General features: G+C 39.6%; 2 protein-coding genes and 1 pseudogene across 3 annotated transcripts; all 3 read left to right on the top strand.

Annotated features, from left to right (window-relative positions):
- The first annotated feature begins 1,347 nt into the window (after nucleotides 1–1,347).
- Nucleotides 1,348–159,367, top strand: DNAJC6 (DnaJ heat shock protein family (Hsp40) member C6). Of its 2 annotated transcripts, XM_068538000.1 has the most exons (20): nucleotides 1,419–1,463; nucleotides 60,570–60,799; nucleotides 111,492–111,642; nucleotides 112,610–112,659; nucleotides 112,769–112,917; nucleotides 122,329–122,451; nucleotides 126,440–126,573; nucleotides 127,055–127,249; nucleotides 128,147–128,264; nucleotides 132,444–132,523; nucleotides 133,403–133,596; nucleotides 133,697–133,777; nucleotides 136,055–136,489; nucleotides 139,687–139,821; nucleotides 143,623–143,691; nucleotides 144,678–144,797; nucleotides 151,343–151,606; nucleotides 153,733–153,875; nucleotides 155,879–156,055; nucleotides 157,602–159,367. In XM_068538000.1, exons 2-20 carry the CDS (start codon nucleotides 60,604–60,606, stop codon nucleotides 157,701–157,703), a joined length of 2,916 nt encoding a protein of 971 aa, XP_068394101.1. In that variant the 5' UTR covers nucleotides 1,419–1,463; nucleotides 60,570–60,603; the 3' UTR covers nucleotides 157,704–159,367. The 2 variants fall into 2 exon arrangements, with proteins under 2 accessions (XP_068394102.1, XP_068394101.1); XM_068538001.1 differs by lacking the exon at nucleotides 60,570–60,799 and having other exon boundaries at nucleotides 1,348–1,463; nucleotides 157,602–159,366.
- Nucleotides 98,683–99,565, top strand: LOC137761098 (26S proteasome non-ATPase regulatory subunit 9 pseudogene; annotated as a pseudogene).
- Nucleotides 159,368–170,984: 11,617 nt separating the features above from the next.
- Nucleotides 170,985–182,481, top strand: LEPROT (leptin receptor overlapping transcript). The gene is made up of 4 exons (XM_068540053.1): nucleotides 170,985–171,075; nucleotides 176,017–176,092; nucleotides 177,141–177,327; nucleotides 180,666–182,481. The coding sequence occupies exons 1-4, from the start codon at nucleotides 171,060–171,062 to the stop codon at nucleotides 180,780–180,782; spliced, it is 396 nt and encodes a 131-aa protein (XP_068396154.1). The 5' UTR covers nucleotides 170,985–171,059; the 3' UTR covers nucleotides 180,783–182,481.
- The last annotated feature ends 88,947 nt before the right edge of the window (nucleotides 182,482–271,428 follow it).

The following is a 271,428-nucleotide window of genomic DNA, read 5'->3' on the forward strand; positions in this document are numbered from 1 at the left end:
GTTTCATGATTCAACCTAACATATAAGCTTTATATGGGTTTATGTATGTAACCTGACCTCTCTGATACTCAGTTTCCCCCATCTGTTAAGTGAGGATATTAATAATTTCTCTCCCATGAGTATCATTGGGAGAGTTAAATAAGGTAATGTATGTAAAATCCGGCACATGAGAGGCACTCCATAAATGTTAGCTATTATTATTGCAGTCAGGTAGTGTTAAAGGATCGTGGTTTTGCTCTTCCTCTCCGACTCTCAACTACAGGCAAAATCACGACAGAGACAAAGTGGTGGGGGCTGGGCCACCTCAGCTCTGACGTTTGTTTCCTCATCTGGCGAATGGGAAACGCCTCCTACCCCACAGGGGTGCTGTGAGGTTTCATGGCATATGTGTAAAAGTGCCTGCACATAGAATAGGTTCTTAAAAAAAAAAAAAAAAAAAGGCTTCCCGGGTGGCGCAGTGGTTAAGAATTCGTCTGACAATGCAGGGCACAGGGGTTCGAGCCCTGGTCTGGGAAGATCCTACATGCAGCAGAGCAACGAAGCCCGTGAGCCACAACTACTGAAGCCCACGCACCTAGAGCCCGTGCGCGCGCCACAACAAGAGAAGCCACCGCATGAAGAGTGGCCCCCCTCGCAGCAACTAGAGAAAGCCCCAGCGCAGCAACGAAGACCCAATGCAGCCAAAAAAAAGAAAAAAAAAAAAAAAGGTGATTCTTAATCTGTTGCATGAGGAAAACAGGAATATCTATCAGACTTAAAAAAAATCCAACATAATGTGGAATCATTCTGAGGCAGTAGAAGGGGATGAAAAAAATATAGCTAGAGCCCAGGACTTGGGTATCGGCATAATTCAGCGGCTGTGTGATCTCTGGGCAGATTACTTCACGTTTCGGAGCTTCAATTTTATCATTTGTAATTTGGGGATAAAAATCAGTGCACATCCCAGGGGGGTTTGTGTTAATTAATGATGCCTAGCAGTAGTTGGGCACTCCGTCGACATCTCCGGAACGAAGGGTGAAAAACTAAAGCATTCACCTGTGAGCTGCCAGGGGCTGAGCGCTCCCCCGGCTGGCGCATCCCTGCAGCGTCCCCGCCTTGGTCGGCCGCACCCGCAGGCTCAGCGCGAGCGAGGTCCCCACCCTCCCCGCCCCGCATCCGGCCTCAAGCTCCTCCCCCCGCGGCCGCGTCCTCCCCGGCGACTGCCTGGCACCTGGCAGAAGCGCGGCGGCCGGGGAAGCGGGAGGCGATCCTTGGACGGCGGCGGGCGGCGGGCGGCGGGCGGCGGGCGGCGGGCGGCGGGCGGCGGGCGGCGGGCGGCGGGCGGCGGGGGAGGGGCGCGGGCGCACAGATGGGAGCAACTGAGAAGAGCGGCAAGAAGAGCCGGAGGCTGTTTTCTTCGCTGCGGCCGTGGAAGGCAACCCGGCGGCTGTGGCGGACGCGCTCGGCTTCCAAGGCGGCGCAGGGTGAGTGTGGGCGCGGCCGCGGGACCTGTTACCATGAGCGGCGAGCGGCGGGCGCCGGCCTCCTGCTGAAGGGGGGCCGCGGTGGCTCCGGCCGCTGCCGTAGGCGGCATCTCCCGCTGGGTTCTCGGCCCCCGGGGCCCGCGGGCGGGGACCGCGCCGCCTGGACGTCTGGCCCTGCCTGGGCGACCCTCCTCCCTGACCCTCGGCCGCGGGGACTACAGAAGTCCCCAGGCTCCGTCGGGTCCGCTCGACGACAGTCCCTTCTCCCCCTCCACCCTTTAAGCATCTCCCCTAGGCCCAGGTGGTTGCAGCTTGTTTATTTCCCACACAAGTCCCTGTCTGTCCGTTTAGCTCTGGACAGAGGGAATCCGGGGTGCCTCGGGAAAACAGTTTGCATCCCCCTCCCCCCAAAACCTGGCCGGCACCTGCAATGCAGTACCCGTTGGGGGATTTAATCCGCACCCAAGTCTGCGTTGGAGGTCCTCCCCATCTGGACCCACCCCCTTTCCAACCCATCTGTTATCTTGTAAGCTCTAGTCACAATTAACTAATTCCCAAACACATTCCACCCTATCCTCACCAGGGCCTTAACTCACATTTATTCAATCACAGACTCACTGCATTCATTCATTCCATAATTTTTATCGAGCTCCCCTGTGTGTCAGGGCCCAGGAGTGAACGAGATAGGCAAGGCCGCAGCTCATGGAACTACTTCTAAAGGGGGAAACAGACGTTACACACGTCAAATAGGTAAAAATCTCCATTGCAGATTGCTGTGTGTGCTTGGAAGGAATCAAATCGTCTGCTGGGAGAGGAAAAAAGGTAGAGGGGGTCCTAGCTTACTTGGGCGGGGGGGGGAATGGACAGGGAAGGCATCTCTGCGGCCATGCAATTACAGCTGAGCCTGAAGACTGATTCGGAGTTACTCCAGCCTGGAGCCAGGGGAGAGCTTCCTGCCAGAGGCAATAGCAGGTGGAAAGGTTCTCATTGTGCCTGAGCTAAGCAAGGGGAAAGTGAGACAGGCAGGGCCTGGGTCAGGGTCTGGGTAGTATATGATGAGGAGTTTGGATTTTATTCCAAGTGAGCTGGGAAGCCACTAACATGTTCTGAGCACAGGGACATGACACGGTCTGCTGGCTCATTGCCTTCTCCCTATCTGCAGTGGCCATGCCTTGGTCTCTCAGCCTGGCCAATGCCTACCCGTCCGTTAGGACTGGCACAAATGCATCTCCTCTGTGAAGCCTTTCCTGGGGTATGTGCCACCTGTAACCTCTCTGCTGGTATTTCATCATCCATAGGGCATTTGTCACTGTTCATCTGCTATTACAGATTCCATGTGGGCAGGTTCTCATCCACTTCACCTTTGCATCCCCCACCAGGCTAAGTCAGAGCTGGGTACTTCGTAGATACCTGTCTGCTTGTGTTTGTGTGTGTGTGTCTGTGTGTCTGTCTGTCTGTGTGTCCTATCTTGTCCTTTTCATCTGTTTCCATCATCTGAGGGTTCTTCCGAGGCTGACATGCCTTGAGTTCTAAAATGGCCGACCTGAGCCAGGGCAGAAGCTAGACTGCAACAGGGCCATGTCATTGATATTAGCGTCACCCCCATCTCCACCCTAGGGTTGTTTTGAAGATTAAATGAATTAATGAGTTAATAACTGTAAAGTGCTGGCACACAGTAAGCGTTCTAAAAAGAAATTTGACAAAGAGCAAAAATAATTATCTTTCAAATATTTGTGTTAGAAACAACACAAATAATTGTGTTAGAAACAAGCTTTTCTATTGTTGATGGTTAGGGAGGCTCTGTGGCTTGGCATTGTCATCTTGCCGGCTTTCAAAGGATGTGTTATTACTTTTAGTGAATGCGCCAATTAAATTCCTTCCACACTGCGTCAAGGACTGTTGCGGAAACTTAGTAGGTCTAAAGGCTGACCACCCCTTTTCTTTAGCTTGCCTGAGTAGTTGAATAGATTGGTAATTGCAACAAGTATTCCTTGAGTGATACTTATATGCATAGTGTTATTCCAGGTGTTGTGTGAATGTTTTACAAAAGAGGAATAAATGGATATTCCCACTGCAGTAAATTGGGTTAGAATAAGTTTTCTAGTTTTATAATTTTTAAACCCAGGTGTGTACTGTGTACACAACCATCCTCTCCTCTTTTCTTTGTTCCCATCGTAGAGTTCACCCATGGCTTACCCGGGGCCCATTGCCACGCCACACCTCTCTTTTCTTAGGTAGGATCTTGGCAGATCACTGTATTTCCCTACTTCCCCTTCCCCCCTACAACCTGGAGATGAGGCCATTATAATGTCTTATGTTACATGATACTTCACAGTTTATGGAGTAGGTCAACTATAAGGTCTTGTTTAGATCTTAACAAACCTTGGAAGGAGGGAGGACAGATAGTATTTATTTCCCCCATTTTGTAGATGAGGAAAGTGAAGCAAGAGACAGAGTAACTTGCAAGAGGTCATAGGACTGGTGTGTGGCCACTTCAGGCCTGACTACCCACACAGCTTCCTTTCTGCCACATCGGCACAAAATAAACATGTTCCAGTATCTATACTCATGGATGGAAGAAGTAAAATTAATAAATATTGTGCAGTGAATGAAATCCATATCCCAATTTTATTTAATTTTTCTTAAAGGTGGCCTGAATTTCTCATGATGATGTCAACATCACTTGGGGCATCTACAATCATATGCTTTGGTGCTAGACAGATGATGATTTGAATCTGCCACTAATAAGTGGCACACTAATAAGCTGTGTGATCTTGGGCAGGGTGCTAAATCTTTCTAAAACTCGGTTGTCTATCATATGTAAAATAAGGATGATATTCCTATGTTATAATGTTCCTGTGATGATTACATGGGTTATTGTATATAAAGTGCTTGGTACATAGTAGCTCACAAGGTGGTGGTTGTTATTTTTATTAATATTAGTCCAGATATTGCACCATATGATCACACCCCAAATATGGAAAGTTCAGTGAGTGGTGGGAATAAAACATGGCTGGAAGCTCCTCAGGGGCCGCAATCCCTTCTGGACCAACCAGAAGGCCTTCTACATCAGTATCCTTCTTTCTTCCCTCCCTTCCTTTTTTTTCCAGCAGGAGGCTGCAGATGAGAAGTAGCATAGCTTCTGGGGACCCCTGGCATCTGTTCAGCTTAATATTGTATCTGAATATAGGAGACATTCAATAAATATGTTTATTTATTTATTGGATAATAATGAATGAATGGTTAAGTAATGAATGAATCCTCTGGGATGTATATATTGATTCCTTACTTCCTTGCTAATACTCAGTACTGTCAGACTTTTTTGAAGTGGTACTGCATGGTGCTTTTTTATTGAATTTCCCTGATGAATAATGAAGCTGGAGATCTTTTCACATGAATATTGGCCGTGTGTGACCAAGACATGTGTGAACGCCTGTTTATGTCTTTTCCCATTTTTTTTTTTCTTGGTGGTTCATGTTTTTTTTTTTAATCTGCTCATAGTAGTTCTTGAAATATTCTGGATACCAATGATTTACTGGCTTATACGTCCAAGCAACTTTAAAAAATCTACTAACCATGCAAGCTGTTCTAAATGAACAAGCTGTGTCCAGTAGAAATTAACCCCCTAAATTGCTTCCAGCTTTTGCAGAGAACCAGATTTACATCAAATATCAAAGCTTTAGGTTATAGAGAAGGGAGCGGATAGTTGGTGGAAGTATTTTGTGAGCAGTAGGCTTTCCTAGTCCTTGAAATGACGGTAGAAAACCAGTCCTGAGCTCTTCCCCCCAGAAATTGCCTCCTGCAAACCCTGGTGGGCCGAAGTGCCCTTTCCTGAACTGCAGTTATTCCCTGGGAAGACGCAGCTTGGACCTGGAGTCAGTCTCCATCCGCAGGTAGTGCTTTCCAGGACTAGTTACCTGGAGGAAAGGACAGAACACTTGTCAGGTGACCTGTGGTTTATTCTCTCATTGCCATTTTCTGGCCAGATGTCCCTAAAAACAAATCACATTGAATGGAGATAATGATCACTACCTAGGGATATTGGAAAGATCAAATGATATCATAACTGTTAAAGGACCATATAAATGCAAAATATATTTGCTAGGCTCTGTGAAGTAACCAACCCTTTGCCGGAGTGGGACCTATACCCTTTAGGCCCCGTACCTTCTCCTACCCTCTGTTCTGCATACAGGTGCCTGATTGCAGAGTAGTAGTTCTCCAAGGGTTGTCTCCAGACCAGCAGCAACAATGTCTCCTGGAACTTGCTAGAAATGCAAATTCTTGGCTCCCATCTCAGAGCTACCATAGCAGAGACTCTGGAGGTGGGACCCAGCAACCTGTGCTTTACCAAGCCCTGCCGTAATTCTGGTGTGTGCTAACCTTTGAGAACCGTTGGCCTAGTGGGATGTGCAAAGGCTTTAAAGACAGTGTGGGTTTTTCAGTCTTAACTCTCCCATTTGCCAGCTTGTGCGATGAGGAGCTTCCTGAGCTCTTGGGCTTCCAAGCTCTCATCAGTAGAAGGAAGATGATGTCACTTCCCTCACAGGGGTGTTGTGGGAAGTAAATGACGGGCAATATCCTGTCTCTGCTACTTTTTTGCTATGTGTCCTTTGGCAAGTCTCCTTTCTTCTTTCTGCCTCAATTTTTCTCATCGAAAAAAGACAGACTGGCGGAGCAACTAGGCCCGTGAGCCACAACTACTGAGCCTGCGCGTCTGGAGCCTGTGCTCTGCAACAAGAGAGGCCGCGACAGTGAGAGGCCCGCGCACCGCGATGAAGAGTGTCCCCCGCTCGCCGCAACTAGAGAAAGCCCTCGCACAGAAACGAAGACCCAACACAGCCAAAAATAAAAAAAAAAAATAAAAAAAAAAAAAGACCTAAAGAAGAAATACATGGCGAAAAAAAAAAAAAGACTGACTGGCAAGCGTTAATGTGCACGCATTGCTTACCGTGTGCCAGCCGTGGTCCTAAACCTGTGAATATTTTATTTAATTCTTACAATAACCCTGTTTTACAGTGTCTATTTTATGAATGAGAAAACCGAAACACAAAAAGGATAAGTAACATTTCCAAAGTTACGCAACTAGTAAGCTGGGGTCCAAACCCAGGCAGTGTGCTCTGAAAGTCCTTGCTTTAAAGGCCATGCTTGGCAAATAAGTTCTCTTTAAAAGTATGGTGATGATGGTAAGAAGATCGCCTGGCACACAGTGGGTACTCCATGTATTAATTCTCTTCCCCTTGCCTTGTGGCTTGGCTTCATCGGAGCACACCCAGCTTTTCTTATAGTCATGCTGCCCTTCTCTGCGGTGACCCGAATCACAAACCCCCATCCCCTCCCCAGCCCCCAGTCAGCAGTTTTCTCACTCCAGTTCATCTCGCTTACAGCCACTTGGATGCTCTGAGCAAACCAGACAGGCATGGCTGGGGGAAGACCGAATGTGGTGGTGCAGGTGAAGTCATTCTCCTGTCACCCCACCCTGGCATGTTTTGGAAATGAATGACTAATCCAGAACAGAGGGTCCAGGCAAGTTACCGAAAGATCATTAGGTCTGCCCAATTTGAGAAATATCCTCCCAGTCTCTTTTGCTCTCAAATTTCCAAGGGAATATAAAAGCTTTTTTTGCTGAGTTTTTCTTCGGAGTAAAATTTACAGCTGGGAAGTTGAACCCACAGTGTTAACAGCAGCGTTTTTTTCTTTCATTTTTGTTTTGCTAGGACAATGAAGAGCCTTATTCTCTTTCAATTCAGGGTGTCACTCATTGTTCTTGAAAATTCTCTTTGGTTTTGCTCTCAAGATGGCCTCCCTTGCTGGGCATGACTCACTGGTCTAATGACTCAGAAGTGGCATCCAACAAGACAAGGACTGTGCAGAGCTGTGAAGGGACTTGTGGCCAGTGGAGCCTGCCTGAAGCTTTCCCTGAACCCGGTTATTGAGATGGACCATCGTTTCCATGAATGGATGTTTATAATGGTTGTTGGTACCAGTTTATTGGAAGCATGAGGCAGTGCCTTGTTCTGGAAGGCTGCAAGGCTTGAGTCCATCCTTGTCCCTCAACTGGGTGTGGCCTTGAGGTTTACTGTGGGCAAGACAAGGCTTCTAAGAAATCACCTGACCCTGCTTGGAATGGCCACAGAATCAGGCAGTGTAAGGCTTCTGTAAAATTTGTATCATGAGGGAAAATAAAGGCTCTTCTTATCTGAAGAGGACTTCAAATCTCTTTCAACTTAATTTAAAAAAAACCTATTAAGGATGAATAGAAAGATGAACATCTATGTGATAAAGCAAATTTAGCAAAATGTACTTGAAGATGTTTGCCATGCAATTCTTCCAACTTTTTGTATTTTGAAACTTTTCAAAGTACAGTGTTGAGTAAAATGCAGGTAACCCTAGAAATGATCATACTCTTGGAAGAACATTGCTTCCTTGTTAATATAAATGGCAGGCTCTCTCCCACTTCCTCACTCCTCCCAGACTTTGTCTTTTTTCCTGGGGAGCCTGCTTGATTAAAAAGGGCCTTGAGTGAGCCTGGCAGGGGGTCAGCTAATCCTTTACACCAGGGCTTTATCTTCTTCCTGATATGTAATTCTCACAAATGCCATATAAACTAGTTATTATTTTCTGCATTTTATGAGGAAACTGAGGTGCAGAGGGGTACACTTGATCCAGGTCAGTAGGTGATAATATTAGTCTTACAGCATTTATGGAGCCCTCCCTTTATGTGTCAGGCTTTGTGCTGTGTACTTTACATGCATTAACTCATTTGAGCCTCATCCTACCCTAGGAGGTAGGTGCCTTTAGTACCTTCATCTTACAGATCAGGAAAGGGAGACTTAGAGATGTGCAGGAACGTATCCCAGCTTCCTCTAGGAGCCAGGAAATGGCAGAGCCCATGTTTGAACCTGGTCTCTCCTGCTTTATAGCCCTTGCCATACTATTCAGACCCAGTCCTCAGCCTAACTCAGTAAATCAGCATACGTTGTAGAAACCGCTTGTTCTGAGACCACAAGGTCTTTGAGGACAGAATGTTTTGTTCAGCACTGTGTCATTCTCAGTCTTCAGAGCAGTGTCTGGCATAATGAATATTTATTGGATGAAAGAGTACACGGATGGTGTCTTCTCATCACCCCCTTCTTCACCCTATCTGCCCCTAAAGGTGCTCCTAACTGGGTATGTTTTGGCTGCCCTGGCCTTGGTCCTTGGAGATGGAGATGCCCATTTCTTTGATGTGGTTTATGGGCCAACATGGCTCATTTGGTGGCCAGTGAAGGCAGATTTTCCTCATTGGCCTTAAGTTGTCAAGGATGAGCATAAGGATATTATCCACTGTCAAGGAAAGATGGGAACAAAAACAAAATAAAATTTCCCCAAACTTTCAGGGAGTCTTTAAATTGTGGCAGCTAGAAATCAACTCCAGGACCTCTAGTGGCCACGACAAGCTTTCGCTCTATAGCTATATTTGACTCTCGGGCTGCAGTAATGAGCAGGTAAGCACTAGCAATTAGTTCTCTTAATGTGCCCAAGTATGTTGATAATTATACTTTACACTTATATAGAACTTAGTTTACAAAGTACCACATCTATTCTCCCTTTTGATCTTCTGAACAGCCTGGAACATGCACAGGGCACGGATGATTAGCCCCACTTTACAGATGAGGAAACTGGTGCCAGAGAGGTTAAATCACCTGCTCTACGCCACTCAGGTGATAGTGGTAGAGACAGGTCTTCAACCCTCTTATCTCACCTCCTACTCTGGCAAATTTTCCTTTTCAGTATTGTACTTAACCCAGCAATTTCTGGGGATGAGCACAACAGGTTGGTGCATTTCTTTTTGTTGCTCTTCTTCCAACTTGGAGGGGAGTGAGGTCCTGGATTGGGTCAGTTAATCATTCTGGATGTCAGTTTACCAGTCTGTATAATGGGGAATAAACACTACCCATCAGTGAGTGCGCTTGGAGCAGAGGAGGTTGTGAGGGTTCGGAACTCAAAAAACAATTTCTAAGTGAAGGTGTTTGGAAGGGACTGTGATGACTGATTCATTTTCCGTAAAATAAGTTCAATGGCACCTCCCCTGGCCACGCTATCTAAAATGGCAGCTCTGTTACCTCATTATCATGCTTCATTTTTCTTTACAGCATTTACTGCCATTTATTATATGTTTATATTTGTTTGTTTATGGCCTGTCTGAATCCTCCCACCCAAATGTGATAGCCACGAGAGCAGGGACTTGGTCTGTTTCCTGCACTCTTGAATCGCTAACAGGTGGAGTTGTGCCTGGCACAAATAACCGTTGTTGAGTGAATGAATGAAGGAATGAATCTGAGCTATGTAATGATTGAAAGTAAGCTTGCATTGGATGATTGAAAGATTTGCTTGAGTACTCCTTGCTGTCTAACAGAGAGGGGGTTTGGTCTGGCTTCCACAGATCCATTTCTGTCTCAGCCATCCAGTGGCTTAAAACCAATCACTAAAGCCTTGCGTACCAACTTACACCTGCGTGAAATGGGTTCAATAACCCAGGTCCATGCAGCAGACATAGGTCATTGGATGGCACTGTATGCCTCTGCATTGTAACAGCTGGTGAGTGGCTTGAGGACTGGGGCTGGTTCCCGTCACTGTTCTGTCCACAGTACCTAGCATAGAGCCTGGTCCACAGAGAGGTAAAAGAAGTGTTTGCTGAATGAATGAATATGTAAGAGGAAACAAGCACAGGGCTCTTAATCCCCCTCCAAAGTGAAGGTCTCCATTTGAGAATAAGCTTAGTGCACGGCACACGTGGTCCTCTTTCAACTTGAATCAAATCTCTCCAGAGACAGGGAGGCACTAAACAGTTGATGCCCTAACCTACTGCAAGGAAAGGCAAGCCTAGGCTCCAGATCCAGTTCCATGCCATGTTTTGGAATTTGTGTTTACGTCTGTCTTCATCCCCATCCTTTCTGCTCCAGCATAAGCAAAATTATAACCCTGCACACTGACTTGCATGCAATTATCAGAGACCGGTGCCCCTCGGCTGAGGGATTTCTCCCCCAAGACCGCTGACTGTCTGAATGACAAATCCAAAGTCGGGGTTGCAGAACCAGCCGGACTTTCCTGCTCCTCTGCAGCAGAGGGAGGAAGGAGAGAATGAAAGATTCTGAAAATAAAGGTAAGGGGCCGACTGCAGCGGGGAGGTAAAAGAGGCTAGGGATAAGATGTCACTCCATGGACATGTTTAGTGTATATTAAATGGCTGATTTAAAATTAGTGTGCATATATTATTTTAAAATTCTAGTATATAATAATAAACATGACTTTTAAAAATAACTGATTTCTGGTTTCCAAATATTGTCATTCAGTTTTCCATTTTTGTGTTACTAAATATAACATTTTTGCATTCTTCATTTAATCTTGGCTGAGTAACACATATATACATTTCACAGGTTTCCTTATAATAGTTACCTTTTATTTTGGAAGTGTTCAGAATACTTAATTAATATATAGGTTTCCAGTGCATTATTGCAATTGCAATATCTGAAATACTTTGGACTTTTACAGTTTGGGTTCTTAAGAAAAATGTAGACGGAGAAGCCTTTAATGAACATTCACCTTTTTGGGAGGATCCATTGGGGAGCCGTCACTGACCTTCAGAAGTGTTTATCTTGCAGAGAGATATTCAGATGCAAACTCCCCCCACTCTGCTAGCCTCCATCCCCTAGATCCCTGGTAACAATCCCCCTTCGCACTCCCTCCCCGCCTCCCCGCCCCGGCGCCCCCTACCAATTCCGCTTGAGGCATGGGGGAGGAGAGAAACAGATTTAAATGAAAACTCAGGAAAGGACAGGCCTCTAAAATGAGCCAGCCAAATAAATATTCAGTTCAACAACAAGGATTCTGGAGGATTCTGGGGTTTCAAATTCCGAGGGTCCTTAACATTTTCTGCCGCAAATGGGGGAGGAGCGATAGATCCCAAGGCTCGGGAGGCTACACGCGCTCCCCAATCCTGTTTCCAGGAAGGAGCCCTCCCTTGGTGTTGCGTAGGTGCTGCTCCTGGTCCTGCCGCAGGAGGAAGGCGCAGGGCGGCTGGGCTCCCGGGAAAGCTCCGGGGCAGCTGCCGAGCCATCTCCGCGTAGCCTGGCCCAGCCCCTGCCTCCCCGCAGCTAATTTTAGGGTTTGCCCGCCCCCCTTTTCCCCAGCAGGCGTTCGCTGATCTCACCTCAAGCCTCTCTGCAGCAATTTCCACCCCTTCCTCTCCTCCCAGCGCGCTCTGCTTTAAGGAGGCCCCAGCACTTTGCCCTTGGGCACCGGGTGGAGGCTGGCACACAGCGCCGGAGCAGGTTGCTCACGCCCACCGACCCTCCGCAACACCCGAGCTGGGTGGTTCTCGTCATCGGTGAGAACGCCCAGGCCCCAAGCCTTCTCCTAACTGCATGCAGGGCCGCCCGCTTGGCCTTCACCAGCCCAGTCCTCAGCCACACTCTCTGGCATGTTATAAGATTCTCATCTTGTAATGGACAGTGATGTTTATTCCATATGAAAAACAAACAAAAAGCAACCAAGCAAACAAATCAAAACCACACACAGCCTGATGCCGGTAGGAAGGCTGGTATTTTAATCTTATCACGCTGCTTGTAATGAAGGCTCTTAAGCAATCTCACTTTCTATAACTGAGGCTTTAAAAGGGTCTGGGGTAGCTGGTGTCGGTAGATTAACGTCTAATAGGCTCTGGATCATTCACATCCACATAGCGATCTCTGCGGTTTTGATGTTTAAATTTTGATTAAACAACCTTAGCGGGGAGGAAAACAGATTTGCATGGCTCTGGTAAATGCAAAGAGTGCCTGTCTACTGCTGTTTCTAAGCCAAGCTCTCATGGACAAATAAAACCTGTGTCTGTGTAATCAGGATATTTTAAATAAACTCAGGGAGAATGTTGGCCTTTCCTGTGTCGTTTTCAGTAGCTGGAGAAAAGGTTTCTGGAAAGAAAAAAATGTGCTTATGTGCCATGTCATGCTAGGCCAGGGGCATGGTTTAGAAAAAGTTAAGGCTGCCTGAGCTGGAGGCTCATGTTAGGTTAATATTCACCATCATTTGGAATTGAAACACTCCCAGTTTCTCAGTGTATCAGGCAGGATGCTTTAAGCTTCAAATCCCCAGCTGCTTTTTTAGGGGAGTTGGTATTTAGATTTTTCGTTTCACTTTGTTTTGGAAGGAGCCTTGGTTGGAAGTCAGGATGTTTAGGTTCTGGCTTGTTTTGCCACTAACTCATTGGTGACCTAGCACAATACCCATTATTTCTTCAGACCTGTTTCCTTATCTCTAAAATGGAGAACTGTTAGACCAGATCACTGTTCTTCAGATTGTGGGTGGTAAGAAAGCAATTTAGTGAGTCTCAAGCAACCTTTTAGAAAGATGAAATAGAATAGAAAATGTCAGAAACCATTGCATATGGTAAGTGTAAATAATTGTTTCCTGTAACTTCTGTCTTAGATGTTTATGTTTGTTTATGTATGTAGATATGGGCTGTATTGATGTCCGATCTGTTTCTCACTGTGAATCCCAGTCAAAAGAGTTTGAGAAACACTGAAATCAATCATAGCTTTCTAGTTTGTCAAGGAGTCTATGAAATGCAGTCCATTTTTGTTTATGTATGTTGAGAATGTCAGTAGTTTTCCTCAGAACTTCCAAGGGGTCTAAGACCTCAAATAGGTTATGAATTACGGTGTTTCCCCCAAGGCCCTTCTAAGCTAACCTCTTAGGGATCAAAGAATCCTTTCAGAGCTGGGAGATGGGTGTGTGTTGACAGGACCAGCTGAGTGTGAGAGGTGAGGTGGGGTGTGTGAGCATGTTGAAGAGAACGTGTGACCATGGTAACTATACCATGAGAACTATTTGTAGGTTCCAAAGTGCCAGTTGGTGACCTGAATATAAAACATAAATATCTAAAAATTAGAGTCTTTGTGCTGAAAATTACCACAGGAAAACTATTAAAATGTTGTGCATTGTTTGGAAGTCAACTCTCCTTGAAAAGACTGAAAACAAGAACCAGGTAAAATTTTAAGAGGTTGACAGGGACAAATAAATCATCAGGCTGTTGGTAGGCAAAAACTGAATTTTTATAAGCTACCATCACATGACTAGTGTTCTGTAAATGTTGAGCTGTGGTTTAATAAATGCCTTTCTTTCTTTTTTCTCTTTTTAGTACATCTTGTCTTAAGACAGTCCAGTGAGGCTTTTAAACACAAAAGGCATTGTATAACATTTACCCAGCATATCTCAAAATGCTTTGCAAACCAGAAAAAAAAATTCTGTATGAGACAACTCAGAATAAAATAGTTGAATGAGTTAATAAGTAGGTATTGGCAAGCATGACAGCTAATTATAATAATAACAGCCATAGCTCCTATTTAATGAACAAGTAGTATGTGAAAAGCTCTTTTCAAGGTACTTTACACATTGTCACAGCACTGCAAGGTTGGGGGTATTTTACATGTAAAGAAATGGATTAAGAACTTTTTACAGGGCACATAGCTAATAAGTGGCAGAGCCGGGATTCAAACCCAGGTCATTTTACTTTCAAAACCATTCACATGGTAGGCAAGGGCTTTGAGAACAAGTAGCGTGGGGAAATTGCAGAGTTTTTAATAAAGTTTTCAACATCATTTATTACTAGAATTAATTTACTTATTATAAAAAGGGAAATGTGAACCATAGAAAATGATGGCTTTTGTGTATTTTTCTAGATTGTGTTTATTTGGAAAATAAGCATTTTAACTCTAAGTTCAGCTGCAAATTTTCCTTTTATTTTGTAAGTTCTCTCTTTTATGCAGCAAGGTTTTAGAAGCAGAGATACGAAAGAACAGGAGTGGAGAGTTTGAAAATCTGGGTGGAAACATTTTTTTTTTCCTACAACAGTTTAGGGCAAATAGTTCTCTTTGCAATTTTTTCTGTTATTTTTCTATGTTTTATTTCAAAATAACAAACATGACATTTTGTGAGCAAATAAAGTTATGCATAACATTTTAACATGGTAAAACTAGGATTAGAGCACACTGATTCCTGAAAGAATTTGATTTTTTCCTGAAAGTTATTACAGAATCTGATTGGGAGTTTGAATATGGTGAGATCCAGGCTTTTAAACCCTAAATATTTAAAACACTATGGTGTACGTCCCCCAATCTGTAATTCAAAATGAAGTAAGTGCAAGGAAATCCAAAAATGTGTTTTTTTTTTTTTTAACAACCATGACTACTTTTAGAGAAGACTCAAATTCTTTCAAGATTTTTGTCCTTGCTGCTTGGGACTGCGTAGGTCTGGCAAACGATGTGTATTGGTTGGGGTGATCTGTAAATGGCTGAGTGAGTTCTCAGCTTTCAGGGCTAGCATGAGATAAAGCTGGGTTTAGAGCCTGGACTATGCCATTGCTTCTCAAATGGACACAATACTGCTTCCTGTGGAACATACTAGAAATATGCAAGGGGCTCTAGCGCATTCACTGGGCAGAAACCAGAAATGATAGATGTCCTGCAATGTTCCAGACTGTTCCATTTAATGATGAATTATCTCTTGTCCTGTGCAACTTTCAGATGTTTTGCTGAAGACGTAAGTGAAAACCCTCTAGACTTTTCTGAGCCTAGAATATAAGTTGGTATTACATATACACTGAAGTTTCCGGGATTAAAAATGTTGTGTAAAAGCAAGGAAAGATTATACTTAATTTTGTTTGGAAAAATCACTTACCCAAAGTGGTTTGAGACATCAATACGACACACTTGTCTCATTCAATCTATGTACCCGTACATGTATCTGATTATTAATGTCATCTAATATAGTCTTGCTTGAGTATTTGCATATTGAAATCCATATTGTTTTGCTATATTGACTATTAACTTTCCTTTCTCTTTTACATTGTTGTTGGTATGTGTGGTATAGTTATTGTTGTTTAATTGTGTGTTAGGTAGGTTATTTTATCTTTAAATTTCATTTTGAGATACTAAACAAGGAAATACAAAATATTTTTATATTTGTATATATGTGTGTTACTCAGAGTATACAAAATGACTTCATTTTTACCTCTTTAATAATTTAAAAGAATTTCAGCCAACATCAAAACTTTTGGAGATTATATATTCAATTCTATATTTCTGGTTCCTTTAATAAAATTAGAACAATCTACAACGAGATTGAGGTGAGCATAAACTGCCCTCTTTAAGGGCAGAAATACTAGGATATAGGTGTTATAAATCTAAAAAAAAAAATGATGTCACTGGTAATATATATTTATGCTACTGTAACTGGAATTTTAAAATTTCATTTTCTAATTGTTTGCTGTTAGAATATAGAAATATAGTTGATTTTTATTTGTTGACCTTATTTCAGTGACCTTCCTAAATTAACTTATTAAATAGTTTTTAGATTTTTGTAGGTAGTTGGTTTTCTATAAATAAAGACAGTTGTATTTCTTTTTCTTTTTTTTTTTTTTAACATCTTTATTGGAGTATAACTGCTCCACAGTGGTGTGTCAGTTTCTGCCCTGCAACAAAGTGAATCAGCTATACATATACATATATCCCCATATCTCCTCCCTCTTGCGTCTCCCTCCCACCCTCCCTATCCCACCCCTCTAGGTGGTCACAAAGCACCGAGCTGATCCCCCTGTGCTATGCGGCCGCTTCCCACTAGCTATCTGTTTTACATTTGGTAGTGTATATATGTCCATGCCACTCTCTCACTTTGTCCCAGCTGACCCTTCCCCCTCCCCGACAGTTGTATTTCTTACTTTCCAATCCTTACACTTTTTTTTTTTTAAATGTGTGTTTTTATTTATTTATGGCTGTGTTGGGTCTTCGTTTCTGTGCGAGGGCTTTCTCTAGTTGTGGCAAGCGGGGGCCACTCTTCATCGCGGTGTGCGGGCCTCTCACTATCGCGGCCTCTCTTGTTGTGGAGCACAAGCTCCAGATGCGCAGGCTCAGTAATTGTGGCTGACGGGCCCAGTTGCTCCGCAGCATGTGGGATCTTCCCAGACCAGGGCTCGAACCTGTGTCCCCTGCATTGGCAGGCAGATTCTCAACCACTGCGCCACCAGGGAAGCCCTGAATCCTTACACTTTTTATCCCTTGTATTATTACACTAGCTATGCTCTCTCTCACAATGTTGAATAAAAGTGGTGATGGTGAGTAGTAGCCTTATCTTGTTCCTCATCTCAGAGGAGAAGCTATCAGTCTTTCACCATTAAGTACAATATTTGATGTAGGATTTACGTTGACACTTTTATATCAGATTAAGAAAGTTAACTTCTGTTCCTAGTGTGCCAGGTTTTTATCATGAATTGGTACTGAGTTTTATCAAATGTTTTCCTGTTTTGTGATGATCATATGACTGTTCTGTTTTATTCTGTTAATATGGTGAATTACACTGATTTTTTTCAAATGATCTTTTAAAAAATTGAAGTATAGCTGATTTACAATATTATATGTTTTAGATGTACAACATAGTGATTCAAAATTTTTATGGATTATACTCCATTTAAAGTTGTTATAACATATTGGCTATATTCCCTGTGCTGCACAATATACTTATAGCTTATTTATTTTTTACACAGCAGTTTGTACCTCTTAATACTCTATTCCTATCTTGCTCCTTCCCCCTTCCCTCACCCTATTGGTAACCACTACTTTGTTCTCTGTATCTGTGAGTCTGTTTCTGTTTTGTTACATTTATTTGTTTGTTTTATTTTTACATTGATTTTTGAGTGTTTAACTTTGCATTACTGAGTAAACTCAACTTAGCTGTGATATGTTATGCTTTGCATATATTTGCTGGATTCCACTTGCTAATATTTTATAGAGGCATATTTTTGTACATGAGAGAGATTAACCTGTAATTTTCTATTGTTGTGGTGCCCTTGCCAGGTTTGGACATTAAGGTTTTGCTGAACTTATAAAACAAGTTAGGAAGTAATTCTTCTTTATTCTGTTTTCCTGAAGAGTTCTGTAAGATTGGAATTATTCTTTAAATGTCGGGAAGAATTCACTGGTGAAACCATTTGAGCCTGGAAATTTTGTTGTGGGAAAGTTTTAAAATATGGATTCTTTTATTTTAAAAGGTATAGATTTATTTAGATTTCCTATTTCTTTTTGTGTTTTAGTAAGTTGTGTTTTTCTAAGAATTTGTCCATTTTGCCTGAACTTTCAAATTTACTGACATAAGGTTTTCTTTATATCCTCTTATGATCTTTTTCATATCTGTAGGTTGTGTGGTCTTGTCCCTACTTTTTATTCCCGATTTTGATATTTCTGTTTTTTATACTGGTAATTCTCATATTGCAAAGATTTTATAAATTTTATTAATCTTGGGCAAGAGGTAGTTTTTTTTTGTTTTGTTTTGTTTTGTTTTGCTGTGCACCGCTGCTTGCAGTTCCCCGACCAGGGATTGAACCCAGGCCATGGCAGTGAAACCACCAAGTCCTAACCACTGGACAGCCAGGGAATTCCCAAGCTTTTTTGATTTGGTTGTTTTTTGTATTATACATTTGTTTTTTTTGCTCATGAATTATTGCCTTTTTCATTGTTATTTACTTTTACACACTACGGTTCTTATTCTGAAATGTTTCTACTTTCTCGAGATGGAAGCTTATATCTTCGGTTTTCAGTATTCTTTCTTTCTTTATTTAACGTCTTCATTGGAGTATAATTGTTTTACAATGGTGTGTTAGTTTCTGCTTTATAACAAAGTGAATCAGATATACATATACATATATCCCCATATGTCCTCCCTCTTGCGTCTCCCTCCCACCCTCCCTATCCCACCCCTCTAGGTGGTCGCAAAGCACCGAGCTGATCTTCCTGTGCAATGCAGCTGCTTCCCACTAGCTAGCTATTTTACATTTGGTAGTATATATATGTCCATGCCACTCTCTCACTTCATCCCAGCTTACCCTTCCCACTCTCCATGTTCTCAAGTCCATTCTCTACGTCTGTGTCTTTGTTCCTGTCCTGCCCCTAGGTTCTTCAGAACCATTTTTTTTTTTAGATTCCATATATATGTGTTAGCATACGGTATTTGTTTTTCTCTTTCTGACTTACTTCACTCTGTATGACAGCCTCTAGGTCCATCCACCTCACTACAAGTAACTCAGTTTCATTTCTTTTTATGGCTGAGTAATATTCCATTGTATATATGTGCCACATCTTCTTTATCCATTCATCTGTTGATGGACACTTAGGTTGCTTCCATGTCCTGGCTATTGTAAACAGAGCTGCAATGAGCATTCTGGAACATGACTCTTTCTGAATTATGGTTTTCTCAGGGTATATGCCCAGTACTGGGATTGCTGGGTTGTATGGTAGTTCTATTTTTAGTTTTTTAAGGAACCTCCATACTGTTCTCCATAGTGGCTGTATCAATTTACATTCCCACCAACAGTGCAAGAGTGTTCCCTTTTCTCCACACCCTCTCCAGCATTTATTGTTTGTAGATTTTTTGATGATGACCACTCTGACTGGTGTGAGATGATACCTCATTGTAGTTCTGATTTGCATTTCTCTAATAATTAGTGATGTTGAGCATCCTTTCATGTGTCTTGTTTGCAATCTGTATATTTTCTTTGGAGAAATGTCTATTTAGGTCTTCTGCCCATTTTTGGATTGGGTTGTTTGTTTTTTTAATATTGAGCTACATGAGCTACTTTTAAATCTTGGAGATTAATCCTTTGTCAGTTGCTTCATTTGCGAATATTTTCTCCCATTCTGAGGGTTGTCTTTTCGTCTTGTTTATGGTTTCCTTTGGTGTGCAAAAGCTTTTAAGTTTCATTAGGTCCCATTTGTTTATTTTTGTTTTTATTTCCATTTCTCTAGGAGCTGGGTCAAAAAGGATCTTGCTGTGATTTATGTCATAGAGTGTTCTGCCTATGCTTTCCTCTAAGAGTTTTATAGTGTCTGGCCTTACATTTAGGCCTTTAATCCATTTTGAGCTTATTTTTGTGTATGGTGTTAGGGAGCGTTCTAATTTCATTCTTTTACATGTAGCTCTCCAGTTTTCCCAGCACCACTTATTGAAGAGGCTGTCTGTTCTCCATTCTATATTCTTGCTCCTTTATCAAAAATAAGGTGACCATATGTGCGTGAGTTTATCTCTGGGCTTTCTATCCTGTTCCAATGATTTATATTTCTGTTTTTGTGCCAATACCATACTGTCTTGGTTACTGTAGCTTTGTAGTATAGTCTGAAGTCAGGGAGTCTGATTCCTTCAGCTCCGTTTTTAACCCTCAAGACTGCTTTGGCTATTCGGGGTCTTTTGTGTCTCCATATAAATTTTAAGATGATTTGTTCTAGTTCCTTAAAAAATGCCATTGGTAATTTGATAGAGATTGCATTGAATCTGTAGATTGCTTTGGGTAGTATAGTCATTTTCACAATATTGATTCTTCCAGTCCAAGAACATGGTATATTTCTCCATCTGTTGGTATCATCTTTAATTTCTTTCATCAGTGTCTTATAGTTTTCTGCATACATGTCTTTTGTCTCCCTAGGTAGGTTTATTCCTAGGTATTTTATTCTTGTTGTTGCAATGGTAAATGGGAGTGTTTTCTTAATTTCTCTTTCAGATTTTTCATCATTAGTGTATAGGAATGCAGGGGATTTCTGTGCATTCATTTTGTATCCTGCAACTTTAGCAAATTCATTGATTAGCTCTAGTAGTTTTCTGGTGGCATTTCTAGGATTCTCTATGTATAGTATCATGTCATCTGCAAACAGTGACAGTTTAGCTTCTTCTTTTCCAATTTGTATTCCTTTTATTTCTTTTTCCTCTCTGATTGCCATGGCTAGGACTTCCAAAACTATGTTGAATAATAGTGGTTAGAGTGGACATCCTTGTCTCGTTCCTTATCTTAGAGGAAATGCTTTCAGTTTTTCACCATTGAGAATGATGTTTGCTGTGGGTTTGTCGTATATGGCCTTTATTATGTTGAGGTAGGTTCCCTCTATGCCCACTTTCTGGAGAGTTTTTATCATAAACGGATGTTGAATTTTGTCAAAAGCTTTTTCTGCATCTATTGAGATGATCATATGGTTTTTATTCTTTAGTTTGTTAATATGGTGTATCACATTGATTGATTTGCATATATTGAAGAATCCTTGCATCCTTGGGATAATTCCCACTTGATCGTGGTGTATGATCCTTTTAATGTGTTGTTGGATTCTGTTTGCTAGTATTTTGTTGAGGATATTTGCGTCTCTATTCATCAGTGATATTGTTCTGTAATTTTCTTTTTTTGTAGTGTCTTTGTCTGGTTTTGGTATCAGGGTGATGGTGGCCTCATAGAATGAGTTTGGGAGTGTTCCTTCCTCTGCAGTTTTTTGGAAGAGTTTGAGAGGGATGGGTGTTAGCTCTTCTCTAAATGTTTGATAGAATTCACCTGTGAAGCCATCTGGTCCTGGACTTTTGTTTGTTGCAAGATTTTTAATCACAGTTTCAATTTCTTTACTCGTGATTGGTCTGTTCATATTTTCTGTTTCTTCCTGGTTCAGTCTTGGAAGGTTATACCTTTCTAAGAATTTGTCCATTTCTTCTAGGTTGTCCATTTTATTGGCATAGAGTTGCTTGTAGTAGTCTCTTAGGATGCTTTGTACTTCTGCGGTGTCTGTTGTAACTTCTCCTTTTTTATTTCTAATTTTATTGATTTGAGTCCTCTCCCTCTTTTTCTTGATGAGTCTGGCTGATGGTTTATCAATTTTGTTTATCTTCTCAAAGAACCAGCTTTTAGTTTTATAGATCTTTGCTATTGTTTTCTTTGTTTCTATTTCATTTATTTCTGCTCTGATCTTTATGATTTCTTTCCTTCTGCTAACTTTGGGTTTTGTTTGTTCTTCTTTCTCTAGTTCCTTTAGGTGTAAGGTTAGATTGTTTGCTTGAGATTTTTCTTGTTTTTTGAGGTAGGCTTGTATAGCTATAAACTTCCCTCTTAGAACTGCTTTTGCTGCATCCCATAGGTTTTGGATCGTGATGTTTTCATTATCATTTTTCTCTAGGTATTTTTTGATTTCCTCTTTGATTTCTTCAGTGATCTCTTGGTTATTTAGTAATGTATTGTTTCGCCTCCATGTGTTTGTGTTTTTTACTTTTTTTCCCTGTAATTCATTTCTAATCTCATAGCGTTGTGGTCAGAAAAGATGCTTGATATGATTTCAATTTTCTTAAATTTACTGAGGCTTGATTTGTGACCACAGATGTGATCTATCCTGGAGAATGTTCTGTGCACACTTGAGAAGAAAGTGTAATCTGCTGTTTTTGGATGGAATGTCCTATAAATATCAATTAAATCTATCTGGTCTATTGTGTCATTTAAAGCTTCTGTTTCCTTATTTATTTTCATTTTGGATGATCTGTCCATTGGTGTAAGTGAGGTGTTAAAGTCCCCCAGAATTACTGTGTTACTGTCGATTTCCTCTTTTATAGCTGTTAGCAGTTGCCTTATGTATTGAAGTGCTCCTATGTTGGGTGCATATATATTTATAATTGTTGTATCTTCTTCTTGGATTGATCCCTTGATCATTATGTAGTGTTCTTCCTTGTCTCTTGTAACATTCTTTATTTAAAATCTATTTTATCTGATATGAGTATAGCTACCCCAGCTTTCTTTTGATTTCCGTTTGCATGGAACATCTTTTTCCATCCCCTCACTTTCAGTCTTTATGTGTCCCTAGGTCTGAAGTGGGTCTCTTGTAGACAGCATATATATGGGTCTTGTTTTTGTATCCATTCAGCAAGGCTGTGTCTTTTGATTGGAGCATTTAATCCATTCACATTTAAGATAATTATTGTGTTTATTTTTGTATGGTGTTAAAAAATGTTCTAATTTATTTTTTCACATGTAGCTGTCCAGTTTTCCTAGCACCATTTTTGAAGAGACTGTCTTTTCTCCATTGTATAGTCTTGCCTCCTTTTTCATAGATTAATTGACCATAGGTGCGTGGGTTTATTTCTGGGCTTTCTATCATGTTCCATTGACTTGTATGTCTGTTTTTATGTTAGTACCATACTGTTTTGATGACTGTAGCTTTGTAGTATAGTCTGAAATCAGGGAAACTGATTCCTCCAGGTCTGTTTTTATTTCTCAAGATTGCTTTGGCTATCTGACGTCTTTTGTGTCTCCATACAAATTTAATTAATTAATTAATTTATTTTTGGCTGTGTTGGGTCTTCGTTGCTGCTTGCGGACCTTCTCTAGTCGCGGTGAGTGGGGGCTCCTCTTCCTCGTGGTGCACAGACTTCTCACTGTGGTGGCTTCTCTTGTTGCAGAGCACGGGCTCTAGGCACACAGGCTTCAGTAGTTGTGGCACGCAGGCTCAGTAGTTGTGGCTCGAGGGCTTAGGTGCTCCACAGCATGTGGGATCTTCCTGGACCAGGGCTCGAACCCATGTCCCCTGCATTGGCAGGCAGATTCTTAACCACTGCACCACGAGGGAAGTCCTCCATACAGATTTTAAGATTTTTTTGTTCTAGTTCTGTGAAAAATGCTATTGGTAATTTGATAGGGATTGCATTGAATCTGTAGATTGCCTTGGGTAATATAGTCATTTTTACAATATTGATTCTTCCAATCCATGAACATGGTATATCTTTCCATCTGTTTGTGTCATCTTCGATTTCTTTCATCAGCATATTATAGTTTTTAGAGTAGAGGTCTTTTGCCTTGTTAGGTAGGTTTATTCCTAGGTATTCTTTTTGATGTGATGGTAAATGGGATTGTTTCTTTAATTTCTCTTTCTCATCTTTCATTGTTAGTGTATAGAAATGCAACAGATTTCTGTGCATTAATTTTGTATCCTACAACTTTACTGAATTCATTGATGAGCTCTAGTCGTTTTCTGGTAGCATCTTTAGGATTTTCTATGTATAGTATCATGTCATCTGCAAACGGTGACAGTTTTACTTCTTCTTTTCCAATTTGGATTCCCTTTATTTCTTTTTCCAGAGAATATACTTTGAATGGTTTTAGTTCTTTAAAATTTTTTCTACTTACTTTAGGGTCCTGCATATTATCAATTTTTATATATGTATCTTGTATGTCTACTTTAAAACAATGCGCATACTGAGGTTGTTTGGTTACACATTCTATATATGCTAGGATGTCAGTTTTAAAAATCTTACAGTAGAAGTCTTCTATATCCCCACTAATTTTTTTTCTCATCTATTGGTTACTGAGAGAGGGTTAAGCTTTCCCATTATGATTATAGATTTCATCTTTTTCTTTTTATATTTGCTAACTCTTGCTTTTATTAACTTTGAGGCTCTGTTTTTAGGTGCATACTATATAAATTTAGAATTGATGTATCTTTATCGTGACGTATCTCTCCTTTTCTCTAGTAATGCTTCCTGCTTTAAAGTCTACCTTTCTAATTTTAATGGAACCATAACAGCTTTCTTTGGGCCAATATGTACATGGTATATCTTTTTCCATGTTTATACTTCAGTTTTTCTATGCCCTTATGTTTAATCTGAATCTTCTTAAGCGTCATGTAAATGAGTTTTTAAAAATCCAGTCTGACAGTTTTGGTCTTCAGTTTGAGTATTTAAAGCATTTAATATAATTATTCACGTTTGTTTCCTATTTGTGTTCCATCTGTTTTATGTACCACTTTCTTCTTTTCTTTTTTTGCTTTATTTTTTGGACTAATCATGCATTATTTTTAACTTTCCCTTTTTTCTCTCTGCTAGCATGTTACACATTTGTTCCCATTTTACTTTTCATTTTGTGTATATGTGATTACCTCAGTGCTGCTTTTACTTATCGCATTCCAGACAGTGTTAGACTCTGAGAACACTTTCACTCTACCCTGTGTTCTCTCCTTATCCATCCTCCCTCCCCCACCTTCTACCTCTTGTGTCATTATTATAATTCATTTAAATTATATTTAACCCCCCATGAGACACTAGCATCATTGTTTTTTACAATCAATTTTCATTTAGGTTTACTCACACATTTACCCTATCCATTGGTTTTCATTACTTTCTGAATTTCTGTGTTTCCCCCTGGGGATCTTTTCCTTCTGAATTAAAAAAAAAAAAAAAAAAAAGACTTCGTTTGTATTTCTTGTAGTGCATGTTTTCTTTCTTTTTTTTTTTTTGTGATACTCAAGTACCTCTGTGTCATATTTTCTGTAAAAGAATATTCTCAGGTGTTTTTTTTGGGGGGGGTCTGGAAATGAATTATCTTTGCCTTTGCTTTTGAAGATAATTTCATTGGATGAATAGAATTCTGGGAATGCAGTCCCCCCCGCCCCCCACAGCACTTTAAAGATGCCATTCCATTGTCTCTGGCTTTTATCCTTTCTTGGAAAAGTTGGCTGTCAGTCTTACTGTTGCTATTTGATGTTGCATCTTTTTTTCTTTGCCTACTTTTAACACTTTTCTTTGTATATTTGTTTTTCAACAGCTTTTCTAGGCATGATTTTATTTCCTTGTGTTTATCCTGCTTGGGGTTTTCAGCCCTTCTTGAGTCTGTGAAGCTTGATGTTTTTTGTAATTCTCATAATTCTCTGCCATTATTGTTTCAAATATTATTTTTGCTCCCTTCTTTCCCCTCTTTTTGGGTCTTTTATGTTAGAACTTTTTACTCTCTTCCATGTATCCCTTACTTTATTATCTGTATTCTTACTCCTTCTCATTTTCAGTTTGATTATTTTTTGCTATTTTAAGGTTCACTAGCTCTCTTTGCTGTGTCTAATTTATTATTACACAATCTATTAATTTAATTTTATTTTGTATTTTTCAGTTTTAGAGTTTTTATTATATTATTGAAAAACAGGTTCACCATCTTGTCATCTATTTCCTCAAATATATTAATCACAATCACTTTAAAGACCATGTTTAATAACTCCAATGTATGGGTCACTTGTGAGTATGTTTATGTTTTCTGTTTTTCTTCTTGGCTTCTTTCTTCATATGCTTGACAATATTTTATTAAATGTCCGGCATTGTGTATGAAGATGATCTGAATGATGTCTTCTCTCTTATGAGAGTATTTACCATATTCTTTGCCCACAGTAGAAAAGAGAGTGCCTCAATCCAATCAGGCACTCAGTCCAGTTAAGGCTGTTTTGCTGACACCTAAGATTTGGTCTATTTTTGGGTTTCCTCAACCCTAGATCCCGAGGGGTGCTGACTGAGAGCCTGAGATGAGAACCTCAGCAGGTCCTAAACTCCAATTTTTGTCTTCTTATAGTGTGAGTCTGCTGAAAACTCTACTCTGCAAAAAATGCTCATTCTGCTTTTCATTTCCTTTCTCCTCGGCTTCTGAGCCCCTAGCCCTGTACAGCTGAGTTAGCAGTACTTCTGGGAAAAAGCTCATGTCAGACTCACTTCTCTGAGACCATCCAGCATGTGTCTTTTTAGTCCTGAACTCCACCTTGTGTCTTTACAGCCCCATAAGAGTGGCTAAAGTCCTGTAGGCTTCTCTGCTTCTTAGCAGCTGTTCTCTGCCTGGCTTCTCAACTTCTTGCCCCATGCCAGGAATCAGCAAATACCCTTGAGGGAAAAATGACCTTGCAGAAAGTTGGGCTTACCTCAGTGAGCCTTCTATCTCTCCAAGATCTGGCTGTCTGGCTCCTCAAATCCTGACTAATCAGCAGCTCTCCTGGTACTTCAACAGATGTTTTTGGCTTTTATCTGGCTTTTCTAATTGCCCTCAGCAGAAATGTTGGTCTGCTGCATTCCACTGTGTTATAGCTGGAAGTTGAACCAGAACGTGTTTTTTTGTTTGTTTGTTTTTGTTTTTTTAATGTGGACTATATTAAGAAAAAAGCAAAAAACCCAGGATATCAATGACATTTTAAACATCTTATATCAATTATAAAAGGTATGTGCAGTTGGTTTCTACTTACTCTTTATTACTCTGGTTATTCTATTGTTTCTTGCTTATTAAAAACTTGTGTCTTCTTTTCCCATATTTTCTCTGAAATGCTTACACATTTTTGTTGCTTTCTTCCAGAGAATATGTATACTAAATGACTTTTTCATTTTCCTGAATCTGGTCCTCCATCCAGTTGTTTACTGCTTTTGTGATTTTATGATTTGGAATTGTCAACTCTCACTTCCCAAGTTCAGATATGATTCTGAAATTTACAAAATAATTTGAATGATTGAGTTACAAAAAGTTTTAGAACTCTTGATTCAAACCTTTTACCATAGTTGAGTATGGTTTTTTTCCAACATTCTTCCCAGGATGCAGGTTATTTATAGTGCTAGTTGCATCCATGACCTTCATTTTGCTGCCCATGTCCTTAGTTTCTCAAATGCAAATTCAGTTCATTCACTTGTTCATCTCATATTTTTTGAGCACTTACGTACTAGAGTCTCCTTTCTTCTCATATACACATTAAGATAGTTCTAGGAATTAGGTCAGGGCAATAAATAGCTCTCCTCAAATGTGACATAAAACAAAAAGGTGACCCCTTTCACCCAATCAGTGGGTGATTGGTGCATACCCATTTGAGGAAATGTTTTCCACGTGTTCCCAAATTTTCTTTTAAAATGAAACAAGCTAGTGCTTATTTTTCAGTCTTAGCAGATGTGTTTCCCTACTCCAATACTGGTAGTGTTCTGTTAATAGATCTGGCTGCTGGGTTTTTAGGTACACTCAGTTTGTGAAAATTCGTTGAGTTCAACACATGATTTGATCACTTTTTAGTATGTCTTCTGCACGTCAGTAAAAATTTTAAAAAGAACTAATGTTTTAATGTCAAATACAAAAAAAGTGCCAAAGACAAGAAATCTTGAGAACCATTGATCTAGTTCAGCCTCCAATCCCTAAGGTGATTAAGAAAGAGAGGACTGAAGCTTGGAAAGGGGAAATTACATGAGGGTTGGTGGAGTGTCTCATTACCAGGGACTGGCACTCAGGCTTTGTGACTCCTAGTTCTGTCTTACTTTTCTAACTGGTTGGTTCAGGAAATGAGGAATGAGGAAAAATCCAGCATGCACTAACACCGGAGCTGGATGACATTCTCAGAACCCCAAATGCATCTTTCATGAGTCAGCAGTTAACTCCCTACTCTTTTTTCTGCCCTCTTCAACCTCTTCCCTGGTCATTTAAAAACAGATATGTTTATCTCATGCAAACTTGGAGATGGCTATTTTATCACCAAAGAATCATTTGACTATGTATGCTTAGGAAAAAGGGTAATTTGTGCCTGTGAAGTCTAACAAGAGCCCAGCACAAGGTATGTTTGTTCCCTTTTCTCAACCATTTTTAGTTTGGTGCTGTATGGTTTAAATTTGGAATACGTTTTTCAAACTGGGGGTGGTGATGCAGAGATTGAACCCAGCTGTGACTTCTGCTGCTGTGAAATAAATGGGAAAATCTGAGAACCAGTGTTAAAAAAAGAGGGCTCTCAAGAGAGAGGGTGGCAGGGGAGGGTACTTGCCTTAATTGGGATGCGAGGGGCGGTAAGAAGAAAGAAACAGTAGGAAGGATCTCCATTTTCCCTCCTGCTTCGGCAAGACTTGGCCTACTGAGGATGTGGTGAGGGTATTTTATGTACACACACACACGTGCACACATGGGCACACACACATGTACACCATGGACTTGGTAGTGAGTCATTAAGTCATGCTGGATACATTTTACTTTCTCAAAGGCTAGATTTTGAGTTCCCAAAATGTTGTTTCTTCTGCCTGGAATATATTTACCTTCCTCTTTGCCTGGCTCTCAGTTCTTCTACTCCTCTTTCAAGTAGTAACTTCCTCTGGAAAACTTTCTCTGACTCCAGGCCCCCTCCCCATGCCCTGCCTTATAACACACCCCCAGAGCATCCTATGTTTTCCCTTTCATGTCACTTCCCATGATTTTAATTACTAGATTAAATTCTGGCATATCACAGACCTTCAAAATATACTGTAAAAGGGAGGAAGGGGGGGAAAAAAGGAAAGAAGAGAAGGAGGGAGGGACAGAGGGGAAAAAGAAAAGAAAGCCATGTTTGGATCCCTCCTCTCAGAGACTGACAAGGTGGACAAGCTGAGTATCTGAGCTTCAGTTTCCTCATTTTCAGAATTGAAAGGGTGATACAGGTATACTTCATTTTATTGCACTTCGCAGATACTGTGTTTTTACAAATTGAAGCTTTGTGGCAACCCTGTGTTGAGCATCATTCTTCTAGCAGCATTTGCTCACTTTGTGTTTTTATGTCACATTTTGGTAATTCTTGCAATATTTCAAACTTTTTCATTTTTATTATATTTGTTATGGTGATCTGTGGTCGGTGATCTCTGCTGTTACTGTTATAAAAAGATTATAACTTGCTGAAGGCTCAGATGATGCTTAAGTTGTTGAGCAATAAAATATCTTTTAAAGTACATTGTTTTTTTTTAAGACATACTGCTATTGCACACTTAATAGACTACAGTATAGTGTTAAAATAACTTTTATGTGCAAGTTGTGTGACTTGCCTTATTGTGATATTCACTTTATTGTGGTGGTCCTGGAGCCAAACCTGTGACATCTCTGAGGTATGACTGTACCCAACTCAAAGGGTTGTTATGAGATTAGAAATAATATGGAAAAAGCACCTAGTATTGTGCCTGACACAGTGACATAGTAGGTACTCAATACAGTGTAATTTAAAAGAATATATGTTCCCCAAAAGAAGTTATGAAAATTCAGAAAAGCACAGAGAAACCTGTAAAACTGTCTATTAATCCATGCTTTGGAGATAATTTTTGTTAAAACAGTTGTATTCCCACAGAAAGTATATCCCCTTTCTGTGCATATCTTTATATCTCCATATATGTGCTTTACCTTGTTGAGATCATATTTTCTTTTTTACACGTGACTGCCCACTTTCCACATTTTCAGTGTCTGCAAAATACTGTTATAGTCATAATATTTCATAATAATAACCAGGCCTTCAGCTATTAAAAGAAGATCTAAGGGAGTTCCTTGGTGGTCTAGTGGTTAGGATTTGGCACTTTCACTGCTGTGGCCTGGGTTCAGTGCCTGATCAGGAAACTGAGGTCCCACAAGCCGCATGGCGTGGCCGAAAAAAAATAAAAAAAGATCAAGAAACTGGCACTTTAACCATTCAAACTCTACCTTTAACTGGGCAATGTTTATGATATAGGAGGATAATTCAAATTCCAGGGTAAATAAATACTGTAGTGGATAAGGGTATAAATTTGACTTTTGGGTTGACCTTCAACCCAACTAAATAGAGCTCTTTAGCAGAGGTAAAAAATATCACACATCCATTATATATATATATATATATATATATATATATATATATATATATATATATATATATACATACATATACACACACACACATAAACACAGACAGATGCAAATAGTGACCTTATAGGTTTTGTTTTAAAATTTTAGACATGAGACAGGTACGGTAGTGTAAAACTTAGTGGTTTAGAAAAGAGCAGTTGGATCCAAATTATGTTTTGACAGTTGGAATAAGTTAAGTTCACTTGCTCAGACCTACAGCTTTTTACTAATATTTGTGGAGTAGATATTAAAGATTTTTCATTTGCCCAAGTTCCAAATAACAGTCCCCCCCCTTTTGTTTTTCTTCTGATAAGAATTACCTCCCTGAAGTTTGTGTTTTAAACAGATGACCTAGGTAAGAATATAAGAGTTTCCTGGGAAGACCAGGTAGAACATTTATGTCTCAGAGGCACAGGGAAAGAATGAAAGCTCCTTCAAGGAGGACTTTTATTCACTAAGACCAGAATTTTTACAATGCTTACTACAATAGCCCTTTGAAATGAATAGGGGAGGGTTGTGGATTTTTTAATTGTTTCTGGAGCCCAACCTCGGTTCTATAAAGACTCGATTTATAAGACAAGAACAGTTGCTTTTATTTTATTATTTTTAAAAAATAATTTTACAACCTTTTTAAAAAATTTTATTTTATTTATTTACTTTCAGCTGCGTTGGGTCTTCGTTGCCGTGTGCAGGCTTCTCACTACAGTGGCTCCTCTTGTTGTGGAGCACGGGCTCTAGGCGTGTAGGCTTCAGTAGTTGTGGCTCGTGGGCTCTAGAGTGCAGGCTCAGTAGTTGTGGCACATGGGCTTAGTTGCTCCGCGGCATGTGGGATCTTCCCAAACCAGAGATCGAACTCACGTCCCCTGCATTAGCAGGCGGATTCTTAACCACTGCGCCACCAGGGAAGTCCCACAGTTGCTTTCAATTTCTTAAAGGAATGGGTTGCAACTTGAATGACATCATAGACTGGTTCACTTATAAATCCTTTTACAAGGGCTTTAGAAAACAATTTTTCTCTCTGGGTACAGAGTTTTATTTTAGCTTAAGGGAGAGGCCCTATACTGTTATTTAAATCAGGCTCTGAATATAATCCATTTACAAAAACTTTTGAGCGTACTCCTTGGGTTTTGGAAATTCTTTAGCTACAGCCCTGAGTTTGGCCTTTGACCAAGGATGAAAATGTAACTGTTTTATAGTCTCTTTAGAGTGGAAAGGTAATTCAGACAAAGGATTACTAGAATGAGTACTCAAAATAAAAAAGCATAGAGGGGAGCAGTAGGAGTTTATGTTAGCCTTAGACTCTTTTGCTTTGGGTACCTCTTATATCTTTAATTGTTCATTAGCCTTTTGCAACACATCTTTTTTTTTTTTTTTTTTTTTATTCATTTTTGGCTGTGTTGGGTCTTCGTTTCTGTGCGAGGGCTTCCTCCAGTTGCGGCAAGCGGGGGCCACTCTTCATCGCGGTGCACGGGTCTCTCACTATCGTGGCCTCTCTTGTTGCGGAGCACAGGCTCCAGACGCGCAGGCTCAGTAATTGTGGCTCACAGGCCCAGTTGCTCCGCGGCATGTGGGATCTTCCCAGACCAGGGCTCGAACCCGTGTCCCCTGCATTAGCAGGCAGATTCTCAACCACTGTGCCACCAGGGAAGCCCCTGCAACACATCTTTGAATGAAGCTATTTTGGAATCTTGAAGCCTTTTGGAAACTTCTACATACCAATTAAAATAGGAATCCCATACTGTTTGCTTGATATGGGATCCCTTACTTTTTTTTTAAATTTAATTTAATTTAATTTGTCTATTTTTGGCTGTGTTGGGTCTTCGTTGCTGCACGCGGGCTTTCTCTAGTTGCGGTGAGTGGGGGCTACTCTTTGTTGCGGCGCACGGGCTTCTCATTGTGGTGGATTCTCTTGTGCAGAGCACGGGCTCTTGAGCGCAGGCTCAGCAGTTGTGGTTCACAGGCTTAGTTGCTCCGTGGCATGTGGGATCTTCCTGGACCAGGGCTCGAGCACGTGTCCCCTGCATTGGCAGGCGGATTCTTAACCACTGCACAACCAGGGAAGCCCGGATCCCTTACTTTTAAGTGCACATCTCAAATGAATGATTTTGTCTAAATGGAACATTCCTCATAATGGCTATTGTAATTCTAAGTTGTTTTTAGTAAGATTTTGCCATTTTTGTAGATATGTACAGCTTCTGGGACCATATAATTCTTAGAAATAAAATAAGCAGTTGTGCTGAAAGGTGGTCTACTTAACTCTTTGGATTTTAAGGATCCTATTTCTTTTAGCTAAGCCTTCGGGTCTCTTGGAGCCAAATTAATATCTAAGAGGGATATGCCATGTGGTTAGGGATTGTGTGGTGTTTTACAGTGTACCTCATTGCACAGAAGATTTCTCAAGGTTGGAGGGTGACCTAGTGTCAATCTAACCCATTTTATGACCAACTTATCCTAGTATGGGAGTCTTTGGGTTAGGTGGTGAGTGCTCTAACAGCTTTTAAATGTGCAATCTGTGCCCACCAATATTGCAGCTTTTTTATTTCTGAAATCCCCGGTAGCAACAGCCTTTCCCTCATGTGCATATTAACATATCAGCAGTAATCAACAAACTAGGGACTGGGGAAAGGACTGAACCAGCCAACCCCAAGGGATGGGGACTGCAGACTGATTTTCAAACAAAAGGGGAACTACGGCTGCAGGAATGGAGATAAGCAACCTATCTGATAAATCAGAGTTAAAAGTAATGGTCATAAAGATGCTCACCAAACTTGGGAGACAAATGGTTGAACACAGTGAGAATGACAACAAAGAGATGGAAAATATAAGGAAGTACCAAAGAGAAGTCACAACTGAACTGGAAAATACACTTGAAGTGTTTAACAGTAGACTGTATGAAGTGGAAGAATGAATCAGTGAGCTGGAAGACAAAGCAATGGAAATCACCCAGGCAGAGCTGCAATGTGAAAAAAGACTTTAAAAAAGTGAAGCTACCATAAGGGACCTCTGGGACAACATCAAGCAGAATAATATTCACATTACAGCAGTCCCAGAAGGAGAAGACAGAAAAATGGAAAGAAAAATTAATTGAAGAAATAATGGCTGTAAACTTCCTTAATCTGAGGAAGGAAACAGACATCCAGGTCCAGGAAGCCCAGAAAGTTTCAAAGAAGATGAACCCAAAGAGAACCACATCAAGACACTTTATAATTAAAATGATAAAAGTTAAGGGTAAAGAGAGAATCTTAAAAGCAGCAAGAGAAACACAACTTCTTATATACAAGGGAAACTCCATAAGGCTTATCAGATTTTTCAGCAGAAACTTTACAGGTCAGAAGGGAGTAGCATAACATATTCAAAGTGAAGAAAGGAAAAAAATTTCCAACCAAGAATTTTCTACCTGGAAGGATTATCATTCAGAATTGAAGGGAAGATGAGTTACAGGTAAGCAAAAGCTGAAGGTGTTCATCACCACTAAATTGGTCTTACATGAAATGTTAAAGGGACTTCTCTAAGCTGAAAGAAAAAAGGCACTAATTAATAATAAGAAAACATACAAAAGTAAAAATCTCACTAGTAAGGTAAATATGTAGTAAAGATATTGGATCAATCACTTATAAAGCAAGTATGAAGGTTAAAAGACAAAGTAGTAAGATTAATTATAATAGGGAAGTATAAAATGAAAAAATATAAAAGGTTTCATCAAAAATATAAAACATGGGGTAGGGAGTAAATATATAAAGCTTGGAATGTGTTCAAAGTTAAGTAGCTATCAACTTAAAAGAGACTGCTATATACATAGAATGTTATATGTGAACCTAATGGTAACCACAAAGAAAAAAATCTATAGTAAATACACAAAAGAAAATGAGAAAGGAATGTAGACATAACACTAGAGACAGTCAGCAAACCACAAGGGAAGAGAGAAAGAGAAGAAAAAAGGAAGAGAGACAACTACAAAAACAGCCAGAAAACAATTAACAAAATGGCAGAAGTACACAGCTATCAGTAATTACTTTAAATGTAATTGGACTGAGTTTGGCAATCAAAAGACATGGAGTGGCTGAATGGATAAAAAAATAAGACCCATCTATATGCTGCCAAGGGAACTCACTACAGAAGTAAGGACACAGACAGACTGAATGTGAGGGGATGGAAAAACACATTCCAGTCAAATAGAAATGAAAAGAAAGCTGGTGTAGCTGTACTCATATCAGACAAAATAGACTTTAAAACAAAGACCGTATAAAAGACAAAGAATGAAACTACAAAATGATAAAGGGGTCAACCCAGCAAGAAGATATAACATATATAAATATATATACACCCCACATAGGGCATCAAAATAAAGCAAACATTAACAGACTTAAAGCAAACATTAACAGACTTAAAGGGAGAAATTGAAAACAATACAATAACAATAGGGGACTTTAAAACCCCGCTTGCAGTAATGGATAGATCATCCAGACAGAAAATCAATAAGGAAACATCAGCCTTAAATGACACATTAGACTAGGTTGACTTAACAGATATGTATAGAACACTTCATCCAAAAGCAGCAGAATACACATTCTTCTCAAGTACACATGGAACATTCTCCAGGATAGATCACAGGTTTGGCCACAGAACAAGTGTCAATACATTCAAGAAAATTGAAATCATATCATTTTTTCTGACCAAAGTGGTAAGAAACTAGAAACCAATTATAAGAAGAAAACTGGAAAAACCACAAAAATGTGGAGATTAAAAGAGAAATAAAAATCTCTAGGTATGGAGACAAACAAAGACAGAAATACGACATGCCAAAATACATGGGATACAGCAAAAGCAGTTCTGAGAGGGAAGTTCACAGCAATACAGGCCTACCTCAAGAAACAAAAATCTCAAACAATCTAACTGTACACCTAAAGGAACTAGAAGAACAAATGAAGCCCAAAGTTAGTAGAAGGAAGGATCAGATTGGAAATAAAAATCAGAGCAGAAATAAATAAAATAGAGACTATAAAGACAATAGAAAAGATCAATGAAACTAAGAACTGGTTCTTTGAAAAGATAAACAAAATAGACAAGCCTTTACCTAGATTGACCAAGAAAAAAAGAGAGCTCAGATACATAAAATCAGGAATGAAAGAGGATAAGTTACAACTGACACCACAGAAATATAAAGGATCATAAGAGAGTACTGTGAACAATTATACGCTAACAAATTGGACAAGAAGAAATGGACAAACTCCTAGAAACATGTAGTCTACTAAAACTGAATCATGAGGAAATAGAAAACCTGAATAGACCAATTACTAGTAAGGGGTTTGAATCAGTAGTCAAAAACCTCCCCAAAAGCAGAAGTCTAGGACCAGACAGCTTCACCAATAATTCTTCCAAACATTCAAAGAACTTAATACCTATCCTTCTCAAACTCTTACAAAAAACTGAAGAGGAGGGAATGCTTCCAAACACTTTATGAGGCCAGCATTATCCTGATACCAAAACCAGACAGGGACACCACAGAAAAGAAAATTATAGGCCAATATTCGTGATGAACATAGATGCAAAAGTCTTCAACAAAGTATTAGCAAGCAAATTCCAACAATACATTGAAAGTATCATATATCACAATCAAATGGGATTTATTCCAAGGGTGCAGGAATGGTTCAACATTTGCAAATCGGTCAACGTGATACACCACATTACCAAAATGAAGGATAAATATCATATGATTATCTCAATAGATGCAGAAAAAAAGCATTTGATAAAATTCAACACCCATTAATGATAAAAATTCTCAACAAAGTAGGTATAGAGGGAATGTACCTCATCAAAATAAAGGCTGTATATGAGAAACAGACAGCTAACATTATAGTCAACAGTGAAAAGCTGAAAGCATGTCCTCTAAGATCAGGAACAAGGCAAGCATGCCCACTCTCATCACTTTCATTCAACATAATATTGGAAGACCTAGCCACAGCAGTTAGGCAAGAAAAAGAAAGAGAAGGCATCCAAATCAAAAGAAGAAGTAAAACTGTGACTATTTGTAGATGGCATGATACTATACATAGAAAACCCTAAAGATTCCACCAAAGAACTGTTAGAACTCATCAGTGAATTCAGTAAAGTTGCAGGATACAAAATTAATATGCAGAAATATGTGGCATTTCTATGCACCAATAGTAAACTATCAGAAAGAGAAATTATGAAAACAATTCCATTTACAATTGCATTGAAAGGAATAAAATACTTGGATATAAATCTAACCATGGAGGTGAAAGACTTGTACACTGAAAACTATAAGACACTGGGGAAAGGAATTGAAGAAGGCACAAATAAATGGAAAGATATTTTGTTCTCATGGATTGGAAGAATTAATGTTGTTAAAATGTTCACACTACCCAAAGCAATCTACAGATTGAAAGAAATCCTTATCAAAATTCCAATGGCATATTTCACAGAACTATTTGTATGGAACCATAAAAGATCCCAAATAGAGCAATCTTGAGAAAGAAGAACAAAGCTGGAGGTATCATGCTCCCTGATTTCAAACTATGCTACAAAGCTATAGTAATCAAAACAGTATAGTAATGGCACAGAAACGGACTCACAGATCAATGGAACAGAATTGAGATCCCAGGAATAAACCCATACATATACTGACAATTATTTTATAACAAAAGAGCCAAGAACATAAAATGGAGAAAGGAAAGTCTCTTCAATAAATGGTGTGAAAACTGGATAGCCACATGCAAAAGAATGAAACTAGACCACTGTCTTACATCATACACAAAAATTAACTCAAAATGGATTGACTTGAATGTAAGATCCAAACCTATAAAACTCTTGGAAGAGAACATAGGTAGTAACCTCATTGACATTAGTCTTAGTGATGTTTTTGTGGATCTGACTCCAAAGGCAAGGGAAACAAGGGCAAAAATAAACAAATGAGAGTACATCAAAGTAAAAAGCTCCTGCACAGCAAAGGCAACCATCATCAAAATGAAAAGGCAACCTACTGAATGAGATAATATATTTGCCAATCATATATCCAATAAGCACTTAATATCTAATGTGTATAAAGAACTCATACAACTCAACAACAAAAAAACCAAACAACCTTATTAAAAAAAATAAGCAGAGGATCTGTATAGACATTTTCCCAAAGAAGACAGAGAGAGGGCCAATAAGCACATAAAAATATGTTCAGCATCACTAAATATTAGTGAAATTCTGATCAAAACCACAAGGGGATATCACCTCACACCTGTTAGAATGGCTACTATCAAAAAGACAATAAATAACAAATATTGGAGAGGATGTGGAGAAAAGGGAACTCATATACTGTTCGTGGGATTGTAAATTGGTGCAGCCACTATGGAAAACAGTATGGAAAGTCCTCAAAAAATCAAGAATAGAACTACCATATGATTCAGCTAATCTACTTCTGGGTATTTCTTCAAAGAATATGAGAATACTAATTCAATAAGATATTTGCATTCCTATGTTCATTGCAGCATTATTTACTATAGCCAAGATACAGAAATAGCCTAAATATCCATCCATGGATAAATGGATAAGGAAAGTGTGTGTGTGTGTGTATACACACACACACACACACACATACACACACACACACACACAATGGAATACTACTCAGACATAAAAAAGAATAAAATCTTGCCATTTGTGACAATATGGATGAACTTATGGGTTATTATGCTAAGTGAAATCAGTCAGAAGGAGAAAGACAAATACCATATGATTTCACTCATATGTGGGACAAAAACCAAAAACAAATGTACAAACAAAACAAAACAAAAACAAACATAAATACAGAGAACAGATTGGTGGTTACCAGAGAGGAAGGTGGCTGGTGGGTGGGTGAACGGGGTGCAGGGGATTAGCTGTTTGGAGGTGATCACTATGTAGTGTATATAGATATCAAATTATAATGTTGTACGCCTGAAACTTATATAATTAAAAAAAGAAGCTTAACTCTAACATGAGAAATTTATAACTAATGACAACACTGGGAAAAGGCCAAATTGGCAATATATAAAAATAAATAAGAACATTGCATAAATAGGCAATTTAGAGTGTTCTCAGGAGATGAACTGGTAAGCTTTGGCATCAGAATTCTTCATATTGATTTGTGAGTATGATAATGCCCTGAAAATATTGAATTTTAAGCAAACTTTTAAGTTTATGGAAAAGTACACACGATTTCTAAGTGTACAGGTTGACCAATTTTTATAAAGTTAACACACTTGTGAAACTAGTGTCCAAATCAAGTAATAGGTTATTACTAGCAATCCAGAAGTCCTCTTCTAGTTACTACCCCACCCCCCACGACTGCTGAGTAACTACTAGTCAGTCTGAGGTCTAACACTGTAGATCAGTTTTGCTTGTTTGTGAATTTTATGTAAATGGAAATATTCAATATATAATTTTTTGTTCCAGTTTCTTTTGCCCAGTGCCATTTTTGTGAGATATATCCATGTTGTATGGTATTTGTAGTTCATTGATTCTTATTGCTCCACAGTATTACATCTAATGAATATACCACTTTACTTTTTTCATTTTAATTTTGACAGACACTTGGTTAATTTGTAGTTTTGGCATATTACAAAAAGTACTGCCATGAATATTCTCTTATGTGTCTTTTGGTGCACATCTGTACATATTTCTGTTGGTTATACACTAAGAGTGAAATTACTGTGTCATAGCATATGTGTACATTAAGCTTTAGTTGATACTACCAGTTTTACAAAGTGATTGTAGCAAGTTTTACTCCCATCAACAGTGTATGAGATTTCTAGTTGCTCTACATCTTTATCAACATTTGATACTGTTAGTCTTTTAAATTTTAGTGATTCTGGTTTGTGTGTAGTGGCTGATCACTGTGGTTTTAATTTGAAGTTCCATGATGAATCCGAGGTTAAACATCTTTCCAGAAGTTTATTGGCCATTTGTATGTAGTTTTTTGTGTGAAAGGCCTGTTTATGACTGTTGCCAAATTTTCTGTTGGGTTGTCTGTCTTATTGATGTGAATATTTCTTATTGATTTATATTTTCTGGATATGAATCCGTTGGATAAATGTATTGCAAAAATCTTCTCGCACATGTGTCTTGCCTTTTCACTCTCTTAATGATGTTTTTTGATGAACAGAAATTCTTTAATATAGTATAATTCACTTGTTTTTGCTATTACATTAGTACTTTTTGGGTTCTGTTTAAGAAATATTGCTTGCCCCAGTGCTATAAAGATATTGTTTTATGCTTCTAAAAGCTTTATTATTTTAGAATGTGTTGATTTAAAAAAATTTAAATGCATTTGTCCACATGTCAGCCTGATCTTTTGAAAATAGTTACATATTAAATAGTTTTAAATAATGACTTTGCCACAAATTCCCTGCCTTTGTGATCTTTGGTAAGGCAAATTAGCATTCTGAATTTAACTTCCTCAACTATAAATGGGAATAATAATTGGGAATAATAATATCTACCTGAAAGTATTGTTGTGAGTATCACATCTATCTAAATGTAAACTGTTATTGAAAAGTCAGCTATTATAAAAGACATTCTTGGGACAATGTAGGATATTTAAATATAGACTGGATATTAGATGATATTAGGGAATTATTAATTCTGTCATTGTATATAAGAATGTCCTTATTAGGAGATGCATGATGAAGAAGACATGAGTGGTAAAGTAATATGGTGTCTCAACTTATTTGAAATAAGTTAAGCAAAAAGAAAAAACCCTCAAATATCTAGATAAAGCAAACAGGTAAAATGTTTTCAGTTGTTGAATCTAAGTATTAGATTATGTGGGTATTGTGAAATTCTTTCAACTTTTTGTCATATTTGAAATTTTCATAATAAAATCTTCAGAGAACAGTTAGCTATTAATGAAGTTATACCATTCCATTATTTAACATTTTCTCTTTTCAGTGTACATAAGGACATAATTAAATGGATTTTAAGTAACTTGGCTTGTTAGATCTGGGGAAGGAGATGAAAATGAATTAAGAATAAAACTGAGCTATATAGCACTGCCTGCTCGAGTGAGATAAAGCTGAGCTTTTTCCATAAAATTAAGGCATTGCTGGGAATATAAGGAAGAATGTAAGGAAGGGATCTGGAATGTACTGAGTGCCCACTAAGCTACTCTGCTAGATGCTGTACGTATCATCACCTTTAATTTACAAAGCAACTCTATGTTGTAGGTGATATTAGGGAAGTTTGATATGTTTTGGATAACTTGGCTAACACAACTGCTGAATGGTGGAGTCAGACCAGATTCTCTTTACCTCCCTCTTTCCCTTTCTTCTTTACAAAGAAGGTTGGTTTTTGTCTTTTAAATGAATGTTATGCTTTTCATTGTAGAAACTCTGGAAAATACATATTTATCAATTAGGTTTGCTGCGTAACAAACCACCCCGAGACTTAGTGGCTTAAGACAGTATACATTTATTCAGCTCACAGTTCTTTTGGCCAGTAGGTGGGCTCAGCTGGGCAGTTCTGATCTGGGCCAAAATCCGCTGTTGTCAATGAGGCTTGCTTACATGTCTAGGATGACTGAGCCAACTACTCCTTGTGGTCTCCCATCCTATGGCAGGCTAACTTCGGGTTGTTCTCCTAGGGAAAAAGAAGGGAAGCCAAGCGCGCAAGAAGAATTCCACAAGGTCTCTTGGGCCTAGGCTCAGAAGTGGTACAAGGTCACTTCCCCTCTGTCTTAGTCCAACCATAGACTGGGTGGCTTAAACAACAGACATTTATTGCTCACGGTTCTGGAGGCTGGGAATTTCAAGAACAAGGTGCCTTCAGATTCGATTCCTGGTGAGGGCCCTCTTCCTGGCTTGCAGATGGCCACCATCTCACTGTGTCTTTACATGACAGAGAGCGAGTGAGCTCTGGTCTCTCTTCCTCTTCTTACAAGGACATTAATCCCATCTTGGGGGCCCCACCCTCATGACCTCGTCTACACCTAATTGTCTCACAAATCTCCCACCTCCAAATACCATCACATTAGAGTTTAGGGCTACAAATATGAATTCGAGGGTGGGGAACCCAAACATTCAATTCATAACATCCTCTGTTGTTCAGAGCAGTACAATAAGGCCAGCCCAGATTCTAGGAATGCGGAAGTAAACTGTACTTCTTGATGAGAAGAAATGTGCAGTAATGTTACAAAGTAGTGTCGATGGCAAGGAGTGGGCATGGGAGGTGGGAGGTTGAATGACTGCAGCCATTTTTATAAACAATCTTCTAGAACATACAAGGATAAACATCCTTTAAATCATTCCTAATACCACCATCAAGAGATATCCATTGTTAATATGTTAGTGTATTTCTTCCATTGTTTTATTTATGCACATACAGAGGTAGACTTTTTCTTTTTTTTAAAGAACGTGATTCACATTTTAGAATCAGGTTTGTGTTCTGTTCATTCCCCTTAACATTATATTGTAGGTATTTTCTCAGACATTAAATATTCCTTGACAGTGTGGTTTGCTCTGTGATGCAAAGGAAACCAGCATAAATTGCTATGTTCCAAGCACTATGCTAAGTACTTTCACACAGTTATCTTGACTATAAAACAAGTTTCTTGTTAATTTGCAGGATTGACATTCTACCACCAAAGAATTCATTTACTGCTGCAAAGAAAAAAAATAGAGTTTGTGTGAAAAGATCCAGAGAAAATTATAATGGTTAAGATATATCAGCAATGCCTGTTTTTGTCTTGAGAGCCTAACCCATCAGCTCTAGCTGTTTAGGAAAGGGCCATCTCCATGTTGTAAATGATGGGAGGGTTGGACCATTGGCAGTAGATGAGGCTGTGTGCTCTCCATTTCTCCCTGTTGCTTAAAGAAACAATTTTACTGGACTAGCCCCAATGTTAAAGCTGCACTGAAGGCTGTTACAGACTGTTTCAGTGAACAATTTTATTTGCAATGATTTTGATTTTGATTCTGTGAATAAAGTAATAGCTTGCTAGAGAAGGAACTGATGGAGGGAACATATGGATTTGTGACAATAAGAATCTCACGAACCAACAGATATAGAGAAGGGTGGATTTTGGGGGATTGTTCCCATTTGAGCTCCTCTGTCCCATTGGCAGGCTCTCTGTCCTGAGTGGTCAATCACAAAATACAGCCCTTATACATAGAGACCATCTTTCCAAACCTTTCATTTTATAGGTGAAGCCACATCACTATTAATTTATTTGATCTGACTGTTTCAAAACATTATTTTGAACATCAGTTCTTATTGTACAGTCAGCATAATGTGATAAGGAGCATAAAATGTGGAGGCCAAAGTCCAAGGTTTGAGCCTGGTTGTGCACTGTCTAGCTGTTGACTATGAACAGATTACAGTTGACCCTTCAACAACATGGGTTTGAGCTAGGCAGATCCACTTATACATGGATTTTAACGAATAAATACATACTATCGTACTACAGGATTCGTGGTTGGTTGAATCTGCAGATACACAGGAACTGCGCATGCAGGGGGCTTACGGTAAAGTTATATGTGGATTCTCAACTGCGTGGGGGGTGTTCTCGGGTCAACTGTACTTGATTTCTTTGAGTTTCAATGACAAAAGCTTTAATCTTTTTAGAGTTGTGCAGATTGAGACATTTTACATCTGCACTAATACAGTCATCACTGCTATAAGTAGCTTTTGAGCACTTGAAATGTGGCTAGTCCAAATTGACATGTGCTGTAAGTGTAAAATACACACTGGGTTTTGAAGACTTAGTATGAAAAAATATAGCTCATTGATTACTTTTTTCTGTTGATTACATGTTGAAATGGCAGTATTTTGTACCCATTGAATTAAATAAAATATTAAAATTAATTCACTTGTTTCTTTCTAGTTTTCTTAAAATGTGGCTACTAGAAATTTTTAAATTACATATATGACTCATATTTGTGTCTTGCATTATATTTTTGTTGGACAGTGCTACACTACATGGAAGTTCTCTGCGGAACATAGCATACAGAATAAATGTTAGTTATAGCCAGAAAATGTAGAAGGTTTAATTGAATGGATAAGAATTCTAACTGATAGCAGGAAGCTTATTATTTTTACTAAGTTTCTAAGCAGGTTTTTGTTTAGGCATCTTAATTTTTCCTCTTTACGTGTATCAGGGGAGTAGAGGTGGGTGTAAGAATCCAATTATCTGAGCAACTAATAATAATTTCAGTGCATTGAGCTAAGATGGTGCAGGGATTGTGCTAAGTACTGCATTAGGTAGGAGTCCTTTGGTTACAAATGACAGAGAACCAATTTGAATTAACTGAATTAAAAAAGGGGGATCTTGTCACCATGGAAAGGGTAGGAATGCATCTGAGCCTCCTGAATTCCTGGGATGTAGATGCTGTTTTCTCTCACTCTCTCTTCCTCTCTCAAATTTACTTCTCCCTCCTTGGCAACATTGTTCTCTTAAACCACCTATCTCCACATGTCAGAAAGTATGTCTCCTACAACTCCTGCCTGTCATCCTTGCTCTAGCGAAGGACTCAGACTTACTGTCTCTCTGGTTCTAAATTGAAAAGTCCTGTGAAAAGGCCATGAGTGACCTAGCTTGGTTTCAGGTGCCCACCCCTGGGACACGGCAGCTCAAATGTCAACCACACAGAGGAGGATTTCCCAGGAAAAGGAAGTGCTGCTCTTGGCTGATAAGAGAATACATATATGCTACACCTACCCTAACTAATTTAATAAGTACAGCCATTCTGTGTGTGGGGGTGTAATACCCCAGTTTAGATGAGGAAACTAAAAAGAAGTTACATATTTTGTCCGAGTACAAACGTCCAGCTGGAAGCACAGATCTATCTCTAAAGCCCATGTTCTTAAACACTACACTGAGAGAGTTAAGTTGTGTTGACTTAAGTTTTACTGAATTATACAATTTGCTATTTTTCCCTTGTACCAGATCGCTTTCCCTTAAAACTTATGATGAGAATGAATGTAAGGAAACTGGCCCCATGGTAACACCCAGTATATCTTTCTTGAATTGAAAACCAGTACTCCTATGCTCTCTGATCCTGCAGCCAAAGCTTTAAAGGTCATAAAAAAGCTCTACCATAATTATCTTTTGTAGTAATAAGCTTAAAACATACTTATCACCACTTGGGCATTTTGTTTCTGTTATTTGTGATCATCTACCTTCTTTTAAAAACTTCTCCATCTCATTTTTCACCAACGCATGGTTCCCTATATTCTATACCACATGGGCATAGTGATTTCAGAGAAAAAGATGAAAGAGTCATCTTCTGTGACTCATAAACAATATCTGTCGCAAAGGAAATACTCTTTTTTTTTGAATTTTATTTATTTTTTATACAGCAGTTTCTTATTAGTTATTTTATATATATTAGTGTATACATGTCAATCCCAATCTCCCAATTCATCCCACCACCACCACCTCCTCCTCCACTTACCCCCCTTGGTGTCCATACGTTTGTTCTCTACATCTGTGTCTCTATTTCTGCCTTGCAAACCGGTTCAACTGTACCATTTTTCTAGATTCCACATATATGCATTAATATACGATATTTGTTTTTCTCTTTCTGACTTACTTCACTCTGTATGACAGTCTCTAGGTCCATCCACGTCTCTACAGATGACTCAATTTCGTTCCTTTTTATGGCTGAGTAATACTCCATTGTATGTATGTACCACATTTTATTTATCCATTCATCTGTCAATGGGCATTTAGGATGCTTCCATGACTTGGTTATTGTAAATAGTGCTGCAGTGTTGGGGTGCATGTGTCTTTGTGAATTATGGTTTTCTCTGGGTATATGCCCAGTAGTGGGATTGCTGGGTCATATGGTAATTCTATTTTTAATTTTTTAAGGAACCTCCATACTGTTCTCCATAGTGGCTGTATCAATTTACATTCCCACCAACAGTGCAAGAGGGTTCCCTTTTCTCCACACCCTCTCCAGCATTTGTTGTTTGTAGATTTTCTGTTGATGGCCATTCTAACTGGTGTGAGGTGATACCTCATTGTAGTTTTGATTTGCATTTCTCTAATAATTAGTGATGTTGAGCAGCTTTTCATGTGCCTCTTGGCCATCTGTATGTCTTCTTTGGAGAGATGTCTATTTAGGTCTTCTGCCCATTTTTTGATTGGGTTGTTTGTTTTTTTAATATTGAGCTGCATGAGCTGTTTATATATTTTGGAGATTAATCCTTTGTCCGTTGATTCGTTTGCAAATATTTTCTCCCATTCTGAGGGTTGTCTTTTTGTCTGTTTATAGTTTCCTTTGTTGTGCAAAAGCTTTTAAGTTTCATTAGGTCCCATTTGTTTATTTTTGTTTTTATTTCTATTGCTCTAGGAGGTGGGTCAAAAAAGATCTTGCTGTGATTTATGTCAAAGAGTGTTCTGCCTATGTTTTCCTCTAAGAGTTTTACAGTGTCTGGCCTTACATTTAGGTCTTTAATCCATTTTGAGTTTATCTTTGTGTATGGTGTTAAGGAGCGTTCTAATTTCATTCTTTTACATGTAGCTGTCCAGTTTTCCCAGCACCACTTATTGAAGAGACTGTCTTTTCTCCATTGTATATCCTTGCCTCCTTTGTCATAGATTAGTTGACCATAGGTTCATGGGTTTATGTCTGGGCTTTCTATCCTGTTCCATTGATCTATATTTCTGTTTTTGTGCCAGTACCATACTGTCTTGATTACTGTAGCTTTGTAGTATTGTCTGAAGTCAGGGAGTCTGATTCCTCCAGCTCTGTTTTTTTCCCTCAAGATTTCTTTGGCTATTCGGGGTCTTTTGTGTCTCCATACAAATTTTAAGATTTTTTGCTCTAGTTCTGTAAAAAATGCCATTGGTAACTTGATAGGGATTGCATTGAATCTGTAGATTGCTTTGGGTAGTATAGTCATTTTCACAATATTGATTTTTCTAATCCAAGAACATGGTATATCGCTCCAACTGTTTGTGTCATCTTTGATTTCTTTCATCAGTGTCTTATAGTTTCCTGAGTTCAGGTCTTTTGCCTCCTTAGGTAGGTTTATTCCTAGGTATTTTATTCTTTTTTGTTGCAGTGGTAAATGGGAGTGTTGCCTTAATTTCTCTTTCTGATCTTTTGTTGTTAGTGTATAGGAATGCAAGAGATTTCTGTGCATTAATTTTGTATCCTGCAACTTTAGCAAATTCATTGATTAGCTCTAGTAGTTTTCTGGTGGCATCTTTAGGATTCTCTATATATAGTATCATGTCATCTGCAAACAGTGACAGTTTTACTTCTTCTTTTCCAATTTGTATTCCTTTTATTTCTTTTTCTTCTCTGATTGCCGTGGCTAGGACTTCCAAAACTATGTTGAATAATAGTGGTGAGAGTGGACATCCTTGTCTTGTTCCTGATCTTACAGGAAATGCTTTCAGATTTTCACCATTGAGAATGATGTTTGCTGTGGGTTTGTCGTATATGGCCTTTATTATGTTGAGGTAGGTTCCCTCTATGCCCCCTTTCTGGAGAGTTGTTATCATAAATGGGTGTTGAATTTTGTCAAAAGCTTTCTCTGCATCTATTGAGATGACCATATGGTTTTTATTCTTCAATTTGTTGGTATGGTTTATCACATTGATTGTTTTACGTATATTGAAGAATCCTTGCATCCCTGGGATAAATCCCACTTGATCATGGTGTATGATCCTTTTAATGTGTTGTTGGATTCTGTTTGCTAGTATTTTGTTGAGGATTTTTGCATCTATATTCATCAGTGATATTGGTCTGTAATTTTCTTTTTTTGTAGTATCTTTGTCTGGTTTTGGTATCAGGGTGATGGTGGTCTCATAGAATGAGTTTGGGAGTGTTCCTTCCTCTGCAATTTTTTGGAAGAGTTTGAGAAGGATGGGTGTTAGCTCTTCTCTAAATGTTTGATAGAATTCACCTGTGAAGCCATCTGGTCCTGGACTTTTGTTTGTTGCAAGATTTTTAATCACAGTTTCAATTTCATTACTTGTGATTGGTCTGTTCATATTTCCTATTTCTTCCTCCTATTACCATTTTTTTTTTTAATGTGAGAATACCTTTATGACCTTGGGTTATGTGAATATTTCTTGGCAAGGAAACAAAAAACAATAGACATAAAGAAGATTAAAGTTTAAAATGAATTTCACCAAAGTGATTTTTTTTAAAGTGTCCATCAAAAGATACCATTATGAAAATAAAAATGCAAGTCACAGGCTAGAGAAAATATTCATAATACATATATCTGACAGAGGATTTGCATCCAGAATACATAAATAATTTCTACAAATCACTAATAAAATGTTAACTAGCCAATATAAACAGGCTAGATAATTGAACAGCCACTTATCAAAAGATATGGCAGGCCAAAAGCCCACTGAACCATTCTCCACTTGGGTTTAATAAAAACCACTTCATGCTCATTTGAAGAACTAAATTAAAGACTGATAATACTAAATGTGATGATTTGGAGGAACTAGAACTTTCATATGTTACTGGTGGGGGTACAAAGCAGTACACCCCTTTGGAAAACTGTTTGGCTGTTTCTTACAAAGTTAAACATACTCCATCAACCCATTGCCCAGAAATTCCACTCTTAAGTATTTACAAGAGAAATGAAGCATATGTTCACAAACAGTGTGGCAAAATGTTTATAGCAATTCATAGTAGCCCCAAACTGCTAAAACCCAAATATCCTTAAGAGAAAAAAGGATAAATTCTGATATATTCATATGATGGAATTCTACTCAGCATTTATAATAGAATATGGCACTGTATAATGAATAACACTGAAGAATTAAGCAACAACAAAAACAGCAAAACATTTGGTTGAATAAAAGAATCCAGACACGATAGAGTACATGCCATACGATACAATTTGTAAACATTTCAAATACAAGGTAAAAGTTGTATCTATTGATTGAAATCAGAGCAGTAGCTGCCTATGAGTCCTGAGAATGATTGTAGGGCAGCACGAAGGAAATTTTTGGTATGATGGAAATATTCTCTGCATTGGGTACAGGGTTGTATGTATTAGTTAAAAATCATTGAATTATACACTTAAATGTGCACATTTCATTGTATATAAATGTTGCCTTAATTTAAAACAAATGTTACCAAAGTTGGTTAATAAATAAGAAGACCATTAACAGGAAGAGGAAGCACCTGTGTCAGTAGCATGACCTTTTTTGTGACTCCCTGAATACTATGCCCTTTCATAGTTCCTTACTGTCCTCGCTTCAGCTCTAACTGGCCCTTCACAAAATTTTCCCTTATCTCTTGTGTCCACCTCCTTTATAAGGCAATCTCTGCTCTTCTTTTTTGGTAGCTCTCTTCAATTATCATCTTTCTCCATCTTAAGACCAATTCTGATACTCCTTATTCCTATTAAGGTGTGAGTGACAAATAGCATGTTAAACTGTTGACTTTCTGCCAAATATTTATTTTTTATAAGTGAAATGCTAGAACTCAGTGTCAAAGAAGTAGCTCAAAATAATTTGCACTATCTCAATAAATTTAGAATTTTATCTTTTATATTTTTAATCAGTTGCTCAACTAATACTGAGTTGTCAGAGAGTTTGATGAACCTGGAGATAAACTGAAGAGCTGTCAACCTGGGGAGAAGTGGGCAGATATTAACCAAATAGAACTTAATGAATGTACATAAACAAAATGACAAATGTTTCTGAAGGGGGGGACCATTTTCTTAATTGTTTTGGGTTTGTTTTTGTAGGTCCTTTTCTTCTCTTGTATTTCCCATTTAGAGAAGTTCCTTTAGCATTTGTTATAGAGCTGGTTTGGTGGTGCTGAATTCTGTTAGCTTTTGCTTGTCTGTAAAGCTTTTGATTTCATTGTCAAATCTGAATGAGATCCTTGCTGGGTAGAGTAATCTTGGGTGTAGGTTCTTCCCTTTCGTCACTTTAAATATATCATGCCACTCTCTTCTGGCTCATAGAGTTTCTGCTGAGAAATCAGCTGTTAACCTTATGGGAGTTCCCTTGTATGTTATTTGTCATTTTTCCCTTGCTGCTTTTAATAATTTTCTTTGTCTTTAATTTTTGTCAATTTGATTGCTATGTGTCTCGGCGTGTTTCTCCGTGGGTTTATCCTGCCTGGGACTCTCTGCACTTTCTGGACTTGGGCATCTACTTCCTTTCCCATGTTAGGGAAGTTTTCGACTATAATCTCTTAAAATATTTTCTTGGTTCCTTTCTCTCTCTCTCTTCTCCTTCTGGGACCCCTATAATGCGAATGTTGGTGCGTTTAGTGTTGTTCCAGAGGTCTCTTAGGCTGTCTTCATTTCTTTTCATTCTTTTTTCTTTATTCTGTTCTGCGGCAGTGATTTCCACTATTCTGTCTTCCAGGTCACTTATCCGTTCTTCTCCCTCAGTTATTCTGCTATTGATTCCTTCTTGTGTATTTTTCATTTAAGTTATTGTATTGTTCATCTGTGTTTGTTTGTTCTTTAATTCTTCTAGGTGTTTTTTCTTTAATTCTTCTGGGTCTTTGTTAAACATTTCTTGCATCTTCTCGATCTTTGCCTCCGTTCTTTTTCCGAGGTCCTGGATCATCTTCACTATCATTATTCTGAATTCTTTTTCTGGAAGGTTGCCTAACTCCACTTCATTTAGTTGTTTTTCTGGGGTTTTATCTTGTTCCTTCATCTGGTACATAGTCCTCTGCCTTTTCATTTTGTCTGTCTTTCTGTGAATGTGATTTTCGTTCCACAGGCTGCAGGATTATAGTTCTTCTTACTTCTGCTGTCTCCCGAAGGAAATATTCTTTAAAAATGATGATCTATATGTCGTTTAGAAAAAAGTGATCTAGAGTTTGTGAATCTCTTATTCAGGTCAAAAAGTAAATACTTTCAAACAAAAATGACTTCAAAAGGCTACAAGTCTAAGTGTGCTTTTCTTAACTCAGTAGAAATGGTTTCATTTACATAGAAAAAGAGCAATAAGTGACAACTTTATTGGCTGAATTCTTATTAATGCAGTGTGATGGAATGCTATGATCTTTTCCCTGGACTGGTCAGAAAACCAGTCCCTTGCATGGCCTTAAGCAACAGTAGATGCAATGGCTAACCTTTGTTGGGTGCTAAACAGTATATAGAGCACTTTTCCCTTAAGTCCTTCATGGACTCTTCCCAGTGTCATTAGTCGTTCATTTGTCTAACAAGTATTTATAAGGGGTCTGCATTGTGTCAGGCATGGAGTTAGGTACCAAACATGGTCCTACCATCATGGAGCTTACAATCTGATGTGGGAAGTCGTACGTGTAAATAGGAAATTTCAATGTAATGTGTTGTAAGTGCTATGTTAGAAGACCTACAATGTTCTATGGGACCACATGGAATTTTATCTAACTTGGTTTTGAGAACTTTGATGGTTTCCTGGGGGGAAGTGCTTTCTATGTAGGGGTCTGAAGGGCAAGCAGGGTTGTTCAGTCAGGGAGTCTTAAAGAAGCTCTATGTCTGGACTTAGAGAGAGAATGGAGAAAGCAGAAGTGCTGAGGGCTGTCTCCAGAGGCAAGTAGCTAGTCTTAGAATATGGAGGTCCATTGTTTTGAATACCTTAGACTGAGGGCTGTGTGAAACCCTTGGATGATTTTTAGCATCTGTGTCGCGTAATTGGATCTGCATTTTAGAAAGCTCAAATGTGAATCAATTTGCTCAGTTCTTTGTCTCATTTTTCTTGTCTCTAAATTGAAATGGATAGTTTACCCTTTACAGCTCCTTCCATCTATAATATTCCACAAATTTCTGCTATTCTGGAAAAACTTAATTCCATGCTGACTTCAGATCTCTTGGGTAGCAAGGCGTGTGATTACAACTAGTGCTTAAAGAGGTGGTTTTGTGGGAATGGGAGTGGGTAAGAGTGGGGACAGGAGGCTGAATGGATAATATATCATTTCCACTGGGAAATAAACAGAAAGGTTATGCAAGTTCCTCTGACAGTCTCCTGAAAGAGAACTGGTGGGCTTTAGCCTCTCAGCAGACAGATGCAATGGCACCTTGCCCCACTTCTAGTACGGATGAAATCTGATAGTTGTTTTCCAAAAATTAAAGTGCTACATACTGAGATATTTACTGATGAAATGATATTTGCTGATGAAGTCTGGAATTTGCTTAAATTATGGGTTTATACATATAAAACATGAGTGGCCATGACTTAGTAATTGTAGATATGAATGATGGGTCCAGAAAGTCCATTATATAATTTACTTTTGTATATGTTTGAAAATTTTCATAATATAAAATAAAAGATAAAATACTACTATAAAAATGCTCCAATTTATTACTCAAGTTCTTTATTTATTTTTAACACAAACGGAGAAAGAGTCAGACTCTCTCATTTGGCTGTATTGAAATAAATAGACTCAGAACTGCTGTGTCATAAACAGTGACACTGTGCTTTAAATTTTGTATCAACTTTGGTGGCTTAAAATATTCCAGACTGCATTGAGATTATATGGGCAGATCAAAGAAAGAGAATTACACTCCAAGGAAGGGGCAACTCTTCCAGGGATTTTGTTGATGACATGGGCAAGGGCTCTGCTGCTCTGGGCTTGATCCACCCAGGAAGACAGTCTCTGGATAGCAGGGTGAGGTGGAGAGGTCACTGGTTTTGAAGTCAGGCATGATAGACTCAGCTACGTTATCAGTCGAAGGGCAATGACAAGAAGTAACAAAATAGATAACGTTCATTGAACTCTTACTGTATGCCAGGCACTATGTTAAGCTCTGTGTGTACTTTATATCAAGCAATTCTAATAGCTACCCTATTAGTTCAATGCCACTATTTTACAGATTGGGAAATCGAGGCATAGAGAGGCTATATATAATTTGTCCATGATCACATAGATTTTATATAATTCCCAGTAAATGTTATGATAAATAAATAACTGAAATCCAGTGGTTAGGTTGCAGTTTGTATCCCAGTAAGGATTAATTTTGGGTGCACATAACAGAAAAAAGCAAAATAACAGTGGCTTAAAACAAAATAGTTTCTTTCTCACCTTTAAGAAGTCTAGAGATAATAGCTCCAGGGCTGCCATGGTTCTCTGGGGATCAGAGTCCTTCTATCCTGTTGTTTCACTGTGAAAGTCTTCCATCTTCAAGGTCACCTCAAGGTCCAAGATACCTGCTGGAGCTCCATATTCAACCAGAAGAAAGGGAAAAGGAATGGAAGAAGGGCATACCACCCATCTTCCCTTTTAAGGATGCATACCAGAAATTACACACATCATTTCTACCTATATTATAATGACCTTTACTTAGCCCCATGTATGTACTTAGTAGATTATAGAAAACTTGCATGTGGCAGGTCCAAGACGTGAAGACTGAGAAATATATTCTTTATATTGGGTTGGCCAAAAAGTGCCTTCAGTTTTTAAGTAAAAATAAAAGACACATTTCTCATTTTCACCAAGAACTTTATTGAGCAACATATTCACCCATTTGTTCCACTACCTTCTGCCATTTTTCAGGCAACTTCATAATTCCATCTTCCCAAAACTTATCTTTTTGAGCAAAGAACTGTTCCAGGTGCCTTTTACAGTGTTCCAGGAAATTGAAATGTTTTCCATTAAGAGAATTTTGTAAAGACCTAAATAAATGGAAATCTGAAGGTTCAATGCCTGGTGAATACGGCGGATGAATCAGAACTTCCAAGCCAAGCTGTAACAGTTGTTGCCTGGTCATCAAAGAAACACATGGTCTTGCGTTATTCTGATGAAAGATTATGCGTTTTCTGTTGACTAATTCTGGACGCTTTTTGTTGAGTTCTGCTTTCAGTTGGTCTAATTGGGAGCAGAACTTGTTGGAATTAATCATTTTGTTTTCCGGAAGGAGCTCATAATAGAGGACTCCCTTCTAATCCCACCATATACACAACATCACCTTCTTTGGATGAAGACCGGCCTTTAGTGTGGTTGCTGGTGGTTCATTTTGCTTGCCCCACAATCTCTTCCATTCCGTGTTATTGTACAGTATCCACTTTTCATCGCCTGTCACAATTTGTTTTAAACATGGAACGTTTTCATTACGTTTCAGTAGAGAATCGCATGTGGAAATAACGGTCATGAAGGGTTTTTTTGCTTAACTTATGTGGAACCCAGACGTCAAAGTGATTAACATAATGAAGCTGGTACAAGTGATTTTCAACACCTGATTTGGGTGTTTTGAGTATGTCGGCTCTCTCCCGCGTGGTATAACGTTGATTGTTCTCAATTAATGTCTTGATTTGACCACTATCAACTTCAACTGGTCGACCCGACCGTGGAGCATTGTCCAGCAAGAAATCTCCAGCACTAAACTTCGCAAACCACTTTTGACGCATTCAGTCAGTCACAGCACCTTCTCCATACACTGCACAAATCTTTTTTTTTTCATTCATTTCGGTTGCGTTTTTACCTTTCTTGAAATAATAAAGCATAATATGCCGAAAATATTGTTTTTTTTCTTTCATCTTCAATATTAAAGTGGCTTCACAAAAATTCACCAATTTTGATGTCTTTTCTCAAATGCACGCTGATATGACAGCTGTCACATACAATCTAACAAAATTGTTTCAAATGAAGTTAAAGACACCTAAGTGCTACTAGAGCCATCTTATGGAAAAAACTGAATGAACCTTTTGGCCAACCCAATAAAACTCTGCGACCCTGTGCCCAGCTAAAGATCAGGGGTTCTATTAGCATACAAGATGATAATGAATATTGGGGATCACTAGCAATCACTGCTTAGCTCACACTCAGCTGCATTTCAGAGCTCTGGTCTCCTTGGGTATGAAATGGATATGGTAATTCTTCTCAAAAAGACCTTTCATATTTAAATGTGTAAATATACGAAAAACCCAGGCACTTAATTTAGAGCTCAGGAAATGCTAGTTCTTTTTCTCCAGGTAGATGTGGTCAAGTGGGCAGCAGTGGTTGGGTGCCCGGGAGACTCTGCCTGGAGACTCAGCACCCCGAGAACTGGCTTTCCCTGCATCTGAGGTGGTCACTGCTTTCCTCTTCACCACCATAGAGGATTTGCCACATGCTCGAGAGCCCAGAACTTCTAGGCACAATGGGGTTACAGAGAATAAGCATCTGTATTTTAATGATCTTGAACATAAAATCATATATAATGAGCTCAGAGCCAAACGTGGGAAAATCTAAGATTTAGGGAAGTTTTCACTTCGATGTAGATTTTCACCTGACGTTGGGGACCTATTTACCACACAGAACTTTTCAGTCTGTTTTACCCAAGAATGAGAGTAATTGAGCATAGGGCCAGCTCATGGTAGTCTGTCAGCGTCTGTCCAGGAAGCTGAAGTTTCCTGGCTTGTAAGATGACAGATAAAAGGGACAGGTGCTTCCATGAGTTAGTCTTGAAATGGTAATGTATGTGTAACAGTGTCATACCATGAGCGTGTCCTTGAAAAGTCAAGGGTGGGTTGAATGTTAGCAGGTGGAACTGTGTTTTCAGTGAGCTCACTAAGGAACCCCCTGGTGAATTTTCCTATAAGCTAAAGATGGCCTCCCAAACAATTGTTTGCATTTTCATTCATTCAATTAGCAGATACTTACTGAGCACCTACTGCTTGGCAGGCACTGTGCTAGGCCTGGCAATACATGGTGAATATTACCTTTACCTACCAGAGTTGCTTAAAATACCTGAATTATAAATTGACAAATAAAATTCTCAGGCTAACATATAGTCAAATAATAATACTTGTTTCATCAATTCTAAAACAGCTTAAAAATATATTAACATTTATGAAATCTTGAAGCATCTTAAATTGATAGTATGTCATGTATCATACTTGACCAGTAATATATTTTTTTAATGCTGCAACTTAAACTGGATGATTCATAGATTTGATGAGTAGGGCTTTTGTGTTTATTATGTGCTTTCATGTACCTTATTTCATTTGATTCTTCCTGTGAGAGAGGATGAGTAGTCCATTTTATAGAAAGGGAATATGGCTGTGAGTGGTAAGCCGACTGTAGAAAACTTGATGTGGCAGGTCTAGGACTCAAACATAGTTGTATTTTTTTCCTCCAAAGCTAGTGGTTTTCCACCATACCTTGATGTCTCTTTAATCTCCTTACACACATACATGTGTGAACACAATGAAGGTCAAGCTTCTTTTAAAGCAAAGAGCTTGCTTTTAATGAAAACAAAGCTTTTTTTTCCTTTTCGTGGTTTAAAACTAGGCCAAACTATAGCCACATATCAATTTTCAGGAGCACAACATAAAAAGTCTTCTAACTGAGATGGTTACAAAACAAGCTGCTTATTGGGACGCCACATTAATTAAAACCATTCAGGTTTCACTGAGCAGAACCTGTTGTGGGGTTAGTAAACCAAGAGTAGCTCCCATAAGGCACCCAGACCATTTTCACGGACCACACTTAGTAAGGCAGGTCAGAGCCAAGGAGTGACCCAGATTTCCTCCAGCTTTCACTTTGACCACTGGAATTACCTCTTATGACTGGTGCAGGGGCCAAAGCATGATCTTTCTAGATGGCAGTTTGAATCCCAGCCGATAGCTAGCTGTGTGAGCTTGGCAAGTTATTTACCCTCTGCAAGTTTGCCTCAAAATAAGGATAACACCTTTGCAGGGTTGTTGGGAAGGTGAGAGTTAAGGTGGGTTAGGTAATTGGCAAATGGTAAGTAATCAGTGACAGTTATTTTTATTACTACTAGACTAGAGCTTCAGGGAGGTACAGGCTTCAGGGTATTGAGCTGTCTTTAAGAATATGCCCTGCCTGGAAAATTTGTCCTATTTTCTGGGAGACCCAGTACTCCACCAAGCACCAAGAACAGACCACCTCATTCCTGAGGAATATTTTAGGAATAATTGGGACTTTCTTCTATTAATATTAGCTCACTTCGTTTTTCCCCAGCATACTTCCTCTTCTTTTTTTGTGTATTGCTCTATGTGTAACTCTTGACAGCTGCCACTATTTATGCATGCGTTCTATGGTAAAACCTTGATTAAATGGGACTTAGCAACTGGAACACTTCAATGGCCATGGTTTTTCCCTCTGGGCTTCATTTGGAGGAGGAAGAAGGAAATGACAACTCAAGCGTTGAGAGAAACAGGAAAATTTAAGAACTAGAGAGAGTCCTGTAATTCAGCACTTTCAATTTTACTGCTAAGAGGAGGAGAAGCAATCAAGGCCTCTCTTCTGATTCATAATAGAGTTAGGTAATAATAGAGTCAGAAGAGAATTCCCAGTCTGTTGCTCTTTCTTCTGGACTATGGCTTGAACATGTGGCTTTGGCATCTCTCTTGATGTTGTTATTCCTCCAGGTTTGCCACTACATTACAGGTCTCAAATACATATGCCCACAGGGTTGACATAGTGGGGAAGAGTGGGGAAGGCTAGGAATCATACACTGGGAAGTGGTAGTGAAGTGTGGCATTCAAACTGGAGCCTGTGTACCTTTTGTAAAGGCATCTAAGCTGAAAATTTTTTTAAAAGTACAGCACAAACAAAACATGTCTGGGGCCAGATGTGGTCTCCTGGTCCCCAGTTTGAATGCCTTGCACCATCTATACCCATAGGCCATATTCAGTAAGGAGATAGTTGAATCATGTAACTGAGGCATGTTGCCAAAGAAAGTTTTAGTACTATTCATTGATTTATATCAGTTGAAGTGAAAACTGAAGAAGTTAATGTTAGAAAACAGATCATAATACATTTTGCAACAGAGGATAGAAGCTCTGCCCTCAGTTACAGTTTGGTTAGCCAGAATTCTTTGTTGTCTAATTATCCAGGTGAATTCAGATGTCACAGTGTGTAGGACATTCACACTGGGAATTCACCAGTCTCAGTACTGGAGGTTTTGCCCTACAAGCCCAAAACAATATTTCAAGAAATAACATCTTACCGTGTGCTAAAAACTGGTTTTCCAACCTACTTTATTTTTATGAGAATAATAGTCATGAATTGCTGTTTATTTTATAGTCCACTAGTAGACCACAACATGTAGTTTAAAAAAATCACTAGACTAGGTGATACTAATACATTTTTGTTTATTTATTTATTCATTAATTTTAAAATTCAGCAGGTACTTTTATCAATATCTAATGAGTATGAGATTCTCTTTTTGGTGTCATGGGGGTACAGACCTGAACAAAACATGGATTTTTGTATTTAAGGAGTCCAAAACCTAACAGGATAGACATGCATTAAAATATCTAAAAACTCAAGGCAGAATAATCACTTCACATTATACATAATGCTTTTATATTATCATAAATCATAATGACAGTAAATCTCTTAAGTACGCAAGACAGATTTTAGCCTAATTTTAGGTAGGAAATTATGTTTTCGAAAAAGTGACAAAAATAGAACAATGATACTGATAATAGCTTTTGTTAAGCACTTACTATGTGTTAGGTACTAATTTAATTCTCACTACAACCTTATTATGATGACACTATTATTCTCATTTTGTAGTGGAGGAAAGTGAGGCAGAGAGGGTAACTTGCCTAAGGTTATAGAGCTAATAGTACATGGAACTAGGATTCAGTCCTGGGAGATAAGGTGCTAGAATCTCAGTCGTAAGCAACGTTTTATAGTTCCTAGAGACAAAAAAGCACAGATCATAATCCCAGGTAGGTTGTGGTACATATTCATCGTCTAGCACCACCACAAAAGTTGTGTGACATCTGCTGTGACAGGAGAGCACTTTGGGGGTGGAGGGGATGGAGAGGAATAGAGTCTGCCTCTCAAACATTTCTCAGTGTGGATAATCTTCACCAAGTTAATGAAAGTGACTGAGTCAGCAATGGAAAAGGCAAAGGGAAGGAACACTCTCCCAAAGAGGGCATCTAGTCCTTTGGCTCTGCCCCATATGTGATGTGATATTCTTGAGATAAAATAAATTATGGAACAATCTTGATCTTGGAAAAACAGAGTTTGACTCTAAATGTTCACCTTGGATTTTACCAGTACCACCTCTCTTCCTTAAGCCTAAGCTCTCATTCAAAATCACATAGACAAGTTTCCATTAGTATAGTCCTGGAGAAAATAATACTTAGCCTTTATTGAGCTCCTCCCACGGGAGGAAGTCGGACTGTCAGCACTGCAGATAGAGCTGTGCCCAAGCCAGACCACTAATAGTAATAATAGAGAACACTTGTTAAGTACTTATTCTATACGTGTTATGTACTAGTTTAGTTCTTACTTCAACTATATGACGATGGTACTTTTATTATACTCTATTTTATAGAAGACAAAAGTGAGATCTTCGTGGATCCACGAACTCTTTATGAATTTGATCTTTAGGATAGTAAAGAAAATTTTAGTGTTGAAATTGGTGTATTTAATTTAAGCCCTAAAGTAATTTTTAAACTGTTGTAAATTAGTCTAGTTACTGTATTTTCCTGCCTTATTATGTTCTTTATATCCCTAATTTTGTAGGGTTATTAATAGTTATTCTGATCAGTTGTATTTATGTTAAATTAAGTGTAAATATAAAAAATAAAATGGTCTCTGTATCCCACTCATGTTTTTCTTTAAATTTGCAAACTGGGGAAATAGATATCCCAAAATACAAAGGCCTATGTTTAATCTATAATTTCTTCCAGCAATATGTCTGCAACTCTGAAAAGTTGAGCAAAAATAACTGAGGGCTTTTTTTTTGAAAATAATAATTTTCACTTTTCAAAAATGGTCTTTTCTAAATTCTCTTAATCCAGGGTATAAATCCATTATTTGTCAAGGCACATGATAGATACTAGGTATTTCCTCTCCCTGTGGGTCAGTAATAAATTAAAGGAGAAGGAAAGGTGCAGAAAAAGATTATTTAAAATGTTATTGGAAAAGATTTATTTACTAGACCTTACAGAGTATTAGTCAAGTATCTAAAATAGCTCAAACTGACAGATTGGGAAAATTGAAAGTATAAAGTTTGTGTTTAAATTTTATTACAATTTTAACTGCCACCACTGAAGTTGTTTGATCTTGTAAGTGAGCATTAACTGTGATTTGTGATTTGGCTCAGACCACATGTTCATCAGATAATGCAGTTAGGAGAGCAACTGCTCAGATAATTTACCTTTCAGAGGGATATAGAAGACAGCAAGCACTCTTGGCTTTTACTGATTTATCCCCTTCCTATAAGAATTTGCATTTGAGTGATCCTTCAACAGGAAAATGACTCTCAATCCAATTAATTTATTTTATGTAGACCTGTGTAGAGCTAGAACTCCCAGGAAACTCGTTGGGTCCCAAATGATTTAGACTGAGGTCTCTTAGATGCTATAGTTTGATTTGTGTTCTTAAAGATATCAAAATAATAACAAGAGAAAATCGTGAAAGGTGAAATGTCAAATCTAGGTTTGTGTATGGGTTTAAGCAAATTTTACATGCATGTACGTTTTTCTTGTTGTTTTGGTGATGAAACTCTGTCAGATGACTTGAAAAGCACCTCAGTCTTTCCAAATCTTAATAGGGAAAATGACAATTTTAAGCCAAGATTTTCACCTGAAATGATGAGAACGAAGGATACTTTTGCAGTCTTATTATTTCAGGTGAAAATGGGCACTTGGTAATTGCATTTTGAAACTTAACAGAGTTAAATCCGGGTTTCATAAGGCTTGAAACATACAATGTTGAGGTCCTCTTTAAGAATACAGAATCACAGATATAAAATTAGGTGCACAGCCTTGAAAGGGACTTCTCCAAAAAAAGGGCGCTGACTCCTAAGGTTCATGAACTTCTCAATAAATTCTCCTCTGATTAATTAGTGTCAGCTCTCTGTGCCCAGAATTATGAAAAAGGAGGGGAGGGCCCTAGAAAGAAAATCCTCATCTAGCTTGCTTCCCACGCATCCTCCTCAAGCCAGCTGAGTGGTATAGACCTTTCCCCAGGTCCCAAGGTAAATGATGTCAGAGCTGAAATTGCACCTGATTCGACCCCCCTGGCACCAACCCCCCCACCCCCGCTCCCCCGCCAATTTTGTCCTTCAACAATTAGTTACTAGTCACATCTACTCACTAGGTGGAAAGGGCTCTAACTGCCTGCTAGCGCTAGGATAACCAGGTCTTTGATATCTCACTTACGGATTTTACCCATTCTGGGAGATGTGCGCAGTGCTGCTGTTTCTTTCTGTCCTGGCACACGTATAGCCTGGCGTAACATGCGGTCTTTTTCTGTTCACTTGAGTTACAAGTCAGTCCTCCAGGAGGGCAACTGTAGGGGTGGCTTTGACTCGCCGAATCTTCCAGCAAGTATAGGCTAAGTTATACAAAGTGGGCGTGTCTGGAGCTTACCAAGAGACCCTCCCCCCTCGTCCCCAAAGCTTACCAGGCAGACACACAGCCCCTTTCTTCTTTACCTCACGTGCGCAAACACCCTCTACCCTAGCGGTAGTAGTCCCCTCCCCCTCCCACCCCGCCCCATTTTCCGCCTTCAGCCCCCCCTCCCCAAGAATCTCCCCTCCCTTACTCCCTCTTTCCTTCCCTCCCCGCGGGCCAGCCGCGCTTGGAGCTGCCCTGCCGCGCGGCGGGGCGACACGGCGACACCTATAGGATTGCTTCCGGGCACTCCCGAGCCATAGGGGGGCTGGCCCGGGTCCGGAGCTCTGCAGGGCCGGCGGCTCCACGGCGGCTGCACCGGGGACGCGCGCACCCGCCCGCCCGCGTCCTCCCTCTCTCCCTCCCGCCCTCGCGCCCAGCGCCCAGAGCCGCGCTCTGCCCAGGGCGGTGGCTTCGCCGCGCCCCGCAAAGCTCCTCTCCGGTGGCCGCTCCCTCTTTCCCTCCTCTTTGCGTCATGTGGGGCACTTGATGGTTTTTGTTTTTGTTTTTGTTTTTCCTTAAAAGAAAATCCTCCTTTAGCCCTTTCCACCTTCCACCTCCCCCTTCGTCTCCCCAGGTTGATATTTTTTTCCTCTTCTGTGAGCTTGCCCATGAGCCTCCTCGGAAGCTACCGGAAAAAGACCAGCAACGATGGTTATGAATCCTTGCAGCTGGTGGACAGTAACGGGGACCTAAGTGCGGGGAGCGGCGGGGGAGGCGGCAAGCTGAGAGTGAACGCCGGGGCGGCAGCGGCGCGGAGTCCCGCCCGGCAGCCTCAGGACCGCGCCAGCACCATGGACAGCTCAGGTAGCGCAGCGGGCGGGCAGCGCCCCGCCGAACTCTGCAGGGCCCTCCAGTTGCGGCCCAGTCCACTGGCTCCCAACCCAGTCCGGCTTCGGAGAGGGCAGGATGAAGGCGAAGGCACCTAATACCACCAGGGTGTCGCGTCTCTAATTTCTGTAGTCCAGGGAGCTAGGAAACGTTAGATCAGTCCGGAGGCCCAGTGACCATAGCGAGCGCCTCTTAATCTCTCTAGGCTGCTAAATACACCAGCTGGGGGCGGGGAGAGGAGGGGAAAGGGGAGGGGAGGGGTGGACAGGATAGGGGAGGGGGTGGCGCGAGGAGCGGTTGGGAAGGGGGCGGGGAGAGGCAGCTGCTTTCACTACCCAGCTGGATGAGGGGAAGAGGTGAAGGACGAAGTGTGCTGATTGTTTTTGCAGCCTGCTGACGGTATTTATTCCAATTATTATTCTCGTAATGCTGATGTTATTTGCAATTCTGTAAAGCTCTGCCTCTTCTCTACTCTGCTGTCTGCTAGGTTTAATGCTGTTACCTTTCTTGAGCAAATTTTACCTGGGATCTAGAGCCCTTTTACACAGCTTTTATGATTTGCACAATGAAATTTTATTTCATCTGTTGTTGGCTTCTTTATCTTTATACTTTTGTATTGTACTGAGTGTATTAATATTTCATAAACCTCTATATGTAAGGAAAATGGAAATACCTCTAAACTTTACATCTGGGCTTGCGACCGTCTTTTAGAAAGCGTTTTAGCAAGTTGGATTTTCTCTTGGAAATGCTCTTTTAGCGATTTCCATAGCATAACAGTTATTTAATGTATCCATGTTGGACCAAGAATGTCATTATAGCTGTTTGCTTAACTTTTCAAGGAACCAAGGTAGGAGGATTGTTTACGTAAATATAATTTATAATTGAGGTGCTCAGTGGTTTGTTCTATATTGGTAACTTTAATACTGGACAACTGAGAACTCCAGAGGAAAGATTTGTGTTGAGTTGTTTGGGCAGTCATGAAACCAAACTGAATTTAATTCCTGCACTTTGCAAACAAATGCTTGTTTCTTTAAATCGTGTAATGGCTCTTCTTGGGCTACCATTTTCTATTTTCCTCATTCTATAAGTGGGATGAAATATTGTCCACAGATGTTCAAGTGTCCAGGCTGAAAACTAATTTTATACATGTAAGCTCCTATTGAAGTTAAATAAGGTATTGGTGGTGTGTTTTCTCAGTACTATTTTAAATTAAAGCTAAAATTATCCCTAAGGGGCTGATGCTTTCAAGGGCTTTGGTATTGGGGTTGTACATGGTTATTTGATTTATGTTTTTCCAAATCTGTGATATATCAAAGTACAAACCATCTTTTGACTGGATGTGATCTCCTTTAAATCTTACAAAAAAGATTCATGTACTCTAAATGATGCTACTATAATCCTTTTGGAACATAGTGTGCATATAAACAAATAACTGAAATGAAAATGAACATTTCCAGATGAGTATAGAGGAGCCTCGCTTCAGGGAAATGAAATATGAAATTCTGAACATTTCAATTTTTCATAGAGCTTTTCATTTTAAAAATTGGAATTTTTTAAAAAAGTATGTTACATTGTGGAATAAATTCTACATATATTTCCTGAGCCTGGTTCTATGCCAGGCACTGTGCTAAGCACTGTAGGGAAGGCAGTCGTAAATGAGACACTTCTGACCTCTAGGGGCCATCGTACGATAGCGGCGGTAACTTGAACGCAGAGCAGCTTATGCTAAGTTCTGGATTTTTGAGGATTTTTGGTTTTTTTTCCTATCTTCACGAAATCAGACTTTTTCAATAGGTTTAGAGAAAAAGAATGAATTGCCTTGATAAATTGTTGTAATGAAAAAGCATTTTTTTTTAATAATTCTTGTTTGAGCTAGTTACAATATCTACCTTGTTTCTTCATTGATTACTACATTCAATACAATCATTTTTTTTTAAACTTTGGATTTATTTATTTATTTATTTATTTATTTATGGCTGTGTTGGGTCTTCGTTTCTGTGCGAGGGCTTTCTCTAGTTGTGGCAAGTGGGGGCCACTCTTCATCGCGGTGCGCGGGCCTCTCATTATCGCGGCCTCTCTTGTTGCGGAGCACAGGCTCCAGACGCGCAGGCTCAGTAAGTGTGGCCCACGGGCCCAGCCGCTCCGCGGCATGTGGGATCTTCCCAGACCAGGGCTCGAACCCGTGTCCCCTGCATTGGCAGGCAGATTCTCAACCACCGCGCCACCAGAGAAGCCCCAAAAGCATTTTTATTAATAATACTGTTATCTCTAAAGTGCTTTTGCTAGGAGTAGATTCTTCAGCTTGATCAAACTAGCACTATATGAAGAGGTTGCAGGGATCACCATCCACCCCCTTTAGGCTAAGAGAATATTGTGGCTTTGTTTCAACATGCGTTTCGGGAGAATGCTGTTTGGATGAGGGATTGGTTCTTGAGAGTGGGCTTTCTTGTAGTGGGTAGCAAGTTTCATTTACTAGAGCAACTATATCTGTCCTGTCTAATTATAGTTCCTTCTTCTAAGATTTTCAAAGAGTGGCCTTGTGCAGTGTAAATGTATCCATTTGTTTCAGATATTTAATTAAACTCATGGATCACTTCTAAACCAGCAGTAATCTGCCTGTTTATTCAACTGATTGTACTGTGACATGCTGGATAGGACAGGTGGTTCATGGGGCTTTTGCTCTAACGAAAATGTTTAAGAATGAAAAAATATGTCAAGATCCCTTAGAGAATTTAAAGCTTAGTCTTAACAATACCTTACATCTGTATAGCTATTTATAATAGATAGGACACTTATCTTATTTCATTTCCCCAGAATTCTATTACATAGGGTAAGCAGCATGTGTCTGTGCCTAGAGACTTGGGATCAAACCTCTGCACTATTGTTACTAGCTGGAAAACCTAGAAATGTTTAAGCCAGTTCCCTTTTCACAAAACTAAGAACATCATAGTTGTTCTCACCATAGAGCTTAAGTTTGAGGCTTGAAACAACATGAGAATACATTTGCAGTTTTTCTTCTTTTTGCTGTCTGTGCCCTTCCAATTTATGAGATGAGGAAAGTTATTCTTACAGATGGCAGGAGACTTGTTCAAGGTAAAACAGCAAGTTAATGACAGCCAGATTCGAGTCTTCTGACTCTAAGGTCTAAGTTTTCCCCATTGAACTAAGCTATCTTTCTGTGTAGGCATAATATCATTGTTGAAATGGAAACAATATTATCTACTTTGATTTTCCCTGAGATGTTCAGAGACTAATGACTTTATAAGTCAACAGATTCCAGATAGATTCCAGAGCAGCCCCCTTGCTGGATTTGTCTTGCAGAGCTCTCTGCCTGTCCTGGCTCACTTTCTCTTCATTTTTAAAGTTAATTAATTAATTAATTAATTTTTGGCTGTGTTGGGTCTTCATTGCTGTGTGCGGGCTTTCTCTAGTTGCGGCGAGCAGGGGCTACTCTTTGTTGCGGTGCGCGGGCTTCTCATTGCGGAGCACGGGCTCTAGGTGCGCAGGCTTCAGTGGTTGTGGCACGCAGGCTCCGTAGTTCTGGCTTGTGGGCTCTAGAGTGCAGGCTCAGTAGTTGTGGCGCACGGGCTTAGCTGCTCCAGGGCATTTGGGATCTTCCCGGACCAGGGCTCGAATCCATGTCCCCTGCATTGGCAGGTGGATTCTTAACCGCTGTGCTACCAGGGAAGTCCCACTTTCTCTTAATTTAAATTATTCTCTAGAAGAGTGTCATTCAAAGGTCTTCCTCTCATATCCCACATGGCATTGCAGCTATACCAATTCATTAGCTTGGAAACTTCATACTTCTCCTGTGTGCATTTCACCTTCCACTGAAAGTAGAATCCACAGAAGTAGAATGCCCAATCTTGAGTCACTAAAGTGTTCCAACATTAGGCTTTACTTACAAAGTTCATAATGACAAGTCATAAGACAGTAGACTAAAATCCAGATTTTAACCCTCAGAATGGGAGAAAATATTTGCAAATGAAGCAACTGACAAAGGATTTATCTCCAAGATTTACAAGCAGCTCATGCAGCTCAATAACAAAAAAACAAACAACCCAATCCAAAAATGGGCAGAAGACCTAAATAGACATTTCTCCAAAGAAGATATACAGATTGCCAACAGACACATGAAAGAATGCTCAACATCATTAATCATTAGAGAAATGCAAATCAAAACTACAATGAGGTATCATCTCACACCGGTCAGAATGGCCATCATCAAAAAATCTAGAAACAATAAATGCTGGAGAGGGTGTGGAGAAAAGGGAACACTCTTGCACTGTTGGTGGGAATGTAAATTGATACAGCCACTATGGAGAACAGTACGGAGGTTCCTTAAAAAACTAAAAATAGAACTACCATACGACCCAGCAATCCCACTACTGGGCATATACCCTGAGAAAACCATAATGCAAAAAGAGTCATGTACCAAAATGTTCATTGCAGCTCTATTTACAATAGCCAGGACATGGAAGCAACCTAAGTGTCCATCATCGGATGAGTGGATAAAGAAGATGTGGCACATATATACGATGGAATATTACTCAGCCATAAAAAGAAATGAAATGGAGGTATTTGTAGTGAGGTGGATGGAGTTAGAGTCTGTGATACAGAGTGAAGTAAGTCAGAAAGAGAAAAACAAATACAGTATGCTAACACACATATATGGAATCTAAGGAAAAAAAAAAAAGGTCATGAAGAACCTAGTGGCAAGACGGGAATAAAGACACAGACCTACTAGAGAATGGATTTGAGGATATGGGGAGGGGGAGGGGTGAGATGTGACAGGGTGAGAGAGTGGCATGGACATATATACACTACCAAATGTAAAATAGATAGCTAGTGGGAAGCAGCCGCATAGCACAGGGAGATCAGCTCGGTGCTTTGTGACCACCTAGAGGGGTGGGATAGGGAGGGTGGGAGGGAGGGAGATGCAAGAGGGAAGAGATATGGGAACATATGTATATGTATAACTGATTCACTTTGTTATAAAGCAGAAACTAACACACCATTGTAAAGCAATTATACCTCAATAAAGATGTTTAAAAAAAAATCCAGATTTTAATGGGATTTAAAAGTATAAGGATGATGAAGAATGCTAAAATGTTTTCTTGCCTTGTATGAATCTGACTGAAAACAAAAATTATCTTTAACAAATACTATTCCAGGTAGTGTTTAAACACAGCACCCACATTTTGAATCTGGCTTTAACTTTATGAAACATTTACTTGGATAACTTCATAATTCATTGAAATATCATCAGCATATATGTACTAATATTACTTACTCAGGAATACCTGCCCATTTAAGGGTCTTGAAGGTTGAAGGCAAAGTTGATTCATCCAACTTATTTAGTTGTGGCTAAAGTTTGAATGACTCTGGATAACCATTTAAGGATGCACTTGTGTCAAATTTCAAATACTTGGAGACTGCCATGTTTCATAGACTTAGGAGAATCCATGTAGCCTATGATATACACTTTCTGTGAGGAAGCTTTCACTGCCTTCTGAGGCAGTACCTTTGGACTGCTCTCATTGGTAGAGAGTCCTTTCTTTTATCTAGGCAAAAATCAGCCTTTCTGCCCTCTACGTTTCAAAATAAATCTAACCCCCTTCCAAAGGTTTTTCATCAGTTTTTATTATAAATGTTTTCCATGCTCTTGGCTAAGAAAGAATAAAAGATTTCATAAAGGAATAAAACGAAAAATGTAGAAATGTACCTTCTCCCTTCCCTGATTTTTTAGGTCCTTGCCCCAGAGATAACCCCTATTGAAAGTTTGTGTAAACAAGTATAGGGCTTCCCTGGTGGCACAGTGGTTAAGAATCAGCCTGCCAATGCAGGGGACACGGGTTTGAGCCCTGGTGCGGGAAGATCCCACGTGCCGCGGAGCAACTAAGCCCGTGCACCACAACTACTGAGCCTGTGCTCTAGAGCCCGCAAGCCACAACTACTGAGCCCATGCACCACAACTACTGAAGCCCGCACACTTAGAGCCCGTGCTCCCGCAGCAAGAGAAGCCACCACAATGAGAAGCCCGCACACTGCAACGAAAAGTAGTCCCCCTTGCCGCAACTAGAGAGAGCCCGTGCACAGCAACGAAGACCCAACGCAGCCAAAAATAAATAAATAAATTTATATTAAAAAACCCCACCAAAAATATATTGTGTATATATATGTGTGCTTATATAAGATTAAAACTGTAATAAAATACAGATTCAAAGTTGTAACCATGTACCTTTATATACAATTGTTCAATAATGTTTAATGATAAAAATAGCTACAATTTAACGACTACAATCCAGGCATTGTGCTAAGCATTGTACATATGGTATCTTATTTAACCCTCATAAGAATTCTTTAAGGTGGGTGATAGTTACTTTCCTCTTATAGTTGAATAAACTGAGGCACAGAGAGGTTAAGCAAGTTGCCTGAGGTTACACAGGCTCTACTCATTCTATATTGAGTAAAATTCCATAGAGAAATGCCTATAAGATTGCAAATGAAGAATTTAGTAGTAAATGTTTCTATCTGCTTCTTTCCCTGAGGTAAGAAGAAATAAGAGCGTCTGAAGGAGCTGAAATAAATGTAGTTGTTTTTCACGTTGAATCTCGTGAAACAAGTATCTCCTCTTGTATTAAATATAACATAAAGAATTTTAAAATGCTGGAAACAAAGGAAATAGAATAAAAACAGTATTGGATAAGGCTTATTAAATCCTGATATAGCGCTGAGAAAAGAGTATAATTGGTGCAGCTTCATAAATTTATGGAACAATATCTTGCCGATGAAAATGAGTCCCTGCTGCTCTGGGAATTAGGTCCAGAGTATTCTTAACTGGACGTCAGATTCCCCTGTAGTACCTCCGAAAGCCGGCCCAATAGAACTTCATGTCCTTTCTTTACTGGTAGGTCCCTTGCCTCCCACCTGCATCTCTATGCTTCTGCATACACTGTTCCCTCAGCTTAGGCCAGCTTATCCCATAGCCATCTAGATGTCCACTTTTCCAGGTTATCTCCTACTCATTCTTCAGGACGTGGCTTCCATAATCTTAAACCCTATAAGCTGCATGAGGTGGAGCATTCTCCATGCTCCTTCAGTGGGTTGCATGTCCCTGTCATAGCTCTCATCACATTGAGTTGTGATATGTTGCCTAGCATGTCTCTCCATCTGGACAGTAAGTAAAGTTCAGAGCAAGCCTGTGTCTTATTTACCTTTGTATTCTTGTCACTGCTTGGCATTTATTAGGAGCCTGATAAATACTCTTTGAATGAATGAAAGCATGAACGGATTTGAATTTTTAAAAAGGGCATTTATAATGAAATATGCCCATCCAAACCTAAAAATAAGCATACAGCTAGATTTTCACAGAAATGAGGCCAGACTTGATAGAAGTGAAACTGTTGGCAAAAAGCTAGACCAGTTCAGTAATGAGCATTTTTTCATATGCAGGGATACCAGAGGGGAGAGAAGGATGATTAATACATAGTCCCAGACTCCCAAGAATTTTCTTATGTGTAAATAATTAGCTTAACGAAAGACTGCTTTCTTGACCAAAAAAATGCAATCTATTGTATGATTCATCAAGGCAACTCTTTCAGCAGAAAAACAGAAATACTAAATATATACAACTAAAAAATAGACTAACAATAGATGACTTTTCTCTGTAGGTCTGTGTGTTTCATCAGTATCACAAGGTTTGAATCTTAGCCATTTTCAGGTTTAGTGTTAAACATTTTTTTTGTTATCACCTTTGGCCATGTGTAGTTATATACAAGCTTTATGGTGACTTACTGCTTTTTATCACCTGTACTCATCTTGAACTCCTTTTGGAAAGAATCTATAATTTTGAGGTGGATTGAAGAATCCTGCAGTTTAGATGGTACATTTCCTTGTTGCCAAAACTTGTAACTCAGGAAAAAAACTAAATTACAGTTAGTGTATATTAAACAATTTCTCTTGAAATCTACTTGGAAGCTTTCGACAGAGCAGCTCAGTGTATGAGAATTAGTCCTTCACGGTCAAAGGAATTAGGAAATTTCATGACATGTGTTAAGAGATCTGGCAGTTTCTGTTACCTTTAATTGCTTTACCTGACATATCACAGGCTATAGTCTAGATCCAAAATACCTTCTTATTTCAATAATGCATCAAAGCATAATTTTAACTGGGGATAGAAATTAAAATTCAGCTGTGTGTGGTGTTACCAATGCACATAACCCCACCACAGAAGCAATCAGATGACCCAGTAGCTTCTGTGCAGTGTTGGGTTTGCATGTGCAAAAAATTACTGTTGGCATGTTGCAACTAGTACCCTACCTGGTGGCTGGCAAGTTTGTTTGGCATACGTTGTAAGCCATTTCCTGATTTTAGAAATACTATGCTGTGAAAGATGTGCATGCTGGAATTGGGCATATAAGTGGTATAATAAGAGACAGAGAAAGTGTGAAGGGGGTGCAGAAGAAGAAGCTGTAATTTGAACCAGGAGGACTAGGGAAGGCCACAGTGGAAAGTGGTGTTTGAGCCAGATGTCAGTAGGTGGAGAAGGAAAGGAAAATCGTTTGGGGCTGAGGGCTAAGACACAGTGGCATCATCATGCATGGTGTGTTGAGAGACCTGCATTTAGACCTGGGAGCTGAAGCCCTGATGGGTGGGAAGTACTCTAGTGGATGGCACTGGAAGATAGATCCGGGTGAGCTTGCTGAGGAGGTTGGACTTTATTCTGTAGGCTGGGGGAGGTCGCTGAAGGTTTGGGAGTGGGGCTGAGGCAAGCCCGACTTATCCAACAGGCATAGTGCCTAGGGACCACAATAATTTTTTTTTTTTAATTTAATTTAATTTTTTTTTTGGCTGTGTTGGGTCTTCGTTTCTGTGCGAGGGCTTTCTCTAGTTGCGGCAAGCGGGGGCGACTCTTCATCGCGGTGCGCGGGCCTCTCACTATCGTGGCCTCTCTTGTTGCGGAGCACAGGCTCCAGACGCGCAGGCTCAGTAGTTGTGGCTCACGGGCCTAGTTGCCCCATGGCATGTGGGATCTTCCCAGACCAGGGCTCAAACCTGTGTCCCCTGCATTGGCAGGCAGATTCTCAACCACTGCACCACCAGGGAAGCCCCACAATAACTTTAAGGCCCACAAAAATGTTTTAATTTCAATTTCTTTTAAAAACCGGAATAAATAAGTAACAGTAAGGAATTCATCTTTATATCAATGCAGCAAAAAAATATGTAAACTTTTTTAAAAATGGGGGAATGGGCACAGGAAGGCAGAAGTGCCCAGAGCCCACAGAGTCTCCTGCAGCTCCAAAGAGAAGAGTGTAATGTGTGAATCCTGAGGATAATTTGCAGCTGTGTAAGGGATGGAGTCCATCTGTGGTTCCTACCTGTGTCCTCGCTGCATCATATTTTCTTGAAGTGCTGGTTGAAAACACTGATCCCTGGGCTCCAGGAATTTCTGATTTGCTAAGGAGGGAGGGGGTGTACTGAAAGAGAGAGCGTATACGCCTGGAGGACAGGGAGAACAGTTACGTGGCAGTTTAGTTGATGCCCTGAGAAATAACTAAGGCCCAAGCCAGGGCAGTGCCAGTGAGACTGAAAGGAAGAGGCCGCTCCTGAAAGCATTATGCAGAAGAGTGGACAGGCTGACAGCTGACTGGATGTGGGGAGGGAGGCCTAGAGAAAGCTAGAGATGATTAGCCTGGATGGCAGGAGGAGAGGAGTAGTATTTCCAGTCTTGGCTAGAAGTGGAAAATATGACCAACTGGTTTTCTCTGCTGCGGATGCACCACGGGCACGCGTGTGGCAGGGCTGAATATGCTGTCAGCTTGGCACAAGATTTCACCAGGCTTTCAGCTCTTTGGTAAGCTGCCCATCAGGCTGTGCAGATCTCCAGGGCAGTGCTGTGGAGGGGCAGGAGGCAGGAGCAGAGCCTGTGTTTGCCTGGAGGGAGGAGTAAGGTAATCGGTGGAAATGCTAGAACCGAAGCTCTGTGGCACTGGGCTGAGTCCAGGACCGAGGCTGGAGGCCAGGACCGTGTAGGGTAGCCAGCCTGCCCTTACTCCCATTCTCACTGGCTGAGCCCTCGGCTCTGGTTCCTTGCCTGGTGATGGAGGCACAGGAAGAAAGCTCAAATGCCAAAGAAACTTGGAAGATGATTACTGCAGCAGGAATTCTCGGTCTCTATGGAAACAGACAAGTGCCTGAAAAAAACCCTGACCCTAGGAATTCTCCAGGTCTGCTTGCACCAGCATTGGGCCACTTGAGCATTGCAGCACAAGTCCTAGCAGGACAGAAGCCCTCATTTCTCCTTTCTCTCTCCTCCTCTGCAGCCCTTCTTCCCTCTCTTTGCTTCTTTCTTTCTCTTTCCCCTTCACTTCTGTCTTCAACTTCCTCGTCCCCCTCTTTCCTCCTTTGCCTCTGCTACTCTTCTGCTCTGTTTTTCTCTCTCTTTTCCCCTTTCCTGTCTGGATCTCCTCCCTTCTCCCCAGTCAGTGAGTCAGCATGTTTTGGGAGACTTGGAGCCCCATACCATAAGAAGTGTGTGGATGACTGTAGTTTTGGGGTGTGTGTGTGTGTGTGTGTGTGTGTGTGTGTGTGTGTGAAACTTAGATCCCAGCCTGCTGCATGTGGTCCAATAGGTGTGAACAGTGGTGTCACTTTCCAGTTTGGGTAATTGCATCTGACCTACCTAAAATTTCACTTGCTGTTTCAATTAGCAAAGTATTCCATGCTGTGACTTGGTGATGAGCGGTTTCATAAGCCTCCATCCCAGAGGTAACTGCATTTCATTCAGATGAAGGAAAGAATTTTACTTCCTAATTCGCAACTAGGGAGTGCAAGATCATAGCTCGCCATTTCCCCCTCCCTCTCTCTCCTACCTCACCCCTGCAGGAACGCAGATCTTTCTCTTCCCCTCTGCTACTGCTGAAGCCTAGATAAATTGCTGTGTTTTCAATCTTTACAGTTCAGTTTGTTGGTGCTCTTGCGTAGTGGGGGTATTAGGGAATCATGTGTCAGAAACCCCAGATATAAGCTCTGGCTCTGTCCTTTGCAGGCTGTGACCTCGGGCAGGTAATTCAAGTGAGAACAATCATACTGACCCTGCCTGTTTCACAGGCAAGGTGAAATGTAGCTGATAGCACCGTGCAGTGACTAACCCTTCATTTATTCACTTCACAGTGTCTGTGGTCTGCCTACTATGTGCTGGTATGGTCCTAGGCACAGAGATACAATGCAGGATGAGACACAATCCAGTAAGCAAAGATAAAGGATTATATGGAGTGTTAAATGCCACGGAGGGGACCAGAGTGAGAAAGAATAACTCAGGGTGGTGGAGGCCTGTTTTACAGAGCATGATCAGGAATGCCTTTCTGAGGAGATAATATCTGGGGTGACACCTGAAGAAACAGAAGCAAACAGAAAGAAAAATAAGAAGAGCTGGATGTAGAACGTACAGCAAATGCAAAGACCTGGAAGAGGGAAAAAGCTTTGCAGAGAGGAGTAGTGGTGTAACTGGCACTTAGGGAGCCAGGAGGGAGTGACAAAAAAAGAAGTCTGAGTTGTGTTGTAAGAGACCATTTGACTGCTTATGTTGAGAAAGAATTTGAGGTGGCTTCATAGTTATTCTAGATTATAGGCAGGACTTACACACCGTGGGTGAGGTCAGCAACTATGCTGTTCCACATTAATGGCCACCTTTTTTTCTTTTCCAAGTGCAAATGACATTTTCACAGCATCCTAGTGTTGGCAACGTGTTTTTTTTTTTTTTTAATACCCTGTCATATTTAGTTCTTACGATGATACATTGGAGTAGGTGGCGTTTACAAAATGTTTTAGAGATAAGGAGTTCTGCTAAGTTCAGTGAGCTGATACACAGCCAAGCCAGCAGCAGGGCCCAGGTCTTCTGACATGTCGGAGTGTGACAGAGATTGCAAAGGAGGAGGCCTGAGATCTTGGGCACCCAATGGCCAAGATGTATCAGCTACTTTAGGAGAAGACAGGCTGGAGGGATAGAACAGGAAAAATTGGGTTTTAGCTGTTAGGGAATTTGGCTTATTAGGTGCCTCAAAAAAGTATAGCAGGATTTCGCTTTAATTATTCGTCTTAACACCCAGCCGTTAAACCCCCTCCCAGGGTAGGAGGCTGGCTTTGTTCCTCTATGTGTCAGGAGAGAACTGTCTCCATTATGCCTCTCACTGGTACACACAGCCTGGCAGGCTTTCACGCTGTCTTGTTTTGTGAGCATTTGCAGTCCTAACAGAATACAGTTCTATTTCATATGTTGCTTTGTTTTCAAGCCTTTGCGTGAGAGCCGGGCTTCTTGTCTCTTAAAAACCAAAACCAAACCAAAACAAAAGCCCCTGTTTTTGTTTATAGCAGTGGTACCTGTTCATGAAAAGAAAATTTAAAACGATTCAGAGAGTGGTATAAAAATGAAAATAAAAGTCCACTTCTTTTCTCTCAGCTTTTAGTCTTACGCTCCAGATATATTTAATATTAATGATTTCTTGTATATACTTAGAGAATATGCAAGCATATGCAAGCTTATATACAACTGCATAGACACATGCAGATTCCTGCACACCCATATACATATACACGCATTCATATATAATGTATACTTGTATATCCTGGAATCTTATACATGCTGTTATATAACTTGATTTTTACTTAATACTATGTCTTGGATAACTTTCTACATTAGTACCCAGAGATGTAACTCATTTTCTCTAATGACTGCTTTGAATTCCACTGTCCAAGTTCCTCTATTGATAGGCAATAAATATCTTTGAACATAAATTTTTGTATATTGTATATGTGGTATACCTCTGGGATAAATTCTTAGAAATGGCATTGCTAGGAGAAAGAGCCTATTCATTTCACATTATGATAGATCTTGCTGCATTGCTTTCTAAGAACCTTGTACCAACTTAGATTTCTACTAACAGTGTATGGGATTACTTTTTTCCCCCACATCCTTGTCAAGGCTGAGTATTATCAAACTTCTTAATTTTTGGCAGTCTCATAAATGAGAAATAGTGATAATGCTTTGCTTAAAACTGGCATTACATGTTGATACTTCCATGAGTTACTTTGGTTTTTGGAAATGGGGTTTGATTACTTTTTATTACATAGGTAATATATATCTAGGGAAAAACAATTTAGAAAATGCAGAAAAGCACACACACACACAAAATAACTGATAAACTTGTTTTCCATGGATGACCATTATTAACATTTTGGGATTGATCCTTTTGTCTCTTATCTACGTGTAAAAATATGAATGAACAGATTTTCTGTTACCTTATTGGCTCTCCATTAATTGTGGCTACTAGTCTTCTTGTAGAATGCTGCAGTATATCAGTGGAGAGAGCACTGGAGTTGGAGCTAGTGATTGTTCTAGATTCAAGTTTTGAAATCACTGATTAGCTTTGTGACCTTGGGCAGTGCCTTTCTCATCAGATTGTTAGGAAAATCAAATGGGATAAGGTATAGAAAAGTGCCTAGTGTATTTCCTGCCCTAGAGTAGATGCTTGATAAGTGTTGGCTGCATCAAGTGGTTGAAGCTAAGTGAGCCCATTTTGGGAATATTTTTTTATCCTGAGTTTTCTTCAAAGTGGATTATTTTACTTTTTTCATTTTACAAGGTTCTGAGCATTTTCTTTGTTATATTCATTCTGGGATTGTTCATAAGCTTTAAGACAATGTGTGGTTACCATGTAGTCCTCATAAGTGTGTAGGGTTGTTATCAGCAGAACTCTTGGACGAGGCGGTCAACAGGCTTGATACATTATAAGGTCCTCAGGACAGCCCCGTTGAAGGAGAATTTTCAGGGTGGAGGATGAAACCCAGGAACTTTCCAAGGATGAAAGGAATCTACTGTTTATGTTCTAAGCATGATTAGTCATTGCTTATATTTTTTTCTTTATTTTTTTCCCCAGTATTGCTACAGAAGCTAGTTCACGTAAAGCAGTGGTTCTCCAAAATGTCTGGAGACAATTTTGGTTGTCACAGTGTGGGGGAGGGGTTGTTCCTGGCATCTAGTGGATAGAAGCCAGGGTACTGCTAAACATCCTACAGTGCACCAGACAGCTCCACACAGTAAAGAATTATCTGGCCCAAAATGTCAATAGTTTTAAGGTTAAGAAACTCTGATGTTAATGGAATGAGTATATTGATTATGAGTTAAAGATAGTGAACGTGGTGAAGTATGCATTCATGGACCCATCAAACTAATGGTACTGGTCAGTGCTAGGCTACAAATTAAACCATACCTAAAAGAATTTCTTCCTGGCTGCAAGAAGGTCCTTTGCTTTTCAGAAAGATGGTGTGGGAAAGGTCTAAGTTATAAAATGGTTCTGTTCAGCTAGGATTATTACCTGGAGGCAGCCGAAGTCCTAGAAAGTTCAAGTTTGTGTCTCAGTCTCTGTGGAATCCAAGATGGACTTCCTTTGTTCATTCAAGCATTTATTCATTCAGCAAACACTATTAAATGACTACCAGCCAAATAACTGTGCTGTGAAATCAAAAAGAGAAAGAAACAAAAGTCACAGTATCTGCCCTAGAGGAGCATAGAAGACGGTATTGTGCTTAAGAACTCAGATCTGGATCTGGATTGTATCCTGGGCTCAAATCCTGCCTCTGCCACTTGTAATTTATGTGATTCAGGTTGCCATTTTAGGATGAGGTTAAGAACATCTACCTCACATGATTGTTGTAATGATCAAAATGTTGACAAACATAGGATGTTTAGAACAGTGTCTATCTCAATAAAATTTTCTTGTTATTTTTAATTCACTGCTGTTACTGGAATCTTGGAGCCCTATGGATTATCTAGTTTAGGGTTTTCATTTTGATTAGCACTAGATTCCTTTTTCAGTAAAGCCTTACCCAGACTCTTACTGTATGCAATACATGAAAACAGAGCAACTCTGGTTAAAATAAGGATGGGAGGCTGGAACACTGCTTTCTTGGGACCACTTGCCTCTCCTGCCCCAGCAGTGGTTTCTTGTGTGTAATTGCAGAACCTGGGGCTGAGTAGCATCCAGCTTGACAACCACTGAGCTCACCTAGTCTACTCATTTTGAGAGTGAGGAAACTGAGGCCTGGAGAGAGGAAGTGACTTAAAGGGGGGATAAGGCAAGTACACAAATCACTCTGCTGTGCATGTGCCAAGCACAACAACATGCGCTGGGAGGGAGTTGAGAGAAGACAGAGACAGGCTTCTCCGTGCTTAGGTTTATTTAGGGCTGGTCTTGAAGGATGAGTAGAATTTGAACATTTCAGTTAAAGTAGGAAAGAATGTTTTCAGAGGAAGAAAAAGGTGATAAAGGGATGGAAGAAAAATCATTTAGAGTCATTAGTGAAGGCTCCATGTCTTAGTAAATTATCTTTGGTTGCAAGTAATAAAAGCCATTTCAAAACATGTTAATGGAAAACCAAAGGAAGGGAGTTGTTATAAAGTCACAGGCTACCTTCTGAGTCCCAGGGTCAGAGAGTGGAGCCCTGCCTCATTTGTGCCTGGAACTCCAGAGCTAAGAGCCTCACGGCAGCCCCTCTCTCTAGTGCTTCATGGTTCTTGTTTTGCTTCTTCCTATGCATTTGCTTTATCCTTCATTCTCTCTCTGTAGACCAGCTTTCTGGTCTTCTCTTTGTAGATAGCTTCTCCAAAGTTCCCAGTTTACATGTCACTAATTCAAGCATTCAGTCTTCACTGATCATCTGTCTCTGAATCCCAGACTCTAAATTTCAGGAGAGAATCCAATTGGCTTAATAGATGTTGCATGTGTACCTCTCATCCAGTAGCTGCAGCCGGGGTGGGAGATGTGAGGAACCTGTCTTGTCATGTTAACATTGCTGGCAAAGCTCCACTCAAACTTGAAAATGAAACAGCTTGACCTGCAAGTTGCTCCTTTACCATCAGTGGAGACAGGCGTCTGTGTATCTATAACAAAGTATGAGGTAAAGAATCTGGGCAAGAAGTAAGTTAGTGGATTGATGAAGGCTTCTCCAAGGATGGACAGTAGTGCTGGCTCTGAAGTGTCGGCAAGAAGGAGCTGAGGGAGACGTTACACATAGGAGCTGACTGGAAAGGTGGAAGAACATGGAATGTTTGCGTTATAGTGAGCGTTGAGTACCTGTGAGTACCTATATGTGTCAGAAAGTTCAGTCATTCACTCAGACAACAAATATTTATTGAAGACTTCCTAGAAGGAGGGTATGTTAATGGATGAAGAAACAAAATTAAAATAGTTAAATTGCTTCTCCAGTGTCATACAGAATGAGAATGTGAACCATATCTAGAACGTTTTAGTCTTAAAATTTTTTTCTCCATAGTTTCTTCATTTATGCTTTTTCTTTTTTTTAACATCTTTATTGGAGTATAATTGCTTTACAATGTTGTGTTAGTTTCTCCTGTATAGCAAAGTGAATCAGCTATATGTATACATATATCCCCATATCCGCTCCCTCTTGCATCTGCCTCCCACCCTCCTTATCCCCTCTTCGTGGTCACTAAGCACCGAGCTGATCTCCCTGCGCTATGCGGCTGCTTCCCACTAGCTATCTGTTTTACATTTGGGAGTGTATATATTGTCACTGCCACTCTCTCACTTTGTCCCAACTTCCCCTTCCCGCACCCCCCCATGTCCTCAAGTCCATTCTCTACGTCTGTGTCTTTATTCCTGTCCTGCCCCTAGGTTCATCAGAACCATTTTTTTTACTTTGCATATATATGTGTTAGCATACAGTATTTGTTTTTCTCTTTCTGACTTACTTCACTCTGTATGATAGACTCTAGGTCCATCCACCTCACTACAAATAACTCAATTTCGTTTCTTTTTATGGCTGAGTAATATTCCATTGTATATATGTGCCACATCTTCTTTATCCATTCATCTGTCAGTGGACACCACAATGAGGTATCACCTCACACCAGTCAGAATGGCCATCATCAAAAAATCTACAAACAATAAATGCTGGAGAGGGTGTGGAGAAAAGGTAACCGTCTTGCAGTGTTGGTGGGAGTGTAAATTGATACAGCCACTATGGAGAACAGTATGGAGGTTCCTTAGAAAACTAAAAATAGAACTACCATACGACCCAGCGATCCCATTACTAGGCATATACACTGAGAAGACCATAATTCAAAAAGAGACACATACCACAATGTTCATTGCAGCTCTGTTTACAATAGCCAGGACATGGAAGCAACCTAAGTGTCCATCGACATTTCTGCTTTTTCTACTTGATTCTACAAGGTCAAAAATGACGTAGAGCAAGGGTGGTGGCTCATGCTTTTTATTTTTAAAAAATAGCTGTTGAAATTGTGCATTGTCCTAACTTCCTAAAGCGGGAATATATACATAATTTCCATAACTATGAAATGATTTTTGTGTGGGTGTATGTTTGTTTTAGGGGGATTGTTTGGGCAGGTGATTTCTAAGATCTCTTCTAACATTTCAGTATTCAGGGACTTGGCTCTCTTTCATCTCAGTAATGTTGGCAACCGGTTAGATTTAATTTATTGTAGAATTGCTTATAATAGAAAAAATTTAAAGCTACTTAAAGTGTTCCAAAATAGGAGATTGGTTCAGATAATTATGATATGCCTATATGGTATTACTAAATAGCCATTAAAAAATAATTGTTCAGATGGATAAACAACAAGGTCCTACTGTATAGCACAGGGAACTATATTCAATATCCTGTGATAAACCATAATGGAAAAGAATGTGTGTGTGTGTGTGTGTGTGTGTATCTGAATCACTTTGCTGTACAGCAGAAATTAACACAATATTGTGAATTAACTATACTTCAATAAAATTTTAAAAATTGTTCAGGGAATTTTTAATATGATGGGAAGAGCCTTAAAATATAAAATTCATGAAATAAGATAAACTACATGCTAAATTAACCTATGTAAAGATACACACACATATATTTGTATATACACCCAAGAAAATCATTGTAAGGGTGTGTAATAGTCTAAAAATGAAGGAACTAGATCAAAATATTATAAAAGGATAGTAGGGTATCAGTAATTTTAACATGCTATTTTTATGTGTTTTGCTACAGTTTCAACAATGAATTTACATTTCATAACTATAATTGTATATAACCGTATTCTTTTTCTGTATCTACTTTTGTAGCTAAACTTTTTATTTAAATAGTTAAAGATTCACATGCAGTTGTAGGAAACAATAGAGATCCTTGTAAAATTTGCCTATTTTCCTCAGTGGTAATATTTTGCAAAACTATAGTGTAATATCACAGCTAAGATATTGACATATTTCCCTGGTTTTATTTGTATTAGTGTGTGTGTGTGTGTCTGTGTGTGTGTGTAAGTTCCATACTATCTGTCACTTGTTTGGGTTCTGAATCAACCACCACCGTCAAGATACTGAACAGTCACAGCATACCACCAGGAGCCCTCATATTGCCCTTTTATAACCATATCCACACCCACCACTATTCTTTTAAAAATGCAGTCAACTCTAATGTGTAGTGCATTTAATTAATTTTGCTTTTTCATCCAAAGCATAATTGTAGAACCTTGGAGTTGGAACGGACTTAGCCGTCTGATTGGTCACTCAGAATACGGGAATTTTAGAGGGGTAGTGAAGAGGTTTACGATTCTCTGGTCTCCTTCAAACACATTATCAACTTGAGCTCTCTCCCTACCCTTCACTTTAAACACCTTTGCCTCAGTAATGCAGGTCTTAAGTTAACTCTCATTTTCTCTGGAAACCCTCATCTGACCTTCTAACTCTGGGTCAGATGCTTCTCCTCTGTACCCTGATTATACTCTGTATTTTCCTCATTGTGGTATTTTCTCATCTTATTGCTCATAGATAATCAATAAATGTTGGATGGGTGGATAATGTCTGGATAAGAGTTCTTCCTCAGTTTCTGATGAGACTCCAACTTCCAGCTCTTCTTCTCCTACTCTTTGAGAGGCTTTTGATGCTGCCTGTACTTCACAGCATTTATATGGCAAGCCCTAAGTTTATTTTGGCTGTGCAACTACTTGCCCAGTCCACAAATTCCAGTCTTCTCCCTGCCGATGCTGCCACCAGGATGAACAACTCAGTCTTCTGAGCTCCTCACATTTTTCTCTTTTCCTTCTCCGTTTCTAAAGTTAATATGATGTTGATGACCTCTATAAGCAGCTGTGAGCCTAGCACTGTGCTACGTGCTTGATATGTATTAGCCCCTTTTAACACAATGTACTTACAATTATGTTTTACTTCCCCCATTTTTAAAATGAGGAAACTGAGACTGAAAAAAAAGGTGAATCACTTGTTCTGGATCATGTAGCCAAGTGAGTGGCAGAACTGGATTGAAATCCAGGACTGTCTACTATAAAGCCCACTTTTCTGAACAGTCTGTAGGAAGAAGCTGTTTTAATTCCATGGTCCTCCAAATCTCAGCACTTCCTCTAGGAGCCTGTCTAGCCCCTGACTGAACTCTTCCCATCAGATAGCTGCACTGTGGAAGGCAGCTATTCTCCTGCTGGAGAGGAATCATCACCTGGAAGTTGTCTTTTGTCTTTTTCAGTGGAAATCTGTCCATCACTCTCTCAGTACTATATCTAGGCAGGTTGTGGTTCTGTCCTTTTGTGCAACATAAATTCCTCTGAATCTATAGATTCCTCATGGTATAGCTAGAAGGATTTTAATAATTTTCTGGTCTTATCTGTTACAGATGAGGACCCTGGAGTACAAAGAGGAGCCCTGTTCAACTTACTACCCTTGAGTTACTTGAAGCCTAATCCTGATGCTTTGGTTTACCTTTCTCCTTCTAGCTCTTATAGTCTTTCCTCACGAGATGGGTTTTTTCAAGCTTCCATTGCCCTAGTCATTCTGCTGTGAACACTCCAGCTGGCCACTCTCCCTCTTGTTTTTGGAGCTGACCTCAATATTCCAAATTGGGTTTGATTGCCTGGAGTTCTAGAGAGGATGTTTAATTCTGCAAGTAAATATGAGAACCTACTATGTGCCAGGGACATGTTGTAACCCTCCATCACATTCTGCCTTTCTTCTGTTTTTCTCCACGTCCTCTACAATATATGTGAGATTATAGCCTTGGCTGCAGGTAACAAAGGCCATGATATCTATGGCTTAAACAGATGGAAGCTTACTTCTTGCTCCTATAAAAGCCTGATCTGCAATGGCAGCTTTACTCTATGGAATAACTAGGGTCCCAGGCTCCTCTCTCTGGTTGCTTTATGCTCCTTAGGGTGTTACCCTCTTCCTCGTTGTCTGAGATGGCCAAGTAACACTTTTGTTTTCCAGCATACCTCTTCTCTCTCAGAAACACTCTGGAAGTTGCACTCTGCCACTCATATCTCACTGGTCAGAACTTAATCACATGGTCACATATCACTGAAGGGAAGCCTGGGAAATGTAGTCTTTTATTCCGGGAGGCCATGTTACCAGATAAAAAATATTCCCAGGGAAAAACAAGGGGATAATGGATATTAGTGTGACAAATAGCAGTCTCTCCCACATCCCTCCTTGTGTTTCAGCTCCAAGAGAATAGGCCTGAGGCTGGTACTCTATAGCCACTGGCCTTCCAGGCTTATGAAATTCCATTTCTAGGAAAGATGGCAAAGCAGGACCCTCTAGAGTAGTCAAGAGAAATTCCAGAATTTCATGAAAGACTGAAATTCAGAATCTTTGATGAGGAAGTCACACTGGTAAAAAATAGCTGTGATTTGTTTAGGGCTTACTATTTATCTGCCGTGCATGTGTTAAATACTTAACATTAATCATCTTATTTAATTCTGAGAAGATTCCTAGGAGGCAAGTACTATTATTAATCCCCAAATTACAGATCAAATTTTCCAGAGAGATGAAGTAACTTCCCCAAGGTCACATAGCAAATACGTAATAAAACTGCCGCCTGTTTATCTTAGTGCACTGGTGGCCTGTGGTCATTGTCCTCTTCACTCTGATGCCAGACAAATTAAGGATGCTCATTAACACTTCATAAAGCTGTCTCATGTTCCTCATAATAGTCAGACACTCCTAATTATAACCTGAGCAGGAAGTGTTGTTTTAAGTAGGTTATGAGCCCCGAGTTGAAAGGACGGGTTTTACATCTTGTTGGCGGAGTGTGAGCTCAGGTCAGAAACAAATATTTGGTCACCACGTTGGCAAAAGCCATTGTCCTTGTGTTCCATCTTGCCATCAGCGGTGTTCCTTGGGGTATTTTCGTTTGCCTGAGGAAACAGGTGCACAGAGGTATCGTAGGGCTTGTGACATGTGGTAGAGTTGGGATGTGGCTCCGTGTGGATCTGATGCCAAGCTGGAAATCTTTTATTTTAATTAATTTATTTATTTATTTATTTATGGCTGTGTTGGGTCTTCGTTTCTGTGCGAGGGCTTCCTCTAGTTGCGGCAAGTGGGGGCCACTCTTCATCGCGGTGCGCGGGCCTCTCACTATCGCGGCCTCTCCTGTTGCGGGGCACAGGCTCCAGACGCGCAGGCTCAGTAGTTGTGGCTCACGGGCCCAGCTGCTCCGCGGCACGTGGGATCTTCCCAGACCAGGGCTCGAACCCGTGTCCCCTGCATTGGCAGGCGGATTCTCAACCACTGCGCCACCAGGGAAGCCCCAAGCTGGAAATCTTAACTCGCCCGCTGCCTCACGCTCATTACTCTGATGGGCCTGAACCCTGCTTCCTCATGTTCTGGAGTCTCTCAGTGTACCCTAGCACCCGTGCCAAGCCTTAGGTTGCTAGCTTTGCTGTGCTTGGTTAGAGATTGTAGGCCCTGATTTACCACAGACATTTCTAGGCCCTCATTTGTGGATGGCCTTGCTTTTTATCATTTGCTTGGTTGTTTTTCTCTTATGGGTATGGCAAATGAGTTATACCTACAAATATTAACAATGGGGCACTCCATGAGGAAACCATGTCTCTATGGTCAAGTCTCTTTTCCTACCCCAAATCAGCATATATAGACAACAAGAGGGGCACTTGAAACCTGGATATTTCGGAATAACAAATATTTGGTGAATTACGTGGTAGTGATGGGGGCTACTTTAGAGCTGGTGAGAGAGGACACCTTTCTGAATGGGTAGCATTTATAGTAGGATCTCCTGGAGAATGAGAAGGAATCAGTCATGCAAAGAGCCAGGAAGAGCTTCCTAGTAGAAGGAATAGCAAAGACAAATGCCTTGAGTGGGGAAATGGAAAAGAGGCAAGAAATAAACTAACATGTTTGAGCCTTACATATTTTAGAGTTTGCTATACAAGGGGAGTCAGAAGCTCACTGTCAACACTGCCCATCCCACCCCATCATGGAGAATCAGTGGCTATTTCTGGACAAGCTTCAGTGATGCCGGGGCAAATGCCTTCATGCTTGTCAAATCCTACTTTGCCTAGGTATCTTTGGAAGAGTGATCAACAACTTCCTTGATGAAGTGTTGTCCTTTGACTTCATTAAACTCACCTTTAGAAGTGGTTACATGGACAGCGTTCCTTCAGAAATCTTTTGAGATCTCCCAGGGGCTTTGAATATAAGAAAGCAGTGATGTTTTCGATATTAGCAATGATTTATAAAAATATTTAGATCACCCTTTTCTCTTAAAATCCATTCAAGCACTTAAACGCTTAGAAATCAGATGACTGCATTAGAATCTCAAACCTGGAATTTATAGAAAATTGGAGGGTACTCAGAGGGTGTTCTGTTGGCAGAGGGGCTGAGCTGCCCTGAAAACAGTGGCAGATCCTTTTTTTACAGTGACTAGAGCCTCACAGATGTGCATCCACTAGCAGCAGTCCACCCATCACTAGCAGATTTGCACATGGTTCCAGTTTGGACACTTGGGTTCTTCATCTAATGCTAATTCAGCTATTCATATTAAGCTTTGTAACATACTAAGAGGTTATTTAAAAAAAGCAAAAAGAACACAAGCCTAGTAATTAATTGTGGGAACTTAATAGTACATTCTGGACTTGTTTGGTATTTGCCCAGGATCAGCAGAGATCCTTTTGATGTACTTCCAATAACAATAAAAATAACAGCCTGGAGAAATAAGCAGACTCAGGTGGGGACCTGAGGTTCTGGGAAGAGCTTTATCTTTCATCACATTGCTCTTTGGCATTGGCCATAAGTACACAACATCAGTGCCTTGTTTTTAGTTTACAAAGCACTTCCACAGACATCATTTTACTGCATTCTACAACTGCCTTTGAGCTGAGTATAATTATCTTCATTTTATGGCTGAGGAGCCTGAGGCTCAAAAGGGATAAGTGACTTGCCCAAGGTCACAACATAGCTGGCAGGTGACACAATCAGGACTGCAACCCAGATGTTGCACTGACAGTCATAATTCCTGAAAAACATTGTAGCTTTAAAATCTTGAAAAGCATCAGTGCCATCATTAGGATAATGACTTAGGGATTTTTTTCCTCCGTGAATATTATTTTAAACATTTTAAGGAAATAACTGCAAATTCTGTTCTATACTAACCCTAAGAATGCGTTCTGTAACATCCCTGAGTCCAGAATTCCTCAGGACTATTTGATTTTTCCCCAGCTTCAGTCTTTAATATCACCTTGTGTTTAATTATATCACGTTGAAAGCAGAGTCTGGAGAATCATTATTAAGGATTTGTAGGTTGTTTAAATGACCATTGTTTTAAAAAAAGAAGCATAGATATGAATAGAAATAAAATTATTTTGCAAAGTAACCAACGCTTTAGTCCTGTTCATATCTGATTCACTCATTATAAGAAATTCTTTTGAAGATATATTTTGAGTCCCTTGGACTAGATAGAAGAGAGAGAGAAAGGTAGCAGTTTTGTTAGGTTAATTTAACTATCCCTGCTTTGGGAGAGGGCAATAACAAAACTTAATAGCAAAAGAAAAAGAGGACTCCCAGATGAGATTATACTTGCAAAATTTTCTAGGCTGACAGGAAAGCTGCAAGTATAAGATGTAATCATGTTTGACACAAGAATTAGGAGGACATAGACTACAAAACCCTTGAGCCTGACAGCCTCTGGTAAGGTGGTAAATAATATGAGGTTTTTTAGAGTAGCTTTTCTCGGGATAGAGCACAAAATGTAATACATATAACACATGCAGGATTGTTCCTGGAGAGGAGGCAGCAAAAATACTCTCGAGACAGCAAAGGATACCTAGGAAAGCTTGTACAAAGTTCCAGAAAGTGAGAGCATGGGCTGTTGGAAGAGCTGCAGGTGGTTCCCTGGGACTGGAACAGAGAGCCGGAGGATCCGGGAGGAATCCGGGTGGTGAGACTGTAGAGGCAAGCAGCTCCCCATCATTCGAGGCTTGTAATAAACCCTGTTACTTGGAGCACCTAAATGTTTCTTAGAAGAGAGTGATGAGATCAAATTTGCATTTTAACAACATGCCTTTGGAGAGGATTGAAGAGGTCCAAGGCTGGTGGTAGGAAGATCAGCTAGCTGGACAATCAGGAGAGATTGTCCTGATTGAGATGAAAGTGGCCTGAACTAAGGTACTAGCTAGTAGTGGGTTCCTAGAAAGGAGGGATAGATTTGGTGCTTGCCTATGGGAACCGGAATGGGGGGAGAGGAGGAGACAAGTGGATTCTCAGATTTCTTTGTATCCACCCATTCTTACCCCATAACTTTCTATGCCATAAAATCATTGTGGGCATTAGCGCTTTTGCGCCCAATAAATAAGAGAGATTTGTTGATTCTTGAACAGATTCTTTCCTAATAACCACTCTCACCCCAAGTTGCTAATGTCCTTGGGGCTTTTTTATTCAAAGAATCTTACAGGCAAATGATTACCTTTTTTGTATGTGCCCATATCTCTTGACTCAGGGACCTTTAATTCGAATTCAGGAGGAAACAATTGGTTTGTTTTTTTTTTTTTTTTAATTTTATTTATTTATTTTTGGCTGTATTGGGTCTTCATCGCCGCGTGTGGGCCTTCTCTAGTTGCGGCCAACAGGGGCCACTCCTCGCTGCAGTGCGCGGGCCTCTCATCGCGGTGGCCTCTCCCGCTGTGGAGCACGAGCTCCAGGCATGCAGGCCTCAGTAGTCGCGGCACACGGGCTCTAGAGCACAGGCTCAGCAGTTGTGGCGCACGGGCTTAGCTGCTCCGCAGCACGTGGGATCTTCCCGGACCAGGGCTAGAACCCATGTCGCCTGCATCGGCAGGCGGACTTCCAACCACTGCGCCACCAGGGAAGCCCGAAACAATTGTTTTAAGTGGCTAACCAAAAGTGTGGTGATTCAGCTTCTTTAGTTAGAAGCTGATAAACCTTGTAGTGTATATACCATATAAACACCAAAACACATGTGTTTCCATTAATATAATAATGACGGTGGCAAGAATGACTGTAACTAAAATTTGAAGGCCTGTTGTATATAGTTTGAGACTCCCCATCACCTACAAGATAAAATTCAGTGTCTTTAAGGGGCACACAGCCTTCCATACTGTGGTTCCTACCTACTCCACCACCCCTTGCTCAGCACGCCCTGTGCAGTATCGCTGGCTAGTTTATAGCTCAGAATTTAAGGTCAAAATCAACAGTATGTGTTGAGCCAGACACTTTGGGAAATAACAGTGCCCAACACAAAAAATATGTTTTCTTTTATAGAGCTTCTTTTCTAGTAGGAAAAAAATCAAGATCAAAAGTACCATGAAGAAAAATAAACATTAAATAAGAAGATTGGGGGTGCTACTTTATATAGGGTGATCTGGAAAACTCTGAAAAAGAAGCATTTAAGCAGAGACCTGTAGGAAGTAAAGAAGCAAGCCATGTGGATATCGGGGGAACAGTGGGATAGTAAATGCCAAGGCGGTGAGGCAGGTGTATGTTAAATAAAGGAATAGTTTGGCTACAGCAAAGAGACAGGGAAAGAGAGGGATGAAATAAGGCTGGAGAGGTATGCAGAGGTCAACTCCTATAGAGCCTTTAGGCCATAGTGAGGACTTTGCTTTTTACTCTAAGTGGGATGGGAATCCATTGGAAGATTTTAAGCAGAAGGGTAACATGACTTGCCTTATTTCTTGAAAGAACACTTTTGTTGCTCTTTATTTACCAGAGTGCAGGGAGGCAAGGGTGGAAGCAAAGACACCAGTTAAGAGGCTGTAGCGATAATTCAGGTGAGAAATGATGATGACTTAGATCTGTGGTTGGTAGCACTATAGGTAATGAGAAAAGGTGGACTATATCTATATGTGTGTATATAAAAATATATACATTATGTATTATGGCATATAATGTGTATAATACATAAATATATGTACAATTTTCTAATTTCTTTTTTAAAATTATTTATTTTTATTATTTATTTTATCTTTGGCTGCGTTGGGTCTTCATTGCTGTGTGCGGGCTTTCTCTAATTACGGCAAGCGGGGGCTACTCTTCGTTGCGGTGTGCGGGCTTTCTCTAATTACGGCGAGTGGGGGCTACTCTTCGTTGCGGTGTGCGGGCTTATTGCAGAGCACGGGCTCTAGGCACGCAGGCTTCAGTAGTTGTGGCACACGGGCTCAGTAGTTGTGGCTCGCGGGCTCTAGAGTGCAGGCTCAGTAGTTGTGGCGCACGGGCTTAGTTGCTCCGTTGCGTGTGGGATCTTCCCGGACCAGGGCTCGAACCTGTGTCCCCTGAATTGGCAGGCGGATTCTTAACCACTGCGCCACCAGGGAAGCCCCATCTAATTTCAAATATATATAAAAGTAGGAACGGGAAACAACATAAGTAGAAAGTGGAAACCCATATCCCTATTACCTAGCTTCAACAATTATCTACCCGTGACCAATCTCATTTCCTCTATATCTGTACCTGCCCCTCTGGATTATTGTGAAGTAAATCTCAGCCATAATAATCAACTCATCCAATGTGTCTCTAAATAGAAGGGCTTCTTTTAAAAACATTATCACAATACCTCATTTTATCTAGAATATTAATAGTAATTCCTTAATATCATCAAATATCCAGTCTGTTCAAAATTTCCCAGTTTTTAAAGTGAGAGTCTTATTTTTTCCTTTCTACAATTTGTTTGAACAAGGATCCAAATAATGTTCATGCATTGAGGTTGGTTGACATGTCTCATAATCCTCTTTATTTTCCAAAATTTTCTTTCCTTTTTTTTTGTCCCCCTGCATATCTTTGTTGACATAAATCAGGTAATTTGCATTGTAGGTTTTCCCCAAAGTCTGGATTTTTCTGACTGCATCCCTGTAGTGGCACTTAATCTATTCCTCTGTCCCCTGTGTTCCCTGGTAGTTAGCTCTAGAGGCTGGATAAGATTTAGATTCAGATTAGATTTTTGCAAAACCGTCTCATTGATTGTGTTTTGTATTTCCACTGGGAGTACATAATGCATGGTTGTTTCTGTTTTTGTGATCACTACCTAGTTCCATTATTTTATCAGGAGTTGCAAATGCTGAATTTTATCATTCTCTCTTTGTTAGCTGGAAATTCTTCCATGAAGAAAAAAATCTCCCTTATCAAATATTTAGTTACCCTGAAGTACAGTTCCTATAACAAAGGCAGGAAAAAGGCTTGATTCTTTCCTTTCATCTATTAGTTTTCAAAAATAAAAGATTGGTTCCCCAGCCTTCTCTCCAAAGGTGTCTAATGAAGTTTCTCTCTCTCTTTTCCTCATTATCTTATTATTATGAACTCATGTTTGTAAATATATATTTATGTTTCGATCCATTGCAGTTATTATTCTTACTGATGTTCAAATGGACCCATCTTTGGCTAGTGGGAGCCTCTTAAGTTGGTATCTGAGTCCTTTTCACACACTGCAATAGTCATTTTCTTTTTCCTTGGTTTCTGGTATCACAAACCAGGCTCATCTTGTACATTTTCTGCCCCAATCTTAGAATCGGCCATTTTTCAAAGGGCCCTTAGTTGTTTTTAGAGGGCAGTGTTGTTTCAAGACCATAATCTTGGTGTGACGGGTGCTTTCTGCTACTGGGTTGGTCTCTGTGTCTAGCCCTTTTCAGTGGACAGAGCTAGAAACAATTTTTTAAAAATAAAATATATCACAGATTCATAATGATAATTTCAACTCAGATTCAGGAACAGGGGGTTTTCACTTAATTTCATTAATTTTTTTATATCATTACCTCTTACATCTGTATCTCCTTTTCTCCCATGCCCAAAACCCTGGTTCTCAACTACACCAATATAATTTCTTATTTGCTTTATGCCATAATAAGTAATCACAGAATAATAATACCAACACTACCAACAAAACAGTATAAGGTTGTAAAGTTGTTGGGTTTTTAAAACTTTGGGGAGTGGGGAAGAGTTTGGATAGATGTCACCTTAAGACAATTAATTTGTGTTTTAAGGTCACTTGAGATAATTTCTCACTATATGTTTATATCATCAATTTGGTGCTTAGTTGGGTTAATTTGCTTCATTTTGCTTTCACTTTTTATGGGTTACTTTTATGTTTCTAATTATGTAGAATATTTACGTAGTTCCAAATTCAAATCTATAAAACAAGTTGTATTCAAAGAATTTCGGCTTCTATCCCTGTCCCCTATACCCTGTTTCCTGCCTCACAGGTAGTTTTGGGTTTATCTTTTCACTTTGTAAATATAAGTGTGTGAGTGGTGTGTTTATAAAAATATATCCCCACCCCCCATGTCTCTTCCATTTTCTCTTAAAAAAAAGAGAAGTGGAAGCTCTACACACATTTTGGATTCTGGACAAAATTTGAAGGCAGCACAGACAGTGTTTTCTGAGAGATTGAATGTGAGATATGAGAACAGGGTCATGGTCAGTACCCTGGGGCATGGCCTCATCAGCTGGGAATGGAATCATCTGTCCAGGTGGGCCTGGCTAGCCTTACTCATCCTCGCAGACTCTGTTCAGCTATCCTTGCCCTCAGGTGCTCTCCGCTGGGTTCCAGTGATACCCAGTGCATAACATTGTCCTTTCCTCACAGTATATAGTTTTTTGTGTATGTTTGCCTGAGCAGCTTGAGGGCAGGGACATGGTTTCTTCTGTTTTCCCACCACCTGCCACAGAGCCTTTTACACAGTAGGAGCTTAGTAAATACATGAATAAAAGACTAGGCCGGGCCCACACTAGGTTCTTTTACAGGCATTTATCTCTGATCTTCAGAATAACCCCATAAGGTAGATACTGTTATCCCATTTTACAGATGAAGAAACTGAGGTTCAGAAAGGTTTAGGCGGCTTTATCTAAAGAAACAGCTAGTAAATTGCTGAGCTAGAGTTTGGACCCAGGTCTCTCTGATGCCAAAAGAACACAGTCCCAACTGTTGTCTAGGTAATTTCATTCAACAAATGGTTGTGGGAGACTGTCCACATTTTGCCTTTATTAACTGTGTGACCTCAGCAAGTAAGACAGCCTCTCTATATCTGTTTCCACACCTACAAAATATAAGATAGCAGTAATACGTACCTCATAGAGTTGTAAAGCATTTAGAACAATGCCTGGTACAGAGTAGGCTCTCAAATATGAGCCTATTTTAGTTACTGTTTGTCATTTTTAGTAGCGGAATACTGGAGTACTCTTACTGCCACTGTGTCCACAGCTCTGTGCTCTGCACTGTGTATGCAGTCTTGTCTAACCCACCCAGCTTGCCTTCAAGGAGCTTACAGTTATAAAGGCAAGATGTAGATGTTTAAAGGTTACAAAAAAAGGGCAGCCAGGGAGAGATCAGTCCCTTTGAGATTAATGCCAAGTACAGAGAAAGAGCACAGAAGGAGCTTGCAGCTGGCCAGCCTATTACATAACAGCCCTCACCAGCTCTTCCTGGACAGAAATAGAAAACAGAAGCCATGATGGAGATTGGGATGCTTTTTGTTTGACCAGTGCCACCCTTCAGTGGCAGTTTTAACTTCAGCTCCATGTCCAATTTGGTGGGGCTCCTACCAGTGCCTTGCCCTGTAGCACAAACCACAATTTAATAATCACGTTTTAGGGAGTCTGTGAATCATGGAGTCTCCGGTGTTATGGGACCTTAGGGAGCAGCTAATTCTACCTCCTCATTTTACAGAGGAAGAGGCTTTGCCCAGAGGGGGAAAGCCGTCTGCTTCAGGGTACACTGGAATTTGGAACTGAACTCCTTTGGTTACTCTCATGAGTCGGATAATACAGATTCCCAAATGCCTGGACTCATGCCTGGGAGGGAGTGGACTCAAGTGTGTAGGTGTGTGGGGAGAAGAGACGTTGGCTCTACTCACGTGCTGCCCCCCACCATCCTGGGCGAGTCCAGGCTTCTACACTTGTGACAGTGGCTGCTGAGGGAAGAATTGGGTGTCTCGGATGTAGGCATTTCTGTTTTGTTTTGTTTTTTTTTTTTTAAGAGGGAAGGATTATTTATTTATTTATTTATTTATTTATATATTTATTTTTGGCTGTGTTGGGTCTTCGTTTCGTGCGAGGGCTTCCTCTAGTTGCGGCAAGCAGAGGCCACTCTTCATCGCGGTGTGGGGGCCACTCTTCATCGCGGTGCGGGGGCCGCTCTTCATTGCGGTGCGCGGGCCTTTCACTATCGCTGCCTCACTTGTTGCGGAGCACAAGCTCCAGACGCGCAGGCTCAGTAGTTGTGGCTCACGGGCCTAGTTGCTCCGCGGCATGTGGGATCTTCCCAGACCAGGGCTCGAACCCGTGTCCCCTGCATTGGCAGGCAGATTCTCCACCACTGCGCCACCAGGGAAGCCCACGTAGGCATTTCTTGTGTCTCATTTATATTGGGCAAGGTCATCTTGGGGCTCTTTCAGGGGTACAGCCACCCATGTGCTTTGGCAATTGCACTGACACCTCTGCTCTTCTCTCTAACGGAGAAATGAAGAATAGGATGGTGGGAGGGCATGGGATTTAGGGCCAGGCAAACCTGCTTTGTGTCTCACCCTGCTGTTCGTTAGATACGTGACCTCTGCTGCCGTCGCTGGGATGCTTGTACACGTGACTGGTGAACAGGAGGATCAAAATCTGAGCAGCTGCTGACCCTAAAGAGGGCCTGTGCCTGTCGGGTGGGTGGGACTGGGCAGCAAGAAGAGACAAATTTAGGAAAGAGCATCTTTTGTTTTTTTTAAACTGAAATGTATTTGACATATAACAGTATATAAATGTAAGGTGTACGACAGGTTGATTAGATACGTTTATATGTTGTAATATGATCACCGTTATAGCATTACTTAGCACCTCTATCACGTCACGTAATTATCATTTCTTTTTTGTGGTTGAAATAATGAAGATCTAGTCTCTTAGCAGGTTTGATGGTTATAATACAATAATGTTGTCTGTGTTCGCTATACTGTGCATTAGATCACTAGGACTTATTTACTGCTCATTGCAAGTCGTACCTTTAAACCTCAGTCCTATACCCCCATCCTCCAGACCCTGGTAATCACCATTTCACTCTCTGTTTTTACAAGTTTGGCTTTTTTAGATTCCGCATATAAAGAGCCTCTGAAGGCGCTGCCCCCATCCCGGTGCAAGACCACCTAGTCTGCACAAGGGACCATGAGCGGAACTGGGCCTCGCTTTCCTTGCCTGCCTGCTAAAGACTCAGCATGTAGTTTTCATTCATTTGTGCCTTCCCAGCAGGTGATGTTTAGAGGTTTCCCCTTCTTAGGCTCTGGTCTTAAAAATATCCTTACATCATATACAGAGCAGACATCACGGGACCTGGCTTCTCTACTCCGGCAGTGCTTGCTGGTTTGATTGTTTCCCTTTATGTTTTAAGCTTTTAACTAATATGTAAAATGTCATGAGAAGATCACAGTCTTTGGAGGGAGACAGATCTGGGGAAGAGCCCTGGCTGTGTGACTGTATCTGTGTCTTGGGTCCTCAGTTTGCTCATCTGTAGATGGGGGATGATAGAGTTTACTTGGCAACGTGATTGTGAGGATCAAATGAGACAGTGGATTTAAAGCCTGGAGTCCCAGTTCCCAGCAATCAGAAGGTGAGTAATGAATGATAACCACTGCCATTATTACCAGGCAGCACTTCAAAGCAATTGCAGTTGGTTTAAGAGTGAAGTGGTGCTCTTGGTTTCTCGGCAGATTTAATTCCATTTGATTTCAGCGTCCTATTTTGGACTGTTTATACCTTGGTAGGCAACCTGCTGGGTGCTTGGTACAGACGTAAATTAAGCACTGTCTCTGTTCTCACTAAGCTTTTCTTGCACATTAATTTGTCTATTTGAAGCTTCCGACAAAAGCATTCCCACACCCCTCCCAATAATTCTAAATAACTCTGTTCTGTTGAAGGTTAGTTTGGCCCTCAAGGCTTTTGGGATTTGAGGACGACTCACCTTCCTAATTTTGTCTCCCACCCTCTCTAACACACTCTCTACATCCTCCCAATTCCTTGAGGAAACAGCATGATATCCTGGTTCCAGTATGTTGTATAATCAATGCCTTAGACACGTTGCACACCATCCTTCCTTGTCTATAGTGAAGAGTGTGATACCCATTCAGTGTTGGGTGAGGATTCATGCCTGTAAGTCTTGGTTCTGAGAGCGGGTAGCCTCACACGGACTAGACTGAAGGAAAGAGAAGAGACATACTGGAATCTGCATCTGTCAAATGGCAAGGAGAGGCAGAAGCTGCCTTGAACGCAGGGAGGCCCTGGGTGCACGGTGATTTGTCTGTGCCGTCTGTGGTGCCATTTCTGCAGCTTGCAGAAGAGAAGCCACACAGCTCTTTCCTGTTCCCCTCCTCCCCTCCAAGCTCCTTATAATAGTAGATGATGGCAAATATGGGATGATGATAATGGCTACTTCTTATTGAGCACTTGTGTATGTGTGTGTGTGTAAATATATATATATATATATATATTTTTAGTTAACAATTATCTCAAAACTGAGCCTCTAAGAGGTTACATGGCACCCTTGAGCATGGAGAAGACAGGAAGGTGGCTGAAATGGTGGTGGTGGCCCCTCCAAAGCATGACTGATGGTTGGGGAGCTAGTATGCCAGGGGAACAAAATCTGTCTCCTCAGCAACACCCAATGTTTGGCTTTGTTGTCATTGGTGCGTTCCAGTTATCTTCATGTGGGTGAAGAAACAGGTCTCAGAAAATTTAATCCAGCTGGCCGTTCTATGCCCAGAATTCAGTGAAGTCCATGATTTCCAATTAATGGGCCTTCATGCCAAGATTGAGGTCATATCATTAATCTTGCTTTTATTTTAGGATTTCCACTGTCATGATTTACAGTGCGGCCCAGCCAGTCGTGTCAGGATTATTGGAGCATAATTAAGCCAGAGAGACAGCCAGACCAGCGAGTTAACATGGAGCCAGGGAGGGACCCCCTTCCTTTGCTTGGTAAGCCTGCCTCAGGCAGCATGGGGCCGCATGTGAGGATTTTCATCTGAGGACCATTTCCTGCATGTCTGATCTCTGTGCAATTCAAATCCCCATACGATAAAAAAACTCCAGACAAGGAAAGGATTTCAGAGTCCCAGTTGGTGATCCATTGTGTACAATGTTCTAGTTAATTCAGTGCCACCACATACACCTCCACGTCAAGTTACCATTTACTAAGTGGTAAATGTAACAGTGTGCTTTTTACAGATGGTGGATTTAATCTTTGTGATGATTCTGTGAGGGAGGTATCATAGGCTTTCTCTTTGCATGGGGTTATACAGATAGTAAGTGGCCTTTCCACTGAATGGATGGAAGAATTTGGCAGTTCCTAGATGCAGACCATTCCCAAGTGCCTGTTTCCTTCCCTTTCTTGTGGTTGTTCTGCTCAGGATGATCTCCTCCACTTTCCCAAAGGAGAGTAAGAATATAGGCATGTATAGGAAAATACTCTTTATGATTGCCTTCCAGGTGACAGATGTTTATCTGTCATTATCTTGTTTAAACCCTACCGCGTACATGGAAGGAAGATACTATCTGCCCCCATTTTACAGTTGAGGAAACGGAGGCTTAGATTAATTAGCCTGCCCATTGATATGCAGGTAGGAAGGAAGGAAGGTCAGTGTCATTAATCCAGGTCTGCTTATTTGCAAAGCCTAGGTCCTTTCAATTACATCATGCTGGTACCAAATGCTTCTTCTCTTTTCTCTGGTTTTCCAGCAGTGCTTATTGTTGAGTTGAGACTCTTTGGGACAAGTAACACGTGGAGGGGCATTTTTTGAGTGGAGGGGGTCTGAAGAGAGGCTAGAAACCAACCTACTACCCAGCAAGTAAAGGTATGCCCTTGAGCTTTGGCTCACATCTGCTATGTGCCTAGGCCAGACCCAGGTGTCTCCCATCATTGCCTTTGATTAAATTTGCTCGGTGTTTGGTTTTTCCATGTGAGAGGGTACTGGTGAGGCCTTTATGAGAATGTCTCCCAGACAAGTCCATGCCAGAAGCTTTGTCCTGAGACCAGTGAAATGAGGAGTTGAGGGTTCTTTCTGCACTTTGGTAGCAGGTTTTCCTCCGATTGCTTGCTGTGGGGTTTGGTTTTGTTTCGTGGTTGTTTTTTGTCTCAGGAGTCACTTTCAGAGTATTTCCACATCCCCTGTTTAGTTAGCATTTAGGTGTATCCTCACTCGGAGTTCACTGATCCGCACTGAGCATTTTTATGCTCCGCACGACTTACTCCAGAGACAGCGCATCAGAGATTCCTACTAATACATTTATCTGATGATTAGATGCCGAAGGTACTGCCTTGAAATTCCCTTCAGGTGTCCTCGGATGGAATTCTGGCTTTTGAAATGTGTCCTGAAGTGTGTGTGTGTGTGTGTGTGTGTGTGTGTGTGTGTGTGCGTGTGTGTGTGTGCGTGTGCGTGTGTGCGCGCGCGCGCGCGCGCGCGCGCGCTATCCCTGGGGAATTCCACTTGTCTGAGGCAGCATTAATCTGCTCTGTGAAGGGCTTCTTAGAAATCTGCTGATAACTGTTTTTTGTCATTTGTTATGTCAGTGTGAGGACCAAATCCAACAGGCAGTTATACAGAGAGCAGGCAAGAGTTCTTTACTCTTTTGCTTGACCTTCAGACCTTCTGGGATCCGGGGACTACTCAACTTCCCAGGCTCACTTCCCTCCTTTCTCTAACACACCCTCTGCCTCCTCCCAATTCCCTGAAGAAACAGCATGATATCCTGGTTGCAGTATGCACTATAGTCGGTCTCTTAGACAAATTATTTACCATCTCAGTGTCCCTTTCCTCCCTCTCCATTTAGTGGAGACTGTAAAACCCATCTCTCAGTTTTCTTAGCCTGGTCCCCAGAACAGTTGTAACTGGTGCTCAGGTGTGGTTCTTTTCCTTCTTATGTATGTCCTTGACTTGTTGGTCTCTTGGTCTGTGCTTTCTCTCTTCCCTCAGCCTGATATGTCCTTCAGCCTATTTCTACCCAAACTGCAATTCAAATACCACCTCTTCCATAAAGCCTTCCTCTTTCCTACTTCCAGCAACCTGCATCCCTCTCCTCAAGCTGGAAATAAGCTCCTCCGAACTCCTGTTCACTTTATATGCACGTATATATATAATAATACTTGGCAAGTCTGAGCAAGAGAAAAGCAGTTAACAATTACGGTGCAGCTCTGTGAGAGATTTAGAGAAAAAATATTCATGACTCGGAAGACTGCTTTTCACTGTTAAGTGGGAAAAATGGCAGGTCCAAACTATATATAGTATGATCTTATTTTTGTGTACCTGTGCATAGAACACATAATATATATGTGTGCATGTGTGCACAAAAACACAGAACTAAAAATGCGAGGATGTACCTTTCTCCAAAACGTTAACAGTGGTCACCCTTGTTTGTTTCTTGTTTTATTTTCTTCTCTGTTTTAATTCCATTTTCTTTGGTTTTAGTGGACCTCACGTGCAGAGAAGTGACTTAATCATACTGCTTTGCAGTCTTTACGTTGCACAGGCCACTCTCTGGTTTTATCCTAGATTTTCTTTTTTTCTCCTTTCATCCCCCATCCTTTCCTCTTTTCTATTTGCTTTCTTCCTAATGTTCTTGATGGGTGTCCTTAGATGTGCCCAGATTTTCCATATTAAATATGAATGACCTCTGCAGTATATATATTATTCTATAATAAAATACATATTGTATAATGTTATATAATAAAATATATAAAAATAATATATATAACATATACACATATATAATATATATATACTGTATTTTAATCTGAACAAAAACCTTTTTTACAGTAGAAACTGGAATGCATATTTGTTTAGTACTTCCTTTCCCCCTTTCCTTCCCTCTCTCAACTTCACAGTCACACACACACACACACACACACACACAAATGAAGATATCTTGACCAGTTGTACCCTCAGATCTAAAATTCTAGAATTCTTTATTATATCTGTTTGTTGATGCCTGTCTTGAGCTCTGTGATACATGGCTATACATAGCGTTTTCTCTGAATTGTCTCAAGTAATTGAGCCAGGTTCCTAGTTCTTAGCACAGCACAGAGCTTTAGGAGAGAATGGCTGTGGCAATGGGGACAGCCTTATGGGAACATGGATGGTAATTCGTGGTGATTCCTGCATTTGTCTTGTCTTCCCCCACTCTGGACTCTATTGGTGAGTATGGCAAGAGGGACTCAGGCTTTGGAGTTAGTGCTTTGTGTGTGTGTGTGTATGTGTACACCCGTACATATATATGTGAATACTTATTGAAGGTTTACATTTTAAATATGTGTAGTTTATTATATGTCAATTTTATATATGTCAGTAGAGCTGTATTTTAGAAAAGTTAATCATATTACTGCTTTGTGGAGAATGATTTGGTCTTCGTAGTGTATCTGTGTGAGGCATGGGAATATGTTACTAATATCCCGTTGAGTTTTGAAGTGTTATGAGCCTGGGTTGCTTCCTCTCAAGATTCAAGCAGAACTTCCACCTCTGTGGTTGAAGGTACCCGACTGTGACTGACAAAATGAAAAAAGCACGGGTCTTGGCATCATATAGGCATTTGTATATCCTAGCTAAGAAGCCTTGTGTGAATGAATCTGCCTCTTTGAGGCCCACTTGCCTTATCTGAAAAATAAGAGCAAAAATATCTGTCAGTTTTACTGTGTGGGGTATTGTATGTTCCTAGCATGATGCTTAGCATGTAGTAAGGCTCCTCTGGCATAATGGCGTATGTGCAGCATATGTGTGTGTATATAGTATACATACATCTACTCTGAGCTTGTAAACAACAAACAATATCCGTCCATGACAGTTGCTGCTCGTTTGGAGAGCAGCGGTGGGATCTTTCTCTCAGAAGTCTGCTACAGTGGCAGCTCTAGAATTGCCATCTAGGAGTCGCTAAGAGAGGACAGTCTTATTGGAAGGAGGGAGGGTGAGAGACTCCTCGTAGAACTTCATTTGCATAACAAACAGTGCTTTCCTAAGATTCTCGTGTATCTGGGAGTTGTTTGGGAGGACTATTAGAGTTCTCAGTCACCTTTTGAAGCCTCTGTTGCCTCCCCTCTCCCCATTAAATAGAACCAAAATGGTGAAAAGAAGATTTTTGCTTGATTTTTTTCTTGGTAGTATTCTTTCAACAGGGCTTCAGTTCTTTGCTATCTCTGTCCTCTGATGGACAGAGTCAGATAACACTGAGGGCATTTTCTCTGTTCCAGGCCACAAGACTAGTCATTAGCGGGAGATGTCATGGTCCATTTAATGCAATTAAAGCCCTGACCTTTTGGTTAAAGAAAAGAGGAAAAAAATGTGATGGTCCCTCACTTCCTGGAGTTGAGAGGCCATGTGGTAGGCAGAAACTTCTCTGTTTCTTCAGAATTCCACTGAGTTCTGATCTCGTTAGATTTGATCATTATTATTTCATAAGGGGGAACCTCACCCAGAGGCTTTCAGAGAGAAAGGGACAGACATGAATGGAATCCTTCCCCCGTGTACACTTTCAGAGAGAAAGGTACAGACACGAATGGAATCCCTCCCGCTAGCACCAAAAAGGCATCGGGATGAACGAGCCACCGGTGGATTGCGAGGGCTACCCCCGGGCAGACGTGGACCTGTACCGAGTCCGAACCGCAAGGCACAACATCGTCTGCTTGCAGAACGATCACAAGGCGTTGATGAAGCAGGTGGAGGAGGCCCTGCACCAACTGCATGCTCGCGACAAGGAGAAGCAGGCCCGCGACCTGGCCGAGGCCTGCAGGGAGGCCATGAGCCATGGCCTGGGCCAGAGCCAGGACCTCAGCCCCGCTCAGGCCTTCGCCATAGTGAACAGCATCAGCCCCGGCTCGCCTGCCAGCATCGCAGGTCTGCAAGTGGATGACGAGATAGTGGAGTTTGGCTCTGTGAACACCCAAAACTTCCAGTCGCTGCAGAACATTGGCAGTGTGGTCCAGCACAGTGAGGGGAAGCCCCTGAATGTGACAGTGATCCGCAGAGGGGAGAAATACCAGCTTAGACTCGTGCCAACACGCTGGGCGGGAAAAGGACTGCTGGGCTGCAACATTATTCCTTTGCAAAGATGATTGTCCCTGGGGAACAGAAACAGGAAAGCATATTCCCTTGCCCCAGACTTGGGTCTAGTGGGCATTTCCTCCTTCTCTTCTCTTCCTGAAGCTCAAGGATCTGGAAGAGGCTGGGAGCCTGAACTTCTAGGTGGTGGAAATGCTGTGGCCTCCCAGTGTGATCTCTTGGGATTAACGCATTGTTAAAAACTTGATTTGTGTTCAGCATCTTCTGCAAATTAGGTCATGGCCCTAAATGGGAATCCTCTGGATTGTGAGCAAGTGGGAGGGAGTTATTCTGGTAGGTGCTGATGTGACTTTATTCTTCTAGAAATTTTGTTTTTTCCCCCCAAATAAACAGTTTTACAGTGTTGATATGACCATGTTATCACCTCAACTGAATTTCCTGTGAACTTCTCAAACCAAAGCTCAGATGGGAGTTAGATCAGCCTCATAGAAAGTTGGGCAGAACAAACTAACAATTGTACTGAAGTCAAGATTTGACCAACAACATCTCTGGGACATCATCCTTTAGTGAATGGGGGTTCCAAACGCTCAGGCTGCACCTGCGTTTGCACTGCAGCAGTGCTGCTCTGGATACAGGATAATTGAATCTCCTGGCCCTGCCCTCGGATCAGCACTTTTGTAGACTGCTAAGGTGTGTTGACATTGCTGATGGGAACCAGCAGTGTGTGCAGAGCTGTCTTCTTGCAAATGCTGATCCCTCCTTCCTTCCTTTTATTTTCTCTCTTTAACATGGCAAAGTGAGTTTCAGTGATTCCTAGTGCCTCCGTGTTTTACTTTTTTTCTCTCTTCACCGTATCGCAGTATTTTATTTCCACAGTTCTTGCAGACCACTTTCTGTTTCACAGGGCATCTGGCACATTCTACTGAGGCATGCTTGGGTTCCTCAGGACTGGATTTGCTTGGCTTAGATACAGATACCAGCTCGCCCTGACGGGAGTCAGTACTGTGTGTGTTTCCAGCCATGGGTGCTCATGCTTGACTGGAAAGCCTTCCTGTTGAGTGTCTGCCCCCAAACACCATGTACTCTAGCTGAATATCCACGTGGATTTCCCCCCTTGTAGCCACAGACGTGCTGTGTTTACCAGTGTTTGCTGTTTAAATTGTTTTTCTAATTCCACGTGTTTTCCAATCTTTTATAAGCCCTAGGCTATAGTAAACACAGCTTGTCCCCCCCAAAAAAAAAAATAAGGGGGAACCTATTTGTTTGGCCCAAGTGTTGGAGAGTAAAGATCTCCTAGACAGATCTGTTTCCCCGGCACATCATGAGTACTTAAGATATTTATTGAATCAAAGTAAGCAATATCCATGTATTGTTTTATATGAGAATTTACTGTGTAGAATTTGGATTGACAACTGTAGCCTGACTTCAGTGATCCGTGAAGGAACAAAATGTGTTACATCCATTTAGCTGGAGTTTCCCTAGCACTACCAGCCTGTTCGCGACCACTGTGCCTTGCCTTTATTCTACCAAAGTCAATTTTGGTCTCAGTTTGGTCTTCACTTTGACTCTATTTCTCATTCTTTCTACTCTTACCGTTCTTTTTAAATATCTTGGATCCTTTCGGAAAAGAGGAGCTAGAGATGGTTACTTAATTAGCTCCTCTTATCTGTCTGAGTATAAAAACTGCAGGCAGCAAATATAACCAGCTCTTGTTGAGTTTCATGAAATCTCCATCTCTTAGGCAAGCATGCTCAGTGGGTGCTGGATGATACAGTGCTACAATCAGAAATTCAGAGAAATGTGAGGAGACAGTGAAAGCATCTGGTTATATTTGCTGCCTACAGTTAGGCCAAGACCAAGTCTCTCCCAAGGTTGATCTGTTTGGTCTTCCTTGCCGCCTCTGCCATCTTCTCTCTGATTCTTATATTCTGCAGCAGCCCAGTTTCATGTGCATTTATTGAGTGTTGCCTGTGTGCCAGGTATTGTGCTAAGGTATGGCACAATACCTTTTAGGAAGGTATGAGGAAGCATGAAACATTGTTCCTGTTATTGAAGACGCAGAGTTGCTGGGATTAAGGTGGGTGGGTCAGACCCATGCACAAATAATTCTGTGTCTGTCAGACTGCTCCACATCCTAGGATGGAGGTGCAAAGTGAGGTGAGAGAATGGGGACAGGAGAGATAAAGTTCTTAAGAAAGACTTCAGGATGGGGAGGTGAGTAAGAGCAGAGGCTTTGGATCCAGCCAAACGTAGATTCACTCTCATTCTGCCATGACTGTCACTAAACTTTACCAAAGCCTCCGTTTCCTCAGTGGGACACCCAAGGGCCACTGTGCTTAGTGTGAGGGTCTAATTTAGTAGCGTGTGGAAACTACTTAGCAGAGTGCCTAGTCTAGAGTATGTGCTTAACAGATGACATTTTTACAATGATGATACAGTCTCAAAGAATTTTAGAACTGGAAGGGACTTAGGGAATCATCTAAATTCATTCCCCTGTTTCTATCTTCTTTGAGACCCTGAGTCTGTGATTCTGTTATGGCCACATTGCTCAGGAAGGAGCTGGGGTTGCTCCTCCCATCAAAGTCCTAAAAGTGGGTAAAGAAATACTGTACATACTAATTTGATGGTATCAAGAGTGATAATAAAATATTTAAAAACTGTCCTGATAATACAATTTAATGTATAAATATATATAAAATATAAAGTGTAGTCCCTTTTATTCTCTAAGCAAGCAAATACACACATGCACATATAATCGTTTACTATGAGGTAATATTTATAGCACACATTATTTATCATGCTGATGTCCCTCTTTTTTTGTTGAGTTGGGACATTCTCTAGAGTATCCTTGTCACTAGCTAAATGATCCCCATTTCCAAGTGATGGTTTGATGTAGGGAATGGCATCAGATCCTTCCAGCAACATCCCTGTGAAGTTGACTCTCTCAGAGGCCCCGGCACCTTATTCCAGCTCAAGAAGGACTGAGTGTGTTATTGACTTGTCAGGGCTGTGATACACTTTGAGGGTCCTTCGTGGTTTGGACCCTCAAAGCCAGAACCATTGGCACCACCTGCTTTGTGGCCTGTACCTGCCAGCGCTGAGTGCCTTTGGAGCTGCTGGTGGACGCAGCACACACCCAGGCCTCTGCCCCCAGGGTCTGTTGAGCAGCTGCCAGACTGGTCCATGTCTTGGGCCACTGCTATGCAATGTCATCAAGTGACTTGTAGTTTTTGTAGCTCAAATTATGTGCCAAATAGTACAGAACTATTTCAGTATTTCAAAAGCCAGTATCCGTGAATCTGTGTGAACCTGAATATTAGTCGTGCAAAGAGCACATAATCGTTCTCCATATTGGGTACCAGATCTCTTCAAGATGGGAAGAGGAAACCCCAAAGCTATAAAGAGGTTCACCTCTGTTAAACACTCGTGATTCTGAACTATCAGAAGTGAAGAATTTACATGTGCTGTAGCGGAAGCTCCAGAAAGAGATTCTGTCCTTGTCGCACACGTCCCTATTGTCTGTCTTCATCAACTCTGAAACTGAACAGCATGGCCTTTTTTTTTTTTTTTTTTTTTGCTGAGGCTGCCTAACTCTGCTGGAGACAGCATTTTCATGGCTTTATTCTTTTCATTCCCCAGAGCCACCTTGTAGCTATCATTTATTAAGTGTGCACAACACACCAGGCACTGTGCTAAGAGTTTATAGAACTTTGTCTTATATAATCCTCACTGCAATCCTATGTGAGATTCTATTGAAGCTTCCAATTTAAAGATAAGGATATCAAGACCTTGATCGGTTACTTAACTTTGCTAGGCTATATCTCCAGCTGGTAGCAGAAGTTGAATCTGAACCCCATATTTTGACTTAAACCCCGTAATTTGACTGTGGAGGCTTTGTCCCATGCCTAACCTCTTGTTTGGCATAGGGAGTGTCAATTTTTTCACTTAAATTTTTTTTTTTCTGTGAAATTGTTGTCTTTAATATAATACAACAACTCATTTACATGAGAGCTGAATTTCTAAGAATTAAAATAAAAATTCCTGACTGTTTTAGAAAATCTTACTACTTAAAAATCATGTTGACATACATGATCTCGTTTGATCCCTTTAACACCTTTTGACATGTAGAAAAGTTTTTTTCTTAACTTGTTCCAATTTATAAAGGGAGAAGCAGCCTTAAAGGAGTTAAATATCATGCTTAGGTTCACACAGATTTTAAGTGAAAAAACTAAGTCTCCAGTCTAAGGCCTGTCTCCCCAGAGTCCATCCTCTTTTCTCTAAGCTTCCCTGAACTGGGATGAATTGGGAATGAGGTGTAAGCAGTCTTTGATGTTAGAAGCCAAGGTAGTGGGCTTTTCCATGATATATCTAGTTGTTATCCCCATGTTATCCGTTTCTTGAATTGCGGGAAGCCAAGAGCTGGAAAATCTGCTATAAACAAGGATGATGAAGCCTTCAGTGGCGATGACACTGGTTCTTTGTCCCCTGCCAAGTGTTGTGGAGAAGAAATAGTATTTTCCTAGTATAGGGTCGAATGGTACATCTCTGCAAGGTCCCTTTAGTTTTGGGAATTTCTATCCTGCAATTGCCAACTTGGTAGAATCCAGGAACGGACATTTGTAGCTTTATGACACTTAAATAACTGCAGAGGAAAATGCCTTACTGGTGAAAAAGAACATGAATATGAAGAGATCGTGATGCCAAAATTCAGATTATCAGTTATCCCCCATACAGGCTGATCCTGAACACTATGGAATAATAACTCATAATTACTAGAACTGAATGACAGAGACTTTCCAGGAATGGGAAAGCTGACGCTCTGTGGAGATGTCTTTGTGGAGGCCCAGAGGACCCACTGAGGTGGGCTGATGTCCCAAGAGCTTTAACTGTTGCCAAGAGTCCTTTGCCCCCTTTTCCCTGTTCTTAACGTACTGGATTATTTTACCAGAGCTGAGGCAGTTACTACCACGATGAAGCAGGGTCTCAGGTCTTAGAAAAAGTCAAGTACTGAAAAGATATTCCTGGCAAGTTCCCAGCCTGCTTGGAGTTAAAGATCCACACAGAGCTACTCAAGGGCTTATGGGCAACATCTACCTACATCTCGTAGGCTGGGCTGAGAAACCGTTGTGACTGTGAACTATGATGACTTATGTACAGAGAAGGGAGGCCTCTACAACTATTGAGGAAGGACAAATTGAATTTTAATGGCATATCACTTGGCTGTTGTCTTTATTTTACATAACATACTTTTAATTACAAACCTAATGAATGTAAATTACAGAAAGTTTAGAAATTACAATCCAACAACAAAAAATCACTTATCATTCTCCCACTTAGATATTATTGCTGTAATTATTTTGAAAATGTACCAGCTAAGAGCCTGGACTCTGGAGCAGCCAGCCTGCCTGGGTACAAATCCTGGCTTAGTAACTGTGGGACCTGGGGCGAGTCACTGATGCGTCTTTGCTTCAGTTTCCGCATGTGGAAAATGGAGAGAGCAATGGTATCTCCTTCACAGGGTGGTTGTGAAGATTAAATACTACCCAGAAAGAATTGAGATTGGTACCTGATACACGGTCGGCATTCAGTACGTTTGAATTGCTGTTATGTTTGTTTTGTGTTCATTGAATCATCTGAATTCTTTCTCTAAACTCAAATATTTTTCTTTTGCAAAAGTTAGATTGTACTGTGCATGTTTGTATGCTCTTTATCTTTCACTGAGCCTTTTGTTGTGAGCATCTGTATTCTTCTACAAAGTGATTTTAATAGCTAATTTAATAGCTAATGGCTAATTACATTGTTAGAGGTAATCAATTGTGCATCCTTTATTGTCTCTCGCCATTGTAAGCAGTACCTCAATGAACATCTTTTTGGATAAATATTTACATACCTTGTTTTTCTTTTGATGACAGTACTTTATGGGGGAGCATCCTTTCTTAGATGTTACCAAGTGAAATTATATGCAGCCTAGGATGCCATGAGCATATGTATTGTATAAGCAGTGGGAGCATATGTGGGGAATGACCCCGGTGCGTTATGGACTTCCCAAGGCAAGGCTTTTGTCAATATCTTCCTTCTTCTTTCACAATGCTTCTCATGGTGTTTTGTCCACAGCTAACAGATCAATAAGATGTTTATGAAAAGTAGCCACATGTACTTTTCTTATATTTCTAGTTACATTGAGGCAGTTAAGACCATCCTTAACATTTTGCTGGTCTTCTTAAAAATACATTTTTTTATTCCAAACAACAGTCGAATCATTTCAAATATTTTTTGGACTGAAGCTTAATATAAGTAAATGAGCAAGCAGCTAACTAACAGCCCAGTGGGAAACAGATTCTCTCCCAGGAGATACAAATTTTATGTGACTCTGTGAGTGAGAACAGGTCAAGTCATATCCATGGTGAGTTCCCATGACTTGGGAGAGATAGGATGCTATTTCTAGTTTCCTAAACATTAGGAATTCCAAGAAACACTTGTTGATTACATCCTTAGAAATGACACAGGGGGCAGAGTGCAGTTCTCTGGTGCTTATCTTCGGTGGGCTTAGATTTTAAAATGACAAGACGTCACAGAACAAGCTTCTACCTGGAGCCTTAGCGGCACAGACCTGGACGCTTTCTCCTTGGGTGGCATTCTCAGGCTGTCTCAACTCTGACCTGCCCAACTCCCACCTTCTTAGACCTTCAAATCCCCAAAGACCCTTTATAAGTACAGGGTGTGTTCCTAGCACTTGGTGCCATTTTAGCCGAAGCATTTAGAAAAGTGTCAGAGCTGGCAAGATTTGGATTCCTAAGAATGCAAAATCTTTCAAGCATCTAGTGCAAGGATTAGAAAACTTCTTCTGTAAAGGGCCAGATAGTAAGTACTTTAGACTTTGTGGACCATAAGGTCTCTGTCACAACTATTCAACTCGGCCATGGTAGCGTGAAAGAAGCCATAGACAATATGTAAATGAATGAGTGTAGCTGTATTCTAGTAAAACTTTACTTATAGACGTTGAAATTTGACCTTCATGTAGTTTTCACTTTGTTAAACATTATTCTTCTTTTGACTTTTTTCAATCATTTAAAAACGTGAAAGCCATTCTTATTTCACAGACTATATAAAAATAGGCAGCAGACTGGATTTGGCCCATGGGCTGTAGTTTGTCGACCCCTGATCTACCAGTCATTGTTTTTCTTCTGCATATCACTCTCTGACTGCACCGTTTCCCTCTTTGTTGTGTCATTTTTTTGAAGTCTTTCTGCCCTTTCTCTCAGCAAGCTGAGGCTCCAATATCCTTTTGAGAATCTGTGCTTCTGACATTCATGTAGCTCATTAAGGAGAGTCAGAACACCCACCTAAAAGAACCATTAAGGCAAAATCAGATAGCGCCCCTCTTCTCTTTTTTTGTGTCCTGGCTAGTTTGACATATAATCTGGGTATATGGAGGTTGCAGACTTTGTAACCCTGGCAAATGGCTCTGGTTTCTGCCGGATTCCAAGGCTCTAATGAATAGAGCATGCAGCCTGAGTGATGGTGAGAGTCTGATTTTTAGATAATCAAGGATATTTATATCTTTAAATAGGTTGGTGCCTTGGAGTGCTGTTCCAGCATGAAATTGAGAGTCAGAGAGAGGTCTGGATAATCAGTTTGGTGTCATCTCTTAGAACAGTAATGTATCAGAAGGGTGTTCAGGCTCGGGATGGAAATGAGGAGTTATAAGCATATGTTGCTCTATCCTTGCTGTATTTAAAATGAAAACACGATACAGATTTTTATACGTGGATGTGTTTAAAGGGAAATAATATGCCCTATGTCATAGGGAAACAGAACACAAGAGAACATTCTCAAATCTGTAGCTGTAGCCCTGGTCTGTGCAGCTGCTCTTCAGACAAGCTCCTGGCAATTATTTAGGGCTGCGAAGCAGTGTGGGTGACAGAGGCTTGGCTGCCTGCGTAATGAGATTGGTTTGGTTGGTCTGACAGATGCAGTGATTTATGAGAGTGCTTGTTGGGAGGACACCTGCTGCTGAGAGCCCCAGATGAATGGCATACGTGTGGGAGCTGGAGGAGAGCAAGGGATAGGAGAGGGACGGTTGTGTGTAAGGCAGGTAAGGATTGTCCTGATTACAGCCGTGAGAATTGTGGGCTAATATGGAGCTGTGGAATAGCGTGAAATGGAGACGCAGTGTAGGCTTGGGAATTGTACAGACCTGAGTTTGAATCCCTGGCTCTACCGCTTGTTAGCTGAGATCTTAGGTGAGTTGCTTCCCTTCTTTGAGCCTCCATTTCTTCACCTATAAAATGGGGATTTTCCCCATTTTATTTCCCAGAACGTGAAATTGTACTAACATAAAAGTCCAAGTGGGGTTTCTGGTGCATGGGAGAGCTCAGTAAGTGGTAGACGTTATCAGTGTTTGTCCGTGTGTCTATTCATTTGTTTATTCACCTGCATCGATTGTTCTTTGTAATTTCTTTTTTTTAAATTAATTAATTGATTATTTATTTATTTATTTTTGCTGTGTTGGGTCTTCGTTTCTGTGCGAGGGCTTTCTCCAGCTGCGGCAAGCGGGGGCCAGTCTTCATCGCGGTGCGCGGGCCTCTCACTGTCGTGGCCTCTCTTGTTGCGGAGCACAGGCTCCAGACGTGCCGGCTCAGTAAGCTGTGGCTCATGGGCCTAGTTGCTCTGCGGCATGTGGGATCCTCCCAGACCAGGGCTCGAACCCGTGTACCCTGCATTAGCAGGCAGATTCTCAACCACTGTGCCACCAGGGAAGCCCCTGTAATTTCTAATAGAGCCTTGTTTTCAAATAGATGCCTAATGGTGACTTAGGCATCAAAAGCTCTTGTGATCAGGGTGTAAGTACATAACAGTCAACATGTATTTATAGGTATATGTATGAACATCTAAACGGCTCATAGAAGTTTAGTAGATACGTGAAGTATGATTTAAAGAACAGCTGCCTGGCCAGTAAGCACAATAAAAAATACTTCACCTTACTAATAATTGGGGGAAACCACAATTAAGACCAAGAGGAGATACTGTCTCATTCACCAGATTGGTATAAATGTGAGAGTCTGACAATACCAAGTATTAAGGAGAATGTAGAGTGATGGAGCTCATATGCACTACTAGTGGGAGTTTAAGCTGATACAGCTACTTTGGAAAATGATGTGTTAATATCTAGAAATTTGAAGATGTGTGTATCCCATCTCCAAGCAGATTTCCACTCCTAGGCATAACCTAGAGAGATCTCTCACATGTAATCAAGCCAATGTGTTCATCACCACATTGTTTGTTATAGGAAATAATCTTAGTATCCATCAATGGGCTAATGGATGCATACTTTAAGTGAGCTAAAGGTGCATGTGGTATCAGCATAGAAGAATTTTAAATAATGATGCATGAAAAAAAATAAAGTTGCAAACAGCCATTTATATATAGTTTGAAAGTGTGAAAAACAATATTAATGTATTGCCTGTGGATACCTACATATGAAATAAAAGTTTAAAGAAATTATTTGGAATGATAAATATTAAATTCAAGATAGTATTAGGAGAAGAAAGAGGGATATGGTTGTAAAGGTTGCGTAGGGCCCAGATCCCAACTCTGCCCTTGACTTAACAGCTGTATACACTTAGACAAGTTGCTTAACCTCTGTGCCTCAGTTTTTTGATGTATAAAATGGAAAAATAATATTATCTACCTCATAGGTATGCTGTGAGGGTGAAATGAGTGAGCATAGGTAAAATGTTTAGAATAATACCTAGCAAATAGTAAGTGCTATATAAGCGTTAGCAATTCAGGTTCTAATTACATGAGTATTTTTTATTATTCTCTGTTTATTTTTTTAAATGTTAAACATGGCAGTTTTTAACAATGTATAAATGTTTCAGTATTCTAAAAGATAAAGACTATATGTAGCATAACTACAGTATAATTAGTACACCTAAAATTAACAATAAATCCTCAACATCAAATACCCAGTTAATTGTTCAAATTCCAATTGCCCATAAATGTCATTAACATTTTATAGTTTCTTTGGGTTAAGTTCCATGCATTATACTTTATTGATTTATCTTTTAAGACATTTTAATCTACAAATTCCTCCTCCAACTTTCCTTTTTCTGCAATTAATTTTTTAGCTTTATTGAGGTATATCTGGTATATAAAAATCGCACACATTTAATGTATACATCTTGATGAGTTTAGACATATGCATATACTCATCATACTATCACAACGTCCAAAAAGTTTCTTGTGTTCTTTTGTGTGGCTTGTTTTTTTGTTTTTTGTTTTCTGGTTTTGTTTTGTAAGAACACTTAACATGAGATCCATCTTCTTTAGTTTGTTTGTTTTTAAATTTTCTCTCCAGACTTTCCACAAACACATTTAACCATTGTCCACATGCATGCATCTACCTGTCACTTAAAATAACTGATCCGGTTGGAACATAGATATGTACCCCCCTTGTCCTGAGGAAAGCACGGAAGGAAGCTTATTGAGCAACAGAGTCAAAGTTATAGAGGTTTGCTCTTGTAAGCTAAATAAGTTCCTGTGTTCTACTGTACCTGAGATCCAGGGATCTATCCTCCTAACATATTTTGAAGTATAGAACAAATACTGCAATTTTCTAAAAAGAAGAGATGTCATTCTTGCCCTTTGTCATCAAAGAGTTGAAAAGTGAACAAAGATTTAAAAATATCATCAACATAGGAATTTCAGAGTGTGGCATAATAATAGTATAGCTGCAATCTATTAACACCTAAATGTAGTAGGTACTGTGCTTAAGTACTGTGCTTAAGATACACTCATTTTATGTTTCCCTATGAAGTAGGCACTATTTTTGATCCCTGTTTTACAGTCAGGAATCTTTCTTCCTGCCAGAACCCAGGTAAGAGTGACCCATGCTCTTGACTGCCAGTCTGTACAGCCTCCCTGGCTGTTGTTTACATTAGCTTCCTCTACACAGATTCCTACTTCCTTCCTGTATCAGTCTTTATAAGCTAAGTTATGTTATGGTAATGAACAGTCCTAAAATGGGAATGGGGTAGCTTATAATAATAAAGGGTTATTCTTCATTCATGGTACATATTCATCCAGGGTCAGCTGAGAGCTCTGCCACAAGCTCTTTACTCTGGGAGCCAGGAGTCCTGGACAGACTAGCCACAATCTCAGACCTTGCGGGTTGCTATGGAGAGAGAGAGAGAGAGAGAGAGAGAATATATGGGAATGAGAACTATGGATAATCTCACCCGAACAGTTAAATGCTCCAGACTGAGAGAGACACACAACATTTCCACTCACATATTATAAACGAGAGCGCTGGTTTTCAAACAGGGCTAATTTTGCCAACGTCTAGGGACATTTTTGGCTGTCATAGCTGGAGAAGGGGGGGGTGCTACCTAGTCACCAGAGGTCATAGATGCTGCTAAACGCCCTACAATGCACAGGACAATCCACCCCCTCCCCCCGCCAGCCACCACAACACACATATAGCAAAGAAGGTTTTGGCCCCAAGGTCAATAGTGCCAAGGTTGAGAGGCTCTGGACTAGAGCCAGTCACAAAGAGCCAGAAAGTACAATTTTATCAAACTGTCAGGGAGGAGAACCTGACATACTTGACAAATAACACCAGTGACCACTATGCATACTCAAGCTTAAAAGCTGTTATAAAGGCCCTTCAGAAAATACTTTCCCAGGATGGAAGTGAACTATTACTTTGCGAGATAGCCATAGAAGGAGTCTTCTAACACAGTTAACTCCATTGAACGCCAGAGGAGGCCCCTGGACTCACTTCTCAGCTGACCGCTGCTCTCCCTCAGCACTGCCTGAAAGAAGTATAGTGCAGGCCACATACACAATTTAAAATTTTCTAGTCTCCACGTTAAAAAAGTAAAAAAGAACAGGTGAAATTAATTTAATAGTATAATCTATTTAATTCAGTATATCCAAAATATTATCATTTTAAATGTAATCATTATAAAAAATAGTGTATGAGATATTTTACATTTTTTGCACTTTGACACTTTGATACTCACAGCATGTCTCAATTCAGACTAACCACATTTCCAGCGCTCAGTTGGCACATGTGGTTACAGTACTGGATGTGCAGCTCTGGAGGTTTCTGTTCTGGAACTTGGTGAGGGGCTTTCCTTGGTCTTCTCTGAGGACCAGCAGTACTGCTGTCTATAACCCAGAGTCAGTAAGTTCTGGAAGCATGACATAACTTGCAGGAATATCTGTCCCAGACTCCCAAAGACGGTCTGCATATGTTTCAGGAACAAAGAGGGATTGGTTTCCTGTGTAGTCTGTGCTATTACCTCTTTTTCTGATTTTCACTGGCAGGTGCCTCGTCTCCAGACATGGAGCCCAGCTATGGGGGAGGTCTCTTTGACATGGTGAAAGGAGGTGCAGGGAGGCTCTTTAGTAACCTAAAGGACAACTTGAAAGACACCCTCAAAGACACGTCTTCCAGAGTTATACAATCTGTTACCAGGTATGTGCGTCCTTCCCCATTAAGTTAATGGACTCCGTGCCCCCAAAGGATCTGCTTACCTGCTAACTGCTTGCCTGGCTCAAAGACTATCAATTTTGTGATGCAACTGCATGGGATCTGATTGACTAGGAATGCCATTGAAGCCGCAAAGTTGAGTCCTTCGGAAGCTACAGGCATAGGCTGGGAGGACTCGGCTCCTTGGTACATTAGAGGATAGTGGTTGCCATCCCTGGCTTTCGAATCCAGCATCCTGAATTCTAATGCAGTATCTGCCCTTGTTAACCTAAGGCAAATTAATTAACCTCTCTGAGCTTTACTTTGATACCCTGGTAAGATTTATGTCTTTAGGTGGTTTGAGAATTAAATGAGACAATAATGCACATGCAATCCAAATAAGCAATACTTATGGATTGTAATCAAAACAGAATTTTGTTTTCGTATCTTAATAGCCCTTTAAAATTTATTTACTGGGAGAAGTTTCTACCCTTCTACTGTATGAAACTTTTATAAGCAGGCCATATGAATTCTTTTTTTATTCTTAGGAATTAGAAAGTTCTAGGGTCACTTTAAGTTAAAATATGTGGTTTTATTTAAATCAGAAATTCAAATGTGAAGTGCAACATATTAATCAACATTTTAATTTTTTTCAACAGTAATTGTATCCTTTACCTTCAATCCCCAACTAGCACCTGGTAGGCAAAACAAAGGGTCCTTTGTTCTTTCTCCATCACTTCCTCCCCTACCCCCTAGCTGCATGCCCTGTTTGGAGTGGTAGATGTGTGCTCCTGAGGGTGTGGGCTGTCGTCTGTCAACAGTGCTTCCTTGTTAGGGGGAAGGCCTGAAGGGAAGTCAGAATATAGCTACTGGATGGAAATGTCCCAGGTCATGATGTGCAAGTGATTGAGAGAGAGAAATCGTGGGATATTTGGATCATTTTAATGAGTGCCGTTTCCTGTCTTGCTTTTAGCTACACAAAGGGAGATTTAGACTTCACTTATGTTACCTCCAGAATTATTGGTAAGTTTCTCATGTTTATTAACTGCCCAATAGCTCAGCTTTCAATGGCTGCCCATCGCGACAGCGGACCTGTTTAACCTATTTTTTTTCTGTATGACCCTTCTTCCAGTGATGTCCTTTCCTCTGGACAGTGTTGACATAGGATTCAGAAATCAGGTTGATGACATTCGAAGCTTTTTGGATTCCAGACATCTTGACCACTACACGGTGTACAATCTGTCGCCCAAGTCTTATCGAACTGCCAAGTTTCATAGCAGGGTAAGGAATTTTAGCCCTGATCACAAGGTTGAAGACATAACGGTATTTTCCCCCTTAAGAACTATCCTCAAAGCCTTTGCCTTTAAGCACATGGAGCAGAAAAACTATATACTCTGGACACTTCTCTATCCACAAAATTTTTATTAGGCTGTTACAAGATATTCTGAAGCTTTTCCTTGGGTGAGGATATTTGTAGGAAAGTTTCTCTGTCAATAAGGTACCATCTAATTGAGGGCCTCAAATCAGCTGTGGCTGGTTGCTCAGTTGTTAGGGCACGTTGCTATGCGGCTCAGTGGAGATTGACTGCTGCGTAGGGCAGTTGGAGACCCTTATGCTGGAGCACTAATGATGCCTTTCACCCTTCCTTATTGCTGCTTTGGCATCACGATGAGGCAGTGTGGCTAAACCAGTAGAAGCACACCAATATTAATGGAAATAGCTTTCTGACATTAGGTAAAGGTATGTGTTTCATAAGTGAGGTATAGCACATAAACAGTCCACACTGTAGGTTTGGCGATACTATTGCTAATACTTATAGCAGTGAGAGCAGCAGCAACATTTTTAGAGCATTTACAGTGTGCCAGGAACTTTACATGCAATATCTCATTAATTCTCTCAACGGTCCTCTGAAGCAGATGGAGAAACTGAGGCACAGAGAGGTAAGGTAACTTGCCCAAGACTACAGGCATGTGTTCTTAGCCATTACTCTGGGCTGACAGTATTACCTGGAAACCTGGATTATCCTCTTAAGGAGCTTTTAGAACTAGGCAGAGAAATAGTTCTAGTTTCAGGCTAGTTAAGGAGCTGTGAGAGCTGGCTTTGGTTTGAATCTGATGTTAAGCCTGATATTTCTGGCCACTGAATTCTTGATTTACTCACTAAAATCAGGCTTTTTCTCTCTCAGGAACATTTTCAAAAATCTTGACTTAGCCTTTAGATATGATTGGTTCTTCAGCTACATCTGGATTTATTAATAAATAGAAAGGGGTTTTACACATTGGACCCTTTAAAAGTGAAACTTGATTTCAAATATGCAAAATGATAGCTGGTTGTGTGTACTCTGTATCGAGGATCTCAGCTTTGATGCCAGAACACATTTTGCTCCAAATTTTAGTTGCCATTAATAATCTCTGGGTGTCAGTTTCCTGATCAGTAAAAACTAGAAGAGAGTCTGTATGCTCTCTTAGACCACTTCCTGCCCTAATGTTCCGTAAGATAAGGGAGAATTTTGTGAAGGATTCTCTTTTCCCAGAGTGTTTCCAAAATAGGCAAGAGGTAACCCAGTGGTTCTCAAACTTCAGTGTACATCAGAATGTCCTAGAGGGCTTGTTAAACACCTGGGCCTGGCACTTCTGGTTCAGCAGAGGGGTGTGGTGAGAATCTGCATTGCTAACAACTTCCTGGGTGCTACTTCTACTGTTGCCCTGGGAGCCACTCTCTGAGAAGCACTGATAAAACCATTCTCAAGTGGTTTCGTCCAAATTCCCATTCTATAACGGAGATTTTAAATGCAGCTCTTTAATCTTCCCTGTAGTTAACTGCCCTTCCACCTCTTATTCCATCTATTACCTAATTCAGAACAAGTGAATTAGCATCCAACAAAAATGTGGGTAGCTATTTTATTTCTAATTCAGATGCAAATATTTTGAATTGATTTTTTCTTGTTTGGAGACTCAGTGCCATCATTTTCTTTCTTTCTTTTTTTCTGATTTGTTTTTTATTGAAGCATAGTTGATTTACAGTGCTGTGCCAATCTCTGCTCTACAGCAAAGTGACTGAGTGATACACATAGTGCCATCATTTTCATAACTGAAGGACCATGGAACATCCTGTATAATATTTCATAGAAATTTTATTGAATCTTGAAATATTTGTGATAATCTGAAAAATTTTCCCTCTGGAAGTAAATAAAGATATAATATCATTATAGAAGCATTCATGCATATAAAGGTATCTCTTATATGTATGTATGATTTATAAAAGCAAGCTCTTTTATAAAGATATTTAAAGAAAGGCATCAATTAGTGTAACTACATATTTTGTGACCAGACTTAACAGTCTTACCAAAGAAACCAGGAATTGCATATGGAACATCTGCCCCAGACTGCTCTCACTTGCCCTAGAAGAGCAGGGAACACATTTATTTTATTTGCTACCTGGAACGGTGCCTGGCATGGCTAAGAAATGTCTCTCAGAAGAATGAATGTGCCAAGAATTGTTGAACACATAGATATCAAATAAAAATTTGATTCTTGGGACTTCCCTGGGGGTGCAGTGGTTACGAATCCGCCTGCCAGTGCAGGGGACATGGGTTCAATCCCTGGTCTGGGAAGATCCCACATGCCGTGGAACAACTAAGCCCGTATATCGCAACTACTGAGGCTGCGCTCTATAGCCCACAAGCCACAACTACTGAGCCCGCGCGCCACAGCTACTGAAGCCTGCGCGCCCTAGAGCCCACGTGCCGCAACTACTGAGCCCACATTCCGCAACTGCTGAAGCCTGCGTGCTGCATCTACTGAAGCCCGCACGCCTAGAGCCTATGCTCTGCAACAAGAGAAGCCACCGCAATGAGAAACCTGCGCACCGCAACAAAGAGTAGCCCCTGCTCGCCACAACTAGAGAAAGCCCGTGCACAGCAACAAAGACCCAACGCAGCCAAAAATAAAATTAATTAATTAATTAACTAAAAAAAGTTTGATTCTTATTCTCAAGGCACTTAAGCCTAGTTGGAGAGAGAAGTCAGGACGTTCTGAAGACAATAATATTTACAGTACCTACTGAGGGAGTTTAGTGAAGGGAGACAACAGTGAGAGCTGGACCTTGACGCATGAGTCTTGTCTAGGTGAAGGCGGTGGGGTTATTTCTTCTCCATGCAGATTGTAGTCTGTGTCTTACCAGGCTCCGCATGCTCTGGCCTCTGTGCCTCTCTAGCTCATCTTTCACGGTTCTCCACTGCCTGAGAACAATGCTCCCACCAGGGGAGACACACCGTCTCTTTGCATGAGCTGCTCCCACTCCCTGAAAGACCATGCATGCCACACCCCCAGCCCTTCTTTGTTGGCCAAATTTCCCTAAGGGGAGGATTTCCACATGCCACAAGGCTTTTCCAATTCTTTCCCCTAAAATGCAGGATTGCACTGCACCTTTAGTCCTTTATAGATAGTCCCAGAACTCTGCGGACTGGAAGAGGACCCTCTGACCTAGCTCCCTCAACCCTCAGTTGCATCTTAGAAGGACAGTCCCACAGCCTTAGTATTTTCATCTTAGCTCTGTTTTTGATGTGGCTACATCTCTTTTCAAGTTCCGAGTCCTTTCTCCTCCCAGCACTAACACCGCAAATCGATTTGCATCCCACTGTTGCGTGACTTAGAAAAGTGTTCTTGGTTCTCATCTTCCAGTCCTGGAGGCTCAAAATCATTTTCTCCTCCTTCCAGACCAGTGGAGCGCTAGGTCTGCAGTTAAATCTTATTTTAATAAATGTAGACGGCCAAGGCTTCTATAAATACCACTGTTGGAAAAGACCAAACACAAGACTGGTTTTATTTATAGACTCACAGGAGTCCAAATGTGTCTATGCCTTGAACCCTGAACTCAGTCATTTTACCTTTTTATTATGTGACGTGTGTTTGGAGATAAAGATGATGGTGACAGAGACAGGCTGTTTCCAGGAAGATTTTACTTTGCTGAGGGGCATCATTCAGTATTTTGATTCACTTTTAGGCTTAGAAACCACGTGGGTTGACAGGAATCATATGAAATAATTAAATAGCAATTTCTTAGTATTTGCATATGTAGCAGAATGTTAAAATAGGACTCTGTGTTTAGTTTCAATTTTAGCAGAGGATTTGACTCAAAACAAAACATGGCAGATAGCCCTTCATTCAGAGTGCTAGAATACGTATTCAGGACTGCAGAGGAGATATTGAATGTCAGTGTTTTGACTCTTCTTAGCCAGTATCCACCTTGAGGAAATAAACGTCCTGATGTTGACAGTGAAGTCCTGTAGACCAATGAGATGCATCATCTAAGCCAGATGTTCTGAATCTGAGTTTAAAAGACATGGATCCACTGTATATTTCAATCCATGCATGGGCTTCAGAGAGTTTAACCATCTGTTTTCACTCCTATTTTTTCTTTATTGTGGTAAAATACACATAACATAAACATACCATTTTAAGCATTTGTAAGTGTACAATTCAGCAGCATTAAATTCACTCACAGTATTCTGTAACCATCACCAGTATCTATACCCAAACCTTGTTCATCATCCCCCAAATAAACACTATAGTCATTTACTCTGTGTGTATGTGTGTGTGCACTGGTTCCATTTCTGCACAGAAGGTTTTAAAGCTCTGCCCTAGTATGTCGTATGTCAGGAACTACTGCTTTACACATTTCTTGGTGTTGCTGTTGGCAATAAATGGAAAAGCGGATGAATGGCCACCAAGTCTAGCCTGCCCTAAAGCTCTTACATTCTGAAAATGCTCTTCCAGTGCCACTTTGAGCCTCCTTCCTCTGTCTAACCAGGAAGGGGTATGCTGAAGGAGCCCAGTTAGTAGCATTGAAAAGGTAAACCCAGCTGGTTCTTTTAGAATCTTCTTTTATTTCGATTATTTCTAAACTGCATAATCTTGTAGAATTTCTTCCTCTTTGCAAAGAACTTAATTTTAGGAAAATATATGATCAACTTGGGTTTCTTAAAGGATTGTTTGAAGGTCACATTTTTTTTTCCTTCCAGAATTCATCAAACAGGTCACCGTAGCTCCCAGTTGTTTCTGCTCCGGTTTGCTGGTTGGTGAAGGGAGTTGACCATAGCGGAGTGACTTTATAGATTATATTCATCTGTCCTCTGCCACTGTGCATCAGTGTAAGGACAGGAAATAATGGGGCAGAAAAAAATCCCTGGCCTGGGAGCCAGAGAATTTCTAGTTCTGCAGCCTTCAGTGAATTGAATGTCTTATTAACTGTGGTAAAAAAATAGCCATCACTTGATCCCATAACTATCTCACAAATGTAAGATGGAATTGTAGTTAATAATCATCAGACAGTATACAAATTTTTATTATTGTTTTTTATTGAGGTGAAATTCATATAATATGCACAAATTTGGAATTTTAAAAATTATCCTAGATTCGCATCTCAGCTGTTCCTCTTCTTGGGTAAGTTACTTCACCTCATCTAAAACTCAGTTTTCTCCCGTATAAAATGGAGATGACAATAAGGATTCCTATCTCACAAATAGAAAATTTTTCTGTATGTTTGCTGTAAGGAATTCATTTGATAGCAATGTCTGGCTTAGAGTAAGCGTTCAGTAAGTGGAAGCTATAATTACCATTAATGATAATAAAATGCCAAATAAATTATTGCCTGAAGTACTCCTGTCCTCCAAAAATGGTGTCAGATTCTTAAGACACTGGATATGGCTCTTCAGTCTGATTCTCCATAGCCTCTTACGCTCAGCAAATGGGATGCTTCTGTCGTCTCCTCTCGTGCTTGGGGAGACAGAAAGATGAAAACCAAATGGCATCCAGCCCTGGTGCTGTTCTGGCCTCCTTTCCCACTGGGTGGTATCATGGCAGCCTGTAACCCATATGGCGTTTTCTGATGCTCTACAGCTCCGGGAGGGGTTCAGAGAGACTGGAGGCAGCATCGTGAAGTGTCACCTGCCCAAGGATCGTGCTTATTGCATGAAGCTGTGAACCTCACAGAGCTACAAAAATCGCTTGCAGGGATTGAATTCGTTTAAAAAATTTTTTTGATTTTGTTTATGCCTTAAATGTTCTTCCCCTTTAGACAGAGCACATGCTTTTAAAAAATTCTAATTGTATGTTTGCCTAATGGAGTATAATTATATATCAAGTAAATATGTAATTATGCAGTACTTTAAATTAATATTATTTACTTGATTGGTTTAATGATTCTGAACAATTAGCCTATTGTGCGAAGAACAATTTAGCCAGCTTTCAGCTGAGACTCATAGATATTGACATTTAGTGTTTGTAGGAGTGACATACAGTTTCTAAAAGGTTTAAAAATACTGCCTGAGAAAACAAATTTCCTACACTTTTACACGGTCGCAATCTAAAGAAACAACAAAATCAGTTCCTTCCTCAAGATATTTTACATATAGACAAAGACAAATCTTATTATAAGAAGAGATTGCCAAATAGGGTTCATTCCTTCGTTCTTTCACTCATTGATTCACTCAGCAAATACCTACTGACTGCCTGCCATTGGACCAGCACGCGGACTCTGGACTTGGGTTACAAAAATGAAAAATGGTCTCTCTTCTCATGGAGCTTAGTGTCTAGAGGGGGAGACAGACATAAACAGTTAATTTGAATACAATAAGCTGGCACTTACTGTGTTTACATTGTGCTCCTTAATTCTCACCACCATTTTTATTTTACATACAAGAGAATTGAGGCTTGGAGAGGTTAGCAACTTGTCTAAGGTGAATCAGGTAGTCAGCGGTAAAGCTAAGGTGAAAACCCAACTGTGGCTTCACCATTTTGCTCTACTGGTGAAAGCTATAACAGATGAAAATGGACAAAGATGACTAAGATGACTAAGCACTTCTGCCTGTGGGTGTTAGAGAAACTGTCAGAGACAAGAGAACACTTGAACTTCGGCTTTGGAGTATGAATAGAAATTTACCAAGGGAAGGAAAAACATCACAGGCAGGAAGCAGCTTATATAAATGTACATTTTGTAATTCCTCTGATGGCAAAATTTTTTTCCCAACTATTCTGTTTTTAATCAATGTATTATTTCCATTCCTTGAGAACTTGTCAATGGGGAATCTATTTGAGGATAAAGAATGGGCCAGAAATAGACCCAAATCATGTTGGGTGAAAGGGGCAAGCTGTTATGGAGTTTATTTTTTTTTATTTTTTATTTTTTTAATTTATTTATTTTATTTATTTATTTTTGGCTGTGTTGGGTCTTTGTTGCTGTGCGTGGGCTTTCTCTAGTTGTGGCGAGTGGGGGCTACTCTTTGTTGTGGTGCGTGGGCTTCTCATTGCAGTGGCCTCTCCCGTTCTGGAGCATGGGCTCTAGGTGCGTGGGCTTCAGTAGTTGCGGCATGCAGGCTTAGTACTTGTGGCTCACGGGGTCTAGAGCACAGGCTCAGTAGTTGTGGCAGACAGGCTTAGTTGCTCCGCGGCATGTGAGATCCTCCAGGACCAGGGCTCGAACCCGTGTCCCCTGCATTGGCAGGCGGACTCTCAACCACTGCGTCACCAGGGAAGCCCTGTTATGGAGTTTAAATCGACAGAGGCCCAATACTGGGTCACCCTGGATTGTTTGGTAGCTTTGTTAGGCATTTCATCTACTTTGTTTAATAAACTATACCTGTCATTCTCAAAGGTCTAGGAAAATTAATATCCTGGAAGGTCCCCTGACACTACCCACAATCATTTTGTAGGAGAAAAGTTACAAATTAACCAAAAAGAAGGGGGTTTTTGGCAGCCACAGAGAGAAACTCCATGTGTTTGCTTTCAGGTGTCAGCTCTAGAGACCACAGATAATTTCCCACTTATATTTTGACTAGTTATTATCTAGTTGCTAGAAAAGCATGAACCAAACAGATTATTCCTGCTTCTCTCTCCCCACTCCTAAATGTAAAGAACTTGGGACGTTTGGGTTTTCTTAGACCAGTGGTGTTAGTGTTGCAGAGCACTTCCTGATGACACCATCTGTATAAAAGCCTGTTGTTTTCTCCAGAATTCCCTGTATCAGCCAATGGCACCTGCAATCCTTTTATCCTTTTATCCAGCCATTCAGGCTGAAAACCTAGCAGTCATCCTTGACTCCTCCCCCTCCACATACCCCTCCACACTCATGCACTGCCACCCTGTGATCAATCCCTGAGTCTTGTACAGGCATTCCACTTCCTCCCTATTTTTTGAATCCCTCAAGTCTTTGTGTGTCCCACTGCCACTCATCTAGCCTAAGCCACCATCATTTCTTACTTAGATTCCTAATATAGCCACCTGACTGTTCTCTCTGACTTTTGTCTTGTGTCATCTATATCTGTTCTCCATACTGGACCTTGAGAGGTCTTTGGAAAATGCAGATCTGAGAGTCACTCTCCTTCTTAAATACTTCTCTCAGTTCTTAACAAGGCCTGGTATGATCTGACCCTTCAGTCTATGATTTTGCCATATAGGGTTTCATTCATTTTTTCCAAACATAGCTAGCTCTATCTGACCTTAGGGCTTTACACTGACAGTTACCTGATAAAATAATAATAATAATAATAATAATAGTAATGATAGCCAGTATTAATTGATCACTTTGTGTATGTCAGATACTGAGCTAAGCCCTTGAAATACATTCTCATGTAGTAGCCACAACCCTATGAGGCAGGTAGGTAGGTATCATTCATGACATTTTATGGAGAAAGGCTTAGAGAGGTCATGAAGTTTGCCTAAGTTTTTCCTTACTGTTAAATTAATAAATACCTAATCGATTGAGGCTCATGCCTAGAATTTTGAGGCAAATGATACTCTCAGCCAGTATACTGTTGTAGCAAAGTGACTTATACTCAGAAGACCTGGGTTGCAATGCTGGTACTGACCAGCAGTGTGACGTTAGACAAGACAACCTCTGAGAGTCAGTTTTCTTATCTGCAAAATAGAGATCATATTAGTACCTGTCTTATATGACTGTTGTACAGATCAGAGCCAAGCAGAATTCTAGGAACATAACTGATATCCTATAATGTGTTAAAATGAACATGTGTGTTAGATGAATGAAAATGCTAGAGGTTGCCCCCATGAAGTTGTGGGTTCCCTCATTAAAAGAGGAAGAAATAAGACCCTTGAAAAAGCCTGTCTTTGGCTTATTCAGCAGCACTTTTTCGTGTTTTCACTTTTATCATCTTGGATAAAATTAGAGATAGTGCAGGATTTACAATGTAATCCTATAATTAAGCATCTAGTAGGCAAGTCAAAACATTTTATACTAAATAGAAATTAAATTCAGTGGAACATTGAACCTTTGAAATCCAAATATTGGAACCTTTAAAAATCGAAATATGTATGTTAAATCATCTAGTTTAGTTTAAAATGTTTTGGTTTGGCCAAAAAGTTCGTTCGGGTTTTTCCGTAAGCGCTTACAAAAACTCGAAGGAACTTTTTGGCCAACCCAATAGTAAAAAAAAAAAAACCCGAACGAACTTTTTGGCCAACCCAATATTTCAAAATATGTTTACCGAAACAGAATTTTTAAATTAAAAAAATTGCAGGATTAAACTCTTCTTTCGGTGTTTTGACCCTGTTCCCAACTCTTTCTGCTGTATTAAAAGAGAATGTAGTGTCACTTCCAGAAGTCGTTTGGTGTGCTCCCTGCCCATGGAGAGGAAGTCGCTTGGCGAATTCATTTCCTTCCGCTGTGTTCCTTTAGGTCTCAGAATGCAGTTGGCCCATCAGGCAGGCCCCCAGTCTGCACAACCTCTTTGCTGTGTGTCGGAATATGTATAACTGGCTACTACAGAACCCCAAAAACGTCTGTGTTGTCCATTGCTTGGTGAGTAACCTTTTCTTGTTGCTGTTGTGGCTATCATTTGTGCTGGTTTGGTTTGGTCAAATACAAATGACCTTACACAGACTGGTGAACAGGTAATGCTTAAGTTGAATAAGCATTTCTTAAGAACCCACTTAGGAATTAGGTGATGTGAGGGATATAAAATGAGGGGAAAACTTATTATTCTTACCCTAAAGCTCGGATACCAGTGGGAGAGGCAGATATGTATACAACCCACAGACTACAGGGCCTCTGGAATGTGCTAACTATTATAAAAGAGATAGAAACAAGAGCTGTGGGTGCATAGGCAAAAATGCCATTGAGTTTTGGGTGAATAGAACTGACATAAGCACACTGGAATATTCTTTTCTTACCTTTATGTTTGAATAAAAATGAAATAAAAAGACATCTATGCCCTTATGAGTAGTCACATAAATTGACTAGTTTATAGCAATTCCCAGTGGGACTGATGATTTTTCTGACCACTGACTTCCTAGAGTCCCTTTCCCCAACTCTTCCTCTGGAGGGCTCTTGCCTATTGTTTAAAACTCAACTTTAGGTAAAATCTTTTTTGACAATGTGGACATTCGACCTGTATATCTAAACGTCTTTGGATTTAAGCATTTAATATACTGCATCATCATAATCTGGTGGCCCACCTGTTTCCCCACTAGACTGTGAGCATCCTGTGGGCAAGAACTGTGCCTTTTTTACTTTGGAATCCCAGGTATGAAAGATTTGAATAAGCGATTGGATATATGAAGAAATGAGCACACAAATGAAATCTGAGCATAAATACTAGAACTATTCATTGCTTCTATAAACTTCAAGGTGTATTTTTTGCTATAATCTTAGTTGATGATTTTCCCCCTCTTTCTTGAGAGTCAGTTGGCTAAAAGAGGGATGAAAGCTGAGATTTTTTCTTCTTTTCATTTCACATCCCCAAATTCTTGGTAATAAAAGAAAAACACTTGGTGTTTCGTAGGAGTTTAATGTGAAAGGCCAAAGGGTTTTCCTTTCAGAGACAGAACAGATTGTATAAAGGACAGATTATTTTTAGAGCCTAAGCAGCCTTTAGGTACTTTGGTGATTTTTTTCTTCACTCGAGAACTTTCTAAAAGTTCAGCGAGCCTAGGTCTGGCAGCTTTGTAAGAGAAGATGGCTCGAGAGAGACCAGAGGCTCCCAGTTCTAATGATACAATCATAACAAATAAAAACCCAATGAAGAAGAAAAAAGAAGAGACATACAAAGAGTGAAGACACTATAGCCTGCTCTCTAGGCTTACTGAAAAAGGACATGCATGAGTTGGAAGTCTGTACCAAGTCTTTGGAAGTGGAATTGCAGCTGGAGGTGGGAGCATTTATTTTTATCCTATATATACTGCTGTTTTATTAAAAATAAGCATATAGTCATCTTTTAATTAAAAAAACTAAGAAAACTTTAAAAAAGACCTGCATGGCCGATAAAAGGAGGGAACACATATCTAAGAGCCATGAGCCTGTTAAAAGAGTGTCAGGAAGACTAAATTCTAAAAAGAATTAAGATTGAGAAAAATGTCTTTTTAAAAAAAACTGTCCTTGGAATAAGGACAACAACAAACGCTGGAGGCACACGGTATAATCTTAAGTCCTTTATTCTCTTCCTTCATCGGGGGAACAGATGTCAAGCTAGAAAGGGAGTAACACTGATAATTAAGACAAAGCTGAGAGGTAGGGAGATAGTAAAAGAGCGTCACAGTACTTAAAAATAATCCACTCTCTAGACTTAAATTATGTGACAGAATGCTAAAAGCACTTGGAAAAGCAATTATGGGTTCCTTATGCAATATGAGGAAACAGGAAGAAGAGTGCCAGTCAAGCAAGGAGAGGAGATTTTTTTTCCAAAAGATGGAAGAGGTTGATCCTGGAAAGTTACAGGCTGGGGAGCCTGATGGCAATTCAAGGCGAAATTCTAACACAATTTGTGCACAGATGATTTTAAACTCTTAGAAAAAAGGAGTCCACATTGATTCATTATGGACACACATATCAAACCAACTGAACTTTCGGAACAAGACTAATAGATTAGTAGAGATAGTTTATTGGATCCCTGCGAGATATTTCCCCATTTCTTATATTCAAGAGGGAGAAATTTGGGCTAAATGTTTATACATTTAGACAAATATTGGCTGAATATTGCTTCCAAAGATAGGTGACTAATGGATCAGCATCCTCCCAGGAGAAGGTTGCATTTGGTTGCCCTTTTATTGACAGCTTTGAAAATGTGGAGGCAAGCTTATCAGTTTTCTCAGATTGGTCATTTAATAGAAACTACCAATGTGAAATTGAACACAGGATCAATGTAAAGTCCTGAATTCTGGTTCTAAAAGATGAAGTGTATTTGTCTATTAACACATCATTTGAAAAAGAACTAACAGTTTTAGTGGCTAGAAAGATCAATAAGAGCTTATGGTGTGATTTAGCTTACATTTAAACTAGTTTAGCCTGGGGTTATGTTAATAAAAGCATAGTGTTCTTACCACACTAAGGAAGATGATATTTCCTCTCTAGTTTGGTCAGAGCACATCTTATATCTTGCATTTCACATCTGGGCAGCACATTTAAGGCTGTTGTTTTAAAACTGGAGTCTGTGCAGAGGAAGTCCACTGAATGATGATGTCTCTTAAAATGGAACATCAAATGAGGAAGAATTGAAGGGATTGGGTAGTAGTCAGGGTTCTCCAGAGAAGCAGAACTGACAGGATATGTGTAGAGATACATATGTAAGAGGAGATTTATTATAGGAATTGGCTCAAGTGATCCTGGAGGCCTAGAAGTCCCACAATCTGCCTTCTGCAAGATGGAGAACCAGGAAAGCCAGTGGTAACATTTAGTCCATGTATGAAGCCCTGAGAACCAAGGGGGCCGCTGGTGTAGGTCTGAAAACCAAGAGCTCCGATGTCCAAGAACAGGGAGAAGATGGAGGTCCCAGCTCAAGAAGACAAAGAGAATTCTCCCTTCCTTTGCCTTTTTGTTCTATTTGGACCCTCAACAGGTTGGATGATGCCAGCCCACTTTGGTGAGGGTGAATCTCTACTCAGTCTACTGATTCAAATGCTGATCTCTTCCAGAAATGCTCTCACAGACACACCCAGAAATAATGTTTTACCAGCTCTTTGGGCATCTCTTAGTACAATCAAGTTGAGACATAAAATTATCACAGATTGGGTGTGTTTTCAACCTGGAAAATAGAAAAGTTGATGGAAAGGGAGAGTATTTCAGATACGTGAAGGGTTGTCCCAGGGAGAAAGGAGTAGGTTTACACTTTGTCCTGAGAGAAGGAAGAATGGGGATCGTTGAGTGGAAGAGACTGCAACTCGGCATATTCAGTATAAGGAAGAACTTTGTGAAGTTCGTCCAGAAGCAGGATGCTCCTTGTCACTTAAAGTATTCTAGAAGAAGCTGCTCGCCATCTGTCAGGAATGTTATCGCTTGCATTCCTTTACTGAGTGCGGTTGAATCAGGTGAAGCTTCTTTATTTTATATCAATCTAGGAACATAACTTTGGGTAAAATACACACATCGCATATTCCAAAAAGCAGTATTTGCCTAACCTGAGAACTCTTTACCTTCAGCCTAAACTGAGAGACCTCAACTGTCAGTTCTGATCCTACAGGCCCAAAGTTACTTTGAAGACTAGATGATTTTTCAGTAAATATGTACAAATCAAATTTATATTGCTGGGTTTCTTAGGTTAGCAGAGAGTCAGTTGTATCCTAAGAATCAGTCTTCCCTTGCTGCTTTGTGATTTATATAGCTGGGACAGATTTGGGTTTTCAGGTGAACAATTTTGAACTGACAGGCACCTCTAGTTAAGATTTCTCTCCGCCACACCCGACGCCCAGACTCCCCACCCTTAACCTCTTTCTTTTAATTGCAAGTACAGCCACTCTCAGTGCTGGGTGCCTGACCGATCCATGTTTATGACAGGTTTATACGTTTTCTTTGCTAGGATGGACGGGCCGCATCATCAATCCTGGTTGGCGCTATGTTCATTTTCTGTAATCTCTACTCTACTCCTGGCCCAGCCGTTCGATTACTCTACGCAAAGCGACCAGGAATCGGACTTTCGCCATCCCACAGGAGGTAAAGTCAGCTAGATGCAGGGTTGGCGCAGACATGGTCGAATTTGTATCATGTCCCAAAAAAAGGGAAAAAACCTTTTTAGATAATTGATGTATTGTCTTCTCTTTGGGCACAGTTTCTTCTTTCTCTTATTTAAACTGCATCTGATGATAAATTCTGATTTTTTTTCCCAAAGCTAGCCCTTAACTGATAAATTTAATCTGCTAGATCAAATATTGAGCTAGTGTAAAACGCCCATAAGCTTTTTCATTTAATAAACACCCCTTTATCAGCTCTTCGGGGGGAAGTACAGCAGTGTCACTAGATAAAAGCTTTCCTAAATTATTGGCAGCATTCTCTTTTGCCAGTTAATGTTTAAAGAATTAACACAGTAAATTTTTATTGTAGGTTAATAATTTATGAGAACAAACTTCGTAGCAAATTGACTGCTTATTTCTTCTGCTGTGGTCGGCACCAACAGAATGTCTGTCTTGTGTTTTAGGTACCTGGGCTACATGTGTGACCTCCTAGCAGACAAACCCTACCGCCCTCACTTCAAGCCTCTCACCATTAAGTCGATCACTGTCAGTCCAGTTCCTTTTTTCAACAAACAGAGAAATGGATGTCGCCCTTACTGTGATGTACTGATTGGAGAAACCAAAATATATACAACTTGTGCAGATTTCGAACGAATGAAGTAAGTCATGATACTTTTCTTCATTTCTTCTTGTGAACTGCTCCATTCCTGTGTAAGTTGGATCCTGTTCTTCCTTTGAGGACTACATTATGAAATGGCTGATATTTAAAAAAATGTTCAGTATAGGTGGTAATCATAGAAAAGCACAATTAAATCAAGGGATGCCATAGCCCCCCTTCAAATGGTGATACAAACTAAGAGACTAACATGAGCTATAATGAGGGTTAAGACAGTGGTGTAGCGCAGAAGACCTGGACATTTAAGAAGGAGATGACTTTGATAAGAATTGGTGATGGTAATGGAAGAATCAGGAATGAATGAGGTTTCTAGGTGAGCAACTAGGTAGATGGTTATATAATTAAAAAGTTATAGAATCTATAGTAAAGAGCAAGTGCCAGTGGGAGGTGGTGGGAGATATGGAAGAAGGGGCTGGATGATAACAGAAAATGAAATTAATTTGAAATAGATTGAATTTCAAAATTGGTATACGAGATACTCACAGAACATCTCACTGCTGTTTCTATATTGATCTCAGTTGGACTTATTTGTTCTCTCTCTGTTTTTATCATAAATTTACAGTTAGGGAACGGTAAATACATCAGGGCTACATGTATTTGGGGAACACGATTTCTGCTAATGGGCAATTGATTTATCTAGAAATCAGGATGGGATGGAGAGAGAGGACCTGGCATAAGACCAGCGGCATCCTGTGGCAGAACCAATTTGCATCCAGTTGGCACTGGCTGTGCTCCTGACTTTGCTTAAGATAAGAAATGGTTCCTGGGTTCAGGCCTGGGCAAACCCTTGGCCAGAGCCACAGAAGACTGTGCCTGTATACCTGTGTTATTGTGCCAAATTAAACTCTCTTTCAGTGTATGCTTTTGTCTCTGTTTAAAGAGAATACCGTGTCCAAGATGGAAAAATCTTCATTCCCTTGAGCATCACTGTGCAAGGAGATGTGGTTGTTTCCATGTATCACTTGAGGTCAACCATTGGAAGCCGGCTACAGGCTAAGGTATGGTTTCAGAAAGAATTATGACATAAGCTCAGCTGATCCTTTAATAGGAGTGTACATCACTTTGGGCTTGAGTGACTTCTGGTTTTAGAATCAGAAAAAACATTTAAAGATTACCTTTGGAAACAACCTAAGTGTCCATTGACAGATATGGATAAAGAAAATGTGGTATAGGGACTTCCCTGGTGGCACAGTGGTTAAGACTCCCCCTGCCAATGCAGGGGACATGGGTTCGATCCCTGGTCTGGGAAGATCCCACATGCTGCAGAGCAACTAAGCCTGTGCACTACAACTACTGAGCCTGCGCTCTAGGGCCCACATGCCACAACTACTGAGCCCGCGTGCCACGGCTACTGAAGCCTGCACACCTAGAGCCCGTGCTCCGCAACAAGAGAAGCCACTGCAAATGAGAAGCCTGCGTACTGCAACGAAGAGTAGCCCCCACTCTTGCCGCAACTAGAGAAAGCCCGTGCGCAGCAACGAAGACCCAATGCAGAGAGAAAAAAAAAAAAAGGAAAAGGAAAAGAAAATGTGGTGTATATATGTATATATAAATATATATATAAAAATTCGATTTTATATATATATATAATGGAATACTACTCAGCCATAAAAAGAATGAAATAATGCCATTTGCAGCAACATGGATGAACTTAGAGATGATCATACTAAATGAAGTAAGCCAGGAAGAGAAAGACAAATACCATATGATATTACTTATATATGGAATCTAAAATATAACACAAATGAACTTATCTACGAAACAGAAATAGACTCACAGACATAGCAAACAGACTTGTGGTTGCCAAGGGGGAGGGGGGTGGGGGAGGGATGGATTGGGAGTTTGGGATTAGCAGAAGCAAACTATTATATATAGAATGGATAAACAACAAGGTCCTACTGTATAGCACAGGGAACTATGTTCAATATCCTGTGATAAACCATAATGGAAAAGAATATAAAAAAGAATGTATATAGATGTATAACTGAATCACTTTGCTGTGCAGCAGAAACTGACACAACATTGTAAATCAACTATACTTCAATAAAAAAAAGAAAACTGCAAAAAAAAAAAAAAAAGATTACTTATGCTCATTGCCTTCATTTTACAGGGGAAGAAACTAAGCCTCAGAGGTTTTGACTTGCCCAGATGGTTTTGCCAGAACGTGGAAGCCCAAGAACTAAAGAGCAAACCTTGCTCTTTAGAAACTTGTGCCTTTTTTATAGTGCCCTATTTGGTTCGGGGTGAGGAGATATTTCTATTGAGGATGTGGGATTAAGTAATTATACTTTTTCAATTTTTAAATTGAGATAAAATTTACATAACATAAAATTCACCCTTTTGAAGTGTACAGTACAGTTATTTTTAGTATTTTCAAAGAGTTGTGCAGCACCACTAATTGCCAAACATTTTCAACACCCACAAAAGAAACTCTACACCTCTTAGCCACTGTCCATTCCTCCTCCTCCGTTCCCTAGGCAACCAGGAATCTACTTTCTATTTCTGTGGATTTGCCTATTTTGGACATTTCATATAAATGGCATCATACAATGTGTGGTCTTTTGTGACTGGCTTCTTTCACTTAGCCTAGTGTTTTCAAGGTTCATGCATGTTGTCGCATATATCAGTACTTCTTTATATACCCAGATAATATTCCATTGTATGGTTATATAGCTTTTATTAATCTCTTCATCATTTGATGAACATTTACGTTATTGCCACTGTTTGGATATCACAAATAACGCTACAAGTAATTGCATTTAAAAAAATTTTTATTTATTAAAGTACAGTTGACTTAAAATGTTACATTAGTTTCAAGTGTACAACTTAGTGATTCATTATTTTTATAGATTGCACACCATACAGAGTTATTATAAAATATTGACTGTATTCCCTGTACTATACATTACATCCTTGTGACTTATTTATTTTTTATTGGAGTAAAATTGCTTTACAGTGTTGTGTTAGTTTCTGCTGTACAATGAAGTGAATCAGCTATATGTATACATATATCCCCTCCCTCTTGGACCTCCCTCCCACCCCCACCATCCCACCCATCTAGGTCATCACAGAGCACCGAGCTGAGCTCCCTGTGCTATATAGCAGGTTCCCACTAGCTGTCTATTTTACACATGTAGTGTATTTATGTTAAACCCAGTCTCCCAATTCATCTCACCCTCCCCTTCCCCCCCATGTCCACATGTCCGTTCTCTACATCTACGTCTCTATTCCTGCCCTACAAATAGGTTCAAAAACAGAAATATAGTTCAATGGTACAGGATAGAAAGCCCAGGGACAAATCCACGGACATATAGTCACCTACTTTATGACAAAGGAGGCCAGAATATACAATGGAGAAAAGACAACCTCTTCAATAAGTGGTGCTGGGAAAACTGGACAGCTACACGTAAAAGAATGAAATTAGAACACTCCCTAACACCATACACAAAAATAAACTCCAAATGGATTAAAGACCTAAATGTAAGACTGGACACTATAAAACTCTTAGAGGAAAATGTAAGAAAAACGCTCTTTGACATAAACCACAGCAAGATCTTTTTTGACCCACATCCTAGAGTAATGAAAATAAAAACAAAAATGAACAAATGGGACCTAATGAAATTTAAAAGCTTTTGCACAGCAAAGGAAACCATAAACAAGATGAAAAGACAACCCTCAGAGTGGGAGAAGATATTTGCAAATGAAGCAATGGATAAAGGATAAATCTCCAAAATATACAAACAGCTCGGGTAGCTCAATATCAAAAAAACAGACAACCCAATTAAAAAATGGACGGGTGACTTATTTATTTTATAACTGGCAATTTGTGCCTCTTAATCCCCTTCACCTATTTCACCCTTCTCCCCTGTGACAACCACTAGTTTGTTCCATGTGTCTGTGAGTCTGTTTCTGTATTGTTATGTTTGTTCATTTGTTTTGTTTTCAGAGTCCACATATAAATAAAGCATACAGTATTTACCTCTGTCTGACTTACTTCACTAAGTATAACACCCTCCAGGTCTGTGCATGGTGTAGCAAGTGGCAAGATTTCGTTCTTTTTTATGGCTGAGTAATAACCATATATTACATCTTCTTTATCCATTCATCTGTCAGTGGGCCCTTAGGTTGCTTCCATATCTTGGCTGTTGTGAATAATGCTGCTATGAACTCAATGTTAAAAAAACAAAAAACAAAAAACCCCACAATTTAAAAATGGGCAGAAGACCTAAATAGGCCTTTTTTCCCAAAGAAGACATACAGATGGCCAACAGACACATGCAAAGATGCTCAACATCACTAATCATCAGGGAAATGCAAATCAAAACCACAATGAGTTATCACCTCACCCCATCAGAATGGCTATTGTCAAAAAGACAAGAAATAACAAGTGTTATTATGGCAAGGGTGTGGAGAAAAGGGCACCCTAGTACACTGTTGGGAGGGATGTAAACTGCTATACCAATATGGAAAACAGTATGGAGTCCCCCCCACCCCAGCCCCCTTGCCCAAATTAAAAGTAGAAATACCACATGATCCTGCAATTTCACTCCTGGGTATCTATCTGAAGAAAATGAAAACACTAATTCGAAAATGTATATGCACCCTAATGTTCATAGCAAGTAATTGTATTTTAATTCATTAAAATTTGCTAAGTACATGCTCTGTATCAGTCTTTGCCTAGGGGTTTAGGATTGATGAGAGTAAAACTGTATCTCTGCCTTTAAGGAGCTCAGGGGAAATTCACACATGTACAAATATCCACTACCATTGTAGAGGTAAGATGAGATGTCATAATGGGAGCAGTTTGTTTTATCCAGTGGTGGTTCAGAAAGCCTACAGAGGACGTGACCTTTCAAGGTGGTCCTTGAAGGATGAGTTCATCAGGTTGGAGCAGGGGCATCCTGGACAGAAGGAATGGGATGAGTCAAAGTATGGCAAGGTGTAAGAACATAGGGCATTAGCAGATAAAGGAATGGCTTGCCAAGGCAGAGTTTGTGGAGAGGAGAGGCTAGAAATGAAGCTGGGTCAGCTCCAAATGAGGAGGTGGTTTAATATTCCTAGAAAACAAAGATGCAGATACAGAAACAGTTGATGGTGTATGACTCCCCCAAACATAACCTTTTGATCTGATTCCCTTTTCACTGATTGATTGTAATGTGCTTCTCTTGTATTTTTAGGTGACCAACACTCAGATATTCCAGCTTCAGTTTCATACTGGATTCATTCCACTGGACACAACAGTTTTAAAGTTCACCAAGTGAGTGCTACTTGGGCCAAAATCCCTTTTCAATCCAAGCAGCTGTGAAATGCTAGGAGTCAAGTGCTAAAGGCTCATTAGTGCCGTGCTGCAGCTTCCCCCCAAATCCTGTGCTTCAGGGCTGTAGCGTGTGGCTTAGCAACATACAGAGGCTGGTTGCATTTTATAACTTTCAGTTGGGTGTGATTTGTCCTAAACACAAGTGGATCAGACTTCAAATTGAAAGGTCTAAAATACCATCTGAGGGAACAAGAGTGAACAAAGAGGGAACAAAGTTTCAATACTGTGGTCCTTTGCATCTGTGTTTCCCTTTGTGTTTTGCAACATGGAAGGCAGTGGAATCAGCAGTGTGATATGAGCAATGACCCAGCAGAATGGATGCCAGGCCACAGCACTGAAGCAGCGTCCTGGGGGACCCCTGCACCAAATATTATAGCACCCTTAGTTGCTATATTAAAGTGTGGCCTAGAGAACTCAAGGGAGTGGCTGAAGGTGGGTTGATAGGTGGGAGTTGCTGGGGTCAGGTTAGGAGTAGACATTCAAGAGCTCAAGGTGGTAGCTCTGGGCTTATTTCACTATTTTAACAACTGGTTTGGTCATGCCAGTGCATACTGTCTGGATATATCCGCCCTGCTATCTGGAATGCTTTCACATACAGTAGTATTTAAATTCTATTGGTAGGCATTATTTTCCTCTTTTCTCTAGATAAGGAAACTGAGACTCAGAAAAGTAAAGTCTCTTATCTGGTTAATGGTTGATTTTTCCCTAGAAATGCATCTCAGAGTGAAAGTAAGAATCAATCAACAATGGTTTCTGTGCTGAACATCATACTGGTTCCATTGTTTTTCACTGATCTTATTCTTTTAAATCCCTATTTAGGCCTGAGTTGGATGCATGTGATGTACCAGAAAAATATCCTCAGCTATTTCAGGTGACTCTGGATGTAGAACTACAGCCCCACGACAAAGTGATAGATTTAACCCCCCCATGGGAACATTACTGCACAAAAGATGTCAACCCCAGCATCCTCTTCTCTTCTCACCAGGAGCATCAAGATACTCTGGTCTTAGGAGGTATGAGTCACCTGGTGGTTTTGTTTTCAGGACAAAGCCTCTGTGTGATTCATCACATTGACTTATTTCCTGTGTTTCCTTGATGTCTTTTGTCTTATAGGACAGGCTCCAATAGACATCCCTCCAGACAACCCCAGACATTTTGGGCAAGGTGGCTTCTTTTCCACTCTCTGTTGGCAAGGTACTTCCAAGCATTTCTTCCAAGTTACATGGTTAGGTGGTTAAGTTATGTGGTTCTTCTATATATAAAGAGGATTAGTCCTCAAAGCAGCCTGAAGTAAAGCAGCATTTAGAAGTCATCCATCCAGGGTCTTCCTTGTTTCACATTCTTCCTGCTCATTCCTTTTCCAAATCAGGAGCTTCCCTACTTTGAACTCCGTGGATGCTCTTAGATTGATGCAAAAGGCCATTTTAAGCTGAACTTTATCTTTTCTGTCTATGCAGTGTTTTGGATCACATCTTTCCTGGATTTATGAATAATCATGATATTTTCTAGGATGTCCCTTTACACTGCTGACACACAAAGAAATTAAGAAAGGACTCTATCTCCTGCCCTTAAAAATATAAAATCTGGCACACCACTCCACCCACCCCGCCCAGGGCTCTAACCACTAGCAGGGCAGAGGTGAGCTTCCCCTGGTACAGGGAAGGCAAACACTTTGCCTACATATCTCTGCTACTTGCTTTAACAACCTTGGCAGAAATTGGGCTTGATCACAATATCCTTTTTTGCCAAACCTGGAGATGTGTTTAGAATCCTTCCCGATGTGACACTTCAGACTGCTACCATTAGTAGACTAGCATTGGCATTCTGATCTATACCCATTCGCCATCCTTGTTTTAGAGTTTGCTGAGGTTAACTGCAAAGTTCAATCTAGAATTCCATAGTAAGGACTTTCTTAAGAAAAGGGTAGGAAACTGGCTTTGGTGATAATGTACTTAAAATCCTCTCTGACCTTCCTTTGCCATGTAAACATAAGACAGTATTCCCATTGCCTACACAGAGTTTTCCATGTTTGATAAAAAAATTGTTCATAGCATTCCTTTGAATCGAAGGCTTGCTTTCAGAATTTTCTACTGAGAAATGGGACCAATAACATTTAAAAAATTGGAAAACCCAGTGAAATCTAGGTAACAGGTAGATTTCCCAACCCCCTCTTAGTTTCACCTGTATCTTTCTTCCTCACATAAGGGCTTTTAAGAAAACTTGACTTTTACTCTCCACTGCTATTTTAGTAAGTAATCATTCTTATAGTAAGTAATTATTCTTATCAAATCATTCTTATCAGGCTATAAAATAGGTAAAGCACATATGTACAATCTTTTATCTGAACCCCGCAGAGCCAGATGGGTTTAGGAATGCAGAATTTTTTGCAAGTTAGAAAGATGATACGGTACATAAACTGCATATTGCTTAGCACCCCCAGTGGCATCTCAGACAACGTGTTATCAAACACGTTAACATGTCTGTAGTGAAACATAACTCATAACCCTGAGTGAAATCAATGAAGGCTATAAATAACTTTCATGTCAGTCCCAGTCAGATTTTTCCACCAATTTAGGGAAACCTTTCCTTTTTCATAGCTTTTCGCATTTCAGAATTGGGGATGAGGGGTGTGGATCTGTACTTGATTTGGAACGTGGATCCCTCTGACAGTAAGTAACAAAGTTCCAAAGAGGGATCTGTTTCAAGGAGGGCCTGGAAAGTCGCTCACCAGCCTCTCCATTCCTTCCCCAGAAGAGGCCCCATTTTATGCTGAAAGTATCTCCTCCTAGATTGGTGAAAGGACCATCCTAAGCAGAGCCGTTCCCTCTATTCACTTATTAGGTGTGGGCTTCACTTCTGCTCCAGACTGTGGGAGAAAGACCTTGCTTTTGGCTGCAGGCCACATGGAGAAGAAAAAGACAGTGAGAGGAGGCAGCAAAGGACTAGGAGATAATGTTTTTTTCAAAGCACCTAGCATAGTGCTGGGAAAAAGAAGAAGATGATGATGATAGTAGTAATTTTAAAAAATAATAAAAACCACTTAAGTACTACTTACTATTGATCTGAGCACTTTCCATATATCATCTCATGTAATTTTCACAATAGTCAATGTGAGCTAGGTTCTACTTATTACTCCCATTTTGCTGAGGAGAAAACCAAGGTACAGAGAAGTAAAGTCACTTTCTCAGTGTCACAGAGCCAGTAAGTAGCAGAGATGAGATTCAAACTCAGGCTGATTCTAGAGTTCTTGCTCTTCACTTCTATGCTATACTGCCTCTCAGATGCTCAGCAAGTAGTAATTAAATGTAATGTGAAATACGTCCAAGTTTTCCGTTGGTAAGGGTCTAAAAGCATTGTGTTTTTTCAGGCTGCTCTTTCTCCCTTTCTGAAGTTATGTACATAGACCCTAACAAAAAGCAATAATGCTGTGGCTGGTAAGTAACTGTTTGCTGGCATAATGGCCTTCCTTAGATCAGAAATCGGAGAAATCATTCTGTGAGGAAGACCACGCTGCCCTGGTGAATCAGGAAAGCGAGCAGTCGGATGATGAACTTCTGACCCTTTCCAGCCCACATGGCAATGCCAATGGCGACAAACCTCATGGAGCCAGGAAGCCCAGCAAAAAGCAGCAGGAGCCAGCTGCCCCTCCACCCCCTGAGGATGTGGACCTTCTGGGTCTAGAAGGGTCTGCAGTGAGTAAGAACTTCTCTTCACCGGCGGCCCCTCCCACCAATTCCGAACTTCTGAGTGACCTGTTTGGGGGTGGAGGTGCAGCCGGCCCTGCCCGGGCTGGACAGTCAGGGGTGGACGACGTGTTTCATCCGAGCGGACCTACATCTACCCAGTCAACACCGCGCCGGTCCACCACTTCCACCTCTGCGTCTCCAACACTGAGAGTAGGAGAAGGTAATTTTTTTTCATGTTGCGCTGTACCTCTCAGTGTTGAATTATAACTTTTGGGCCAAGCAGGTGGAATCAAACTTTCCTAATAATCTAGGCTTCTCTGATCTCCCTGGTAGTCCCCAAAAGGTCTATATCTTCATCTCAATGGGGACCACAAGAGGAAATAGAAATATTGTCCATTTTGGTAGGACAGTCTAAGAATGAATATTTGAGCTTGTCACCCTTACTTTAATTTTTTTTTTTTCAGGGCTTCAGTCCCTGAGCTGCTTTAGTTGTTTCTGCTCGGAGATGTAGATTGATGAATTGTTGTTAATAATAACAGGTACTGTTTGTGGGCTGCTTACTATTTGCCAAACATGGAATTTGACACTAACCATGAATTCAATCTTTATAAAAACACAGTAAATAGGTGCTATTATCTCTGTTTTATAGTTGAGGAAATAGAGGCTTAGTGTCAAATTAGTAGCATACTTTTATACAGCTAGTCCTAGGGTCCATAACCAGGCCATTTGACCCAGAGCTTTCCCGTAATGCCTTCCTGGAATTGTAGTTTTCTGAGTACACTTTGGCTGTGCAGAGAAGTACTTGCTTACTTCAAGATACATTTTAGGGACTGCTGCCAGCAGCACAGCCGGTGGAGCAGAGCAGTTGGTGCCAGATACAGAGTTTGAGCCCCATGAGGCTCAGTCAGCTTCACTCTGCTCATTGCCACAGACTCAACCCTTTCTGTGACTGGTCATCCACAATTCTTTAACATTTGCAAGACAGTAAAGTTGGGTAAGCAGAGGTCCATTATAGCTTCTAAAGAACTAGCTGCCCTTGTTATCATCACGCTTTAACCAAGATGACATCACATTAGGAAGAGTAAAGAGGAATGTCTCAACTCTCCAGGCATGCAGTAACCTTTAGAACTTTCTTTCCCAGGATCATCCTTCACTTCTCAGAAGGCTTTGGGTTGGTCTTGATTTATGGTGGTTCAACTGGAGGCATTCTTTACATGAGTGAGTTTCAGAATCATGGACTGTAGATGCTGAGGCTCAAGTTCCTACATTAGTTATTGATGGAGCCACAGTGTGAAGCCAGGTGCCCTGAATCCCAGGCTATTTCCTCTATCCTTCAGCAGTTCTTACTCACCAAAGTGAACAAAAGCTCTGTCAGGAAAAGAAGTCCCCAGGATCCAAGATAGCATAGTACTCAATGGTCACGTTTTTAAGACCATGTGCCTTATGTGACTTTCAGTGATTTAATTCATCATAGTCCCAGGCAGATAGTTATGTTCCAGAGTCAGATCTAGAGGGGGCCTTTCAGACATTAGTTAAATCTGTGCCTCAGGTTGTAGACAATGAAATTGAGGCCAGCTGTATTAATTGACTTGTCAAAGGATACACAGCTGATTAGTGCCAATCCAGATCTGGAACTCAGGTATTCTGTCCTCCAAGAGGAAGTAGAAAAAACACTGAGTCCAGAGTTAAAGGCTTGGATTTGAATGTCAGGACTGACACTTACCTATTTGTGTAGGCTTATTAAAAAACCTTAATCTTCTTAGCTGTAAAATGGGGAAATACTTACCTTATCAGCATTGTTGTAAAGACTAAATTTTAGCTCTTGTCTTGTGTTGGGAAGTTCACTTTTAGTTATTAGAGAATGTTGCTAATTTAACATAAGTTGATATTAAAAGTATACCAAGTAATAGTGAGAAGATTTTAGCATCCTCTACTGGTTGACTTCAAACTTAGGTGTAGAAGAATCAACCCAATGTCCTCTTACAGTTACTCTATAAATCTCAGTATTCTCATTTTATAGAAGGGATAAAGTTTTGTAAGTATTAAATGAGGTAAGGGATATACATCATGTAACGGAGTGCCTGATATTTCATTGATTCATTGCTGCTACACAAGGCTCATCTGCTGCCCAGCAGATATTAGGAGAGCATTATGCCAATGAAGTCATAGCTGAACACATATTAAATCATATATCCTACCTGGGTTTTGAGAGTGGAATTTATTCGTTAACTTGTTTGATTCTAGTTGTCTATTCCTAGAATAGGTCACTCTCACTCCAGGAAACCGAGAGCCCATTAGCTTGATACTTACAAATTAGGAAGTGACATCTTACTACAGGGAGCTAAAGGGAATTTTGTCCCTTGACCAATAATGAGAAATTAAAGCCCAATTATATACATGCCCCTCTGCGTGGTTTTCATCACATTCACTTCACACCTGTGAGGAATGTGAGATGCCTTTGGGAAATTCCTGGAATTTGGAATCAGAAAACTTGAACATGAGTCCAGCCTTATCATTTGCTTGACATTGGGCAAGAAACTTGGCTCTCTGAACCTCAGTTTTGTTGTCTGTGGAATGAAGATAATATCGCTTCTATCTGAAGGGAGATATTAAGGATCAGCTGAGGTATTCTTTATGAAAGACAACAGTAAACCCTGAAGAAATGATACAGTATTAATATTATTGCATTTTTGCTAGAAACCTCAGCTGCCACTTTGTTCTAGTACCCTTGGTTCATTCACAAACTTTTTCTCATTTCACTACATCTGCATCTAGTTTCTGGCAAGTTGTTGACAGGCAATGTTTCAGAAATATTTTAGCTTCACAGGACAAGGTATGATAAGAGTTCAGTTTTTGTCACACTCATTTTCTTCCCTTTTTAACTCTCAGTGAGCCAGAGACCACTAAGAACACAAACAAAACTAAACAAAACCTGGTCAATGAGGTTTTCTATTGTTCACCTTAATAGCAGGGCCCCCTGCCTTGTTTGGGTCCCTGAATTCACTGAATATGAGCACAGTTCATTCATTGGGTATCTCCTATTGTCCAGGCATTGTTTCACCACTCATCTATTAGTCTGTAAGCTTGGCTGACTTATTTTATGTTATTAAGACGCCCGAAGGCGCAAGGGGCCCTTGCTTATAGGGTTTATGGTTCATCCAACAGGTAAATCCAGAGTTCTCCTTTGTCCACAAAGAAGGGATTATTCATGTGTGGTCAGAAATCCTTGGGATCCATTGTTAACCCTGGAGGAAGTTCTAAGGATAAGATGGGTCTGTGGAACAGCCCGTGAGGCAGGCATCATCCTGATTTTTCAAGGATTTGGCCTACAGCCTTGTAAGAGTGACGGCTCTTCAGTAGTCGTTGAATGGGTGAACTCATAGGACCAAGAAATACCTTTCTCCTGTTGTTTTCTAGGTGCCACCTTTGACCCATTTGGAGCACCTTCTAAACCGTCAGGTCAAGATTTGCTGGGCTCTTTTCTGAACACAGCCAGTGCTTCCAGTGACCCCTTTCTTCAGCCTACGAGAAGTCCTTCACCTACAGTGCATGGTGAGGAAGTATTTTACATTGTGTTCAGTGGAGCATGGTTTTCCACAGATAGCAGGAGGTGCTCAGATATAAAAGCACCCTGTAGGTGGGGTTTTTGTTTTTTTGGAAAGCTACATAATGCATCTCTCTTTTGAAAATGAACAATTCACATTAACATATTAAAAGCTCTGAGATATTTTACAGTAAAGAAGTCTACTTAACTTTGTTTTACTCAGCTTTCCTAAAATTTAATTTGGAATTTTTTTTTTTTTTTTTTTACATTAGAGCTACATGCACAGAATTACAGGGCACCATTAGTTGTAGCACATATCTTTATTTTATGTACTATTAAGAAAGAAAAAAAAACATTGCCACTTTTAGTTGATTGGAAGATGCATACTAATTGAAGTCTGTGAAATGTGAAGAAATGAGTCCTAGATTAATAAAATGTGATATGATGAGCATTTCACAAAATTAGTATTCCACAGAACAGTTTAGAATACAATATTCTGGTACATTAGACTAGTTCTAATATGAAGCCACTAACCACACATGGCTGTTGAGCACTTGAGATGTGGCCAGTCTGATTTGAAGTGCACTCTAAGTGTAAAGTGCATACCAGATTTCAAAACTCAGTACAAAAAAAAGTAGGATATCTTATTAATATTTTTATATTGGTCACTTGATATAATTTTTTGAATATATTGGGTTAAATAAAATATTTTGTTAAAATTAATTTTACTAGTGTCTTTTTACCTTTCTTAATGTCACTACTAGAAAAGTTTTAAATTACACATGGCCCACATTATATTTCTATGTTAGAGACTTAGGTTTTGTAGAAAGAATCGTAATCACATCCATTTGTAAGAGCGAAAAGGTATCACTGAGGTAACACTGATTAAAACCAAAGCTCTTCAGTGAAGGACAGATGACTTTGAGCTGGAAAACTGAAGCTCATTCCTGATGTTGAAGGATATTGAACATCATTGGCCTCAACCTAGAGGACGATGTATTTGTTGTTGAAGGCACCCTGAGTCCCCTTGGAGAATGCAGTCCAGTCATCAGTTTGACTTCATGGAAGCCATGCAAATGCAAAAGGAAGATGAGTTGTGCAACACTGGTCAAACTGTAACAACCGAAAAGGAGAAAGCAGTCCAAGAACAACCTTTATGGGAGATTTCCTGTTGGTCTTAAATCTCAAACTATTTGAAGTGGGTCCACAGGACAACATACCAGAAATTCACCTCTGACCTTTGAGTAGTGCCCACTTAAAAGAATCTCCTGATTGGAAGTTGGCTACCCTGAGAGGAAAGACGCAGGCAGATAGGTTAAAGCTGTTGTTTTTGTTCACTTATTTAAAGTGTAGTTTACGTCATTGCTCAAAATCTCTGTGTCTCAATGAGCATGGAAGCCAAAGTCCTTGAAATGGCCTATGTAGGCCCTTTGTGCTCTAGCACCCAGGGCTGTGACCTCCTTTCGCATTCTCTCCCTCTTGCTCACTCCATTCCAGCCACACTGGCCTCTCTGTCGTTGCACTGGGTGTCCCCTCTTCCCCAGACATTGGCATAGCTAATTCCTTCACCTCTTTGATCTTTACTCAGCTGTCACCTTCTCGATGGGGTTTACTCTGCCTGCCCCATTTCACATGAAAACCCATTCTCCTGCTCCTACTCTGCATTTTCCTTTCCATTGTACTTGCCAACTTTAATATACTCAATAATTTACTTATGTGTTGTTTATTCTTGTTGTCTTTCTCTCCCCACTAGAACATGAGCTCACAAAGGCAGGGGTTTTTGTTTGTTTTGTTTATGAATGTTTCTGTAGTGCCTAGAAGAGTTATTGGCACATGGTAGGTTTTATGTATCCGTCTTTCCATATAATATATAAATATAAAATGAATTGTAACTTTTTCCTAAGTCTCTTTGATGCATAATGATAATGTTAATAAGGTTATACATTTTCCTGACTTTAATACTTTGAATTTACTGTTTTCATGTGAGTACTACCTTTTATGTCCCATGGGTATGGATGTTCATACTTTGGCATGGCAGTAGTGGACTCAGTTCTCTCTTGTGAGCATGTTAGAAGATGTTTATAACTCAGTTTCAGACAGTTAGCACTCCTTCATTTTGTGGCTACACTTCTTATTTTGATCTGTGCCATGCTAGTGAGTGAAAGAATTTTCCACTATCCTTGATGAGAAGGGAATTACTCCACTGTAAGTGGGTCAGTTGCATCCTCTTCATATACAGGTGAGACTCAGATGTCATGTTGGGAGGTCAGATTGCCCACCTTGGATTTCTACAAGGCACCATCAATCTCTTCTGAAAATCAAGAAATATTGCCTTTGAGTTTTACAAATATTTACTGAATATCTACTCTGAAGAGAATAATCACTTGGGGCACAATTTGAGAAGAAAAACTAAACAAGTAACCATAATAAAAGGCAAAATAGCAGTTTAAAATATTGGGTAATTACTGTTTCATTTGTTTATTCCTTTCTCTCCAACAGATTTTAAGTTTCTTAAGGAGAGGTACTGTATCCTTAAGCTCTCTGTTCTCTAGTGTGGTGCATTACGTGTGGTAGGTGGTAAGGATTTGAGGGTTTGATTAGTAATAAGGTTGAAGTACTAATTCCTAGTTCTGCATCCTAGTTAGATGTAAGACTAAGGTCAGAGTTTACAGGAAATCAAAGAGCAAATGTTAGTAAAATTGTCTAATTTCCACCTCAGTTTTCATGGATTACTATGGAAAAAGGGAAAGGAGAACTAAAAGGGAAGAACTGTTATTTTTGATAATGGCATGTTCTATTTAACTCAGTGATGGGAAGGTACACAATGTCTTGGTTCGTACTAAGCAAACAAAACAGGTAAATGTAAGGCTTGGTAAGGCTGATCTTGGTCCTTTGATGATCCTTTTGGTGATGGTGGTGGAGTGTGTGTTGTATCTTATTAAATCCTACTTGCAAAGTTATTTTAGTATTTGTGTTGTACTCACTGATTTAATGAACAGAACCTAGAAGAGTCTTAGAAAGAAATTCTGTCTTATGGCATCCTATTTCTTATTTGAATTTTATAGATGTAGAAAAAAACTTAACTCTACCAGTGTGTACTCCTCTAATATATCCGATTCTCTTTAGTTGAACATTTCTTTTAAATTCTACATTTGGAACTTCAGAGGGGTCAGAATGATCTATTTTGAAGCTGCAGTGAGTTTGCTTTGAGTGACAGTATATACATACCTGACACCAGCATGGTGGATGGTATCTAGTCAGTCCCCAGTACATGTTCCGGTTGACTCATCATTCTCCATTCATGTCACAGCAGAGGAGAAAACAAAATTTCAGTTCTAAGTTGCCCATGCCTCTCGTACACTTGTTAATGCCAATTCAAGGCAAATTGAGTTTAAGTTTCATTTCACTATTTTTAATTGCCAGCTGACTTTGTGTTAAGTGTAGAGATGGGACACACAAAGATGAATAAGATAATTTTTTGCCTTCAAGAAACTCACAGTTTATTGGAGACAGACATATGCACGGTTATAATTCAAAGTGTAGTTATGAGGTAAAATAAAAGTGAGCCAAAGAAGGAACAGAGACAAACAGTATATGGCTTCTACCGGTGCTCATGTAAGTAACCATAGATGAAGGCACAAAATAGCAATGTTGCAGAATGTGGGGAGAGCTCAGAGGGGGAGTTGAATCACCTGGGACCCGGACAGGTCATGAGGCCTTGTGAGAGGAAGAGCATTTTCCTGTGTGAATTCAGAAAAGTGGATTCTGAGCTATGTTGTCCTGATTCTTTTTCTTCTCCTCATTTGCAGCTTCTAGTACACCTGCTGTGAACATTCAGCCAGATGTTTCAGGAGGTTGGGACTGGAATACTAAACCAGGTAATGGTCAGCAGATTAATTTTGTGCACATTTAACCGGTTGCTGAAGCATAATCCTTTACCCAAGATGAAGTGAGTACTTACACAGAGTGTTAAGCCCACCTATGAAAGTTCCTAAAGGCTCACAGTCTGGCGGAGCTTTTCACATTGCCCTTGATGGCATGGTTGTGCTGCATGTTATATGATATTTAACTTGTCTAAGTCTCATTTGCTAAATGCCTTGACAATAAATTGAGTTAGACAAATCTGGGTTTATATCTAACTCAACCGTTTAGAAGCTCTTGGATTTTTTACAAGTCTTAACTTCAGTTTTCTTATCTGTAAAATGAGGTTCCTAATTCTTGTTCCACACAGTTAAGTGAAATAACTTATGTGAGATTTTCTGGCATAGAGTAGGTGTTGCATAATCTGAATGGTTTTCTTTCTTCACAAAGGATTTGTTTTCGGGCTGGATCTGTCTGTAATAAATAAATTCTCTTTCTGATGGCTAGTATTGTATTTCTTGAGAGCTGTCTTGCGTGATTGTGTTCCTGATGCTGTGCAAGTTACACATGCACACACACACTATATGTTTATCACAGAACCTTCTAAAGCAGTTGCTGTTTCTTTATCTAACCAATGAGAAAATATTGAAGTTAAGCAACATGCCAAAGGTCACTCAGCTAGGAAGTGGCAGAACCAGAATTCAGGCCTGACTCAAAATCCCATAGGTAAGAATGAAGTCAGGTGACATGTGAGATAAACGCTAGACATAATAGTTTGCAGGGATGGCCAGGAAATGACGTATGCTTTCTCTGTTCCCTGTTTCTGCTCCAGGCCGCTACTCACTTAAGTCAGGGAAATAAGTCTAGCAACTCCTAACACGTTTGCAAACCCTGTCCTAATTTGCCTTTAGAGACAAGGTGAGCAGTAGCTCTGGATTTCTGAATTTCAGAATTCAGCCTTGGACAACTAACTCATTTTCAATGGCCTTATTATTTTTTTCAGGAGGTTTTGGAATGGGAAGCAAGTCAGCTGCCACCAGCCCAACAGGCTCGTTGCATGGTACTCCCACCCATCAAAACAAACCCCAGACTCTGGATCCTTTTGCCGACCTTGGGACATTAGGTATAAATGTAGCAGGTTAAGATATAAATAACATTTACTTATGGCTACCAAGCCTCAAATCTAAATCTTTGGTGTTAAAATAAGCTGGTATTGTTACCTAGGATCTAAAATCATGTGTATTTTTAAGCTATACTCTAAAACCTGAGATTGACTTTTAAAAAAAAAGGAAACAGGCTTCAAATATTGGGTTGGAACTAACCCCTATTAATCCGTTTCTCTAATGACTAATTTTGAAGTAGTAGCATAAATAAAGTTAGAACATCCAGGAGCATCTGACAATAGAGTTTGGCTGCAGCAAAAGTAATGAATGTGTAGAGAAACACTGAGACATGAGGCTGGTCAGATAGATTTGTGCCATGTAGGGCCAGCTGTGCATAGGCCTTACTGTGAAGTTGCTGGTGAGATCCTCTCATACTGTACCCCTCTTCTCTCCATTGGTGACAGTGCTCTCGGGTCAGTTTCTAAAATTCCATACAGAAAATAGACTCTCTTTATAGTATATCCAAACTGTTTTTCATCATATGTTAATTATTGTTATAAAATAAGTGTTTCGTGAGGAAGTAATTTTGGGAACACGGGGTTCGGTGGATTTGGGTCACTGCAGAAACTTCTGGGAATCAGTGCTCATGGCGATGCTCCCCAATAGGGGATTACAGTGTGCAGGGTTCTCAAACTATTTCACCAAGGAACCTTTCTTCAAGGAGTAGTTCATTGGACTGGTGTGTTCTGAAACCTTTTCTTCCTCCTTTTCCTTCCTTCTCTGGGCAGTACAGAGTTGTTAAATAAGGGTGGGGCAAAATGAGAGAGTGGCGTGGACATATATACACTACCAAACGTAAAATAGATAGCTAGTGGGAAGCAGCCGCATAGCACAGGGAGATCAGCTCTGTGCTTTGTGACCCCCTAGAGGGGTGGGGTAGGGAGGGTGGGAGGGAGGGAGATGCAAGAGGGAAGAGATATGGGAACATATGTATATGTATAACTGATTCACTTTGTTACAAAGCAGAAACTAACACACCATTGTAAAGCAATTATACTTCAATAAAGATGTTAAAAAAAAAAAAAAAGAATCCACCTGCCAATGCAGGGGACACGGGTTCGATCCCTGGTCCGGGAAGATCCCACATGCCACAGAGCAGCTAAGTCCGTGCGCCACAATTACTGAGCCTGCACTGCACTCTAGAGCCTGCAAGCCACAACTACTGAAGCCCGCGCGCCTAGAGCCCACGCACTGCAACAGAGAGTAGCCCACGCTCGCCACAACTAGAGAAAGCCTGCACGCAGCAACAAAGACCCGATGCAGCCAAAAATAAAAATAAATTAATTAATTTAAAAAATAAACAAATAAGGGTGGGGCAGCCCTCGCACAAAGGATTAAATGAGCCACGTTGATAGTTTAGTTTCTCCGAAAGCCCTCCTGAGGCATTTAGAGCCGAATTGTCTGCAGGGAATGAGAATGTGACTACCTTTTTATTTTTTGCCAGTAGTTATGTCAGAATCTTGACCTTTTCTTTTATACCCTTTAGACCTTTTTTCCTTTTAAGAACTCTCAAAATTATTTCTCTTTTTTATATCTTAAAATAAACTTCACATTTTAGAATAATAACATCATGTATAACAGGCAAAGTTCTACTTCAAATAAAATCTTATTCACTGTTCATTTTTTACCCATTTATTCATCCCACAACTATTTACTAAGTGCCTTCTACGTGCTAACACTCTTTTAGTAAAAACCAACCAACCAAACTAACAAAAGCAAAACAAAATTCCTGCCTTCGTAAAGCTTATATTCTAGAAGGGGAAACAAATACTAAATGAATAAATATATAATATAATGGCAAGTAATAAAAACAATTAATGTTTATTTGGAGGTTTTACTATGTGCCAGGCTCTATTTTAAGTGCTTTACATGTATCATTTCATTTAATCTTCCCAATAATCTTTTGAAGTAGGAACTGTTATAGTCCTCATTTTCATATGAAGAAACATGGACACAAAAGTTTAAGTAACTTGCCCAAATCACAAGGTTTCAACACCATGAAGTCTAGGTCTGGAGTTTGCACTATAACCCCTGTGCAGAGTGCTGTGAAAAAAATAAGGCAGAAAGTGATGGCGAGTAGGGGATGGGCTGGGGTGTTATTTTAGATATCAAGTGGTTAGGGAAGGCCTCTCTGAAGAGGTGACCTTTATAGGAAGTTCTTTTAAAAACTCCAGCATCGTGTCTTGCATCTAGTTGTCGTGTCCTTTTAGACACCTTTAACCTGGAATCATTCCTCAGCCTTTCGTGACATCGATGCTTGAAGGGTACAGGCCAGTTGAGAACGTCTCGATTTGTTAACTTTGATCACTTGGTTAAGGTGATGTCTGCCAGGTTTCTTCACCATAAAGTTACCATTTTTCCCTATAGTAATTAATGAGTAATCTGGGGAGATAATTTGAGATTGTTCTATTTGAGAATATCCTGTTCTCCATCTGACTTTTACCCAGTGGTTTTAGCATTCATTAGTGATTCTTGCCTAAAGCAGGCATTACCATGATATCTGCAGAATTGTGATTGTCTGATTCTGTCCTTCTTTCTCTATATATTAATTAGCATTTCACTCTAAGGCGGAATCTCCTCTCTCTCCATCCCCTCCCCCCTTCCTTTCTGACTCCCTCCCTCTCTCACATCATAACAGACTAGTGGATTCTTTTTGGACTCAGTTGGTTATCATCTATTATTGTCATTATTTAATGTTCACATTGTCCCACATTTAGTTTGTGAAAGCTCCTTTGTTCTGGCTTCTATATCTTTTTCACTTGATTCCATCATTTTTGAGAACTTTCTTTCTTTATGGCACAACAAGATGTTCTAGGCTTGTCTTGAACTTTTTACGCCCCAGTCCTGGAATCAGGCATTTCCAATAATCCTCATTCCTTTTTGTGGGGAGTGGTATTTAGAAACCAGAATCTGTGTTCTAAGTATGTTTTTTTGGTACGGGGGTGGGTGTCATTGCTCTGCCTTTCAGGAGATGGAGATAGGTGATGAGTGGATATAAATACATATATCAGTATATAATTCCATCCACTACCACAGGGTTCTTCCTTACCTTCCCCTATTCCATATGTGTATCTTCCATTTCCTTGGATCTCAACATTAATAGACAACAAAAATAGTTTCAGAATAGCTGCATCCATATCACTGCAACAGCATACCTACTAGGAGGAGTTCAAGAGTTCTTTGTTGTTTTTAAAATGCAGTAATTCTTAAAAACTGCTGGGGAAACTAGTTTCCTAAATTTCCCCATTTTTCAACTCACATAACTTAGGAAAGGTAAGTGACTTTCCTGAAGCTACACAGTGAACAGGTATATGAGCAAGCGCTACACATTAGAATTTTTGACTCCTAGGTAATTGCTTTAGAGTAAAAATTAAACTTCCAAATTATATAGCTGCAATTTTTTTAAAAAGGTAGTATCCTTCTCCTTTAGGTAGAAAGGAGAAAAGGTAGAAAATACCTTTAGGTATTTTCACGTTGAACAGTTCTGATACAAACACTGTAGTTCTTCCCATAGATATTCTGATTTAATTGGTTTGGCTGTGGCTTGGTTATAAAGAGTTTTTAAAGCTCCCCAAGTGAGTCTAATGCACAGCCAAGTTTGACGACCACTGCTTTTGCTTTTAATGAGGATTGCAGTGGCCTCTGGGTTTAGCTACTGCTTTGTATTTCTGTCAGTTCTCTGCTTCAGTGGCGTTGAAAATTAGAATTGCTAAACCTGGGTAGAAAATATTCTGGAAGGGTAGACATCAGAAAGTGTTGATGAACAGCTTGAGATCAGAGTCAGCAAGTGCCTTTTCACCACTGTATCTGCAGCCTGGGATGGAGAAGATGCTCAATAGTGTTTTATAAATGAACAAATAAATGACAGTGTGGTGGGAATATGGAAGTATGTTGTAAGTTCTTCAGGTCTTTCTATGTTATTGAATTTTTAAATAATAAACATATGCATATTCAGAAAGAAGATAGTAAGCATCCTTAAAATATAAAATGAACTCCCAGTGCAGAATGCAAACCCAGCCTAAGGTATATGTTGACGCACTGTTGGCAGAAGGGCCCAGGGGCTCACAAAGAGGGGCTTCATGTTCTGAGTTAGACACTGACAGGGAGCAATGCCAACCTTCAGAATATATAACCCTGTCATTACTTTTTCCTATTACCAAGTATTTATTGAGCCCTTATGGTGTCCTGGTGCATGCTGGGCATATGAAATTGCATTATTTTAAAATAACGTCTCTTATTCGCTTAACTCAGGGATTGTGAAGAACTTTCACATAGCCATTGTGCCTTCATTATATACCTGTGACGTAGACATAGTTCTGATTTCACAGGTGACAAAATTGAGGTCAAGGAGATAAGTTTTTCACTGAACTTCAGAAGAGCAAGGATTCTCTGTAGATGGTTTTCAGCTATATTCCCAGTGCACAGTATCTGGTACTTAGTAATGCTCAACAGATACTGATGAATGACTCTATGAATGAATGAATGAATAAGTGCATGCAAGAATGAATGCACGAGTGAACAACAGAGCAGAGACTCAAACTCAGATTGACTCTGGGTCCGATGGTCATAACACAACATTCCTAGTGGGAAAGGAAAGAGGAGCCCAGATCAGAACAGAGGAACAGTATCTATATAAAGAAGACACAGTAAGTAAGGGATGAGTTGTAGTGAAAGACTCAGAGATTTAGGGAGGGATTAGGGATTATGGCTGCAGGAAATGAACATAACAGATGGAGATAGGAAGCCCATAGTCAAGTCCCAGCTCCATTAACTAGCTGTGTGATCATGAGCATATCAGTATACCTCCCTGAGCCTTGCTTTCCTCATCTTTAAAGTGGGGCCAGACTGTGGAAAACAGTATGGACATTTCTCAAAAAACTGAAAATGGAACTACCATATGACCCAGCAATTCCACTCCTGGGTATATATCTGAAAAAAACAAAAACACTAATTTGAAAATATACATGCACCCCAGTGTTCATAGCAGCATTATTTGCAATTGCCAAGATATGGAAGCAACCAAGTGTCCATCAACAGATGAATGGATAAAGAAGATGTGGCATATATATATCATGGAATACTACTCAGCCATAAAAAAGAACAAAATTTTGCCATTTGTAGCAACATGGACGGACTCGGAGGGCATTATGCTAAGCGAAATAAGTCAGACAGAGAAAGACAAATACTGTATGATATCACTTATACGTGGAACCTAAAAAATCCAACGAACTAGTGAATATGACAGAAAAGAAGCAGATTCACAGATATAGAGAATAAACTAGGCGTTGCCAGTGCTGGGGAGTGGGGGCTTGGGCAATATAGGGGTGGAGAAGTGGGAGGTACAAACTACTGGGTGTAAGATAGGCTCAAGGACGTATTGTACAACACAGGGAACAGAGCCAATATTTTGTAATAACTAAATGGAAAGTAACCTTTAAAAATTGTATAAAACTTAAAAAAAAATTTTTAAATGGTAATTTTGACAAAGAAAGAAAAATAAATAAATAAAGTGGGGCTAGTAATACTACCTACTTCCGAAGGGTGTTGTGTAGATTGAAGGCAGTAATATTTAGAAACATGTTTTATAATTTCTGAAGAGCTATACAAATGTTACTTTATTATCACTGTTGCTTTGGAATTGGTGCCTGAAAGGGTCCCTGGAGATCACCACGTTTCAGCTTCTCATTTTACCTCTTTAAACATGAGCTACAACTGGTCTTCGTGTTTTAGAAAAAGCCCAGCATATATGCAGTGAGTACTTAAAAGTTAGGAGTTACAGAATCAGGATTCTACTTAAATTCCCAGCACAAAGTAATATCATTTCTTAAAGCTCGAATAAGATTCTTTGCCCTATTCAAGGCTGTCACAGTGTTAGCTGTGTTTACTCTCCTGCACTGAAATGCAAGTAGTGTGAAATTGAAACCTATTTATGAAATTTCAAAACCTCTTGGTTTACTCATAGGCACTAACCATGCTTGTATTTATAACAGACCATGAATAATCTTGCTCATTGAAGTTTAAGTAGCACCTTCATGAGTGAATGTATTTTGTTTTATTCCCTGTTCTTGTCGTTTGATAGTTTTTGCTCCAGTGAAGAAGTAGAATCTGCTGAGAGGGTGGGAAGGAGGGCTGGGATGGCATAGTGGAAGAGCCAGGGCCCTTCTGGCTTGGAGTTAAAGACTTGGACTGAAGTCCCAGTTCTGCCACTTTCTGGCTGTGTGACTTTGAGAAAGTCACTTAACTACTCTGAGCTATAGTTTGTTCATCCAAAGAAAAAATGGGGCTATTAATACATACCTAAAAATGTCATTGTGGGGATTAAAGGAAATATATGAGTGCAATTTATTTAACTATTAGGAAGGCTAATTGTGCCACCAGTCAAGGGAAGTTCCACTGAAGTCACTGTAAACAGTAACTTGAGACACAGGAGTTAGAGGCTACTCAAATAGCATTACCTTCTTTCTCGCCCTCTCTTTTTTTTGTTGTTTTTTAATTTGTTCTGTAGGTGGTTCATCATTTGCCAGCAAACCCTCCACACCAACTGGATTGGGTGGAGGATTTCCACCTCTCAGCTCGCCACAGAAAGCATCTCCCCAGCCCATGGGTGGAGGGTGGCAGCAGGGAGGTGGCTACAGCTGGCAGCAGACACAGTCTAAGCCACAGTCCAGCATGCCCCACTCCTCTCCCCAAAACCGACCCAACTACAACGTGAGCTTCTCATCCGTGCCTGGGGGCCAGAACGAACGTGGGAAAGGAGCAGCTAACTTGGGTAAGGATGACGGTATGGAGCCTGGCTATAGGGTACCCAAATGTATGTATGTCTGAAGAAAGAGATAGTTTCTGACACAATCTTTGAATTGTAGAGACAGAGCACGATCCCTACACCAGCGTGGTGCCTGGAGCTCCAGCTTTTACCAGGCTCCTGACACATCGCTTTGTGAGTGCTGGCTCACCTGTCTGTCTCTCTCCACACTGAGACCAATGCCTCATTATCATTAGCACCTAGCAGAGTGCCTGGCATGTAGTAGGCACCAAATGGGTATTGAATGGATGTGAGTGGAGGGGTGGTTGCATCTTGAAGCTGTCACTCCTTTGGAAGAGAGGGTAGAAGAGGAAGGTTGGGAACCTTTCGAGCACTGTGTTCACATTTGCTCTTGGACCCCATTTAGAGGAGTGGATGTATCTTGGACGTTTGGTCTTGATTATCCTCTGGTTGGGGGGTGTTCCTGAGATCATTGGGTTTCCTGTGATGGTTTTTTCCTCTCTTCTGAGAAGAAAGTTACAAGAACACAAAATGGCCCAACAGCTAAGGCTGGAGGGTACTCTGGATGGGATTCTTCCTTTTTCAAATGGGATTCTTGATAGCGAGTGAAAAATAATATATTTTGCATAGCAGGGATGGTTAAACTTGAGTTTGCTAAAAGGCCTGTTATGATATATTTTACATTTCAGTTGATTTGATTATACCTAAGAATGAAACGTATAGGGACATGATAAGGAAACAGGCCTTCCTATGGAACATGGAAAATGAAATTCTTCTACTTTTTCTAGTAGCTGTAGCTGACATTTATTGAGTGCTTATTATATGTCGGGTGCTATTCTATGCAGTTTTCACATATTATTTAATATAATCTTCCCAAACCAACCCCACGTTGTAGACAGAGGTCAGTAATTTCCTAAGTCCATACAGCTCGTAAGTGACAGAGCCAAGATCTGAACCAGGACAGTGTGGCCCCTAGAGCCCCTGCTCTTCACCGCCACACTCTACTGGATATGACACAGGTGACTTTTCACAATACTAACATGACAGGGACTCTCTTACTGGGAATACAACATCATGTTTTTTCTTTAGTTAGCAGTGGATATTCCTGGATAATTCCATAGAGTCACCTGGCTTCCCCTCCATTTTTATGTTGAGTAGATGTGGGGTGAGTGTCTTCAATCAGCAAATATTTATGGAGTGTCTTCAGTGTAGCAAACATTGGGGACACGCAGCGAACAAGACAGACAAAATCCCTAGTCTCAGAGCACTCACATTTTAGTGTGTGCATATGACAGTGTACATTCAGAATGCCTTACGGTATAGAGCTGGCAAGTGGGTTTCAGTTCCAACACCAGCTTTGTTGAAGGTCATGGACTGCATGTACTCCTGTGTTTTGGTTCTGTTTTTTGGTTTAACAACAAATATTTAAATAGCCAGGCATGTTCTAAGCACACCATGCCTGGTTGACAGATGAGGAAATTGAGGCATGGAGATGGCAAGGAACTTGCCCCAAGGTCACATCGCTAATAAGGGCAGAGCTGGAATTCAAACCTGGAGAGTTTGTCTCCAGGGTCTTTGCTCTTTGCTGCTATGCTAGGCTGCTTTTCCAAACAGACTGATAAAGATTGTGAGGCTAAAACCAGACTTAGGGAAAAAGAGCACTGTGATGGACTAAAAGTGTCAGCTGAGTGTGGGCAGGAAAGCAGTGGCGTGCATGGGTTTCAAGTACCAAAACCCAGGTCTCGGTCCCATCACTGATACTAACTAGTTGTGTGACTGGGGTCTGGGTGGCGTGGGGGAGGGAGCAGGGGGTAGAATCATGAATATCCTCATCTATAAAAAGGTGGAACAGTGGATATGGAATTATGGAATTAGATTTAGTCTAGCAATCCCGCCCCGAGTCCAAGCTTTGCCATGGACATGGTATATGATTCTGAACGATCTCTTAAGTTCTCCAGACTTCACTTTCCTCATCTGTAAAATGGACATGACAGGATAATTGAGAGGTAATTGAGGTAATTGAGGGCTCAGTGCATGTGAAAGCACCTTGAAGACCAAGTGTTGTGACATAATGATATGATATAGTGTTTCAGAGTAAAAACCATAATAATTTAAAAAATATTATGTTGCAGAAGGGAAACAAAAAGCAGCTGACTTTGAAGACCTACTCTCTGGTCAAGGTTTTAATGCTCACAAAGACAAAAAGGGCCCTCGAACAATAGCTGAGATGAGAAAGGAGGAAATGGCTAAGGAGATGGATCCTGAGAAATTAAAGGTGAGTGAGCCTCTGACCCAGGGTGATTATTATGTGTGTGGAGCTGTCAGTGTGGGACTAACCTATAGAAGGTGCCATGTTAGGTTTCTAGCATCCACTTTATTTCATTTGGTTCCTATAGCTGTGATTTGAGTACAGCTGTGTCCTTTAATAGCAAAGTGCTTTCGGGGAGTACTGTGTATGTATGCTGTTTCGTTTCTTTAATAAAATGCACTTTATTCCATGGTATGGTAGTATAGATTTTCTTTGTTTACATTTTCAAATAAGCAGTGGCACTCTTTAGGAGGTGATCTTATTGTTCAGATGGCATTCCGATCTGTAGGTAAGTCATTATGATTTGGAGGTAAGAAGAATGCATTATTTATGTTCTCTATTTCTGCTTTGAGAGCTTTATATTAGACCAGATCAACTGAAGCCCTCAGGATCTCTTCTTTGCTGAGAGAGAGGGAAATATTGATGTACCTGGGAATTACTCACTCCTGTAACGTTAGACCTGGAGGTTTGGGAAGGTGGCAGGGAGGAAGGCTGAGGGAGGTGAGGTCCTGGGCTTCCCCACTGCTTCCCTTCACTTTTAACCAGAGCATTTCTGCTTTTATCTGTTTTTGATTCTTGGAAGTCTAGGTAAGATTTTATTTGGGGAAAGACAATGTTTCCCTATTATTTTCTTTTCTTTTAAAGTTTGCAAACCAGTGACGCCCTTATTTCATAGATGAGGAAACAGAGACATTACTTTATAGCTGAGGATGTTATCGTGGATGATGGTTAATTTGGGAACAAAAGGGTGGTTATATTGATGAATGGTGTGAGATAGTGAAAGAGTTTGTGAAGATCAAGGCAAGTGGACTGCTCTTCACAGGCAGCGAGGCTGAATGTCCACATGACGAGATATACTGACCCTGTAACAGCCTGGAAGATGAGGGTCTAATCTGTTACTCCAAAATCAGGAGTGGTACAGCTAGTCAGTGTTACACATTTTGAAAAAATATACCACTGTTCTCCGCCATAATTTCCCTACAGATCTGAACGTTTGTTGAAGATGTACAGATACTATTTGGAGTACAATATAGGATCCTTTGTTTGTATTTGCTTTGCACTTCATACAACATCCAAAAGGTTTTATATTCCTTCCGAAAACTTTGTGCTCCATCTCAAGAACCTTTGTTCATTAGGTAAACTCTGACAGTTTTCTATAAAAGAAAGTTATTTGTGTCTTTTAAACCATGCTTGGTTATTTAGTTGGTATGGGGTATTAAATGGTTTGGGAGAGTAGCCATCATTTACCTTGACTGAGCTTCTGTTATGTGCTAAATGCTGATGCATTGTTACAAACCCTTCAATTTAATCATCTCATGTGTTCGAACTATGAAGATTCAAACTATGAATGCTCATAGTTTGAATGAATGACTTAATGTATTCATTTAACAAACCTTTTTGAGCTCTATTCCATGCCAGGCATACTATTTGATTTCTGAGTTACAGTGATATGTAAAAAAACACTACCTTTCCTGAAACAGGTCTGCTTAATGGCAGGGAAAGACAAACACATGATTACAATAACGTGTCACACATATTATGACAGAAGCATGTTTAAAAGTTAGCCTGGAGAAATTTGTTCTTTTTTCCAAGGGATTTTTTTTTTTTAGTGTCTCTGTGTCACTATACTAGACGGAGCAGATAGCAGGGACCCAGACAGACATGGTGTGTGCACTCATGGAGTTTATGCTTTAGGAGTGAGTAATTAACTCAGGGGGAGCCAGAGAAGAAGGAAGGTATTCAGACTCTCAAAGGCAGAGCAGTATGAAATTCCTGAGCAGGCTGTTGAAGGATGATGAAGAGTTAACCAGAAAGACGAGGTAGGGAGTGGAGGAAGAAAAGCAGGTAGAGGGAGGGTTGGAGTATGCAGGTACTCGATGTTGCTGGAGCAGGAGGGGTTTCCAGAGTCACAGTGGAGACCCTCTGGACTCGAAAGCATTTGAATCTCTTAACTGCCCCTGTGTTTACAGATTCTGGAATGGATTGAAGGCAAAGAGAGAAATATCAGAGCACTTCTGTCCACGATGCACACCATGCTATGGGCTGGGGAGACTAAGTGGAAACCAGTTGGCATGGCAGACCTGGTCACACCAGAGCAGGTGAAGAAGGTGTACAGGAAGGCTGTGCTGGTGGTGCACCCAGATAAAGTGAGTACAACTTGCTCTCCCCCACCGCTTGTCTGGTCCTCCCGTCGTTAGTTTACAAGTATGCGTCAAAGCATCATACTTTCAACTTGTTGCTTAGACCATTTATATGATAAAATAAATCCCATGGGCTCAAAAAAGGTATTTAAACAAATAGTTATGCTTTATGAAACAGAAGAAAAGGAATCAAATAATATATTACAAATAATGGAATGGGGGCTTTCCTTAGGTGTGAGGTTCACCACTAACTAATTTTCAGGGAACAGATACAAACTGTGTCTTGACTTATGGGTGGGCTAAGAGCTGGACAGGAAAATGTTCTCCTGTAGAGATACAGCAGGATATATAGCCAGGATTATACAGTGAAAAAGCTTTAGAACGTAGTTGGCAAACTTGGTGAGAATTAACAAAATATTCAAAATGGAACTAAACACTTCACTATATTGATTATGCCAGTTTATGTTTTCATTGAAGTACGTACACATATACGTGCTGCACATTGTCAGAAACTTCAACTACTGGATGGCCCAGTTGAGATCAACATAATACACAGAAACCTCCCTGACAGAATTGGGTCCCTTGCTGTCTTATGGACTGACTATACCAGTCCTATGATGTGAGGCTGTGACTGAAGTCCTGCTTGGGAACACATACTTGAATTTGATATATTTGATTTTCATCTCTCCACACTTTTTGTGACTAATCTGAATAGTAGTAAAGAAATCATGTGTTTCAATGAATCAAAGAGAAAGGGAAACAGCCCAGAAAAATTCACAAACTGTATGCCTATGTTATGGGTCTCCAAGAACTTTTTTTAGAAATGGGAAAATGGGGACTTCCCTGGTGGTGCAGTGGTTAAGAATCCACCTGCCAATGCAGGGGACACGGGTTCGATCCCTGATCTGGGAAGATCCCATATGCCGTGGAGCAACTAAGCCCGTGAGCCACAGCTACTGAGCCTGCGCTCTAGAGCCCGTGAGCCACAACTACTGAGCCCATGTGCCGCAACTACTGAAGCCCGTGCACCTAGAGCCCGTGCTCCACAACCACAACAAGAGAAGCCACCGCAATGAGAAGCCTGAGCACTGCAAGGAAGAGTAGCCCCGCTCGCTGCAACTAGAGAAAGCCCACGTGCAGCAACAAAGACCCAACGCAGCCAAAAATAAATAAATAAGTTTATAAAAAAAAAAAAATGGGGAAATGGGTTTTTCAAAATGTAGCCAATCAATTGGAGATAGGCAGTCATGAACCTTTGTCATGTGGTAGATAATTCTGGAGAATGGAGATACATTTTGTGCTGCCCAGTAACTTCTCTATTACCTACTCAGTGACTGATCACTACTACCATATGTGAATCCCCAGGGGGAGGGCTTTCTGGGGAGGTCATAGTAATTAGGGGCATGTAGATGGGGCTGTAAAAAGAGAAATGGCCTAATAGAAAAACATTTCAATTCCTTAGAGCCCACATATTAGCAGTGAAAAGTTTAATAGAAATAAAACTTTGGTCTGTGGTATCTAATGTGTGTGTTGTTTTTTTTTTTTTCTATAGGCTACTGGGCAACCTTATGAACAATATGCAAAGATGATTTTCATGGAGCTCAATGATGCCTGGTCTGAATTTGAAAATCAAGGCCAAAAGCCCTTGTATTAATTTATGAGCTTTTCCATCTCTGCTGCAGACCTGTGCTAATGCTTAGTGTGTGTCACAGTTCTGAGGTTTTCACAGGTGAACCAAAAAACTCCAGCAACGTGTATCCAGTACTTAACTGTTAAGTTACTCGTAAATTAATTCCTCATTGATAAGGAATGTGGATGTTTGTTTCCTCAGATCCCCACCATAAAAGGTCCAAAGCAGGAGAGGAACTTTTAGTCAGATGAGCTTGCAGAGTTTTACAGCATTCCAGCCTGCCCTTTGGGGAGCCTACTCAGCGTTTTGTGGGGGAATGGAAAATAGAGGCCACCAAAGGCATAGCACCCATCTCAGTGTCCGAGGATAGGATGATGAGCCAAAGTTATAATAATAAGATTACCTGGTGGACTTAAATGGTTTTCATATTTTCTTGGAAAGATATAATTTGAGCAATGGCTTTGCATAGACTCCAGGAACACAAGCACCAAGTATCTTTTTCAGTGGAAATTTACTATGGTCTCTAGCGTAATACTGTATACTTCTTTTGGTCAAGAGGACTAACAGATGTAAAAGAACCTGAATTACGTGGGAAGTGATTATATTATAATCCAGTGATTACTACCAACACTTCCTGGATAAGCTAAAATTTCGTGAAAATGCTGGCTAAAGAAAAATAGGGACTCTGAGAGTGTAGAAATCTGTATTCCTGGTCAGAAAGTTGGGCTGCTACCTTCTTTTCCCTTTAGAAAACTGGATGCTTGAAGAAAAAGTCTTGATACCATAACAACAACCTGATTGGAAAGAAACTTCTAATTTTGCCATTAGGTTTAATGCTCTTCCTTTTGCTTAGCAGAGAAAATGCTCTTTGCTGGGAGCAGGTTGTGAAGCAGTTTGGCGCATTCACAGTCGATCAGGAAGCATGTGTAGTATGGACCCCCTTGTCCTCCGGGTTTGTGAGTAGCTGTGGGAAGAGAATAGACGACAACACTAACCACTAGTAACCAGACAGGGGCAGTTGCAGCGAGAGAGCCGAGCTCCCTTCAGACTGAGTCCGATGGCTTGTCAGGACTGGCTTTTTGAGGAACCAGGTTCCTTTTCCCACCTGATGAAATTGGACCCCTTGGATTATTACAGTGGGGTTTACTGTTTGAAAAGTTGCTGGGGGTCCACAGGAACAACAGTCACACGGGGACATCTGTGAAAGTAAAGCAAGACTGAAACCTTTGCAGACATCAGACTGGTTGGATTTCAGTTCAGTGTTTTGGCTGTTTCTCATCTTAAGGGGCAAGCAGTTGTTATTATCCTGTGACTTTAGTAGATCTCTTTGGGTGTGCACACACACAGTGTGCAGAGGATATATATGCAAAGCAGATGGCAAAAAAGATCTCCATGCTAGTCTTAAAAGGTTCGTGCTCAGTATGGTAAAAAGCTTTCAAAACTTGTTTTTAAAAGACAATCATTTTTTTGTTTCTATTTTCATTTTCTTGTGGCAGACTGTACCAGAAAAGCAGCATGTCAAAAATACTTTATGTTCTGTATACAACTCTCTCGTTCTTTCTCTTCTCTCTTTCTCCTTTTCTTCCTTCCTTCCTTCCTCCCTCCCTTCCTTCCTTTCTTTCTTTCTTCCTTTCCTTTCCTTTCTTTCTTTCTTTTTTTGTTATAAAGATTCATTATTTATTTTACCTTTTGCTGACAATGTGAAACTCACCTAAAATGTTATCTTTTTAAATATACAGCTGTAAACTGTTCAAAGTAACCATAAAAAACTAGGTGTTATTTATTAACATATTATAAAATAATGTTTGATGCAGTATGTGCTTGTCTTATTTAAAACTGGAATGTGAGACATGTTGCTGTGACTTTTTTCTCATTCACATTTGTAGATATTGTGTGAACTACAGTATATAATGATAATAATTAAAAGGATATTATGTGAATGTCACATACATTTTGAAATGATAGAACTATATTAGCTTTGTATCATGTTTGGATAATTCATCAATATTCACAGTTTAAAACATCATTAAACATTATGTAATTAGCAATGAGAAAGAATCTTACCTAACTTAAATTTGGGATGTTCCCTATCTCTTTTCCGGATACATTATAGTTCTGGACCCCTATTCATCTCAAAACTCTTAACATATGCAGACCAACAGGTTTTCGCATTCCTTTGAAATATCTGGTTGTGACAGAGCTCGTTGTTGATCAGATTCACTGTTTCGTTCATATTTATTGTAATATATTTTTTGTTTTGTAAATATGTTACACCAACAAAATGTGATTGGTCTAAAATATTTGTAATGTATATTAAAAGGCTCAAAAATATTTTTAGAAATATAAGTTATTTTTGCGCTCATGGGAATATGATGACAAGCTTGAATTATACCTTCTGATTCACTTTTAAGAAAAGTTATGGAGAAAGAATATGAAAAGCATATAATACATTTGCACCAAAACATGATCTGACAGGATTTCTTGGTTTATACTTTAACCACCCCCGTTGCCACCCTTGCCCCCATACACAGACACACTTTTTATCATGCTGCATGAATGCTATGTTTCAAAAAGAATCAGCATAGAAATCCTGGTGTTCTAGCTAGGATATTAATGCATTTGTGTCCTGAGGCAAAGGGATTGATCCTGGGAGTCTGAGACTTTGTCATAGAAAACAGATCGTTTAAAGTGTTTAAGAAGAGAAGCAGCATGTTCATTTGGAAGCAGATGTTGCAGATCAAAAGCATTTGAACTATCAGTGTTGTGTCTCTGTCTGGAAGAACGTTCAAGTTAGACCCTAATGATGCTGATGAAACACTTATTGTATAAGGAATGAACATGCAAGTTGAATTCCAGAACCAGTTATCGCAGCAACAGGACAGTTTCCCTGCTGGAAACATCTATTGGGGAATTTAGGTCAAGTAGACAGGTTTTGGTTGTTCTATACATAAACCATGGTGTTTCAGCATAATGGTACAGTGTTGGTTTGAGACCAAAAGACTGGGTTTGAATCCTGGTTTTTCCACTTAAGGACTGTTATATTGGGCAAATTGCTTAAACTCGCTAAATCTTAATTTTATTGCTTGTAAAACAGAGACAATTCTAGCAACCCTGCAATGGAGGAATTAGGGATTGTGTATATAAACTGTCCGTAATCAAGTGGGTAGGTACTCACTAAATAGTAGCTATTGTTATTGTTACTGATAGTCGATAAAACAAAGTATCACTGCAGGTCGGTACTGGGGCTGGAATTACACTGAAACCTCAGGTGGTAGGGAGGGGATAACATGCGTGGGAAAAGGCAACCAGAAGTAAAATGTGCCTTAGCCCTTTTTTCTATCTCCCTGGGCTGACAGAGATCTGTCTGCATAAAATGGCAGACTTACATTGTAGGTTCTGTAAAGGGAGTGGCTATGTGTAAAAAAGTGGTGGTTAAGATTGAGGAAGGAAAATGAACACTGACTGATTACAATAGTGCTGCATCGAACTTGCGTTTAACTTAAGCACTGACTTGAGAGCCACCCCAGTGCAGATAGGATGCCACTGCCTCTATCTTGAATGCACTACCCTAGGTGCTGTTATATATATTCATTTTCTCATTTAATTTGCAAAAATTTCTGAGAGGCATGTTTTGTAAATCCTAGCTCAGGAAATGGAAGCACAGAGAGGTTTACCCAGAGCTGAGGTTGAGGTTAGATCTTTTCTGTAGGATAGGGAAAGATGATACTATATACGGTGAACTTTATTAATATTTGTGAATTCAACCAATATTTTGTGTATACTGTATGCAAGATATTAGTAGATGTGTAAGGGAAGATCAAACTAATAAATGAATTTGATTGCCCTGTTAAACATTAAGGGATGTTATTTGTAATTACTATGGCAGTTCCTGCCTTCTTAGTGCATAAGATCTACTATGGAGTACAGTTCAAGTGCTGACTGTCTGACTTCATATTTAAACTGTTTAGGGCTTGATCTCAACTAGTTACTATCTGAGCTTCAGTTTTCCCATCTGTAAAGTGGAGATAATAAAACCTAGTTCATAGTGTGAGAGAATTGAATGCAAGGAGAGAATATAAAAATTTATCCAAGAAGTCCTGTGTAGTCCTGGACAGTGTGACAGAGGACATGGATATACTTCTAAGTAACACAACTGATGGCAAGTTGGGGATAGGGTTCAGCTTCTAAAGTCTTACTTTCTGGGGTTTTTTTTTGTGTGTATGTGAAAGTTACTTTATTTATTTATTTATTTTTTGAATTTTAATTATTTTTATACAGCAGGTTCTTTTTAGTTTTCTATTTTATACATATTAATGTATATATGTCAATCCCAGTCTCCCAATTCATCCCACCCCCCCCACCCCACTTACCCCCTTTGTGTCCATACATCTGTTCTCTATATCTGTGTCTCTATTTCTGCCTTACAAACCAGTTCATCTGTACCATTTTTCTCGATTCCACATATATGTGTTAATATACGATATTTGTTTTCCTCTTTCTGACTTCACTCTGTATGACAGTCTCTAGGTCCATCCACTTCTCTACAAATGACCCAATTTCGTTCCTTTTTATGGCTAAGTAATATTCCATTGTATATATGTACCATTTCTTCTTTATCCATCCGTCTGTCGATGGGCATTTAGGTTGCTTCCATGACCTGGCTATTGTAAGTAGTGTTGTAATGAACACTGGGGTGCATGTGTCTTTTTGAATTATGGTTTTCTCTGGGTATATGCCCAGTAGTGGGATGATGGCTGGGTCATATGGTAATTCTATTTTTAGTTTTTTAAGGAACTTCCATACTGTTCTCCATAGTGGCTGTATCAATTTACATTCCCACCAACAGTGCAAGAGGGTTCCCTTTTCTCCACACCTACTCCAGCGTTTGTTGTTTGTAGATTTTCTGATAATGGCCATTCTAACTAGTGTGAGGTGATACCTCATTGTAGTTTTGATTTGCATTTCTCTAATAATTAGTGATGTTGAGCAGCTTTTCATGTGCTTCTTGGCCATCTGTATGTCTTCTTTGGAGAGATGTCTATTAACGTCTTCTGCCCATTTTTTGATTGCGTTGTTTGTTTTTTTAATATTGAGCTGCATGAGCTGTTTATATATTTTGGAGATTAATCCTTTGTCCGTTGATTCATTTGCAAATATTTTCTCCCATTCTGAGGGTTGTCTTTTCATCTTGTTTATAGTTTCCTTTGCTGTGCAAAAGCTTTTAAGTTTCATTAGGTCCCATTTGCTTTATTTATGTTTTTATTTCCATTACTCTAGGAGGTGGGTCAAAAAAGATCTTGCTGTGATTATGTCAAAGAGTGTTCTTCCTCTGTTTTCCTCTAAGAGTTTTATAGTGCCTGGTCTTACATTTACGTCTCTAATCCATTTTGAGTTTATTTTTGTGTATGGTGTTAGGGAGTGTTCTAATTTCATTCTTTTACATGTAGCTGTCCAGTTTTCCCAGCACCACTTATTGAAGAAACTGTCTTTTCTCCATTGTATATCCTTGCCTCCTTTGTCATAGATTAGTTGACCATGTGTGCATGGGTTTATGTCTGGGCTCTCTGTCCTGTTCCATGATCTGTATTTCTGTTTTTGTGCCAGTACCGTATTGTCTTGATTACTGTAGCTTTTTGTAGTATAGTCTGAAGTCAGGGAGCCTGATTCCCCCAGCTCTGTTTTTTTCCCTCAAGATTGCTTTGGCTATTCGGCGTCTTTTGTGTCTCCATACAGATTTTAAGATTTTTTGTTCTAGTTCTGTAAAAAATGCCATTGGTAATTTGATAGGGATTGCATTGAATCTGTAGATTGCTTTGGGTAGTTTAGTCATTTTCACAGTATTGATTCTTCCAATCCAAGAACACTGTATATCTTTCCATCTGTTTGTGTCATCTTTTTTTTTAAATTAATTAATTAATTTTATTTATTTATTTTGGCTGTGTTGGGTCTTCGTTGCTGCGCGCAGGCTTTCTCTAATTGCGGCAAGTGGGGGTTATTCTTCATTGCAGTGCGCGGGCTTCTCATTGCGGTGGCTTCTCTTGCTGCAGAGCACGGGCTCTAGGCGCGTGTGCTTCAGTAGTTGCAGCATGTGGGCTCAGTAGTTGTGGCTCACGGGTTCTAGAGCACACAGGCTCAGTAGTTGTTGCACACGGGCTTAGTTGCTCCGCGGCATGTGGGATCTTCCTGGACCAGGGATCAAACCCGTGTTCCCTGAACTGGCAGGTGGATTCTCAACCACTGCGCCACCAGGGAACCCCGTTTGTGTCATCTTTGATTTCTTTCATCAGTGTCTTATAGTTTGCTGAGTACAGGTCATTTACCTCCTTAGGTAGGTTTATTCCTAGGTATTTTATTCTTTTTGTTGCAGTGGTGAATGGGATTGTTTCCTTAATTTCTCTTGCTGATCTTTTGTTGTTAGTGTATAGGAATGCAAGAGATTTTGTATCCTGCACCTTTAGCAAATTCACTGATTAGCTCTAGTGGTTTTCTGGTGGCATCTTTAGGATCCTCTATGTATAGTATCATGTCATCTGCAAACAGTGAGAGTTTTACTTCTTTTCCAATTTGTATTCCTTTTATTTCTTTTTCTTCTCTGATTGCTATGGCTAGGACTTCCCAAACTATATTGAATAACAGTGGCGAGAGTGGACATCCTTGTCTTGTTCCTGATCTTAGAGGAAATGCTTTCAGTTCTTCCCCATTGAGAATGATGTTTGCTGTGGGTTTTTCATATGTGGCCTTTATTGTGTTGAGGTAGGTTCCCTCTATGCCCACTTTCTGGAGAGTTTTTATCATAAACGGATGTTGAATTTTGTCAAAAGCTTTTTCTGCATCTATTGAGATGATCATAAGGTTTTTCTCCTTCAGTTTGTTAATATGGTGTATCACATTGATTGATTTGTGTATATTGAAGAATCCTTGCATCCTTGGGATAAATCTTACTTGATCGTGGTGTATGATCCTTTTAATGTGTTGTTGGATTCTGTTCACTAGTAGTGAGGATTTTTGCATCTCTATTCATCAGTGATATTGGTCTGTAATTTTCTTTTTTTGTAGTATCTTTGGTTTTGGTATCAGGGTGATGGTGGCCTCATAGAATGAGTTTGGGAGTGTTCCTTCCTCTGCAATTTTTTGGAAGAGTTTGAGAAGGATGGGTGTTAGCTCTTCTCTAAATGTTTGATAGAATTCACCTGTGAAGCCATCTAGTCCTGGACTTTTGTTTGCTGGAAGATTTTTAATCACAGTTTCAATTTCATTTCTTGTGATTGGTCTGTTCATATTTTCTGTTTCTTCCTGGTTCAGTCTTGGAAGGTTATACCTTTCTAAGAATTTGTCCATTTCTTCCAGGTTGTCCATTTTATTGGCATAGAGTTGCTTGTACTAGTCTCTTAGGATGCTTTGTATTTCTGCAGTGTCTGTTGTAACTTCTCCTTTTTCATTTCTAATTTTATTGATTTGAGTGTTCTCCCTCTTATTCTTGATGAGTCTGGCTAAAGGGTTATCAATTTTGTTTATCTTCTCAAAGAACCAGCTTTAATTTTATTGATCTTTGCTATTGTTTCCTTTGTTTCTGTTTCATTTATTTCTACTCTGATCTTTATGATTTCTTTCCTTCTACTAACTTTGGGTTTTGTTTGTTCTTCTTTCTCTAGTTCCTTTAGGTGTAAGGTTAGATTGTTTATTTGAGATTTTTCTTGTTTTTTGAGTTAGGATTGTATTGCTATAAACTTCCCTCTTAGAGTTGCTTTTGCTGCATCCCATAGGTTTTGGATTGTTGTCTTTTCATTGTCTTTTGTCTCTAGGTATTTTTAAATTTCCTCTTTGACTTCTTCAGTGATCTCTTGGTTATTTAGTAACATATTGTTTAGCCTCCATGTGTTTGGTTTTTTTACGTTTTTTTCCCTGTAATTGATTTCTAATCTCTATAGTGTTGTGGTTGGAAAACATGCTTGATATGATTTCAATTTTCTTATATTTACCAAGGCTTGGTTAGTGACCCACGATGTGATCTATCCTGGAGAATGTTCTGTGCGCACTTGAGAAAAAAGTGTAATCTGCTGTTTTTGGATGGAATGTCCTATAACTATCAATTAAATCTGGTCTGTGGTGTCATTTAAAGCTTGTGGTTCCTTATTAATTTTCTGTCTGGATGATCTGGCCATTGGTGTAAGTGAGGTGTTAAACTCCCCCACTATTATTGTGTTACTGTCGATTTCCTCTTTTATAGCTGTTAGCAGTAGCCTTATGTATTGAGGTGCTCCTATGTTGGGTGTATATATATTTATAATTGTTATATCTTCTTCTTGGATTGATCCCTTGATTATTATGTAGTGTCCTTTCTTGTCTCTTGTAACATTCCTTATTTTAAAGTCTATTTTATCTGAGTATTGCTACTCCAGCTTTCTTTTGATGTCCATATGCATGGAGTATCTTTTTCCATCCCCTCACTTTCAGTCTGTGTGTGTCCCTAGGTCTTAAGTGGGTCTCTTGTAGACAGCATATATATGGGTCTTGTTTTTGTATCCATTCAGTGAGCCTGTGTCTTTTGGTTGGAGCATTTAATCCATTCACATTTAAGATAATTATCAATATGTATGTTCCTATTACCATTTTCTTAATTGTTTTGGGTTTGTTTTTGTAGGTCCTTTTCTTCTCTTGTGTTCCCACTGAGAAGTTCCTTTAGCATTTGTTGTAGAGCTGGTTTGGTGGTGCTGAATTCTCTTAGCTTTTGCTTGTCTGTAAAACTTTGGATTTCTCTGTTGAATCTGAATGAGATCCTTGCTGGGTAATCTTTGTTGTAGGTTCTTCCCTTTCATCACTTTAAGTATATCGTGCCACACCCTTCTGGCTTGTAGATTTTCTGCTGAGAAATCAGCTGTTAACCTTATGGGAGTTCCCTTATATATTATTTGTCATTTTTCCCTTGTTGCTTTTAATAATTTTTCTTTGTCTTTAATTTTTGTCAGTTTGATTACTATGTGTCTCAGCGTTTTTCTCCTTGGGTTTATCCTGCTTGGCAGTCTGCGCTTCCTGGACTTGGGTGGCTATTTCCTTTCCCGTGTTAGGGAAGTTTTTGACTATAATCTTTTCAAATATTTTCTTGGGTCCTTTCTCTCTCTCTTCTCCTTCTGGGACCCCTATAATGTGAATGTCGGTGCATTTAATATTGTCCCAGAGGTCTCTTAGGCTGTCTTCATTTCTTTTCTTTATTCTCTTCTGCAGCAGTGATTTCCACCATTCTGTCTTCCAGGTCACTTATCTGTTCTTGTGCCTCAGTTATTCTGCTATTGATTCCTTCTAGTGTATTTTTCATTTCATTTATTGTATTGTTCATCTCTGTTTGTTCTTTAATTCTTCTAGGTCATTGTTAAACATTTCTTGCATCTTCTCAATCTTTGCCTCCATTATTTTTCCGACGTCCTGGATCATCTTCACTATCGTTATTCTGAATTCTTTTTTCTGGAACGTTGCCTAACTCCACTTCATTTAGTTGTTTTTCTGGGGTTTTATCTTGTTCCTTCATCTGGTACATAGTCCTCTGCCCTTTCATTTTGTCTATCTTTCTGTGAATGTGGTTTTTGTTCCATAGGCTGCAGGATTGTAGTTGTTGCTTCTGCTATCTGCCCTCTGAGGCTATCTAAGAGGCTCTTGCAAGCTTCCTGATGGGAAGGACTGGTGGTGGGTAGAGCTGGGTGTTGGTCTGGTGGGCAGAGCTCAGTAAAACTTTAATCTGCTTGTCTGCTGATGGGTGGGGCTGAGTTCTCTCCCTTTGTTTGGCTTGAGGCAAGCCAGCACTGGAGACTAAGGCTCTTTGATGGGGTTTATGGCGGACTCCGGGAGGGCTCACACCAAGGAGTATGTCCCAGAACTTCTGCTGCCAGTGTCTGTGTCCCCGCAGTGAGCCACAGCTGCCCCCCACCTCTGCAGGAGACCCTCCAACACTAGCAAGTGGGTCTGGTTCAGTCTTCTATGGGATCACTGCTCCTTCCCTGAGTCCTGATGCGCACACTACTTTGTGTGTGCCCTCCAAGAGTGGAGTCTCTTTTTCTCTCAGTCCTGTCGAAGTCCTGCAATCAAATCCCGCTGGCCTTCAAAGTCTGATTCTCTTGGAATTCCTCCTCCCGTTGCCAGACCCCCAGGTTAAGAAGCCTGACGTGGGGCTCAGAACCTTCACTCCAGTGGGTGGATTTCTGTGGTGTCATTGTTCTCCAGTTTGTGGGTCACCCACCCAGCGGTTATGGGACTTGATTTTATTGTGATTGTGCCCCTCCTACCGTCTCATTGTGGCTTCTCTTTGTCTTTGGATGTGGGGTATCTTTTTTGGTAAGTTCCAGTGTCTTCCTGTCAATAATTGTTCAGCAGTTAGTTGTGATTCTGGTGCTCTCACAAGAGGGAGAGAGCACACATCCTTCTATTCCGCCATCTCGAACCAATCCCCCTCTATAAAGGCCCCTCTTTTATTGTTGAGGAAACATAGAATGGGTAAGTAGATGAACAGTTTTTCAGTGAACACTTGGCAAGAGGAAAGCAGATTTTCTCAGGAGATGGTTAAAGCCTCTGGCAAGACGGCTTTCTCTTTTAAGTGCTTTGTAAACTGGAAAGGACAGCTGGTATGGGCAGAAAAGTTGTTGGAGACAAATAACGTCTCTGCATTTTTCTGATTCCAGACATTACCCTGGGACAAACTCCTTATCTTTTTGCTTCTCACTATCTTCCAGTTTCTTACTGCTAAGTCCAAGGCAGTACTCAAACCAAGCTGTGCCTCTGAAGTAATGTCACTTTTCTCCAAACTCATTTCCCTTCCATGGGACTGGCCTCAGGCTGACATGGAAGGCTTCGGCAAACCCTTACATATGGCTTTCTAGACACCTTCTGGGTGATTGGGAATGGAAGGGGAAATGGGAGATTTGACCCCATGGAAAATCATCAGTTAAGGAGAGTCTTCCTCATGAGTGCAGCTTTGCACTTCAGTACGGGAGCAAAAACCCAGGCTTCCAGGGTTTGGGTGGTAGGCACTTTCCCCTGAGTGCTTTACCTCAACATAGGGAAAGAGAAGTTCTCAATGACCCTGAATAGATTGCAGGCTACAAAGTAAAGAATGCAGTGTAATTCTGGATCTGCAAGCTCTGCAGTGAGCCAGGGATTAGCAACACAGTTTTGTTTGTTTGTTTTTTTTTCTGGTATAGTCATTTAATGGAATGTTACACAGCACTTAAATGAATTAACTAGAGTTTTCTGTATCACTATCAATATATCTCAAAAACAGTGTTGAGGGAAAAAACAAATTATAGAAGCATGTATGATGCCATCTATACAAAATGTAATCATGTGCAAGACAATTTTTTATACATTTATATTATAAAAGGATAGAAGTATGTATGGGAATTATAAATAAATTAAGAATAGTTACCTCTTTAGAGGGTAGGAGTGGAATAGAATTGAGAGGGGATGACAGGAGTCTTCAACTATATGTAATATTGTATTTCTAAGTCTTGGTGGTATATACATGGGTGTGTGATAAAGTTTTTTTTTTAATTTTTTAAATTGAAGTATAATTGACTTACAATATTGTATTAATTTCAGGTGTACAACATAGTAATGATCACCATAAGTCTAGCTACCATCTGTCACTATACAAAGTACAGTGTTATTGACTATATTCCCTATGCTGTATACTACATCCCCATGACTTAACCTATTTTCTAACTGGAAATCTGTACCTCTTAATCCCCTTCACCTGTTTTCCCCACTTCACACGCCCCTCTCCTCTGGCAACCATCAGAGCAACACAGTTTTTAATAAGTGTACTTTCCATCTATGAGGAGAAATGGGAGGAGTTAGAAAAATGAACTCACAAGTAATTAAACGTTGTGTTGAGACAATAATATGCTCAGTGTACAGTTTTGAAAAAGGGAAGGGAACCGAGCAGGGATCCTGAAAGGTGGTGGTGGTGAGAATTTGTACTTATACAGTCAGGGGAACCTGGATTCCCACGAACCCCTTTATCTTTCAAAATTAAAATTAAGAAAAAGCAATAGAAGCGGAGCCGCACCATAAGGTGGACGGCTTCTCAGCTAGAATAAGAGATAAGTGGCCCATAATCCAACCTTCTCCAAAGAGCTGTGTGAAGCAGGCAAGTCCTATCCCTTCTGAGCCTCTTTCCGTAAAGGTAAAATGAAGCGCTTCGACCAGATGGTATTTAACGTCTCTTGCAGATTGTATCCACCAAGACAACTCTCCGTTTCTGTGAGAAAAGTACGAAATGGCCCTGTGAAGTCTAAACTGGCCTTGGTTACCTACAGACCTTGAGGCCCCAAGGATAAAAATAATAGCTATTTATTTAAAGGTTCATGAAAGCCTCAGACTCAAAACAGCTTATTGGTTTTTGTCTCTATAGATAAACCAGGGTGTAACGAAGAAAACGCTAGTGTTCGAAAAGTGCTCAAGTTTGTATGAAGCAAGGCAAGGCCAGACCAACAACAGGATCTTCGGGGCCTCTTCTCTGGTGTCCCCATCCCTACCTCCGCCATAGCCACAGCTACGTAAACGCAGACAGGCACACGCACGCTAGGGTTCGAGAATGTAATGCCAGAGGAAGAGGGTATTCCTTCCTCCTCTACCGACTGTAACTTTCCGAGTCCCCTCTCCATCTTCTCCACCCTCACGCAAAGATTCCTTCCGCGCCGTGCTGGACGCGTCGCGAGTGGGCTGCGGGGGAGCGTCTGGGCCCGCGTACCTAGCGGTTCGGCGGAGCGAGGGTCCCAGCCACAGATGGAAGAGAGGAGCGTGGGGCCAGTTCCGGGATTAGGCAGATGCTTAGGACCTAGCAGGAGAACTAGTGGAGCAAAGTCGCGGCTACGGAGAGAGAGGGGGTTTGCGTGGCAAGCCTATCAGCGTGATCGGGGTAGGGGCGGGGTTCTGCGGGGCAGGGCGGGTTCTGAGTGGCAGGGGCGGGCTCGGACCGGCAGGGGCGGGGCTCTGGGTGGCCGGGCAGGGGGAGAATGGGACGGGCAGGGGTGGGGCTCTGCGTAGCGGGGGCGGGGACCGGCAGGGGCGGGGCTCTGAGTGACTGGGCCGGGGGTGGGGGGGCGGGTGGGAGGCGAAGATCGGGACCCTCAGGGGCGGGGCTCTGAGTGGCTGGGCCTGGGGGACTGTCGATCGAGACGGGCAGGGGCGGGTTCTGAGTGGCGGGGGTGGAGACCAGCAGGGGCGGGGCTCAGAGTGGCTGAGCCGTGGGGATGATCTATCGGAACCGGCAGGGGCGGAGCTCTGCGTGGCGGGGCGGGCTCGGCACCCTAGGTACGGCCGTGGACCGGGCCTGGGCGGGGGCAGGGGCCGTGGCAAGCAGCCGGAAGCAGCCGCGGCCCCAGCTCGGGAGACATGGCGGGCGTTAAAGGTACATCCGAGGTCCCCGGCTCGCTGGTCCTGCCGTGGGATCGCCTCCTCGGCTCCGGGCTGAGCCTGGAGCTGCGCTTTCAGCGCGTGGGTGGGGAACGGCCTCCCCCAGACCTGCCACCCTTCCCTCCTTTCCCGGTGGGAAGCAACCCTCCTGCTCCCTTCGCCCCTTGGGGTACGGGTGGAGACGTGTTTTGGGGAACCTCACCCCTTTTTCTGCAAGGATACTAGCCTTCACGCTTTTGCCCGGAGTGTCCGAGTCGCTGCAGGCGGAGCCCTCGCCGGGAGCAGTCCCTCCCTGGGAGACCCCGGCTAACCCCGGGGGGCATCACCTCCCCGGTTCCTTCCCAGTTCCTGGGAGCGTTCCCCCACCCCCTCCTCTGCCGAGTTTTAAACTGGGCTTTCACTTCCTGACATGTCCACCCTAATGCCTCTCCTCCCTTTTCCTGCCGCTTCGCTGAGTTTCCCGTTTCTTCCAGAGGAGCCATTGTCTCGGCATTGGGGCACTTAAATCTGTTGTTCCCGATGATTCTTCCAATTGGGCAGAGTTGGCTGCAGGCGGGTGTCAGCGGAAAGCGCCCTGAAATGCTGTATTTGTCTTAATTGTGGAGAGTAGATTAGGTGGAATTTTATCGCTGCTTTCATCAGCGTTTATTCATTTATGGACAGACAAGAAGGTAGTGTTTGTGCAGGACTTTTTTTAAAATTCAAGTGTAGTTGATTTACAATATCGTGTTAGTTTCAGGTCTGCAGCACAGCTGTTCAGATATATATATATATGTTTATATATGTATATTATATATTCTTAAGATTCTCTTCCCTTATAGGTTATTACAAAATATTAAATATAGTTCCCTGTGCTATACAGTAGGTCTTTGTGCAGTACGTGTTTTTGAATGGGGCAGTTGATTTAAAAAGGGGTACCAAGAACACCAGTTCGCTCATCTATTTGCCTTCAGAGGAATGGGGAATGGCAGTTGTAGGAGAGGTTATTGGAAGGCTTCCTGTTGGTTTGGTAGGACACCCTTAGATTTCTAATCTTTTTAATAGAGTAGCATAACTCTTTCCACGTGGGAGTTCCTATCCTTGATATTTGTACCCAAAGATCTTCCCTCTTCAGTTAATCAATATGTGCTGTAAACATGCGTATGGGTGTCTTTGTACACATGTGTGTGTTCACTATGGAATTTAGCTGAGTGTGAAACTGTTAGTAGCAGACACATTTTAAAATTATTTCTGGCTGACTTTTATATTCGGCATTAATTTAGTAAACATGATTTACTTGGACAGTGTCCATTGTGAAATATATCCATTTGAAGCCAATGCAGAAAGCAGATGACAAGTATCAGCACTACACTGTGTTTAGTCATGCCCGGAAACTATCACATAATAATGTTTATGTGTGAATGTGTTAGAAATTGTGATATAGTAACAAGGAAGATAGGCTATGAAATGGAAAAGGACTAAGGAAAGGAAGCTTTTTGCAGATTATTCAACTTTTAAAGAGGGACTACTGTATGCCTGAGGCTTGGAATAAAAAGATAAATGAGAAGTTATTGTTGTTTGACAGAGCTGGAAATAATTGTTACTGTTTAAATGTCTAAGGTGTGCTCAGATACAATGGGAGCACAAAGATGGCGTTGTAGGTTGAATGTGTCCCCCAAACAAATATGTTCAAGTTCTAACTCCCCAGTATCTGTGAATTTGACCTTATTTGGAAATAGGGTCTTTGCAGATGTAACCAAGTTAGGATGATTTTGGATTAGTTGGACTCTAACCCAAGGACCAGTGTCCTTATAAGAAAAGGGAAATTTGGACATGGAGACATATAGGAAGAATACCATATGAAGACAGAGGCAGAAATTGCAACGATGCAACTGCAAGCCAGGGAGGACCAAAGATTGCAGGCAACTACCAGGAGTTAGGAAGAGGCAAGGAAGGAATCTTCCTTTAGAGCCTTCAGAGGGAGCAGGTGTCAAGCCCCTAGAACTGTCAGAGAATAAATTTCTGTTCTTCTAAGCCACCCAGTTTGTGGTACATTATTAATAGCAGCCCTAGGAAATTAATACAGATGGGATTACTGAACCCTGCTCCAGGGAGGCAGGGGACCACTTTCGCAAAAGAGGCAATTCTTGATCTGAATCTAAAAAGATCAGTAAGACTTCACCTGGCAAAGGATTGGGTGAGGGCAGAGTTTATTCCAAGTGGAGAGAACATGTGACGCGGGGCAGAGGTGCACTTCCAGTGCTAGAACAATGGCAGAGGTGTGCCTCCAGTGCTAGAACAACTCATAGGCTGTGAAAGCAACTGTGAAGGGGTGACACCAGCTTTATGTATTTGAGACATCATTGTCTGCTGTGTGGAGGATGGATTGGCAGAGTCATGAAATGAAGGCAGGCATGAGATGATAGGGTCTACACGGGGACAGTAGCTGAGGGTACAAGAGAAGAGGTGGTTGTCTTAGTCCTTTAGGACTGCCAGGACAAAAATACCATAAGCTGGGTGGCTTAAACAACGTTTATTTCTTAGTTCTAGAGGCTGGAATCTCCAAGATCAAGGTGCCAGCAGATTTGTTGTCTGGTGAAGACTTGCTTCCTGGTTCCTAGCCAGCCATCTTTTTGCTGTGTCCTCACATGGCAGAAGGGGCAAGGAAGCTCTATGGAGTCCCTTTTATAAGGGTACTAATCCCATTCACGAGGGCTCCACCTTCATGACCTAATCACCTCCTAACATCATCTCATTGGACTTTAGGATTTAATGTATGAATTTGGGGGGAGGGACAAAATCACTCAGTCACTTTTTAAAAAAAATTTATTTATTTATTTATTTTTGGCTGAGTTGGGTCTTTGTTGCTGTGCATGGGCTTTCTCTAGTTGTGGTGAGCGGGGGCTACTCTTTGTTACGGTGTGCGGTCTTCTCATTGCAGTGGCTTCTCTTGTTGCAGAGCACCGGCTCTAGGCCTGCGGGCTTCAGTAGTTGTGTCTCGCAGGCTCTAGAGTGCAGGCTCAGTAGTTGTGGCGCACGGGCTTAGTTGTTCCGTGGCATGTGGGATCTTCCTGGCCCAGGGCTCGAATTCATGTCCCCTGCATTGGCAGATGGATTCTTAACTACTGCACCACCATGGAAGCCCAATCACTCAGTCTTTAGCAGTGTGTTTGAGTGAGGTCTGGGAGACTGAGTCACCTTGACTTACTGATTTTCTAGAAAACGGAGTGTAGGGTTGGTGTCGGTCTTTGAAGATAGAACCTTCAAAGGGAAGAAGTGTGTGTTTGGGAGGAGAAGGTGGGGATGTTTCAGTTTTACACGTGTTGAAGTTGAGGTCCTTGTTGGCTACCCACAGAAGTCCAGATTGGAGTTGGAGGTGCAGGCCGAGCTCCTAGGACCTACTCTGGGCCGCAGCATCAGATGTAGCTGGGTCCTTGTGGTACCAGGGAGCTTTGGGTTGAATGCAATGTCCCAGCAAGAGTGTGAAGTGACAAGAGAGATGAAATTCTATTCCTGGTTAGCTCCAAGTTTAAGAGATGGCCGAGGATGCAATTCCTGAAAAAGAAAAAGGGGGGTAAAGAGCATCAACTGGCGATATAGTTGTGACCTCTGAGTGACTGGTGTCCCAGAACAGAAGGAAGAGATCTGTGATTCCTAGCTTTGCATGGTCTCCCGGAGGAGAGAGTCGTGCAGGTGATCAGGCACAGGCAGGGGACAAAGCCAATGAGGAAAAGATCCTCTGTAATGAAACAATATGGGACAAGTTACTTTTGTACATTTTTTTTTCCAAAAGTGACATGTGCTAAATGGAAAAATATATAAAACTGACGGTGCTTCCTTGTCCCCTAACATCTGTGTACTCCCAGATGTTTTAAAATCACCTTGGTATCTGCCTATAGAAGTCTCCCCAAATTGCCTTTAAAGTAAAAGGAAGCAATCAAAATGTTAATTAGTTCAGTCAGTGACAAATTTTGAGTATTATGGTTTTTTTTCAGAGGAATATTTGGATAATTCAGTGTCCTGTGCTTTTGATTGCTACCTTTATCAAAGCACATCCAAGCACTTTACATAGATTATCTCATTTGATTCCCATAAACTCCCTAATAAGGTGGCACCATTATTCGCATTTTACAGGTGAAAAATCGGATTTAAAGAGGTTCACCTTCTACCCAAGGTCACACAACCAGTCAGTGACAGAGTTAAGATTTGAACCCATGTTGGTGACTCAGAGCTCAAGATTTTTTAACAACTCAAATTCCGTCTCCCACTCAGCAGTGGACAAAACAAGTATGTTCCTGCCTCCTCAAAGATTAGTGTAACAGATGCAGGGAATAAATATTCAGGGGACACTAATTGGGAAGCACCAATCTTCAAATACTTGAAGCACTGTGGTTTGGGGGGCACAATGATCAAAGGGTATATATTGCTAGGAGGCAGTTTGGGGTTCAATTTAAGGAAAAAGTGTTTTCAGCATTTAAAAACTATCAGAATGAAATGACCTGCCTCAGGTGGTGGTGAGTTTCCCTTCAGTGGAGTTGTATCAACTGGCTGGCTGGCTCTTGGGACAAATATAGAGGGAATTCATACGTTAGATTGGGGTTGAGTACTGGAAAGGCTTGAGCTCTTCCGCCACCTGATGATTTAAAAATGGTGCACATAGGTGGTCATTTGCTAGTCAAATGTAACATCAACCAATGAAATAAGTAAATCACTGCATTCTTTTTTTTTATTAAAACATTTAAAATCGAGATATAATTCACATGTCATAAAATTAACCTTTTTAAAGTGTAAAATTCTGTGGGTTTTAGTATATACACGAGGTTGTGCAACCATTACTACTTTCTGATTCCAGGACATTTCATCAACCCCAAAAGAGTCCCTCCCCATTCCTCTCCCCCCCCCCCCCCAGTCCCTGACAACCACTGGGACCTATAACTCTTGGTTTTATTTTTCACAGCTCTTGTGGCATTATCCTTCAGTGGGGCTATTGGGCTGACTTTTCTTATGCTGGGATGTGCCTTAGAGGATTATGGGTAAGTTATTTCCAAAAGAACTATTGTTTTCGTGTCTTTGTCACTGTTAGTATGGGTATGAGGGAGTTTGGTCAGTTTAGCACCAAGCTCTAACCAATGAGTTAATGAAGTCCAAATTATGAACCCAGTCCCATCCTGGGTCACTTGTATTTGTGCAGACAAAAGCTCTTCTTAAAATTGATGTATTCATTTAATGAGCATTTATTGAAAACCTCCTCTGGACCAGCTGGTGACACAAGAATGAAGAGACACAGTCCTGTCTTCAAGGAGCTTACAATTCTAGTTATGAGTGAGAGACAGGAAAACAGTCCAGTCAGTAAGCTGACAGCTCTAGTAGAGATGTGTACAAGGTACAGTGAGAGCTTTGAGAAAATAAATCTGAGTTTCCCTGGGAGAGTCAGGGAGGGCTGCATAGAAGAGGTTGTCTTTAAGCTGAGACTTGGTGGATAAATAAGCTTATCAGGCTTGATGAGGCAGGGGAGGGCATTCAGGCAGAGGGAGTATTTAAGGAACAGAAAGGCTGGTGTGGCTACAGATTGAGAGAACGAAGGGAAGATGGCACAGAATGAATGGAAGAAATTGGCTAAATCGTGTGAGGCTTTGTAGGCCAGGGCAAGGAATCTGGGTTTTATTCCAAGCAAGTGAAAGTTTCCACCTGCATGCACTCCAAAGATCTCTATGGAATTAGCATGTGCAAGGCACTGTGCTATGTTCTATAGGGAAAGCAACGATGCTAAGTTAAGATTCTGTCCCTAGAGAAATTACAGCTCAATAATACAGAAAACAATAAAGATTCTAGATTTTACATTGTGTAGTTGTTTCTTAACACAATATAAGTTATCTGCAGATAAATGGACTAGTAATTTTTAATGATCGCTACTTCTTAGCTGTTCCTGGTAGAAATCATCTCTTGTATTAATAGTGACAACTGAAAATAATCGTTGACCTAGACATTTAAAGTAATATTAACTTTGAAACAGTACTATATCTTTAATTATGATGTAACTGTAACTTTTCCTTTTGGGTTTCTTCTGGGTGCAACCAACAGTGTTTACTGGCCCTTGTTTGTCCTGATATTCCATGCCATCTCTCCCATCCCCTATTTCATTGCCAAACGAGCAACATATGACTCCGATGCAACAAGTAGTGCCTGTCGGGAACTGGCTTATTTTTTCACTACCGGAATTGTTGTTTCTGCCTTTGGATTTCCTGTTATTCTTGCTCGTGTGGCCGTGGTAAGTTCTGTTATCTATTGTTTTGCCCAGTTATTGCTGAGTTTACTCCACAGGCCTGCGTCTGGAACCACAAATTTCATTTCCCCTGCTTCGACTTAATCCTCAAGGCCAGGCATATTTTTAGTTTCTCTATTCCCCCAATTTAGAGATACCTGTCAGTATCTTGCCCATGTTTGCAAAATGCTTTCTTTGTTTCTCTTACAACTTTTAGCCAGACCAAGTGATTTCTTGCTTTTTCTACTGTAAGCTATTTTCTAGACTTGTTCTGAAATCCTTACCTTTTATTGTAGGGCCATCCAGAGACTACTATAGCAATACTCTTCTAGTTCCAAAGTCAACATCAAAAGGGGCCCTGATCACCTAATTCCAATGTGTGTATGTGTGTGGGGGGGGGTCGGGGGGGGGTGTTCCCCACACCACTGAGGAGCAGTTCTTCCACACCAGCTGGGGTCCTACAGGTGTGCTCAATTCTGACTCTGTCTGCCTGGAGATAGCAGCAGATTCCACTGGTTCAGGGCTCAGTCCCACAAGACTGCCTCCCTCTTCAGATGCCAGTCACAGGTCCAGCTTGTTACCTGTGCTTCTGACTGACTGGCTATAAATCAGGGGTTCCCATGGCCCCCTCCTTGGGTTCGATTAATTTGTTAGAACTCAGGGAACCCATTTACTCACTGGATTCCCGGTTTGTTGTAAAAGGATATAACTGAGAAGCAGCCAGATGGTAGAGATGCATAGGGCAAGGTGTGGGGAAAGACCATGGAGCTCCCATGACCTCTCTGAGGGTACCACTTTCCCCAAATCAGCAAATCATCAACCTGGAAGTTCTCCGAATCCCATCCTTTTGAGTTTTTATGAAGGCTTCGTTACACAGGCATGATGGATCAAACCATTGGCCACTGGAGATCGAGTCAACCTCCAGCCCCCTAGCCCCCTCTCCCTGGAGGTTGGGGGAAGGAACTGAAAGTTCTAACTGTCTAGTCACATGGTTGTCTCCTCCTGCAACCGGCTTCCATCCTTAGGGGCTTTCCAAAGTTACCTCATTCACATAAAAAAAGTCACCTTTACCACTCTCATCACTTAGGAAATTCCAAGGGTTTTAGAAGCTCTGTGCAAGAAATGGGGACAAAGACCAAATTCTTATTATAAATCACAACATATCGAATTCTTCTCCTGCAAATAGGATCATAGACACAATCCTCAACACAATAGGCATATACTGAGGGACAACTATACAGCTACTAGAAGATACAGTGAATAAGATGACATCTTCATATTGTTGAAGAAAAAAATTAATCAATCATCGACCTAAAAAAGAAATGGAAAATTTTATTTGAGCCGACCTGAGGATCATAACCCGGAAGATGACTGTTCCACATGTTAGAGATCAAAGCACAGTTACATAAGTTTTAGAGACAAATGGTTATATGTCAAATGACATACTATTGACAGTTTACACAATCCAGATTGGCATGTATGAAGTAAGTAGTGGGTCATGGGTAATCGTGGCCCCTTACAGGATTAAGAAGGAAGGTTATCTCCTAAGCACTTGTGACCCTTTATGAGATTAAAAAGGAAAGTTATCTCCGAAGGAAGTCTGGTTAATGCAGATGCACAGTACACACTGAAGGGGAGGGAGGAGGCCCAAACAGGCAGAGAAAAATTTTATGTTTAATTTTTTCTGGTCTTGACATAAAATATGCACTTTATTTCATCAATATCCAATATAAAAATTTTCTTTTTGTCTCTGAAATACACATTATGGGTATAATTTATTCAGTTCTTTGACATTCACTGTCTTTCATACTATTTGCTTTTATTTCCCACAATGACATACTGTTTCAACTTCATGAAACTCTTACTTGGGGCATTGAATATCAGATCTGCACAAGTGTTATTTATTCATGCAGTAAACATCTTTGGAGCATATGCTATTTGTAGGACACTAGGAATAAGAACCAGATACTGTCTCTGTTCTCAAAGAGCACAGAAACTAGCCTGATGGGCAAGTGTACTAAAAATATACCAGGTGTGGTCATTAAAACATGATCAGTATGCCATAGGAGCACCGAGAAGAGAGAAATTACAACTGGCACTTGATGTGGCCTCTAAGGATGAATAATGTTTTGAGTAAAGTAGGGAAGGCTATTGTATGGAATGGCACCCAAGTGCAAAAATGCAGTATGTGGAATAAAGAGCAGTGCAATATGATGGAGCAAAAAGGGAGTGGTTGAGATTGAGGACAGAAAGGCCGGGGAAGCCTGGCTGGGAAGGGTCTGGAATGCCAAGCCAGTTTGAACTCTGTCTAGATAACAGAAGCATGGAATTTTTTTGTTTTTTGGTTTTTTAAAATTTATTTTTGGCTATGTTGGGTCTTCGTTGCTGCGTGTGGGCTTCAGTTGCAGCGAGCGGGAGCCACTCTTCATTGCAGTGCGTAGGCTTCTCATTGCAGTGGCTTCTCTTGTTGCGGAGCACGGGCTCTAGGAGCGCGGGCTTCAGTAGTTGCAGCACGCGGGCTCAGCAGTTGCGGCGCATGGGCTTCAGTAGTTGCGGTGTGCAGGCTCAGTTGCTCCGCGGCATATGGTATCTTCCTGGACCAGGGATCAAACCCGTCCCTGCGTTGGCAGGTAGATTCTTAACCACTGCGCCATCAGGGAAGTCCACGTGGAAGGTTTTAGATGTCATATTTTCATGATCTTATTCTTCTTGTGCCTTAGACTAGTACTTCTTAAATTTTGCCCTAAAGATTTCTATTTTTACCTTTCAAATACTGCATCACGTTTTATGAGGAAACTTTCATTGTTGTTTTCTATTTGTTAAATTAAAACAAAAAATGCCCACTAGAGGGAACTCTCATCCCCAAATGTGCCTCTGGAAAACTATCTGCCCTGCTGGAAAGCTCTTTTTATTTGCATGCAGAGTATTATTTAAAACCTTTTCTTGCCTAGAAAAGAAACAAATCAATCTGTAACTCTCCAATTCCTATTTTCATGAAAGAAGGCAGTACATACAGAACTTTCAGTACCCAATATTGTAATTGGACCCTTTGTAATCTTGCTTCATGTATTTTACTTAAGGCAGTCATTGTCTACTGAAAACAAGTAGAGAAATATGTCTAATGGGGAAAACGTTAAGGATGATACCAGACTTAATTAATAAGCATCACGAAGTAATTAGACTAATTACTGAACAGTTCCCTCTCTCCTGTCTATTAGATTATTAAGCCTTTTAGCAGTTTTATGTAATATTTAATTGGATGTTTCTAAAGCAGAAAATAACAGATTTGCAAAGAGTACAGTATAAAGAAAGTAAAGATTTAATCCTCTTTTTTTGTGTTTCAGATCAAGTGGGGAGCCTGTGGCCTGGTGCTGGCAGGCAATGCAGTGATTTTCCTTACAATTCAAGGTTTTTTCCTTGTATTTGGAAGAGGAGATGATTTTAGCTGGGAGCAGTGGTAGCACGTGCTTTATTCTGATAAAATGCATTTAATTTCTTAGAATTCATACTGTATGTATATGTGTGCACATGTGGCCTTTTACCATGAAATTTAATACACTGTTTCTTTATACCTTTGTAATCATGTTCTCTTTAAGGAGGACTACATGGGGACAAGGTTAGTTTTATTCCCAGCCAGTAGACCTCTCCATTTACTCAAGTTGAATTATGTTATTTGTTTAGCTTTTCATATAGTCATGGTGCTCTCAGAAAATATGTTAACACAGTCTTGTAGGCAGTTGCTCACTCAGTGTGCTGCATCTCCACCTTTGGCCCGGGGATGTGCTTGAGTGGGCACATAGCGCTGGGGCTGTCTCAGCTCTGCCCAGGACTTCCAAGATATACCTGTGGCCCAGAGAGACAGAGGCGGCTCCCTCTTTATGTTGTGGACTCTTGCTTCTCCAAGTGTGGTCCATAGACCAAGAACATCAGCATCTCGAAGCGTGCTGCATAGGAGCTTATCACAGGTGCAGCGTCTGGGGCCCCATCCTCAACCTAATACATTTTGATGAGACCCCAAGTGAATCGCAGGCACATTAAAGTCTGAGAAGCGCTGTCATGAAGGAAGAAACATTGCCTTCCCCTTGGCTGAACCCCTTAGCCTCTCTGGGCGTTAGCTGCTTGTAAAAACTGTTTCCCCTGCCCCTCATATGTTGAGGCCGACTTCAGACTATCCTTGGTATTTGTGAAATGTCCAAACCTATACTTTATAGCCTGTTCCTCAAATTTGTGAAGTGTTCTCAGTAGGGAGCAGCTATGACTTCACATTGTCTGAAAGGCAGTGGCTGCCTTCACAGTGCTGGGGGGACAGATCCCCCACTGGGAGGCAGGGGAGGGAGGCTGGGCTGGAACCGGGCCCTGCTTTAGCAGGATGGGGAAGAATGGATAAGTAACGCCATTTGATTTCCCTTCATAATCTGACATTTCTCCCCAGTTCCTTCCCTGGGCTGCTGCCCACCCACCTTCACCAGCACCCCCAAACACACACACTCCCAGCAGTTCTGATTTGCCCTGTCTTCTTCATGGCTCGGCTTCTCCTTTCTATAGAGACGTGGAGCCAAGTAAGCAAGCAGAGGGTGAGCTGCTTAATTTTATTTACATGTGATGTACTTGTCTTTCATGTCCTGTAGGACTTTTAAAATATATATATATATATATATATATATATATATATGTATATATGAAACACTTTATGCCACTTTTAAATGAATCATTGAAAATTCATGTCATGCTGGGTCCTGTAATCACAGGTTTTCTAGCTCAACTTTTTGTCCAAGGCCTATCGAGAAAGGGAAATATGGGAACTAGAACCACGTGATTAGAATATAAGGAATGATTTTAAAGCATTGTTAATGTGTGATAACAGACATACATTCAAAACACTGAAACCTTGAAGTTTGTAACCCCTTCATATTCTGGAATGATGCTGGGATCAGGAGAAGACAAGAGTGATACCTAAAAGGATAATATGCAAAGTGATATTTTAGCCTTGTGCATGATTTTATGTTTTCAGTGTACTATGTACGTATAGAACTGTTAAAGTTGTTATTTCCAATATTTATATTAGAAAAATTATATAGACACTTTATAATTTTAACCAGCATTTTTAATAACACTTGCACTTACTGTATTGTAATAAATTTTACTTTAACAGAAAAAAAAGCTTAATTTTAAAAGTTTTTATTCTGACGTCACCTTGCTTAAAAGGTAACAAAAATATGAAAATTTCTTTGTGTTCTGAAATGTGCAGTTGTGAGCAATAATCTGTCCTGCATTAGAATAATAGCAGGAAGTTGTAAGATACCATTTTGGATGTGTAGTTGGCTTGTAATAGCTTTTCTTTTCCTAAGATGGAGATACTGTTTAATTTATACTACCTTTTGCAAAAGTGCCCTTGTTGCTTATACACATTTTAAATAACCAAGGTAGCCTTAATGTGTAGCCCTAAAGCATTGCCTCTTGATTGTATTTCCAGAATGATATAAAGTACTTGCGTATAGAATATTTGTAGTTATTCCCTACTAATGGAATGGTTTATCAAAGTGATAGATTATTGGATTTGCTATATGTATGGAACAGAGACATTTATTCTGCAGCACCTATATCATTTAAGTAATAAATGTCAGTAGGGAGTATTGCTGTATATGAATGTACGGTACAAAAGTTTCATCTCGGTAACACAAATGTCGGGCATTTTAAAATTCCTTATAAAAGGTTCATTTGTTTTCTATATACCACAGAATATATTTTGGAGATTCAAAACACATTGATTACATTCTAAAACTGATAATGCACATAAAGAATTGCCCAGAAGTGAGTAATCTTATGAAGAGATTCTCTGTCGTGTTCCAAACAACTGGCTTACACTTTGAAACACTTTTCCCATGGAAACAATCATGCTACCATGGGTTACCAGGCCAAGCCTTCTGAGGAAGGCTAAACCCTAACATAGCTGACCTTTAATACTCAAGGTACCTGCCTGAGTTTTGGATCTTGGCAACAGGGTAGTGTGAACAGTTTGAAGGAAGAAAAGTGTAAATTTCCACCTCCTTTCCTAAGAACAAGGTCTTTCTTACTTCAATTTTTGCAGCCCTCTCTATCGCCTAATGCCCTTGGGGTCCATTAAACCTGTGATGTTTGCTGGCCTCCTCTCCTGACTCGGAGGCCTCCTCTTAGCCTGCCCCACCTCCCAGGGTTCTTCATATTCCCAAATCACCCACCTTGCTACTCTTACCAATCAGTTTTCTTAGTAGAGCTGATATCTTGTGATGTTTAAGGAGAAAGCAGTCGGTTCATACTCTTTCCCAGAAAGAATGAATGACTGTGATCATCTTCCCCACATCTGGAACACATCCATACCTGCCTCGTGCAGTTACCACGCTGGGTTGCAGCTGCATTTTTACAAGGGCATGCCTTGGAACCCATTCGCAGAAATGGCAATGTTCCACAGTAAAGTGAAAAAAGCATTCCAGCAGTTTATAGAAGGATAGTAATATTTTGGGCCAGGAGCAAGCCTATCACACTTCATCCCTTCCTCACGGTGAGTTCTCAGCTGGTCCTACATTTCATAGTTGTTTCTTTTCCTCCACTTAATGAACCCACAGATTTTTCTTACAGTCCTCAGGAAGTCTTTACCTCTGAGGCATCTTCTTGATGAAGACTCTTCTAGAGAGTGAAATGTTTCATGAAGTTAATAGCATTGCTTAGGCTCTCAGAGAAATGCTTAGGAGATGTCACAAAAATGTGCCTTTTCGAAGTTTGCAAAATTCAGGTTTTGCACCATAATTTAACCAAAATATTTATGAGGATGCTAGCATTTTCCAAGCATAGTAATTAGTTCACAACTGGGAAATATTATTCCTGTAGATGAATATAAGTTCTGCATTTAAATGTCCTTTTCGCCATTCTGCCTCATGAAGTACCTTATTTGCAAAAATCCCAGTGTATAATAACTCATGAGTTACAATCTGCTTTCATGTGACCATGTTCCTGGAGTAGAGCAGTGACATGTGACCCCAAACACGGTGTGCAAGGTCCCCAAGATTGCTTTAGAATGCAATTGTATACATATGATGGGGATGATTTTCTTTCTTTTTTTTTTCTTCCTCCAGCTGCGCCACCAGAGGGTGATTTCCTTTAAAATCAAGCTTGTCATTTATACTTGAACAAAGACTTTTATGTACATTATTAAACTAAAACTTTTATATTTTACTTTGGGATGCATTATATTTGGAAAGGAGACCAGCAGATTTCTTTCCCCAGTGTTTTTGTTTGGATAGTCTTAATTAAACTTGGGGAATTTGTCTAGTTTTGAGCCCATATTTATTGTGGTTGATAGAAGTAGTCCAAGAATGTGTGTAACCGGGAGGAATCGAGTCCCTAGTTACAGCTTTGCTAACATCCCAGGATTGAAGGTTGTTGTGTGGGACATGGTTAATCAAGAATTTGCTGTTTTAGAAAAGAGAGAAAAAGTCAACACTTTAAAAAAGTGCTGTACATATTCTGAAGAGTCATTTTGTGCACTACAGTGAAGAATGCACACATGTAAAGTACTGCTTAAGGAGTAACGTGTCCCCCTTATACACAGAGCATTTGGGGAAGATCTGATGTTTTACAGGTGGATTGAGGCAGTTAGTTAGATTATAAAGAAACTGAGCTACATATTTCGTTGTATTGCCCAACTAAGCGTAAAGTTAAATTCTTAGTAGAAATTTGGTTATACCAACATCACTGTAAAATGCCCATAAGAAAAAATAGTTCTCAAGGAAGCTTCTCTGGTCCAAGGGCTTGTATATATGAATTTTCATTTAGAAAAAGCACGCTGGATGCATTGAGAGACCTTGTCTGGGGCTGAGAATGGATGTGTCTGGAGAAATCATGTACCTGTTATTTAAACACAGCATCTTCTGTCTTGAGATTTTTTTTAAAAATACTTGCCTATTTTTTTGATCAGCTAAATGTAAATAAAAAGGTCTTATCTGTTATCCAGTAATCATAACTGGAAAGTTATTTTCTTTTCTTCCTACAATGGCTCTTAAAAATTTCCATTTAGGTTATCAGTCAAGTTTCCTCCTCCTCTTCTTTGTTTTTGCTGAAATAGGAAACAAATGTCTGTTTTTAAAAAAAGAAAAAAAGGTGCAAAGAATTAAAATTTCCAGCCTTTCCCCACATTTTTTAAAAGTGTAACTTTGTAGAAAATGAATTTCAGTTCATTCCCCTGTAGTCACACGGGCATAGTGCAAAATTAATAGATGACCATTTTGAAACAAGGATTCATCTTCAATACTGGGCATATAGGCAAAGTGGTCTTAATCTTGAGATTACTCACTTGGGAAAGAACACAACTGAAGACATGGCACATAGTAGCTCTTCACTGTTGACTTATCTCTTTATCAAAACTGGATAATTTTTAAAATTATTTATTTATTTATTTATTTTGGCTGCGCCAGGCCTTAGTTGAGACACGCAGGATCTTTTTAGTTGTGGCATGAGGACTCCTTAGTTGCGGCATGCGGACTCTTACTTGCAGCATGCATGTGGGATCTATTTCCCCGAGCTGGGTTTGAACCTGGGCCCCCCTGCCTTGGGAGCGTGGAGTCTGATCCACTGGACCACCAGGGAAGTCCTGAAATTGGTTATTTATAGCAGTTTCTCACACTTCCAAATTAATTATTAGATATTATTAAATCAAAAGTTGCTCATTCATTTTTTTTGTCCTCAGAATAATTAAACAATAAAACCATCAATTCAACCTTAGCTGGATAATTATTTCATTTAATAATTTAAAGCATAAATGCACATCCATGCTTCTGCCTCAATACTTTCATGTCCTGTGCAGTTGAGAAACAAATTTTGTCACCATATTCTGTAAAGTTTCATGATTCTTACAGCCCTGCTCCCAAAACTGTATGCTTGTTCCTCTGACAAATCCAGAATTCTCCAGCGCTTCTAACCATCACTGCTGCAGCCTCACCATTTGCTGTTCCTTGGCGATGCTCTTTGATTTACTCAAGGTACCACACTTAGTATTTGCCATGGGGTCTTACAGTGGTACCCAAGCTGATGCTCTATAGCCCACGTCCCCACACTGTGCTATAGAGCACCTCTGTAATCTACCCACTTTGCCTGTGCATGTCTCTCATGTCATGGAGGTTTTCCGTCACTCTGAGAGCACCTAGCTAGAGGCTCTGAAACAGAGGGTCCCCACCAAACACTGGCATCAACATTTATCTCCTCTTTTTCTGCAGCTTGTCAATAAGGGGAAGTTGAAGGTTGTGGGGAAGATACACAGGCTGTTTGAAGATGGGACTTTTTGGACCTATCTTTGAGGGATGAATGCAAGGTGTCACATAAAACATATTTATGAGCGCTAATTAGTGGCATAAGTCACTACAGGATTAATACCCTTCCCACAAACCTAAGTTGAAGTTTAGTTAATAGAAAATTATAACACACATATATGTAAAACATACATCAAAGAGTCAGCTTTTCATTAATTCAACAAAAACCTTTCCTATTCTGTATCTACACTCACTGACTTGATTATCTCATGCTGTCTCATGGCTTTACCTTTTCTAGGCAGCTGGCTCACACATGTTAATCTCCAGCCCAGACTTCTCTAAATCCCAGAATTGTATATCTGACTGCCAACATCATCTCTCCACTCGGATGCCTAATAGGCATCTCAAACTTAGCATGTCCAAAATCAAAACTCCTGACACTTCCTATTATTCCCGGTTCTCCAGAACAAAAGACCTGGAGTGTTTTAGAACATCTCATTCCTGCACATCCCCCAGGCACTCCATCAGGAAATTGTGTTGCTTCTAGCTTCAAAATGTATCTGGAATCAAAACACTTCTCATACCTTTGCTGCTACCAGTGGTTCAAGACAGTATGGTCTTACTTGGGTTATTGCACTAACCTCCTAACTGATTCCCTGCTTTTGCCCTTTTCCCACTTAAGGCTGGTTTCAACAGAGCAGCATGAGTGAGCCTGTAAAATGTAAATCAGATCATGTCACCCCTCTGCTCCACTGACATCTCATCCCACTTCAATAGAAAAATGACAAACCAGTTGAAAAATAGACACAGATTCTGAATAGGTATTTCTCCAAAGATGTGCAAATGGCCAATAAGCACATGAAAAGATGCTCAACATCATTAGACATCAGGGAAATGGAAATCCAAACCAGTATGAGCTTCACATCCACTAGAATAGCAAGAATCAAAAAGACAGACAATAACAAGTGTTAGCAAGGATAGGATAAAGTCAGAGCCCTTGTAAATTGCTGGTGGAAATATAAAATGGTGTAGCCACTACAGAAAATTTTGGAAGTTCTTCAAGATGTTAAACATTGAGTTACCATACAAGCCAGCAAATCCATTCCTAGGCACATACCCAAGAGAGATGACAACATATATCACACAAAAACTTGAATACAAATGTTCATAGCAGCATTATTCATAATAGCCCAAATTGGAAAGTAGAAACAATCCAAATGTCTATCAACTGATGAATGGATAATGTGGTCTATCCATACAATGGAATATTTTTCAGCCATAAAAAGAGATGAAGTGTTGATAAATGCTACAACATGTATGAACCTTGAAAACATCATGTTAAGTGGGAAAAAAACAGTCACAAAAGCCCATATATTATATAATTCTATTTATATGAAATGTCCAGAATAAACAGAAAGAGTGTAGTTATGTAGTTGCCAGGGGCTGCAGGAAGGGGTAATGAAGAATGACTGCTCATGGGTATGGGTTTCTTTTTGTGGTGATGAAAATGATTTGGAATTAGCGGTGATGATTGCACAGCTTTTGAATATACTACAAGTCATTGGGCTGTACACTTTAAAAAGGTGAATTGTGTAGTAGGTAAATTTCATCTTAATAAAAAAAACACAAAAAACAAAAAGTCAAACAAACAAAAAGAGGAAACAACCTGAATGTCTATCAACTGAAAAGTGTGGTACAAACTTATCTTAGGTGATAAAAATGTTCTAGATTGATTGTGATAATGTTTGCACAACTCTTTGACTATGCTAAAAACTACTGAACTGCACACTTTAAATGGGTGAGTATTATGGTATGTGAATTGCATTTCAATAAATCTGCAAAACATAATGAATGAGTGAATGAACTCTTTGAACTACAAAAAAAGTAAAAGTGTATCAGTTATTCCCAGGCTTACCTTTAGGAATACCTTTTGAAATCCAGCCAATACCAAAATAATTCAAATTTTGAGCTTTAATTTACCAGCACTGTCATTTTTCTAGATTTAATAATATTTATTTTATTTATCAAGTTTTTAAAATTTGAAATTTGAAAGTTTTGGGGTAAAACACTTCTTTTTTAAGGAGAACCCCTGAATTGTGTGTCAGGATCCATAAAATGTAGGACTGTCCCTGGCCATAGCAGTGTTCAAAACAGACAAAAATACTTGCCATATAGAACTCATATTTCAGTGGGAAAAGAAAAATAAAAACTAGATAAGAAAATAAAATACATGATATGACAGGTACCACGGGGGAAAATATAGAAGGGAAGGGGAATAAGTAGTATGTGGGTCCTTACAATTTTAGATTGGGTGGCATAGGCTTCACTGTGAAAAAAAGCATTTGAGTTCAGACCCAAAAGAGATGAGAAGACAGAGCTGTGTGGATGTGAGGCACAAGTCAATCTTTGTGCACATCCTTAATTAGCTCTTTAAGATGCTTTTCTAGAAGAGCAAAGTTGGATAGAAGAGTGAACACATTTTTCATGGTGCCAAATCATCTTCCTGCTCAGCAGTTCTTGAGAATACTCTTTCCCCGCCGAAGAAACATGTTTTCGTATTTTAAAAGAATTGCTAATTTGTTCAGAAAAAAATCACTCCAACCTCATTGTTATTTTTAATTGAATGCATGTTTGAAAGCTGGTGATATTGAATTCTTTTTCATACCTTTTCCTAAAACTATTTGCTCTCTTTTATGAATTGCCTACATACCTTTTAGGACATTTATCTTTTTTATTGATTTGTAAGAGTTCTTTACATATTAAGATTATAAACACTTTCTTTTATTTTACAAATATATATATTTTAATCAGATAATATTAGATAACAGACTAGCAAAAGGTAGTAATGTGATTTTCCTACCTGTAGAATTTTCTGAGTTTTGTTTAGCAAATATGTTAATTTTTCCTAAAAATCAGAATTTGTATGTATTCTTAGAAATGTCTTCTCTACTCTAAGAGAAGAAAAATATTTTCTCCTAGATCTGTTATGGATTCGTTGACAGAACATTTATCTTTCATTCGCTTAGAATTTACTTTCGTAAATGATATCAGGCAAGAGTATTTCCCTTGGTGTTTTTAGCCAGGTAGCTCAGCTGGCTAGTAAGTTAGATAAATAATTTAATTTCAAATATCAACTTTAACATATAGTAAAAGTTTATATCCACCTAGTTTCTTTCTAGTTTTTCTCTTCTTTTTGACTTATCTATTCCTGAACTGGTACTACATTAAAAAAATGTGTAGCTTTATAATAAGAACACTTTTAAATTTGGTAGAATAAGTTCACACTAATTTTTCTTCCTTTTTTTTAAAAAACATCTTTATTGGAGTATAATTGCTTTACAATGGTGTGTTAGTTTCTGCTTTATAACAAAGTGAATCAGCTATACATATACATATATCCCCATATCTCCTCCCTCTTGCGTCTCCCTCCCACCCTCCCTATCCCACACCTCTATTTGGTCACAAAGCACCGAGCTGATCACCTTGTGCTACGTGGTTGCTTCCCGCTAGCTATCTATTTTACATTTGGTAGTGTATATATGTCCATGCCACTCTCTCACTTCACCCCAGCTTACCCTTCCCCCTCCCCTTGTCCTCAAGTCCATTCTCTACATCTGTGTCTTTACTCCTGTCCTGCCCCTAGGTTCTTTAGAACCTTTTTTTTTTTGGATTCCATATATATGTGTCAGCATATGGTATTTGTTTTTCTCTTTCTGACTTACTTCACTCTGTATGACAGACTCTAGGTCCATCCACCTCACTACAAATAACTCAATTTCGTTTCTTTTTATGGCTGAGTAATATTCCGTTGTATATATGTGCCACATCTTCTTTATCCATTCATCTGTCGATGGACACTTAGGTTGCTTCCATGTCCTGGCTATTGTAAATAGAATTGCAATGAACATTGTGGTACATGACTTTTTTTGAATTAAGGTTTTCTCAGGGTATATGCCCAGTAGTGGGATTGCTGTGTCATATGGTAGTTCTATTTTCAGGTTTTTAAGGAAACTCCATACTGTTCTCCATAGTGGCTATATCAATTTACATTCTCACCAACAGTGCAAAAGGGTTCCCTTTTCTCCACACCCTCTCCAGCATTTATTGTTTGTAGATGTTTTGATGATGGCCATTCTGACTGGTGTGAGGTGATACCTCATTGTAGTTTTGATTTGCATTTCTCTCATGATTAGTGATGCTGAGCATTCTTTCATGTGTTTTTTGGCTATCTGTATATCTTCTTTGGAGAAATGTCTATTTAGGTGTTCTGCCCATTTTTGGATTGGGTTGTTTGTTTTTTTGATATGGAGTTGCATGAGCTGCTTGTAAATTTTGGAGGTTAATCCTTTGTCCGTTGATTCATTTGCAAATATTTTCTCCCATTCTGAGGGTTGTCTTTTCGTCTTGTTTATGGTTTCCTTTGCTGTGCAAAAGCTTTTAAGTTTCATTAGGTCCCATTTGTTTATTTTTGTTTTTATTTCCATTTCTCTAGGAGGTGGGTCAAAAAGGATCTTGCTGTGATTTATATTATAGAGCGTTCTGCCTATGTTTTCCTCTAAGAGTTTGATAGTGTCTGACCTTACATTTAGGTCTTTAATCCATTTTGAGTTTATTTTTGTGTATGCTGTTAGGGAGTGTTCTAATTTCATTCTTTTACATCTAGGCTCTCCAGTTTTCTCAGCACCACTGATTGAAGAAGCTGTCTTTTCTCCATTGTATATTCTTGCCTCCTTTATCAAAAATAAGGTGACCATGTGTGTGGGTTTATCTCTGGGCTTTCTCTCCTGTTCCATCCATCTAGATTTCTGTTTTTGTGCCAGTAGCATACTGTCTTGATTACTGTAGCTTTGTAGTATAGTCTGAAGTCAGGGAGCCTTATTCCTCCAGCTCCATTTTTCTTTCTCAAGATTGCTTTGGCTCTTCAAGCTCTTTTGTGTTTCCATACAAATTGTGCAATTTTTTGTTCTAGTTCTGTGAAAAATGCCATTGGTAGTTTGATAGGGATTGCATTGAATCTGTAAATTGCTTTGGGTAGTATAGTCATTTTCACAATATTGATTCTTCCAATCCAAGAACATGGTATATCTCTCCATCTGTTTGTATCATCTTTAATTTCTTTCATCAGTGTCTTATAGTTTTCTGCATACAGGTCTTTTGCCTCCTTAGGTAGGTTTATTCCTAGGTATTTTATTCTTTTTGTTGCAGTGGTAAATGGGAGTGTTTCCTTAATTTCTCTTTCAGATTTTTCATCATTAGTGTATAGGAATGCAAGAGATTTCTGTGCATTAATTTTGTATCCTGCTACTTTACCAAATACGTTGATTAGCTCTAGTAGTTTTCTGGTAGCATCTTTAGGGTTCTCTATGTATAGTATCATGTCATCTGCAAACAGTGACAGCTTTCCTTCTTCCTTTCCGATTTGGATCCCTTTTATTTCTTTTTCTTCTGTGATTGCTGTGGCTAAAACTTCCAAAACTATGTTGAATAATAGTGGTGAGAGTGGGCAACCTTGTCTTGTTCCTTATCTTAGAGGAAACGCTTTCAGTTTTTCATCATTGAGAATGATGTTGGCTGTAGGTTTGTCATATATGACCTTTATTATGTTGAGGTAAGCTCCCTCTATGCCTACTTTCTGGAGGGTTTTTATCATAAATGGGTGTTGAATTTTGTTGAAAGCTTTTCCTGCATCTATTGAGATGATCATATGGTTTTTCTCCTTCAATTTGTTAATATGGTTTATCACATTGATTGATTTGCATATATTGAAGAATCCTTTCATTCCTGGGATAAACCCCATTTGATCATGGTGTATGATCCTTTTAATGTGCTGTTGGATTCTGTTTGCTAGTATTCTGTTGAGGATTTTTGCATCTATGTTCATCAGTGATATTGGCCTGTAGTTTTCTTTCTTTGTGACATCCTTGTCTGGTTTTGGTATCAGGGTGATGGTGGCCTCGTAGAATGAGTTTGGGAGTGTTCCTTCCGCTGCTATATTTTGGAAGAGTTTGAGAAGGATTGGTGCTTAACTCTTCTCTAAATGTTCAATAGAATTTGCCTGTGAAGCCATCTGGTCATAGGTTTTTGTTTGTTGGAAGATTTTTAATCTCAGTTTCAATTTCAGTGCTTGTGATTGGTCTGATTATATTTTCTATTTCTTCCTGGTTCAGTCTCGGAAGGTTGTGCTTTTCTAAGAATTTGTCCATTTCTTCCAGGCTGTCCATTTTATTGGCATATAGTTGCTTGTAGTAATCTCTCATGATCCTTTGTATTTCTGCCGTTACTTACTCAGTTGTTACTTCTCCTTTTTTATTTCTAATTCTACAGAGTCTTCTCTGTAGAGAAGTCTTCTCTCTTGAGTCTTCTCCCTTTTTTTCTTGATGAGTCTCGCTAATGGGTTATCAATTTTGTTTATCTTCTCAAAGAACCAGCTTTTAGTTTTATTGATCTTTGCTATTGTTTCCTTCATTTCTTTTTCATTTATTTCTGATCTGATCTTTATGATTTCTTTCCTTCTGCTAACTTTGGGAGTCTTTTTGTTCTTCTTTCTCTAATTGCTTTAGGTGTAAGGTTAAGTTGCTTATTTGAGATGTTTCTTTTTTCTTAAGGTCGGATTATATTGCTATAAACTTCCCTGTTAAAACTGCTTTTGCTGCATCCCATAGGTTTTGGATTGTCGTGTTTTCATTGTCATTTGTTTCTAGGTATTTTCTGATTTCCTCAGTGATCTCTTGGTTATTTAGTAGTGTAGAGTTTAGCCTCTATGTGTTTGTATTTTCTACAGATTTTTTCCTGTAATTGATATTTAGTCTTATAGTGTTGTCGGAAAAGATACTTGATACAGTTTCAATTTTCTTGGATTTACCAAGGCTTGATTTGTGACCCAAGATATGATCTATCCGGGAGAATGTTCCATGAGCACTTGAGAAGAAAGTGTATTCTGTTGTTTTTGGATGGAATGTCCTATAAATATCAATTAAGTCCATCTTGTTTAATGTATCATTTAACGCTTGTGTTTCCTTATTTATTTTCATTTTGGATGATCTGTCCATTGGTGTAAGTGAGGTGTCAAAGTCCCTCACTATTATTGTGTTACTGTCAATTTCTCCTTTTATAGCTCTTAGCACTTGCCTTATGTATTGAAGTCCTCCTACGTTGGGTGCATAAATATTTACAATTGTTATATCTTCTTCTTGGATTGATCCCTTGATCATTATGTAGTGTCCTTCTTTGTCTCTTGTAATAGTCTTTGTTTTAAAGTCTATTTTGTCTGATATGAGAATTGCTACTGCAGCTTTCTTTTGATTTCCATTTGCATGGAATATCTTTTTCCATCCCCTCACTTTCAGTCTGTGTGTGTCCCTACGTCTGCAGTGGGTCTCTTGTAGACAGCATATATACAGGTATTGTTTTTGTATCCATTCAGCCAGTCTATGTCTTTTGGTTGCAGCATTTAATCTCTTTACATTTAAGGTAGTTATCAATGCATATGTTCCTATTACCATTTTCTTAATTGTTTTGGGTTTGTTACTGTACGTCTTTTCCTTCTCTTGTGTTTCCTGCCTAGAGAAGTTCCTTTAGCATTTGTTGTAAAGCTGGTTTGGTTGTGTTGAATTCTCTTAGCTTTTGCTTGTCTGTAAATGTTTTAATTTCTCCATCAGATCTGAATGAGATTCTTGCTGGGTAGCAAAATCTTGGTTGTAGGTTTTTCCCTTTCATCACTTTAAATATGACCTGCCACTCCCTTCTGGCTTGCAGAGTTTCTGCTGAAAGATCAGCTCTTAACCTTCTGGGGATTCCCTTATGTGTTATTTGTTGTTTTTCCCTTGCTGCTTTTAATATTTTTTCTTTGTATTTAATTTTTGATAGTTTGATTAAAGTGTGTCTTGCTGTATTTCTCCTTGGATTTATCCTGTATGGGACTCTGTGCTTCCTGGACTTGTTTGACTATTTCCTTTCCCACATTAGGGAAGTTTTCAACTATAATCTCTTCAAATATTTTCTCAGTCCCTTTCTTTCTCTCTTCATCTTCTGGGACCCCTATAATTCGAATGTTGGTGAGTTTAATGTTGTCCCAGAGGTCTCTGAGACTGTCCTCAATTCTTTTCATTCTTTTTTCTTTATTCTGCTCTGCAGTAGTTATTTCCACTATTTTATCTTCCAGGTCAGTTATCTGTTCTTCTGCCTCAGTTATTCTTCTATTGATTCCTTCTAGAGAATTTTTAATTTCATTTATTGTGTTGTTCATCATTGTTTGTTTGCTCTTTAGTTCTTCTAGGTCCTTGTTAAATGTTTCTTGTATTTTCTCCATTCTATTTCCAAGATTTTGGATCATCTTTACTATCATTATTGTGAATTCTTTTTCAGGTAGACTGCCTATTTCCTCTTCATTTGTTTGGTCTGGTGGGTTTTTACCTTGCTCCTTCATCTGCTGTGTGTTTCTCTGTCTTCTCATTTTGCTTAACTTACTGTGTTTGGGGTCTCCTTTTTACAGGCCGCAGGTTCATAGTTCCTGTTGTTTTTGGTGTCTGCTCCCAGTGGATAAGGTTGGTTCAATGGGTTGTGTAGGCTTCCTGTTGGAGGGGACTGGTGCCTGTGTTCTGGTGGATAAGGCTGGATCTTGTCTTTCTGGTGGGCAGGTCCGCGTCCAGTGGTGTGTTTTGGGGTGTCTGTGACCTTATTATGATTTTAGGCAGCCTCTCTGCTAATGGGTGGGGTTGTGTTCCTGTCTTGCTAGTTGTTTGGCATAGGGTGTCCAGCACTGTAGCTTGCTGGTCGTTGAGTGGAGCTAGGTCTTGGAGTTGAGATGGAGATCTCTGGGAGAGCTTTCGCTGTTTGATATTACCTGGAGCTGGGAGGTCTCTGGTGGACCAATGTCCTGAACTCGGCTCTGCCACCTCAGAGGCACAGGCCTGATGCCTGGCTGGAGCATGAAGACCCTGTAATCTACATGGCTCAGAGTAAAAGGGAGAAAAAAAGAAAGAAAGAAAGAAAAAATAAAGTTATTAAAATAAAAAATAATTATCAAAAATATTTAAAAATAAGAAAGAAAGAAGAGGGCAACCAAACCAAGAAACAAATCCACCAATGATAACAAGCGCTAAAAACTATACTAAAAAAAAAAAAACACGAAAAAAAAACCGGCAGACAGAACCCTAGGACAAATGGTAAAAGCAAAGCTATACAGACAAAATCACACACAGAATCATACACATACACACTCACAAAGAGAGAAAAAGGAAAAAAAATATATATATATCGTTGCTCCCAAAGTCCACCGCCTCAGTTCGGGATGATTGGTTGTCTATTCAGGTATTCCACAGATGCAGGGTACATCAAGTTGATTGTGGAGATTTAATCCTGCTCCTGAGGCTACTGCGAGAGATTTCCCTTTCTCTTCTTTGTTCGCACAGCTCCCGGGGTTCAGCTTTGGATTTGGGCCCGCCTCTGCGTGTAGGTCGCCTGAGGGCATCTGTTCCCGCCCAGACAGGACGGGGTTAAAGGAGCAGCTGCTTCGGGGGCTCTGGCTCACTCAGGCCGGGGGGAGGGAGGGGTACAGATGCGGGGCGAGCCTGCGGCGGCAGAGGCTGGCGTGACGTTGCACCAGCCCGAGGCGCGCCGTGCGTTCTCCCGGGGAAGTTGTCCCCGGATCACGGGAGCCTGGCAGTGGCGGGCTGCACAGGCTTCCTGGAGGTGAGGTGTGGAGAGTGCCCTGTGCTTGCACACAGGCTTCTTGGTGGCAGCAGCAGCAGCCTTAGCGTCTCATGCCCGTCTCTGGGGTCCGCGCTGATAGCCGCGACTCGCGCCATCTCTGGAGCTCTTTTAAGCGTCTCTCTTAATCCCCTCTCCTCGCGCACCTGGAAACAAAGAGGCAAGAAAAAGTCTCTTGCCTGTTCGGCAGCTCCAGACCTTTTCTCGGACTCCCTCCCGGCCAGCTGTGGCGCACTAGCCCCTTCAGGCTGTGTTCACGCAGCCGACCCCAGTCCTCTTCCTGCAATCCGCCCGAAGCCCGAGCCTCAGCTCCCAGCCCCCGCCCGCCCCGGCGGGTGAGCAGACAAGCCTCTCAGGCTGGTGAGAGCTGGTCGGCGCCGAGCCTCTGTGCGGGAGTCTCTCCGCTTTGCCCTCCGCACCCCCGTTGCTGCGCTCTCCTCCGTGGCTCCGAAGCTTCCCCCCTCTGCCACCCGCAGTCTCCACCAGCGAAGGGGCTTCCTAGTGGGTGGAAACCTTTCCTCCTTCACAGCTCCCTCCCACTGGTGCAGGTCCCGTCCCTATTCTTTTGTCTCTGTTTTTTCTTTTTTCTTTTGCCCTACCCCGGTACGTGGGGAGTTTCTTGCTTTTTGGGAGGTCTGAGGTCTTCTTCCAGCATTCAGTAGGTGTTCTGTAGGGGTTGTTCCACATGTAGATGTATTTCTGATGTATTTGTGGGGAGGAAGGTGATCTCCACGTCTTACTCTTCCACCATCTTGAAGCTGTACCTTCATTTTTGATAAATGGTGAAAAAACTTCTGCAATTTTTTTCCTTCTCCTCTCCACTTTTCTATTCAGGTTAGCCAATGGATCTATGTCTTAAACAGTAAGTCAGAAAAGTGATTCTAATGTCACAAGTATGAATTTCAGTCCAGAAATTAGGGTACAACAATGATCTCATGTGATGGTTAATTATATGTGTCAACTTGACTGGCCTCAAGATACCCAGATATTTGGTTAAACATTATTATTGGTGTGTTCGTGAGGGTGTTTTTAGATGAGATTAACATTAGAGCCAGTACACCCAGTAAGGCAGATTGCCCTGCCCAGTGTGCTTGAGCCTCATCCAAATCACTGGAGGCCTGAAAAGAACAAAAAGGGCTGAGTAAAAGAAAAATCACTCTCTCTGTCTTTGAGCTGGGACATTAGTTTTCTGCTCTGAGACTTGGACTTGGATTGAAACTCCATCAGTTTTCCTGATTCTTAGACTTTTGGCTCTTCCTGCATCTCTAGGTTGCCAGCTACAAATTTTGGGACCTTCCAGCCTCTATATTTATGTGAGCCAATTCCTTATAATAAATCATATATATTTATATGTGTATATGTATATCTATCCTATTGGTTCTGTTTCTCTGGAGAATCTAGATTAATACATCTAACTTTCTCATTTTCCTTATATTGCCTTAACTTCAACTCTGTGCTTCCCATCAAATTGGACTGATGGGAAATTCAACTCCAGTTTTCTTGGAGTTGAAACCTAGGGCAGCATATAGAGCCCAGACCTTAAGGTGAGGAGCAAGTTTTCTACCTCCCTGATCATTTATCCATCATGAGTCACCGCTGAGATACTCATCACTTCTGATTACTTGATCTCTTTAGGGCCAGACGTTTCTGCACCTTTGGGGCCACCATTGGTGCAAGGTCATCTCTGATGAAGCTTAAAACCATCAACTCCTTTCCTTTTGGGTGTTGCCACTTTCCTAGAGCTCTTTCAAGGAATAGGGCATGAGTCATCTCTGCTTATGGGATCCTCAAACATATATCCCTGAATGGATTGGATTCAAATTGTTAAGACGTCAATTCTCTCCAAAATGATTTATAGATTCAGTACAATCCCAATCAAAATCCCAGCAAGATTTTGGGGAGAAATTAATGTACTACCTGATATCTAGACTTATTATAAAATTATACATTAGTTACAACAATGTGAAATTAGAGAGAGGACACACATATAGATCAATGAAACAGTATCAAGGGTTCAGAAATAGACCCACACATATATGGTCAAAGATCTTTGATTAAAAAGAATTCTAAGCTGAGGAGATACAGCAGTGAACAGGACAACTTTTTTTTTTTTTTTTTTTTTTTTGCCCTCATGGAGTTTACATTCAACTGGGCAAGACAAATAATTTATTTATTCAAAGTAAACAAATATTTGAGTAATTAAACTTGGCAGTGGTGAATGCTATGAAGAAGTAAATCAGGATAAAGACATAGAGAATGACTTTTAGGAAAGGCTACTGAAGTAACGTGGATAGAGATGATTATTGAGCAGAGATGTGAATAATGAGAAGGAACAAACGTGATGGAACTATTTTTAGCATGCAATTCTGTTTTTTTTTTTGTCTATTTGTTTTGTTTAGTCATTCTTTCAATACATTTTTGTTGAGCTCCTACTATGTGCCAGATATTATTCTAGGTGTTGGAAATAGAGCAGTGAATAAAATATACTTAAAAAGCCTACACCCAGGCAGCTTACTTTTTTGTAGAGAAACAAGGAATAAACTACATAAATAAGTAAAAGTCATGGGATGTTAGTGGAAATGCTAAGGCAAAAAAATAAAGAAAGGAACGGGATAGAGAGAGTGAGTGTGCACATAGGTATGGGTGAGTGATGATGGTTTTCATTTAAGGTGCAGTGGCCAGGAAAGGCTTACTTAGAAGATGATATTTGGAGGAAGTGAAAGAAGACTTATGCAGTTATGGGGGTGGCAGTGGGGAAAGATGATCCAAGAAGAGGAACCAGCAGGTGCAAAGTCCTGAGGTAGAGCATGCCTGTTGGCTAGCAAGGAGCACTCAGGGGGAGAGTGGAAAGAGATAAGATAGTGTGTACAGAGGCTCGACAGATCCTATGGGCTTTTTGGGTCATTGTTAGGATTTGACTTTTGCTTAGAGGTGAGAAGCCACTAGAGGAATTTGAGCAGAACTTAACATGTATTACTTAGCCTTAATGGGATTGCTTTAATTGTGTTTTAATTAAAACTATTTTTTAAAGAAAGAGAGGAATAAGCAACTTTGCTTTTCCAAATCTGAAAGAAGGAAAAAAGAGGTAAACAAACCACGGAAAGCATAAATAAATGCATTTTATTCAGGGACAGAGGGCTGAAGCAATGAGGGTGAATCACAGTCACAGAATCGGTTATGTCCAAAGTACTCAGGAAATGGTTTGGTCCCTAATTAATCACTCCATGTTGTTAAACTCAGTGGGGATAAATTTAGCCAGCAGTAGGTGGAATGAGATAGGTTCTCATGAAAACATGTTTTCAATAAAGTTGACAAAGAATACTGTGTAAAACCCAAATAACCCAAACCACGTCCTAATAATGTTGCATTTGGTGGTCCACATCCCCAGCAGCGACCACTTGAGTTGTCTGTGTCTGAGGCAGGAAGACTGAGGATGTTAACATTTGTTTAGCAGAAGGGGCAGGGATACTGCGGTGGGTGAGGGTAGGAGATAGTCCTGAAATATACAAATGCTTTGGTGTTACCGCCCCCTGGTGGCGATTCTATTGACATAAGTTAACTTCTGTGTGATTTGGGCATATTTGCAGTCAGGGCTCACACTTGGTTAAATTCCAACTGTCAGTAAAAGAAAAATGAATTCTTAGTATTAGTCCTTGGATTGCATTTATTTAATTCACTTAATGAGTAGACGGAAAGTTTCTATTTTGACTGGCAGCACAATTTTTCTGAGGAGAAAATGGTTTTTTGTTTATTTAAACTCAGAGGAGCCATTTGACTGTCAAGGGCTGGGACCCAGAACAGAGGAAGGGTCTGACATAATAAAGCGAGAGAAAATTGGGCTTCGCGGAAGAAAGATGAGAGAGGTGTGGCTGCGGGGAGGGGAATACACCAGAGGAGAAGGAGTCTGGGGACGAAGAAGAGAGAAATCGTGGCTGGAAGGACTGGGGCTTGAGGCTAACACAGTGCCAGTGAGACATTCCTTTGAAGAGGACAGCTCAAGGATTTTGAGGACAAAGATATCTAATAACATTTCAGTCGTTTGCCCAGCAGAGGTGAAACGCTCTGGCTTCCCCACTGCCTCTCCCTCCCTTGGCCAGAGTCTCACGCAAACATATGATACACCCTAGTGCGTTGACTCTGGTGTTCTGGTACATCTAGGGAGTGGGGGATTGAAGAAGAGGAGAATGATTGCCCGTTGGGGTTAATATGGGCTGAGAGAGAGAGAGAGAGAGAGAGAGAGAGAGAGAGAGAGATAGCTGTTGTGAGTCACGGGGTGAAGATAAAGAATTCAGAGTAAAATGGACAATGAGGCCAGTGGAAGAAACTCTGCTATATGTGGTTGTGAAGTAGAATTCATATTTTATGGCAAGACAAGAACATTTTAAACATAAAAAATTTTCTCTGCCCTCTGGCCTCCTCTCTCCTGCCTATTGTGCATTGTGTACCTGCATCATGCATCGACCAGACCTCCCCATTGGCAGAAATACCTGCTCAGCCATAAAGAGCAATATTCTTCTAGCATCAATAAGACAACTCCTTAAAGATAACATTCCTTCTTGATAAGGGGTCACAAGGAGCTTAGATCTGGATTATGTAAACTGTCAATAATATGTCATCCAATGTACAGCCCTCTGTCTCAAAAACCTTATGTAACTGTGTCTTGACTTCTAACAGGCAGAACAGTTTTCAGAGCTTTCTGAGATGCTCTTCCCGGGTTATAATCCTCAAATGTGGCTCGAATAAAATTTTCCATTTCTATCTTAGATTGACTGATTAATTTTTTGTTGATGTGGTTGAGGCTCAAGCTAGTTTTGTTCTGTAACTATAAGATGAAAACATAATTCCCCAAATAATGGGGGACTTGGGAACACAGAGGTAGTTATCCTTTGGTTATATGGGTGTGTGCTACCTTCAAGGGTTTGGGACTCTGACTTGAAAGAAATTATATGAAAAATATGGCTTCAAATTTAATGACATTCTTAGCAGCACTATTTATAAGAGCTCAAATTTGGAAATAATCCCACTATTCATCAACAGTAGAATTGATAAGTAAATTGCAGAATTTTTATATGATAGAATGCTTCACAGCAATCAGAATAAATGATCCATAACCACAACAAAGATCTGAATGAATCTCACAAATATAATGTGGAGTGAAAAAAACCAGATCCGAATGGGTACGTATCAAATTAAAGATAGCACAAAAACAGGCAAAACTAACACACGCTGTTGTCAAACAGTTCGGTTCTGGCAACATGGCTGCTTATGTTACCACTTGCTCACTGTCGGAGTAGAGATATAAGTGGTAGAAAGACCAAAAAGGAATAAACAAGTCATTATTTGCAGTCTATGTCATTATTTACTTAGAAAATCCAAGAGAATCTATAAATTATTAGAAAAAAACCATATTTATCAAGCATACTGGATGCAATATCAGTATGAAAAGCAACTGCTTTCCTATATACCAGTAAAATCGAATTAGAAATACAATTTTCCAAATTTTTCAATTTTCAAATTTTCAATAGAATCTCTATATATGTGTATATATATAGTCTATACATGTGTATATATATATATAGTCTATACTTAGGAAAATGAATCTTACAAAAAATGTGTAATACATACTTGGGGAAAAACTTCAAAGTTTCATTGCTGGACATATAATCTCTAAATGAATAAAAAGATATACTATGTTTGAGTATTAGGGATAGAATAGGAAGTTTTCAATGAATATTGAATAAATGATTGAATGGGTTAATTAATGCGGGGGATGGGCTGCATCTTAGTCTTTTGTTTTGGTATCCTTTCTTCATATAGCACCTAGAATAGTATCTGGCACATAGTAGGGACTCAAAAATATTGAAAGGAAGAAAACAAAGGAAGGAGGGGAGAGGAGGAAAGGATGAACCACTTTAAGTGAGAGGTGTGGCATTGGGTCAAAAAATTATTAAACATTTTAAATCCTTGTATTCCATTATAGTTTTCACTTTTGCTACCACCCACTTGCTTCATTGTTGTAATACTGTACTTGTTTAGTCCTTTATGGTTTACAAAGCTGTTGCATTTCCATGCTTTCATGTAGTCCATATAACACTGTGAAAAAGCAGCAACATCCTTGGAAAACCTCTGGGCTCTCCAGCCTTAGATAAGAACCTAGCTATTACTTGGACCCAAGTTTTCTAACTTCAAGGGTAGTGATTTTGCACTCTACGAATGCCAACCTATATGGACAGCAAGCTAGAAGTGTGGGTTATAGGTTGCCATCCTAACTGGGACACTTTTGACAGTGGAAATAGGTACCATTCATTATGCTTGGAAACAGGTGTAAACTGAGACTGTCTGAGGTATATCTGAGATACAGTAACTCTAACTATGGACAAAAACGAAGTATAAATTAACCCTCTTTATAGGCAGCACAGGTCAGAAGCCCTTTATCAAGCTACAGGGATTCTAAATGCTGCCCCTGGCTATGTTTACTGCGTTTTTGAGCAAAGCCAATAATAAATAATTTAATAAAGGTTTACTAAGAATTGAAATTTGCTTTTTTGTAGAAGAAATGCCACTTGCTTAGAGAGGTTTACATGCTGCATGTAGGGCCAAGTTGCTGCTGAGTATCATTCTCTCTGTTGTCCTCGTAACCCCGAATGGCATTAAAAAAGGAATTAAAAAGAAGAATTTTATCTTCTTTCTTGAAGTCTTTTATAATGTGAAGATAATGAGTAGATCTGTGGGTAAACTCATTACCAGGAACAGTCAATACTTGTTTTCCTGTGGTGCTTTTAGTGATTACATTAACCTAATAGAGAATTTTCTTTAACTGCATATTTTTCACTATATTAGCAATTTTAAGGTTAGTGGGCTCTAACCTGTAAAGATGTTGAACTTATTTTTTAAAAAACATGTTCCGTTTCTACAAATAAACAAGAAAATGTCAACTTAAAATAGAAGACTAAATCAACTGCTTAATGACAGGTTTTATATTAACCTCCTAACTCTAACAAGTGAAACTCAACACTGTAAGTACATAAAATATCCAACATGAAGACTTAATACAAAAATGTTAATATTATGGAGCTGATCCTCTTCAACATTTCAATGCTTAATTTAAAAATCCGAGGATAAGGTTGTTTTCCAACTAAGAAAAAATTTATGTTATCTCAAGTAATTTGGGGAGATAATATTTAGCCAAATGAGATTGCATAATGACCAGAGATGTTAGCTGAGCTGCTGGCTGTATTCTTGTCTGAGACACCCCTGAGTCTTTTTACTTGGTTAAATACTTAAGAGGGCATTTTCTGCATTGAATAGTGTGTGTTTGATTTTGTAATAAACTGCCATTTTGTTTTCCAAAGTGGCTGTACCATTTTGCGTCCTCATCAGCAACGTATGTTATGAGTCCCAGTTCTGCATCCTCACCAGTACAATGAATTGTCAATAAATAAAAAATATATAAAATGGATGATAGGCAACCAAATCTTGTTTTCTAATGCCATTCTCCAATAAAAAGAATTAGGTCTGCTAGGACAAATGGTCAATTTTAGCATCATGGAAGGAAATAAAAGATAAGCCTGCTATACCTGAAGATGTGCCTGACGTGTCAGAAAGTAAGGAAGTGCTCAAAAAAAGAAAAATCCCACAATAATGGGGATGTGTTAAAGTGAAGCAGGAGCTAAGGGTAAGAGTTCCCAATGACAGATTTTGAGTGATAAAATAAAGTAGCATTGGGCTATAATCCAAAGGATAAAATAAATATCCTTGAGTCCATACTGATATAAATAATTGATTGAATAGACAAACAAACAAACAAATAAAGAAAGGGAGAATAGACAAATCTCCCATACAGAATTCCAAATTATTTATGTAGGTCCTCTGTCTTCAAGGAAGCGGAGCGTAACTCCCCACTCCTGATGCATGGGCTGTACACAGTGACTTTCTTCCAAAAAGTGCAGTATGGAAAGGGGAAAAAAGAGAAATTTCACAGTGCAGAAATCTGACAAATACAACCTCAGCCTAGTGATCAAAGTTTATATTCATCAATAGTTTATATTCTGGATATGACATGATGATAATGGCATTTTATCTCGGTGGTCTTCCTTATTGAAACCCACAACCTCAGTCTAATCATGATGAAAAATCTCAGTCACCTCCTAAGTCAGGGGCATTCTATAATGTCCCTGACCAGTACTTCTCAAATCTGTCAAAGTCATAGAAAACAAGGAAAGTCTGAGAAATTCTTAGAGCCAACAGGGGATTAAGAAGACATGATGACTAAATGTCATGTGGAAAGAATCTTGAGAACAGAAAAAGGGCATTGGGTTAAAAACTAGGGAAATCTGAATCAAGTATGGACTTCAGCTAATAATTGCGTATTAATTTTTGTTTACAGTTGTCACAAACAAACCATACTAATGTAAGATGTTAGTAACAGAGAAAACTTGGTCTGGGATAGTATAAGAAAACAACCTGTATTATGGTAGCAAATTTTCTTTGAATCTAAAACTCTTCTAAAATAGAAAGCTTACTATAATAATGGATGGCAGAGCAGGAGGAACAGTTTTGTCTCACAACCTTGGAAAAAAGAGAGTTGGAACACAATTCACAGCAGACTAGGACATATATTCCTCTCTGGTGTGGGAGGGAGGAGATGACATTTGTTGGGAGAAGGACTGAACAAAATTAGGGTGTCCAGCTTGTTTTGCTTTGCTGTCTCGTGGCTCTTCTTGGGAAAGGCTATAGCTCTATAGAACCATATGTTCTGGAGGATAAAATTTAACACTTCCTTGGTGCAAGGGGTGGTGATGTACAAACTCAAATACCCACGGCATCCAGTTAGGTGGACTAAATGAGTAAAGCAAGTTGGTTATAAGAAATGTGGGAGCACTGGGAACTGTAGCAAATAAAAGAGACGAGCCTCAAATGAAAGGACAGCTCCTACTCCGTCAGTGCTGCCTGATTTTTGCTATTCAGGAAGGTAAACTCAGATGCATATTTCCTGATATTTCGAAAGAAGCTGGAAATCCAGCTTTAAAAAAAATAACGTGGAATGGTCTACTTTTTAAACATTGGCAACTAATTCAGAAAGTTTTTGTTAAATGTCATGCATACTCAAATTGTGCCAAAGGAAATACTTCTGTAAACATGGTCGTCACACTGCCAGTTTGCAACTACTCTCTATAAAACTGGGCTCTGCTGAGCCAGGCGGGCCAATCTGGGGGAGCCAGAGCTTTGTCTGTGTACAAAGCGTGGAGTTAGTCTGTGTCCTGGGCTATGACAAGATCAATCTGTGGGAACCAATGCCTAATCTTCTTGAAAGTTTTGGACAATATAGAGAACAGCTGGAAGGCATTGATGGCAAGTAGCATGAGCCAATGTCAAGAGTTACAGCATCATAGGGTGTGTTTAGGGGATTGGATGATTGGAGAAGATTCATCAAGAGAAGATACTGGGCTAGAAAGTTAGGTTGGAGTTAGATTATGCTGGGTCTGGGCATTTGGACTTTAAGCTGTTGGCAACCAATGACTATCTCTAGGTCGTCTCGAAAAAGCACAGGGCAGAAATCAGGCGCTATACTGGGAAATTTGACATTAACACCTGGAATTTCTAGACAGAAAGAGAAAGACAGAGTAAATTAATATACTGAGTCCAGTTAGAGTAATTGGGTTCAGGTGAGAGTGCCCATTAATAACAATTAGCCAAAGAGTGTGTGTGTGTGTGTGTGTGTGTGTGTGTGTGTGTGTGTGTCCTTCTGTAGTTACTTGATACATACATAACCTTTCTAACTGGGCTAGGCTGGCCTATGTGGGCCCAGTCAGATCAGCTTCCGCGGGCACTCTAGCTTTATAACGATAAGCAAACCATAAATTCATTCCCGTTCTCACTCCTCTCTTGGTGCCTCATGAACCCCTTCAAGGATTATTGCACTGACCCAGAGCTGCCAAAAAGGGAGAAACCCATGCCTGACCTGTGCACACAGCACACAGCAGTGATATTTGATGTGAGATTAGGGCAGACTCAGCCAGGGAGCCTTCTTAAGTACAGCATACAGCCAACAAAATGAAAAAAGTTTATCTGGGGGGGAAAAGTTTCCCTCTCCGCCTGGCTGTCCCTTCTCACCTTCCCTCAGGCATCTCTTCCCCTAAATTCTAGTCCATAATTTTTATCTGAAACTCTTCAAATTCTACTGGGCCATTAGATGAGCACATTCCTCCCTAAACAATAGGATTATATTTCAAACTCTTATTGTTCTAATGCTGGACTTTTACTAACCCACAAGAGGCTGAAATTACTACCCTTACCTCACCACCATCATCGAGGAGATCAAATATCATTTCTAGGATTTATGATAAGCTCCTTCCATTGTGATGAAAGCACAAAACCAGAGGCCAAGAAACTAGCAGCTACATATTTTCAGTAGAATTTTGCCAATGGTGGGCTGGTCCTTTCTAACAATGAATTAAAGTAGGTGTTTTGTTACTTCCACTCATTGGTTCTAGTTCTGTCCAGTGAAACAAATCAGAGCAGCTCTAATTTCATTTCCCTCCTATGAAAGAACATGAATTAATAACAGCAACTATTAGCAACCTTCATAAAGTTCTGAAGAAATAGTGTAAATCCCTAGTGGGGCTCTGCCTAATCCCTTGCTTCCTTACCAAACAAGCACACAGAGAAAAATTTCTGATTTTATGGTACAGATGAGCCGGTTTGCAGGGCAGAAGTTGAGACACAGATGTAGAGAACAAACGTATGGACACCAAGGGGGGAAAACCGCGGTGGGGTGGGGATGGTGGTGTGCTGAATTGGGCGATTGGGATTGACATGTATACAATGATGTGTATAAAATTGATGACTAATAAGAACCTGCAGTATAAAACAAACAAACAAACAAACAAAAAAAACAACTAATACTAAACTTTCTTTGGGTTATTTGTATGGAAATATGTTAATATGTTTCAGACATTACATGAAATTTCTAAAAATCTTATATGTTCTGGTATAATGTTATAAGTCATAATCCTAGTTATTACTTTAAAATGTATATCTCAGAAATAATGAAATTTCCTTGTCAATTGCATTATTATGAACTTTCATCAAATCTTTAACCGTGGTCATTTTTAAGTCTTTTGTCATTTGCAGAGAGTTCTGGGTGTACTCTGATGCTTTTGCAAAAATGTTCCTATAAAAGGGTTTCATCTTCAAGGAATTCATGGAAAAGACTATGACAAGTACAGGTTTCTGGTAACTGACTATACTGCTGAACTGAATGAATAAGCATTTTCAGAACTCTAATGGAAAACTGATGAATTCATAAAAGTGCTAACAAAAGATCAAGATGAAAAAAAAATTAATTACATGGGACTGAGTGAACTGATGAGGATGATTATAATTTTTGTGACTTTCTGTTTGAATAAAAAAAAAAATCCCATAAGGACTCAGAGGCAAAAAATATACAAATCAATTTTCACTGCAAAGTAAAGGAGCTGTTACAGTGGAGGATTACTGGACTGAATGTCAATATTATGACATAGTATGAGTGTGTTTCATGTTTGGTAATTGCAATCATTGTTGCTTTTGTTGTGGTCATCCATTTACAATGCTTGGTGTCAGTTTATTTATCTCTTGTAAAAATAAAATACAGTGTGTGTGTGTGTGAAAAAAAAAATTCTGATTTTAGTCATGATGATTTACCACTGATAACCCAAAGTTGCTTATGACTTTGTCATTAAGATTTACAATGAAAACTCTTTTATGTATACGTAATAGGAATTAAACTTCATGTGAAACCTTAAATGATGAACATTCTTGATATTGAAATGAGTGTTTTCTATATGCAAGCGATAGCATGAGGGAGGGTCCTGCCCTTATTTCAAAAATGTCCAAAATATTTTGTAATAATTAAATAATTGTGGTTTTTTGGTTTTGTTTTAACACGAAGTCTTTTATTACAGGAAGTAAAGAGAAATTTATTTTCAATTTATAGATAATTTTTTGTTGAGGAAAAATACAATAGAGTGGCAATAAAAGATTTTCAAACATAAAATGTATTACATTAAAAAAAACTGTGTGGGAAGAATCACCTTTCCTGATGTTAATGCTTACTATACAGCTTTATTAATCAAGATAGTGTGGTACTGACAGAGAGGTACACAAGGATCAATGGAATAGAATAGGAAACCTAGAAATAAGAAACACTTATCAAGGACTATTTGAAGTCAACTATGATGACTAAAGTGGATAATTGAGACATCTGATAATCATCTGGGGACAGTTAACAGGGTACAAGTAATAATCAAGACAGTCTTTTTTCATGAGGTTTAAAAACAGCTCCTGAAGGCAATTCACAAAGAGGAACTCCAAAGGCGTTCTTTGAAAGTGGTGGTAAAGAAAGACAATATTGTGATGAATGGTAATCAAGTAATGTTGGATTAAAGAGCTACCTATTTTATAATCAAACTTCCCCTGCTGATATAAAGATTTCTATTTATTTATTGTTTTTGTAGCATTATTTTTTTGAGGTATAGTTAATTTACAATGTTACATAAGTTTCAGTTGTTCAACATAATGATTCACAAATTTTAAAGATTATATTCAACTTATAGTTATTATAAACTATTGGCTATATTCCCAGTGCTGTACAAAATATCCTTGTAATTTTTTTATTGGGTTGGCCAAAAAGTTCGTTCGGGTTTTTCCGTAAGATGTTATATACGTAGTAGTTTGTACTTCTTAATCCCCTACCCTTATCTTGTCCCTCCCTGCTTCCCTCTCCCCACTGGTAACCACTAGTTTGTTTTCTATATCTGAGAGTCTGTTTCTTTTTTTGTAATATTAACTAGATTCCACATATAAGTGATAATATACAGTATTTGTCTTTCTCTCTCTGACTTTTTTTGCTTAGCATAATACCATGCAAGCCCATTCATGTTGTTGCAAATGGCAAAATTTCATTCCTTTTTATGTCTGAATAGCATTCCACTGTAAATATATGTACCACATCTTCTTTGTCCATTCATCTGTTTACGGACACTCAGGTTGCTTCCATAACCTGGCTATTGTAAATAATGCTGCTATGAACATTGGGGTACATGTATCTTTTCAAATTAATGTTTTTGTTTTTCTTCAGATACATACCCAGGAGTGGAATTTCTGGATCACTTATTGTTTTGATTACACCTTAATTTGCTTCTGTGCAAGGAGAACCATACTTATGGTAGGATCCACTCATTTACTCAATGATTGCTTATTGAGCAACTTCTTTGTGCCAGGCACTAAGAGTAAGATGAAGAATACTGTGGACTTTGTCTCTGACCTCAAGAATCTATAGTAAGGACTTCCCTGGTGGCACAGTGGTTAAGAATACACCTGCCAATGCAGGGGACACGGCTTCGAGCCCTGGTCCAGGAAGATCCCGCATGCCGTGGAGCAACTAAGCCTGTGCGCCACAACTACTGAGCCTCGCACCACAACTACTGAAGCCCGCGCACCTAGAGCCCATGCTCCGCAACAAGAGAAGCCACTGCAATGAGAAGCCCGCGCACCTCAACCAAGAGTAGCCCCCGCTCGCCGCAACTATAGAAATCCTGTGCACAGCAACGAAGACCCAATGCAGCCAAAAGTAAATAAATTTAAAAAAATAATTAAAGAGAAAAAAGAATCTATAATAAGAGTGGGGTTATGAGGTCAGGGTATGGAAAAACCAAAAAGCAAATCTTTGCGGCAAACTGGAAACCACTGCTATTGGTTAAATACGCCCATATTTTGAGTTAAATTTTCACTTTCCCCCAAAACATTATCTTGACAACAATATAGTCCCAGGAAGTGTTAGGGAAAACAGTAATGAAACTGTGACAGATCTTGTGCCTTTGTAATGTTTGCCTTGCTTATGACCTTTGTGCATGAATGCTTCTGCCCACGTGGCCGTTCAAAAAATGATGTGGTTGAACTGTTTTTCTGAAAGACCTTTGTCCGAATCTTTGATGGACAAACAGAGAATCATGTTTTCAAGAAGGAACTACTTACAAATAAAATTCTATATTGTCATACTTTTAAAGTAAGACATGTGGACCAAAGTTGAGCAAACAAAAAGCAGTAGTGAGGGGCTGAGTTGAACTTTTAACTTTTAGAGGAGACTTACCCTATTAGAAACTTAACATTGAGTTACTTTTCTTTGATTTAATGTCATGAAAAGTTAGAATGCACTCATTCATTCAACATGTATTTACTGAGCACTTACCATAAGTGCCAAACACTGGTATCTTATTCTTTAATACATAACTACAAATGTTGAGGAGATAGAGAAGAAAAATGGAAAAGTGCTAAGAAAGCATGGAACACAGAGACCTAAGGCAGGGTAGAGAGGGAAGGCTCTATGAGGAAGTAGTATCTTTAAGCAGAGACCTGAAGGATGAGTAAAAAATGGTCTGGTAAAAAAGACTGAGGGGAAGAGATTTCCAGGCAGGACAAGCAGCATGGGACAGAGTACATTTTGACTTTAATAAATTTCATATTGTGAAAAACCCAAAGTCCAAAATAGAAATTCAGCATCCCGTGACATGAGAAAATCTCATAACTTTACTTTAGACTGGCCAGAAATGTGTCAGGCAGAAAACTTCAAAGAGGTAGATTTCATCTCTCTGGCTGGTAAACAAAATGCTCAGAACACTTCCCCAGCACTTGAGGTCAGTTTGTAATTACTCTTTTTCATCATCCCAGATGAATTCCCAGACTTTAGTAACCTAGTAAAACTTTTTTTCTGCCTTTGTAAATAGAGACACCACTACGAAATCTGGCTCAAAAGATAAAGCAAAGGGCAGCTCAGGTCTTCAAAACATCATGTAAATATGAGTTACTCCCAAACAGTCATTAAAAACAAAAGGAATAAAATCAATTCACCAATGGCATGCTAGTGTGAGGTAGTAAAATGAAGCAACTCAGACCGGATGCTATAATTCACAAACAGGGCTGTCATGTGGGAGAAGGGTGAAGGGTGCAGTGGCCTAAGAAATTAACAAGCAGTCATGCTGTCTGTCCTTTCCTTTTCCATTTTTGCCCTATTTAACTAACTTTATCCCTCTGGGTTATTTAGCTGTGGCTATAAATTATATATATGTATATATACACCCATGATTGATGCCAAAGTCACCTGCTTAACAATACAAAGACTTCTTGCTAACCTGGGATTATAAATAGTCCTTTACTTTGCCAGACTTATGGAAAGGGTCCTCGAGCCCGTGGGGAGTGGGTAAGATGGTGACAGTGTCTGCAGGTACTCACCTCACCCCACTGCTGCATCTCAAATCGTGGGTCGCACTGCTGGTTAGTCAGCACGTTTCTGGAGATGGAAGAAAGCTCACCTGTTCTTATTCAGAATCTCAGCTTTAAAAGGGACCTCAGAGAACACTTAATCCAAATCTTTATCCAATACAGTGCCGTATTCTCCTAAAGTGTATGTATAAATTGACTAAGTGTCATTCCCCACCTCCCCCCTATTCCAGCCCAGAATGGCAGTTCACTATTTCATGAGGCAGCTAATTCCCTTTCTGACAGCTGCCATCTTTAAAGGTTCTTCCTAATATCAAGATAAAGTCCATTTTCCTTTAACTTCCACAAAGAGCAATAATAATACTATCTCTTGAGCACTTCTATGTAGAAGAACTGAACCAAGGAGCTTCACATGCATTGCTTCCAGTGCTCCCAATAATAGTGTCAGGAAGGGATCATCACGCACATTTTACAGGTGGGGAAACTGGTGCAAGGTCACCCAGCCAAGAGGGGTGGATCCAGTCTGGCTAACTCCAACACCTAGGCTCCTTCCTCAACACCATGCGTAATTCTGTTTCATATTTGAGTGTTTTAAGGCATCTCAAACTCTTTTTCTTAGTTTCCTCATTCATATCTTATATGCATGCTTTCCGATGCTCTCAGGATAAACTGTGACTGAATCTTTATAAAAGGTATATATAGATCAAAAAAGTTATTGATCCCCAGAAAAATGCACACAGTACTCCAATAGAAATGTGAGCATTGCAAAGAGACTTCTTCGAGTCTTTTATTAATGGAATTTATTTTTCAACAATAACAGTAGCATATTAGTTAAGGCATGGATTTAGGTATGTTTAACTCCTGGTTTCGACACTGATAAGCTGTTGGACTCTGGAAATTTTATTTCCCAAATTATTAGTTTTCTCACCTGTAACATGGAGATTATGATAATGATGCGGCTGATGATAGTGCCCACTTTTTGTAGAATTGTTGTGAGAATTGACATAATACATGTAAAGAACTTAGTATGATGCCTATTACTATGTTCAGTAAATATTAGTATTATTATTTCTTTATTTACAGTAAACCAAAATCCCTATGACTGTTGTCAAGCCAGGCTTCCCCTGTACCATGACTGTAAATTTAAATTATAGACACACATATATAATTTTATAAATTCATGTTAACTTTCATCTAGCCAATAGTTCCACCTAGAATCTTTTTCCTGTCATTTGACATATTAGTAATACTTCCCAGTTTTGTGTCACCTGAAAATTGGCAAACATATTTTCAGTATTTCCTCCAAGTTGTTGTTAAGAGTGATTGCACAGTGAAATCTATGTTTGTTTCCATTTAGTTAACTTAAGCTGTTCTATATTTGTTCCCATTTACTTATCAATACACTGGTCTCAGGATTTTGTGCTTGTTCTACAGCTACATAGGAAATTTTCTCTGTGCTTTTCTGTCTGTACTATACACTTACTTGTTCTATCCCTTAGTGATCCCTGAGTTTTAAGCTGCCTCTGACCTATGATGCTGTAGATCTCCTGATATTGACATAGCTGAATCTATTAACTAGAATGGAGACTGGGACACCTGGGGCCTAGCACTAGCCCCTTCTCATCCATGTACTTCAAACTCTCTGTAGCTCCATTTGTATGCTTGTCAAACTGAGAAAATATTTGCCCTTTCCTTCGTTTCAGTGCTATGATGAAGAAGAAATAAAAAAATGGTAAAAGAACATCGTGTCCTTTAAAAAAATGGGAGCATACCATTTACAGAGAAATTCCTCATCTAGTTGCTATCAAATCAGCTAAACAAGTAAACATTAGCAAGATAAGTATCTTGAGCAGCAATGTAGATGACACCAAGTCTGTGTTTATCACCTGAATTTTACTCATAGACCTATACTCACTTATAGCCTCATTATACACACACATCTAATAAGCTTGTTTCTTTCGTTTCCTAGTCCATAGCCAAGTAAAGGAGGCAAGTAAATTAAAAGTAGTGAAGTAGGTAAATTGAAAGTACCCAAAGCAGGCAAATTGAAAGTAGCGAGAAAGAAAAAATCATTTTAAAAGAAAAGGAGAGATAAAAGAATTATAAAAATTAAACCCCCAGAAGTACAGAAGTCTGAGACCATTAAGTGAAGGGGAAAAGTAGCCTTGAACAGATGACTAGGTTCCAAGAACATCACTGGATTATAAACTCGTACTATAATTGATGTTCAAAATGATCACTAATTCTTGTGTTGGACCTCTGTGTTTTCAGGTGTCCAGCTTTCATTCTGCTCTCTTTTGGAAGCAGCACTGTGAGTTTCCTTTGGAAAGCTACCCTTCCCAAGTTGTACTCAGTTCCAGTGGAACCATCACTTAAGGTGTCCTCTCCTCTCCTGGATAAGGTCGAGCATATCACCCAAGCCAGGTCAGTTGAGCTGTTTTCTTGCAGGAATATGGGTATTGAGCAGAGTGACTCAAAGCTAGTGGAGCTGCTTTATCCTGGTGGTGGTACCCTGAAGAAATGCTTCATTCTTCCCTTCCACTTAGACCACAGCTTCCTGCATGGCCCCTGACCTCTTCAAGGTTGGTCGTCCAGTTTTCCTTTAACTTGGGGTACTACTCTAAAACATCCCAATAAAATACTTTGCTTGCTTAAGGTAGCCAAAGGTATTTTTTGGCTGTTCACAATTTGTGATCTGTGATCGACTCAGATTCATTAAAGGAAAGGCTCAATTTTGTTCTGTATGCCACAGTACTTGTAATAAAAATTTTAAATATTTCCATCCAACTTTGTTAAAATTTAAACATTTTAGCATTAAAGAGATATTTCCATTCTAAAGAATTTATTAATTTCCTAACCATGTCAGATAAATGAATTGTTATTGCATACAAATCCAACAAATGATTACATTTTATTTTTATAGCTTGAGTGTATCTTGGTTAACACCTTTTCTCGGCGTGGCTCTGGTTAGCACCTTATTTAAATGATGACTGATGTCATAGAATGACTTTAGAACACATCTAAAATGGACACCTTTTTGTTGTGGTCAAAATACTTTGAGCACTCAACAAATATCTGTATCTCTTTTGTGTGCTGTGCTAAGTTCCGGGATAAAGCAGTGAACAAGGTGGACGCAGTCTCAGCACTTGTGGAAGCTTCTGGTCTAATAGCCCAGCAGTGTATATGGAATGAAAGCCTTTGCTCATGATCAGCTCATTGCCCATGTCTTTGGCCTTGCATTTCTCCTGCCTAGAAAATCCAATATCTGACCTTTAACCACATCTTTTACCCATCCTTATCCCATTCTTTTTTCAAGGTCTGGGTCAAATAGCTTATTCTCCATTAAGCCTCATACACTAATAACAACAGTGACGGTAGCTAAACATTTATTGAGCAGGATGCCAACCTCTTCACTTGAATTATATCATTTATTTGTCACAATGCACTATGAGGTATTTATGTATGACTCTTTAGAAAACTAATTGATGGGAATATTAGGAAGATTTAAAATATCTAACTCGATGCTTTGTGACAACCTAGAGGGATGGGATAGGGAGAGTGGGAGGGAGACGCAAGAGGGAGGGGATATGGGGATATATGTATACATATAGCTGATTCACTTTGTTGTACAGCAGAAACTAACACAACAATGTAAAGCAATTATACTCCAATAAAGATGTGGACAAAAAATAAAATATTGAATTCAGTATGCTCAGAATTATTGAGATCTTTATTTAGAATTACCTAGAATCTAAAATATAGGGTGGGAAGGAAACAGTTTTATATCTGACTGTGCCATCAGAATTGCCTTGGGGGACCTTTTAAAAAATAGAGATGCCTGACATTCTCAAAAATTCCCATTAATTAAAAACACACAAGCACACAGACATAGAATACAGCACACAAAAAATTACCCCAAATCCCATCTTCTTAAGAATCACAAAGAGCACTTGGTATGTTTCCATTAGGTCTTTGTTTTTTGTAGCTATAAACTTTTAAACATAACTTTGGGGTAAATGTTACCTTATCCTTGAGATCTTCCCTGAACACCTTATTTAAAACTATAACCTACTTCCATTCCCTTCCCCACTATGCTTAAGTTTTTTTCATAGAATTTCTTACCTGTTACTTATTAATGACATTTTAATTCATTTATTTTTCTCCCCCAGAGTATCTTATTTCCTCCTGCCCTTTCCACCCTTGCCACTAGAATGTCAGCTCCAAAAGGGCAGAGAGTTTATGTCCGCTTTGTTCATTGCAGTATCTACAGCCTCTAGAAGAGTGCCTGGCATGGAAAGGGGGCTTAATATGTCTTTGTTGAATGATGGATAAATGGATGAATGAAATTGCCAAATTGTTCTTCAGAAATGCTGCACTATTTCCACTCCTACAAGAAGTGTAAGGCAGTGTCAGCGTTAGAGAAATAGTTTTGCTCGGTAGGACTCTGAGGCCTTGCTTGAATGCTTCCTAGGATCTCTGTGGAGGGCATCAGAAGCCAGGAGCCCTGCAGTCCTAAAGCAGCGGGCGGTGCCCGGGGCCGCTTGGCCAACAGCAGGGGCCACATACGGGGGAATGCCATGCCGAAGATCACCCACCCTCAAACGAGTTCAATAGGAATATTTTTAAAAACATGCCCAGCCAGTTACTGGTTTCAGCATTTGAGAACATAACTTGTCCACATTATAAATTTTGGGACTTGCTCAGGACTATGTCCTGGTTCCTTTAGTTCACTTCTTTCTACCACCCAGATTGACTAATTTTTGAACTTTGACGAGTAGAGCACTGCTTTCTGTGCTATTTAGTCATTTCCCACCGCTCTCTGTCCCTTTAGAATAGCTTTTAAAGTCACTTGGGCCATTTCAGTAGAGTACATTGGATGACTATTTTTGTGCAACTAAATAAATGGAAGGCTTCTTGGTATTAGTAATGTTCAAAACATGCAACCCACACTCATATTATTCAACTGGAGGTTGTTTTGAAGGCATTCTTTAATTACAGAATTTCCAAATCAGGACCTATATCTGAAAATAGAAATTTGGGACTAATTACACAGAAAATCATGAAGGGGTTTTTATAAAAATTAAGAGGGGTAGCAGAGTTTAGTGGAAAAGCAGCAGGGCTAGGACTCAGGAGATCTGAGTTCCACAGGCATCTCTGCCCATTATTAGCCTCGCAAGTCCCCCCATTTGGTTGGGAAATGGGGCTGCTCGTCCTAACTCGTGAGCTTTGTTGTGGGGAACTTTATAGTTCCCCATCCACATACTTATACATGTGAAACACAATGAAAACTGTAAAATTATATTACATCTGAAAGGCTGCGCATATTTTCTTAAACACTGGAGAATGATGGTAGGATGGTAGAAAGAGGAATTTTGAAGGGTGTTAGAGTTCATTTTCTCAAATTACTTTGCATGGCACACTACTCTAGTGAGATGTGCTCAGTCAGCTTTTGCTGACTGCCAGCCTCAATATCACAGGGGCTTATCCTCCATGCACATTTATTTTCATGCTTACGGTTGGCAGTTCAACAACAGTTAGGCTGATCTAGACCAGGCTCCATCTGGTGGCTCTACTTCAGAGTTCCGGTCACCAAGGCTTCATTCCAAGCTACTGACTGGTTGGGTTCTGATGTTCTCTGTGTATCTGTCATCATTCTGGACAAGTGGCTAACCAGGACAGGTTCTCAGGGCAAAGGGAGAAGTGCAAGAGGGAAACTGATCTATGCAAGAACCATCTAAGGTCTCTGTTCTAATCATATCCCTAACATTGCATGGACCAAAGCAAGTCACATTTCCAAGCCCAACATCAATGGGTTTGGAAAGTATACTTTAGCTACAGTAGATGCAGAGGAAGTGACTGCTTGCTAAATATTAATCCAAACTTTCACAGATGTCCTTTGGAAAAAAAAATGGGAGCATGTTTAAAAGAGCTTGGGAATTTCTTAAATATTCCCAGTATACGATGGCATATTAAGGTTCTGAGGACTCCTGGTCTAAATAAACTTGTTTGCCTTTGCTTTGCATAGTGCTTCCCAAATTTTTGTGACCATAGTATCTTTCACCTGTACTTCACAAAGCCCATTTATATTTCATGGACTAGATGTTTGCTGAATCACTTTGGGAAATGCTTTTCCCAAGTATGCAATTAAACAATTATCAAGTAAGCTAGCTTTGGATCAACTAGACCTTCCTTTGACTCCTGGCTCTGAAATTATTTCAAGTATCTGGAATTCTTGCAGTAGATAGTAGGTTGTAGTAGAGTTGAGGGGTTTTTTTTTTTGTTTTTGTTTTGGAGCAGAGAAAGGTTTATTGCAGGGTTATGCAAGGAGAATGGGTGGCTTGTGCTCAAAAATCCCCGAATGCTTTCAGCAAAGCAATTTTAAAGGCAAGGTGAGGGAGTAGAATTGAGTTTTGATTCTGGGAAGTGAAGATGGCTGTGTAACCTGTGCTAAGGCAATGAAAAAAAAAAAGAAGTGAGCTCCAGTAGGTTAGACCAGTGTTCTCATGATAGGTTCTGCACAAACCTAGTAAAAAATACTCTGCCATCATGGGGTTAGGTCCTGACTTAGGTAATTTGGAGGATAAAGCCTCATCTTGGTAGGAGAAATTATATATGTGTAAACTGTAAGATTATTTTGACCTCTTTCCATTCCCAAATTTCTTTCACACATATTTAATGATGCCTGAGATTCCTTTACCAGGAAAACAAAGCTCTAGATAGTATAGGGAATAAGAAAAATTTGATTTCATAGTATGACTAAAATATTCATACTATATACTAAAATATAATTAGTCAATGAATTAATTGGTACAGGAACTAGCTCAATTTGGAGAAGAAAGAGTAGTGAGTTGATAAGGAGAAGGACCCAGGAATTTGAAATGGAAGGTGCTATGGAGTAAATGTTTATGTGCCCCTGAAATTCATAAGTTGAAACCCTATGCCTCCAGTGTGATGGTATTATGGGGGCGGGGCCTAGGTAGGTAATTAGGATTTGCTGAGATCACGAGGGTGGAAACCTCATGAATGGGTTCAGTGTCCTTATAAGAGTCAGGAGAGAGCTTGATTCCCCTCTCTGCTCTCCTCCATGTAAGGATACAAGAAGAAGTTGGCAGTCTGTCACCCAGAAGAGGGCACTTAACCAGAACCTGACTGTGCTGCCACCTGATCTCATACTTCCAGCCTCCAGAATTGTGAGAAATAAATTTCTGTTGTTTAAAAGCCACCCAGTTTATGCTATCTTGTTATAGTGCCCCAAGCTGACTAAGACAGAGGGAAAGAACCTTAGAGAGGAGATAAGGAAGAAGTTGAAAAAGAAAGACGTACTGCAAAAGCATCATATGTTTGATCAGGGTCACTTGAAGACAAATAGAACTTTGTATTCAAGTACTTGTCCCAGGCCCAGTTCTTCTTCGTGGGATTTAAAGACAAGTTTGTTGAATACAGACTTCTTATAAAGGATCTCCGTTCCCAGAGGATGCATGAAACTAAGCGTTGCTATAGCTTCCACAGAATCTCAGTATGTCAGAGTAGGCAGGATTTTGAAGATTATGTATCCCAACACTATAATTTTACAAATGAGAAAATTAAGGCGCAGAGATGAAAATAAAGCTCAAAATAATAAGGTACAAACTTCCATTTATAAGATAAACAAGTACTAGGGATGTAATGTGCAACCTGACAAATGTAAGTATAATAAAGTATAATAACTTTAGACACATCTTTCAGGTATTTACTGTTACAAAATAAACAAACAAACAGAAGGAAATAAACTAACAAGAAAAAGGGGAATGTAAGAATTAGCAGGAAAGAGGGAAATTTTAATTATGAGGAATTTATGATAATTGGTACAGAATACAAATTCATTACTAAAATTGACTACAAGTTTAGATAAGTTGTTGGATAAAAATTAATATACAAAAATCTGTTGTATTTCTGTACAATAGCAACAAAACTTAGAAAAGGAGTTGAAATTAAAAGGTACGATTCTATTTGCAATAGCAATTTTACACACAAACATATGCCTGGGAACTTTATTTTAAACAACTAAATGCTTACAACATTTAATTCCTTTCATAATATGAAAGAATTGATACAAGATTATTTGTGTCATAAAATGACCTGGGCTTCAAAAAATCACACTCACACACTGTTGTGGCAAATGTTGTGTGTTATATGTTATGTTGTAGTAATGTGTAACTGCATGGTATGTATGTATATAGTTCATACACACACGTATATATAGTTCATACATATATATGTTATGTTATGGTAATGTGTAACTATGCTAGATATGTATGTAAATAGTTCATACACACACATATATATAGTTCATACATATACATGTTATGTTATGGTAATGTGTAACTGTGCTAGATATGTATGTATAGTTCAAACACACACACATATATAGTTCATACATATATATCACATGTATTTGTGTGTGTGTATCAGGCAATCAATTACATAATTAGTATTCTGTATTTCTACAGATCAATGAGAGAAAGACAAAACCATGAAAATGTACTCAAACTCATTAGTAATCTTGGGAATGCAAATTAAAACCACAATAAGATACTATTTCAAGCAGAAGCCTGGTGTTAAAGATGCCAGGCAGAGAGAACATGCTTGATGTGGAGCTGTATTCAGTAGTTAGAAACTAGTCGACTTTAAACTCCTGGTTTAAAACTTCTTGGGTTGAAATTCCAGTTCTGTCACTCCCCGTCTGACTTTGAACAATTTACTGAACACCTCTAAGTCTCAATTTTCTTATCTATAAAATAGAATAGAACAATAAGAAAATGTAGGCAAAGCAGTCAGCACATTGCCGTACACATAAAAAGAACACTCACTGCATGTTCACTATTATGTAAATTTTGTAACTAGAGTATGTTGAGTGCTTGCTATGGACCAGGCACTGCACTGGGCTAAGTGCCATAGATGTATTATTCTCTTTTAGTAATCTGTGATGTAATTATATCCATTCTACAGATGAGGAAACAGGCATAGAGCAGAGAAGAGGGAGCCAGGACTCAAACCCACATCTGGTGGCTCCGAAATCTGCGTGTAAAAATCTTGGCTTCTTGTGCCTTCCACTGTTGCCATGGAGAGCATTGCATCTTAGGGGTTACAGATGATCTCCAAGGTTGCTTACGTAAATCCTTTATTACCATCACATGCACGCTCGCACACACACACACACACAGCCTATTTCCGTTTCTGGTTAGAAGTTGTGTCATTTTTCAGTATTGTTCTAAAAACAGATTACTGACCATAGATCCTATAGTGCTTCTATTACCGATTTGTACAGTCAGCCTACAACATTACTCATAAAAATGTTGTTTTGGAGCCACTGTGGGCCTCTTTGAGCATATCTGCAATGCCGTCTGTACAGAGAGTACATCTGAGAGGAACGAGGATGGGGAATAACGTAATTAAGCCTGTTGGGAAGCCCTCTCTCCGAGGTAAACTGGAGGTTCAGATGTGGGTATTATGATTCTGAACTCCGTTCCCTGATGCTCCATTTTGGAATTTTAGAGTTATAAGGGACTTTAGCAAGTATCTTAGTTCAACTTTTCTCCTCTGCCAGAGTCACTTTGACAATATTCCTGATAGTTATCACCACTTGTGGTAGCTGGGGAGGGAGGTGCAATCTCATGGGATTTTTCGTTTCATTTCTGGACTCCACTGATGGTTAGATAGTTCATTCTTCTATCTTCATTTCTATAACTTTCACTCTCTGATGAGTTTTGCCTTCTAAAGCAGCATAGAATAAATATGTAGTTTATACATGACAAATCTTTAAAATTTGAAGACAGCAGTCAGGTTTTGATCGTGAAGCAGGTTTCCTATGTGAGGAAGCTGGGTCTCATTTTGTGCTCCATTATAACCACAGCAACTAGAACAGTGTGGGAAATAAAGTAGGTAGGTACTCATGAAATTTCTTGATGAATGACTGAATGAGTTTTCTCTTTTCTACACTAACAGCCTCAGAGTCTTGAACAATTCTTCATGAGATATGGCTTCTAATTTTCTCATGGACTTAGTGATTCATCTATGAACATGGTCTACTTTCTTGATATCTATTTCTTTGAATGTGAAACATGAAATAAGACCATTAACTCTTCTTAAATGTGAGCTCTATGTGGTGAGGGAACAGGTGAATGAGTGGTTGAATGAATAAATGCTTAAGGGCTGCTCTAGGCATTTATTAGATAACTTTTGACCCTGCCATGCTTGGCCACAACTGGTTGGGTTAATGGTAAATATCTAATTTTGTTAGGGCCAATTAGATTCCTTTCCTGGGAATTTGGAATAAAGACCTATCTCTAAGGAGAGGACCTGAAAGGTCTAGCATTGAGGCTGAAGCAGAGACATGACTAGTTACAGCCTCATGGAGCAGAGCAAGAGCAACAGTGCAGTTTGACAGGGAGAAACACAGGAGAGACACAGCCCTATTGAGAAAAGGCCACAGACCACGTGGCTGCCTACAGACCATGTGGCTCCCCAGTGCCTGGCTCCAGTTTCCATGAGGGTCAGCTCTCTCCACTCTGTGAGATCTCTGAATCCTTATAGTAATCACTGTCTCACTCTGACAGAGGGACACACACACACACACACACACACACACACACACACAAACATGCATTTATTAAAGGTTGCTCAGGTTAGTTCTATTCCTTCCCAACTAGCATGGAACAGTTTATTCAACCTAATATAACATGAATTCTTTTTTTAAAAAATTTTTACTGGAGTATAGTTGATTTACAATGTTGTATTAGTTTCAGGTGTACAGCAAAGTGAATCAGTTATACATATACATATGTCCACTCTTTTTTAGATTCTTTTCCCATATAGGCCACTGCAGAGTATTGAGTAGAGTTCCCTGTGCTATACAGTAGGTCCTTATTAGTTATCTATTTTACACATAGTAGTGTGTACATGTCAATCCCAATCTCCCAATTTATCTTTCTCCTTCGTTTTCCCCCCTGGTAACCATAAGTTTGTACAACACTAATTCTTGACTCATATTCTGCACACAGGTAACTAAAAGGCCCAGGTTTTTTCACATGAATTGCTGCTAAAATGATTGTGTATTTGATTTTTTTGGAAAGTTTGCTCATTCACCCATTCTTTCAGCAACAGTATATTAAGCTACTATTTACTATATGTGAATGCAATCTTTATAGTTTAGCTATTTGCCTGTCAATTGTCACTTTTTGCCGCTGACAAGGACCGTTGCCTCTAATAATCTTCCCTTTCTATTAACTTCTTATCGGCAGTGGAAAAACAAACAGGTTACCAAATACCGAGGTCGTGAGCAGTAACAAGTAGGATAAGAGCTCTTAGTGTGGACACGTGCAGGGATGACACAGTGCTCAAAGTACCTGATGTTTACTCTATTTATTTTGGGTGCAAAGAGAACATTTTGCCTACTTCCTGTTTTCCTTCTGGATTTTGGATTGTTGAAAGTGTAGTAAGTAAATAGTGGATAACTGGGGTGTTATGTGAGATTTTATACATACATATAATATATACACACATATTTCATATAAATTTCTACCTAAATACATACACATAGTTAGGGAAAAACTGAGTAAGGTTTCTACCAGAATCCAACAGTGAGGAAGCTTCAATCACATTTAAATAAATTAAATTGGTTACATTTATGGACCAGCAGATGTACTTGGGACTTTTCCTCTTTGATTATGCATCTTGAATAAAACTGAAGATTAAACTTGGCCCTCCATACCATTCTTTACTTCAGCCGAATTAACTAACACTGAAACACCCATTTCCAAGCTGCTTTTCAGCAATTCCAATTTGTATGGGACCCTCCTGGCCCCCATCACTTGTAGGTTCAGTTTTAGGGGTGAGAGGGACATGAGGAAGAAGGCTTTTTTTTTTGTAGCCCAAATGGCAGTGCAGTAGTCAAGCTTGTACTTGGTCCATCCTTCATTTTCATAGCAATGAAAACAGTACCGTGCTGGGATAAGAGATCTGAATCCTAGCTCTGCTACCTCTTAGCCATACAACCTTTCTGCAGTTCTCTTAATTTCTTCGCACTTCAGTTTCTTTATATCTAAAATGAGGTTAACACTACCAACTTATAGGAATTGCTATGAGGGTTAAAAGACTTAACGTTTATGAAACACTTAACATACTGCCTGGCACTAGCAAGTGTTCAATAGATGATGAGAGTCTGCTGTCAGTGCCCCCAAAGATAAATATAGAAAACACCATGTGAGGTAGAGGACTAAGAGAAGAATTTTATAAGAGGATAGTACATTTTCTGATAGTCCTGATGTTAGTTTAGAAAATCTTAAAAATTTGTCGGTGGTAATACAATTTATTTAGAGGCCCGTCCTAGGGATAATATGAATTCTCTTACGAGGACTATCCCAGGATTCTTCTTCTGTGAGAACAAATTCCCTTGTGCTTCTTAAATTTCTGTTTTTTGGTGGAGAGTCTGTTTTCCCTAATGCACCATGGGTTTTCTCAATGTTTCTCTCTTCAGTCTTAGTAGTTTCAGTCTGCGCTGTGGCAAGAATGGTATTTAGAGGAAAGAGGAGACATAGCAGTTCTTTACCATGAACACTGTCTTAAGACCCCACATCATTTTCTACTAATCTTTCATCCCTTCTTAGACATTTTGCAGAAAATGGCCTATCCTGTGTATTTTTAATCCTTGGATCTAAGAAAAAGTTCTTACCAGCTAATTGCTGTGCATTTCAAGGCTGAGGTGCTTGTATTTAGGTTTGCACCCTCTTGGATGACTTGTGGAAGTATCTTCCAACCTCCTGACGGAGTGAGTTTCCTCAGACTTAAACTAAGAATCAGAAAGGACTGTGATGATGTAGTTGATTTCAGAAGTGTAAATAATTGATCAAGTTCTTGGAATATTGGACCAAACTTGTAGGGGAGGCTGAGGAATCTGGATGTCCCTCGACTTTAAATAATAGGATGGAACACTATTTGCAAAGCATGGGATTGGATAGACCAGAGGACTACAAAGTTACCACTCCAAGATAAAAACTGTTGGTTGAGCAATATACAATCATATATATGGGAGTATCATGTGCTTCTGTTCCCTTACTCCAAACAAGTCCTTGCTGCTGGCAGGGAGATCAGCCTGGTCATCAAAATTTGCTACTGCTAGTTCAGATGTGAAGTGGTTAATATTTGTTATGCACTTAAAATCTCTTTATGGTAAATGGTACAGGGAATTAATTTCCTATATACACAGAATGTATCAAGGAGATCAAAGAACTTCAGAAGAGGTCCCATATCCAGCTAACAGATCTGTGTCTGTTTGTGCTTAGATTGTAAAACTTCAGAAAAACCTCAAATTTCTCATGTTACTCTGAAGCAAGAAATGTGATTTCTTGGTGAATATCTCACTAAGTAACTCTCTTTTGCTAAATAACAGACTCTTAAGATAACCTTTACCTGTCCTTTAGTTTAAGACTTCAAAGAGAAGTGTAGTCAGATTTATCATTGTGATTCATTCTCTAACATTTTCTCTGCTAGGAGAGAGCCTCATTCTCCTCTGATTGACTGCCTAGGGGAATCTCTGGTATAAAGAACAAACATCCTTTTTAGCAAATAGCCAGATATGACGGTAGTGAGTATGTAGATCGTCTTGCTTATTTTGTCATCCATCAGGGCAGAGATGGAAACATTGTGAGCTGGGAACGTTGAGTTTCGTTTTTACCGGTATTCTTGCCTTTTAGAAGGTATCTGTTAGCAGTAGTTAAAGTAAAATGGATTGCTTCTAAAATTGTGAGATGAGCTATAGGGCAGCATTTCTATTTAATTAGCTTTTTTTCTTTTTGTATTTTCTGCTGAGAAAAATGGAGTGGGACCTAAGCTATCTATTCATTGAAGCATCCAGGTTGCTTAGAATCCTTTTAGGTTAAAAGGTTAGGTTCTTAGGTCAGCTAGGAACACTGTTTATGGGCACTCTAAAAAGTGTAGCTAGATAATTTGTAAATTCAATTTCATGTCAATTATAATCTACTTTTATGCTTCTTTCTGTGCTGTAGGTATTTACCAAGCTCAACCAGAGCTTCTACCTCTAATGAGAAAGATTGGAGGTAAAAAATCTTTTCTACCCACAGGTGGGGATGGAAGACAGCATCTTCTCCCTTCCTTCTCAAAGCATCCAAGCTCCTAATTTTTTATTTATTTGTTTTTGGCTGCCTTGGGTCTTCGTTGCTGCGTGTGAGCTTTCTTTAGTTGCAGCGAGTGGGGGCTCCTCTTTGTTGTAGTGCTCTGTCTTCTCATTGCGGTGGCTTCTCTTGTTGCGGAGCACAAACCCTAGGCGCATGGGCTTCAGTAGTTGTGGCACGTGGACTCAGTAGTTGTGGCTTGTGGGCTCTAGAGCGCAGGCTCACTAGTTGTGGTACACGGGCTTAGTTGCTCTGCGGCATGTGGGATCTTCCTGGACCAGGGCTCAAACCCATGTTCCCTGCATTGGCAGGCAGATTCTTAACCACTGCACCACCCGGGAAGTCACCAGGTTCCTAATTTCAAAATCATATATTCTTTCTCCACTTCTAATCTAATATTAAATTATATTGACTTTGTCAATATTTTTTTCTATTTGTTCCCCACTTTCCATTACTATTGTCATTATCTTAGCCCAAGCCCGCTTACTTCATTCATTAAATGTGTACTCTGCATTAATTTATTCATTCCACAAGTATTTATTATTTACATACTATGTACTAGGGATTAGCAGCTGGAAATACCAGCAATAATCAAGATGAAACCTCATATCAGGTACAATCTTCTTAACTGAGTCACTGCAAAATCCTTCAGATAGGTCTTTTATGTAGTCTCTCTCCCTACATTACATTAAAAACACTACCGCCAGTTTAATTTTGTGTAATGCTTCATTCTGGCTTGCAGGACCAAGAGTGTGTGGCCCTAGTCTTCTCTCCAGGGTTATCTCACATTATTCTCTTAATTTTCCTACATTTTGGGTAAATTCATCTGCTAGGTATGCCACCATGATCCGTGGCCTTTCCTGGTTTCAGCGGTTATGTTGTTCTTTTCATATGGATTTCCCCTCCCGCAAACCATATGACAAAATCCATCAACTTTTAAAGTTCTCTTTAATGATCACTTTCTTCAGGAAGATTTTCCTGATCTCCCTCCTCCTTCCTCTTTGGCAGATCCTTGGGATTTGTTCTCCAGCATTGGTTTTTATTATCTAGCTATCTAAACTCTGTCCCGACACATTCTGAATTGCTTACGTAACAACCTAGAAAGGAAGCTAAACTTGCCCTAAGCAGTTGTCAGCAACTGTCCCGGCAGTTTTTCTCTTATTTCTGGAACACTCTTGTTCTCTGCCAGTTCTCCTCGGACTCTGCCAGTTCTTTGCCCATCTCTGTCCTCTTTTCTCTGCACCTCCACACCAAACCTGGTTTTTAGGTATTTCTACTTGTTCTCTTGGCATTTGATAGTTGATTCCCCATACTGGATTTTGAACTAGTTTGTGTGTCATTTTTTTCTTAAAGTGGATATTCTTGGGTAAGATCCTGCTTGTATTCTAGTCTCTTCAAATTCCAATCTTCCTTGGAGCCAAACCAATGCTAACCTTCCCCTCTCTATTCTCCCAAGGTGGGGAGGTGGTCAATCAATTATCTTTTTCTCACACTCTTTTCCCTTTTTAATTTTTTTAATTTTTAATTTTTTAAATTGTTTTCCCTTTTTTAAAATCAAAAAAATTAATTGTGGGAAAATACATGTAACATAAAATTTACCATCTTTATCATTTTTAAGTGTACAGTTCAGCAGTGTTAAGTATTGTTGTGCAACCAATGTCCAGAACTCTTTTCATCTTGCAAACTTTCTTTGTATTTTTAAACAGCTATTTATTTGCTTGCTTTACCTCGTTTATTAGACTGGACATTTCTTGAGGACAAGGCTGTGTTACTGACTTTTGTATCCCTTATCAAACTGCCTGTTATAATCAATGAATAACTGCTTCATAAAGTTGAATTGACCCAAGCTTCCCCTGTGTTCTCATCTAATGTGCTCTCCACAGGAACGTTGCTTTGCTAACAGACCTAGATTCTGCCATCAGTGAAATAGAGTGCATCTTGAAAACATTTCCACTTATGTAAGAAAGGGAGATGAACGTCAACAGAGTTAGAAGTTGGCCTAAGCGGTATTGCCTCTGCTTAGGAGGTTTTGCTTTTTGGCTTAACTGTTACATGGCGCTGTTGTGTTTGTTCTGGGAGATGGGAAAGCTGTTTTATTTATTTTAAGAAGGCAGAAAGCCAGGAACACATAATTGAAAGGAAGTTTCTGTGCTGACATATTATTATTGTAACTAAGATGGTTACAAATAAATTGAAACTTCCTTTTGTTTGAAGTGGTTGATGTGAACTGGAGTTTAATATTTTACACTCGTGAAGTTGCCAAGTGACGAATACTTTCATGATTCCTGTTTTTTAAAAAAGCCTCTAAATTTACACTCTACTAGTAATGTGTTTCTTTACATAACAGCCTCACAGAATTATACTGTACACGTCACCCCTGTTCTCCAGACTTAGGGGAAACCCATTATCTCCCTGCTCCCTGTCCATATCTTTGAAGGTACTCAGAGGGCTTATGTCTCATATAGTCACCTCTAGTTCCATATTCCTGCTTCTGGAATTCTTTTTTTTAAAAAATAAATTTATTTATTTATTTATGGTTACATTGGGGCTTCGTTGTTGGGTCTTCATTGCTGCGTGAGGGCTTTCTCTAGTTGCGGTGAGCAGGGGCTACTCTTTGTTGCAGGGTGCGGACTTCTCATTGCTTTGCCTTCTCTTGTTGCAGAGCTCGGGCTCTAGGCGCACAGGCTTCAGTAGTTGTGGCACACGAGCTCAGTAGTTGTGGCTCGTGGGCTCTAGAGCGCAGGCTCAGTAGTTGTGGCACCCGGTCTTAGTTGCTCCGCGGCATGTGGGATCTTCCCGGACCAGGGCTTGAACCCGTGTCCCCTGCATTGTCAGGTGGATTCTCAACCACTGTGCCACCAGGGGAGTCCCTGGAATTCTTTTTCTTGTCTGCATTTTGTCTCTTGTGGCTTTGTTCTCTTTCCTCTACCCAAAATGTGCCCCCAAACATCCCATTTTCCTTGATTTCTCAAAAATACCAGGCAGCTGTCTAGAAGAGGTATTTAAATGGAGAAAGAGGTAGCACAGAGGTGGAGGTTACCTTACATAATAATGGTGCAAAACATTTTAAAATCAGATTTTAGGCACACTGTTCTTAAAATTCCTTAACCACTTTTACCACTGGAAATATTTTGGGGACTGACTTCACTCTTCAATTTCCAGGGTCTCTTGAAATATCACTGATTTCTTTCCACTTCCTTTTTTGCTCACCTCTGGGCCCCTAATCTCCTTCTGCAAGTTGGTTCTTGGAATATCACTCCCTCCAAATTTTGTCCTCTGTTTATCTTGCCCAAATTTCTATCTATCTTGCCCTGGGACTATCATTCCATAATTATAATGGCAAATATTTTTTGTTTGTTTTTACTAAAAAGATAATTATCTTCCTGAAAGGAATTTAGTTTTAAAAAAACTTTTGTTTTAGAACAGTTTTAGACCTAAAGAAAAATTGCAAAGATAGTACAGAGAGTTTCCATGTACCTTGCACCCAGTTTCCCTTATTATTAAGATCTTACATTAATATGGTTCCTTTGTCACAATCGATGTGCTGCTATTGATACATGATTATAACTTAAGTACATACTTTATTCAGATTTCCTTAATATTTTCCTAATATCCCCTTTCTGTTCCAGTATGCCATCCAGGATACCACATTACATTTAATTGTCATGTGTACTTAGACTCTTCTCAGCTATGATAGTTTCTAAAACTTTATTTTTGATGACCTTGCCAGTTTTGAGAAGTACTGGTCAAGTATTTTGTAGAATGTCCCTCAAATGATATTGTGTGATATTTTTCCTCATGATTACACTGGAGTTATGTGTTTTTTTGGGGAAGACCACAAAGGTAAAGCGTGATTTTCATCAACGTGACTTATCAATGTGGATGTTGACCTTGATCACTTGGCTGAGGTAGTATTTATCGGGTTTCTCCACAGTAAGTGTATTCTTTTATCCCCCTTTTCATATTGTACTCTTTGGAAGGAAGTCACTATGGGTAGCCTACACTTAAGAAGTGGGGAATTATGCCCCACCTCTACCTAAATTATTTAGAGTCCTTCTGCATGGTAGATTTGTCTCTTCTCCCTCATTAATTTATTTATTCAATCATTTATTTATATCATTTGGACTCATGGATATTTATTTTATGCTCTGGGTTATAATCCAATGCTACTTTACTTATTTTGTTGCTTAAATTGTTCCATTTTTAGCCATTGGGAGATTTTTCCATTGACTCCTGGGCTCCTGGTTCTCTTTGACATGCTCCTATCATTGTGGGGTTTTTGGTTTTTTATTTGTTTTAGGACTTCCTTACTTTCTGGTATTATGAGATGTTCTGGTACATCTTGTACATTTCCTGCTCCAGCTACAGAATCATTCATTTCTCCAAGGATTCTTAGTTCCTTTTACTAGATAATGGTATTAGAAACCTAGATCTAGGTGCTAGGTGTGTTCATTGCTACTGAGTTGTCATGGCTTCTAGGCCCTTTCAGCTGACAGAGCAAGGAAGTATATGTGTGTATACTAATACTTATGTATACTTATATCTATAAATATTTATGTTTGTATCAACCTATATCTGTATTAAGCTAAACATGAGTTCATACTGATGTCTCCAGCTCTAATCCATTACCACATGGATCATTCTAGTCTTCTCTTCCCACTCTGACGGTGAGAAACCTGGCTCTTGCCATCTGCTGTACATTTACTTAATTGTTCATGTATAGTAGTTTCAGAATTGTTAACCTGTTCCCCCATGGAATGCAACTTTATTAGCTAGAGTGCAATGTTTATGTTCAATTTCTTTTGCCTTTAGTATTAAGCCTCCTCTCACTTCCAAAGATACTTAAGGCTGCACCTTTCTCCCTAACTCCCTTCAGTGAGGTTGTTTCATATATTTGTAATATAGTTAGATGGTTTTTTTCACATTCTGAATTCCTTTCTGAGATCCCCTAAATAATTTTCTAAAATTTGCACACATAAAAGTTCATTCATCATGCTTAAAGTTCCATGGATTTTGACAAATGCATAATCCAAATGATATCCATGAGTACTACCATAAAGGATAATTTTAATGTCCTAAAAAGGTCCTTGCGCTTCACCTATCCATTTCTTGTCCCCTGCCTCTGAACCCTAGGAACCACTGATTTTTTACCATTTTATACTTTTGCCTTTTCCAGATGTCATATAATTGGTATATAGTATATAAAATTTTCAGACTGACTTTTTTTCCTGAGCAATATACATTTGACTTTAATCTATGTTTTCTTCATGACTTGATAGCTCATTTCTTTTTACTGTTGAGTAGTATTCCATTGAATGAGTGTACGTGTATCATTTCCCTTTTCCCCTGAAGAACTTGTTATAATATTTCTTGCATCTCTAGATCTGCTGGAGATGAATTCATTCAGTTTTGTCCATTTGAAGTCTTTATTTCTCCTTCACTTTTGAAGTATAATTCCACTGGATATAGAATTCTAGGTTTTTGGTTTTTTTTCTTTCAACACTGAAATATTTCATTCCACTTTTTTCTTGGTTGCATGATTTCTGATGAGAAGCCCTTTGTAATTCTTAACCTTGTTTCTCTATATAGGTACATTGTTTTTTCTCTTTTGGCTTTTTAAAGATTTTGTCTTTGTCTTTGCTTGTCTGTAGTTTGAATATGATATGCTTATTTTTTTAAAAAAATGTTTTCTGCTTGATGCACTCTGAGCTTCCTATGTTTTGGTCTGATGACTTTCATTATTTTTGGAAAATTTTTATCCTTTAATAATTTCTTTGGTTCCATTATCTCTTTCTTCTCTCTCTGCCATTACAATTTCACAAATATTACCCTTTTGAAATTGTCCCATATGTCTCAAATGTTCTGTTCTGGTTTTTCATTCTTTTACCTCTTTGAATTTCAGTTTAGGGAATTTCTATTGACCTGTATTCAAGCTCATTCTTTTCCTGGCTGTGTTAAGTCTGTTGATATGCCCTTTGAAGGCATTCTTCATTTCTATTACAGTGTTTTTGATTTCTAGCCTTTAAAAAATTCTTTCTTAGAGTTTCCATCTCCCTACTTATATTACCGACCCTTGCATGTTGTCTGCTTTTATTTTTCCCATTATAGCTCTTAATATATTGTTCATAGTTGTTTTAAATTTCTGGTCTGATAATTTTGACATTTGTGTCATATTTGAGTCTGTTCCTGATAATTGTTTTCTCTCTTTAGACTGTGTTTTTCTTGCTATTTGTCATGTCTTGTAATTTTTTGTTGAAAGCTGGACATGTTATATTGGGCAATAGGAACTGAAATAGATAGGCCTTCAGTGTGAGGATTTATATTAACCTGGTTAAGATTAGGGCTGTTTTTAATATTTGCCATAGCAACATGTACCAGAAGCTTCGAATTCCTCTAGTATTCTGGTTTTTGTCTCCACACTTGATTTAGGGCTTCCCTAACTGCTGCTTCTCATAAAGAGCGTGTTGTTCAGCCATGCCTCTGGGAGACCAACCATAGACTTGAAGGCAAGTTGATTATATTGTACTTCTTTCATCCTGGAAGGAGAGCAATTACATATTTACTGTAATTGACACATAGTCCAGGTATTGTTTTGTCTTTCCTACCTATAGTGTGTCAGCCAGCACCACTCCATGGGGGCTTAGGGAGTGTTTAATACACTGAAATAGCAGCTAATAAAATACTGCATTGGATTAATGGGCGGACTTTACAGCAAAGAAGAGGTGGCAGTGGGCACATGACCATGGGGCCATTGGCTCTTTCATATTCTGTACCATTCAAAAGCTGCTGGCCTGATGGAGTGTTGCAATGACATTTGAAGGGGCAGCTGTGGTGACAGCTTAGAGATGATGCCTTGCAAAGATGAAGTGTTATCCTCCAGGATATCCTGGATATCCTCCAAAGTTCACTGATACACACCCTGCACTAATTATTATTATATAGTGCTGTACTCTCAGTCAGTAGAATACGTGAGAAGCAAGGAGTAGAAGTAGGAATTTCCCTGTTTACCATCACTCCCAGTAATCCATTTGGTAAATTTATGCTTTTACAGGGCTAGAGTTCCTAGATGTCACACAGGGAACAATTTCTCAGCAAGTCCCTTTAAATGTTATGCTTCAATTAACTCTGGCCACTTTAGGCTTCTCATACCAGGAGACAAGCAGCAAAAAAGAGACACCATCCTGGTAGGGACGATTAACTCCTGGAAGTGGTAGGACTGTTAATGGTGACATCAGGGAAAAATAAATTTAGCATCCAGATAAACCACTAGGTTTCCTCTTGATACTCTCCTGCCTAAGTTGATAGTAAATGTACAAGTGAAATAGCCATGGCCTGAGAAGGAGGTCATGGTAATCAGTGGCTCAGACATATTAAGAATGCAAGTCTGGGTCACCTACAAGTTAAGCTACCTAGACTAACAGAGATGCTAGCTGAGTAGAGGGAATTTAGAATGAGAAGTAGAGGAGCGTAATGATAAGAATCAACTGTGGTCCAGAGACCACCTGCAGTAGTGGAAGCTAGAGTCTGTCCCACAACCCTTCATCTTGAAAGTTTTTCCAAGAGAAAAGACTAACCAGAATTCTGGAAGAGCTCTTCCCAGGTGAGGTAAATTTATTACATGAAGCAAATGGATTCAAGCAGCACAAGATGTGGATTGTAGCAGATGCTGTGTTATGTTGTGCAGATTATACCCTGAGAAATGAGACTCTCATCTCTCCAGCTGCCAGGGGTGCTGACATCACACAGCTGAGTCCAACCCTAAGACTAGCCATTGGAGAGAGAAAGCCAACCCACCCAAGATTACACCTCCACCTCAGGAGCAACCCGCATCCCATGGCTGATCAACGTAGACAGTATAAAGCCCTTTCCCCTCTCCTCTGTGAGAGACATCTCATATGGGTCACCCCAGCTTCAGAGTTCCTTGTGAAGTTGTCTCAGGCATCTGTGGCAGCTGAGTTGCGCTTCTTCTTTCCCAGCTGTCCAATCCTGTTTCCCTCATTCCTTTGCAGGCAGTGTTCTGTGGATCACTCCCCAGTAAATCACCTGCATGTCAATCTCCATCTCTGGGTCTGTTTCCCAGGAAACCCAATCTTTGACACACAACGAGGGGACCTGAGAATATATAAAGATATTTCAGCTTATCTTAATCTTTTCTTTCATGAATGAGCTTAAATCTCAGATGGTAGGAATGGTGGGTTGAAGGATAGAAAATAAAGATGATATAGGGAAATGACCAAAGTATTGGAACCTGTGGTAAGAATGAGACAAAATAAGAGGATATTAATCAAAAATGGGCCTAGTGGTACTGAGTCTAGAAAAACAGATAAAATATGATGGAGATCATCCAGGGAATTATTGAAGGGATTGAAAGAGAGTAATAGTGAGGTGCTGTACAGACCAGATTGTTAAAGAAAGAAATTTCTGGGTTAACTTTACACCAAAACTGAACACACAAGTGATATCAGCCTGCAGTGTCTTCCTCTGAGGACTGTCTGCCTATTTTTGCTGTATGAAGGATTCTAAAGGGTCAAATGGGAAGTCTCTGTCCCATCTTACCAAGTGGGGGTGTGTGTGGAAAGGGTAGGTCAGCTGGTCGGGTAGTGAGTAGGTGGTGTTTTGAGAGTTTCTGTTTTGTTTGTAGACATTGGGGTGACTTAATCCTTGCTAATATCACACTTTCTTGGAGTGGGGTGAAAAGATGGCCTGTCAAAGTGTCAGGGTCATGCTATCCATCCTAATAGAGCCAAAACTCCTTGGAAAATTCAGCAGTGCTCTTCTCTGGCACTTGACACTTCAAATGATGGATAGTTTTCCCCACCTTTTCAATTTCACTGTCATTGTCATCAGTTTCTCCTGATCATAGAGTCTTTGTCTGATAACTCAATGGGCTAATAGGAAATGAGATTTATCACATCGGTGTGTTGTGTACTAGTCAGCTCGACTGTAACCTTCGGAGAGCAGGAATCATGTCTGTTTTGTTCATTGCTGGTTGTCCAGCCCTGTGCCAGATCTTGGCTATGAGTAAGTGCTCAATAAATTCACTGTAGCACAGTGAATTTTGGGCAAGTCATTTAATGTCTAAGATCTTCTGTTTCCACATCTATTGGAGTGGGAAGAAAAGACTCATTTTACTTTCTTCATTATCTATGTGCAGCATTTTAATATTTAAAAGAAACAACCACCTGTAAAATCAATTCTTTTATAAAAAGCCCTGAATCAAACCATTTAGATTTGAAAGGGAACATGTAGCCCACTCTCACATGTGGTGCAGAAATACTTTCTGTTGTATTCCTGACAAAGTTATTCAGCTTCCACTTAATACATTGTTCCAGTGACTGGCAACCCAGTCTGCCCTAATGAGCTCCACTGTCAGAGAATTCTAGAGCAGTGATACACGAGATGTGGTCCTAGGACCAGCAGCACCAGCACAACCTGGGATCTCATTAGAAATGAAGAATCTTGGGCCCTACACCAGGCCTGAGTCAGAATCTGCATTTAGCAGGATCACCTGGTGATTCATCTGCACATTAAAATTTGAAAAGTATTGCCCCAGAGTTTTTGTTTATAATATCGATCTGAAAGTTTATTCTTTATAGTCTCCACTCATTAGTCTCAATTTAGTTTCTCTTAACTTTATATAAATTCAGTCTATTCCTTATTCCACATGACAGCTGTTCAAATATTTGAAGGCAGAATCCAAATTGTTCTTGGGCTGGACTCTTCTCAGATTGTGAAGGCTGGAACCCTTCCTGTCCTGAGCTTTCCCATAGTACCTTTGTCCTGCAGGATTGTTTTAACAAGACTATCAGTCTGTAACTGAAGCATTTATGAAAGGAAAGGCAGGCTACCTCATCCCTTTGCCTTCAAGATTGGCGGAATGCAATGAACAAGAAAGAACATTTGAGCTGATTGTTTATACACTCAAGCTTCAGGGCATATAAACAGGATGAAACCACTTATCTCACCCTATCTCACCCGTACTGATTGTTTCCTACAGATTGTGGCATTTTCCTAAATTTACTATCTTTTCAGGGACAGTTGTTCGAGTTCAGTCTTCTCTTTTCTAAACTAAAAACACCCTGTTTATTTAACTACCTCTTGTATAGCAGGATTGGAATGGAAACTTTTTGAGAGAAGGGATAAAGTCTTACTCATATTTATATTTTAAATTTCAAGTTAGATCAGTGCACTTAGCACATAATATGCTATTAATAAATATTTTTTGAATACACAAATGAATTAATGAATAGGGGAATAAATGTAGTCGTAGGCCTTTGTTACCATCTTTCTAAAACATGTTAGTGTCTTGTGGCCGTGAAAAAATGTGGCATCATGAATTGGGCAGAATACTCCAATGTGTTGCATGATTATTTTAAAGTAGTGGTATTATTAATTCCCCTAATTTAGACTTTATGCTGTGATGAGCTCAGCCTAATAATGACAAAAGAGAATAGCTTGTTTAGAAATTTGCTTTAAAGGGCATTTTTAGAGTTTTTTCCTTTTGGATCTGAGGGGGCTTTCCAAGATTAGGAATGCTCTTCTGGTTAAATAAACTGCTGAGATATTTCCCCTTACCTCCTTCCCATCATTCTTTGCTTCCTGATTCTTCTGTCTGAAACCACTTCCTTCACCTGAAATCACTTCTTCATTAAGTATTAACTATGAAAAGAAACTGTGGGGAGAGTAGTAAGTGCAAAGCAGATGGGTAAACATAATGGTCCAAGAAAGGTGATGATGAAATATGACATTTTCTGGTGTTGGAAAGGGTAGAGACAGAGGAATGGGAAACAGACTGGTTCCTTTGCCATGGCAACAATAAGTGCATTTATTATATAAACAGAAGGAGGAAAGGCAATTATTTGGTCCCTATGCTTTTCTTTCCTAATCCTGTGGTTCTCCGGTTTTTGGTTTAGTTTAGATTCTCAAAAGATGGCAGCCAGTTACCTTGCAATGACATTGATCATTTCCTTAAATGCCCAAGATGTGCAGGTATACACTTGACTTTAATATTTTACTATTAAAAATAAATAAGGATTTCTTTAAAAGCTCATCAAAGAATAGCTTGTGTCCTATGTTGTCAAGCACAGAAGAGTGCCCTCTTTAAAAGTTTGTATCTTTATTTTGATACAATAAACTTACAAGCAGGAATCAAGGTACCTTTTTCTTTCCAATTCAACATCATTAGAAAATTGTCTGATTCATTCATGTATGTCTCAAGGTTAAATGGTCATCAGTGAGTGTGCGACAGAGAAACACTAAGTGATTCTAGTTTAAAAGGAAAACCAATGTGCATTGAGTAGCTGCACTTGATAGATAGTTCAAAAAGGTACTTTCCTTTGCTATGTCAATATGCACCTGATGCTCTCTGGTACCAGTGGGAAAAGGAAAGCTATTAAATGTTTATGATAGTGAAACACTGTATTTTAGGAGATAGGATAAAGGGCGGGGGCTGGGGGGGTATACAGCAAACCAACTGCAATCCAAGAATACAGTACGTTTCCCAAAGAGAATTGGCATGTTTTCACAATATTCTTCCCTTTCTAGAAGGGGCTGTGCAAAATTGAAAAATGTAATAAGTTTTCTGAATAATCCAAAATTTGCAACATGAGCTATAAGATAGATTGGGGTAAGTTTCTTACACAGCTAAATATAGTACTACCATATGATCCAGAAATTGATTCCTAGGGATTTACCCAGCTAAGTTGAAAATTTATGTCCACACAAAAACGTGCCTGTGAAAGTTTACAGCAGTTCTACTCATAATCATCAAAACCTGGAAATAACCAAGATGTCCTCCAATAGGTAAATGGATAAACCAACTGGTACGTATATACAATGAGGTACTATTTGGCAATAAAAAGAATGAGCTATCAAGTCACACAAGATATGGATGAACGGTAACTGTATATTTCTAGGTGAAAGAAACCAGTCTGAAAGGGTTACATACTCCATGACTTTATATTCTGGAAAGGCAAAATTGTATATAGATAATAAATAGATCAGTTATTACTGGAGTTTTGGGAGGAGGGAAGGTTGAATAGGTGAAGTACAGAGAATAATGGTGGTGAAATCATTCTGTATGATACTGTAATTGCGGTACCTGACACAATGCATTTGTCAAAACTCATAGAACTCTACAGCACAAAGAGTGAGCCTTAATGTATGCAAATTTAAAAAAATATTTAGGAGGTCGAGGGATCTCAGGATGGAATACAGACCATGACAAAATAATCTAACTATGTTTTAAAAGTATGAATAAAACCTCAGTGTAAGGGGGTTAGGGGAAAAGTTGGCTGACCTAAAAAACTTTGGAAAAGAGTGGAGTAAAAAAAACAATCGTGCATAAGCACTGTACTCCAGTTGATAAAGTCTTCCATGGGGGAATGGGTTGACAATTCTGAAACTACTATGGTTGTATAATGGAATTAAAAAATTAAGTAAATGGATGTCAACTAGTAGGAGACAGGTTTCTTACTGTTGGAGTGAGAGTTTATAGGCAAGCAAGGAGAGGAGAAAGGAATGATCCCTGAGAATATGGCTTAGATTTGGAGACATAAGTATGAATTCATGGTTACCTTACCATAGATACAGATGTTTACATATACATGTGGGGATTTTATATATATGGATTAGCTATATGCACATATATTTTATTTTTTTGTTCTGTCAGCTGAAAGGGCCTAGAAGCAATGTCACATGTATCACCCATATATTTGATTCTAATACTATTCTCCAATAAAAGGAACGAGGAATCCTTGGAGAAACGGCTGATTATAAGGAAATATACAAGATGAGCCAGGAGCATCTTAGAGTGCCAGAATGTGTAGACATACCAACAAAAAATATACCAATATTAATGGGGCATATCAAGGGAGACAAGAGCCAATGGAAGGAATTCCTAATGGCCAAAGTTGGAACAATTTGAGTAATAAAATAAATTAAGTAGTATTGGATTATAATCCAGAATATTAAATAAATATCCACGAGTCCAGGCTAATGTAAATAAATGATTAACTAAATAATTGTGAGAGAATAGATAAATCTCCCATGCAGAATTCCAAATAATTTGTATAGATCCTCTGTCCTTAAGGAGGTGGAACAAAGCTCCCTAGGTCTTAAGTGTGGGTTATGCATATTGACTTCCTCCCTAAGAATGCAGTATGGAAAGGGGGAAAAAGAGAAACTTTATAGTGGAGAAACCTGATCAACACTATGTCAACCAGGTGCTCAGGATGGTAATGTCATGTTGGTAGTATGTACTCCTGATATGATGTGATGAGAATAGCCCTTTACCTGTGATATTCCCACATAACCTCTAACCATGGTCTAAGCATGAGAAAAACATTAGACAGATCTAAGCATGAGAAAAACATTAAACAGAGGGATATTGTACAAAATAACTGACAAGTATTCCTCAGTACTGTCAAGGCCATCAAAAACAAGAAAATTTTGAGAATTCATCTCAGCCAAGAGGAGTTTACAGAGATGTGGTGACTAATTGTAATGTCGTACCCTGGGTGGAATCCTGAAGTATGGACTTTAGTTAAAATTGTCTATCAATATTCATTCATTGATTGTGACAAATGCATCATACTAATGTAAAATGTGAATAACAGGAAAGTCTGGGTATGAGGTATATGGGAACTCTACTATCTTTACAACTTTTCTTTAAAATCTAAAACTGAAATAGAACATTTATTTAAAAATTCCTATTCCAAGTTTCACCCCATAGTGTTAAATCAGAATGTCTGGGGTGTGAACTAAGCATCAGTATTTTATTTTTTAAGATCCCAAGTGATAACAACGTGTAGTATAGTTTGGGAACCTCTGGGGTAGAAGTCTCTGAGGCATAGAGGCTGTATTTTGGCATTCCTTAATTTGCTCAAAATGTTCCAAACTAAATAAAAGTGTTGAGTGTTGCTTCTATTTTATACCTACATGAAATTGAATTTTTAATAATGAGTGTGGTAAAAATAAAGTACTGGAACAAGTTGCCCATTTGAGCACCACTTGATGTCACACTATTGACTATGGAGCCACTAATTGACAAATGTATCAAGCATATAATTACAAACAATATTATATCTTAAAATAAAATTTCTCTTGTAATTTTCCTGCAATTGAAGTGAAAAAAGAAATTCACATGTATACTCTTTCCTCTGTCTGGTCCCATTCCCCCTCACCAGAGTATATCATTATGTTCTAGTGGACCCATTTCCCACCCTTTTTTGACTTGTTCTGTGCTCCCTGAGGCTGACTCTATCAGTTGCAATATGCAGGACCCCTTGCCCTCTGATTTCCAGTTGGGTTCATGCAGGATGGAGGAGACGGATAGGTTATTGTGAGCCCCACTCTTTCCCTTCCTCATCATGGTTCTGGCAGTGGCTGCGTTTGTCCTAAGTCCAGTTTCTGTCATCTCCAGCTCTCACTTGGCTCCGGAGACACTGTCCTCTTTCTTCAGCCCTTCAGGCCCCAAGGAAGTAATGGCTTCCTGCTGTGGCTAGTCTCTGGGTAACTCATCATCTTTTGTTGGCTTTTTAAAAATTTTTGCCTGCACCTCAGTAAATAGTCTCTTCACTGAAATATTTTTAGTTTAACCCTTAGAAGGTGCCATCTGTTCCCTGTCAGAATTATGATGGAAACAGTGCATAGTTGTCTACTCTTTGTACTTGGAAATGATGACCACTGCCCCTTTTTTTAAAAAGTTCGTATAATGTCCTGCATACTACTTTGGCCTTAAAATGTCCTTTATTTTGTGAAGGGATGCGAGTAGGAGAGAACATTATTTTCCCTAAATCTTTACTTGGCAAAGAAAAAGTTGGCAAACCTATGCTGGTTCACCACACATTTTTGAAATTTCGCTTTTGAAATCCAGAGTCTGGGAACCATTGATCTAAATGAGTATTTGACTTTGAAACATTCAGGGAATTCAGCTGTAACTCATCTTACCACAAGAATCTACAAATCTAGTGAAAGTTGCCAATGTGAAAGTTGTCATGGCAGGCACTCAAGTTACTGGGGTTCTGTTGTTTGCATAACTGATTGTCCCACTCCTGATAAAGAGGGAAACAGTATCAGGGGAAAATAGAAGGAACTATAAAAATTGAAGTGGTTATCTTCTGCATCTTTCAGTATCGCATGTCATTGGATATCTGATTGGGGAAGGGATAGAGGAAGAAGATATGGGTGCATCTGGAAGTTTTTGCAAGAAGTTGAAAATACTCTTCCATCAATTGTGGAGTTTTGGTGATAGTGACTTAGAACTTCTATCTTCACAGATCCAGAAATATTTGTATTTGTTTTATTATAAATAGTTACAGAGGCTCATTTATAAACGACTCCATCACTAAGCAACACGCGTTGGACATTTGTGTTTATTGGTGTTTCAAATGGAGTATGTTTCATGATGTCAAGTACAGCCAGTATACAACTGAAACACAATCTTTGAAGTGCCCTGTGCTTGGGCTAGGTAGAGGAACATAGGGTATATATTTATCACAGTTCAGTCTCCTTGACTTTAAAATTATTCTATGTTGGGAATGTGATATCCTTCTTTGTTGTATTTTATCACATTTAATTTGGACTGCGAAGGCATTAACATGTGATTGGGGTTTTGTTTGCTTGTTTGTTTTCACCCATTTAAAACATTCTTTTGTTTTTATTCTCATTACTTTCTCTTTTTATCATTTAACATAAGAAAAGACACAAAGCAACTTTTAAAATTCATTCTTTGCTTTATATACTTTTTTTTAAAATACATCTTTATTGGAGTATAATTGCTTCACAGTGCTGTGTTAGTTTCTGTTGTACAACAAAGTGAATCAGCCATATGCATACATATATCCCCATATCCCCTCCCTCTTGAGCCTCCCTCCCACCCTCCCTATCCCACCCCTCTAGGTCGTTGCAAAGCATCGAGCTGATCTCCCTGTGCTATGTGGCTGCTTCCCACTGCTTTATATACTTTTAAAAGGGAGCTTTAGAAGGGCTTTGTCATAGAGAAGAATTTTTTTTTTCCACACAGTTAAAATCCAAACACAATCTATTGTTCACATAACATGAAAGAAGAATTGGTAAATTCAAGGATTTTCTTTCTCTTTACATTTCTACCACTGAAATAAATGAATAGAAACTTTAAACCTTGATATATTTCCTCCTTTCTCTGGTGGCAAAGACCAATAGATGCAAAGCCTGGGAATGTCAGTAACTATGTTTCCTACCTTGTAGAGAGATTTAGTCAGTAAGAGGGAACGAAGCCCACCCCTGTTGGGAAGCAGAGATAAGACATGGAGAAATTACTGGTGGTTTTAGGGTTCTTGAAAACCAGCTACGTGTCTGCTCTTTCTATTATTTGACTGTTCGATTCTACCTGATTCCATGAAATAAAAATTCCCCTTCTTGGCTAAGCTATTATGTTGGATTAGCTAATTTAGATTGAATTAGTGTAAGTAAAAAGAGAGGCTTAAGGAAAGATCCTGAGGAAGTTCACAGAATTAAAAGAAAAGTTGATCAGCGAGGCTTCAAGAAGACAGGAGCTGGCACTCATGGCGGGGACCCAGTGCCTAGGGCCAGGAGTTAGGTACCATCAAGACTCACTTTTCCCTCATGTGGCCTCTGTGGAGGAATAGTTTGATATATTACCTGCCATGTTTTTTCCCAGGTATTTACCCCTTAGCCCTCTTCCATTCATGGGCATTTTTGTGTCCATTGCCACAGAAGGAGATGTTATAGCAGGCTGTGTTTGAGTCTCAGAAACACCGACCAGGAGCCAATTCAAGCTCTGAACACTAAGAGAGCTTTCCCAAGTTAGGGGGAAAAGAAGAACACCAAGAGGGAAGCAGGGAGAGCTAAGTCGGTGTACCCCTGAGAAAGAGGCCCTGCACCCCGTAGATGACTCCATCACTAAGCAACACACAATGACAGTTTGTGTTTATTGGTATTTTAGATCAAATACGTTTCATCCTATCCAGTACGGCCAATCTATAATTGAAACAAAATTTTTGAAGTAACCTATGAAGTTTATATCAGAGGATTGAACCCTAAGGGAGAGCAGTAACAGACACTCCCAATGAATCTAGGGGGACTCCAAGAACCGAGGAATCACAGAGTAGGAAGAGCCATTGCCCTTTAACCTAGATAGAGCTAGGGGTGGAGAGAAGGCCGTAGGGCTCTTGGCAACTTGGGGCAGCATGGGGTAGTATGTAGGAATCGCTGTGTGATGAAGGCAGTCAAGTCTAAAGCAGCCTCATAGAGTTCCAACTTGACTCACTTAAGGTATAGGAGCAGTAGAATAATTCCTGAGAGTAGCATAGATAATAGTTCTGGGCCTTGTAAAGCCTCACCAAGGTGCCTATAGCCCAGAGTGGTATTTGGTGAACACCTCTTAGTGTACTTCAGAAAGGCTTCAGGGGCAAGCAAGGAGAGTCATTGATCCTGAAGTGACCTTTGGCATGGACCCATGTAGATCAACACCTGAAAAACAGACAGGATGACGATTCAACAGATGCCAGATTCAACAGATGACAAAGATCAGGACCTTTGCTTATCCTGGGTCCTGTTTTCCTTCCCCTCCAATTGTCCCCTGCTTAGAAGTTAAGAAAAGGAAATAGGACCCGGAATTTATTGGGGTTTAGCTTCTATTAGTTGGTAAAACAGGACTTCACTGAAGAAATTAAGCTCACTGGCATAAAAATAATTGACACACTTTCTCAACACCTGCTTATGTGGCTTCAAATTCAAATTCTGTCTTCTACTGTAGACCCTGTTCATTCATGTGGCAGAGAGCCTGGCTGCTGGCAGCTGCAGCTCACAACCACACAGATTCACCATCTGAGGGGAAAAAGCTCTCGAACACCCCTTTGACTCCCACCCCCTGGAACCCCCAGCCCAGCTCCTGTTGGCAGAGCCTTAGAGAACAACCTTGACTGGCCTTTCTCTAGTCATGTTCCCACCCCACTGACCAACTACAGAGCCAGGCGTGTAAGAGACTATGATAGATCCAGCTCGGATGACGTGCTACGTAGCCTCTGAAGCCAGGATGGTATAACTGGCAGCCCCAACTAGATGCACGTGCCTGGAGTCAGGGAAGAGCAGCTCCTCTGCCAAAAGGAAATACGTTGATCAGAAGAAGAGAAGGGGAGCTTGCTGATAAAATAGTGTCCTCTATAATCTGTTTGTATTGGGTATCTCTCTGGTAGGACCAGGCTAATAAAGGTTTCCTTACTGTTACATTGATACGATCAAGGCAAGTAACTAAAATAATGAACAGGATACTATGTCTTTTACAACCTAGTAGCTCAGAACTAGAATCTGGGCTCTGAAAAAAACAAACAAAAAACCCCACAACACTTAGTCTTTTTCACTGTAGATTTGTGAACTTTGCAATAGCTTAACTATGAGACTTGGTTTATAGGCCAGCGAATACCCAGGTGCTGTTTGCTCTTAAATCCCATTATACTCCTGCAGAGGACAAAGTGCTTTGTGCTATGTGAAAATTGGCCTATAGAATGTGAGTACTAATCATCAGGATTACCAGATATATTGATCACTTTCCTTTAAGGTCCATAGGGACTTAAACTGAAACACAGTTCTATGAAAACATCATTTAGCTGCATGATTCTGAAATGATTCCAGCCAACTGTTCATTCATAGCAGTCTCCCTCGGGCAACTGTCGAGGAGTAATTTCTCCACGTTTATTCTCTTAACTTTACTTCTTATTGTATTCTTTCAGATGCAAGGAAATAATTACTTTGGCTTAAGCATAAAATTTGGAGAACTTTGTAATTTCTCTTACACCCTGATGCCCACTTCTGGTAAAGAGATAAATAGATACTAAATATGAAGATATAGCATGAAATACTGAAAAAATGTAAAAGATAAATTCCTTGAGGAAAAGTCATATCTTAGTCCAGGTTCTGGTACTAATTTAAAGCTTGGCGTGAAATAAGTTTTATTCTTGGTAGTAAATTGTAAACAAATACTCCAATTGATTTGCCTTTCAACTCATCGTAGCTTTTAGGTCACAGTTGAAATAGCTGCTGTGAAACTATTGGGTGTTTAGATAGGTGCAAGGATGTATTGTACAGCACAAGGAATATAGCCAATATTTTGTAATAACTGTAAATGTAAAGTAAACTTTAAAAACTGTATAAAAATTTAAAAAATAAAAATAAATAGCTGCTGTGAGTTTCATTGGTGTTATATAGCTTTTTAGGTAGTCGGGGGTGATACGATTCTCCCTTATTTATGCTGGTAGCATTTTAAAGAGCAAAAAAAAAAAAAAAAAAAAAAAGAGATGTTCCAACAGATTAGGAGCCTAAAGGAGTTACAGATTGGGTCTGCTATCCAGTGAACAGCACCTGACAGGAACTGGGCTATCCCAGGCCTTAAGGATCATCTGAATGGCTCTAGTTCTCAGGAACAGTTTTCAAAGAACACATGATCTTACATTTCCTCTGATCATATTATCCTTTTAGATAACTTGGAAAGGTACAAATAACTAAGAAAAAAATCTCCTAAATTAGGTAATCTAAAGATAGCCACTGGAAACATTTCGGTGTATTTCTCGTCTTTTTTCCTATGCATATGTAATTTAAAATCCATTGAGATTATGTTACATATATAATTCCTATAATATATATGCATTGGAAATTTAGAATAAAAATCTCCCTTTGGTATGTGACTTTTAAACAGTGCAATAGGTCAATAATCATTGTAAAGTACTTATAAAAAAAATGTTTATTTTTGTTCCTTTTAATTATGCAAATGAAAAACTACAAGATTTGCTTCTTATACTTCAGTCCAATGCATATTAATTGAGCAAATTCTACATCCAATATAATGTGAAAAACACTTTGGGAGATTAAAAACAGAACAAAACATTTATAAGACACAACTTTTGCCCTCAATGCATTTTATATAGATATATGCACAACTAACCATTAGATGAATCAGAGAGTGTTTCTTTATAAAATAGACACTAAATAAATTTCCAAATGATCATAGGCCATAGATAGAAGAGCTCCAGTTTGGGAGATTACAAAGATGGGTCAGTTGAGTTGGATCTTGGTATATGGCTAGGATTTCAACCCACAGATGGTGGTGATGGGTAATGGTTGAAGGAAGGGTGATGTGGAATGAAGGAAACACATTCAGGATGGCATAGCATGAACAAAAGCAAGAAGTGAAAAAAAATGAGTTGACCTCTGTAGTAAAAGAAAACACTGGTAAAGTAAATCTCGGACGATACACTAAAAACAAATTTGAATGGCAGACTGATTTTATATGTATGTTTTTTCTGTAGGCAGTGTAGAACCACAGATACTTTTGAAAAGGGGCATAAAATGATCAGGGCTATACCTTAAGAATATTACATGGGACATAAAATTCCTAGAAGGTATGATATGTCATTTGTGTGTAGGTTGGTGTTTGTATAATGGTTTTCTAAATACCCTTTTAATTTTTTATTATAAATTGATATGTTTTTTCTTTCTATACCCCAAAAAACCTTTTTAGAACTACTTAAAAGAGCATAAGAATTGCCTAAAATATTTTAATGTCTAAACTTCCTTGTCATTAGTATTTGTTTTTATAATTTGCAACTTAGCAATGAAGTGTTCATTTTTTCTGTATATATTTATTCCCTTTGTCTCTCTTTCATGAAATGCTTCATTCACTCAAAAAGCATTTATGGACAACTATATGAATAGAATACTGTGTTACATAATGAGTATTATAGGAACTATGTGCCCTGGATAATTTGGGATAAACTCTGGGCCTGAAGATAGCATTTTAGTAAGGGGAATTTTGAATATCATTCATTTAAGGAAAATGCTAGCACTTGAGATAACCAAACCTTATTAGTTGATACTAATTATCCTGGTTATTAAATATTTGGACATTTAGATTTCTCTTATTCTTTAATTTCCTTTCTAAATTTTTAAAGTGTTTTCTTTCATTGCTTGTTAACCACTTATGATGCATACACATCATAAGCTGTCAAATTACTTAGTGGTTCTTTGAATGCTTAACTGAACTGGTTAAAGTCAAAGCCTGTGTATGTATGTTTAAACAATCTGCATCAATTAATTTTCTTGTTTTAGGTTTACTGATTTACCCCAACTGGATTGAAAATAAGACAGATAGATAGATAGATAGACCTAGATACAATGAAGAACAGATGCTGGCAAAGTAAGTAAAGCAATCGTCACCTTTAGAGGGAAAAAATTGTTCATGCTTTGTGATTCAACTGTACTGTGGGTGGTAGGTAACATTTAAAATATGTAACATCATTTATACACAAAAACTTCTACATATAAATACTCTGAATTTGCAGCTCCAAATCATAGATTATTTGGTGTGCTGGGGGCCTTTATTACCATCACTCTAGTCTAACCTCTTTCCCACCCAATGTTGTCTTACAATATTTCTGATGGACAGTCTTTTAGTCTCTATTTAAAAATATCTAGTGATGAAGGGCTTAATGTCTCACCAGGTTGAGGGGCCACTAGGAGTTGGTGCCCAAGCCTCTCTTATTTTCTCTCCAGGTGGTACTGGAACCTCTCCTTGCCCTCAGCCTGGGCCTTCCCCAGTGGTGTTAAAGATAAGCATGATTCCTTTATCTTCAGCTCTTTTCAGAGGCATCCTGCCCACAGTGCCCAGTCCTCAAGGGGCTCCAGTCAGGTGGCCAAGACTATCACTCATGCAGTTCATGGGGAACCAAAAACCAGCACTAAAATAAAGCTGAATGGTGGAAAAAAATTTTTTTTGAATGCTTGATGTTTTTATCATTCCTTTCATTATCATCCTGTTAAGCTCAGTTTACAACTGAAAAGAAAAAGATAAATATATATTATGCAGTTAACTTACTGAGCATTATCTACAGAATACGTGTGTACCTGTATCTCACATAAGAAAAATGTGATTTCTCAGTATTCATATGACAATTGTTCCATGTAGGAATAATAGTCAACATAAGTACAACTCTATTTTCAGGCCAATCATGCATATTTAGATCACAGCACTCATGGAACATTGCCTCTTAATCCCTAAATTTGCAGTCATAATGTTTTCAGAAATAAATATCATGAAATTGATAAGCTAAAATAAATTCTTAAGACAAATAGCTATGAAACCTGGACAGAAGTCTCCTTAGTTTCTCATCTTCTATAAACAGCTTCACAAATCACTAGGAAAATCAGCCTAGAGATAAACATAATAAACCACATTTCCCATCCATTCTTGAAGTTGATCTTTCTTGAGATGTGATCAAACAGTACCTCTTGTTGAAGACAGAAAGAAGGCCGGACCCTGATACTCAAGCTTTGATTCTGGGTCAGTTTGTTGGCCTGGACTCACCAGGAAGCCCATTTCACTTCTAATGGCTATGAGAGCTAGAAAGTTATTTCTTTGATTTGATTTAAATCTAGCTACCTATGCTTTCTATTCACTGATTTTAGTTTGGTTTACAAGAGCTATATACTGAAAAATCTACCACATCTTTTGATGATTGTGTTTCCAGTGTTTGAGGTAAACTGTAATTCTTGCTTGCTTCCAAAAGCAAATTTTCTCTAGTTTCATTTGGCGTGCCTATTAAAATACAGAGTTCTGGGGACTTCCCTAGTGGTCCAGTGTTAAGAATCTGCCTTCCAACGCAGGGGACGCGGGTCGATCCCTGGTCGGGGAGCTAAGATCCCACACGCTGTGGGGCAACTAAGCCCATGTGCCACAACTAGAGAGAGGCCTGAGCTGCAGTGAAGATCCCACGTGCCGCAACTAAGACCCGACGTAGCCAAAAATAAATAAATAGATATTTTTAAAAAAATACACAGTTCTGTTTCCCCATCTCTGGACACTTTTATTCATTAGGTCTGTGGTGGGCTCCAGGATTTTTGTATGAGCTGTGTTTGCAACTGAGTAGTTTTATCAGCCTGTTTCCTGTATGTAGTAATTTGGAGGTCCAACAGCTTTCTTCCATTTTGTATGCTGTCTCTTTAATTCCAAGCTGGCAGTGTTTCTACTGGTATAAAATTGTCAAGAATCTATGAGGTCTCCTGCATATGTTAAAGGAATTCACTCCAGAAGAACAGAGGCTTGTCTATAGATGTTCCCCAGATAATCCCATCTCTATATTAGAGCTTTGAGGGGAACTATGAGTCAATCTCTCCAGAGAGATTTGTGGGACTGAATACTCTGACTTGTTAATCTTTCTGAAGTATTAGCCAAAGGTTGACCAGCCACATTCTTGGCTTTTTCTCTGCAGAATGCTTTCCTGGTAGTGAATCTCTTAATTTTTGTGTTTTGTTTGAAACTGGATAAGCTGAGAACTTCTCAAATCAAGCCCTGGTTCCTTTTTGTTTGAGTTCTTTCCTCAAGTTGGACAGCCACATGTAAATCGATGAAGTCAGAACACACCCTCACACCATACACAAAAATAAACTCAAAATGGCTTAAAGACTTAAACGTAAGACATGACACCATAAAACTCCTAGAAGAGATCACAGGCAAAACATTCTCTGGCATAAATTGTACCAATGATTTCTTAGGTCAGCCTCCCAAGGCAATAGAAATAAAAACAAAAATAAACAAACGGACCTAATCAAACTTAAAAGCTTTTGCACAGCAAAGGAAACCATAAACAAAATGAAAAGACAACCTACAGGCTGGGAGAAAATACTTGTAAGCGATGTGACTGACAAGGGCCTAATTTCCAAAATATACAAACAGCTCATACGACTCAACAACAAAAAGGAAAACAAACAACCCAATCAAAAAATGGGAAGAAGGCCTAAATAGACATTTCTACAACGAAGAAACACAAATGGCCAATAGGCACATGAAAAGATGCTCAATATCACTAATTATTAGAGAAATGCAGATCAAAACCACCTCACACTGGTCAGAATGGCCATCATTAAAAACTCTACAAATAGCAAATGCTGGAGAGGATGTGGAGAAAAGGGGAACCTCCTACACTGTTGGTGGGAATGTAAGTTGGTGCAGCCATTATGGAAAACAGTAAGGAGGTTCCTCAGAAAACAAAAAATAGAACTATCATATGATCCAGCAATCCCACTCCTGGGCATATATCCAGACAAAACTGTAATCCAAAAAGATACATGCACCCCTATGTTCATAGCAACATTATTCACAATAGCCAAGACATGGAAACAATGTTAATGTCCATTGACAGATGAATGGATAAAGAAGATGTGGTACATATATACAATGGAATACTACTCAGCCATAAAAAAGAACAAAGTAATGCATTTGCAGCAACATGGATGCAGCTAGAGATTATCATACTAAGTGAAGTAAGTCAGAAAGAGAAAGACACATACCATGTGATATCATTTATATGTGGAACCCAAAATATGACACAAATGAACCTATTTACGAAACAGAAACAGACTCACGGACACAGAGAGCATCCTTGTGGTTGCCAATGGGGAGAGGATTGGGGGAGATGGAGTGGGAGGTTGGCGTTAGTAGATGTAAGCTATTATATATGGAATGGATAAACAACAAGGTCCTACTTTATAGCATAGAGAACTATATTCACTATCCTATGATAAACCATAATGGAAAAGAATATTAAAAAAAGAATGTATATAAATGTATAACTGAATCACTTTGCTGTACAGCAGAAATTAACACAACATTATAAATCAACTATACTTCAATAAAATAAAAAAAGAGTTCTTTTCTCAATTCATCTCTTTCTTTCTGCAATTTACTATAGGCAGTAAGAAAAAGCCAGGATGCATATTCAACACTTTGCTTGGAAAGCTCCTCAGTTGTATGTCCAATTTCACTGTATACAAGTTCTATTTTCCACATATCTGCAGGACACAATTCTGCTAAGCTTTCAGCCACTGTATAAAAAGGATCCCCCTTCTTCAAATTTCCAATTGCATGTTCCTCACTTCCTTCTTAGTCTTCACCAGCAGCCACTTTAACGTCCATATTTCTACCAACAGTATATAAGTGATGATTCAGGTACTCTCTAAGGTGATATATGTTTTTTTCTGCCATTTTCCTCCCTTCCTTTTGAGTCATCACTAGCAGAGTTGTTAACATTCATCTTTCTACTAACAGCTTGTTTAAGGCAAGATAGGTTTTTTCCATCATATTCCTTGAAATTCCTTCAGTTTCTGCCCATTGCCCAATTCCAAAGCCATGTCTACATTTTCAGTCTTTTTAATAGCAGCACACTGCTTCCAGTTACCAAAATTTGTTAGGGTTCAGTTAGAGAAGCAGAACCAGTAGAAGATACATAGTAAGATATTTATTGCAAAGCTCATGTGATTGCAGGGCCTGGCTAGGCAAGTCCAGAATCCATAGAGCAGACTGCCAGGAACAGCAAGCTAGAACTCTTGGTAATGGTCTGAAGCTTCTGTCCACAGGTGGAATTTTTTCTTCAAAAGGGAAGCCTCAGCTCTGCTTTTATGGCCTTTCAACTGACTGAACCAGGCCCATCTTGATTATCTAGGATAACCTGTCTTACTTAAAGTCAACTGATTATGGACTTTAAACACATCTACAAAATATCTTCGTAGCAACACCTAGATTAGAGTTTGATTGCATAACTGGGGACTGTAGCCTTGCCAAGTTGACACATAAAGAAACAATCACAGTATACTGTATTATGCTTCTTTCATTAACCCAGCTGCCTCCTCACATATACCCTAGTAATTTTCATTTGATATTCAGGCTTTAAAAGGATTTATTCTCAGAGATATTTTAAGGATCAAAATAAAATAATTCTACCTTATTAGCTTGTTGTACGTAATAGTTCTTCAATTAGCAGTTGTAACTTTATAAGCTGCAAATTATTTCTCCATGAGGATTTAAAAGTTTGATGTCCATTACATATAAATTTCTTTTTGTTGGCAATGGCATTAGTGGTATTTAAATAGTCTGTTGTCCTACTGGGTACTAGCAGCATTGACATCACCTGGGAGCTTATTTGAAATACAGACTCCAGGGTCTCACCCCAGCACTCCTGAAGTAGAATCTGTGTTTTAAATATCCCAAGTTTGATTCGGTTGTACATTGAAGTTTGAGAAGCACTGGTCTACTGCAATGGCTTAGTTTCTTCACTGTTATGCCTGGCTCTAGGCTTATCTTCTACCTTTTCCGACATACTTAACACACCCGGGATGTGCTTTCCTTCCTACAAACCTGAAAACATAATTCCTAAGTCTAAAAGTTTTCAACATTTCGTCATGCATAACGGTTAAAGTCCAGATGACCTTCAAAATCCACATGACCTTCAAAGTTCTTCCTATTAGACTTCTAAGTACTTTTCCAGGTATATTTTTCTGAACATACCCTGAGGTCTCACTATACTGCTTGAATTTCCCTCAGGTACCATGCTTTTCCTCCTCTGTGCCTTTCTTTCCACACTCTGTTCCCCTGCATGGAGTCCCCTATACCAACCTGGTTGAACTTTGGGAATCCTCACTTTACTCTTTTTGGGAATAAAGGACCCATGCTCTTTATCTTGGTAACTGTACCTGATACACAATAGATATTGATTATCTATTAAGGGAAAAATAAATTATCAACGTACAACAATGTACCAAAATGTTTTCCAGAGATGCTTGAAGACTAAATGGATGAATAACAAGCAAGCATAATAGAGTACTAGGTAATAAGTACCATTCTAAAGGCATAGTGGCTATCTCATTACGTCTGATGACATTTCAGAGAGGTGGTTATTATCATCTCCATTTTACAAAAAAGGAAGCTGAGACAGAAAGAGGGTAAGGAACTTATTCAATGTCTCATAATAGGTGCATAAAGTGCATAAATAGGTGCCTAAGTGCATAAAAACTTAGGCAATCAGATTCCAGAGCCCATGTGCTTGACTATATGGACTCCAATGCATATAAAAGCATTTTTCAAAGTCCTTGTAAATGTAAAATTTTAAGATTTGTGTGGTAATCAGACACATAATCAATAGTTGCAATTGTCATTTCTTCAAAAATAACTTTCTATGAAACATTTAGAACACCATAAAAAGGGTGAAGTGCCAACTGTTTCAATTAAAACTATGTTCAGTTCACAGCAGAACTTTTTGAGTGTCTACTGTAGTGGATATGTATCTGGGCTTTTTTGCCCACTGCTCCTTCTGTAAGATCACCCTAATTTTATTTTGAGGTACCACTTTTCCTCCACTGTAAGTTATTTGGTTAGAGTGAGATCAATTCTCTTCCCATTTCTTGTTTTCCAGGAGTGCACAGGTGACTCACACCTGTCCGATCATCATATTCGAAGTTATTGGCCACCATGACTGATTCAGAGATGGGCTCATGACCCAAGTAAGTCAATGAGTGGGACTCAGTTTAGTAGATATTAACATATTGGTTGATGGTTTATAATCGTAAGAGTAGAAGAGTAAGAAGGAAACTCAAAGAGGAAAGAGGTGAACCAGGAGAGAGTGGAGTCATTGAAATCATTGTTTGTAAAGAGTTTCAAGAAGTAATGCATCAATATAATGAAATTAATAGTTGAAACTATCAACCAAAATACTTGGACAAAATATTTTATTCACTTTCAGTAACCATAACTTCAGTTATGATTGATTGTTCCCAGCAGGATTTGTATCTGTGTAAATAGGCACATATTGACTTTTTTTAAAAAAGAGAAGATAGGTGATCTCATTATTTTCTTTTTTAAATCAAAGGTTTCCTTTTAGGGATTTTTCCTTCACTCAGGAAAATACTGAATGAGTCACGGTGCTAATCTGTTTTGCTCTAATGAATCTTATCTTCTTATTATGGAGATGTTTTTCAGTGTGGTGATAATTGCCTAGCTGATTGATAGTGATTTATTTGTACTCATCTCTTCATTCAACAACTCTTTATCAAGCTTCAGGTATGCATCAGACACTGTGCCAGAGGAAATGAGTTTCAAACGTGTCCCATAACCTAGAATGTAAGCTGCATAGGAGCTCATGACTCAGAGCCTGGTGCCTAGCAGACATTCAGTATTGGATCACACTATCAGAAATCCATACATATGGATGTGGAGTGTATTTCTGTATTAATTTAACAATGGTAGCTTCTGGCAAGCTATGCTTGGCCTTCAAATATTTCCTATGACTCAGACATGAATTAAAAGCTTGAGCCTCTGTACTTCTTTTCCTTATTACAGTTACTCCTCATAAGCCCAAGTTTAATGACACATATTTAGCAGTTCACAATAAAATCAGTAATTATGCTTAGTATCAGTACAATTTTAAATAGTGGTCCTGGAATGACACCCTGATTCCACAGTAGACAATGATTTTGGCCCCTGTTAGTTTACTAGCTTTAGTGGGTTGAATGGTGGCTTCTCCCCAAAATATGTCCACATCCTAAACTCTAGAATCTGTGAATGTGACCTTATTTGGAAAAGGGGTCTTTGCAGATTTAATTAGTAAGGATTTCGAGCTGAGATCACCCTGGATTACCTAGATGGTTTCCAATTCCAATGACAAATGTCTTTAAAGGAGACAGGAGAGAAGAATACACAGACACAGAGAGGAAGGCCATGTGAAGATGGATGCAGAGGTTGGAGAAATTTAGCCATAAGCCGATGGAGTCCTGGAGCCGCCAGAAGCTGAATGAGGCAAGGAAGGATTCTCTCCTAGGCCTTGGGGAAGTCTATGGACCTGACGACATCTCGCCTTTGGACTTCTGGCCTCCAGAAGAGTGAACAAATATATTTCTCTTGTATTAAGCGTTGAGCCTGTGGTCATTTGTTAAGGCAACCCTAGAAAACTAATACGCTAGTTCATAGCAACTATCTAATTAAGGATTCTCTTGGGTTGTTTTATTTCACAATAACTTGAAGAAGTCAGTATTTCTACTCCAATTCTTATTTTCATCCAGTGAAGACATTTGTCTCCATTAAAGTGACACTGACCCTGGGACGATATTCCTCTGGGGGAAAAGTTCCGTTTACAAAGCTCCACAGGTTGGCCAAGTGTCTGGGTCAGGGAGCAGGGAGACATTGCTTCTGGCTCTACCCATCTCTGGGCTAAGTTCTGTCTGTGTCTCTGATGCTTCTTCCTATGAGGACGTTAGGCAAGTTCAGTTGAAAATTAACCATCCACCCAATCCAGAGTACTCTACTCACCTTTATTCTTTCTTCCTCACTCTGTTGGTTTCTTTCATATCATCCATCACAACTGGTAATTATATGAAGACTTGCTTGTCATAACTCCAAGTTCAAGGAACATAATAATTGCACCTAGCATATTGTGTGGCACTCAGTAGGGCCTCAAGAAAAATGTATTAATGAAGAAATCAGTGAGTGAACATTTTGAGTGGAGAGCAAGAAAATGATTATTACTTTGGGGTCAGAATCAGACTGTTCAAGGACGGATTTTTTTTTTTTTTTTTTTAAACTTACTACGTCAAACGCCATTGAATTTCAAGATTGAAAAGAATCATGCCTTCCTGACAGATACGACCAAAATGCTTGGCTGAAACATTCTCGGTGACAGGAAACTCACTACCTCACTACTTCTGGTCTTTTCCATTTCGCTTTCCTTTCCCACTCCTCCCGATTATTACAATCTTTATTGTAGCATTTTGCACACCTGATGCACAGAGGCCTGGAAGTCTGGAAGTGGGAGGGACAGAGGGAACCCCAGGGCCCAGTTCAGGGTCTGAGACCCCCGGGCTCAGAGTGGGCACGCGGTAGCTGACAGTTGGGTAAGGTAGCGGCGCCACCTTTCTGCTGAGTTCGCCGCGAGTCTCGGCTTCCCTGCGGGCACAGGGTCCTTCTCCCCAAACTCCTCGCTTTTCCTCCCCCAGGCCCGCCGCCACGCGCAGCCGCATCCCCGCCGCCGCCCCCGTCACCTGCGCGGCAGCCCTGGCGGCTCGGGGGCCACTCCTGCCGCCCCGGGAGCGGTGGCGGAGGGCGCGGGGCGCGCGGGCGGCGACCCGGCCTTTCCTCTCTTCTCTCCCCCAACTCCCGCCTCTCCCTCCGCTCCCCCTCAGCCCCTCCTTCCACACTCCGCTGCCTCCTCTCTCCTGACAGCTGCCCGGCACCTTCGGCAGGGAGTTTGGAGCCGCCCCGCCGCAGAGCCTACAGCCGGCCGAGCCCCCGCGCCGCCGCCATCTCTGCCTCCGCCTGGGTGGGACCTGGGCCTCGAGGTGAGACCCAACTCTCTCTCTCCTCTACCCCCTTCTGCCGCCTCTTCCCTCTCCCGGCTACGCGAGGAGCCGGGCGCCGGGGCGCGCGTGGCCGGCCGGAGCCCGCTGGCCACCTGGGGACCGGGAGGCCGGGGCGGGTCCGGCGGCGCCACCGGAGGGGCCCGCGCCAGGCGGGAGGGGCGGCGGGGGCTCTCGTTCCCCCGGGGCGAGGCGCATCGGGGCGCGCGCCCGAGGGCAGCCCTCCGAGCCTGGGCGCGCACCTGCCGGGTGCCCCCGAAAAGACGTGCCACCTGGCCAACTTCTTTTCCAGGTCTCCTTCCTACTTTGGAAACTGAAGGGACTGCGACGGAAACCAGTAAGCCCTGGGGCCCGGAGGAAGGATTTGTTGGTTTGGATGACAAAAGAAAAAAAATGTGCTCTAGGGGTGGTTTAGCCCGGAGCTTCTGTTTCCACCATCTCCGGCTCTCCCCAAGCAAATTAATAAAACAAAACAAAAACAACAAAACCCAATCCCAACCAAAGCACTTATTTAATGGGACTTGTAGGGATGTGAAAAAGAGACCCAACCGAGGAATCATTTTGGAAACCCCAGGTAGGATGAGGCCATTTGAGAAAGTGGGTATTTGGGGGTGTTATTTCTAGGACTTGGGTTTGCAAGCAGAAGAGGAGACTGGCTCTTGTAAGCCTGAGGGAGTTCCTTATATTGAGGGGCTGCCTGGAGTGTCCTCTGTTAACTTTCATTTCCTTAAGTATTAAAGTATGTTGAAACAAATACTCTTTCAGAGCTCTGGACTTTGAGTCAGAACATCTGGCTTTTGGTATGATTTGCCGTTTATGGTGACAGCTGTGGTTAGTTTAATCTCTTTGGGCCTCAGTTTTCTCATCTGTCAAGTTAGAGGGTTGGATTCAAATTCTGAGGGCCTTTTAATAATATCTAAGATGTTTCCCAACTTAAAAATTTATAATTCTTTCACTTTTTAACATGTTACAAACATTGCTAGATTCATAATTTCATGAAATTTTAAAAATCTATACTGATCTTGGCATTTTTGTTCATATGCATTTATGACTTATGATTTTAGGGTTTTCCAACCAAAACTTAAAGAGAAAAACACTTATAAAAGAGCTCAGAAATATGTAGTTTACATGTAAATATTTAGATCATCTCTGAGTCTAGCTTAAAGAATCATGTTCAACTTGAAGTTAATATTTGCAACACTGCAACAAAAACATGTGGCTTTAGTATAGTACTTATTCACTTTCAGTATTGTATATTTGGAGGAAATAAAAATTGTTTAGGAGGAAAACAAAAATTGCACCTTTCCTATCAATTTCTGCTCTTGAACAGTGTTACTTTTTAGCATGAAGTTGTGTGCAGGATATTAAAAAAATGGTTTCAGACCACTTTAGAGCCTCTCTGAAATTAAGTTCAATAGCAGAGGTGCCAATTTTAGTAATGCATTTTAGTTGTCTTGGGATGAATCCTAGAAAAATGGCAGAATTAACTAAACAGATAAACCAGAAATTAGGAATTGACACACAGACACACACAAAGTTGTACAAGAAGTGTGTACTATAAAGTGTCAGTGAGATTTTTATTTCCTTTTGATAAAAAACAACAAACAACTGTTGACCTGTTTTAGCAGAGAGAATGTTAGAATAGCTTTTGTTCTTCCTTGTAATTCAAAATTATTTGAGACCTAGTCATCAGTAGTTGGGATAGGTTTAGAAGTGTCTCTGGCTCTTTTTGGTGGCTTTGATCTAAAATAAAACAATGTGTTCCCACCTAGCATGTGCTTTGTATTCCGTTTGGAAGAGTGGAATAGATTTGAAGTACTCTTTTATGAAGACATTTAAATTTATTTTCCTTGCCTTTTCACCTTTGGACTGGAAGTGTCATCAATTATTCAGGCATTTGTCTTCCATCATAGTCTCTGGTGAAGTAGATGATCATCTCCTTTGAAAGAGATGCCCAGAATGTTAAAGAAATTGGTTGTTGAATGAACAGAGAGTAGTAGAACTCAAATATCCTGGCTTCTAGTCGCTTGTTGGAAAACAGCTGAAAACAGTGGATGGATCTGCTCATGGTCCAACTCATTCATGGCTTGGGAGAGCCATCATGGTTGGCAGAAGCTCTATTCCTCTTTTGTAATGAATTTACCAAGAAAAAAACAGTGTGTCTTCACAGTTAGATCACTATTATATAACTAAAAGGTTTGTGTTTGTGAAGTGCAGTATCCCAAGGGGGTCTTAGGAATAAAACTTTAAAAATATCCAGAAAAAGAAAAGAATTGCCTTGGCAGATATTGCACTGCACTTTTCCCTACTGAGAGCCAAACACATAACTAAAAAACATGTCCTGTGGAGTTAAAAATGAAGAAAAGGGCTTACAGTCTGCTCTAATTCTTTTAAGATTTTTATGTGATTTACAAATTCCACTTTTAATTAAATCAGAAAGGCACAAGTGTTCACCTCCTGGCCAGACCTAGTACATATAAACTTTTGGAGTTTCAGTTCAAATTTGGTCTGCTTATAATTTGAAATATTCCTCCTCAAATATTTTTTAAAACTTCTGTTAACTCCGTAGTGATATTACCTGTTGTCTTTTCATACACATGATCTTATTAATCTTTAAATTTTTTGAACTATGACATATACAGGGAGAAGAGTACATAAAACAAATGTACTGGTTGACAAATAATATAGCAAATCATTATAACAGATAATTACAAGGCAAATATGCATTATTTACCATACAAGTAAGAGAACATGCCAATACCCAGAAACCTCTTGCTTGTTCCTTCCTAATCACAATTTTCCTTTTACTTAAAAAAATTAGATGAATATAGGAGGCATTCTTTCATTAGATTCTTTTGCTTAACATTATGCTTATGAGACTAAGCCATATCCTCTCCATTTGAAAGCATAAACTTTTAAAAAGAGATGTCTGTATTCCCTATCATTGATTCATTTCTTCACATTCTCTCTTAAACCTACTTCTATCACTCTTTTGTTTTCAGTACTCTGCCAAAACTATTCCTGTCACTGTCACCGGTGACATCACCTCTCCCAAATCCAGTAGTCAGTTGTCACCTTTGATCTTACTTCACCTGTTGGTAGCATTGTCACAGTTATCACTCTCTGCTCCTTGTAATATTTCTTTGTTGACCTCCAGGACACCATGTACTCTTGATTTTTCCTCCTTCTTCACTAGCCATTGCTTTCTGTCCCCTTTGCTGATCTCTCTTCTGCTCTCAGAGGTTTTAACCTTAGAATATCTTAAGCTGCAGTCCTTGGGAGCTCATTTCTTTCTACACTCTTTGATGATTTCATGCAATCTCTATATTTGTACACTGATGCCTCCAAAATGATAGCTCAAGCTTTGACTTATCTCCTTGAACTTCAGACCTCTGTGTCTACCTGCCTGCTCAACATTTCCATTTGGATGTCTAGTAGACATCTCCAGTTCAGCATGCTCCAAATGGAAAAGTAATCTTGCCCAAGCCCACTCTATCTGCAGCCTTCCCTACCTTCATCCTTCACGTTGCTCATGCCCCAAAACTTGGAGTCATCTTTGATATCTCCCATTCCCTCATACCTTAGATGTAACGTGTCAGGAAGTCCTCTTTGCTCTATCTTCAGAATAATTCCTGAATATAATTGCTTTCATCACCTCCATGGCTGTCATCCTAGTCTGAGCTGACACCATCTCCCACGTGGATTATTGCAAGAACCTCCTAACTGGTCTCCCCGTTTTCATCCTTTTCCCTCCATAATCCAGTCTCAAAATTGCAATTAGAGCCCTTTTCTTGCAACATACGTCAGATCATGTCACTTTTTTCCTCCAAAATCTCCAGTGCCTTTCCAGTTCATACAGAGTAAAGTCTTAAAGGACCCAAATCCTTAGAATTACCTATAAGGTGCTACCTGTTTTTTTCTCTCCCATTTACCTATCTGATCTCACTTCTTGCTGTTTTTCTCGTTCACTCAGTTCCAGCTACACTGACTGGTCTCCTTGCTATTCTTTGAGTATATCAGAGACCATCTTTGCTCTGGCTGGAAAGCTCTTCTCCCAGATACCACAGGACTTACTCTGTTACTTTCAGTTCTTTTAAATCTTTGTTCAGTTGTCTCCTTTTCAATGAAGCCTACTCTGATTATCACATTTAAAATTGTACATCTTACCTTGCAAAACTCTTTCCCCTTTCCTTTGCTTTTCCGCATGTACTTACTACCTTTAAAAATACTGTATGACTTAATCATTTTTCCTGTCTCATTTCTATTAGAATGCAAACTCCATGAGGGTGGATTTTTTTTCCTGTTTTGCTCCAAAATAGAGCCTAGTACTTGAAATAGAGCCAAGCATATAAGGGGAGCTCAGTAATTTTTTTTTGATGATTGAATGCTGTTGCTGACAGTGGATGTTGTTTGTTTGTTTTCATTACTGGATATATTTCATTATATGAATATAATACCTTTATTTTTTACTCATTCTGTTTAAGGATATTTGGGTCATTTCTGTCCTTCTCTCCTTCCCTCCCTCCCTTTTTCCTTTCTTCCTTCTTCCTCCCTCCCTCCCTCCCTTCCTCCCTCCCTCCTTCTGTCCCTTTCTTTCTTTCACTACCATAAATAAACCACCTATGATTCTTCTTCTACAAATGTGCTTAGATGCAGGAGTTTCTTTAGAGTATAAAACTGCTAGTCAAATTACTAGAACACAGGGCTTGCAGATATCAGCTTTGTTAGATAATGCCACACTTTTCCAGCATGGTTCCACCAATTTATATTCCTACTTTCATTCCTCTGCATCCCTGCCAAAATTTAGTATTATCATGACCTTTAATTTTTGCCCATCTGGTAGGTATGTATTATGTCATTACTGTTTGTTTCTTCAATTACTAGTGAGATTGAGCCTAGTATCTGTAAAAATAGGCTAGGTTATGCTGCGGTAACAGATTATCCCCAAATCTCATTGACTTAATGCAATAAAGGTTTATTTTTCATTCAAGAAAAGTTTCCTCTGGATTAAGGCAACTGTCCAGGGCAACTATTGTCAGGTCTAAATTCAGGGAACCTCCGTCATTCTGTAGCTGTACAATCTGGAACACAGGACTTTCCCAGTTGGTATAGTATGGGAAAAGAAAGTGTGGGTAATCATGAACTAGCTTTAAATGCCTCCATCTGGAAGTGACATGAATGATTTACACTCATACTTAAGACGCAAAAGAAGTCATATGGTATGCCTAAGTTCAAGGAGGTGGGGAAGGTTAACCTCTATTCTAAAAGAAAAAATAAATCTGAGAATACTGGTGAGCAGCAATGTATTAGTTATCCATTTCTGTGTAACAAGTTACCACCACATTTAGTGGCTTAAAACAACAAATACTTACTGTTTTCAAATATCAAGAGTTGATAATATGTGTGGGTCTGTTTTTGGGCTCTGTATTTGTTCCTTTGGTCTCTTTCTGTAATTACTACAGGTTTAAATTGTCTTGCTATCTGGTAGGTAGGGGAGTAAATCCTTCCACTTGGTGCAATTTTTTCAGGAGTGCTATAGCATTCCTTGGCTCTTTACCTTTCCATATACATTTTTTGAATCACTTTGTCAAGTTCTAAAAAATTAGTACTATTAGTACTAAAAAATTAGTAAATTTAATGGAGATTCTATTGAGATTGTTTTGAGTCTATAAACAATTAAAAGGAAATTGATACCTTGTAAATATTCAGTTCTAGAATCCATGACTGTCTCTCAATATATTTAGGTCTTCTCTAATATGATAAATGTAAACATAGTCTAATTTTTCCCTTAGGAGTCCTTGAACATTACCTTGTTTGATTTATTCACAGGAACTGCATATTTTTGAAGTTATTTTAAATGAATCTTTTCAAAAAATTCATTGTGTTTCTGTTACTGCCATATAGAAATAAACTTGACCTTTAAAAGTATTTTAAAAATAATAGCTTTATTGGACTATAATTCGCGTATCATAAAATTCATCCTTTTATAGTGTACAAATCACTGGTTTTCAGTACGTTAACAGAGTTATGTAACCATCACCACTATCTAACTTTAGAGCATTTTTGTTACTCCCAAAAGAAACCCCATACCCCTTAGCATTCACTCCCCATGCCTCCCCCTCCGATCCCTGGAAACCACTGATGTTCTTTCTGTGTCTATGGATTTGCCTATTCTGGACATTCTGGACCAATAAAATCATGGGCCCTTTAGTGAACAGATTCTTTCACTTAGCATGTTTTTAAGGTTTATGCATGCTGTATCATGGATCAGTACTTCATTCTTTTTATGGCCAAATAATATTCCCTTATATGGATATATCACATTTTGTTCATTCATTCATCAGTTGATGGACATTTGGGTAGTTTTCACTTTTTGGCTATTATGAATAGTGCTGCTACTAACATTTGCACACAAGTTTTTGTGTGAATGTGTGTTTTCATCTCTTTTGGGTATATACCTGGGAGTAGAATTGTTCAGTCATATGTAACATTATGTTTAACATTTGAAAATCTGCCAAACTATTTTCCAAAGCAGTTTTCATCATTTTACATTCCCACCAGCAATGTACAAGTGTTCCAATTTCTCCACCTCCTTGTCAACATTTGTTACAGTTCAGAACCTTGATTAAGCTATCATAGTGGATGTGAAGTGATACTCATTATGGTTTTGATTTGCATTTTCTGATGACTGATGATGTTGAGCACCTTTTCATGCGCTTATTGACCATTTATATATCTTTTTTTTGAGAAATGTTCTTTGCCTATTTTTTAATTGGACTGTTTGTCTTTTTATTGTTGTGTTGTGAGAGTTCTTTATATAGTGTACATTCGCTTTTAAGATATAGGATTTCAAATATTTTCTCCCATTCTGTGAGTTTTCTCACTTTTTTGATGGTATCCTTTGAAGCCCAAGGGTTTTAACTTTAAGTCTAGTTTATCTATTTTTATACTTAATTTCAGTCTAAGAAGCCATCACCTAATTCAAGGTTGCAGAGCTTCATTTCTATGTTTTACTTATAAGAATATAAGAGTTTTAGCTTTTATGTTTAGGTTTTTGATTACTTTAAATATATGGAATGAAGGAAAGGACCAATTTCATTCTTTCACATTTGGGTATCTACTTGTCCCACCACCATTTGTTGAAAAGACCATTCTTTCCCCATATCTAAGTGTCTTGTCAAAAATCATTTTGCCAAAAATGTAAGGGTTTACTTCTGGAATCTCAACTCTGTTACATTGATCTATATTTCTATCTTTATACCAGGTACCACACTGGTCTTGATTACTGTAGCTTTGAAGCAAGTTTTGAAATCAGAAGTGAATCCTCCAACTTTGTTCTTCTTTTTCAATATTGTTTTAGCTATTCCCTTGCATATATCAATACATATGAATTTTAGAATCAGCTTGTCAATATATATACAAAATGTAGCTATAAATTTGAAGGGATTGCATTGAATCAATTTGGGAAGTATTACCATCTTAATAAAATTGTTTTTCAGTCTATGAACGTGGGATTTTTTCCATTTATTTAGGTATTCTTTAATTTCTTTCAGTGATGTTTTATAGCATTCAGTGTACAAATAATTGCACTTCTTTTGTTGAAAATATTCCTGAGTATTTTATTCTTTCTGATGCTATAGGAAATGGAATTATGTTTTAATTGTATTTCAGATTGTTCATTGCTAATGCACAGAAATAGAAATGATTCTTGTACATTGATCTTATATTCTGCAACCTTTCAGAACTTATTTATTAGGTGCAATATAGTTTTTGTGAATTCCTTATTATTTTCTACATACAAGATCATGTCGTCTGAGAATAGAGATAGTTTTACTTCTTTGTTTCTAATCTGGATGCCTTCTGTTTCTTTTTCTTGCTCAATTGCCCTGGCTAAAACCTCTAGTTGAATAGAAAGTGCAGGTGAATAACTTTGTGTTGTTCCTGATCTTAGCAGGAAAGCAGCCAGTCTTTCACCATTAAGTATGATATTAGCTATGGGTTATTCATATGCAGCTTTATCAAGTTGGAGAAGTTCTCTTCTATTCCTAGTTGAATGTTTTTGTCATGAAATGTCATTGGAATTTGTCAAACCCTTTTTCTATGGACATGTCATGTCTTTTATTCTATTATTATGATTGATTGATATGTTGTTGATTTTCACATTTTAAATCAAACTTGCATTCCTGAGGTAAATCATATTTGGTCATAGTGTATAATCCTTTTTATACATTGCTAGATTTGGTTTGCTAGTATTTTTGCATCTATATTCATAAAGGATTTTGGTCAGTAGTTTTCTTTTATCGTGATGTCTTTGTCTGGTTTTGGTATCAGAGTAATACTGGCTTCATATAATAAGTTGGGAAGGGTTTAAAATGCTTGGTTTTAGGTAGTTATATTTTCCACCAGCAATCTTGCTAAGTTTTGTAATTAAGTTAAACAACTTACATATAGATACTTCGGGATTTTTCACTTTTCTTGTCATTCATGAATAATGACAGTTTTGTTTCTTCCTTTATAATCCTTAAACCTTTTCCACTTCTCTTTCTGCCTTGCCTAGGACCTCAGGTATAATGTTGATTTGAAGTGCTCACAGGGGAAGTCATTTCACATTAAGAATGATGTTTCTTTCTGACTTTGAATTTCCTCTCAGTACTGCTTTATCTGCATAAAATAATTTAAGTTTTGAGATGCTTTTTTCACTATCATCAGTTTAAAATATATCTTTTTTGCCCAATGGCTTACTTTTTTTCTTAATATCCTAATATATGGCATTTGTGTAGTTATATTTTTGCTATTTTTTCTGTTTTAAAAACACCGTGGACAGAGAACGTAGTCTGTATGATTTTAGTCCTTTGGATTTGTTTGTAACTTGCCTTATGTCTTTGTACGTGGTCAGTTTTTGTAAATGCCCCATTGGTGATTAAAAATAATATGCTGTCTACAGTTTAGGGGAGCAGAGTTCAATGTATGTCAAATTTGTTAATGTTTTTGTTCAAGTATCATTTGTTAGTATTATTTCAATCTCATATATCCTTATGTATTTGTGTCTGCTGTTCTATTCATTCTTTAGGAGAGTGTATTAAAATTTTCTACCATATATGTGGATATCTGTCTTTTTCCTTGTGGTACTCTGAATTTTCACCATATACATTTCAAAACTACATTGTAATAAATATATGTTATTTTGAGGTTATACTACATGTACACATTTAAAATTATTATATATTCCTGCTGAACGGATGCATTCATTAATTTGGAGTGATTCTCTTGAGTTATATTTCTGTTTTTGTAGGGTTTTATTAAAGGGATACTACTTTAAAATATGTATTTATATGTTTAACAATCTTTTTCAATAGTTCTGACTTATGATTATCCTCATGCTTCCTGTTGGCCTTAAAATGAAAACCAGAAATATCCACTCTTGTAACCCTTCAATCCACATTGCTGATGTGCCAAGCTTAAAGATGTGATTGATGCCATTGTAATATTTTTAAGTGAGATTTAGTAGATGTTTATAAGAACTATCAGACACAGAAATGCTGGTTATGTAGTAAAAAATCCCTGTCAAATTTAAGTGCCATCAACTTGGAAGTTTAAAATCTTTAAAAAAAAAATTTATTTATTTATTTGGCTGCGTCAGTTCTTTGTTGCGGCATGCAGGATCTTCATTGCAGCATGTGGGATCTTTCGTTGTGGTGCGTGGGCTTCTCTCTAGTTGTGGTGCCCAGGCTCCAGAGCACTTGGGCTCAGTAGTTGCAGCGCATGGGCTTAGTTGCCCCGTGGCATGTGGGATCCTAGTTCCCCGACCAGGGATTGAACCTGCGTCGCCTGCACTGGAAGGCAGATCCTTAACCACTGGGCCACAAGGGAAGTCCCTAAAATCTTTTCCAGAATATGAACACTGAATATGTCTAAGGTAGGCTATGTGAAATTTTTGTGGATATTGATTCTCACTGAATGAAAGTCAGCATGTCACTTATTCTTCCATAGAACTGATAGGCTAGATTCTTCCCACTTATACAATTTTATCGTACCAATAAAGTGTCCTCCGAAGTGAATACAGCCCACTTTCAGTTTTGCCTGGCATTAGCATCTTTAAGTGGTCCAGTCGGCTGGGTTAAAGCTGTGGCTTTGCTGAGCGTAGCATGTAGACTCGCTGAGGAGAGAACAGAGCTGTGGAGACCATTGTCCGTGGATGGTCTTAAAGGAGAGAGTCACGCATATGAGAACTATTTTAATGAAATTTTCTGGTACCCTGTGGACCTATTTAAATCAGACTAGAGTACTATGGACTAGCAAATAAAAATGACCCAAATGGAGACACCTTAATGGGGCATTGTGACATTGATATTAATTTTTAAGTCTTTGCCAATTAGAGAGAAAATCCAGAAACAGTACAGACTTACAAATCTGTATATATATATGTGTGTATAACAGTGAATGAGAAAGATAAAGAGAGAAGGAGGAAGGGAGGGAATGGGAAGAGAGAGAGAGAGACAGACAGACTGACGGACTGACTGACCGACTCTACTCTTGGGCTAATAATTTCTATAATGTTTATGGAAATGTATAAATGTTTTATCTATTTGTACTAGATAATAGCTAAAGATGTGAGCCAAGTAAGGATTCTCAGCGACGTCTTTAATGGTATTATAATAGGCTTTAAAGTGTGAACTCATGTTTAAGAACAGCTGTTACCAAATAGCTGTTTAGTGAAGGCATAGGACAACTTAGTTTTTCTCAGAATTATATTTCCTCGTTTTACTTTAACTAGCACCTGTTATTTGGGTGTCTAAACCTATGAGATAATCAAATAATTAGACTTCTGTATGCACCAACAAAGTTTCTGAACCAAACTGGTCAGTGTGTAGGAGATGAAAGAGAAAATAAATTATACACACACATATATGTGTGTGTGTGTATATGTGTTTATGCATAAGCAGAGAGAAAACATACTGGCACATACATAATAAGCACCTGATAATTGTAGTTGCTGTTATATTATGAAGATGTTATCTGTTAGGATCATGACCTACCCAGGAGGTAGCTGAGTATTTCTCTAGTGACCTGGGTGTCTTGCAGTAACACTGCTGGTTACAGGTCTGATCTGAGAGAAGAAAAAGTTCTGTAAGAAAACCTTTTAAAATAATACTTATGATATGCTTCACATTCCTCCCCATTCTTCAAGAGGCAGTTAAATCCTCACTCCTCTCTGAAATCTGTTATGATTTACCCAAATTAAAAGTAATCTCTGATTCCTCCTAGTTACCGCTCTTTCTAGTTAGTTGTAATTCTTTAAATCTAAGACATCGTGGCTTTTTAAGATACACCACTGCTTTTGTACTGCTAAGAAAGAAGAAGCTCTGCCTATTTATTTTACAATGCTTTCTCATTGTTTAGAATTTTTGTTTTATATCTACTGAAAGAGCTCTTTTAGAATTACTCAGGTAAAGATTTTTGTTTAAATCATATCACTCTCATAAGGAAAGTAAAAGTCAAAGAAATCCATTAAGGAATTCTTTTTCTTATTCAGAATCCGGTTTTTCTGAATCACTTTTCAACTCAGTGTTGTTGATGTCAGTATTCTCCCAAATGGTATCATACTCTGGGTTATCAAGACTATTTGCTATATAGCACTTCAAAAAAGAATGCTTCACTATGGTTTCTGATATATTCTTTTTTTTTTTTTTTTTTCATCTGTTCCCTTGGGAGAGGGGGACTGTGGCCCAGGGGAATGCTATTTGTGGGCTCTTGTTTTTTTTTTTTTTGAATTTTTGAATTTTATTTTATTTATTTTTTTATACAGCAGGTTCTTATTAGTCATCCATTTTATACACATCAGTGTATACATGTCAATCCCAATCTCCCACTTCATCCCACCCCCACGCCCACCCCCCACCGCTTTCCCCCCTTGGTGTCCATACGTTTGTTCTCTACATCTGTGTCTCAACTTCTGCCCTGAAAACCGGTTCATCTGTACCATTTTTCTAAGTTTCATATATATGCGTTAATATATGATATTTGTTTTTCTCTTTCTGACTTACTTCACTCTGTATGACAGTCTCTAGATCCACCCAAGTCTCTACAAATGACCCAATTTCGTTCTTTTTTATAGCTGAGTAATATTCCATTGTATATATGTACCACATCTTTATCCATTCGTCTCTCGATGCGCATATAGGTTGCTTCCATGACCTGGCTATTGTAAATAGTGAGTGCTGCAATGAACATTGGGGTGCATGTGTCTTTTTGAATTATGGTTTTCTCTGGGTATGTGCCCAGGAGTGGGATTGCTGGGTCATATGGTAGTTCTATTTTCAGTTTTTTAAGGAACCTCCATACTGTTCTCCATAGTGGCTGTATCAATTTAAACTCCCACCAACAGTGCAAGAGGGTTCCCTTTTCTCCACACCCTCTCCAGCATTTACTGTTTGTAGATTTTTCGATGATGGCCGCTCTGACTGGTGTGAGGTGATACCTCATTGTAGTTTTGATTTGCATTTCTCTAATAATTAGTGGTGTTGAGCAGCTTTTCATGTGCTTCTGGGCCATCTGTATGTCTTCTTTGGAGAAATCTCTATTTAGGTCCTCTGCCCATTTTTGGGTTGGGTTGTTTGTTTTTTTAATATTGAGCTGCATGAACTGTTTATATATTTTGGAGATCAATCCTTTGTCTGTTGATTCATTTGCAAATATTTTCTCCCATTCTGAGGGTTGTCTTTTCGTTTTGTTTATGGTTTCCTTTGCAGTGCAAAAGCTTTTAAGTTTCATTAGGTCCCATTTGTTTATTTTTGTTTTTATTTCCATTACTCTAGGAGGTGGATCAAAAAAGATCTTGCTGTGATTATGTCAAAGAGTGTTCTTCCTATGTTTTCCTCTAAGAGTTTTATAGTGTCTGGTCTTACATTTAGGTCTCTAATCCATTTTGAGTTTATTTTTGTGTATGGTGTTAAGGAGTGTTCTAATTTCATTCTTTTACATGTAGCTGTCCAGTTTTCCCAGCACCACTTATTGAAGAGACTGTCTTTTCTCCATTGTATATCCTTGCCTCCTTTGTCATAGACTAGTTGACCGTAGGTGCGTAGGTTTATCTCTGGGCTTTGTATCTTGTTCCATTGATCTATATTTCTGTTTTTGTGCCAGTACCATATTGTCTTGGTGACTGTAGCTTTGTAGTATAGTCTGAAGTCAGGGAGTCTGATTGCTCCAGCTCCATTTTTTTCCCCCTCAAGACTGCTGTGGCTATTCGGGGTCTTTTGGGTCTCCATACAGATTTTAAGATTTTTTGTTCTAGTTCTGTAAAAAATGCCATTGGTAAGTTGATAGGGATTGCATTGAATCTGTAGATTGCTTTGGGTAGTATAGTCATTTTCACAATATTGATTCTTCCAGTCCAAGAACTTGGTATATCTCTCCATCTGTTGGTATCATCTTTAATTTATTTCATCAGTGTCTTATAGTTTTCTGCATACAGGACTTTTGTCTCCCTAGGTAGGTTTATTCCTAGGTATTTTATTCTTTTTGTTACAGTGGTAAATGGGAGTGTTTCCTTAATTTCTCTTTCAGATTTTTCATCATTAGTATATAGGAATGCAAGAGATTTCTGTGCATTAATTTTGTATCCTGCAACTTTACCAAATTCATTGATTAGCTCTAGTAGTTTTCTGGTGGCATCTTTAGGATTCTCTATGTATAGTATCATGTCATCCGCAGACAGTGACAGTTTTACCTCTTCTTTTCCAATTTGTATTCCTTTTATTTCTTTCTCTTCTCTGATTGTCGTGGCTAGGACTTCCAAAACTATGTTGAATAATAGTGGTGAGAGTGGACATCCTTGTCTCGTTCCTGATCTTAGAGGAAATGCTTTCAGTTTTTCACCATTGAGAATGATGTTTGCTGTGGGTTTGTCATATATGGCCTTTATTATGTTGAGGTAGGTTCCCTCTATGCCCACTTTCTGGAGAGTTTTTATCAGAAATGGGTGTTGAATTTTGTCAAAAGCTTTTTGGCATCTATTGAGATGATCATATGGTTTTTCATCTTCAATTTGTTAATATGGTGTATCACATTGATTGATTTGCATATATTGAAGAATCCTTGCATCCCTGGGATAAATCCCACTTGATCATGGTGTATGATCCTTTTAACGTGTTGTTGGATTCTGTTTGCTAGTGTTTTGTTGAGGATTTTTGCATCTATATTCATAAGTAATATTGGTCTGTAATTTTCTTTTTTTGTAGTATCTTTGTCTGGTTTTGGTATCAGGGTGATGGTGGCCTCATAGAATGAGTTTGGGAGTGTTCATTCCTCTGCAATTTTTTGGAAGAGTTTGAGAAGGATGGGTGTTAGCTCTTCTCTAAATGTTTGATAGGATTCACCTGTGAAGCCCTCTGTTCCTGGACTTTTGTTTGTTGGAAGATTTTTAATGACAGTTTCAATTTCATTACTTGTGATTGGTCTATTCATATTTTCTGTTTCTTCCTGGTTCAGTCTTGGAAGGTTATACCTTTCTAAGAATTTGTCCATTTCTTCCAGGTTGTCCAGTTTATTGGCATAGAGTTGATAGTAGTCTCTTGGGATGCTTTGTATTTCTGCAGTGTCCGTTGTAACTACTCCTTTTTCATTTCTAATTTTATTGATGTGAGTCCTCTCCCTCTTTTTCTTGATGAGTCTGGCTAATGGTTTATCAATTTTTTTTTATCTTCTCAAAGAAGCAGTTTTTAGTTTTATTGATCTTTGCTATTGTTTTCTTTGTTTCTATTTCATTTATTTCTGCTCTGATCTTTATGATTTCTTTCCTTCTGCTAACTTTGGGTTTTGTTTGTTCTTCTTTCTCTAGTTCCTTTAGGTGTAAGGTTAGATTGTTTATTTGGGATTTTTCTTGTTTCTTGAGGTAGGCTTGTATAGCTATAATCTTCCCTCTTAGAACTGCTTTTGCTGCATCCCATAGGTTTTGGATCGTGTTTTTATTGTTATTTGTTTCTAGGTATTTTTTGATTTCCTCTTTGATTTCTCCAGTGATCTCTTAGTTATTTAGTAACGTATTGTTTAGCCTCCATGTGTTTGTGTTTTTTACGTTTTTTTCCCTGTAATTCATTTCTAATCTCATAGCGTTGTGGTCAGAAAAGATGCTTGATATGATTTCAATTTTCTTAAATTTACTGAGGCTTGATTTGTGACCATAGATGTGATCTATCCTGGAGAATGTTCCGTGTGCACTTGAGAAGAAAGTGTAATCTGCTGTTTTTGGGTGGAATGTCCTATAAATATCAATTAAATCTATCTGGTCTATTGTGTCATTTAAGGCTTGTGTTTCCTTATTAATTTTCTGTTTGGAAGATCTGTCCATCGGTGTAAGTGAGATGTTAAAGTTCCCCACTATTATTGTGTTAGTGTCGATTTCCTCTTTTATAGCTGTTAGCAGTTGCCTTATGTATGGAGGTGCTCCTATGTTGGGTGCATATATATTTATAATTGTTATATCTTCTTCTTGGATTGATCCCTTGATCATTATGTAGTGTCCTTCC

The sequence above is a fragment of the Eschrichtius robustus genome, chromosome 3 (genome assembly GCF_028021215.1).
Source record: "Eschrichtius robustus isolate mEscRob2 chromosome 3, mEscRob2.pri, whole genome shotgun sequence".
Lineage (NCBI taxonomy): Eukaryota > Metazoa > Chordata > Mammalia > Artiodactyla > Eschrichtiidae > Eschrichtius > Eschrichtius robustus.

Excerpts from the sequence above, each read along its gene's own strand:
- DNAJC6 (XM_068538000.1), top strand. The coding sequence starts at position 60,604 with ATGAGCCTCCTCGGAAGCTACCGGAAAAAGACCAGCAACGATGGTTAT. Across the intron at positions 132,524-133,402 it reads ACAGTTTTAAAGTTCACCAA|GCCTGAGTTGGATGCATGTG; the intron begins GTGAGTGCTACT and ends ATCCCTATTTAG. Across the intron at positions 136,490-139,686 it reads AACACTGAGAGTAGGAGAAG|GTGCCACCTTTGACCCATTT; the intron begins GTAATTTTTTTT and ends GTTGTTTTCTAG.
- LEPROT (XM_068540053.1), top strand. Across the intron at positions 176,093-177,140 it reads TGTGCCTTAGAGGATTATGG|TGTTTACTGGCCCTTGTTTG; the intron begins GTAAGTTATTTC and ends TGCAACCAACAG. Across the intron at positions 177,328-180,665 it reads TTCTTGCTCGTGTGGCCGTG|ATCAAGTGGGGAGCCTGTGG; the intron begins GTAAGTTCTGTT and ends TTTGTGTTTCAG.